Source organism: Tursiops truncatus, chromosome 17, assembly GCF_011762595.2.
Source record: "Tursiops truncatus isolate mTurTru1 chromosome 17, mTurTru1.mat.Y, whole genome shotgun sequence".
NCBI classification, from domain to species: Eukaryota; Metazoa; Chordata; class Mammalia; order Artiodactyla; family Delphinidae; genus Tursiops; species Tursiops truncatus.
In genome coordinates, this window is record NC_047050.1 from 51,961,289 (window position 1) to 52,249,646 (window position 288,358).

The 288,358-nt window shown below is 36.2% G+C and overlaps 1 protein-coding gene and 1 long non-coding RNA gene across 2 annotated transcripts; both read right to left on the reverse strand.

Moving 5' to 3' along the window:
- Positions 1-78,803: 78,803 nt before the first annotated feature.
- On the reverse strand, positions 78,804-205,196 carry LOC141276862 (uncharacterized). The gene is made up of 4 exons (XR_012327111.1): positions 205,083-205,196; positions 198,655-198,732; positions 158,724-158,818; positions 78,804-78,985 (listed from the first exon to the last, which is right to left on the reverse strand). It is a non-coding gene; the product is annotated as an uncharacterized lncRNA (long non-coding RNA).
- Positions 80,167-81,970, reverse strand: LOC117308667 (small integral membrane protein 15). Its single transcript, XM_033842910.2, has one exon. The coding sequence runs from the start codon at positions 81,736-81,738 to the stop codon at positions 81,514-81,516; it is 225 nt and encodes a 74-aa protein (XP_033698801.1). The 5' UTR covers positions 81,739-81,970; the 3' UTR covers positions 80,167-81,513.
- Positions 205,197-288,358: the final 83,162 nt, after the last annotated feature.

Sequence of the window (288,358 nt, forward strand, 5' to 3'; positions counted from 1 at the left end):
TTTGAAGGAAAAGTCTTTCCGGAGAGTTAAGTTCTCAATTGCACCTTGAAAATTAGTCAGTGATTGCCTAGACAAGGGCATTTCCAAGTCTTGAAAACAGGATATTAAATGGTATAAGGTCATAAAAGTGAATAGATTGTTTGGAAATTGAACTAGTCGAGTGTGGCTAAAGTGGTCAGGACTCAATGTTGGGACAGGGTGTAATGTGGGATAAAGATGGTGAAATAAGTTGAGAGGACTCTCAAAACATGAGAGAGAACTTAAGCTTGTTTTAGAGGTAGAGTTGTACAACTGAAATTAGCACCATTCTCATTGTTTTACAGAAATGCACAATGAGGCAGCCCTGCTTCAAAGATATTGAAAACCTATTCAAGAGGATTAAAGCAAGGAATGACACAATCCGATTTGTATCATAGAAAGATGACTGACAAGAAAATGGATAAGTGGGTAAGACAGTGCTATCTAATAAAAATAGAATGCAAGTCACACATGTTCTTTAAATTTTTTAAAGTAGAAATAAACAGATAAAATTAATTTTCATGTTGTATTTAATCCAATATGTCCCAAATGTTATGATTTTGATATGCAATCAATATAAACATTATTAATTGATATTTTATATTCTCCTCTCCGTATTGTGTCTTCAAAATCTGGTGTGTGTGTTTTGCACTCACAGCTACTTGAATTTGGACTAGCCATGAAATTTCAAGTGCTCAATGGCCACATGTGGTGAGTGGCTTCTGTACTGGATAGTAAAAAAATGATTAAATACTTGGAGATAAATTGATACAATTTTTTAATAGATGACTGATGGGGGTTAAAACTAGAGTAGTAGCAGTGAGAATGGTAAGAGGTCAACCAAGAGATATTTAGAAAATGGAATCAACAGAACATGGTAATAGATTGAGTATTGTGGGTGAAGAAGTGGAAAAAAATAAAATATCCGAGGTTTACTTTGGTTGACGGCTACAGAGGCTTAGGTTTAGCAGGAAAGATAATGACTTTGGTTTCGTATACCGACTTGAAGACAATTTAGATGTTTGCAAATAATATATGAATCACAGGAGCTAAGATTTTAGAGCTATTGACATAAAAGTTGAAGTTAATCCATATGAACAAATTAAGTCATTCAGCAAAATAAAGAAGGAGAGCAAGGGTGGAACCCTTAGGAATACCAACGTATCTAATATTTGATGATATTCCACAAAGAGAAGAGCAAACAGACAAGACAAATAATTGAGATATAGAATGAGAAACAGAAGAGAAATTCCTTAAAGAAAGAAGAAATTTTGTAGAAGGAAATGGGGGATCAACAAAGTTCAATGAAGCAGAGTGAGAAATAAAAAGGGGACATAAAGGTTGGTAATTGTATCATTTTTCGTATTTTCAAAAATTACTTCCATACTTAACGATTTCCATAGAAAATTCAAGAACCAACATTACTGAGTCTCTAGGGTACCTGAAGTGATAAGCCAGATGCCCCAAATATTTTAACGAATTTAACCATCCCCAAAACTCAGAGAAGGTCTTGTCACTTTAATGGTGATACTTAGGGAGGTCAAGTGACCTGCAAATGTTGCTCACTACCTTTAAATGGTAGACTTGGGATGGAACCCAGTTCTGTCCTTAAAATCTTGTATTTTTCCTACAAGACACATGATGTTGCATTCCCCAAATTCCTCCTGAGTTTCAGTCTCACAACTGTTCTTCTCTGCTATTAAAATCTTTTATATCTTGTTATCTGAAGAAATTCTGAGCAAAAGAAGCTGGGGAAAATGAGATTGCTAGAGAATGGAACCCTTAATATGGAGCAGAGCATCAAAGGTTAAGGAAAATACATCTCTCTAGAATCAAGCATCAGGGCTACTTTTTCTCTGCTCCTACATTTGGAATGCAGTAGGCAAGGCTGCACTTTCTAGCTTTCTTGAGGTCACCATGGTCTGCCAGTGCTATTCTCTTGAATAATGTATGTTTGGCCCAGAAAATGACCTTATCTGCTGGTTAGCATCTTTTATATTGAAAAGTCTACATCATTCAAGTCAAACTGAAGAGTTTTTCCATAAACATTTGCTTTTCATTTTTATTTATGATGACATTTTAAATTCATGCACCATAATGTGCAATTTTAATAATAAGAATTGTGGAAATATTATCAATACAAATCTATGTATCTGACATATTGTTTCAGTTTTTTTGAATTGCATCGAGTGATTTAGTCTTAAATTTTTCATAATGTGTGGTTAAATATTTAATGGGATATAAGACTTTGTTGTACCCGCCCAAGAAAGATCAGGGCTTCCTGGCAGCTAATGCCACATTTGGCATAGGTTTCAGATTTCAGGAAGCTGGAAGATGTTTCAATCAATTATTAGTTTAATTTGAAGGTGGCTCTTAGAGAGGATTTTGAGAAAGACAACCTAAACTGCGTTAACAAACGCAACCATATTTCTACTGGAAATTGCGTAATTATAGATTATATGGCTTTATGTTGCTGAAGAAAAGAAAGAGATTGTGGCATTCCACTGAAATCATGGAAAGATGTTATAAATTACATTTCCAGACACTGAAATCCAACCTTTTTTTTGTTTGTATCCTTCAATGCCACTCCCTCCTTAAAAGTGCCCCCTTATCTCTCCCCTTAGATGTGATTTTCTTCCTCTTCCTCTGAATGGTAAATAGTGAGAGAATTTTGTAATCCTATTATGGCATTTATCACATTCAGCCTTTTATTGGAAGAACTGGTGTTCTATTACTTATACATGCTTTGATAGATTAAATGATAGATTAAAATTCTTGAAAACTATAATCATCTTCTGTTTATTATGGGATGTGCTGTGGCACCTTGCTTCTGACTCACACACTCAAGTGGGTGCTTGATGAATGCTTTTGTTTATTTTTGAAACAAAGGTGTGAATTAGGGTTGTCTTTCTGGGGAAGTGAAGCAAGGTCAGTGAGTATTGAGAACTATAGCTCTCCTTACAGGCATTATTTGTATCCCAATTTCTTGTTTTGTTCCAGTTCCCACCATTTCCCCCGTTATGCTTCATTCTCTTGCAGAATCAAACCACATTTTGTCTGAAAACACCTTGTTTCTTTGCTTTTGCTTGTGTTGCTCCTGCTTCCTCTAATGCCTTGATGTGTGTGTGTGTGTGTGTGTGTGTGTGTGTGTGTGTGTGTGTGTACATGCATGTGTGTAGAAGTGGGAGGAAATGATAATATGAAGTAAAAAAGTTATCTTTTATAAATAATAAGAGCTAACAGTTATATAGTGCTGACTCTATTATTGATGCTGTTATAAGTGCTTTAAAATATGAACTTATTTGATTCTTACAACAATTTTCTGGCTGAGCTAATTTTTTAATTTCTTTTTTTTTTTTTTTGATAAAAAGCCACAAAAGCAGAGAGGTCAATTAATTTGCCCAAAATCATACAACCTGAAGTGACAGTAGGCAAGGTAGCAACTACAACAGAGTCAAATCCTGGCAGAAGGCTCATGTCCACTTAAACTATGCCACTTCCCTGATAATAAGATGTACTGGCTAGGATGAACCATTTTGGCTCCATAAAGGTCAAACAACATTTTGTCCATATTTTCTTTCTTTTTCAGACTTAGTCATCTTCAAAAGCAAAATCTTTTAAATTTTATAAACTTTTGACCAGGCTTGACAAAATATCTTAGCTTTCATTTCTGGCAGAAGAGTAAAACAAACAATGCATACATGTGTCAGTGAAAATTAACTGGTAAATGAACCTGGGATACATATTTTAAGGCAATTTATTTATTAATGCATTATTTTTTAGAAAATTCTTTCTAAAATGACCAGTGAAGGAATTTTACGTATGTGGTCTTAAAATGTATTGGCATCTTTCATACCTCAAAATGCTTTATGTGTTTTTTAAAAAAGATTTATAATAATGTACATGAGAATTTTTTTGTGTGTATATTAAGAGAATACACTATTTGGTTAATATTTCTGTAAGGGAGTTTCTTAAGGTATTGAAAAATTCTCATGAGTGAGTCCTTCAATGCTGATAGAATATGAAAACTTAACAAGTGTCTAGTTTAATACAACTTACAGGAAACCGAGAATGTTTTAGTAGAATTACTACATAAATTTTATTTAGCTGGTAGATATAATCAGACAAAATACTTTCAAATATTTTATTCTATCCATGAAAACCAATTTTGTCATTTTAAAGATGTCATTGACAGTACTTTTATTATCTTTTCAACAACCTTACTAAATATTTTTCTTTTAAAACTAATTTTACTTGAACTTTTCATTTTATTTTCTTTCCTCTTAGAAGTCCCTAAAACATCTTGACAAAACCCAGTCTATATCTTTCTTGGCTTTGCAACTTTCTAGAATGCTCAAATACAACTTTTTTTTTTTTTTTTTGCGGTACGCGGTCCTCTCACTGTTGTGACCTCTCCCGTTGCGGAGCACAGGCTCCGGACGCGCAGGCTCAGCGGCCATGGCTCACGGGCCCAGCCGCTCCGTGGCATGTGAGATCTTCCCGGACCGGGGCACGAACCCGTGTCCCCTGAATCGGCAGGCGGACTCTCAATCACTGCGCCACCAGGGAAGCCCTTAAATACATCTTTTATATCTGTAAAATGCACCCTTAACATCCTGTCCCTTTTTTCTATTTAATAACGATAATGATACTATATAAAAAGATTAATTCATGTTTGGTGGTTGAGACATGTCTAAATCACTCCTCCATACCACCTGGTTTTCTAATTCAGCTTGTTCATTATATTTAGATTTTGTTTTAATAACTTTCCTAAAAGCCACACTCTGTAGATAAGTTTTTTTCAGTTGAGAATAAGATGGGCATGTAAAACTTCAGAAACATTTGTTCTAGCTCAATTATTGTGATTATTTATTTTCATGACATTAATTTTTCTTAATTCCACTGTTACTCTTTCCTGTAATTAATTTTTCACTAACCCTCAAGGGATCTTGTCTCTTTCTTACAAATAAACTTTTTAAATACCAAGTTACTCCAATTTTCTAATCAAAATGTTCACACTCCTAATATAGAATACATTAGGATCGTAATTTTCTGTCTAGCCTCAGATCCCATCTTTGCGTCTTATACTTGACTTCTTGAGCAGAATTGCACCACACTTCTCTGAAAACGATTTTGCGTTTGCCCCTATTGTTCCTACCTCCCAGAATACTCATCTTCTTGTCTTGTTAATCTCTTATTTATCCTTTAAGACTCAGATCAAATTCCACCACTTTAAGAAACCCATTGCTAATTTCCTTAAATTTAGCTGACAACTCTGCTATGTTAATCACTATCCCCTGTGTAAACTTCTATTTTAGAATTAACACATACTAAACAGTGAGTTCATTGCAGTCAGGATCATATTTTATTCATTTTAAGGTCTTTGGGGATTAATAGAGCGTCTGGTACACCTTCATCACTGTAAGTATAATATTTCCCATTTAATAGTGCTTACTAGGGGCCAGGAAATACACTATGCCCTTTAGATGATTGACTTCACTTAACATAGAATCCCTATGAGGTGGGCATCATTCTCACCCCTGATTTACTGATGAAAAAAAAAGTCAGAAGATGGACTGACTTGCCCAAGGTCACATAATAGTGAATGGTGGAGCCACAGTTTGAACTTAGATTATCTGGCTCTTGAGAGAGCCTCTGTCTTTACTCACCATGTTTAAAGACATACCAAGAAACTTGTGGTGCATTGTCTTTCTAGAAACAAACCTAGAATCTAGTACAGCAAAAATTACTGAACTTATTGAAAAGGTATCAAGGATAAAGACTGTAAGATTAAGTCAGTGAAAAAGAAAACAATTGGCTTTTTTATTATTTACATATAAATTTCTTATCATGGATAATTATTTGGTATTCTAAGAAATGCTATGACAGGGAATGAACATTGCTGATCTTGGTTATCAAGGCAAAAGCAAGACCTTTGGAGTTTGACAGAACTGATTTGCACTTAGCTCTGCAATTTAGGGGTTGTTTGACCTTAAATGCGTTATAGTAGCAAAGCCTGTTTTTTTTTTTAAGTCCAAATTTTTTTATTGAGGTATGATTCACAATTTAAAAGGCTATATTCCATATTTAGTTACTATAAAATATTGGCTATATTCCCTGTTTTGTACAATATATCCGTATAGCTTTTTTTTTTTAGTAGGTGTATTGTGCCTTGGGCACTATTTTATTTTATTTTTTAACATCTTTATGGGACTATAATTGCTTTACAACGGTGTGTTAGTTTCTGCTGTATAACAAAGTGAATCAGCTCTACATAAACATATATCCCCATATTTCCTCCCTCTTGCGTCTCCCTCCCACCCTCCCTATCCTACCCCTCTAGGTGGAAAGCATCGAGCTGATCTCCCTGTGCTATGCAGTTACTTCCCACTAGCTATTTATTTTACATTTGGTAGTGTATATATGTCCATGCCACTCTCTCACTTCATCCCAGCTTACCCTTCCCCCTCCCCATGTCCTCAAGTCCATTCTGTACCTCTGCATCTTTATTCCTCTCCTGCCCCTAAGTTCTTCAGAACAATTTAATTTTTTTAGATTCTATATATATGTGTTAGCATACAGTATTTGTTTTTCTTTCTGACTTACTTCACTCTGTATGACAGACTCTAGGTCCATCCACTTCACTACAGATAACTCAGTTTCATTTCTTTTTATGGCTGAGTAATATTCCATTGTATATATGTGCCACATCTTTTCTATCCATTCATCTGTCAATGGACAGTTAGGTTGCTTCCATGCCCTGGCTATTGTAAATAGAGCTGCAATGAACTTTGTGGTACATGACTCTTTTTGAATTATGGTTTTCTCAGGGTATATGTCCAGTAGTGGGATTGCTGGGTCATATGGTAATTCTATTTTTAGTTTTTTAAGGAACCTCCATACTGTTCTCCATAGTGGCTGTATCAATTTACATTTTCATCAACAGTGCAAGAGGCTTCCCTTTTCTCCACACCCCCTCCAGCATTTATTGTTTGTAGATTTTTTAATGATGGCCATTCTGACCAGTGTGAGGTGATACCTCATTGCAGTTTTGATTTGCATTTCTTTAATGATTAGTGATGTTGAGCATCCTTTCATGTGTTTGTTGGCAATCTGTATATCTTCTTTGGAGAAATGTCTATTTAGATCTTCTGGCCATTTTTGGATTGGGTTGTTTGTTTTTTTGATATTGAGATGCATGAGCTGCTGTGTATTTTGGAGATAAATCCTTTGTCAGTTGCTTCATTTGCAAATATTTTCTCCCATTCTAAGGGTTGTCTTTTTGTCTTGTTTATGGTTTCCTCTGCTGTGCAAAAGCTTTTAAGTTTCATTAGGTCCCATTTGTTTATTTTTGTTTTTATTTCCACTACTCTAGGAGGCATTTTTCACAGAACTAGAACAAAAAATTTCACAATTTGTATGGAAACACAAAAGACCCTGAATAGCCAAAGCAATCTTGAGAAAGAAAACAAGAGCTGGAGGAATCAGGCTCCCTGACTCCAGACTATACTACAAAGCTACCGTCATCAAGACAGTATGGTACCAGCACAAAAACAGAAATATTGATCAATGGAAGAGGATAGAAAGCCCAGAGATAAACTCACACACATATGGTCACCTTATCTTTGATAAAGGAGGCAAGAGTATACAGTGGAGAAAAGACAGCCTCTTCAATAAGTGGTTCTGGGAAAACTGGACAGCTACATGTAAAAGAATGAAATTAGAACACTCCCTAACACCATACACAAAAATAAACTCAAAATGGATTAAAGACCGAAATGTAAGGCCAGACACTATAAAACTCTTAGAGGAAAACATAGGCAGAACACTATGACATACATCACAGCAAAGCCTGTTTTAAATGCTCACACACACACTCTCCACCAAGCATGCAGAAGTTCAGCACCTACCATTCTAAGTGTCTAGACAGGCACTTTCACCTCTGACTTTGTAATTGGAGAAATTATGCCTTTCCTCAGTTCAAAGAAATTTTGGAGATCAGAGATGCATTATTTCCTTAAAATCATTTGTTGTTCATCAATCTTAATATCTTTTCATCCTTGCTTTCCTGTCATACTCAAGGGAATTACAAATGGCAGCAAACAATTCTCACCATTTTCTACAGCCTGATGAAATGTAGCTTCTGCTACCACCTTCTCTTTAATTGATAGCAATGGGAGAGCAATTGTATAAAATATTTGTACTGACTAATGAACAAGTGGTCAGGAGTCATTGCAAGAGCCATTAGATTCTGCAGATTTTATAAATTTGTACCGAACCAACAAACTGTTAGAGCTGTCAAAGTGTGGTATTATTGACTTCTGTGTGTCCTTACAATCTTATCCATTAAATGGCTGGATTTTGTGGCAGGAGTTGAGAGATTAGTGATCTAAAACAATCAGAAACTAGGACTCAAATAGTATTCCTGCTGTAATGAGTAGCTACTTTATTAAATATATTAAACATGTTTTAAGTAGTGGCTGAAATTTTTATAGGTAAAACTAATAAGAAGAATATTAACACTTTATTGACTATAAGGGAAATATGGTACAATTATTAAGATTTATACTAATCTGCTAACCAAGGAATCAAAAGGAAACACAATATGAGTACTTAATCTCCTTGAGACTTAGATCATGATCTTTAAAATTGGGATGGTAATACTTCTCTTTTAGAGCTATTATAAAGAGTAAACCAAAAATATGCCTAAAAGTTGCCTTAGCACAGTACTTAATACATTGTTGGAGATCAATACTCTTTAGTCTCTTTTTTTCTGAATACGAACAATGAGAATTGGAATGAAAGAGGTTAACATAGAGACTTTTTCTTTTTAACATAGAGACTTTTTTTTTTCAGCTTTGGAAATTAAGAGCCATTAGCTGTGACTTTTTTTTTTTTGCGGTACGCGGGCCTCTCACCGTTGTGGCCCCTCCCGTTGCGGAGCACAGGCTCCGGATGCGCAGGCTCAGCGGCCATGGCTCACGGGCCCAGCCGCTCTGCGGCACGTGTGATCCTCCCGGACTGGGGCACGAACCCGTGTCCCCTGCATCGACAGGCGGATTCTCAACCACTACGCCACCAGGGAAGCCCTAGCTGTGACTCTTAACAGAAAATCCTTTTATAAGCCCTGAGCTCTGAAGTCCTGGACTACACATACTACCTTGTAAATAGTGGGAACTAAAAATAAAACCTTGAAATAAATGGTCCCCTAATGCATGCACTTTTTCTTCATTTATGTTTTTGGTTTTGGTAGTTAAGGAAAATAGCTCTTCGTGAAATGATTAGGAGTATCCAAATCAAAGTGTAAGCATTTCAGTTATTTTACAACACAAAGAACTTTTATGGTATTTTAGGAAACACAACAGTTGCTTAAACAGATAATTGGGATTATCTTATTCTATTATTTACATGACATTCAAATATGAAATAAAAACATAAAGATAGAGAACAGATAATTCCTTGCCAGCAATTAAGGATAGGAGGGCTGAGGGGGTGTGTATGGCTATAAAGGGGTAGCATGAGGGAGCCTTGTGTTGATGGTATAGCTCAGTATGTTGAGCTTGGTGATAGTTACAGGAGGCTGCACATCTGATAAAATTGCACAGAACTGCACACACAAACATATAAATACATACACACACAGACAAATGATTGCATTTATAACGGAAAGAACATGGATAATCTCTGTGGATTGTACCAATGTTAATTTCCTGGCATTAATATTGCACTGAAATTGTGCAGCATGTAAATATAGAGAGATGCTGGGTAAAGGATGCATGGCACTAACCTGTACATTTCTTTGCAACTTCCTACATATCTATAATTATTTTGAAATGAAAAGTTAAAAAACATGATAATAGGTGGAATATGCAGGGACTATTTTCCAAGCATGCAGTGAGCACAATATATCCATTATCATTTTTAAGTTTTACAACATCTATTTAAGTTAAAAAAACTGTTACTATTTCCCTTTTACAAGTAAGGGAAATGAGATGTTGAACAGTAAAATAACTTACTGAGACACATATAGCCAAACAGAAGAACCAACATAAGCATTTCAATTTTATACCATATTTTTGAGGAAATGAATCTTTGTAGCTAAATACAGAATCTCAGAATAGACAAAAATCATTGATTCTGGTAAATCATGCATCCTGTCACATAGATGGCCAGTCTTGTCAGTGACCAGTTGGATATCCATTGACGTGACAGTGGTCAATATAATGTTTTAACACTCTTAGTTACTGAAGTTGATTTCTCAGAGTTTACATGCTGAGGTTTATAGTAAGTTACACATTTTCCCATAAAGTCATTAAGTGATATTTACCATCAGGAAGCATTATGAAGCTTTCTTTCAAATTAATTCTTGTCTATCTAATCTGTTTTTATTAATGAATCTGTTTTTATTAACGAAACGTTCTGTTAAAATATATAATGGCTCTTAGAACCTCTTGGACTCAGTAGATCCAAAACTTTGAAACCAAATGTTGAATGTAGGTGGAAGGAAAAAATTCCCAGTATGGCGATATGGTGAGCTACTTAAATACAGATTATAATATTTTAAAAAATTACAGTCAGTAAATTTGATAATTTTTTCTTTTTTTAAAGTTTATTGTGGTAAGAACTTTTGACATAAGCTCTACCTTCCTAACAGATTTTTAAGTGTACAATAGCTAAGTTGGGGAAACAACCTAAATGTCTGTTTATAGATAAATTAATTAAAATGTGTGGTATATACATACAATGAAATACTACTCAGCCTCACAGAGAAGGAAATCCTGCAGTATGCAACAACATGGGTGAACATTGAAGACATTATTCCAAGTGAAATTAGCCAGTCACAGGGCAAATTCTAGGCAATGTTAAGTGAGATGATTACTGTTGGTTTACATAGGAAAAAAATTTATTCCTGAATATTTACCCAAAACATAGATTAAAAGATTTTTCTGGAAATAAAATTGGCTTACAAAGGAGGAAAGACTGTCTTACTTTGTATACAGTTTGAATGTGGGTCCAACAGCTAATTTAGTTGTGTGAGATTTTCACTAGTGTCATTTACCTCTCACAGTTTACTGAGAATGGAGTGATGTGTGTGGACTGATAAAAATGACAGGTAATTAAGATTCAAAATAGATTTTAATTAATTTTACTAAAAATAAATCAGCTTTTAAAATACTAAAGTGTAACTTGATGAGTGAGGCAGACCAGGTATGGAGAAGGCAGAGTGTCATGGTCAATTGTGGTCATTCCTGTATATGAAGGAGTTTAAGTTAAAGTAGGGCTAAGCTTGTTATAATAGTTATCATTTTTCCAACGGTTACCATGTACCAAAGACTAAGTGCTTTCAAGACATGACCTTGTTTAATCCTCACAATAATCCTGAGAAACAGCTGCAATTAGTATCTCCATTTTAGATATGAAGAAACTGAAAGTTATGGACACTACGTGAATTGTCCATTGTTACTTTAATAATCAAAATGCTGGTTAAACTTTTGTAACAAGAACCAGAATAATAGAAGTTCAAGACTGATGATATGGTAGCCCCCACAGGAGTATAAGATGGCACCTGCCATGGCACCTGCCATTGTGTCTGAATTCCTTCAATGGGAAGAATGGAAAAAGGAAATGCAGAAAATTCTTTCCTTTTAAGAAATGAACCAGGCATTTGCTTATATTATTTTCACTCACACTACATTGTCCAGAATACAGAAACATGTCCATACCTAGTTGTAAGGGCTGAAAACAGTCTTTAGCTGAGTGGCTATATTCTAGCCAAAACTATTTTGGAAGAAGTGGAGAACAGATACTGGGGGTACACAGTCATCTCTTCAAAAGCAAATTACTACAATGGATCAAATGTGTACGTACCCTTCTTCCCACACACACAGCATACTCATCCCTTCTCCAAGTAACAATCCTAAAGGGCATCGTTACTGTATCTAGTTGAAAGTCTAGGAATAAGTTGCCATTCTTTCCATTATGTCTGGATATCGATCCTCATGGTCTGACCCACTACAAAATAAAAGTTATCTGCTGATCCTCACCCACAACCAGCATACACCTACCATAGAATAACAGATTAAGAACAGGTTTGCTGCCATAAAACTGCTATTGAGAAGTGGAAAGAACGAAAACAGACATTAATCACTATTCCACAGTAATTAGCAAATCCCATTGAGCAGAAATTACAAAAATCATCTGCTCTGCATTCTTCAGAAATGGAATAACAGCCTTGGTTGGTAGATCTGATGGTCTCTGAGTCTGTATTCCAGGGGTAGGTGGGACTCCCTTGTACATTGTCCCCCCTGGACTTGCTTTACACTCTAAGAGGTTGTTACTTGTTCCTTGTACATGTCCATTGGAGAGAATTAATTTCTTGTGAGCTGTAGAGCTTTTAATTTGATTTTTGTTGGCAAGGTTTTAGGACTTGGGATTGTTTTGTGAGCAGTTGCAGGCTTGTGGTTCCTTTGGCAAAACAAATACAAAAAAATTGGAAGGCTTCACGCACATACATTTCCAGATAGTTTCATATATACAAAAGTGTCCTTAATCATAGCATGTTCCTAAGAGCTGCTTCAAAATCCTCCAGAGATTTTGTGAAAACAGTGCTGGTGTAGAAAAGCTGACATCACCCTTTGGAAGTGGGTGTGGTTCTTCCTTGACTGGAATCTCAAATAACTTCCTGGTATATTTAGCTTCATCTCTTACCTTCATTTTCCCTAGTTTACCATCTCTCTTCGCTTGATTCTAACCACTTTGTTTGATTTTTCTAAAGTCTTTTTCTTCTTTTAGTCTTTCAGCAAATATCTGAGGTGCCTATTCCATGCAAGGCTCAGTGCTAGGCACTGAGGATATAATGATGAACAGGTGTGATTTCTACTCCCATGGAGTTTACTGTCTGGTTGGGAGTAAGAGAGTAAACAGAAGAACATTTTGATTTTGATTTAAATATTATTCTAATAAAGTACAAAATAAAAAAGTGTAGTGAATTCAAACACTAATGACTTTTAATATCCAAGTTCTACACAATTTTGATCTATTCTTTACCCTGTTAAAGAATCAATTGTCTCTCCTCAATTTTTCTAATACCTGCTCTTATCACTAGTCATGTTCATGATGTTCAGGTCTCAGTTTGGCTTGAGGAATAAATAGTCTCATTCATTTCCTCTAGAAAATAAAGTACAACACTAGTTTTTCACTGGGACCGTTATATAATCAATAAAAACTCTTTTGTTATTGATTAAAGACTGTAATGTATTCTTAAGTGAAATTTAACTTGATTAAATTCTATATGCTTTCCATTAATCTCATAATAGTGTACTCCAAGACTACAATTATCGGAAAAGAAATTTTTCCCCTTTAATCTTTGGAGCTATCCACTAAAATTTATGCTTTTAGCAGGTATCACCTTAAGAACTAGGATTACTGTCAAAGACTATTGTGAACAATATTCACACTTGTACTTCAGTTTGACAACTACGAAGATATTTTTGTTATGCACTGTAGATTCACTTGGTGTTTTTACATCTTAAGTGCATTTTCCCTAACTGCCACATGCAGTTTCTATGGTTACAGGCTAATTCCATTTCTATTTTTGCCTTTAAGAGACCATACTGCTATACATGGAATCAAAGCCAAGAAGAACTTAGCCCTAATGCTTCCTCTTTGGATTTTGTTTTTAATACAACAATCTTCAGTACAAGATCAGTTTCATGTTATGAATCTATTAACTGTGATTAAGTATAATCCTTTGGAAAGTAAATTCATGGAATTGTCCTCCTCTTTGCTATCTGTCTACCACGAAGACTGCGTTTGTGGTGGGGCCTCGTTAATCATTTACCAAGGTTCCAGTGTCTTGTATAAGACTTATGCCAGAAAAACCATCCTTCTAAAAGTACAGTGTGACTTTTAATTTTCTTTCTTTTGTGAATCTATTTTTCCCTATTTTGAGAAGAAAAAACTTTACAGTCTCACGTTTTTCTTTATTATATTACTTCTAGTCTTAACTATTCCTTTCCCAAATAATTTGAAGCTACTGTCTGATAGATAAAATTCTTGTTGCTGGTGATTAAAGCAAACAAAAATATTATCTCCTGCTTTAGCAAGGCCTATAATTCATATAAATAGTGATAAAAGTGAGCCAAATCAGTATGATAGGATCCTATTTGACAAGACATGATCAATGAGGGTTGATTTTCTTATGTTGAACATCTTGCATTTCTTGGGTAACTCTCACTTGGTCAAGTTGTATAATCTTTTTAATATGCTGCTGGATTAGGCAGGCTAGCATTTTGTTCAGAATTTTTACATCTGTTTTTATAAGAGATTTTGGTCTGTATTTTTCTTTTCTTCTGATGCTTTGTCTTCAGTAGCAGTATCAGGGTAAAGCTGGCTTCATAGAATGAGTTAGAAAGTGTTCCTTCCTTTTTTTAATTTTTATTTTTAGAAAGAGTTTGAGAAGGATTGATGTTAGTTATTAAATGTTTGGTAGAATACACCAGTAAAATCTGGTCCTAGACTTTCCCTGGCCCTGAATTTTTCTTTTTCTTTGTTGGGAGATTTTTGATTGCTGATTCAATCTCTTTACTATTGGGATTTTCCATTCCTTCTTGAATCAGCTTAGGTAATTTGTGTGTTTCCAGGAATTTTTCCATTTCTTTTAGGTTATCTACTTTTTTTTTTTTAAACATACAACTGTTCATAGTATTCCCTCATAGTCCTCTTTATTTCTGAAAGGTCAATAGTTTATCCCCACTTTTATTTCTGATTTTAGTTGCTCATGTCTTCTCTCTTTTTTCTTTGTCAGTCTAAAGTTTTGTCAGAAATAAAGAAATATAAAAAAATCTTATATATATTAAACTTTCTAATGGATGGCTATCAAATTCTGAGTAAGGGAATGTTATTGATACTTAGTAAACTGGGGTCAGGATAGATAAGAAATATTCTAAAAAGCAAAGATTTAGGGAGACTAATTTTGGAAGAATCGTTAATACCAAGCAGACAATTAATAATCATAATTTTCACAATCTCTCATTCTGATGACTCTAGTTGTAAAGTAAAAAAAAAGACTTAGAAAAAGCTGAGAAGTTTAATATGATATAATTCCCAATAAAATTTCTTAGGAGATATTTAGAAAAAATCTAGACTTTGTTGATTTGAACTCACAAGTCTTCATGACCATAAAAGCAGGAGAATATCAATGGAAGAATTAATAATAATTCTTTATGCAATAATAAAGTTTTTCAAAGAAGTACCTGCTATATAAATGAACCAAAGATGGTCTTTGTATATTGGTCCTTAAGTTGTTACTCCTTCATAGGAAGATGAGCTCAAAAGCCCTCTGCTGCCAAGTTCAAAATTTTATACATACAATTGCTTTAAACATAGCTCATACTAGTAGACTTTTAGCCTTATGCCCTGCCTGATTTGCATCTCTGGAGAAACTATGCCCAATATCTACTAGCCATAGAGTAGATAAACTCTCAGGCTATAAAGACCCAAACTACTGCTGCCTTCTGGGCTCTCTAACCCAGACACTCCACACCATGTTGCTGAGCAACATCCATGTAGATACACTGAAGTCCCTATCTGATCCCTCTCTCCCCTAAGAGTTTTCTTATTCTCCTCTTCTGGATGGTATCCCCCGCCTCAACATTATAACCTCTGGACAATCTCTTGCTATGGGAGACCTCACCTGAATGTAAACCTGTTAGAGTGTCACTCAGATAAACTTGTGTGTGCTACTGCCTCTGCGTGGTTATATCTTTTCCTTGATCAGCCCAAATCCTGAGAATCCCTTATAGTACCTTATATTAGATAGGGGTGGCAGACCTCCACATTTTCATTGTAAAAACAAACATACAATTCAAAAACAAAAGAGAGGCCGACTTGGGTTTTGTATGTAGAAATTGCATGTGCAAAAGTCTCGCTGTGAGAAGAGAGAAAGAACTTGACACTATTGAGGGACTGAGAGGCGGCAAATGCACCTGGTGCATAGCATATGAGGTAGCACGTAGCGCACAGTGAAGCTGGAGAGATTGGTGAGGCCAGACTGTTTAAGGCCTAATAAATTGTGATAAAGAGGTTGCATTCTTATTCCATGTACAATAGGAAGCCATTGAAGATTTTACTTAGGGGAATGACATAATCTAATGATGCTATAATAATCGTTTAATGATGAATTTAAAAGAGGCAGAATAAAATTTTTATTTAGAGCACAAACTGAACCAAGTAAAACATGCATAGAAAAATGAGTCAGTGAAATAAAAAGACAAGAAAAGAACTTGTCTTTTCTTTAAACATTTTTTGTAGTATTTATTTATTTATTGCAGTATTGTAGTGTTGATTGTAGTGTTTCAGTATTTGTTTATTGTACTAGTTATGTGTTTCATAGCTAGTTAGCAAATATAAAACTGTGCTAACATTTTATTTTTATTTATTTATTTTTTTTATAAATTTATTTATTCATTTATTTATTTTTGGCTGTGTTGGGTCTTCGTTTCTGTGCGAGGGCTTTCTCTAGTTGTGGTAAGCGGGGGCTACTCTTCATCGCGGTGCGCGGGCCTCTCACTGTCGCGGCCTCTCTTGCCGCGGAGCACAGGCTCCAGACGCACAGAGCTCAGTATTTGTGGCTCACGGGCCCAGTTGCTCCGTGGCACGTGGGATCTTCCCAGACCAGGGCTCGAACCCGTGTCCCCTGCATTGGCAGGCAGACTCTCAACCACTGCACCACCAGGGAAGCCCTTATTTTTATTTTTTAACAACGTTATTGGATTATAATTGCTTTACAATGTTGTGTTAGTTTCTGCTGTACAACAAAGTGAATCAGCTATATGTATACGTGTATCCCCTCCTTCCTGAGCCTCCCTCCCTCCCTCTCCATCCCACCCCTCTAGGTCATCACAAAGCACCGAGCTGATCTCCCTGTGCTATATAGCAGCTTCCCACTAGCTATCTGTTTTACACATGGTAGTGTATATATGTCAATGCTACTCTCTCAATTTGTCCCACCCTCCCCTTCTTCCCACCCTGTGTCCACAACTCTGTTCTCTATGCTTGCGTCTCTATTCCTGCCCTGCCACTAGGTTCATCAGTACCATTTTTTTAGATTCCATATATTTGTGTTAGCATATGGTATTTGTTTTCTCTTTCTGACTTACTTCACTCTGTATGACAGACTCTAGGTCCATCCATCTCACTACAAATGACTCAATATGAGGAGAATAAGAGGGAGAAGGTAAAGCATGGAATTAGGATGATGTAGTAACAGGCTGCAGCATTATCCAGAGAGGGATGTAGGTAGCTTGGACTAGATGGTTGCAGCGGGCATGGAGACACAAGCTAGGACTTGAGACACATTGTGCAGAGACAACAGGCTTGCTGGTAGTTTAGATGGTGGATTTTATGAAGAAGTTTTCTGACCTGAGCAACTGTGTGGGTGGTGTTGGCATGTTAAGAAATGAAAAAGAATGTGGGAAGAACATGTTTCAGTTAGTTCTATTTTGAATGTGCTGGGTTATGGTGCCTTTGAAACATCCAAGTAACGATGTTAAGAAAAATTTAAGAACTGGAGCTCTGAAGAGAGTTCATATCAATACGGGATTCATCAGAGTATACAGAATGAGCCTTAAAGGTCAGTCCCAAAGGAGGGTGAAATTAACATTTTAGGTGGATAAATAAGAAGGTAAGATGAAAAATAGTTATGATTGCACTGTGAAATACTCAATTCTAGGATAAAGAGTTGGAAATTCAATTGGAAGGTGACGGGGAGTTATTGAATATTTTGTGCAGAAAGAACCTTATATGAACAGAGATTAATGAATACCAACCTGGCAGTGGTAAGCTGGATAGGTTGAAAGAGAAAACAGAAGTGAGGGATATGAAATATAAAGCAGTTTCATCATTACCAATTATCAAAGACTTTTAAAAAGTGTGACCCAGCAAATGTGAGAGTAAGTAGAATGTATGATGGCTGAGAATGGGTGTTGCTCCAAACTTTTGGGAAAGGAATTTTCTTAAAAAAAAAGAGAGATATCATGTATAAGCTCATTAGATTTGTCTCAGAAATGTCAATTCAAGGAACTTATATTAAGGGGAAGAAAAAAATTTCACAGAACCCCCAGAGCAGAAAAATTCTTACATACAATCATTACAGTACTCTTTTTTTTTCTGCTTTATAACAAAGTGAATCCGTTATACATATACATATGTCACCATATCTCTTCCCTCTTGCATCGCCCTCCCTCACACCCTCCCTATCCCACCCCTCCAGGCAGCCACAAAGCACCGAGCTGATCTCCCTGTGCTATGCGGCTGCTTCCCACTAGCTGTCTACCTTACATTTGGTAGTGTATATATATCCATGCCTCTCTCTCGCTTTGTCGCAGCTTACCCTTCCCCCTCCCCATATCCTCAAGTCCATTCTCTAGTAGGTCTGTGTCTTTATTCCTGTCTTACCCCTAGGTTATTCATGACATTTTTTTCTTAAATTCCATATATATGTGTTAGCATACGGTATTTGTCTTTCTCTTTCTGACTTACTTCACTCTGTATGACAGACTCTAGGTCTATCCACCTCATTACAAATAGCTCAACTTCGTTCCTTTTTATGGCTGAGTAATATTCCATTGTATATATGTGCCACATCTTCTTTATCCATTTATCTGTTGATGGACACTTAGGTTGTATCCATCTCCTGGCTATTGTAAATAGAGCTGCAATGAACATTTTGGTACATGACTCTTTTTGAATTATGGTTTTCTCAGGGTATATGCCCAGTAGTGGGATTGCTGGGTCATATGGTAGTTCTATTCTTAGTTTTTTAAGGAACCTCCACACTGTTCTCCATAGTGGCTGTACCAATTCACATTCCCACCAGCAGTGCAAGAGTGTTCCCTTTTCTCCAAACCCTCTCCAGCATTTATTGTTTCTAGATTTTTGGATGATGACCATTCTGACTGGTGTGAGATGATATCTCATTGTAGTTTTGATTTGCATTTCTCTCATGATTAGTGATGTTGAGCATTCTTTCATGTGTTTGTTGGCAGACTGTATATCTTCTTTGGAGAAATGTCTACTTAGGTCTTCTGCCCATTTTTGGATTGGGTTTTGTTTTTCTGTTATTGAGTTGCATGAGCTGCTTATAAATTTTGGAGATTAATCCTTTATCAGTTGCTTCATTTGCAAATATTTTCTCCCATTCAGAGGGTTGTCTTTTGGTCTTGTTTATGGTTTCCTTTGCTGTGCAAAAGCTTTGAAGTTTCATTAGGTCCCATTTGTTTAGTTTTGATTTTATTTCCATTTACCTAGGAGGTGGGTCAAAAAGGATCTTGCTGTGATTTATGTCATAGAGTGTTCTGCCTATGTTTTCCTCTAAGAGTTTGATAGTTTCTGACCTTACATTTAGGTCTTTAATCCATTTTGAGCTTATTTTTGTGTATGCTGTTAGGGAGTGATCTAATCTCATACTTTTACATGTACCTGTCCAGTATTCCCAGCACCACTTATTGAAGAGGCTGTCCTTTCTCCACTGTACATTCCTGCCTCCTTTATCAAAGATAAGGTGACCATATGTGCGTGGGTTTATCTCTGGGCTTTCTATCCTGTTCCATTGATCTTTCTGTTTTTGTGCCAGTACCATACTGTCTTGATTACTCTAGCTTTGTAGTACAGTCTGAAGTCAGGGAGCCTGATTCCTCGAGCTCCATTTTGCATTCTCAAGATTGCTTTGGCTATTCGGGGCCTTTTGTGTTTCCATACAAATTGTGAAATTTTTTGTTCTAGTTCTGTAAAAAATGCCAGTGGTAGTTTGATAGGGATTGCATTGAATCTGTAGATTGCTTTGGGTAGTAGAGTCATTTTCACAATGTTGATTCTTCCAATCCAAGAACATGGTATATCTCTCCATATATTTGTATCATCTTTAATTTCTTTCATCAGTGTCTTATAATTTTCTGCATACAGGTCTTTTGTCTCCTTAGGTAGGTTTATTCCTAGATATTTTATTCTTTTTGTTGCAATGGTAAATGGGAGTGTTTTCTTGATTTCACTTTCAGATTTTTCATCATTAGTGTATAGGAATGCCAGAGATTTCTGTGCATTAATTTTGTACCCTCCTACTTTACCAAATTCATGGATTAGCTCTAGGAGTTTTCTGGTAGCAGCTTTAGGATTCTCTATGTATAGTATCATGTCATCTGCAAACAGTGACAGCTTTACTTCTTCTTTTCCGATTTGGATTCCTTTTATTTCCTTTTCTTCTCTGATTGCCATGGCTAAAACTTCCAAAACTATGTTGAATAAGAGTGGTGAGAGTGGGCAACCTTGTCTTGTTCCTGATCTTAGTGGAAATGCTTTCAATTTTTCACCATTGAGGACGATGTTGGCTGTGGGTTTGTCATATATGGCCTTTATTATGTTGAGGAAAGTTCCCTCTATGCCTACTTTCTGCAGGGTTTTTATCATAAATGGGTGTTGAATTTTGTCGAAAGCTTTCTCTGCATCTATTGAGATGATCATATGATTTTTCTCCTTCAGCTTATTAATATGGTGTATGACGTTGATTGATTTGCGTATATTGAAGAATCCTTGCATTCCTGGAATAAACCCCACTTGATCATGATGTATGATCCGTGTAATGTGCTGTTGGATTCTGTTTGCTAGTATTTTGTTGAGGATTTTTGCATCTATGTTCATCAGTGATATTGGTCTGTAGTTTTCTTTCTTTGTGACATCCTTGTCTGGTTTTGGTATCAGGGTGATGGTGGCCTCGTAGAATGAGTGTGGGAGTGTTCCTCCCTCTGCTATATTCTGGAAGAGTTTGAGAAGGATAGGTGTTAGCTCTTCTCTAAATGTTTGATAGAATTCGCCTGTGAAGCCATCTGGTTCTGGGCTTTTGTTTGTTGGAAGATTTTTAATCACAGTTTCAATTTCAGTGCTTGTGATTGGTCTGTTCATATTTCCTGTTTCTTCCTGATTCAGTCTTGGCAGGTTGTACATTTCTAAGAATTTTTCCATTTCTTCCAGGTTGTCCATTTTATTGGCATATATCATGCTTCTCATGATCTTTTGTATTTCTGCAGTGTCAGTTGTTACTTCTCCTTTTTCATTTCTAATTCTATTGATTTGAGTCTTCTCCCTTTTTTTCTTGATGAGTCTGGCTAATGGTTTATCGATTTTGTTTATCTTCTCAAAGAACCAGCTTTTAGTTTTATTGATCTTTGCTATTGTTTCCTTCATTTCTTTTTCATTTATTTCTGATCCGGTTTTTATGATTTCTTTCCTTCTGCTAACTTTGGGGTTTTTTTGTTCTTCTTTCTCTAATTGCTTTCAGTGTAAGGTTAGGTTATTTATTCGAGATGTTTCCTGTTTCTTAAGGTAGGATTTTATTGCTATAAACTTCCCTCTTAGAACTGCTTTTGCTGCGTCCCATAGATTTTGGGTCAGCGTGTCTCCATTGTCATTTGTTTCTAGGTATTTTTTAAATTTTATCTTTGATTTCTTCAGTGATCACTTCGTTATTAATTTTAGCCTCCATGTGTTTGTATTTCTTACAGATCGTTTCCTGTAATTGACATCTAGTCTCATAGCGTTGTGGTCAGAAAAGATACTTGATACAATTTCAATTTTCTTAAATTTACCAAGGCTTGATTTGTGACCCAAGATATGATCTATCCTGGAGAATGTTCCATGAGCACTTGAGAAGAATGTGTATTCTGTTGTTTTTGGATGGAATGTCCTATAAATATCAATTAAGTCCATCTTGTTTAATGTATCATTTAGAGCTTGTGTTTCCTTATTTATTTTCATTTTGGATGATCTGTCCATTGGTGAAAGTGGGGTGTTAAAGTCCCCTACTATGAATGTGTTACTGTCGATTTCCCCTTTTATGGCTGTTAGTATTTGCCTTATGTATTGAGGTGCTCCTATGTTGGGTGCATAAATATTTACAATTGTTATATCTTTTTCTTGGATCGATCCCTCGATCATTATGTAATGTGCTTCTTTGTCTCTTCTAATATTCTTTATTTTAAAGTCTATTTTTTTCTGATATGAGAATTGCTACTGCAGCTTTCTTTTGGTTTCCATTTGCATGAAATATGTTTTTCCATCCCCTTACTTTCAGACCGTATGTGTCTCTAGGTCTGAAGTGGGTCTCTTGTAGACAGCAAATATATGGGTCTTGTTTTTGTATCCATTCAGCCAATCTGTGTCTTTTGGTGGGAGCATTTAGTCCATTTACATTTAAGGTAATTATCGATATGTATGTTCCTGTTCCCATTTTCTAAATTGTTTTGGGTTCGTTATTGTAGGTCTTTTCCTTCTCTTGTGTTTCTTGCCTAGAGAAGTTCCTTTAGCATTTGTTGTAAAGCTGGTTTGGTGGTGCTGAACTCTCTCAGCTTTTGCTTGTCTGTAAAGGTTTTAATTTCTCCATCAAATCTGAATGAGATCCTTGCTGGGTAGAGTAATCTTGGTTGCAGGTTTTTCTCCTTCATCAATTTAAATTTGTCCTGCCAGTCCCTTCTGGCTTGCAGAATTTCTACTGAAAGATCAGCTGTTAACCTTATGGGGATTCCCTTGTGTGTTATTTGTTGTTTTTCCCTTGCTGCTTTTAATATGTTTTCTTTGTATTTAATTTTTGACTGTTTGATTAATATGTGTCTTGGCGTATTTCTCCTCGGATTTATCCTGTATGGGACTCTCTGTGCTTCCTGGACTTGATTAACTATTTCCTCTCCCATATTAAGGAAGTTTTCAACTATAATCTCTTCAAATATTTTCTCAGTCCCTTTCTTTTTCTCTTCTTCTTCTGGAACCCCTATAATTCGAATGTTGGTGCGTTTAATGTTGTTCCAGAGGTCTCTGAGACTGTCCTCAGTTCTTTTCATTCTTTTTTCTTTATTCTGCTCTGCAGTAGTTATTTCCACTATTTTATCTTCCAGGTCACTTATCCGTTCTTCTGCCTCAGTTATTCTGCTATTGATCCCATCTAGAGTATTTCTAATGTCATTTATTGTGTTGCTCATCATTGTTTGTTTCATCTTTAGTTCTTCTAGGTCCTTGTTAAATGTTTCTTGCATTTTGTCTATTCTATTTCCAAGATTCTGGATCATCTTTACTATCATTATTCTGAAATCTTTTTCAGGTAGACTGCCTATTTCCTCTTCATTTGTTAGGTCTGGTGGGTTTTTATCTTGCTCCTTCATCTGCTGTGTGTTTTTCTGTCTTTTCATTTTGCTTATCTTACTGTGTTTGGGGTCTCCTTTTTGCAGGCTGCAGGTTCGTAGTTCCCGTTGTTTTTTGTGTCTGTCCCCAGTGGCTAAGGTTGGTTCAATTGGTTGTGTAGGCTTCCTGTTGGAGTGGACTAGTGCCTGTGTTCTGGTGGATGAGGCTGGATCTTGTCTTTCTGGTGGGCAGTCACATGTCTGGTGATGTGTTTTGGGGTGTCTGTGGGCTTTTTATGATTTTAGACAGCCTTTCTGCTAATGGGTGGGGTTGTGTTCCTGTCTTGCTAGTTGTTTGGCATAGGATGTCCAGCACTGTAGCTTGCTGGTCATTAAGTGAAGCTGGGTGCTGGTGTTGAGATGGAGATCTCTGGGAGATTTTCGCCATTTGATATTATGTGGAGCTGGGAGGTCTCTTGTGGACCAGTTTCCTGAAGTTGGCTCTCCCACCTCAGAGGCACAGCACTGACTCCTGGCTGCAGCACCAAGAGCCTTTCATCCACTTGGCTCAGAATAAAAGGGAGAAAAAGCAGAAAGAAAGAATTAGTAGTAGTAGAAAGAAAGAAAGAAAGAAAGGAACGAGGGAGGGAGGGAGGAAGGAAGGAAGGAAGGAGGGAAGGAAAAAGAAAGAAAGATTAAGTCAAGTAAAATAAAGTAAGATAAAATATAGTAAAGTTATTAAAATAAAAAAATAATTTTTAAGAGAACAAAAAAAATTAAAAAAAAAAAAACAAAACGGATGGATAGAACCCTAGGACAAATGGTGGAAGCAAAGCTTTACAGATAAAATCTCACACAGAAGCATACACATACACACTCACAAAAAGAGGAAATGGGGAAAAAAATCATAAATCTTCCTCTCTGAGTCCACCTCCTTAATTTGGGATGATTCGTTGTCTATTCATGTATTCCACAGATGCAGGGTACATCACGTTGATTGTGGAGCTTTAATCCGCTGCTTCTGAGGCTGCTGGGAGAGATTTCCCTTTCTCTTCTTTGTTCTCACAGCTCCCAGGTGTTCAGCTTTGGATTTGGCCCCCGCCTTTGCGTGTAGGTCACCGGAGGGCGTCTGTTCTTCGCTCAGACAGGACAGGGTTAAAGGAGCCGCTGATTCGTGGGCTGTGGCTCACTCAGGCTGGGGGGGAGGGAGGGGCACGGAGGGCGGGGCGAGCCTGCGTCGTCATGACGTTGCACCAGACTGAGGCGCGCCGTGCGTTCTTCCGGGTAAGTTGTTCCTGGATTCCGGGACCCTGGCAGTGGCAGGCCGCAAGGCTCCCCGGAAGGGGGTGTGGATAGTGACCTGTGCTCGCACACAGGCTTCTTGGTGGCGGCAGCAGCAGCCTTAGCGTCCCATGCCGGTCTCTGGGGTCCGCGCTTTTAGCCACGGCTCGCGCCCGTCTCTGGAGCTCCTTTAAACAGCGCTCTTAATCCCCTCTCCTCGCGCACCAGGAAACAAAGAGGGAAGAAAAGGTCTCTCGCCTCTTCGGCAGGTCCAGACTTTTCCCCGGACTCCCTCCCGGCCAGCCGTGGCGCATTAACCCCTTCAGGCTGTGCTCACCGAAGCCCGAGCCTCAGCTCGCAGCCCCGCCCGCCCCGGTGAGTGAGCAGATAAGCCTCTCGGACCGGTGAGTGCCGGTCGGCCCCGATCCTCCGTGCGGGATCTCTTCGCTTTTCCCTCTGCACCCCCGAGGTTGCACTCCTCCGCGGCCCCGAAGCTTTCCCCCTCCGCGGCCCCGAAGCTTTCCCCCTCCGCCACCCGCAGTCTCCGCCCGCGAAGAGGCTTCTTAATGTACGGAAACCTTTCCTCCTTCACAGCTCCCTCCCACTGGTGCAGGTCCCGTCCCTATCCTTTTGTGTCTGTTTATTCTTTTTACTTTTGCGCTACCCAGGTACGTGGGGGGGTTTCTTGCCTTTTGCGAGGTCTGAGTTCTTCTGCCAGCATTCAGTAGGTGTTCTGTAGGAGTTGTTCCACGTGTAGATGTATTTCTGGTGTATCTGTGGGGAGGAAGGTGATCTCTGCGTCTTACTCTTTCGCCGTCTTCCCCAGCAATTCCCCTACAGTAGTCTTTAAATAATAAAAACATAATAATTAGTTAAATAAATTCTAGTACATTTACATGAAATGATAACGTGAAACCATTAAAACAATGTTTATGTAGTTATTTAACAGTGAAGGAAATATTATAATTAGGCAGATTATATAATTAAAAACTAAACTATGTGAAACATTCACAGAAAATGGTATAGTGAGATTAACGATGCCTTCTTCTTTTCCCTTTCTGAATTTTCCATTGTTCAAATAATGACCATAGAGAAGGATTAAAAAAAAAAGCTACCAAAAAGGAAAAGCAATTGTAGACATTTAAACTTAAACTAATAAAGGTATGAATCAGTGTGTTGATCTAAATGGAAATATAAGAGCCAATTTGCATAGGAATTATCATTAAAGTTTTCAATATTTACTGAGTACTTACTCTGGCCAACATTTTGTTAAACATTTTAAATTCACTATCCTATTTCATTGTCACAATACACTTAAATGATTAAAGCCAATACTATACCCATTTTATAGATAAGAGAGTTTTGTTAAATTGCAACAGGTTCATTTTAGTAAGTTGACATGCCAAGATTCAGATCCATCTCTGTGTAATTCAGAACCACTGTGCAATAAATTTAGGCAGCTCTGACAGGGGGATGGTTGAAGTTATTGGAATGGATGAGATCACTAAAAGAAATGAGAAGAGAATCTTGTGGAAAGATCACAATTCAAGCATGGGAGAAATAAGGAATTCATTGTTAATGCAAGTTTGCTTGGAACCTGATATCCCGTCCCCAGTGTGGGTGTTTTGCTTGAGTCAGATCATCAACTTAGCATCTCTGACACACTCCTCTCAGTACCAGCTCCATTCCTTTTTCTCCTGTAGTTTCCTCTTTCTGACAGGCCTCTACCCTGTGAACCCAGCTGAATGGTAACACTCTTCCTGTTCTCAGCATTGGAGATTTCCCAGAAAACTGCATACCACTCTCAACTTCGCTCAGTGCTTTTATGAGGCTGTGATGTGGAGTTAATAAAGACAATTCTAGCTTAGATGTATATCAATTTTAATATTACTAAGAAGTTAACCTAGGGTTCAACCAGTTCATGAATTGAAAGTACAAAATCTGGTTGTATAAATAATTGAGGCTCTTTAAGACCCCTGGTGTACAATTTCTCTGAAGGAGCTAGAGCAGAAAAAAAGGAAAAAAAATGTATGTTCTTGTGATACACTTATTAGCTGATGAATTGAAAAAGAGAAACTGTTAATAAAGTGCATTGATTTACAGATCTTTCAGTCAGTCTAGGATATTCTGTGCTGCATTAACTTTGGCACAGAAAGTGGAATCAATTTTACCATTCTCAGTTTTCACACCCTATTGTTTTACGCCATTTTGTTTTTCACATTAAACTCTTCTCCAGCTTTACTGTCTTCAGAGTGAGTACACTGAACAGAAGATAGGACACATTGTTCAGAAATCACTGTCCTGTGATATTCAGAAATTTGTATTCATCATTGATCAGTCATTACATAAGGCCAACTAGGACATCTATATCCTTAAACAAGAGTGCAGAGTCTCTCATAGCCAAGATCAACATGTGAAGGCAGAATTAATTGCTCTGGGTGTCATTTATTGATCTTGTGTTGTGTGAGGCAGACACGCCCATTTTTATTATCTGCTTAATTGGAAAGCAAAAACACTAATAATTAATAAAGTTCATTGATTTCCAAATTTTCAAAAGCTGGTGACTATGTCACAAAGGCAATCTTTAATTTTCAAACCTTCTTCCACTGTTAGTTTGGCTTGAATAAACAAGAAGAGGCTCAGTAAATATGACTGGATATCAAGGTTTAGCTTCACCAGGAATATCTATCCCCTTTTGTGGACATAATTTTTGCATGTTAAAGCCATGATCTATCTTAAAAGTAGAGATAATAACATTTAGATAATTTAAAAACACAACATGATACTTATAAAATTTCTTAGCATCTTTCTTATGTATGGATATTTTTTTCTTTTCTTTCCCCTTTGTTGTAAAACATTTGTAATCTTAACAGGAAAAATGTATTTATCATCTTTGGTTGTTTGATTGGTGTTATTTAATACTTTTACATTTTTATCCACTCATTTGGTGAACTTCAGAAGCATAAGGTTGCCATTTAGTGGCCCATTTAGTGGCCCACAGGGATAAGTGTGCTTGTTTTTAACGTAATGTATTCATAGTAAGGTAGAATGACTCTACTTGATATAGGGAACATAACCATGGAGCAAAGGAAAATAAGTTCAGAACTCAGGACAGTTCTTATAAAAGTATCAATTATCTGAATTTTCCAACTAAAGTTATTTTCAAGTCTAAGTAGAAAAACATTTATTTTAGGAGACCAAGGTTAAGATTCCATCACTGCTGCTAACTTACCTTGTGAATTCACTTGATGACTTAGTCTGTGCTTCAAACTCTCTATGTCTTAGTCATATCTGAAAAAAAAAAGTGGTTGAACTAGACCTAGGTCAACACATACATGGAGAATATTGCATCAATCTTGCCCACAGCTGGCCATGGAATGTCATTATTTCTCTCCAAAACAAGAAAAAGTATCACAATTTTCCTCAGTACAATACTCTTGGCAGCCTTAATCTCAATCAGAGTTGGCATATATGTTGAAACCTGTATAATTATTTGGAATACATTTACTAATGTCTTTCCTGGATCTAAAATTCTGCACAAAGTTTAATATTGACAGTAGTAAAATATTATTTTGACTTAAATTTATGATGCATTTTAACTCTGTACCTATTCAATACTCATATCTTAAGATTTGTGACTGTATATTATTATTTATTATTAGATACTATACTTATTAGATACTTATACTAGGATTCTTGAATAATTGGGTCTTTCAATACATAAACATTTAGGACCTGAAGGATATTTTTCACCACTTTAATTCAAGAACAATTAAAATTATCTTACTGATTTTGAGATACAGTTTATTCTCTGACTCATTTAATGCTAAATCTGTCACTGGAGTAAATCTAGTGAATCCAGTGTTCCTTTAGGAAATACAGTTCAAATCTGTTTTGCCCTTTGATTTCAAGAATTCACTACTTGCAATCTTTTTGGTTAATGTTTGACCTCTTAAGTTTCTTCATAGATTTGCCCTATGAGAGTTGCCTGAACTATCTTGACAGGTACTGTACTGGTTTGCTAGAACTGCTATAACAAATTACCTCAACCTCGGTGCATTAAAACAATACAAATCTATTTTCTTACAGTACTGGAAGGCAGAAGTCAAAATCAGTTCCAATGGGCCTAAATCAGTGCGTCAGAGGGCTATGGTCCCTTGGGAAGCTCTAGAGGAGAATCCTCTGCCTTGCTTTTTCCAGCTTCAGCAGCTGTATTCTTCACATTCCTTGGCTTGTGGACCCTTCCTCCATCTTCAAAGCCAGCAGCATGGTGTCTTCAAATCTCTGTCTTTCTGCTGAGGTCATCTCATTACCTTTTCTTCTCTCTCTCTCTGTGTTCCTCTTATAAGGAATATCTCCCTTTGTTTTTCTCTTATAAGGACACTTGATTATATTTAAACCCACCTGGATAACCCAGGATAATCTCTGCATCTCAAGTTCCTTAATTTAGTCACATCTGCAAAGTCTCTTTTTAAGGTAACATTCATAGGCTCCAGGGATAATGACCTTGGGGATCATTATTTCAGCTTATCACAGAGAGACAGTTTAAAATATTGAAAATAAGGAAAACAAATTATTTGTCAAGATTCATGAATATATTCATGATATCTCAAGTTCTGAGGAGGAAATGTCATGACTTTCTAGTTATATACAACTAAAACTGCAGTGGTACTATTGCCCTATTGTTGGTTAAAAAAACTTTTAGTGTGATGATATAATTGTATTAAATGATGTTTGTAACCTGAATCTCTTTGTGACTAAGGTTATGTGTATTTTTTTTTAAACCTAGCTGAATTGAGGCATAGTCTATGCCTATGTACATGATCATGTCACAATATTCCACTCATATTATGATTCATCTTTCTTATACCTACTGTTAGGCCAGAAGGGAAATATTCAGCCATGGAAAATATGATGGAAAATTTAATTGTCCATTTAACAAATATTTACTGAACATCTTCTATGTACCAGGCACTCCTCTTAGAACTGTGGCTATATGCATAAGCCAAATAGTCAAAATCCCCTGCTATAGTGTTTAGGGGAGGGGGTGGGCAATTATGCTCAGAGTCTGAGATTGTTTCTGCCAGTAGTATATTTAACATAAGTTCACTGCAGGAATTTCACAAGCCAATAGCATACAGGGTAATGTCTCTTAATAAGCCAGTAAAGAAATAACATACTCCAAACAAATGAAAAGTGAATTACTCTATTGTTCCATGCAAGGGGACATGAAAGGAATAAGTCCAGATTTAGTTGAAATGTACCTTCTCTACGAATTTTGGTTTCTTGGGAGCATCAGCTTGGCCAGTGGAGAGCTGACACCCAGCTGCAGCGCAAAAATAGAAGTGCCTTGTTGCTGGAGCACGTTGCTAGGGAACGAGGGCGCCTGTGTTGACTGGCAGGCTGATCTCCTTGGGAGGGAGGGGGCTGCTGCACGGTTTGTCCTCACTGCCAATAAAGAAGTCACCTTTATCATGGCAGGAGCTAATGTCCCAAGGTCTTCGGAGAGCGAGATCAGCAAAGGGTAGCTTTGTCCAGAGGGAACCTGAAACTCTCCGATAGTCCTCAAAACTCTCCATATTCATGGCCTAATCCTTCCCTTGTCTTGCTTGCTTCTCCACGCGTTCTTGCTTACAAGCTCCAAGCTGAGGCCCTCAGCAGCTGAGCTCTGAGGGCTTATCAACCACAGCAGATGAGATGATGACATCCTGACACAGCTTCCTTCATTCTTGTATCAAAATAAGTTTAGCAACTTTTTTTCGGTCTTTGCCATAAACAAATGGATTAAAGCAACTTCACCTAAGTCATAAACCAGTGGACTTGAAAGCATATCAGACTGGTACAGAATACTTGCCCTTACGATGTCTGCATTCTAGTTGGGGGAACATGAAATGTAATAGTAGTCTATTGTCTCGGGAAGCACGAAAATCCATTTTTTCATTAGAATAAAACATGAAAACAAGAAAAATTTATGACTGTTAGGTTGTCCTCTGATTTATCCTCTCCCTTTCCTTCTTTCTTACCCACTCTCCAGAACCATCTCCCACACATGTGGGCACTTTTAAAATAGAAATCTTTCAATTGCTCTACACCTCTGGAACAGTGCAGTACTGCAGGCCTGAGCAGTTTCAGCCCATAAGGTTGGTCTCATTTGCTTTATCAATAACCTACTTGATAAGCATCGTTTTCAAAAGGCATCTGGAATAACTGAAAAACATGCTACAATTTCTATATGTGCTATCAAACTGGTTATAATCCTTGGCCATCCTCTAGACAGTTTACTGTGTCCCCCCACCTTATACCTTTGGAGAACATGTGCTTCACAGAAAAGAGAAGCAGGCCATTTCTCTAAAAACCCCAAGGTGAAAGAGTGCTTGCCCCCGAGCACACAGTGTTTGGGGTTGTCAAATGGTACTTACTGAAATTTGATGAGGCTAGAATTCAGTAGCATTATAATGTGGGCCCTCCGGCGACGCAGAAATGGACTTTGATCATGTAATTTTTTTTTTCACTTTTAGTTCTTCTTTTAAAAAAATAGAAAATGGAGAGAGACAGATTCAAAGATATGAATACATCAATCTATGAGGAGCTAAAATGTTCCCTAAAATATAGTCTTTTCATGTGTAAAATTGGCTTACTGATTCTATAGAAATTATTTTTTAACATTCTGATTATCATACCTATTAGGATGTCAATTAGGATATAATTGCTTTAGGGGATTAATTTCATTTAGCTAATGCAAATATTTGATGATCCCTTTTTAATATCCTTGTAGTTCAAATAAACTATCATGGACACTACGTTAAAAGTTTTGTAAATGTTTACATGGGCTGGAAACTCAAGGATATTTCTAAATTATCAAATACTGAGAAATGAATCAATGTTAACTTGTATGACTCTGAAAGTTAAATTGAATTTGGCAATGTCTATATTCTTGCTAGTGCTATGAATATACATAAAAGAAGGTTACAATCTAAGGTTTTCTCTGTTCCGCATGTCAAAGGTTAACTGTAGGCTTGGGTAACAGATATAACTAGTGAGGAGTGGGGGCTTGCTGTCTAAGGAGCTGCATTTTAGTTTGTTGTAATAGAATCATACTCTTCGGTCTTCATCTACTTCACTGAAAGCCTTCTGTGATCCACATGTGACAATCACTATTCTTTTGTTCTTGTAGTACCATATTTAAATGACATTTTCATAATTTTAAGTGCTATTAAATTTGACATTTTCTATTTTTATCATCACCTACACAAAGTAAATCAACGAATAATGAATAAGGCAAGCAGAGACCAACAGCTTGGTTGTGGCTTGTAGAAATAATTAAGGGGCTGCATAAATAGGAAAAGTGCTTTGTGTCTCTAGAAACACTATAACTACCTCATAATTCTCCATATGTCCCAGTAATGGTACATGTAGCAGCTGCTCAATAAATATTTACTAAGTGATGAAAATGAATGGGTTTCATGCTTATAGTTCTGTAATAATATTTGAACATCGGACTTTTTCACATACTGAATCTCAGCATCAGTCTTTAAAAAAAAATCTATAAAGACATAAGTGAGACAAAGCCCTTTCTATAGACTTCAGAACTCTATCAGAAATTCTATAATGCTCTTTCATACTTTATGTACATGTGATTAACTGAATGATATTTTCTTTAAGGATACATTAGAATAGCAAATAAATGTATCTCCTAAGAATAAATGTAGCAGTAGAGAGTTAGGAAATTAAATTAAAAAGCCTATAGAAAGTTCTCATTAGATCAACTTGAGTATTTCTGCAAGTGCATTCCTGCAGCGACACAGAAGGCCAAGTCGAGCTTTAAAATTCCTGCTATTTGTAGATGTTGACATTATAGAAAAGTGGCAGAATCAAGCTTATCCATTCTAGCTCTGCAGAATTATTAACTAACACTGTATTCAGTGTCAACAAGGGCCTGCCCTAGACAGTGCCTCCAGTTTGTTTTTGGTTCCTGTCCAGGTCTATGACCCTGATTTTCAAACTCTTCAGTCTCCCACTTCAGCTGCTTCTGAAGGTTTTTCTGGTTCATAACTGAAAGTCAATTGATCGCTTTATAGACATTAACTGAAACCACTTAGATATTACATCTCCTTGTAGGTTTTAGTTAAAATGGGTAATCCTTTTGTTAACAACCCTCATCTACCAGCCCGTTTATGTACTAGACACAACTAAGTGTTTTATGTTTATTACTCAAGTTAGTTTTTGCAGCATTTTGTCTTTATGAGGTAGCTATCGTACCTCATGATATGACAGCTTTTGTTTAACTCGTGAGGACACTTAGATTAAGAAAAATGTAATAACTTTCCAACAGACCCCTGACTTTGGGGCCCTTCACGTTTTTTTTTTCTCATCAGCAATTTTTATTTCTTTTACAAACAAAAGATTTGGAGTAAACATAATAATAGTATTTAGCTGCTGCCAATTCTGAATAGTGGAAGTAATAAAGTTGTTATATAATTCTCTGTATTATACATCTTTTAAATCGCCCAAAATAAAAAAAATTTAGAATGGATGCATGATTTTAGACAAAATTTCTGATTTCCCAAATTACACTAGTTTATTCTCTCTAAAATGACGGCATATCAATGTGCAAATCCTTGATATGATGCTTATAATGACTGCCATTTATGAGACATGAAGATTAGCTTGCCCTGCAACACATATCTGAAGTTTGTTTTACAGATAAGAAATCTTTGGAAAAACTGAAACACTCATTTTTTTTATTGTCTACTTCAAAGTTCAGTAGCTTTTCCCACTGTGTCCTCTCTGCTGCATAGGCCAAACTTCCTACTTGCATTTGTGAACTTCTTATATTTCTTGATTCCTGATCCCCAGTTTTTGTTGGTTTAAATCAGATTTTCTTTGACTTTGGATATTGTCAGGCAGGCCGTACTTCTTCTGGCTTCTAGCTACCCAACTTTTTTTCACCCAATTCTATGACTGTTTTTATAGTTTAAAAAGATTTCACTTCTCCCCATCTGTGGTTACAAACAAAGTGTTCTGAGGTCTGGAGCTTAGAAATTGGATTAGAAAAGTGAATCGTCAAATAAATAAGAAAAATGTGAATGTAGTTTTCTTTTCTGTCATGGTTTAACTAGGGGAGAGGTAGATGAACATAACTTCTGTGTTATAATTGGATGTCGTTTTCTAGGTGCAAGCACATTTCTCATAAACCTTCTTAGCACAATTTTTCATTAGCATTATGACCATGGGGCTAAGGAGGTAAAATCAAATTTGGTTTAAATAAAGTATCTTTGCTAAGTTAATATCAAGTTATGTTCTATTAATGCTCAGGTTAAACAGGGTCAAAGCTAGAAGGAATCATTGATATTCTGAGATTTATTGACAATTTATTGGTCTCCAGCAAAGTTTGGTATAAAAATGCAATCTGTATAACAGTTGATTAAATGTCTTCATCGAAAACTAAGAATGTATGATAGGGCTTGTCTCAATTTTAACATGTTAATTTAAAAATTTGTTACTTTTCTGTGGCTCTGTTATTTCAATATCCTTTCATTAGCTTCTGTTATACTCATATGAATTGGCCTTCTTTGCAGTAAATGTCCAGTTAGTACAGTTTGGGACTACTATTGCATGAAAAAACACTATAATATTTGAGCTGTAGGAATAAGTTTGTTGAAAATGTTTTTAAAGCACTTAAACTTTCATATTCATAATTTGTAATTAAGAAACATATGGTAAAGAGACAAAGAGAGAAAAGTATTAGCAGCCTCTCTCAGTGGGTTCTTATATCCGTACCTTGACAGGGAGACTCTAGGCTCAAGGTCAGGTCCTCATATTTTGAGACTCAGAATGTTCAGATCAGCAGAAAACTCTACTTAATACACGTTGTTCAGTTACTTTTTGATTGCTTGTCTTAGACCAGTAGAATTGGCTTGACCATAATCAGAGCAAAGGGATATAGTAGTCATGAAGGGTATTTGATATATCTTTTGCTGCAACATACCTATCCAGAGAATATAGTTATGCCATGCAGATCTTGGTTACTCCATCATTATGTTAGATCTAGTGTTACAATTATAGTCTTTTTTTTGAGACTTTTATCGAATAGGTAAATTTGACTGTTTTCTCTTTTCCTTTTACATACTTCTATGTTTCCAGTGTTCTTTCACCCATGTTGACCAGTTACACAATTTATATCCTGAATCATACTGAACAAAGTTTATTTCATGTGCTCCTTCCTTTTAGCCTTTGTATGAAATGCTGCCCTCATCTCATGCCAGTGAAATAAATCATCTACTCTCTTAGTAACTATTTGTCTTTTGGATGGTATCTTGGGACTCACATCACATCAAGTTACTTAATGACACTTAAGAGATATTTTAATCAGAATATTTATTAGATTCCATATTTTATTTGGCTTATTAAATCTACTTACTAGCTTTCCTTTTAGTGATAAAGTGATATTTTCTAAGCTTGTCCTCAGATTCTGGGGGTTATACTTTAACAGTCTACAACACACTGTTCACCACTACACGTAATGGCAAGGTAACATTTTATAAAGTAATGAATGAAGCCGTATGGACATGATCATTAGTTCCTTAATGAAGAGACAAAATTTGCCACTGAGGTATATCATCTAAAAGTTTTTCAAATCGGTTTGCTTTTCTATAACAAGGGGGAATTTCCCAGCCAATTTTTTCTTGTTATTGGTTGGAAATAGAGGGAATGTAAGTGAACTGGGGAGTGTTCTTGCCTCTTGGCTGCTTGTGCTTTGAAGGGCTCTGAATTAGGTACGATGTGAGTGTTGTACTATAGTTAGACTGAATATTCTGCATTCAGTCAGATTCTTATCTTGTTCTTCCTCCAAAGACACATTTTTCTTTAGTTTCACAAGAAAACCCAATGATAGCTGGAAACAATTTTTAAAATATCTTCAAAGAACATATGGATAGGTTCAAGTAACCATATCTATCCATAGTTATAAATCATCACAAATGCAAATCTTTGGATACAATTCATGAGAAAGTGATTGTAATGATAGCTTGTGCTTTTGCTATAAGCACTATAAAACAATCTATTAATAAAAAATAGGAGAATCAGAAACTTTATCCTCATTGGTGAATGCTCTAGGACCAACACAGAAAGCTAAACCCAAAGAAAATACCTGTGACATGAATATCTTTGCTACTTTGTCATCATCTTAGATCTAACGATCTAATTAGAGTCTCCAGAAAATTTAAATTTTTTAAATTTGAAACTTTGTTTCTCATCTTTGATTATGTTTTAATATTTCATAGTCACATGTCAATGAATACTCTTCAAGGGGTTCAGTTTTTCTGTTATTATAATCCTTAAAATATTTACCTTTGATTATTTACAAAATGTAAGTTAGATTTACCTGCCACATCCAATTATCATGCTAGTTTGGGTCACTTTTGAGTAGAGAGTAGGATTTGTGATATAATTCTGCAATGGTGGAAATCTCCTTTTGCTGGCAAAAATTCCTTCTGGCATCACAGTTCCTCTTTTCCTTTCAGGAAGTGACCTTCCAATTTTATCAACAGTCATACCTCTTGGCTTTGATACATGTCCCAGACCTTGTAAATCAAAGTTCAAAGTGATTAGTTCAACAATGGGCACTTGATTTAATCCAGCCTGAAGAATTTTGTTGGGAATATTTGGAAAGAAGTGCTCTTTTCATTCAGAATTGCAAAGAGAGAAGATACGTATAGATTTTTTTTCTTCTGTGTGGAAAGATTATTAGTTAATTGTTGCTGTATAACAGTATTACCACAAATGACATGGCTTAAAACAACACACTTAAAAAAAAATCTCATCTTTTCTGTGTATCAGAAGTTTGGACATGGCTTAGCTGGGTCCTTTTCTTTGGGACCTTGCAGGACTGCAGTTATGATATTAACCAGGGTTGCATTTCCAAGCTCATGTGATTGTCAGCAGAAAATTGAATCCACAAGATTGTCTCATGGAGTCAGGGTTTGTGATGCCTCAATAGGCTAAAAAGGGGGGTTGGGGTTGTATTAGAAAAAGAAAGTAAAAAAAGAAAAAGCTTTGAGGTGGCTCATCCACCCCAGCATCTAGACCTGTGGCTGCAAGTTAAGGTAGTTGTCTCAATGTGGCCAGAGTTTACATAGAATTTTAAAAAGCAGTTCTGGGTATTTAGTCACACTTTATAAGACTTCACCTCTGGAATTAGAAGTAGCAATCAGCAGAGCACAGGTCCCTAATACTTGGAGAACAGGTCCTTTTTGTCCATCCGGGTGCCTACAAGCTGCATGTGAGCTGCTCTTGAATATCTGCACAGATGCCTTCCAGGAGACTGGGGAATGAGATGGGTAACTTCTACTGTGCTAAGAGATGAAATTGACTGAAAGTAACCACAGTGTACTGTCCAAGCCTTCCCTTGGAAGTTGCAAGCCTTTAAGAGATTCCAGAGTTCAAAAATAATTACATCTGTCAGGTTCTGCCAATGTTCCTAGTGTTTCCAATGCTGCTGTCTTCCGAGAATCCTCTCAGTTATGTATTTGAGACTGAAATTGAAAGCGCTTGTAGGAAATATGGTAACACACTGGTTTGCCTTTGATGAAATGAAGTGACAGTGGTGAGGTAGAGTGGGCTCAGATTATGATGTTCTAATCTCTTCCTTCAGGTGTGGCCTCAGGTGAATCTATGAAGAAAAATTTTATCACCAAATGGGGAGAACAATAGCACCCACTTCACAAAGACCTTGTGAGGAATAAGTAAGATAATGTAAGTAAATGCATTGGCTCTCAAAAATGGAGGCGAGCTGAGGCCCTTTCATTCTTTATTTTCCTTCTTATGAGGTATCATTTGGGGAAGAAAATATTCAAGCAGTCCCCCTGCCTATTTACAGACAGCCTGCATTCCCAGATGAATGCAGACAATGCAAGCCGATTGAACAGCCTTCAGGGACTCCCAGAGCTGCACCCTAGTCAGAAGATGCTATTAGAATTGTGAACATTGAGTGTTCTCCCTTGTGTGCCTTACGTTCCAGTTTCACACACGAAAAAAACACAAAACCCTACACGAGCTTGAACCGCATTTCCATAGCTACCTCAGTCAAAGATAAATTCAGGCTCATGAGGACCAAGGCAGTTGAAGATAGTATTATATTTCATGAAATGAAGTCACTTTTAAGAGTGATTTTCTAAGTTCTAAAAACAGTGAGTTTCTTTTTGGTATGTCCTCATGGGTTTGCTACAAACTTTGTGAAATGTCAAGACATGACACTGCAGTTGAATAGATTTCCAAATCAGTAAGCACCAAACATACTATGAGTTTTATCTCTTCCATTTCTAAAGCAGTTTTTGTGAAATAAACACAAAAAACACAAGTGAGCTGTATTACAAAATGGAAAACATATTTAAATACTGATTTTGAAGCTCATATGATAATCTAACCCTGGATATGTAAATTCAGAGAATTTGTTAAAGTCAAAGTCAATTTTGAAACGTTCATGTAAACAGTGTACCTCAAATTTTGTCATTATGATCATTACTTGTGTTTGCCTCTCAAAATAATTCTCACATGATATTTCCCTTAAGAGATTCACAATGCTTATACCTCCTCTCATATAGGAGTCACTAATCATAATTGTGGGCAGAAAAGCTGAAAAAGATTTTGATAAACTCAAAAGCTTTGCCTTGACTGGGAAGAGCACAGTCCTAGGAGAATATATTTTCCAGAAATGTTAAAGTCGTACTTTAAATGTTCACATTATGGTCATTTTTGACAAATGTCTGGTGAATTCTTCTTGGTGATCAAAACTGTGAGACTTTGTCATTTTATTTAGTCACACACACACACACAGAGTTGGGAGTTTTCATAGGAGAAAGAAACTGACACAATTTTCAAAAAATTTTTTTGAATATTTTAAGTGTAGTCCTTGGTTTGTATGACATAGGTGGTAGGAACAGGAAACAATACTTGGAAATTTCTTCTCTTGTTTGTGGAGATCTTGCCATTATATGTGGTTGAATGTGGGATGGGCCACTCAAGAAGTTTAAGAGTGTTTTCATTGGAGTTTTTCCATAGGGTTAGAACCCACCTTTCAGAAATACAATATGAGAGATTTATGTTTGGCATAAATACTAATAATACCAGTTAATGTTTGTGGACTGCCCATTCTGTGCTAAACCCTCCACGCATATTATGTTATTTAATTGTCACAGCAACATTCCTTTCTATTCCCTTTCCTTACTCCCCTTAGCAAAAATTACTGATCATTAAAAAAAAAAATTACTGATCATCAACTGTGTACCAGGATTATGCTCAAGACAGAAGATGCAGTGGTGAACTAGACATATGGGGTGTCTGATCTCACGGAGCTTTTATTTTAGTGGAGAAGGCTGTAATAAAGTAAACAAGTAAACAAACAATATATATTATAATAAATTCAAAATATGAAATATACAGATTGTATGAAGAGGGAATTATTATTATTTTGGCTGTACCATGCGGCATGCAGGATCTTAATTCCCCGACCAGGGATTGAACCCGTGCCCCCTACAGTGGAAGCGCAGAGTTCTAACCACTGGACTGCCAGGGAATTCCCATGAAGAGGGAATTATTGATGTGTATGTGAGATAAGTTACTCAGGAAATACCTACCTCTACAGCCCTAATTAGATAAATACAGCTAGCCTCGGAGAGGTATGTTTGATGACTGATATGTGCTGGAATTGGAATTGAAATCCAGGTCTACCCAATCTCAAATTTTGCATTTCCACTGCACTTCAATGGGTGGTTGGGGTAAATGCTCAGTAAGGTCCCTTCAGACCCCAAGATGCTGAGATGCATGTGACACAGCCTGTTTTCGTGGATGCCAGTGACGTAATGGTAAAACTGCCTCCATAGCAAATCTTCTGGTTGTTTTTAGTGTCACTAGAAATATTTTTCTAATTAAATACTGGCATAAAATTAAAATAAGAGGTACGGTAAAGCACAGATTATGCAGAATGGTGGGGTTATTCATCTAAAAATATTCACCTACATTTTTGTAATATATAATGTGGTATAATTCATAATTTCTCTCTGAACCCCCCCTGAGAAGCTACATTTTCTTTATATTCAAAATGCTGCTACTAAAACTGATGTTATCCCATGAAAGTGGATATCACTAAAGAGGAGTTATTTGCTGAAATACTGCTGCAAAAGCATATAGAGTATAATTTTGTCTAAAGAATAGAATAAACTTGTTTAGGGTACTTGCAATGGGTAATTTTTGGCAAGCTCCCCCTAGATTATGCTATAGCATTCTGTTAAATAATTATCAGGACTTTAGTTGCAGAATACCAAAAGGAGACAGCTGTGGATAAGAAACACACTGAGTTTGCACTCAAATGATCTGCATTCAAGTCTCAGCTCTGATCCTCAATTTCCTTTTTTATTTGTAACATGGGCATAACACTGTTGCGATCATAATGCTGAGTGCTGAAGACCAAAATGCAGTTCTGTGATGCCCAGGGGAAAATTTGCCTTGTTATAACACCAATCCTTAAGGAATAATGATTTCTACTTAGTGTTTTGGAATAATTTCTTTAATAATTTCTAAATGTTGAATTCTCTGAATATAGTTAAGTTAAGCATGCATGTTTCAAATTACATAATGTATTTTCTTTACTTCAGTATTAAAGGCTGGCCATTTCTGGCAAATGGAATTGTCTGTCCTAATCTTTTTCAGAAACTCTTTTTCTTTTGTTGCCCTGATGATCTTCAGTCCCCAGTGCTGTTCCTATATTATATCTGTTTAATCTAAAAGGACTGATCTTTGCTCCAGGGCTTAACTTACTTTTGAGAGCCTTCCTTTCTCTGTCTGTGTTTTCTGAAACTATGCCTTACATGTTCATGGATTTATGTTGCTCTGGCTCCCACTTTCTAATTTGGGAGGCTATGACTTTAAGAATATTTGTTTTCTTTTAATAGATATTGTGCAAAATGCTTATCTGTAAGCCAGGGGTGACATCCTTCTCTAGCGGGGAAGGGTCATCTGGGTTGTTCTGGATGTTGGCTCTAAGTGAATAGCTTTTTAGGTTGGTCACCACCTGAGAAAGCTTTCCCTGCTGTGTAGAAGTCATTGACTTTAGGACACTTACTGTGCTACACACACTCTTGAAGATTTTTCTAGTATGCTGCAGTCTGAGACATATTGTCTAGCTATTTTGAGCCCAATATATGCAGGTTATGAAAATGTTTTATAATCTTCAAACTTCTCAATTTGTAATTGTGATGTATTATTACTATCATTGCTATTACCATTGTAAACTCTTGTGCATTTTCCCAGGTTGAGCTGGGTTTATCATTGACAAGGCAGGTGACTATCTATTGGAAAGGTCCTTCCCCTCAAGTTACTGCCCAATCTTATAATTACTAGTCCAGATTAAAATATTAATATATTTGTTCTTTTGCATTCAGATTCATTCAATAAAATGTTATTGAATACATATTATGAGTTGGGAAATATAGCCATATATTTGTATATTATATATATTATATAATTTTCAAGTGTAGAGCACTATAACTTGACTTCTGTATACACTGCAATGTAAACAGTGTACAATGTATACAATGTACAATACATCAAAAGTTTAGTTTACATTCCTCTTCAGTTGATCCTCTTCACCCATTTCACCTACCTCCCAACCCTCTTCTCCTGTGGTAATCACTATTCTGTTCTCTATCTATGAGTTTGTTTTTGTTTTATTTTGTTTGTTTGGTTTTCTTAGATTCCACATATGAGAGAAATCATATGGAACTTGTCTTTCCCTATCTGACTTATTTCACTTAGCATAATACCATCAAGATCCATCCATCTTGTCCCAAAAGGCAGGATTTCATTTGTTTTTATAACTGAGTGGTATTCCTTACGTGTATATACCACATCTTCTTTATCAATCCATACATCGTTGGGCACTTAGGTTGTTTCCCTATCTTGACTATTGCAAATAATTCTGTGATGGACATAAAAGTGCGTAAATCTTTTCAAATTAGTGTTTTTATGTTCTTCAGATAGATACACAGAAGTGAAATACCTGGGTCATAGGGAAGTTCTATTTTAAATTTTTGGAGGAATCTCCATATTTTTTTCCATAGTGGCTGCAACCACTTTACAGTCCCACCAACAGTGTAGCAGGGTTCCCTTTTCTCTACATCCTCTTCAACATTTGTTATTTCTTGACTTTTCAGTAATAGCCATTCTAAAGTGTGTGAGGTGATATCTCACCATGGTTTTGATTTTCATTTCCTTAAGAGTTAGTGATTTTTAATATCTTTTCATGTGCCTGTTCGTCATCTGTATGTCTTATTTGGAAAAATGTATATTCACATCCTCTACCCATTAAAAAATATTTTTTAATTAAAAAAAAGTTTTTTGACTGCATTATACAGCATGCGGGATTTTAGTTCCCTAACCAGGGATGGAACCTGTGCCCTCCGCAGTGTCAGTGCAGTCTTAACCACTGGACTGTCAGGGAAGTCCCCTCTACCCATTTTTTAATTGGGTTTTTTTTTGTTGTTGTTTAGTTGAATGTGCTCTTTATATATACTGGATTTTTTTAAAGTTTTTATTTTATATTGGAGTATAGCTGATTAACAATGTTGTGATAGTTTCAGGTGCACAGCAAAGGGACTCAGCCATACATATACATGTATCGATTCTCCCCCAAACACCCCTCCCATCCAGGGTGACATAGGCTGATCTTAAAGGTAAAGTTACCCATGGAGAATAATCATAGCTTTTGTTAAGCAACTTCTCTGTGCCAGGCCCTGTGTTAAAATCTTCACCTATATATTATTTTATGTTAATCCTTGCAACACCACTAAGAGGTTGCTACTGTAAATATTCCAGATTTATGAAAGAGGAAAGTGAGGTGTAGAAGGGTCAATTTGCTCATGGTTTTACAGAGAATAAATAGCAGAAGTGAGATTTAGACTAGGATTTCTCTGACTCTGGAGCCCACTCTTTAACCCAGGGCTGCTGTGTATAGCTGTGCATGTTGTACACTGCACAATGCCAAAGATGGCCTTGCTTTTTTTTTACATCTCTATTGGAGTATAGTTGCTTTACAAAGGTGTGTTAGTTTATGCTGTATAACAAAGTGAATCAGCTACACATATATATATCCCCATATCTCCTCCCTCTTCTGTCTCCCTCCCACCCTCCCTATCCCACACCTCTAGGTGGTCACAAAGCACCAAGCTGATCTCCCTGTGCTATGCAGTTACTTCCCACTAGCTATCTATTTTACATTTGGTAGTATATATAAAGTCCATGCCACTCTCTCACTTTGTCCCAGCTTACCCTTCCCCCTCCCCATGTCCTTAAGTCCATTCTCTACCTCTGCATCTTTATTCCTGTCCTACCCCTAAGTTATTCATAACCATTTTTTTCTTTTTTTTTCTAGATTCCATATATGTGTGTTAGCATACGGTATTTCCTTTTCTCTTTCTGACTTACTTCACTCTGAATAACAGACTCTAGGTCCATCCACCTCACTACAAATAACTCAGTTTCATTTCTTTTTATGGCTGAGTAATATTCCATTGTATATATGTGTCACATCTTCTTTATCCATTCATCTGTCAGTGGACACTTAGGTTGCTTCCATGTCCTGGCTATTCTAAATAGAGCTGCAATGAACATTGTGGTACATGACTCTTTTTGAATTATGGTTTTTTCAGGGTATATGCCCAGTAGTGGGATTGCTGGGTCATCTGGTAATTCTATTTTTAGTTTTTTAAGGAACCTCCATACTGTTCTCCATATTGGCTGTATCAATTTACATTCACATCAACAGTGCACAAGGGTCCCCTTTTCTCCACACCCTCTCCAGCATTTATTGTTTGTAGAGTTTTTTGTTGTTGTTGTTGTGGGATGTGAGCCTCTAACTGTTGTGGCCTCTCCCGTTGCGGAGCACAGGCTCCGGACGCGCAGGCTCAGTGGCCATGGCTCAAGGGCCCAGCCGCTCCACGGCATGTGGGATCTTCCTGGACTGGGGCACGAACCCGTGTCCCTGCATCGGCAGGTGGACTCTCAACCACTGCGCCACCAGGGGAGCCCTGTTTATAGATTTTTTTGATGAAGGCCATTCTGAATGGTGTGAGGTGATACCTCATTGTAGTTTTGATTTGCATTTCTCTAATGATTAATGATGTTGAGCATCCTTTCATGTGTTTGTTGGCAATCTGTATATCTTCTTTGGAAAAATGTCTGTTTAGGTCTTCTGCCCACTTTTGCATTGGATTGTTTGTTTTTTTGATACTGTGCTACATGTGCTGCTTGTAAACACTCCCAAACTCATCTACGAGGCCACCATCACCCTGATACCAAAACCAGACAAAGATGTCACAAAGAAAGAAAACTACTGGCCAATATCACTGATGAACATAGATGCAAAAATCCTCAACAAAATACTAGTAAACAGAATCCAACAGCACATTAAAAGGATCATATGCCATGATCAAATGGGGTTTATCCCAGGAATGCAAGGATTCTTCTATATATGCAATTCAATCAAGACGATAAACCATATTAACAGATTGAAGGAGAAAAAACATATGATCATCTCAATAGTTGCAGAAAAAGCTTTTGACAAAATTCAACACCCATTTATGATACAAACCCTCCAGAAAGTAGGCATAGGGAGAACTTACCTCAATATAATAAAGGCCATATATGACAAACTCACAGCCAACAACATTCTCAATGGTGAAAAACTGAAATCATTTCCTCTAAGATCAGGAGCAACACAAGGTTGCCAGCTCTCAGCACTATTATTCAACATAGTTTTGGAAGTTTTAGCCATAGCAATCAGAGACAAAAAAGAAATAAAAGAAATCCAAATCTGAAAAGAAAAAGTAAAACTGTCACTGTTTGCAGATGACATGATACTATACATAGAGAATCCTAAAGATGCTACCAGAAAACTACTAGAGCTAAACAATGAATTTGCTAAAGTAGCAGGATACAAAATTAATGCACAGAAATCTCTTGCATACCTATACACTAATGATGAAAAATCTGAAAGAGAAATTAAGGAAACACTTCCATTTACCATTGCAACAAAAAGAATAAAATACCTAGGAATAAACCCACCTAAGGAGACAAAAGACACGTATGCAGAAAACTATAAGTCACTGATGAAAGAAATTAAAGATGATACAAACAGATGGAGAGATATACCATGTTCTTGGATTGGAAGAATCAACATTTTGAAAATGACTATACTCCCCAAAGCAATCTACAGATTCAATGCAATCGCTATTAAACCACCAATAGCATTTTTCACAGAATTAGAACAAAACACTTCACAATTTGTATGGAAACACAAAAGACCCTGAATAGCCAAAGCAATGTTGAGAAAGAAAAATGGAGCTGGAGGAATCAGGCTCCCAGACTATACTACAAAGGTACAGTAATCAAGACTGTATTGTACTAGCAGAAGAACAGAAGTATAGATCAATGGAACAGGATGGAAAGCCCAGAGATAAACCCACGCACATATGGTCACCTTATCTTTGACAAAGGAGGCAAGAATATACAATGGAGAAAAGACAGCCTCTTCAATAAGTTTTACTGGGAAAACTGGACAGCTACATGTAAAGAAATGAAATTAGAATACTCCCTAACCTCATACACAAAAATAAACTCAAAATGGATTAAAGACCTAAATGTAAGGCCAGACACTATCAAACTCTTAGAGGAAAACATAGGCAGAACACTCTATGACATAAATCACAGCAAGATCCTTTTGGACCCACCTCCTAATGAAAGGGAAATAAAAACAAAAATAAATGGGACCTAATGAAACTTCAAAGCTTTTTGCACAGCACAGGAAACCATAAACAGATGAAAAGACAACCCTCAGAATGGGAGAAAATATTTGCACATGAAGCAATTGACAAAGGATTAATCTCCAAAATATACAAGGAGCCCATGCGGCTCAATATCCAAAAAACAAACAACCCAATCCAAAAATGGGCAGGAGACCTAAATAGACATTCTCCAAAGAAGATTGCCCACAAACACATGAAAGGACGCCCAACATCACTAATCATTAGAGAAATGCAAATCAAAAACTACAATGAGGTATCACCTCACACCAGTCAGAATGTCCATCATCAAAAAATCTAGAAACAGTAAATGCTGGAAAGGGTATGGAGAAATGGGAACCCTGTTGCACTGTTGGTGGGATGTAAATTGATACAGCCACTATGGAGAACAGTATGGAGGTTCCTTAAAAAACTAAAAATAGAACTACCATATGACCCAGCAATCCCACTACTGGGCATATACCCTGAGAAAACCATAATTCAAAAAGAGTCATGTACCACAATGTTCATTGCAGCACTATTTACAATAGCCAGGACATGGAAGCAATCTAAGTGTCTATTGACAGATGAACGGATAAAAGAAGATGTGGCACATATATACAATGGAATGTTACTCAGCCATAAAAGAAACGAAACTGAGTTATTTGTAGTGAGGTGGATGGACTTAGAGTCTGTCATACAGAGTGAAATAAGTCAGAAAAAGGAAAACAAATACCGTATGCTAACACATGTATATGGAATCCCCCCCACAAAAAAAAAAGGTTCTGAAGATCCTAGGGGCAGGACAGGAATAAAGATGCAGACGTAGAGTATGGACTTGAGTACACGGGGAGGGGGAAGGGTAAGCTGGGATGAAGTGAGAGAGTGGCATGGACATATATACACTACCAAATGTAAAATAGATAGCTAGTAGGAAGCAGCTACATAGCACAGGGAGATCAGCTCGGTGCTTTGCAACCACCTAGAGGGGTGGGATAGGGAGGGTGGGAGGGAGATGCAAGAGGGAGGGGATATGGGATATATGTATATGTATAGCTGATTCACTTTGTTATACAGCAGAAACTAACACAGCACTGTAAGGCAGTTTTACTCCAATAAAGATGTTAAAAAATATATAAATGCTATAAAAAAAAAAGAACAGCAAACCAAATGTTCCCTTTCTTGCATTGCTTAACAGCAATATTATTAGTTAATTTATGTCTTATCATGATCTGAGTTATTTGTATTTATAGAGCACATTAGTTGCTGTAATCTCTCCTCAACACAAGTAGTTTATGTTCATTTCTCAAGAATTACAATCTCCTGCTTTCTACTTTAGCTTCTCTCAAGACAGAATGCAATGTGAGCTCTATAACCATTGAAGTCAACTGCTATAAATTTATTTAGGTGACAGATTCTGGGACATCATGACAGTACATAGATGACACCTTTAGATAATCCTGAAAGAACGAATTGCAGACCCATCAAATAACTTTTTTAAACCAAGCCAAAGAAAGATTACACAGAACAAAAACTTTTGCAAAACGTGAACAAAAGAAAAGGATTTATGGAAGTCGTTTTTAGAATGTTCCCTTATGGATCCTGACACAGCAAAAAAAGGCGTTGGAGTACATAACACCTTTTTTTCATGCTTTGTTGGCAGGTACCTCTCACTTGGGGGAACTTTATTTTATTAAATGACTGTAAGGAAAGAAAAGTATCTGCATTATCACATTTTTCAGGAAGGGTAATCTGGTACAACAGCTATTAGCCTTTGTACATTATTTGTAATTCTGTCTCTTCCAAGGTACGTTTAGAAGCTTGATTTTGATTTACAGGATTTTATTACAAGTTTAAAATAGATTACTGGCCAGTGTGCACAAAGGAAGTCTAGTTTTGATACAATAACCATTTTATTCAGGAGAATACATGTAACCCAGGAATGTTACACTTAATTATAGTCCTTTTAAAATAACTTAAAAGTGTATAGTGTTGAAAATGATTTGTATGTAAAGCTTACTTAGTGACTTTTTTAATAAATAGTTCATGGCTTTAAGTATGTTCTTCTTTTTTCATGAAATCTACAAGTAGATTGTAATTATCTCTCTAAATGTCTCTCCTCCTCCCAGCTGCCCACTCAATTAGAATGAGTTCCTGGTGTGCAAGGATTATGACTTAATTTATCTTTGGAACTCCAACATCTCACTTAGTGTCTGACATGTAGTATCTCATAACTATTTTCTGAATAACTAACAATAAATGGAGACAAATTTATTCTCTCAGTGGTTTCTCTTGTTACCAGTGGTCGGTATTTTATCTGCAGTTACGCATGATTTTACTTTAAATCCTGACTACTATATTTTCTGGTAGAGAACATAAAAAACTAGAACTGGGGTTAGGCAAGCCAGAAGTTGGTGTTATCCATATGCTTTATATTTTTGATGGCTCTCTTTTATACTCCCTTTCTGTAATTCAGCATTTCTTAAAGTGTATCCCCAGTAAATTTAGACCAATGATGTGTTCCGTGATAAGTAAACTTTATATTAAAATAAATTTGGCAATGCTGTTTATATTCTAGATTGCCTTCTTGGAAATTCATATAGAAATCACTAAAGAAAATCCTTGAGAACTCTTTTACTTGTTTTACTGAAAATTATTTATGTCAAAACCCCTGTTGCCAAACTTATTTTTATATGGAGTTCTTTTTTCTGTAAAATTTATTACTACCCTGTGCTAATTATGAAGAAAATACATTGGGGTATGATGTCCAGTGCATTTCAAAGTTACAAATTTGTACACTTGACTTTGCTCTATGTTTTTCCATGCTCCAGTTGCCCCTACAACCTATTACATAAATACCTAAGTCTTTTGTTCAAGAAAAATAAATAAATAACTGCTCTACCTTCCAGTATCCTACCATGTAAGATCTGAGATCTCCATCTTGATCTCACTGGTTTACTGCCATTGTATAGTCTCCTTCCTATTTCATCTCCAGTAGAAAAGTCATGAGCCAAGAGTTTATCTACAGAATCTGGCCTGATTTTCAACCTGGTCTAAATATCTTCTAGGGAAAAAAAGTTATTTATCTTCATATTTTCATCCCACACTGTTTGACAAAATTACCCAAAAAATATTATCCAGTAAATCAAGCTTTTGATATTTATTGATATTTAATATTATCCAGTAAATCAATACCAATTTATTGGTATTGCTTCCATTATCCTTATCCATTTCCCTTCCATTTCATGAGTTCTCTTATATTTTCAGAAATTGTTTGCTTGGATAAAATGAATGACAATTTTGGCACTATTACAAGTCATTTCACTCTAAATTTCGTAGCCATTTCTTTTGGTAGAGATGAGGAGGTGAGGACCACTTAGAGTAGAGTAACTTGCTATAAGTAAGAAATTCATTGACACATGAAACATTTTATTTTGCTTTAGAGCATACAGTCATAAAAGAGCTATTGAGATCATAATATTTATTAGAAACATAAAGCTGTATTTTAGTGTGTTTGCTTTCAAACTGGGAGGTTCCATCACTTCTTTCTTCCCCTGCATTCCATGGAGGTTGCTAGTGTCATCTGTTCCATAATATTATATAATGGGATTAGAAAATTTTTAGGGACAAAGTTGTCAACTATTATGTAAAACAGAGAAATCTATTACTTAAACTAGAAATCATGACTTAGTTAAAAAGAAGCAGGGGTGAGCAGGCATGCTCTCATTCCTTCTCAACTATTGATATGGGGTGCAAAAATGAAAAATGATTAATTTTTGTTGCAGAGGTATCTCAGTAGTTGAGTCTCCTATTTAACTTTTTTCTTGATATAAAAATTAATAAACAGAAACCTCATTTAAAATGGAATTGGCAGGCCAGAATGGGGAGTTCTCACAACCTACAACTCAGCATCAATTGCAGACCCAACAGGAAGAGATGTACCTTTGCATCTCCATCAGGAAAATGGTTACTACTTTACTACCCAGCAGGAGGAAGAAAGAATTTCTCCTTGCCTGGCAACTGCCCAGCCAATGAGACTGTCATAACTCAGCCAATGAAAAGACACTGCACTTCGAACTCCCAGTTTCATCCAGTAGACTCTTTGTTTATAACAGCCCCTCCCAGCTTCTCCCTCTCCTCTATAAAGAACACTTCTCTCCTTTGTTCTCCAGTCTAGCCTGTGGTTCATGATAGATTGCATGTCCCACATTGCAATTCTTTGCTGTTCCTGAATAAACCCATTTTGCTGGTAAAATAACTGGCTGTTTGTTGTTTTAGGTCAGTCTTGCTTTTGTACTCATTTTTGAACCTGATGCTGTTATTTTCATTAGTTCAAATACAGAGGTAATCTTAAAATTCTATGTAACTGTAGTCACGTTGTATCTCAACAAATGACTGCAATTGAATATTACATGCAGTTAGCATCCGGGACCATTTTTGTCTCGGTGGCTGTTTTAACATTCACTCAGAGAAAGTGTTGGAAATACCATTTTTTATTTTAATTTTTCTTATTGTATGTCATGAGGGTTAAGTAAGAATACCAAATGAAATTTCATGGTATTGGTAAATATGTATTTTGCATTCATGATGAAATCTAAGGAAGGTAATCTACCTAATTAGTTATGTCAGTTATATACCAACTTTTTATTCCTTTTCCCTACTGCATTATCACAAATGTTTAAATTTGTCACAAGTAAGTAAAATGAGATTAATCTGAGTCTTTGAGGATCTGTTTAAACAAAAATTAATAAGCTGACGAATTCCTTTAAACTATTTGTTTCTATTCTATTTTCTGGCTTTCATAGTATTGCAATTGAAGGAAGTTTCCACCTGTCCCTTTTTAAGCAACTTATATGGAAACATACTTTTCTTCTCCTTTTCTCCATTCTGAAAATAATTTTAAGGCTTTAAGAAATTATAACTATTAAATATGTTCTGTAATCTTCAGTGGTTTGCACGTTTTTCTTCATTTTGGTTTTGAAATTAGCCAGACAATTCCAGAAATGCCAATCTTATTTAGTATTCATTCTTTACTGATCACATAAATAACAAAGATCTTTGGAAAGTTTAGCTTACTAACTACACAGGTGAAGTCATGTATATGTTCCTGGGTCTTGATTTGGATATATGTGCCACTGCTAAATAAGAGAGAAAGATTTGGGATTACTTAAATTTTCCAGAGGCCATCATTTAGACATTTCATAAGGCATAACGGACTGTGGACTATTACAACTTGAAAGGGTACCCAGAGCAGAGGAGCTTGTCTAGGAGTTTGGTCAAGGAATCTTTTTCAATTGTTACCTCATTTAATAGTGAAAACTACACTGTAAGGTAGATATTATTACAAATTAGGAAACTGAAACATAGAGAAATGAACTGGCTGAAGGTTAAGCTGGTTACAAGTGTTCAGCCAGTAGTGATTCCTCAGAGAATTTAGAGGCAGTTCTGGGAGTTCAAATCTTAATTGGGTCCAAAGATAATAGGTGAGACTGTCATCATGGAACCCGTGGTCCCATCTCCCTATAAGCTCCTTGCAGCCATTTCTTTCCGGGATCTTGGCCTCACTCTAGGACCCTGACAAGGATAAGTCTGATTCTCATTTTTATGAGTCCCACATATTTCTTTTCCAACTTGACCTCCAACAGGGAAATCTCATTTTAGTCTGGCAGAAAAACTTGTTCACCTCTGTTTTCCAAACACTCTGTCTCTTTCCTCAATTCTTACATACTAGATTTAATATTTTGGAAAACTAAAATCAAGAAGTTCTTCAAGCTGCTTTGCATTCAACTCCAGACTTTCTTTACTCTGATGCAGTGAAGTTAAACCTGCTACTTTTCTGAAGGGGTGTGTGTGTGTGTGTGTGTGTGTGTGTGAATAGAAAATACAGAAGGGAAAGAAAGAAATGTCTCACAATATTATTTAGCTATAAACAAATTTGTCTTTATTATTTGGAGAGTATGAACTCTACACTTTATTGGGTTTATCTTTTTCAAGTTGGTTGCTAGAGAGCTTACACTAACATTTATAATTTACCTGTAAGTAAAGATACTGATAAAACAATGATTATTATAATAATAATACTTTTTAACATTTATTAAGGTCATTATATTCAAGCTATATTCAAAGTGTTCTATGTATTACCTCAGTTATCTTTACAACAGCACTATGAGGTAGGTACTACCATTTTCTCCATTTAAGGAAATAGCATTTGCAGAACTTAACCCATGTATATTGACAGCATCGATAACCCTTTAGTCACTCAAATGTCAAACCTTGGCACTTCACATTCAGTTGGTTAGAAAAGAGAGAGAGAGCACAAATAAATTAAATGGACAAAAAGAGAGAATTAACTACAATATGGATAGAGATGAAAATGTAATAATATTATGGACAATTATATATATACCTTCATTGGAAAATCAGGATGAAATTAATTAATTTGGGGTCATATATAAATATCCAAATTTGGCAGAGTATGTAAATGCAGACTGTAAAAAATATCTTTTAAAAACCTAAATGTAAAAAATAATAGTATAAAACTAACAAGAAAATGAAGGAGCACATTTTTGTGACTTCAAGGTAGAAAAGACCACAAAAGTACAATTCCTATGATCAAACATTGATGTTCTATACCAAAATCAAACATTTCTAAATACCATAAACTAACTTAAGAAATGCATGATGCCTAGAAATAATGCACTGTTTTCCTTTACTCTCACACTGAACACTTCTTTTTTTTTTAATTTTTGAGTTTTATTTTATTTATTTATTTTTTATACACCAGGTTCTTATTAGTTATTTATTTTATACGAATTAGTGTATATATGTCAATCCCAATCTCCCAATTCATCCCACCTCCCCCCACTTTCCCCCCTTGGTGTCCATACGTTTGTTCTCTACATCTGTGTCTCTATTTCTGCCTTGCAGACTGGTTCATCTGTACCATTTTTCTAGATTCCACATATATGCGTTAATATATATTTGTTTTTCTCTTTCTGACTTACTTCACTCTGTATGGCAGTCTCTAGGTCCATCCACATCTCTACAAATGACCCAATTTCATTCCTTCTTATGGCTGAGTAATATTCCATTGTATATATGTACCACATCTTCTTTACCCATTCATCTGTCAATGAGCATTTAGATTGATTCCATTGCCTGGCTATTGTAAATAGTGCTGCAATGAACATTGGGGTGCATGTGTCTTTTTGAATTATGGTTTTCTCTGGGTATATGCCCGGTAGTGGGATTGCTGGGTCGTATGGTAATTCTATTTTTAGTTTTTTAAGGAACCTCCATACTGTTCTCCATAGTGGCTGTGTCAATTTACATTCCCACCAACAGTGCAAAAGGGTTCCCTTTTCTCCACACCCTCTCCAGCATTTGTTGTTTGTAGATTTTATGATCATGCCCATTCTAACTGATGTGAGGTGATACCTCATTGTAGTTTTGATTTGCATTTCTCTAATAATCAGTGATGTTGAGCAGCTTTCCATGTGCCTCTTGGCCATCTGTATGTCTTCTTTGGAGAGATGTCTATTTAGGTCTTCTGCCCATTTTTTGATTGGGTTGTTTGTTTTTTTAATACTGAGCTACACGAGCTGTTTATATATTTTGGAGATTAATCCTTTGTCCATTGATTCATTTGCAAATATTTTCTCCCATTCTGAGGGTTGTCTTTTCATTCTGTTTATAGTTTCTTTTGCTGTGCAAAAGTTTTTAAGTTTCATTAGGCCCCATTTGTTTATTTTTGTTTTTATTTTCATTACTCTAGGAGGGGGGTCAAAAAAGATCTTGCTGTGATTTATGTCAGAGTGCTCTTCCTATGTTTTCCTCTGAGAGTTTTATAGTGTCTGGTCTTTCATTTAGGTTTTTAATCCATTTTGAGTTTTTGACACACTGAATATTTCTGACACCAGATGTGTAAATTTTTCCCCACACCAACCTATTTCCCAACACTAGCTGGTCAATTCAATTCAGTTCTAACACTGTATATCTGTAGTCAGTATCATATCCCATGAATTAAGGGCTCAGTCCCAGAAAACTGCCCCCACTTCAAACATCAAGATTGTCAGATGTGCTACTGCATGTCCAAGATTGTGCTATTGACAGACTGGTTATAAATTCCACAACCCCCTCCTCGAGTTCAGTAATTTGTTAGTATGGTTCACAGAACTCAGGGAAACACTTACTTATGTTTACCAGTTTACTATAAAGGATATTATAAACCACCCTCCTAGCAAGTAGACATATTACCAACCTGGAAGCTCTCTTAGACCTACATATACTTCTGGGGTTTGTATGTTGGTATGATTGATTAGTAACAATTTCCAGGCCTTCTTCTCAGTCTGGAGAATGGGGGATGTGGCTGAAAGTACCAAGCTTCTAATCATGGCTTGATCTTTCTGGTGGCCAGCCCCTATCCAGAAGCCCACCAAGAATCACCACATTGGAACAAAAGTCATTCTAATCACTAAAAAATTGCAAGGGATTTAGGAGTTCTGTGCCATAAACCAAGGTCAAAGACCAAATACTTGAACTAAAGATTCTCCTAGAAGCCCTATTTACAAGTGTTTTAGAGCTCTGTGTCAGGAACCAGGAACAGAGACCAGTACATATATTTTTTATTATTTCACAGGTGATTAAGTAGAGGGAACATATTTGCAACATCTGAAATTGACAGAAGATTAAATCCTAAAAAACATACAGAAATAAGACATAACACTCAGTAGAAAACTGGCTAACAGAAGTGAAAAGGCAACTTCCAGAGGGAACAACCAAAGGCTAAAAGTTATAAGAAGAGATGTAATAAAAGTAGTAAAAACTACCTATTGCCAAACAGAAGGGCTATAATCAGAAAGGTATGTTATTACCTAACTTCATTGACGTGTTGATGAGACTGTGAGAAGTTGGAACTTATATTGAGGCTATTGGAATACAAATGTTTAAGAACATCTGAAAATAATCTGATAGTGTTTATCAAAATTAAGCCATATGTTCAAAAATCCTACTCATGAGTAGTATAGAGTTGAAGGCAACTTCACTAACTACAAGAGTGGTGAACATGGTTATGCACCTACTGGATTCTCCTTCAATGAAGGACTTATTGCACTATGTGTTAAAAGTGCTGTCAATAGACAACCTTTAGTCTCAGCACCTTCAAGGTATACCAAGGTATGCAAAAAAAGCTGCAAAAAAGCCCAAGCCCCTCTATGGACAACCCACCTCCTATGACTCACTGATGCAGATATATAAAGCTCTGGACATCTCTGTCCAATTGACAAAAAACTGAAGAACCTTTCTAGCTGCGAAGCTTCTTATAGCGTTGCCCAAAATTGTTGTTAAGTCTGTATTACAGCTTGATTTTCCCTCTGTTCCCTCCTACTTCCTTTCCCTTATTCCTTAATAAACCACCTGCATGCTAAACTCCATCTTAAAACATCTTTCCAGAAAAACGCAACCTGTCTGCGAAAGCAGGTGCTGAAGATGGAGTTTGTACCTGGATCACTTGCTACTCAGCGGACGTTGAGGATTTCATCAGTGGTCGTAGGTGGAGCAGTTAACCCTGGCACAAGGTAAAGAATTGGGATGGTATACTGGTGGAAGGGGATGCATTAGCCTGCATGGCACATTAGGTATTTGAGAAATCATAAGGAACTAGTCACTAAAAGGAAAACAAAATAAATAGTCATTGCTAAGTTCTATTAATTTTTCAGAAAAAAACAGATAACGAAAAAGATGGCCCCACTTGCAGAATTTTTACTTCCACTCCATGCAACTGGGCTCTGCTGGTTTAAAGACTTTAATTCTCAAATGGGGTGTCCTTCTGTCAAGGACAGAGACATTGAATTGTAAGTTGTAACTTGTCTGAGGATTTCAGTCTCCTTGTTCCAAGGGACCAGAAGGCAAAAAGAGGAGTCACTATCCAGGCTGGGGTAATAGACCTTTATTAGAAAGCGACAGGGATGCTGTTACGTAATGAAGAAACGAGGGAGGCATATGTTTGTCAGCCAGATAATCCAATTAAGTGGCTCTTTTTATGGTAAATGGACAAGTTCATCAATCCTGGCCTGAAAAAAGCATAGTGATCAGGGGCTCAGAACTCTCAGAGATGGAAGTCTGAGTCAAGCCACCAAGATGGCAGAGGTGCTTGCTAAGGATGGGAAATGGACAGTGGATGAAGGAGATGATGAGACCAGTTGCAACTGTAGGAACAATGATTTTATTTTCCTGTGGTTCCCCTAAAGAGGAGAGGTCACCAGAATCCTGGAGCAATTGCTTCCAGAAATGTGTTTGAAGAAGTAAATCCAGACAACTAAAGGAATGACCCATGTTGGACACTGTGATATACCACCCAGTCTCTCTCAGTGAAGGACTTGTTGATAGAGATGCTGGGAGTGTTTCCTGGAGAAAGTCTTCAGCTGTCAGCCCTTCAGGGATTGCCATGGTCACTTCCTTTCTGGGGTGGCCAACATCCAACAAATTATACATGTAGGAATATAAAAGCTTGGTCATCTTGGCCCAGGGAAAGATGTTTTAGTTTAATATAAGACATACTTGAACATGGTTAAATATTGGTGGAAAGAAGCCTGTAAGCAGGGGAAATTTCTTCAAAAAGCAGAAGGCAGGAGGGCTATGAGATTCAGATCACAGGTGATATTGTAACAAAGGGTCATGTCTTATTAGTACTACATAAGAGGCAAGATTCAGTATAATATTTTCTTAAAAAGCAATACCATTACCTTCACTGAATTTTTGAACTCACACAATATATTGTAATGAATACATCTGAATCATTTAATGTGGCCTTCATTTGAATTTTCTACACATCATAGTGATTTGGTATTGTCATCAAATCAGCAGTATGATAGTATTAACCTCAAATTCAGGTATCTGTAGTATTAATACAAGACTGTAACCATGCTTATCTTTTTATTTGAGTAATTTTTTCCTATGAATTTTGACTGAATTAGGCCATAGTTGCTGGCAAATCCTTGCATTGGCTCTGGGCTTCATCCCAAATACTGTCTTTACATAGAAATAAAACAAAACTTCAAATATCCAGATCATTGGGGAATGAGGCTGATTTGGATATAGGGGAATCCTGAAAGCCTGGCTCTCTTTTCAGCCATGTGGCCACTTGTTCTCCCTTCTGCTTAGCCCTGTCTCTGCTTTGGGAACTGGTCCCACCACAGTTTCATGCCATCCATCTTTGGATCCAGCTGGCCCTAACTCTACTGCTAGCTCTGGCTGTGCCATATTTTCATGCCAGACTAAGTCTTCTGTGTCCAATATGGTTGGCCCCATCTTCATTTCTGGTCTCAGGCCAGACTCAAAGTATGCAGATAAACTGGAAATTTGGGTGTGGATAAACAGGTTTGGGGCAGACATATGGGCTTGTACTGTAATCCATCAAATTTAGCAATGCATTATTCATAAGATGGGAATTATTGTATCTTCAAAGGGAAATCCTTCTCCTTCATCCTTCTCTCTTCCCTGTGTTTCCATTTCCCACTGGCTGAAGAAAAATGTGGGCGGGTGTGGTCCTGGACATTCTTTTGAGTTAGACTGGTGCCATGTAACATCCCTACGACTTTAACATATTTTGTTGAAATTTAAATTTATCACAAGGTGTCAGTCACTAGCTATTTCTAGAAAGCCGCTACAGTACACTTTGGTTTCCCTGAATCCTAAGGAATTCTCTAAAGCCAAGTAAGAATGTCTGTAAGCAGTGCAGAAGGAATCTCTTTACCATCTGTACTTTGGGGACTTTTAGTCTCAAACATCCAGCAGACAATTAGGCAACTTGTTTGAAATAAAAAGCAAAGTAGTAACTGCAAAAACTCCCAATACCCCTCTTCTCATCCTGCCAGTGTTGAAACTTTTTAATAAAAATAAATCAAATTTGGAGATAGTATTTTAACAGAATATAATGATCATGCTAATACAGTTATTTTAGTCTGTTTTTATACTTATAGATATATTGCTCATCTTTATTACATAAATCCACGTAAGAAACAATGCAAATGTAAAGAAATCAAGTGATTCTGTTTAAAGATGCTCTAATTTATAAAAGCAGTTGTTTGAAAACCTATAGAAACTAAATAGGTTAAATGTAACTGCATGTACCAATTTGTGAAATAAGAGAATTTTTTGCCTTCCTTAAAGCCAAGTTTAAAGAAAAAAAAAAATCAGGCCAGAATATTCACCATCTGTTTCTAAACTGCACAGATGGTCGCAAATTTAAGTCTGTTGTAAAGTGTATTGCTTACTGTTCGGTCCACAGCTCTAAGTGTCAAATAAATCAATTGACAGTTAATAGTGGCAATAACTTTTCAACTTCCTAAAAGTGGTATTAGAACCCACTGACCCATGCAGAATCTTAGTCTTTTCCTGAGCTAAATCCCTGATGATTGCTTCTCAGCTAGTTTTTTTCCCCTAGACTCAAAATATTCTGCCAGGCAAATTTCCATGTGTCCCATGACCCAAATTTAATGTGTTCAATATTAAAATGGCAATGTAGCATACATAACTGAATGGCATGACATGAAATTTAAATAATATGGGTATCTACAATTCACTATGAGAAGCAATACTTTCTTATCATTGATATGAAATTGAAAATATAAATTGATCTATGCCAATTTGGTTACCCCCAGCTATTTTTGTTAGTGTGCTGGTTTTGTTTTGTTTGGTAATGGTAGTTGCAGGAAAGAATTAGCTATCACACAACTAGTTTGTAAGGGGAAGAGTCAGGGACCAAATTCTGCCACATATAATAAATAGGACATATATATTGCAAAGCAGAAAAAAAAATTCTGTCATACGACTTGTTCTCTAAACTTGATGTGGCCTTGCCTTTTTATCTCTTTCTCTCTTTTCTGGTCCTTGGCAACCTTGGCAAACACTTTGTCTAAAATTTTCACCTGAAGAAAACTTAACAGCATTCGAGTTTAAGGATTCAGCTGCACATCTGCTTGAGTCAGAAGACCGTGAATCCTTTAAAGTAGGCAGAGGACATAAAATCCTTTATGGTTTAGGCATGGATCACCATCCCTAAATTTTGAGGCTATTGGACTTGCTAGCTTCTTATGTCCCATTTATGCAAGTGTGAGGAGTGTCTGTCGGATATTTTATTCAACTCATGTTTCTTGACTATGTCACCAACGAGAACTCATTTTTGCTGTATATTATCCAAATAGACAGTCTATTAATTTTAGCCACAAAAACTTATTTCTAACATTCATTGTTTGGGTATTAGAGACTCTGGCAATAATGTCCAGTTGAAAGCTGCTTTCCTCTTCCTACTGCTACCATCTTTACCCCTGGAGTGTAAATTTGTGATTAGCGCAACTCACTGCAGCAGGGGTATAATATAAACCATCTAACTATACATTTATATACTCTGTCTCTGGTGACCATTTATTGCTAGAGTAGCTTGTCTCTGGCTACATTTGGAGGGTGGTAAAGCACCTCATTTACAAAGTAAACCCTATTGGCATCTTAATTTTCTTGAAATTCTTTCTCCTCATCTTCCTTCTTGTGAAAGATGCTGAAGAACTGAAAATTTTCAGCTGACTCCAGCAAGATCTTAGCCTCCAAACTGTTCCTACCCTTTTCCTAATTGTAAATCAACCAATTAATGGCTAACTGCAGTCTCAGGCTTAAAGTCTTGCAACCCGTCCCATCATTAACACATCCTCTGGTTCCTTATGTCTTCTGAGAATTTTAACAGTGAACAATTCTGGAACCAAAACTGGACTCTGATGTTCCTCAGTTTGTTCTGTAAGATCTTTAAGCATCTTACTCCTCTCCAGAGCACTCATTTTGAACTATTTTCACTTTGTGATATTATTAATAAACAATTGAGTCAATGGTTTTTGATTGACTTTTCTACTTTCCTATTGGTAAACATTTTCCAGATATTTAGCGGCCTCTGAACAAATTACCGTATTTATTACAGCTGGTGTAAAGAAAAGGATATGATGTTTCTGAATATTCTATAATTTATTTATTAATAAAGCCTTGCATAGTGCTGACCACACACCAAGCACTATTCTAAGATTCTTACAAGTATTAACTAGTATAATCCTCATAACCATCCTATGATAAAGATTTTATATTATCTGAATTTTAAATATGAGTAAGCTGAGGCACAGCTAAACTGAGAAACTTGCTCAAGGTCACCCAGCTAGTAAGTGGAAGAGCTGAAGTTCAAAGCCAAATAATCTGATTCCAGAGAATGTGCTCACAACTACTAAACTATATTACTTCTCCCACAGCCAAACTGGGCATAAACAGCAAGACTGGACCATTGTTAAAAAAACCTTCTTTTTAACAATTGACCATTCACTAAGTTACAAGTTACATTTTAAAAGGTTTTCTTCTTATAAAAATGTCAAGCTAAGTAAAAATAAAACACTATTTTATAAAATACTATTTTTCAGAGATAAAGAAATTTTGAATCATTTTATGATTATCTTGATTTATCGGATGGATATTTTCAAGTATCTTAATCAGTTTTCCAAATATTTATCAACATATTTATCTATCATGGATCAATCAACAATTTTTTTATTCATTTGTCTTATCTTCTTCTCCAACTGATCAACAAAAAATGAGAGGTAATTTTTGTCTTTGCCACCCAATCTATAAAGAACTACCAAGACTTCGTGGCCAGCAGGCCTGAATTCCCTTTAAAGAGATGTTATTAAGGAAACTTTACTGTCAGTCAAAGTATGAGTTTCTGTTAATCAAAATTCCTTAACTAGGAGGGAAGGGAAATCTAGAAGGTGTAAGGAGAGAAGTAACCTCAAGAAACGTCCCCCAAAAGTAGGGAATTCCTGGAGTTTGGGGACAACTGAGAGGGTGAAGCTCTTTGAGGAGACAATTTTTTGGTGTTGGTGCAGGAAGAATTCAAATTAGTTATGAAGTGCTGGGAAAGCTAAAATAACCAACATCCAACTGAGCATAAATGAAGTGACTTCTGTAAAGAACAAAGCTGTGGTGTTTTAAGTGTCACTAAACAAAGATAGTATGTTTTTCATTAGAAATGGGTTTTATTTATTTTTGTTCCCAGCCTTACTGAGATATAATTGACATATAACATTGTGTAAGGTGTAAAACGTGATGATTTAATACACATACAGATTGTAAAATTATTACCATGATAGGGTTAATTAACACTTCCATCACCTCACATAATTGCCATTTTTATTTTATGTTGTGAACTAATAACTCTTTTAGCAAATTTAAAGTACATAATACAGAATTGTTAACTATAGTTACCATGCTGTATAATAAATCTCCAGAACTTATTCATCTTATAAATGAAAGTTTGTTTCTTTCTTCCTGTCAAATGGCTTTTATTTTAAAAATTAAGTTATAATTGACATACAATATCATATTAGCTTCAGATGTATAACAGTGATTTGATATTTTTACACATTACGAAATAACACATTAAGTCCAGTTACAATCCGTCACCATAAAAAATTTGTTACAATACTATTGACTATTAGTCCCTATGTGTACATTATGTCCCTGTGACTTATTTATTTTATAGCTGGAATTTTGTACCTCTTAACCCCTTTCACCTATCTTATCTGTCCCCCCAAGCCCCTCCCCTCTGGCAATGACAAGTTTGTTCTCTGTATCTGAGTCTGTTTCTGTTTTGTTTATTTGTTTTGTTTTTTAGGTTCTACATATATATGCAATCAGATGGTATTGGTTTTTCTCTGACTTATTTCACTTAGCATAAATATATATATATATAAAAACTTTATCTGTTGCTTCCATCCATATTGTCTATTATAAATAATGCTGCAATGAACATAGGGGTGCATATATCTTTTCTAATTAGTGTTTTTGTTTTCTTCAGATACATACCCAGAGATGGAGTTGCTAGATTATATGATAGCTCTATTTTTAGTTTTTTGAGGAACCTCCACACTGTTCTCCATAATAATTGCACCAATTTACATTTCTACCAGCAATGCACAAGGGTTCCCTTTTCTCCACTTACTCGCCAAAACTTGTTTATTGTCTTTTTGATAATAGCCATTCTGATGGTTGTGAGGTATATCTCATTGTGGTCTGGAGTTGCATTTCCCTGATGACTAGTGATGTTGAGCATATTTGCATGTGCCTGCTGGCCATCTATATGCCTTCTTCGGAAAAATGTTTATTCATGTCCTCTTCTCATTTTTTTAATCAGGATATTTTTTTGTTGTTGTTGAGTTTTATGAGTTCTTTATATATTCTGGATATCAACCCCTTATCAGATATATTGTTTGCAAATATCTTCTCTCATTTAGTAGGTTGCCTTTTCATTTTGTTGGTGGTTTCCTTTGCTGTGCAAAAGCTTTTTAGTATGATGTAGTCCCACTTGTTTATTTTTGCTTTTGTTGCCCTTGCCTAAGGAGATATATCCAAAAAATATTGCTAAGATCAGTGTCAAACATGTTTTCTTCTAGAAGTTTTATGGTTTCAGGTCTTACCTTTGTCTTTAATCCATTTTGAGTTTATTTCTGTATATGGGCTTCTTATTCTATTCCATTGATTTATCAATGTGTTTCTGATTCAGTAGCAGAATGCCCTCATTATATTTTTCCTTTTTTTTTTTTTTTTCTTTTTTCTTTATGAGGCAGCATAGTATATTGGTAGCAGAAAGGAATTTGGAGGCAGGGAAACCTGAATTTAAAAACCAGCACTGGGCTTCCCTGGTGGCACAGTGGTTGAGAGTCTGCCTGCGGATGCAGGGGACACAGGTTCGTGCCCCAGTCCGGGAGGATCCCACATGCCGTGGAGCGGCTGGGCCAGTGAGCCATGGCCGCTGAGCCAGCGCGTCCAGAGCCTGTGCTCCGCAACGGGAGAGGCCATAACAGTAAGAGGCCCGCGTACCGCAAAAAAACAAAAAACAAACCAAAAAAAACCCAGCACTAATTGACCACTGGGTAACATTGGAAAAAACAGCAACAACAACTTAAATTGTCTTAGCATTAATTTCCTAGGGTATATCTTGGGCAAGAAATATTACTATTTTGCCCCCCAAAATTTCAAAATTCCAAGAAAATCCCATTGGTATTTACATAAAATATATAAAACAATTTAAGGACAATTAATATTTTTAAAATATTATTTTTTCACCCAGCAGTAAGTTGTGTCTCTTCATTTATTTGGAATGTTTATAGACCAAGGAAAACTTTGTCAACTTTTTGCATTGGTTTTGTACATTTTTAATTCAATCAGTACAGAGATACTTTATTTTTCTTTCTATTATTAATAAGTTGAACGCATAGCTTTCTGTTAAACTGTTTAACCAGGTATAACATTATATATTTTAAGTGCTTTAAAGAATTTGAAACATTTTTAGACGGGATGGAGTTACATTCTTTTGGGAACATATTTTAAAACTTATCTTAAGGGCTTCCCTGGTGGCGCAGTGGTTGAGAGTCCACCTGCTGATGCAGGGGACACAGGTTCGTGCCCCGGTCCGGGAAGATCCCACATGCCGCTGAGCGGCTGGGCCCGTGAGCCATGGCCACTGAGCCTGCGCGTCCGGAGCCTGTGCTCTGCAACAGGAGAGGGCACAACAGTGAGAGGCCCACGTGCTGCAAAACAAACAAACAAACAAAAAAAACTTATCTTGTTTTCATCACAAAAAAGAAATAATAATGTGACGTGATAAATGTGTTAGCTAACACTACTATGGTAATGATATTACAATACATAAATGTAAGTATGAACTCAATAGGTCGTACACCTTAAACCTACATAATGTTATCTGTCAATTGTATCTCAATAAAAACACAAAATAAAACTCATAGATGCTATTCACAGAGCTCATGAGCAAATGTTTTGTAGATTCTCTGAAATTGTGGATATCGCTCTTTTTTTTCAATAGCAGTTTTCTTTGGCTTAAGAATTATCAGTAACTTGTCTTACTATCTCAACTCACATTCTCAGGACAGACTTTGAGTATAAATACATATTAATTTTCTTAAATTAAAGTAACTATTCAGGGACACCAGGGAACATTATGGAAGGAAAAAAATCACACCCTGATATGGTCTATTTTTCTTATGAAAATAAACATTGTATTTTTATAAAAATTGTATTCAAATTCTCCAAATATGAAAAGAAACTCATTACCAGTTAACATATTACCATATTGTCACCCCAAATTGACTATGAAGCTATTTCCATTTTCTTTTCTCATATGTGTGTAAACTTACAGAATAAACATACCTGAATTCGAAATAAATTAAAATAAATCACACAGAGGTAAAAGAAAGTTGCAAACACTAGATATAGAAAGCAATCTTGCTACCCCTAAAGGTTTTACTATAAGCATTTATTAACTAAGCCTAAACCAAATTTTTCCTCACTGGTGCCCTGAGATTGGTTGAATCATTATTACATAACTTGTCTGGCAGCCTTGCTAAAGCGTATGCTGGGCTATATGTCATGAAGAATTTATATCAGGGTGTTAAAAGTGATGTGAGATTCCCATTAAAAGAAATAACCTTAATCATCCACAATAACATTGCATTAATTATTGATAAATCTAATCAGTAATCTGAAATTGCTCACATCTAAAATTAATCAGAAAGGCAGATGAATTCCTAGCATGCTGGCATGCTCTTTTGCCTTCAAGTACCTTTACAGTGTTTTTATTTACATGCTCCTGAGTTGGAGAAAATTTAACTGAAAACTGGAAAGATTAGATTCTTCAAAGGAATGACTTCACTGGGGTTAGGTTCTACTCTCAAAACTGGGGTATCCACTATGTCAACTCATGTAAACTGCTGCAACTTAAATGTTTTTTGTTTTAAACCGATTCTCTTATAAAATCAAATTTTGTACCCATTTCTCAACTTTCCCCTATTTTTATACTCAGAAGTAGCCATAAGCATTCAAAAAATTATCTTAATATATTTATTTTTGTCGTGACTTCAAAAAGCAAACAGAGAGAGATAACTGAGTGAGGAGGGAGGGACGGACGGAGGGGGGGGGAGAGAGAGAGAGAGAGAGAGAGAGAGAATTATACACTCAATGGCAATATACCCATAATCCAGTTTAAGATATAAACTATTTCCATCAGATAATATTTCCCTAATCCTCCTGGATCATATTCTCCACCCTTCCAACTAGAGTTAAGCATCCTTTTGAATACAAATTAGTATTTCCAAATTTCATTTATTCATTTATACTTTACTATATATGCATACAAATTAAATTAAAACAATGTTATTGTTTTCCATGTCTTAATATTTACAGAAAGTGTATCATTATGATATGATTTGTGTAGCTCTGTACAATTCACTTCCAGAGCTGTAGAATGCCCTAGGATATGCAAGTACTAGAATTTATCATCTATTCTTTTGCCAATAGATATTCTAAATTCTTGAGATTTCGAATACTGCTGCTTTGAGCATTCTTGTACATGTCTGTAAGAGAAAATATTCAAGTGTTTCTTGAGGTCATAAAATTATAGTAGAATGGCTTCTTTGAAGCATATGCAGCTCTTGAACTTTAAGAGGTATTTACCAATTTGATTTACAAGTGGGATTGTGCTAACCTGCACTAACAGTGGCTAAAATTTTTGGTTTGTTCATATTCTAGTTAACTTAAATTTTTTTTTTTCTGCCAGTGTGTTATATGTGAAATTGAATTTCATTGTGGCTTTTAAAAAATATTTCCACAATTAATTGTGGGGTTGAGAATCTTTACAACTTTTTTATGGGCCCAGCCGCTCCGCGGCATGTGGGATCCTCCCAGACCCGGGGCACGAACCCATGTCCCCTGCATCGGCAGGCGGACTCTCAACCACTGCGCCACCAGGGAAGCCCGAGAATCTTTTATATGTATTGGCAGTTGCATTTTCTCTTCTGAATGATACATATTTGTCATATGCTATTTTTTTTTTGTCTTAGACCTGTGGTTTAATAAGTATTTTGATTGACTTCTAAATACTGGAGGATTTTCCAAATGCCATTTTGTTACTGATTTCTAATTTAATCCTAAGAACCTACTCTAAATGATTTATATTATTTTAAATTTGTTTAGACTTGTCTTATGGCTCAGCAAAGGGTTTATCTTGGCAATGTTTTGTGATCACTTGAAAAGAATGTGAAGTTTCCAACTGTTGGGAGGAGTGTTTTATACATATAAATCAGGTTGTGTTGGTCATTAGAATGGTTCAAATCTTCCGTATGCTTATATACTTATAGCTTGGTAATATATTTTGCAATTAGGTGCCCAGGTCTGTGATTTTTTTTTCTTTTGTTTTTGTTGGTTGTCATTTGAAGCACATAAAGTTTTCTTATAAATTACAGGTAAAACTGTTAATAATTTTTTGATTTACACATTTTTGTATTGATGCTTTTTACGAAATCATCCCTTTTTGGAAGTTAAAAGATATTCTATATTTTTTTTCTAAATGTTTAAAGTTTTTATTTTCCTAGTAATGTACTTTTGTATATGGTGTGAGATTGGAATTTACTTATATTCTTTTTTTGAAAAATTTATTTATTTGTTTATTTTGAGTCTACTTATATTCTTTAGTATATCATTCCAGCATTGCTTTTAAAAATCAATGCCATTGACATTCAATTACATCTCTCATCATAAATGACATTTCCCTATATACCTATATCCTTTACCGCAGCTCCTTTCTGTTCCTTTTTTTTGCTGATTTATCTCTACATCAATACCATGTTCTCTTAATTATTATAATTTCATCGTAGCATTTGATACCTGTTAGGGCAAGTTCATCTTCTCTTCCCCTACCCATCACTAGTTCTTTTTCTTCAAGAATGTTTTAATTATTCTTGGCCTTTTACTTTTTCTTGTAAAGTTTAGAATAAGTTTGTTCCCTTATCCCCCCCACACAGAAAATCATAAGAATTGTTATAGGAATTACTTTATTTTATACACACATACATAAAATTGAGACCATTTATTTTCAAAGCACATTTTCTAAATCTATTACTGATTTTTATATGTTGATTTTTCTATAACAATTTATTACTTTGTATCATTAATCTTCTATCTAAAATCCTTAATTGTCTTATTAATTCTAAAAGGCGCAGCTTCCGTTTAAATTTCTAAGTAAATAATTATATTGTCAATGAATGAGGATATTTTCTATTCCAATCTTTATCTCATTAGTTGTTTTTCTTGTCTTGGTGCAGTGACTGACTCCTTTGGTATTATATTTAATACATACTGTGATATTAGAATGTTGTATTATTCATAATCTTTAAGCTAATATTATTAACACTTTAATATCCATTCTGTTGTCATAGGTGTTTTGATAGATGCACTTTTCCAGATTAAGATAATTTGCTTTGTTCCTCCATTGCTGAAAATTTGTTTATGTATTTTCTTAATTTTAATATTGAATGTAATTTCAGTTAAGTATTTTTTTCCTGAACTTAGTGAGATAGTCATTTTTGTTTCTTTTCATGGTTATATCTAGCTTTAAGGGATGATGGGAAAGATAGTCTCTAGCTGATTGGCCAGGAGCCCAGTTAAAACTTTATGGATTGTATTACTGCAATTATCAGTCCTTACCACACAATATTATACTGGTCCACACATTGATTGGAGAGCATTTGCTCTGTTTCAAATCCCTAGAACAATTTATATATGAGTATTATTTAGTTCCCCATCAATGCCTGGAGTTTTATTTACTTTGACTCTTTCTTTCCTTCTTCACTCTCTCCTTCCCCCCTTCCTTCTTTCTTTCCTTCTTTCCTTCCTTCTCTCTCTCGGGATTAAAATTTGAACTATTGATTCAATACTGTTAATGTTTACAATTAGTTAATGTTTTCTATTTCTTATTGACTTAATTTTGGTAAACTATATTTTTCTAGTATATTGTCTATTTTCTCTAAAATTTCAAGTTTAAACTGTTATTCATGATACATTTTTATATATCTTTTGAAAATCACTACTGTATTCTCCTTTTTAATTCTTAATATTTCTTATTTTGAACTTATTTTGCTTTCCTTGATCAACCTTGTCAGTGGTTTATCTATTTCATAAGTTTTTCTTTTCAAAAAACTAATATGTGTATTTGAGAATCCTTTGTAGTACATTTTTGTTTACTACTTTATTGATTTCTTACTTTATATTTATATAGCTTATATTTATACAGGTTATTTTTTTTCACTTTTGCAATTCAATTTATTTGCTGTTTTACAACTTATATTTACAAAGGCTTTACAATGTCACATTTTCTTGTTTTTTGATACAATGCTTTAATAGTTCAGTCAAGAGAGATATCATATGATGCAATATTTAGCTCTTCCTTGAAGCTGGAACTCAGCAATTTATTTCCTCTAGAGCTGCTGGGTATTTCCAAAACTTTATAACATTTGCCTTGAATCTCTGTTACTTTGTAGGGGAACTTGGTTTTTGATCTCTCACAGTTAACATTCCAATGGTTTGTGAGAGGGTCTCCTGGACTCCAGTCCCTCTGGCTTGGGCATTGTGTGTTTTCTTCGGAGGCTGACACCAGTGCTTTCACAGCCATCCATCCTGTCATTTCAACTGGTAAACCACAGGGACGATGTGCTCATATTCACCACCAGCTTGTAATAACTTGTACTGATTTCTGGTGGGCCAGACCATAAGTTGCGGAGGGACAGAGCACTCAGGTGGCATCCTGATTATCCTTCCAGCCTTCAGATAAGACCTTCCTTTGGAAGATGTCAGAGGGTCTTGTGGACTCACTTCTTCAAGGAGGCATTCTACCTCATCCATTACATCTTCAACTTCCAACTCAGAGTCTTCTGAATCCTCAGGAAGCACAATGGTAAAGGCAGCGCTTTTCTTCAACAAATAGGCTGTCTTAACATTTGAGACGCTGCTCAGGTCTCTCACCTTCCTGCCTTGCACAGTCTTTTTAGTCTCTGCACACCTTTTCAAGTTCTCTTTATACACCTCCCCAATCTCATCATTCACCATCACTTCATCTTTGTCTGCCCTTAATTTCCTATTTGTGACTGGCTTTCTCCATGACCCCTTGGTTTTGCAGTCTGGTGAGGTCCCTTCATCTCTGGAGGGCATTTGCTGGGGGGATTTCTCTACCTGTGCTTCATACCAACTCATGTCGCACTGTATACCCTCATTTACTTTGGTAAACTGGGCCAACCAGGTAGGGGAGGGAATGGGCCTCTCACAGCCATTGTTCTCTACCTCCTCAACTTCATCCTGGTTCCTGCTCCCCACTGACACCTGCTCTGCTCCGTTTCTACCACTTCTTGGTGAAGACTCGGGAATTCTCAGACTGTACCTCATACCACCAACTCATATCACACTGAGTGGCCTCATCTACTTTGTTGAACTGGGCCAACCAGGTAGCGGATGGAACACCCCCCTCAGGGTAGCTATTGCTCTCTACCTCTTCCTCTCCACCCACATTCTCAGGGGAGCCATGGTTCCCACTACTGTTCTCTGGCATGCTTTCCCCTACAGTAAGGAGTTCCTGAGATTCTGAATGTAGGCTCGGGTCTTTAACTGCTTCCATGCTGGCACAGAGTGGCCTTTTCTGCTGAAGCTTGTTGATATCTCCAGGAGACTGCTACAATTTTGAGTTCAGGCTATTCTGGATCTCATCTCTGTCAGCTGGAGGTGGTGGGTTTTGGGAAACAGCTGCATATCCCTTCTTTTCTTCACCCAAGTTCATCTCCATGATAGATCCTGACTTAAACATCTCATGTCTTACAACATTAAGACACCACTCTGACTCGACAGCTCTGTGTTCATCTTATTTATACAGTTTATTTTCCACTAGCATTTCAAGGGTATAATTATAGGACTTTCATATATTGTTGCTTTAGAGTTTTACATTTAGTGCTAAATATTTTCTGATTTCTATTATCATTCCTTCACACTTAGGCAGAAATATGTTTTTAAATTTGAAATTTATTTTATTCTTCATCTTTTCAGTATTTATTTCTAAGTAATGGTAATTATGACAAAACAATGTTTCTTTGAAATTTGATTAGTTTTTCTTTCAAGTCTAATAAATAGACAATATTTTTGTCTTTTCCACAAATGCTTGAAAACAAGGTCTATTTTTAGCTTGTTGACTGCAGGGTTAAATGTGCCTGTTATTAATATGTAATCAGGTTTTTCAAATCTTTTTTATTCTTCTAATTTTTTCTCATTGATCTATCAATGATAAGAGTTGTATTTGCATATTACCTTTTATAATTATGTATATTTTTGTTTAATACATTTTTAAGCTATAACATTAGCTTCATTTTTTTGTTGATGTTACTTCACATTTAAACTTTCTGTAGCTTTATGTCATATGTGCTGATTTAAAATTGCAGATGGTTAGGTTGCATTTTGTCCAATCAAATCACCTCTTTTCATCTTTAACTGTTAAGTTTAATCAATTTATATGCATTACTATTACTGATAGATTTGTACTTATATCATCCTATTTATGCTTTCTAGATATGTGACTTCTTTAATATATAATCTGATATTTGTAGTTAACATATTTCTTTTGTTCTTTTTTAATGTGTTCAAAAATTGATTAATTCTTGCCCCCTCCCCATACCCCTGACACTGCATTAAAGTTTATACATTCTATTTTTATTATTTTTGTAGTTACTTTTAAAATATTAACACCCTTACGGTATATTAAACAACTGTATTTAACAACAATTAATGTTAATTAATCTTTTTACTTTTTCTTGTTCCACCCCTGACAATATGAAATTCTAAGTGTGAACCTGTCACACTCTTCTTGTCTTACATCTGAGGTTGTAGGTTGAGTTCTACAGTGTTTTCTTTTTTTTCCTGAAACTCAGCCTAATATTGATTAACTTCTTGATCCTTGAACAACACGAGTTTAAACCATGTGGGTCCACTTACGTGCAGGTTTTTTTCAATAGTAAACACTACAATTCACATGATTTGCACAGGTCAGCTGAATCCACGGATGCAGAATCAGAGATACAGCAGACCACAAATGTGGAGAGCCAAGTCTAAGTTAGATGTGGATTTCGACAGCTCTTAGGGTGGGTGCCCCTAATCTCCACATTCTTCAGGGGTCAACTGTGTTTTTAAATTGGGGCCTGTGAGCTCCCGTTCACTAGAGTATCATCTGTGGCTTAGGATGAGGTTGTGTACTTCCAAAGGATACTTCAGTTGGTGTCTTGGCAAGGTTGTTACCAGCATGGCTCTTTATGTTAACTCTTCAGCACTGGAGTCTCTGTACAGCACAGATAGTGACAATTCAATATCAAACATACATCACGATAGGCTCATGTTTTGAATTCTTAGGAAGACTCATTTTCCTATTTAGAGCCAAAGTCAATAAGAAAGCTTTCTTTCTTTCTCCTTTTTCCTAGTCTATCTTTTTGCTAAAAGTATAACCTTTCAACAGCTCTGTCCTTTACATGGAAGTCACAGTTCCATTCCCCTAATAGCCCTGCTCCCCTGTCTCCACTAGACTCTGTTTAAACCAAAGCCCTTGTTTTTTAAGACTAGCAAATGACCCTTGAATAACCTAAACTTCAGGTACCATTTATAAAGTTTCTGGAACATAATGCGTACTCAAAATAGTCCCATTTGTTGTCATGTCTCCTTTCACCCAGAATTTTATGTTTGTGAACAGATGCAGTGAAACAAAGACAAGAACTCAAGAGCACTACCCTAGTCCACTTCTCTATCAGATTGGTCATATAACAAAGGACAGCTTTTCTATCTTTTTCTTAGTATATTTTTAGTCCCCAAAGATATCGAAGTTTGAGTGTTTTAATTCATTAACATAGAATTTGTACCAGATCTTCGTAGGCAGTTAGACTAATTGGAATGAGAGCCAATCAAATTTTGCATTACCTGAGAATAGAGGGAAAGGAGGGACAATATAGGGGTGGGGAGGTGGGAGACACAAACTACTGGGTGTAAGATAGGCTCAAGGATGTATTGTACAACACGGGGAGTAGAGCCAATATTTTGTAATAACTGTAAAGGGAAAGCAACCTTTAAAAATTGTATAAAATTTTAAAAAATTAAAAAGAAATATATGTATCTAAGTGTAATTTAAGTTTACTTTAATCTTATATTTCAGTATTTGACACATTGAACTTGTAGCAATAAGATCATAGTAAAAACTGTAATATGTTATTATAGGTGTCTAAATGTCATTCTGTGTTGTACACAAATTCATAGTATATAAAAATGGTATAGAAAGAGCATTATATAAGCTTTTTTTCTTTTCTTATTTGAAAGTCTCACTTGCCTTTGCTGAGCAAGCTGCAACTTTAAGATACAGTTGAATTGTATGATTGGATTCTTTTTTTAATTGCTCTGTGACAGACTTCACAGAATCACGTCAAATTTGAGAAGAAGAATTACAAAAGAGTTTCACCTGAGTTGTACATGTCACAAAGAGAACTGTTGAAACATGGATAATGGGCGTGTGCTGTGGGTTTCTTTGATTTAATTGCCTGAGTCTCCTCTGTAGTAATACATCTGGCTAAGGTTTTCAACTTTCAAGAGAAAGTTGCTGGACTGTAGAGCTATTTAATAAAAGCCTTTCTCATTGACTTTCAAGATACTTAACCTCCTCAAAGACAGGAAAGCCTACTTTGAAAGAAAAAAATAGGTTAATTGATCTTCATGTGAAGCTTTCTAAATAGCTAGGTAGATATTAACCTTTCTGAAAATTCAGAACTTCTACTAAATGAACTAAACACTTCTGGGTACAAATAAAGAGGTGATTATTTTATCAACTTCATTAGCACAATTTATTAAAGGTCCTGGCCATGATACAGGGAGTACTAAGTGAGGTACTACAGGGAATTATAAGGAAGAAAGCAGTTCTGCCCAACTAGGTTTATGGTCCTAAGAAGGACCTCCAGAAAGCCTGATAAAGATGTGCTAACTTTACTGAGCCAAGGGAATTTAAAAGGAAATAACCATCCAGTTTTCACTGTAATTGGTCCCTTTGAGGCCAGCTTTGCCTGAAGCAGATATAATTTTAAAAGGAGGCAGACAACCCAGTTGGGTTCTTCTTTAAATGATCTGAGGCAAAGCATGGGATAAAGATTGGAAGCATATTCCTTGGACTTTTTCCTGTCATTGAGGCAGGATCTCTGTTTAGCTCAAGGGGTATCTTGGACTCTTCTTGAATCTTTTATTTTTACATTTTACTACTTTCCTGAGTTTGCTGAGTCCAGTTGTATAAATATCTGAATAGTAACTTTCAAGCCCCATGCTTCATCGTTAATGCTGATAAGAAAGAATTCCAAATATACACAAAATATTGTATCTCTAGATCTATCTATGCAGACCTACACATCTATCTTTAAATAAAAAGAAATTAGTCATTGTAAGTTGTTGATTAGAACAATACAACTATTTCTGAGATAAAACTATTTCTTTCTTCACAAAAAATCATGAAAATAAAACAAATATTTATTAAACACCTATCTAATATAGAGCAATATGTCAAATATCATTAAGTGTACGAACATGAAGTCATGGTCCATGGCTGTGAAGTCCTTACGATACAATAATGGATACAAACTAACTACAATCCATAGCAGAAATTGATGAGTGTCACAAGAAAGAAAAAGTTCTGTATTAACTGAGAATGGTGTTTCTTAAACTTTGGTGAGTATTAGAATCTCTGGACCTTGGTAATTATGCAGTTCATATTCTGCCCTTTCTAGGATGAACCTAGAATTTACAACCTTAACTCTCCATGTGATTATAATGGATTGGTCTGAGGACCACACTTTGAGAAACATCTCAATAGTATAAATATTATTTATGGCTGAGGATGATGAAGAAAAATAGTCTTCATGAAGCACATAGAACATTTGTTGGCCCTCAAAAGTATAATTTTGACAGAATGGAGATAAGAAGAGAGGAGAGTCCAGTTGATAGAAATAATATGAAAAAAATGGATGAAAAATTTGTTCTTAGAGACTGCCTCTGAAACAGACAGACACTGAAGTAGAACTGTGCAAAAGCAGAGTTGTATGGACTTGCAGAGTCAGCCAATAACTAGGATTCTAAAGTGCCCACTGAAACATGGCTATTATGACTTCTTTTGTTAACTCAAATTTTGTTTTGGAGAAAGACAGGGGAAGGGAGAGGTCATGGAGGAAGGGATGGCAATAATAATTTAATGAAAACATAGCTTGTTTGAGTCCTTTGTCATCCAAGTAAATATTGTTAAGGAAAGAGTTAACATCTGACTGTCTTTGCAGCCATGTTTATAAGATGGGGATCGTGTCCTACCTGTGGTTGTCTGTCTTCCTTATTTGGCAGAATAGGATTTTTCTTGGTCAGGCAGCCTATCAGCGAAAACTGCTTACTTGTTTCTTTTTTCTAAGTGCCGGAACTGTTCTTGCACTGAATTTGTTTCTGTCCTAAAAGGAAGAAAAGCACCTATGTAATAGTGTTACATAAATCAAATAAGTTAACATTTGCAAGTCATTTGTAACAGTGCTTATTAATGTAACATGAACCAACAACAGGACAAAACAAAAAAACACTGTCTTTGTCTTCGTGTCTGCTATATCTCTTTAGAATTAGGTAAACTGCTGCCTAAACTATACTCAGTTCTTGTTATAATGCATTTTCCTTCATTTCTAATCCATTTTCAAATTCCTCTGTTCCTGGTTCAAACCTATCTTCTTATAACAGTGATGCTTTGCTTACTCCAGTATTTCTGAGACCTGGTCATGTTAATTCTTTACATTTATAAAGAGGAAAGATTCTAATTTTATGCCTAAAACCTTTATTGGTTCCACTTTGCTGGCTCAGAGAAAGGTGTTAATAATTCTTTTTTCCTATTGTTTCACATTTCTGGCTCCACTAATGGCCCTTAGGCTCTGTGCTGGATATAGTCCATTTACTCCTCCAGGTACACTCTCCTAATACCTTCTCTATGTCCTAGTGGCTGACCTTTATAGATTGCAGCACCTAGGCTTTCTTGTCCTTTGGTTTGGACTTGCCCTTGCAATGGATCAGAGTACACCTCACTGAATGTCCTCAGTAGAGGAGAGCTTATATGAATCAAAGGGATAGTACAATATATGTTTTTAGAAGAAAAAACCAGATCGTTAAATGCTGCTGCTTTTTGTTTGGTGCCATCTGGGAACTCTTTTTCCTCAGGTTTCCTTCCATCTCTCGTGGATTCTGTTCTGTTGGCAATACATAAGGAACTCGAGCTTGTCCCAACATAAGAGAGCTCCCTAACTTTAGAAGGTACAGCAGAACCTAAGGTGATTTCTAAGAAAAAGGAGCGTTGCAGAAGCACCTTGGGGCAATTCTCCTCTCTTTTTCTTGGATCCATCTTTTCATGCTTGAAGGGAAAACGTCAGCATACCGAGCTAGCTTGAAGGGCAAACTTGTGTTACCTGCACCATCACTCTACATGATAATCCCAATGTCTGCTACTGCTAATTGAATGGCATTCTTGTTCACTAGGCTATGTTCTGCAACAGAATCCTTCTCAATACAGCATTCCAAATAGCCTCTTGTAACCCATCAGAATTGGTACTCAAGATGAAGCATATTTTTTTTAGCCCTTCTAAGAACAGAGGGACAAAAAGAGCTCCCAAATATCATCCATGATGTAGTTTAGTTCACCAGGGAAAGAAGAGTATATATGAATTTGGAGCCTTCATCCTAACAAATAACAGAATTTTCTTTCTCAGCAATTTTGGGGAAATATTGGGTTAAGTTAAACAGCCTAAACATCATCTTAGAGCCTTGCATATGCTAATCTGCACCGCTCATCTTCAACAGATGAAAGAAGTCTATAGCTTGAATTAATCAGATTTATTTTGGTTGTAAGTGAGGGAACTCCAGCTGGAATGAGTTTAAGAGGGGAAAAACAATTTACGGATACTAGACTATAGAAATGCATGGCAAAGATAATCACTGGTTCAAAACAGACATGGAACCAAGGAGAGGGATACTGTAAAGATTTTTTTTCCAATCTTATTTGTTTCTATCAGTTTCATTCTTTATTCTTTTTAGACTGGATTTTTCTCAGTGACATGGAACATTCCACTAACATTTCCAAATTAGTATCTTAGGGTTTTGCCAACAAAGATAGATTGCCTTTTTTTTTTTTAACATTTTTTTTTCCAATTAAAAGTATAAAAGCTAGGAAGCATATAATGGGCTTGGTTTGGGACATGCCCTGGGAGTGGAATATTACAATTAGTCAGCCCCTAGATCCATATGGTTAAAGCTTAGGAATGAAGAACTCAAAATAGAAAAACAGAGTGCTCTTGCAAAGAGAAAATGTTATTGGCCATTCAAAATAGTAGATGATCATTACAAAGCATTTTCCATGTTTATTTGATCATTGAGTCTTTTTATTGTACAGAAAATCTCAAAAGGACCTCCAGTCTGCTAAATATTCTTTAGAAAATACTGGTTTATTTTAAACATAGCTCTGAGAATATTTAAATGGTGGTGTATGGCTTCTGGAGGAATCAGATATTCAGAAATCTGGCCATATTCAATACAGCTATCACCAGCCAAACAAAACAGGAGTTTCTCATAATTCCTTAAAATTTTTACTCTCTCCAGTCATTTTGCTTTTTTAGAATGCTTTCAATGATTATCACTTTCTTTCCTTTCTACTCATCCATATTCTACCTAAACTTTTGGCCATGTTTAAGCTGCTCTGATTGTGGGAAACTAGCTCCCTAGTGAACTCTTATGTCTTTAAGCTTTTATACGATGTTATTTTACAATTATTTGGCAAATTTGCAAGTACTGTAAACTGTTGTTTTTGTGTGCACATGAACTAGATGTGTGTTTGCATGAGTGCATAGATGTTCAAGCATGTGTGTATGTGTGTGTGGGGGGGTGCTACCTCCCTAAATCAAGGGAATATAATTCAATCAGCAAGTTCTGTCATAGATCATAGAGAAATGGGAGGAAGTTACAGGAGAGAGCCTGGGAATGTGCGAAAGCTGTATCATGAGCTATTGTTACTGATGAGAGTGTGTTGCTTTGGTGACCACATCTATGTTCTGTGGTAGATGATCTGTCCTGGAAGGAAAAAAAAAAAAAAGTCATTTTTCGCTCATTAGTTATTTCTGCCTTACTTTTCAGGGAATTTGCCTCTTGGTTCCCTAAATGGTGGTGCCTGAATTGTGAACACTGTTTTCCATTGGTGATTCCAAAATAAGAATCAAACCCAAACTATGCAAATAAATACATATTATTTGATACTTAAAAAGTATATCAATTAGGATTAAAGATGAGCTGAATGAAAAAGAGAACCCCAAATATCCGTGACCTAAATAAAACAGAGCTTAATTCTCTGCTATTTAAGTTCAGAGGCGGACAGTTCTCTCCAGACATGAATATTCCAAACTCAGGAAGCATTCCTTCTTGTTCCACTCAGTGATTGCTTGCATGAGTTCTATTTTCGTGGTACAAATTGACTTTCAGGCAGCAATTTTGGGGAAAGGATCAAGATACAGAAGCGGAAAAAGCTATGCATCATTTATCTTTTAAAAGTGTTCTTGAGAGCTGTTACCCAACACTTCCACATTAGTCTTTCTGGTAAGAACATCATCCCACATTTTCATCATTGACTCTATTTTTTATTTAATAGTCTAATAAACATCTGCCATCCTATGCAAGACCTAGAATATTGACAGTAAATTTATTGTTGATACTCTAGATGGTTTTCTTTTTTCCCAGATTAATTAATTAATTGAGACATAAGCCCATTAAAAAATAAAAGAAAGGAAAGGGAAGAACATCTAGGAGGTTATACACTAAAATGCTAATGGAAGATTATCTCTGACTGAGGCTTTAAAGGTGATTGTTTCTGTTTATTTTCTGTTTACTCACCTAACATTTCTAATTTGTCTATAATTCTGTATTACTTATATAATATAAAGATAATAAAAGTCAAAAACCATAAAAAAGAACTTTTTCTCTGTTCAGGGAGTTTGGGAGAGCAGATCACTTTGACAGAAACCATTTGTAAAATGATAGCTTAATATTCACGTTAGAGAAAAAAATAAATTGTATTAGTTGTGACCTAGTAAATAGATGCTAATCTTATTTATTTCAAATGATGATTTTGTAATAGCAAACCTACCATAAGTGAAAAAGTCAAAGACTTAAATATCAAAAAAAACTATTGTTGAAAGAGCACTAAACTAAAAGCATATGGCCTGGCTTTAAACTCAAAGAGATAAAAGACAAGGAAAAGGAAGAAAATAAACTTCACTCTCCATCTTTACATTCCATCTTTTAAAGTTTTAAACTTTGTGTAAATCATGTTTCATCCTTTTCAGGCTTGGCTCTTTAGCAACTAACGTTTCACTAAACATTTATTTGCTAAACAGCTGTCAGCAGTTATTGATAGAGTATGTGTTCAATGTGATAATAAGGTGACCTTTTAAAACTTAGAAACAAGGAAAAAATCGTTTAAAATTAAACAAGAGGGCTTCCCTGGTGGCGCAGTGGTTGAGAGTCCGCCTGCCGATGCAGGGGACACGGGCTCGTGCCCCGGTCCGCGAAGATCCCACATGCCGCTGAGCGGCTGGGCCCGTGAGCCATGGCCGCTGAGCCTGCGCGTCCGGAGCCTGTGCTCCGCAACGGGAGAGGCCACAACTGTGACAGGCCCGCATACAGCAAAAAAAAAAAAAAAAAAAAAAAAAGAAGAAAAAAATAAAAAAACAAGAAAACCTCATATTTAGCTGATACAACTGATATTCCTGATATGTCTTTAGCAGATAAATGATCAACGTCCTCATACAGTGTTACTGATGAGCCTAAGGATCATCATAAATCCTCAAAATAAACTATGATCTCAGGCATACGTAACATGACTGAAATTCCGTTGTCAATTGTATGACACCATACCTGGAAAAATAATATACAGAGAGGTATGCTCACCTTAAGGGGAAAATGCAAAGAACTAGACACTGTCAGGATTTTCCAGGGAAAAGAGATATTCAATTTAACAGACAAGAAAAAGGTCACTGAGAAAGTGATACTTTCTGTTTGGGAAGTGGAAGAAAATTTTCCATAATCATTTATCTCAGTTCACTTTTGGGCCTTTATCCAAACTGCAGATTTGTAATTTGGTGTCCTAAATATTTCCATTCCAATCAGTGATTTTCTTGATAAAGGGTTGCTCATTTGTACAAACAGCTGTCAAAGTCCATTCACTACAGTCCAATCATTCCTTTTTTTTTTTTTTCCCCCCGGTACGCAGGCCTCTCACTGTTGTGGCCTCTCCCGTTGGCGGAGCACAGGCTCTGGATGTGCAGGCTCAGCGGCCATGGCTCATGGGCCCAGCTGCTCCGCGGCCTGTGGGATCTTCCCGGGCCGGGGCACGAACCCGTGTCCCCTGCATCGGCAGGCGGACTCTCAACCACTGTGCCACCAGGGAAGCCCATTCCTTGACTGAACAAACTTGTGTGTCTTGACATTCACAGCTAAGGTTAGTCCTTAGACCATGGTGAATTTACCTAGGCAAGGGTATGCAGTGATTCTTCCCAAAAGCTGGCCAGCTAGCTTTCTTCTGTTGACATCTGCACCTCTACATCACTCTCTTCAAATTTCAACATATTGTCACCTCCAGGTTTGCTAATGACTACTTTGTAGCCAGGTGTATTTGCGTTTTCATCTCACTTGTGAGATGACCAAGGTAGTTATCTACAAAAGAGAAAAAAAAAAAAGGCATTTGTAGATAAATTGATTGGATACAGGACAAAATATCTAATTCTGATACTTGAAGTAACTTGGATCAGTGAATGATCAGCTAGTTTGAAAGTCACAGAGTGAATTTAGTGATAGAAGTTTTACTATAGTCTTTATTCTGTGTAATTCAGAGTAAAAATAGAAGTGTATTAATTGTTCTGATAATTTCATGTCAGCATTCAGATTAGTCTTCATATAATTGGGTTGCTAATAGATTCAGTGTATTCCAGGAAATGTGTATGCAATAGAAAGCTGTTATTTTTCCTCACTTACACACTCTTCTTTCCTAAATTAGAATTTAGAGCTCTTTGATCTTCCTGTGAAGATTCCTCCAGCTTCAGGATATGTGGACATAACCTTAAAATTTGTTTCTGTTTACTATCCTTCATATCAAATGACATCCAAGTCAATGTCAGCAAACCCTTTCCCCCCCTTTCACAAGTAGATTTATTTATAATAGATTTTTAAGGTAGATTTAGAGTATGAGTCTTTTTTTGATGTATATTTATTTATTTGTTTGTTTGTTCTTTAAATCTGTGTCTCTCTTTCTGCCTTGCAAACCTGTTCGTCTGTACCATTTTAGGAGGGCAAGATTCTTTTTAACATCTTTATTGGATATAATTGCTTTACAACGGTTTGCTAGTTTCTGCTGTATAACAAAGTGAATCAGCTATACGTATACATATATCCCCATATCCCCTCCCTCTTGCATCTCCCTCCCACCCTCCCTATCCCACCCCTCTAGGTGGACACAAAGCACTGAGCTGATCTCCCTGTGCTATGCGGCTGCTTCCCACTAGCTATCTATTTTACGTTTGGTAGTGTATATGTGTCCATGCCACTCTCTCACTTCGTCCCAGCTTACCCTTCCTCCTCCCCGTGTCCTCAAGTCCATTCTCTACGTCTGCATCTTTATTCCTGTCCTGCCCCTAGGTTCATCACAACCATTTTTTTTTTTTTAGATTCCATATATATGTGTTAGCATATGGTATTTGTTTTTCACTTTCTGACTTACTTCACTCTGTAAGACAGACTCTAGGTCCATCCACCTCACTACAAATAACTCAATTTTGTTTCTTTTTATGGCTGAGTAATATTCCATTGTATATATGTGCCACATCTTTATCCATTCATCATTATTTTTTTTTTCTTTATAAAAATGTATCAAATTTATTTCAATATCTAGTTTCATTTTTAAGTTAAAGCTTTTAGACAATTTTTTTGTAATTTAAGATTCATTATCAGGGGTGAGGAAAACATTAATAAGCTATTAATTACTGACAACAAAATTATTAACCATGCATTTCTAAAAGCCATGTTAAAGAGTAAAAAGTTCCAGTTATACTACTTAACTGAAGGAAATATCCTTCAGCCCTTTATTTCTAACTATAACACATTCTAATTTTGACATGATTTACACCTTTTTCACCCAACTAATACTATGCTAAACAAACTTTTTCCAACTGTTAAGCCTTTCTTTACCATTTATGAAATATGACTTAACTGTTACTCTTTCAAAGTTCCTTAAAAGAGATTTGAATTTTAATTTTCACCATGAACCTGTTTGATCAAAAAAGTAAAGGACATCACTACCACATGAATTAAAGAATGGAATGAAAAACAAAAGTGGTATTATATAATCAGCAAATTATTTGATAAGACATTTTAACTACTTCACATTTCTACTTATAGCACAAGTGAGAATGAACTGGTTCCAAGGTACTACAAGGTTTGGCATTTTTACTCCAAGCTTTAAATCATAGTGTTGATCTACTCAAGTCATCTCTAAGAAAATGGCAGTGTTCATAAGTACAAAAATTGTTATATCCAGTAAGTGGTATTCTACATGGTCAAGATAATAAGAGAATTCTTTATAAAATTAGATTTTTAAAAATGCAGAATGTCTGGTAATTACCAGTATCTCAAAAGCTAAAATGAGAAAAATACAGAAAATAGAAGTACTCGTTGAATAATACTTTGCTTTGAGGAAGCCAGAAATGATTCTATTTCAAGAAATAAGTAATAATGATAAAAGATGTGATTAACACACTGTATCTCTTTTAAGCCAAAGCATGCTTTTCACCTCAGGACAATTCTGATTTTTACATTCTTAATCTCCTTTGTCCAGAACAGGACCCCATTTTAAGCCATTATTTGAATAGAGTCCATAATCTAAAGCCATTTTTCTCCACAGGATGTTTTCACTGTAGTACATATGCTGCAAAAAGGCAAATGACTAAGTCAGTTATAAAGAATCTGTAGCATAATAAATGCCAATTTACAGTAACTGTCAACAGACTTCTACACCGAAGCCTAAAAGTTGCTATAGTACAGGTGAGAACTAACATGATTCTTCCACATGCTCAGACTTCATTTACTAAATAATACTGTCACAAGATCTGAAAAGAAACCTTAATGGGTCCTTCCAAAGCTGCATAATTTTCCAGATGATTTTCCTCTGGTTGCAGAGCCTGTTCATTCCTTCAATCCTTTTTTAGTCGTTTAGCTTTTGCAATATTTTCCTGACGTTTTTGTTTCTTCTTTTGCTCCTTTTCCCTGGCCTCGATCATCTTGGCCAATTTCCAAGACAGTACAGCACTTGCTAGAAACAATGGAGTTAGGGCCAGAATAACTGTTGTAAGGAAGCCATATGGGTCCTTTGCAGCCCATTCCACAACATACTCAGCCCAAGCCTTTATATCAAACATCTTTGTAGAGGCCTTATGCTTTGAGTAGTGATCTCTAACTTTGTCCTGGGATTATTAGCCAATCACAATTTCAGATGACCCTTGGTTGGCTGTCTTCTTTAGCTCTACCATACACTTCTGAGAGAATGCTTAAATTCTATATACTTGGGCCGTCGGCGCCGTGGCCGCCTCCGCCGGGCACGGGGGCAAAACTGCGGCTGCGGCCACCACCGGCCTCCCCTACAGCGCACCCGAGACTCCATCATTATTTTTAAAGAACTCTCCTTTTCCTTTTTAAAATAGCTGTATGACATTTATCTTAGAAATCAGATGAATTAAAATTAATTGAGTTTTGGGAATTAGAGGATTTAGAACATGGACTGAATGATTGAAGACATCTCTAGGTAGTAACTTCTAACTTGAATTATGGTTCTGAGGGTTTTAAAATGGGAGCTGATGTAAATTAAATATGGGAGCTCAATGGAGAGCGTAAAAACATAAACAAATGCTAAATCTATTCCAGAGGTGAGAAAAACATACATATATATATATATATATATATATATATATATATATATATATATATGAATGAATGAAAGACATCGAGAAAACTTGTCATAAATCATAGAAATCCACAAATCATAAATTAAGACAGTATTAAGACAGTATAAATGTTCTAACAATTTTGGCTATAGCTAACATTAAAAATACTGTATAACTGAAACCCTTAGGACCATTAGCTGCAAATTCTGAAAACTTCTTTTACTTGAGGAAGAGGGTAATGACAACAACAAAAAAGACATCTCTTCCATACAGGTAGGATCCTTGTGTGTATGGGGGCAGGAAGAATATAACTGTATAAAAGTGGGATATCTCCCCATGAAGCAGACATGAACTTTTCTCTGATAAAAGGTTTATAATTTTTAAAAGTTAACATTACTGTTCTTTTTCACTGTTGCAAACTGACGTAAGTCCTTTTACCCATTCAGTAAACATCAGGGATCTTTTGATAAATATTCACCATCTCTGCGGTTTACAGGGAGGTGGGAACTATATTTCCTTTCCTTCATATCCTTAGCACCAGGTGGTAGGTATCAAAGAAGGCAAACGTTGCTTAATGCACAAATATTAATAGCAAGAATGTTCAGGACAGTCTTATGACCTATTCAGTAGTTTGGACAATCTCTCTCTCCGTCTTAGACTTTTTCAGTGGCACTTTGTGTGAAAACTTGACTCCAAGGTGGACTCTTGGATTCTTTGAGGACAAAACTGGCCAACTATAGTGAGGTTAAGTACATTCCCTGTGAATTTGGATGTAGGAATGTATTAGTTTGCAATTACTGCAATAACACTACATGATAGACACAAATCAAAATGGCATACAAAAACCAAAAAATGTTTATTGAACTCATGTTTCTGCATGTTGGCAGTTTGGGGTGAGGGGTTTGGCTGATATACACTGGCCTAGGCTGGGTGTGCCTGCTTTAAGCTATGGCTTCAGCTGGGCTTGTATCTTTGCTGGAATACGATTTGGTCTAGGGCCCAAGAAAATGGAGAAGTGGCCACCTAGGGAAAGCTCATCTTAGTAGAGGCAGAAGAGGGCAAGACCAACTGCATAAGTGCTTTTTAAGCTTTTGGTTATATCACTCACACTAACATTCTATTGGATAAAGCAAGTCATGTGATGTATATATCCACAAAAGATGTGGATATAGGGAAAGGTGAAAAATTGGGGCCATAAAACAATCTAGCACAAGGACTAACAAGGTTATAGAACCCAGGAGCTGCACACCCCACTTGCCAAATTCTTCTACCTAATCTTAAAATGAGACCTGTACATATATCCTAATCAAACAGTTTTCTAGAACATCACTATTTCGCCAATAAAAATAGTGCTTTTAACATCCTCTTGCTAATTAACAAACACCCTGGTGTAGATTTCCATAATGATATCTGAAATTTTAAACAAAACTGTTTAAATATTGATTCCTAAAGTACTTCAAGTGCTGTCAGAATAATCCTAGTGATGTAGACACACATACATCACATCATTATCTTGTATTACCACCCAGGCAATTATGGGAGCCACAAGACTTTTCATGAAGTGATACCTCTAGGCTTTTGTCGGGCAGTCCCATCTATGTTCTGAAAAATTGGTCCCTCTGATTTTAAATTATATATGCTGGGTGGAAGAGAATTTCTCGCTTTTAAAATAACTTCAAATAACGTGGATTTAGCAGAATTTGAGGTCTCAGCTCTTTGGTAACTGAAATTCCTCACCAAAAACAGTTCACTCTCTTTTTTACCTCTCTTGGCCTTGGATACCTGATCCAACGTTCACAAATGGGAAGTGTGAACACTCTGACCCATTACTGACTGATTAAGAACTAGCCTAGAAACAGCTAGAAAGTTTTAGAAACCATTGGTAAGGTCAGAACTACATAAAATTTCTTCTAGTAAGGAATTTACCCTGGAGGGAAACAGAATTACTATCCAGGCTAGTTAGCAGGAGACTGAAAAGGTGAGGAAAGCAATCTCTCAGAAATGAGTGGCAATTCTTGACTGCAATCATCAGGAGGGAGAAAACTGAGCAAGTTGAAAAAAATATTGGCAAGAAAATTGCTCTCCTGATGTTTCCCAATACTGGTATGGGAGGCCAAACAGGCAGCCATGCAAGGAAAGTTAATTGCCTGCAAGGCCTGTAACAAAAGAATAAACCAGAGGGAAAACATCAAATTGGAATCCAAATATAAATTTTCAAAAAAACAAATTAGCGAACAGTAATAAAATCAAACACAGGGGGGAAAAAGCTCGTAAAATACTATTAAAATGATAGCAGACACTTGAAATGTTTCTAAATGTAAAAAAACTATGCTTGTAAGTCATAAAACTATGTTTGTACTAATACATTTTCCAGTGGCAAAAATGAGGCTACTCTTTTTTTTTTTTTTTTTTTTGCTGTACGTGGGCCTCTTACTGTTGTGGCCTCTCCCGTTGGCGGAGCACAGGCTCTGGACGCGCAGGCTCCGCGGCCTGTGGGATCTTCCCGGGCCGAGGCACGAACCCATGTCCCCTGCATCGGCAGGCGGACTCTCAACCACTGCACCACCAGGGAAGCCCAAGGCTACTCTTTTTTGAACAACAAAGATTATAGGCAAAGTGTCTACTGGAATCCATGTAGTGAAGGTATGAATCACAAACATTAGAATTTCTTTGAAGAGAGAGGTATGGCAGTTATTATTTGAACCATTAAAAAATAAAACTATGTGCAATAATTCCGGACAGTAGAGAAATCTTATTTTGCTATATATGTATATATATATAGATAGATTTATTTATTGCTGTATATGTATGTGTATATGTGGGGAGATGGAGTGTGATTCTGACTTGTAATAAAATTTATTGAGATAGGAAGAATAAACTATTTCATTTATTTTATTGGGAGAGAATAACATTCATTTTTAAATATTAAGTCAGTTGCCAAATTGATTTGTCTGCTCTACATACTATATGTTTCCATATAAATTTTAGAAAGAGTTTTTAATTTCTACAAAAAATCTTTCTAAAAATTTTTTCCTACAGAATGTCTGCTGAGATTTTGATAGTGATTGAAGTGACCCTGTAGTTCAATTTTGGAAAATTCCTATTTTAATATTACTCAGTTTCCAAATCCATTGACATGGAAAGTTTCTCTATTCAATTAGGTATTCTTTTATTTATCTCAGCAATGTGTAATTTTCAGTATATAAATCTTGCACTTCTTTGGTTAAATTTATTCATGATTTATTTTCTTTTAAATGCTATTTTGAATAGAATTGCTTTCATTGTTTTCAAAACATTGTTTTGAATGTTTCTTGCTATTGTATAGAAAAACAACTGATTTTCTTACACTGATCTTGTTTCCTGAAACCTTCATAAACTTGTTTATTAGTTCTAGTGGTTTTATTGTGGAATTCTTAGAATATTTATGTACAGGGTCATGTTATCTCCAAACATAGTTTTACTTCTTCCTTTCCAATATATATACCTTCGATTTCTTCTTTCCTCATTGTACTGGCCAAACTCTATTAAAATTTGAATAGAAGTGGTGAGAGGAGACATCTTTAACTAGTTTCTGATCTTAAGAAGAAATAATTCAGTCTTTTTCCATTAGGTTTGATGTTAGGTATAGATTTTACTTCGATACCCTTTATCAAGTGGAGAAATTCTATCTAATTACTAGTTTGCTGAGATTTTTAATCACAAACATATGCTGCATTTTGTCAATTGCTTTTTCTCTGTCTTTTGAGGTGACCATGTGGTTTTTATCCTTTATTATGTTAATATGGAACATTACATTGTTTCAGATAGTAAATCAAATGTTAATTCCTGAGATAAATACCACTAGGTCATGATATATAATCATGATGTGTTGCTGAATTTGTTTTGCTAATATTTTGTTAGGGACTTTGGTGTATTTATCAGATATTGGCCCTTGTTTTCTTTTCTTGTGATGTCTTTTGATTTGGGACCACTATTACTGGCTTCATAGGATAAGTTATTAAAGATTCCTTCTTCTTCCATTTAGAAAGCATTTTTTGAAGTACTCGTATTACTTCTTGTTGAAACACTTAATAAAATACACCAATCAGGCTGTCTGGGCTTGGGGCTTTGTTTTGTGGAAAAGTTTTCAATTATTAGTTGAATATATTTGCTATTCAGATTTTCTATTTCTTAAGTTAGTTTGGGTAATTTTGTTGTTTTAGAAAATTCTTCATGTCATCTAAATTGTCTAATTTGCTAGCATGTTTGTTCACAGTATTCCCTTAGAGGATCACCTCCTCTGTGAAGTCTTCCTTGCCTCCCTCAGATGGAAGAATAGCCCTTGATCTTATTTTCATGTTTCCCTTAACTCCCCAGAATCTCTTTCTTACAGCACTTTCACACACTCTGCTGAAATCATCAATGCACGCATCTGTCTCTCTGCCAGACAGTGAGCTCCTCGAAAGCCCAGGCTGTGCCTTAATCATTTTTTCTGAATTGCCAGTGTCCTTCAAATTGTCGGGTCCACTGTAGCTGCTGGATATAGGTTCAGTTCCCCAGAAGCACACCCTGAGATGGGGATTTATTTGCAGGTGATTTATTTTACAAATGCTCCCAGTAGAAAAGAGTAATGGGGAAGAGGGCCAGGGAAGGTGAGGAGGTCAAGCAAAGATATAATTTCAGGCAAAAGTCCCACAAAGGGGAACTTAAGCTTGATCCCATAGGGAACTCTGGTGCATAAGTTTAAGCCTTAGCAGTTGTAAACGGGGTTTAAAAAGAAAAGAAAAAAATATATATTTTTTTAATATTCTTTTAATATCTGTAGTTAAGTAGTCATGTTTCCTCCTTTATTGCTGATTTTGGTAATTTGTATCTTTTATTTTCTTGCACAGTTTGTCAATTTTGTTGATATTTTTCAAAGAAACAACTTTTAATTTTTATTTCATTATTTTTTCTATATGTTTTCTACCTCATTTATCTCCCCTTTAGTCTTTATTATTTCATTATTTCTGCATGTTCTGGATTTAGCTGGTTTTATGGAGAGAGGATATGATCTACTCACTCTATTATGCCAGAAATAAATCTCTAGTTAAAGCAGAGATACATCATTTTAGACCTCGTTAGTCAGAATCTCTGGAGGGGATTCCACTGAGTGTCTGCTTCATAAAATTCCCATGATGAATAATGATGGTCACCAAGATTGAGATACAACTATATTTGGCAAGTCTATGATTTGTTCTATGATTTTGGTTACGTTCATATTCCTGAAATAAGATAATCAAGTTTAATTGATAACCTAAGTATAGAATCAACACAAAAGTTACATATATATATAATATACAGATATATATATACAGATATAACTTTTCAAATGATAAATAATATGATATTATCATATCAGTTATTTAGTACACTCTTCTGGACACATTTACATGTGAAGTCAAATTGTAATGGAAAAGTTGTTTGGCAAAGTAGATAAGTAGGACAGAGAAAGCTAAGTAATTGAATACAGTTAATCTGATTAGGTTATGAGAGCTCAATATTTCCTTCTCCTTTGGATGATTACACTTGACATAGTGAATTCAAATATCCAAGGCAACCAGTCACTGTTCAACAGCCAGTGTTAGAAACATATTGACAGTTCTTTCTTTTTGGTTGCACCTACTCTAGATTCCCTTCAGATCTTCAATTAACAAGATCAATTTAAGTATGGGATTAGTTACTGTTGCATGACTGGATTTGCTTATACACAGTCTTTTCACAGCACATATTTAAAATCTCTTCTATTGTACGCTATTTCTGTATGGAGGCTTATAATTAACAGAGTGACATACTATCAAATGATATTAATACCAGAATACAGAACATCTTTATCATTGATATTTTAGCAGCACTCTAGATAAAAGTTGAAAGATGGATATAACATTGCTTTTTCCAACACTGGATAAGGATCAAAATAATTTTGGGGTTACAGTTTTATATTCTAACAGAATGCTTAAGTTACTACAAATTTGGGTAACCAATTGCTATGTATTATCTAACTTTCATAACACATATTTAATTTAGTAACACAATTATTAATAAAGGTAACAAGATAATGAAGGAAATAATTTTTATTTAGATAATAGAGTTTTTAAAAATATTACACTCCAAGTATAAAAGAGATGAATGAAGCATATAGGAGTAGGAAGGGAAAAATAACTTGTTTGTCTTACTCAAATATTTAAATGAGGTCTAAACAAAGTCAACTCAATTGAAGCCCGACTTTCATTGCCTGTTTTTATAGTTCCATGTAGAGTGGGAATCTACATGTCCGGACTCCTTGCCTTGAGAATATCTCTTGTATTTGCATATTTCAATTTTGGTCATGTAAACTAGTATATATGATAAATATCAATTTACCATATAAACTGGTAGCTCAGGAGTGAAAGGTAGAAAGAGTCATGTAACCTTATAGGTATTTGACCTTAGTCTTCATTCAGATCAAAATTCTCTATCAAGCCTTTAGGCTATCAAAGGTAGTATTTGAGATGGTTAGGTCTCAAAATAGTCATGAAAGTTGTGTACACATCCACATGATTATTATACAATTTTAGCTCAGTAAAACCCCATACATTTGCCTTTATTTTCTTTGTGATTTATTGGAAGAGATTTGGACCTGAATTCTTTTGAATAACTGGCTCCTTCCCTGTGTTAGTCAGTTTGGGCTGCCATAATAAAATCCCATAGACTGAGTAGCCTGTAAACAACAGAAATTTATTTCTCATAGTTCTGAAGGCTGAGAGGTCCAAATTCAAGATGCCAGCACATTTAGAGTCTAGTGAGAGCCCAGCTTCTGGTTCACAGATGACAGTCTTTTTGCTGTGTTCTCACATAGCAGAAGGAGCAAGCTAGTGAGTGCTCTGGGGTCTCTTTTATAAGGGCACTGTAGGGAAGCAAACTTTGCCACCTCAAAACGTGTCTCTTTGGCATGAAGGTTAATTTAGGCTGATTATTTTTAAGAAACAGAAGAGTCAAAAAAAGTTTTTCTTGTTACCTCCCCTGAACTGCCTAAAAGAATTTAGATAAAGGGCCTGTTCCCTGAATAGAGCTATCACCAGAGATATCTTCAAAGAATATGGGCTAAGTGTGGTGGGAGGGACTCTGCAGGGCTTAATGTTCAAAGTCCACTCTGTTGCCCCACTGTCTCTACATGGTCCAGCAAACAGTTTTTACCAAACATTTATTCCTCCATCTCTATGTGAATTGTCTTCCTTCCCTTTGAAGTTCCAACGCAATACACCCAACATTCTCTTTTGCTTTTTAGCTGAAGATGGTACTTAAATTGAGGACTTTGGCCATTTTGGCAAATTACTCAGTTTACCTGGGTCTCTCCCATGTATACATTTTATTACACTTTTGTTTGTTTTCCTCCTATTAATCAGTCTCAGGCCAATTTAATTCTTAGACCAGCCAGAAGAACCTAGAAAGTTAGAGGAAAATTTCTTCCTCCTGGACAGCATTAGTCCCATTCATGAGAACTCCACCCCCATGACCTAATCACCTCCCAGAGGTCCCACCCTTCATATACCATTGCATTGTGGATTAAATTTCAACATATGAATGTTAGGGGACACAAACATTCAGTTTATAACAATCCCCTACTTCACTTTGCACATGTAGACTAGACACAGGAATGCTCCTGTGACCATACAGAATGCCCAGAGAGTTACACCTGTTGATTCCACTGAGATTCAAGGAAAGAACAGAAACATTGTCTTTGCACCAATGAGGACAATTAAAACTGGTTTTTATTTTTAAGCAAGAAATCCTTAGAGACAGTGGAACTCACTGTATTCTTGAAAAATAACTGTCATATTTATTGTAGTAAAAAGTCTACAATAGAGCTGTTTTCACATTTATCTAGGATTTTCCATTACCAAAGCTAGTTTGCTTCAACTAAATTATACAGAGACAATGCTTAAAGGGCTCCAGAGAGAGCAATCCTAACTCAATAATTTCCAAGCAGTTTTCCCCATCATGACCCATAGTCTATACCCTAGCAGTGTTTCACTCAGCTTGATTGTTGCTAAGCAACAAATAGGGTATAGAAGTTAAGCTTCTGGAATCACTTACACATTAATTATAAGTCAAAAACATTAGAATAATGCAAGTTTTAATAATGAAGGGTATTACATATGTTGTCACAATATGCCTTTTTTCCTAACCAAGAAGAGAAAGACCTGTGGGATACTTGTCATGGGGAAATGACATTTCATTAGCTTTTGGAGGTACCAAGAGAGTAGATTTTAAGAGAAACAATTAGGTGTTTTATAGCTATCTTTCCCTTTCTCAAAGGTTTTTTTCCCTAATTGCTATTGACTTTGCATTCTTTGAATTACTGAAGCTAACAGTAGCATAAGTAGGTGTTACATTTCCTAGTTAGGAAGTTGCTGAAGTGTTCTGATGATTGCATGATTGCTAAAGACTTTTAAATGCAAGGGAATTAAAGACCATTAAGTGCAAAGAAATCAAAGACCAATTTTTGTTCTCTAAACTTAGAGATCTTTATCAAATTTTGATTTTCCCACCAGGAAAAAGCAATATTCTGAAATCATAGTGCATCTCCATCCACATCTCTCAAAGTTCTTACACTACTATCTACAGTCAGTCTCCTTTGTGAAGTTGTATGGCTGTATGATTTTCCTTTCTTTCTAAATGGAAAATTCTGGGACATGTGTTAGCTTAAGCAAGTACTCTTTCTTGTCCTATGGTAGCATGCCAATATTTGGCCAAAAAATGGACTAAGGAAAACCTGAAATGGTGTCAGCAGTGAGCTGCCAAAAGACTCATTTATCCAGACTAGAAAAGCCAGGTTTATTGCACAGTATGGGCCTCTCAATCAGCAAAACTTGGATATGAATTATTTTAGCTGTACTAAATACAGACCGTATTAACTACAGACTGTAGCTGTACTACAGTCTATCAACTAAAATTGTTTAAGGTATATGTCATATTAAATATGCATTCAAACTTCACACACATAAAAGTCCCTTGGGAAAGATACTCAGTATATTGAAAAGGATATGGACTAAATATTCAGATAAACATGAGTCTGATTTCAAGCCTGGCACTTGACATCTGCGTGACCATGGCTCAGTACTTCACTGTTTCTTGGTCTTGGTTTACTCACATATAAAATGGATGTATGGGGGGGGTGCTAGAACTTAACTCAAAGGGCAATTTTATGGCTCCTAAAGAGATACCCTTCCTGCCCAGCCACACTCACTTTCATTTCTTTGCGGCCCTTTCATCTTTGTTGGCCAGTTACTTCTTTTTTTAATCTACAATTGTACAATATCCCCTAGATATATCACTGGGAGACAAGGAGACAGCAGCTTTCCTATCAAATGTCAATAGATAACAACGTTTTGCTGTCAGTATGTATAATTAATATAAAATGTGCTGTGACTGATCACCAACAAATTCTGAAAGAAGCCATGTGATTGGTCACCCGTCTGTGCATCTGTGAATTATGGAGTAATTTGTGGACTGAAGAGCTAGCAATGAAGTTTTTATGAGTTTACTCACTGTAACCCTAACCCTAACCTTGTCTTTGGCAAATGAAATTTCAATCATTTTATTGTGCGACTGCTGTTATTTAACTATACCTTGCCATTTGAAATCCACGTATACTACAACAGTGAGAAACAAGGATTGTTGTGTATGTGTGCATCTATTTCCTTTTCTTCATGAGATAGCATGGACTTCATCCATTTTCTTCTCTGCTGCTTCCCTAGCCCTCAGAACAATGCTTAATACATAACGTGGAATCAAAGAAAGAATGAGTGTTATCACATGCCTAGAGTGCTTATCATGGAGCCCAGAATATATAAATTACCCACTAAATGCTGGGTTTCTTAGTCTTTTCTTAGTGTCTCTGGTTTTAAGAAGAGGTAGATTTGTCAAAATGAATTAAGCACTCAGTGTGCTCTAGTGTATATTAGGCACAGTATAATTGTGTGAAGAAAGACAGAATTTAGTTCCCTGAAATACACTTTGTGCTTTGTAGCCATAGAATCTAAATTTGATCCTGGCTTTGCTGTTTCACCTTAGGTAAGTTATTTAAACCCTCTAGGCTTCATTTTCTTTATCTGTGTAATGGCAGCAAGTATATCTACTCACCTGATTAAAGTATGTGAAGCTTAAGAGAAATTATGTGTGCAAAGTGCTTAGTCCAGTGCCTGGTACTTAGTAGGCACATAAAATATTTAGCTATTTTTTGAGTTTGTGGCCCATAAGGAAAAACAAAATAATTTAAAAAGAGATAATGAATTTTACAATGTAGATGACAAGAATATATTACAAATATATCCAACTGTGGTTATATGTTGTATTTTTTAATTCAAATGTAATTTCTCCCAAGTGTAATTGACTTTTTTGTTGAGAGAAAAATCTGAAATTGAGCAAATTCCACATTCTTTTATTGGAGGAGACTATTTTAAACATTCACAAAGCAGGAGTCTATAGACCTCAACAGAGAGATCAGAGCTATGTAAGATTAAACTGAGAACTAAAGTCAAATTAAAGATTACTCTGAAACCAAAACCAGTTAAATAGACACAATATTTTATTTAGTTTTCAAAATGTGTCAAGGTTCTTAGCATCTACGTGGCTCAGTTTCTTCTTTTGTGAAATGGAGATGGAAAGATCCCTATCTCATTGGATATTATGATGGTCAAATGAGATAACAAATTTAAAATATTTATCATAAATCTTGGATATAATAAGAATTCAATAAATCTTAACCGATTCTATCCTTTTGTTCATATAAATTAATCTTAATGCCTGACAATAATTTCTTTATTAGGCATTTTCTTTTTTTTAACTTAATTTTATTTATTTTTAAACAGCAGGTTATTAGTTATCTATTTTATACAAATTAGGGTGTACATGTCAATCCCAATCTCCCACTTCATCCCCCCATGCCGCCCCTCGCCGCTTTCCCCTCTTGGTGTCTACACGTTTGTTCTCTACATCTGTATCTCTATTTCTGCCTTGCAGACTGGTTCATCTGTACCATTTTTCTAGATTCCACATACATGTGTTAATATACTATATTTGTTCCTATCTTTCTGACTACTTCACTCTGTATGACAGTCTCTAGGTCCATCCACATCTCTAGAAATGACCCAATTTCATTCCTTTTTATGGCTGAGTAATATTCCATTGTATATATGTACCACCTCCTCTTTATCCATTCATCTGTCAATGGGCTTCCATAACCTGGCTATTGTAAATAATGCTGCAGTGAATACTAGAGGGATTGTGTCTTTTTGAATTATGGTTTTCTCTGGGTATATGCCCAGTAGTGGGATTGCTGGGTCATATGGTAATTCTATTTTTAGTTTCTTAAGGAACCTCCATACTGTTCTCCATAGTGGCTGTATCAATTTACATTCCCACCAATAATGCAAGAGGGTTCCCTTTTCTCCACACCCTCTCCAGCATTTGTTGTCTGTAGATTTTTTTTTTTTTTTTTTTTGCGGTACGCGGGCCTCTCACTGTTGTGGCCTCTCCCATTGCGGAGCACAGGCTCCGGACGCGCAGGCTCAGCGGCCATGGCTCACGGGCTCAGCCACTCCGTGGCATGTGGGATCTTCCCAGACGGGGGCATGAACCCATGTCCCCTGCATCGGCAGGTGGACCCTCAACCACTGCACCACCAGGGAAGCCCTGTTGTTTGTAGATTTTATGATCATGCCCATTCTAACTGGTGTGAGGTGATACCTCATTGTAGTTTTGATTTGTATTTCTCTAATAATCAGTGATGTTGAGCAGCTTTTCATGTGCCTCTTGGACGTCTGTATGTCTTAGGTGAAATGTCTATTTAGGTCTTCTGCCCATTTTTTGATTGGGTTGTTTGTTTTTTTAATATTGAGCTGCATGAGCTCTTTATATATTTTGGAGATTAATCCTTTGCCTGTTGATTCATTGGCAAATATCTTCTCCCATTCTAAACACTGTCTTTTCATCTTGTTTATAGTCTCCTTTGCTGTGCGAAAGCTTTTAAGTTTCTTTAGGTGCCATTTGTTTATTTTTGATTTTATTTCCATTACTCTAGGAGGTGGGTCAAAAAAGATCTTGCTGTGATTTACGTCGAAGAGTGTTCTTCATATGTTTTCCTCTAAGAGTTTTATAGTGTCTGGTCTTACATTTTGGTCTTTAATCCATTTTGAGTTTATTTTTGTGTATTGTGATAGGAGTGTTCTAACTTCATTCTTTTACATGTAGCTGTCCAGTTTTCCCATCACCACTTACTGAAGAAACTGTCTTTTCTCCATTGTATATCCTTGCCTCCTTTGTTGTAGATTAGTTGACCATAGGTGCATGGTTTTACCTCTGGGCTTTCTATCCTGTTCCGTTGATCTACATTTCTGTTTTTGTGCCAGTACCATATTGTCTTGATTACTGTAGCTTTGTAGTATAGTCTGAAGTCAGGGAGTCTGAATCCTCCAGTTCTGTTCTTTTCCCTCAAGTTGGCTTTGACTATTTGGGGTCTTTTTAGTCTCCATAAAAATTTTAAGATTTTTTGTTCTAGTTCTGTAAAAAATGCCATTGGTAATTTGATAGGGATTGCATTGAATCTGTAGATTGCTTTGGGTATTATAGTCATTTTCACAATATTGATTCTTCCAATCCAAGAACATGGTATATCTCTCCATCTGTTTGTGTCATCTTTGATTTCTTTCATCAGTGTCTTATACTTTTCTGAGTACAGGTCTTTTACCTCCTTAGGTAGGTTTATTCCTAGGTATTTTATTCCTTTTGTTGCAGTGGTGAATGGGAGTGTTACCTTAATTTCTCTTTCTGATCTTTCATTGTTAGTGTATAGGAATGCCAGAGATTTCTGTGCATTAATTTTGTATCCTGCAACTTTACCAAATTCATTGATTAGCTCTAGTAGTTTCCTGGTGGCATCTTTAGGATTCTCTATATATAGTATCATGTCATCTGCAAACAGTGACAGTTTTACTTCTTCTTTTCCAATTTGTATTCCTTTTATTTCTTTTGCTTCTCTGATTGCCATGGCTAGGACTTCCAAAACTATGTTGAATAAGAGTGGCAAGAGAGGACATCCTTGTCTTGTTCCTGATCTTAGAGGAAATGCTTTCAGTTTTTCACCACTGAGAATGATGTTTGCTGTGGGTTTGTCATATATGGCCCTTATTATGTTGAGATAGGTTCCCTCTATGCCCACTTTCTGGAGAGTTTTTATCATAAATCAGTGTCGAATTTTGTCAGAACCTTTTTCTGCATCTATTGAGATGATAATATGGTTTTTATTCTTCAGTTTGTTAATGTGGCATATCATATTGATTGATTTGTGTATATTGAAGAATCCTGGCAACCCTGGGATAAATCCCACTTGATCATGGTGTATGATCGTTTTAGTGTGTTGTTGGATTCTGTTTGCTGGTATTTTGTTGAAGATTTTTGCATCTATATTCGTCAGTGATATTGGTCTGTAATTTTCTTTTTTTGTAGTATCTTTGTCTGGTTTTGGTATCAGGGTGATGCTGGCCTTGTAGAATGAGTTTGGGGGTGTTCCCTTCCTCTGCAATTTTTGGGAAGAGTTTGAGAAGGATGGATGTTGGCTCTTCTCTAAATGTTTGATAGAATTCACCTGTGAAGCCATCTGGTCCTGGATTTTTGTTTGTTGGAAGATTTTTAGTCACAGCTTCAATTTCACTACTTGTGATTCGTCTGTTCATATTTTGTTTCTTCCTCAGTCTTGGAAGGTTATACCTTTCTAAGAATTTGTCCATTTCTTCCAGGTTGTCCACTTTATTGGCATAGAGTTGCTTGTAGTAGTCTCTTATGTTGCTTTGTATTTCTGTGATGTCTGTTGTAACTTCTCCTTTTTCATTTCTAATTTTATTGATTTGAGTCCTCTCCGTTTTTTTCTTGATGAGTCTGGCTAATGGTATATCAATTTTGTTTATCTTCTCAAAGAACCAGCTTTTAGTTTTATTCATATTTGCTATTGCTTTCTTTGTTTCTATTTCATTTATTTCTGCTCTGATCTTTATGATTTCTTTCCTTCTACTCACTTTGGGTTTTGTTTTTTTGTCTTTCTCTTGTTCCTTTACGTGTAAGGTTAGATTGTTTATTTGAGATTTTTCTTGAGGTGGGCTTGTATTGCTATAAACTTCCCTCTTAGAACTACTTTTGCTGCATCCCATAGGTTTTGGATCATCGTGTTTTTGTTGTCATTTGTCTCTAGGTATTTTTAAATTTCCTCTTTGATTTCTTCAGTGATATCTTGGTTATTTAGTAACATATTATTTAGCCTCCATGTGTTTGTGCTTTTTACGTTTTTTTCCCTGTAATTGATTTCTAATCTCATAGTGTTATGGTAGGAAAAGATGATTGATATGATTTCAATTTTCTTAAATTTACTGAGGCTTAATTTGTGACCCAAGATGTGATCTATCCTGGAGAATGTTCCATGTGCTCTTGAGAAGAAAGTGTAATCAGCTGTTTTTGGATGGAATGTCCTATAAATATCAATTAAATCTCTCTGGTGTATTGTGTCATTTAAAGCTTGTGTTTCCTTATTAATTTTCTGTCTGGATGATCTGTCCATTGGTGTAAGTGATGTGTTAAAGTCCCCCACTGTTACTGTGTTACCGTTGATTTGCTCTTTTATAGCTGTTAGCATTTGCCTTATGTATTGAGGTACTCCTATGTTGGGTGCATATATATTTATAATTGTTATACCTTCTTCTTGGATTGATCCCTTGGTCTTTATGTAGTGTTCTTCCTTGTCTCTTGTAACATTATTTTAAAGTCTACTTTATCTGGTACGAGTACTGCTACTCCAGCCTTCTTTTGATTTCCATTTGCATGGAATATCTTTTTCCATCCCCTTCCTTTCAGTCTGTATGTGTCCCTAGGTCTGAAGTGGGTCTCTTGTAGACAGCATACATATAGGTCTTATTTTTGTATCCATTCAGTGAGCCTGTGTCTTTTGGTTGGAGCATTTAATCCACTCACGATAAGTATTTTCCTATTACCATTTTCTTAATTGTTTTGTGGGTTTTTTTGTAGGTCCTTTTCTTCTCTTGTGTTTCCCACTTAGAGAAGTTCCTTTAGCATTTGTTGTAGAGCTGGTTTGGTGGTGCTGAATTCTCTTAGCTTTTGCTTGTCTGTAAAGCTTTTGATTTCTCCATCGAATCTGAATGAGATCCTTGCCAGGTAGAGTAATCTTGGTTGTAGGTTCTTCCCTTTCATCACTTTGGCTATATTGTGCCACTCCCTTGTTCCTTCATCTGGTACATAGTCCTCTGACTTTTCATTTTGTCTGTCTTTCTGTGAATGTGGTTTTTGTTCCACAGGCTGCAGGACTGTAGCTCTTCTTGCTTCTGCTCTAGGCATCTTATTTCTGTATCTTTTTCATTAATGCTATTTTGCTTCCTTTGCTCATTATAAGGTCACTCTAACAATCCTCCTCTGGTTTCTCTGTCCTCAATTGCTTCCTCATTTACTTTTTTGCTTAAGTTTTTAATCATTCTCCATAAGAAAAATCCAAACTTCTAGCCACCAATTACAGTTCTTATAAACTTTCCAATTAGTACTCTCCTTAACTCTTCCTGTTTCAGTCAAATATATATACTTTTGTTTATTTTACTCCTCACATAATTTTTTTACCCATCATGGATTGACAGAAAATTTTCTCTGTGTGCCATCTCTGATTGGCAGCTGTCTATTGATGGGCATTCTGAGACTGCCTCAACTCAGGAAGAGGAAAAAGCTACAGATCTTTAGTAATGTGTGCCATGGGCTCTGGAGTGGGGACAGGAGTATCAGAGATATTTGTCATTTATGACTTCTGTCATTTCCCCTAACAAGATATCCTTATGGCCTTCTCTGCTTCTCTAAGTTCTAACTTTTTCAGAGATTCAGCTCAAATCCCACCTCTTCTATAATTATCCCACCATCCCATCTATCATAGCCCAGAATAATCACTGCCTTCTCACATAGGATTTACAACCTGAATCCCTTCTTTGGCACTAACATATGCTATTTATATGATTGCTCATGATTTCAACCTATAGATCCCATGAGGTCAACTATATTGTGCCTCTTTCTAGAACAGAGAATTCTGCATGCATTTATTATTCACAGTTTTTAATATCAATCATAACAGTAGCTTACTTTTCTTACTGTCATATTTTATCATTTTATATACAATATCCCATTAAGATTTAATTATTCATGGCCTTATGGAATCATGTGTTAATACTGTGAATATTTACTGACTTTAGTAGAAAGCTTATACTCACCAACTTTATTTTTATGTTGGGTGTTATTCAAAACATATACATGGACTTGGAAAAGGCTAGGTAGTGTGTCTTACAAATTCTAAATATTTTTATGAGCCCACATATTTCTTCTAACAGTGACAATCCAGTTAAATTAAGTATTAAAATAAATATTAAGCATGTTTATACAAAGTAACTGTGGATCCCAAATTAGAGAAAAGGGGGTATAATATTACCTCTTGAGTATTGAAAATATTGAGGAGGAGATTTGATTTTCAGGGTAAATTTTGATGCAGATGTAAAGCCATCCCAGTTTACCTCCTCTGATCTTCCTTTGTTCTTCAGACCTCCTCAAAGTGGTCCAGAAATTAAGTTTGGGGATTATTCACATAAGAGTTTAAACCTAATTGCAACACTTACCAATAGCTTGATCTAGGACAAGCTACTTGATTTATTTGAGCTTCAGTCCTTACAGTAAATTTGAGATTAATAATCTTATGTATAGATTATTGAATAGAAAAATGGCATAAGGTCCCTTGCATATGAGGATTCAGCAAATGATAAAGGTTATATTTGGCAGTTGTAGCAATATCTTTTACTGGCTCATAAAGGATGCATTTATCACTTTCAGTATTATTTGAATTTTAATATCATTTTAAAATATTTTAATTACTGGAAATACAAGGCCTTTTATTCTGGAACAGAAATACAAAATTCTAAATAAAACATTAGTAACTGAATCTAGTACTGTTCTATTATAATTCTATACTATGACTATCAGTTGTTTATTTTATATTGTTAATACAGTTTATATAGATACATATATCTTACATGGTCATTTATGTTTATTATATGTATTTATTCTTAGTTATATTATTGCTGCATAACAAATCACTCCAAGTCTTAGCTGCCCCAAACTACAACCAGTAATTGTTCCTCTTGAGTCCTTGAGTCCTTGGGTCAGCTAGGCAGTGCTCTTGGTCCGGGCCAGGCTTGGCTGACTTTGGCTAGACTCACTCATGCCTCTGTGGTTAGCTAGCAGTTGATAACCTCATTTACTCAATGGGTAGTTGGCTGTTTTGGGCTCAGGCAGAATCCATTATTCATCAGCCTAGCCCAAACTTGCTCAGACTGTGGTGGCCAGGTTTCGAGAGGAAGCATGGAAGAATGCAAGTTCTTTTGAGGCCTAGGCTCAGAATTGAAAAATGTTGCCTTTGCCCTGTTCTGTTGGACAAGGTAAGGCATATAGACAGCAGAAATTCCAAGTATAGAGAAACTGATTCCTCTTATTACTGTCAGGAGCTTCAAAAGCATGTATATGCTGGGAGAGGTGGAGAATTGTTTAGGTTGTTGTATTGTTAAATATTAATACAATAAAGGAGAAAATAACAATAGAATCATATCAATGATACCTGCTGAAAGATCATTATATTCAAGAAATATGATACAAACTTTATGTAAAAGAGAAATAGCAGGACATTTCCTAAACTTGATAAAGAATATCTTTAGAAACCTAAAGAAGTCGTTTTCTGATAATAAAAGCTGTAGTCAATATTTGTATTAGTTTCCTAGGTTTAGCTCAACAAAGTACCACAAATTAGGTGTCTTAAAACAGCAAAAATTTATTCTCTCACAGTTCTGGATGTAATAGATCATTTTCAGCCAGTCACAAAAACTAGAAAGCATAAATGAAATGACTGGCGGATTTGAGTACACAAAATGTTTGAAAGGTCTTTACAGAGAAAAACATCATAAATAAATGTAAAAAACAAATGAACATTGTTTGTACCTGTAAATGTAAATTTGAGAAAAATATGGTACACTATTTTAGAAGGTCAGTTTGTGTGTGTGTGTATAAAATATCTTATGAAAATGAATTAGGTACTAATAAAGGTAGCTCACAATGTAATTACAAATAAAAGTGTACATTTTTACATGAAAATTGGATAGTTATATCATGATTTTAGTTTAAAAAAAGCTTATCCTTTTGTATGCATATATATAAATGTATTATTAGAGAATATTTCCATAAGCATCTAGCATAATTCTGGCAAGATACACAGAGACTCTCTCCCAGCTTCAATCATAAAATTCCAGGGAAAGTTTCGAACGGGCCATATCGATTCCCTCAACTCTCAGCTAACCACTGTGACTGGAAGGAACAGAGGCTCTTATTGGCTCAGCTCGGGCCACGTGTTCAGGCCTATGTGTAGAAACTGGGAAACCCTCATGGCTTGAGTGAAAAAGAATAATTCCTCAAAACTGGGGGAACTATTGCCAGAAAAATGGTGAAATAGTTTTGGCAAGTTAAAAAAACCAAAAAATAAAGATGGCTACCACATTTTCTACTATTTTCATGAATTTCCATATATATGTGTGTGTGTATTTATATATCACACTTTCTCATACATACATACATACACAGACACACACATCACTATTACCATGTATCCTTCTCTTTTTAGTTAATAATAGGTGATTGGCCTTTTCTACTTGTAAGAGCAACCCATGTTCATCAAGACCTTTGCCTGTTAAGTTTTTTTGGCTCATTTATAAGCTATGAAGTTGATCTTGAATGATTCTCTAGTGAATAAAGAATTTGGGTTTGTATCTGATAACTGAAATGACATTATTTTTTTTGTGTGGTGACGAGATGGGTAAATATGAAATAGAAGATGGAGTAATTTTTGTGGATATAATTTCAGGGTTCAGTTAAATCATATCAAAATGGGGCTTGTAAAATGACTTTTAGGACATTTTCTACCTCTAGATTATAATTTATAGTGATATTTTGTCATAATAAGACACTTTTTATAATCCTTCCACTTTTCTTTTTGCAAAAAAGCTAACAAATGCTAGATGTTAGAAGGGAAAAAATTGGCTTATATCCAGTTAGATATGTTAATGATTCTGTTGCTTTACACCAAGGGTCTATAAACTATTGCCCTTGGGCCATAGTTTGTGTAGAAATTTTACTGGCACACATATTTGTGTACATACTATCTGTGCTGCCTTTGTGTTATTCTGGTAGAGTTGAATATTGAGACAGGGAGCTTGTGTTACCCTGAGGCTAAAATAATTACTATCAGTCACTTTGTTGAAAAGTTTGCCAACCTGTGCCTTAATCATTTACCACAAAATAGCCAATAATTTAAAGTTTCCTTGACTTCTGCTGAGACTCTGTCAGTGTATATCCCATTAATTATACTCTTTCTTTAGAAATGGGCATTTCTCAATTAATATGTTTAAAACTATATCTTATTTCCCTTACATGGGATGTTAAAAATACCTCAATTAATTTCCCACTTCTAATTTAGTTTTTCCTCAGTGCTTTTAGGAAAATTGATGCCTAACATTACCTCAATTACTTTAAATGACATATACTGGTTTATTTTCAGTTTACAATTATTTGTGAAACTCCAAGCAGTCATTAAAACCAACAGTAAATAACTGAACTGTAATGACAGTAAGATACTAGTACAAAGTAGCATAAGTTTCTTATTTACTTGTTGTAAAACTTTTTAAAAGTCTTATTTGGAAAGTGTTTTACTACTGGAAGAGAATTTTCAGATATTTTATCATTTTTAATTCCCATAAGAGTATGAGATACATAGAAAATAGTATTTCCATTATGTAGGTAAACAAAAGAGCCTAGAGATATGAGTTGCATTGCTCAAAGTCATATAACTAGTAAAAGAGAGGAGGAATTAATCTCATACATTTTGATTGATTTCTACTTTGTTTTATACTTTGCTGCAGTTTCAGTCTATCTACTGTCTATCTATCTACCATCTATTTATTTACATGAAATCTAGCCACATCCCCTAAAACAGATAAACTTAACTGCAGAGACTGTCTTACTTATGCCTCATCGATTCCACTAGATGCTTAGAGCACTGCTTTGAATATAGTATTGAATCGGTAAATTTTTGGATATAATTTTATTCTAATATTTGGTAAAAAGCTAAATTTAATTGTGGAATTGGGTGGAAATTATAATTATGAATCTATTGCTCTTTCTCACTAAGGTATAAATTCCTTGAGCTACATGTCTAGATGATGACTCTTGCTTTTTGCTGCCTAAGCAACTTAACCTTTTTATTGTAAAAACATCCTTCTCCTTACTGGGAAAACACCCTATTTTTTTAAATTGCAGAAACCTCCTATAGAGCTGGAGTTGACCCCAGCTCTATACTTCAGCTTATGTTATGTTCAGCTTATGTTACCTGGCTATATCTCCCCCTATTCCAGTGATGGGTTCAGGAATGTGCACTTACGGAACGCTTAGGGAGAAGGTACATCATTTCCAGCTGGCAATGTTGGTAATAAGGTTGATTCAAGCCAGGGCTTGATAAGGATTCAACCCATGAAGCCTGGACATGAGATAAAGAAAAGGAGAGTAGAGAGGTAAGAGACACTGGACTTTGACATTGTTGTTTATCCAGTGGATCCAGTCATGCCTGCATCTATTCAAGTACTTCTAGGTTATGTAAGCCAATAAATTCCTGTTTTTATCAAAAAATTGAATTGCATTTTGGTTATTTTACAAACCAAAGTAGTCATGATGGAAGAACTGAGCCTTAGAGTAGCTACTCATTAAATAGCAAATTTATAACTGAATGGAGAATACGGTATAAAAATAGGTAAGTGACTTTAAAAAAAAGTTTTAATCCTGCTTTTCCTCAAAATATCTGATTATTATAAAAGCTCTCTAGGGACTTCCCTGATGGTGCAGTGCAGTGCAGTGGTTAAGACTCTGAGCTCCCAATGCAGGGGGCCCAGGTTCTAACCCTAGTCCGGGAACTAGATCCCACATCCCTCTTAGTCGCAACTAAGAGTTCACATGCCACAACTAAGGAGCCAGCAATCTGCAACTAAGGAATCTGAGAGCCGCAACTAAGGAGCCCACCTGCCGCAACTAAGACCCGACGCAACCAAACAAATTTAAAAAAAAAAAGCTATTTTGAGCTCTGTAAATATTTCCATTTATTTGTTGTATAGATTTTTCTTATTGCAAGAATCAGTCAGGCTTTAGTTCAAAATGAAGCTTGTGGGAGAAGGATGGATTGTTCAGCGCACACATGCACAAATCAGAACTGTAATGTTCCTGCAGGATAAAAACAGTGATATATTTTATTTGCTTATTCTAAAGCTTTTATTTATTGGTGCCTTACACAGTATTTGGAAAGAGGGTAATATTGTTGGGAACAAAAATATATTACTTTTAAAGCTTCCAAAACAAGAATATATAACTTGGTTTGCAGTTGACTAAACAAGAGAGTGAATGAATATAATTTCTACAAATTTGAGAGTTGTACAAAAATATATAGTTAACTCACATAATTATCTTTGTTTTAATAACTACATTTATAAATTATATGATTACAGCAATGTTGGCCTATTATCTGGATTAATCTAATAAATTATCACTGTATAAATGATGAACAATAATCCCCAGGTGAAATATACTTGATGGGTTTAAATAATATATATAAATAATATATATATATTTAAATTTTATCTATCTAGATATCAGTACACACACACACACACACACACACACACACACACACACACACACACATATGAGATTAAGGATCCTATTTGGTTTTTGTTATTTGTATACCTAGATCAAAGTAAAAGTTAGCCAAATGCTAACACTTGATTCTTTAATGTGACATTCTACCCAACCATTGAAAGGAGCAATTAGAAGTTGAATTGTTTTTTAAAGAGATATTTATGGATTTTGTTTTCATACCAAGTAACACATGCAATTGAAATTAATGTTCTTCCCTCTGTGTCTTTGTTTTAGTGTAACACAGACATTTTCTTGAGAATTTTAATATGAAATGACCTTTTCTAAAATAATTTAATGCATGCCTCTGTCTTCCTCAAGCCCTACCCCTACCGTATGGCCTCTTCCCCTACCACACTATTACTTCAGGAAGGGACAGACCATGTCTAGCTCTTCCTCAATGCTATACTTTTTGCACCTAGCACAATGCTTGGCATGTAGTAGGTACTCAATAAGTGTTGTTGTTAAAGAATGAGTGATTAATAGCTAGAAGAACTGGAGAATAATGAGAAGGAGTATTAACGTGAGAGAACAGTATATATGAAGGCAGGGAGTAATAAAAGAGCATTTTGCAATTAGGTCACTGGAAGTACCTTTATAGCATGAAGACAACATGGAGGAGAGTGGTAAAGGGTGAGACTAGAGGTCATGAAGATGCTCACAAGGCTAAGCAAAGAAGTGCCGCTTTGTTGTTGAAGCCTAGTGAAATATTGAAAGATTTCTACCTAAGGATGAAAATGAGGAGGTTTACATTTTGGAAAGTGTGCAGGTAAAAATGTAGAGGATAGATTGAATGGAGTCAAGACTGGGGACAAAAGACCAGTTAGAAGCCTATTGCAGTAGGTGGGAGTGTTTGAACTAAGAACAGAAGAAATAGAAATAAATAAGAGAAAAACAACTCAAGAAAATTACAGAATTATCACCCCCAAATCCTGTCTACCTTTTAGATGCAAAGGGTGATGGAATGAAGGAATTCAGATATACAAGAAGCATTCAAAGATCATGTTTGGGAGGAAAGAATTAAGTTCTAAAATCTTGACTTTGAGGTACTTGCAAAGCATCTAAGTGAAAATATCCAGTTAGCTTTAAGGGTCTGGGACCCAGTATTCATTCACTCATGTTTATCCGTCATTAAGCTTCCTTTTTGTGTGTGGAAGGCACTGTTATAGGTATGAGGGTTAGTGGCAAAGAAAACAGTCTTTGCTCTCATGAAGCTTAAAACCTAGGATGAACATATACAATAGTCAAGGAGACAAGTACACAACATAACTTCAGTTAGTTATATGTAATGTGAAGAAAATAAAACAGGGCTTGGATCTAGACAGGAGATTATTCTAAACAGGGTGGCCAGAGAAAGCCTCTGAGGTGACATTTAAACACAGACCTCCAAAATGAGAATAAATCTTGTCACACTAGCTAAGCGAAAAGAAAATTTAAGGTGGTGGCAAGTTGTCAACATTATCAAAACCCACAGAGTGCAATAAAATAAAGATATAAAAATGTCCTTTGGATCTAGCTATCTGGAGGCTATTGGTGACTTAAATGAGAGTGGTTTAAGTAGGTACAGGAAGAGATGTTAGATTGAAGAAGGAAGGCACAAATGGGCTTAAAGAAATACAGAGCATTAGCACAAGATAATTTTTAAAAGAAAGCTTGGCTGTGAAGGGACAGAGAGAAGCAGCACAGATGCCAGGATCTGAGGAGTGCCAGGAAAGAAATTTGTAAATGTTTCCAATTATATTTTTTCATGAATCTACAGAGTGAGTACATTTTATGCAAACCTCAAAGATAAAATTTAGCCCACTGATAAAATGACATATTGTTTTAGAGGTGGGTGATAGTATTTTTTGTTTAGCCCATTAATTTCATGGTGGAGTAAAAATGGACAAAAACTGGGGTGCTGCATGTTGCATAATGTAAAGAGTTGACATCTGGTCACTAAGAGATTACATCAGAATGGCTTGGAGTTAATACTATTTTCAAAGCATTTCTAAATTTAAAGGATGGGTCTTTTTCCTTGAGCCATTGCTTTCATAATATCATGAGAGAAATTTTTAAACTTTCCTTTGGAGAATGATGAAAATATTTGCTCTTTCTGATTCAGCATATAATGGGAACAAGTCTTGATGAAGAAAGTCACACTTTCAGTAATAAACATGCAGACACACCTCTAAAACGAGATGAAAAACTAAGCATAATTTGGCCTAATAATTTTAGCTTTACCATCTTATTTCCTTCCTGAGTGTAGAAGAAATTCTTATTGTACAAAGTAGCACTTTAAATACATTGTCAAGTGATGGCAACAACCATCATTTTTCTTCTCCTTTCAGTGGCTGTTCCTTTATTTTACCAGGCAGTGATGCCATTTCTGATTTTTAAAGTAAGACTTTAAATTAAGACTTTATTAGCTATTTTTTTTTAAAAAATCTTTTATCAAGAAAACCTCTGGCGCTAAAAATTAAATGTCTCCAGGAATGTTTTTGTGTCATTAGGATACGAACTAATGATTAGCTATCAGACTGGGTCTCTACCTAGAAACTGCTCAGCAGACCCAGATTTTAATTGAGTGCAGCAAGTAAAACAGGGCTGTGCTTGCTATGCAAGGCAACTGTCAAGTCTCAAAGAAGTCGCTGAGCATTTCTCATAACCAATTAATATATGACACCTTAAATAACATGGACTCGCTATTCTTTATTAAAAGAAACTAGGGCAGGGCTGCTAAATGAAAACATGTTAAGAATATCTGCAGCTCGGAAAATTAGATTTCTGTTCAGAATTCTCTGCAATTATTTCTAAAGTTAAGAGAAGTGACCCTAAGATTTCCTCAAACTTCCTTCACAATTTAAACCGTTCTTATCACAAGAACAAGGTCAACATTATGTGCATAGATAGTTATTGAAAATTTTGCTGACATGATGATAGTTTATCCAGTGAATAACAAATAAATCTGGGTTTGCTTTTTGATCTGTCCATTACTAACTTCTTTACAGACTAAACCATTTTTTTAAATGTGTATTAGGAGACGCTGAGCTTATACTACAGCCTTTCCAGGGAAGCAGGACTCTATAAATTATTCCTTTCTCTAGTGTTTGTATAACAGAGAGCAAAGGACATGTAAATAGCTGTATTTATTCCATACCGTAAATTGGAACCATGCTACCAGCAGACTTCATATTTTCTCTCCTCTAAATGGTTATTTGAACACTGTTTCAAACTTAGAAGATATTCCTTATAGCAAGAAAGTTATATAACTGGTGATTGGATATATAACTTCCCACAAGTCCTATTTATTAGAAATCGTACAGTCTACTTATGTTACTAGTTGTAATAAAATTGAATTGAGGGAGAAATCATATTTTGGCTAAAGAAAGAGGAGGAAGAATAAATTATTTGATTTGATTTTACTGGTCCAATTTGGTATTAGGCAAAAATTTCCAAGGGCTTGCTTAATTACACCCAAATTCTACTGCCTCTCCAGCTTCATGATATATCATTGTCTAATTCTCAAAACTTCTCAGAAGGGAAAAAGTGGTCATGAAATTACCAGTTGGCAAAAGTCAGTGGAGAAAGTTAAGGGCCTTTATGGTGAAAGTGAAGAAGGGAATAAAGACTGTACTTTGGGAACTCCGTGTATTGTGAAGCATAAGGCAAAAATTCTGGCTTCCATTAAAATTCTACCCACAATATAGTACTAACATCTATACAGTAGGAATTGAAAGAGTGGCACAGACATTTTTATATTTTGGAACAAATAGATTAGTCAACCATAAAACAGGATTGCAAAGTCCATTACACAAAGTATTTGGAAGAAAATATTATGCACAGGTTTCAGAATTAATACTCAACAAGCATTGTCTCTCTTCCATGAAAAAAATTAATTGTAGATTTCTAGAAAGATTAAGAGCATATAGAAAAATTAAGTGAAAAATGGAGAGAAGATCCTTGGAATATTTATGGAAGGATCTTTATGAAGTCTTTAATGGAAGCTTCCATTAAAATTATATGCACAATAAAGTGTCAACATCTTTATATGGGAATTAAAAAATTCACATAAGGCATTATTATATCTGAGATCAATATATTAATTGTACTAGTACAGAGCTGAGTCAAATGGGACCCAGCATTTGACCAATTTGCTATGCTTGACCTATCTGTATGGACATGGTAAGATTTATCACTCCTGCCCTTGATACTTTATTTTAATCCACTTTTATTTGACAAATATGTTTAAACACTGTTAGGGACTGATTGTGTCCTCCCCAAAATTCATCTGTTGAAGGCCTCACCCCCCCAGTGTGATGGTGTTAGGAGGTAGGGCCTTTGAGAGGTAATTAGGCTCAGATGAGGTCATAAAGGTGGAGCCCCCATGCTGGGAAGAAGAGACACCAGAGCTCTCTCTCCAACATATGAGGATATAGCAAGAAGACAGCCTTGTGAAAGCCAGGAAGAAGTTCTCTAGCAGAACCCAACTGTGCTGGCACCCTGATGTCACACTTTCCAGCCTCCAGAACTATGAAAAATAAATGCCTATTGTTTAAGTTACTCAGTCTATGATATTTTGCTATGGCAACCTGATATTTTGTTATGACTAAGGCAAGCATCTACTTTATGCCCCACAATTTGCAAGGCACAGAAATTTAAAAATGAGTGAGATAGATAGGATCCTTGCCCTGAAAAGTTTCACTGTATTCTTGGATACAGCTTGAGTAGTGTGAAATAAATGTGGAGCTACCAGAGTGATGACATCAGTTATATTTACACACTAACTTGAAAGAAATCAGCTTTTATATTTACTGGAAAATATCTACATCTTGCACTAAATCTAGTGACATGTTTTTGTGTTTCTCCGTATGTGTATTAAACTGTGTCAGTCTTTTGATTTCTCAGTCCAGAAGAGATGAAAACATAGAAAAAGGCTCAACTACAGTCTACTGATGCCTAAAGAAAGAAACTTATTTTCCTGATACTGACATTAATGGAATATATTTTATCCTGGTACAGAAAGAACCCTAAAAGAACTGGCGCTATCTTCAGTAAAATATCCCAAGTTTTGAGATTCCTACTGTAAGCTTAGAGACAAGTAGAGAGCATAAGACAAAAAAGAAAAGAAAAGAAAGAAATAAGAAGAAAAGTAAGAGACTGGTTCAGAAAATGGTACCATAGATCAGAGAAACCTGTTAGATAATTAGTTAAATTTGTGAAATTAGAAATTTGACTTGCATTTACTCTTTCCTAGGACTTCATATTTAGAGCCCAGCTAAAATTCACTCTCTGTTACTGAGAAATGTCTTCTTGTATCTAAAAGTAATATGTATTTAGAGGAATCAGAATGGCTCATTATACTTTAAACTCTAAAACAAATTAAAAGATTTTAAAAATAAGAATTTGTATAAAGAGACGATGGTGACAAATGATTTTAATACTCAATATGTTTTTCACTTTCTTCTTTTTTACCTCTCTATGGTTTTGCATGTTCTTTTACAGTATCTATACATTAGTTTTGTGTCAGTTTCTTCCTAATTCTCAATTATCTTCCATGCATCAAATTTTATTGTGGGGTGGAGCTGTAGTAGTGGATCTCCAAATTATTCTGGTTGGCTCAAATCCCTCTCACATAATTTGTATTTCCTTGCCATGGGGCACATCTCTCCCCCACCCCCAAATTCCACCCCCCCACCACTACCACCAAGTTTTTAATATTCAGTGGGTCAGAAAACCCATGGCCAAGCCCGAAACTCTCCAAGTACTCATTTAGTGATATGTGGAATCCCTTTTTCATTGTGCCTCACCTTTGAAATGTAGTTTCATCAGGTTTATCTTTTGGTTTCATTATTTCAATGTTTCTTTGAATTTCAATTGTGCTGCTCCAACCAGGAGGGTCTCATTTTTCAGTGTGATCAGAACAAATACACAAAACTTTTTGATTTGTTTGTTGACTGTGGTTGTAACTGTTAAGTTAAAGCATAAAGTTTTATGTTGATTTTTTCTGGTAATTCTTAAAGTGTCTCAAAGATAAGAAAGTAAAATTGTGTTTAATCTATTTCAGTTGATTACCTTTTCTTTCCATGTTAACATCTAATGTTGCCAAATATACAGGAAAATATGCAAATTGCTGCAACCTTTAATATAGGAATTTGAATATAGGTCAAAATCTTTAAAAATGATTATATTCTTTGGTCCACAAAATTCACTGCTAGGAATGGGTCAAAAGGACATAAAATTGTCACCTAACATTTATGCATCAAGTATGTTTACTGCAATGTGCTTGTTGCATAAAGTGACAATTTGGGAACCATCTAAATATCTAGGAAGAACGATATAGTAAATAATGGAATACTGTGTCTACATTTAAAATGATGTTATGGAGGTATAATTGTGATTATGGGTAATGTTCACATTGTATTATTTTGTTGAAAAAAGTATAAAAGCAGAGATACTACTTCTATAAGAAAATACATATATTTCATTATATACTTGGAATAATAAATAAAAGAATGTAAAAATAAAGAGATTGGGTGATTTTGTTATTTGTATAGTATATGCTGTGCTCTCTACAAAGAATTTTCAGTGTTATTTTAAAATAAGCAGGAGAAAAGATTCACAAGATTTTGTTGTTGCCAGTAACTTCATTAAAAAAAAATTATCAGTTCTTAGAATGTACTTAGTTAGCTTTTTAAAGTTCAGATATTTACTTTCTGAAATAATAAATAAAATATTATGAGGAGACTTCATTTGATTTAGTTCTTAACACAAAAGTTTTTTTTCCCTTCTGTTGAAAATGAGTTGAATAACCAATGATGGCTTTCTCCAGTAACATAATACTTTTAAAATGCTTTCAACCTAATGTTACATGTAGATTGAAACACAACATAAATTCAATAATTCATGTATCAGATTCTCAACAACCTTAAACAGAGGACAAAAGACCAGATCTGATCGATCCATTACTACTTAAGGTTACCTGCTTAGTGTTGTTTTGTTTTTCTCCTAGAATACTTTACCTATATTAGATTCTTCAAAACCAGAATATGTGTGATATGTTACCAATAAAAATATATTTTAACCACAGTAACAGTGCACTGACACGTAACTGTTGGTTGAATGAATGAATAAATATGAGATAACTAAAAAAGAAAAAATAAGAATGCCATATTTAAACAGTTCATTTTTCTTTTACATGTTTAGTTTTTGAGATAGTAATGTCTTTCTTTATAATTTCCCTAGATTAACTTTCCTGTTGCTGTTTCACAGTCTTTGTTCTCCTCTGTTCCTGTAACATGTCTTTTTTAGATACTGATCTTTCTACCCCTATTTCATAGTTTTATTTCACCAGATTAAATTACATCTGTTTAAATACAAATAAACATTTGTAGAAAAAAGCCATGAATCCCAATGAAGTTATTAAAGTTCAAGCTACTGTAAAATGTGAGAGCAGTCCAAATATTTGTGCATGTGATTTGGATATCCCTCACACCTAATAAATTTATGAACCTGGCTTAAGAAGTCATTGCATCTTTGGGTTTGTTTACTGACACAGCCATTGTTTTTGCTGAGGTCCCAACATGGGGGCCACTAATTAGTTCTAGTTTTTTGATACTTAGGTAACCTTTATTCCCTTTACTACTTCCTTCCATAGTTTACTTGCTGTTCCCTCCTATGATGGGCATTGTTTATTCTACCTCCTGGCACGAAGAGAAGCATATTTTTTTTCAGAAGTTGGGGAAGGAACAAAGGGGGTCTCCAGCAGAGGGGTTGACATTCTTAGTGAAACAATTCTTCAGTTTTCCACACAGCTCTTTCCTTCCCAGGATATTGCATACATTTCTTTTATGTAGAGGGCCTGGGGTTGAGGTTAAAAATGAGGGTTGATGAATAACTGTTTCTATATCTGGAATCTTGCTATGACAGTCAAGAGACTTGGCTAGACCTCTGCACACAGAGGATCTCTAGGGTACAGACTAAGAGGAATATATATTCACACACATATGCATACATATATATATATGAAAAAGTACAACTTGAATGAAGAAAGTCCAACATGATCATTACAACTCTATATTCCCAGAAGAAAAATTTATATCAGTTGCCCATGAGTGGTAAGATATTATAGTTTTATATTGAATGCCTTCAGAGCATCCAGATATTTTTAAAAACTCCCAACTAGCAAATATATTTGTTATTTTATTTAGTCCTTAAAAATTAAAGGGAATAAAAATCATACAATGTCTGCTCCAAGATCACAATAGAATTAAACTATATAGAAATCAATACAGAAAGAAAACTGGAAAACCCCCAAATATGTGGAGATTAAACAACACAGTTTCTAAAAAAAAAATCACATGAGTCAAAGAAGAAATCTAAAGGGAAATTTTAAAATATTCTGAACTAAATGAAAATGAAAGCAGATCTTATCAAAATTTCTCAGATGCAGCAAAGGCAAAAGAGGGAAATCTATAGCATTGAATGCATATATTAGAAAAGAAAAAAGATCTAAAATCAATAACCTAAGTGTCCACCTTAGGAACCTAGAAAAAGAAGAACAAATTAAATCAAAAGAAGAAGAAAAAAATAAACAATAAGAATTAGAATAGAAACCAATGAAATTAAAATAGGAAGTCAACAGAATCAACAAAACCAAAGATGCTTCTTTGAACAGATCAATAAATTCAATAAACCTTTAGCCAGGCAAACTAAGGGAACAAGAGAGAGGACACAAATTACTAATATCAAAAATGAAAGAGGGTCATCACTATAGATCCCATGGAAATTAAAATAATAATAAAGAAATATTATGAACAGCTCTACACACACAAATTTGATAACCTAGATGAAATGGACCAATTTCTTGAAAGACACAGTCTGCCAAAACTCACAGAAGAAGAAATAGACAATTTGGATAGGCTTATCTGTTAAAGAGATTGAAGTAATATGAACGACCTTTAAAACAAGAGTTCCAGTCGGCTTCACTGGTGAATTCTGCCAAACATTTGAAGAAAAGAGTATGCCAATTCTCTGTAATCTCTTTCAGAAGACAGAAGCAAAGGGAATACTTCCTAACTCATCCTATTAGGCCAGCATCACCCCAATACCAAAACCAGACAGAGGCATTACACGAAAAGAACACTATAGACCAATCTCTCTCATGAACATAGATGTAAAATTCCTTAACAAAATACTAGCAAATCAGAGTCAACAATGTATAAAAAGAATTTTACACACCATGTCCAAGAGGGATTTAGGTTCAACAACAAAAAGCAATTAATGTAATTCATTACAGCAGCAGGCTTAAAAAAGTAAAATTACATGATCGTATCAGAAAAATATATGTCCATGCCTCTCTCTCGCTTTGTCATCAAAATTAAAAACTTCTGCTCTTTGAAAGATACTGTTAAGAGAATGAAAAGACAACTCACAAACTGGGAGGAAATATTTGCAAGCCATATATCTGATAAAGCACTTGCATCTGTATCAGATAAAAAACTTTAAAACTAAATAAGAAGACAAATCAGTAATAAATGGACAAAAGATATGAGCAGAGTCTTCACCAAAGAAGATATGCATATGAGAAATAAGCATAAGAAAAGACGCTGATTACCATTAATCACTAAGGAAATAGTGAATCAAACCCACAATGTGGAACCGCTACACAACTATTAGCGTGACTAAAATTAAATAGACTGACCATATCAAGAGTTTAGTAGTATGTGGAAGAAGTTTGGACAAAGTCTCATCGTTTCTTGAAAAGTTAAACGTATACACGCCATATTACCCAGACATTTTCCTCCTATATATTTATCCAAGAGAAATAAAAACATACATATGTATACTTAAAGGCATAACTACAACCCAAATATCTACCAACAGATGAATGGATAAATAAGGTATAGTAAATGCCTACAAAATTGAACATTATTTAGCAAGGAAAAAGCATTGACTATTGATACATGCTCCAATAGGTATAATTCTCAAAAATCTTTTCTGCATGAAATAAGCCAGTCAAAAACTATATGATTTCATGTATATAATATTCTGTAAAATGCAGAGACAGAAGCAGGTCAGTTGTTATCTGTGTGGGGATGGAGGGAGACAGGAAGGGGCTGAATGTAGAAATTACAAAAGGACTTAAATAAATTTTTGGTAGTTACAGATGTGTTCATTATCTTGATTTTGGTGATGATTTCATGCATGTTTACACATGTCAAAACTTATCAACTGTATACTTTAAATATATGCAGTTTACTGAATGTCAATTATACCTCAATAAAGCTGTTAAAAATATTCTGGATATTGAGAGTAGTACTTGACAGCTATAATTTAGATATTCATACTACCTAATGTAAAAATTTAAAGACAAATAACATGTATTACTTTATTACTCCTAGAAGGCAAAGTTGTGGATCCACAATTATAGAAGGCAAAGTTGTGGGTCCACAATTATAAAAGGCAAAGTTGTGGAACCACAATTCCTTGGCTGAGATATTTTTTAAAATGTATCAAACATGATACAGACTATGTAATGTATCAAAATGTAATTAATTTAATCACAAGCTTAACCCTGTAAATGTTTTTATATCTTTTAAAAATATCTAATTAAATGCATGTGTGTGTGACTTAGCTTAGTATGCTGCTTTTAATGGAATTTAAGGAAACTGTAAAACATTTATAATATGTGCCAGGCACTTCCCCTTCAGCAGCTCAAGATCCAATTTAAATATGAGATTTACATTAAAAAAATAAATTCACTGTCGGCTGCATTGAGAAGAGGATTAAGTATTAGAATTGCATATAGTAGATACAAGATTCCCCAGTTAACAGCCTAGTATTCCAGATAAGAAGATGGTTGTTTGACATAGGTTAGCAGTAAAGTTTGTAAGATAGACAAATATGATATATTTTGGGTGGAGACTTAAGACTTGTTGATGAATTGGATGAAAAATGTAAGAGAAAGAATAAATTAGGGATGAATCTTAAGTTTTGGGGTTTAAGCAACTAGATAGATAATGGTGCTACATTCCATATCTGTAAAAACAGATCTGGAGGACAGAAAACAAGTATCTTAAATGTCACTGCCTATCTTGTATTTATTACTTTTTTTTTTTTCCGGTACGCGGGCCTCTCACTGCTGTGGCCTCTCCCGTTGCCAAGCACAGGCTCCGGACGCGCAGGCTCAGCCGCCATGGCTCACGGGCCCAGCTGCTCCGCGGCATGTGGGATCTTAATGGACCGGGGCAAGAACCCGTGTCCCCTGCATCGGCAGGCAGACTCTCAACCACTGCGCCACCAGGGAAGCCCTATTACCTTTTTTTAATTGATATTTATACAGCCTAGGCTTAGAAACATCAGTGAGGTAACACTACCTTGTGAGATAACATATTCCTAATTTGAAACTGTTTTTAGGCTTATCTGAGATCTTCTATGTAATGTCCTAATGTCCCTCTATAGTTCTTAACTCGGTCTTTTGGAACACACTAAGTTTGGATGACGAGTCCAGACAGATTGATTCTAATTTGTTTTGAAACTCAAATAGTAATATCTGCAGTTACTGAATTTCTTTAATTCAGTGGACATTAGCCAGCTTTTATCCTTTAAATGTAACTTAGATAATATGAATATAGATAATCATATTTTGTAATTTTTCTTACAATATTAATGAATAAAATGAAAGCAATATCACAGTAGCTCACAAGACAATATACTACTAGGTACGAGCTGAAAAAATTTTTATCCCAGTTGTGAACCAAATTTATTTTACCAGTAGGTGCCAGTCTCGGCTCACAGAACTGAGACCGGAGTAATTGCTTATTGGTAAATTCTGTAAGAGGGATTTCTGTTTAAAAAATGTAGAATAGCAGAGATTTTATGTCAAGAAAGACAATTAATGGATTTTGAAGGCAGAACACAATACAAGCTCCTGAACAAACCTATGACTATAACAACAACCGGAAATAAGATTAATCACTTCTTCCAGAATTTTCATATTGATATAAGGAGACACTATGCCCATAAGAAGGGAGTGAGAAAGGAAAAGGGAAAAAATATGTAAGTGGCGCTTATTAAAGTGACTTCTCTGTTTACCTTATCTTCGCTCCTCTCTTGTTTTTTGCTTTTTTAAACTCTGATGGATGTGGAATAAAAATACATAATACATTAAAACCAACATGACTTGATTTTTCTGTACTGAATTGTATTAGCCTGGAATTCTGAATCGAACAACGAGGAGCCCAGGTGACCACTATCTGTGTGTATTGACTTTGCTGTCACCGAAGCAAGGTGTATTCACATACTAGATCAAGATTTAGGAGAGTCCTTGGATCACCTTTTTGTGAGCAGCTCAAATATGCCCAGAGTCAGGTGCTGTTCACTCTTGACTAGGATGAAATTGTACCTGCAATAATGAATTGTTATAGATATGATGTAAAACAAAAATTTTTTTTTGAGTGAATTAGTCTAAGGGATATTTATAGTATCTGGATTACTAACACTTTCCATGTACACTACAGTGCCTCAAAATTTTCTCTGCCTATTAGCCTTGTAAAATTGTATACATAAATACTTAAAAGGGTGACATAGCATTCAAAATCCAAAAGCTCCAAAATAAGGAGTTTATTTGCTCCAGGAAAGGCTAAAGCAATTCTGAACAGAAGCTATGTTTGCGAAGTACACCCATGCACAGAGGTGTTAATTTTCATGCACAAATATACTGCTGCTATCCAAATGCATAAAGGTATACCTGCAGCTTGCCAAATTAGCTTTTCTTAGTTAAGTGGGAGACTAGTGAAATGCTGGATCAATAAAGCGTGAAGCTGGCTCTCCCTTTCCGAAGCATTCGAGGGTCAGTTGTGGACCTGCTAATGGACCAGGGTGAATATACACAGTGAGTGAAGAACTCATCCTCATTAAATAAAATGTCCCTACCCACAGGCTCCCTTATGTATGACCCAAGAAGCGGTGCCCAGGATAGGCAGAAGAAATGTGAATTAATTTGCACAGGCTAAATTCTCCTAGCAATTTTCTCTACCCCTTATTTTTTGCACATAAGGTATAGTGGATTAAGAGACAAAATTATTCCCAGTCTGTAAGTCACTAAAAGAGCACTGAAATACATTGAAATATGGTGAAAATTAACTCAGAACACCATTCTACTCCCTATTCCTTGCATATCTAGAGATTATGCCTATCCAGCTTAGGAAAGATGTAGAAAACAGGTTCAAATGGAAAATAAAAACAAAACATAGCAAAATCAAGCAAACTATCAACAAAGAAATTGTGATCACTGGCCTATTGTGTAGTTTAAAAACAGGGATGTGTAGGTTGAGTGGTGTAACTTTAGGGGCACCACCAGTCCTGGAATCAGCTAGCTGGCTTCTGTCTAAAGTTGACAGCTACAGCCAGGTGAAATTCTGAAACTAAATGATACAGTGCATGCTGCTCCTTAGACGGTTTTATTTTTCTTCATTTTTATTTGTATTTTTCTCTAAATTATAAACACCTTATGTTTTTTAGAAAATCACAAAGAAAAGTGATGGAATATAAGAGAATGAAGGCAATTGGAAAATTTTAGGTCATATTGAGCCAAGAAAAGAAAGTTAATTTAATTTCAATACAATTACATACCTTATGCCAATCCTATGTGAGTATGATATATGTTATTCAGATATAACATATGAAGAAAAGTGAAAAAGAAATCAATTCCAAATTTGTTAAAATAATACATTATTGGCATTACTGTGGTGCCAGTGAGGGCCGCACTCCCTTTAAAGACTCTAGAAAAGAATCCATTAGTAGCTGTTGACATTCCTTGGCTTGTGGCTGTATCACTCCAATCTCTGCTTTCTTATTTATTTATTAACATCTTTATTGGAGTATAATTGCTTTATAATGGTGTGTTAGTTTCTGCTTTGTAACAAAGTGAATCAATTATACATATACATATATCCCCATTTCTCCTCCCTTTTGCATCTCCCTTCCACCCTCCCTATCCCACCCATCTAGGTGGTCACAAAGCACAGAGCTGATCTCCCTGTGCTATGCAGCTGCTTCCCACTAGCTATCTGTTTTACGTTTGGTAGTGTATATATGTCCGTGCCACTCTCTCACTTTGTCCCAGCTTACCCTTGCTTTCCTTTTTACATTAACTACTCCTCTGTGTGTGTCAAATCTCCCTCTGCTTTGCTCTTAGAGGATACATATGATTGCATTTAGGTCTCAACTGGACAATCTAGGATAATCTCCCTATCACAAGAGCCTTAACTTAATCACATCTGCAAAGACTGTCATATAAAGTAGTATTCATAGGTTCCAGGGATTCGGATGCCTTTTTGGGGTCCATTTTTCATCCTACTACAATTATCAATTGTCACTGCAATGTTACCAGATCTGTGCTCACCAATTACTCTTTGGTAGTACTCTTTAGTTATCTGGTCCTAAATTAGCCTAATTAGGAAGGCTAATTCAGAGGCATTTAATAAAACATTCCTTTTTCCTTCATGATTGAACTTTACTCTTTGCAGAAGTAGTGAACATTTTTACTACTTGAAACATTGTAATTAGAAATTGAAACACTACTTGAACATTGAAATTAGAAGGCCCTTCTGATTCTACAGAAATCTCATAAAATAAAAGATTTAGGTAATTCAAGAACCAAGTATAATCCAAATGATATTGGGCATTCAGGGACCCAACCTCCTACTGGTTTCATGCTGTTTAGTTAAATTGCCCTGGCACCATACAAATACGGTACCCATATTTCATCCAAATTCTAAGCTTTAAGGCACCAAACAGCTAAAGTGTCATTGAAATATTTCTGTATTGAAGCCAGAGAGTATATATCCCCAGAGTTGAGAAATCTTGTCCCTCCAGATAGAGTATAGACAGTGCTCAAGTTAGAGGCATAGGGATACAGAGTAAATCCAACAATGCCGGATAACAAGAGAAGACTCAATGTTTGATAACTATATTTAGAGCATATAAATAAGAAAACGACTAGGACTTACTAATAAAAGCCATGAAGAAAGAATTGGCTGTCCTAGTATATCAGGGAGAGAGAGGGAAATCAGAGCATCTCAACAGTACTAATGAAACAGGAGGCAAGGGGGCAGGGCACAACCTTTAAAAGAATGCCATAACCACAGTACATGATGAAAAATAGTGAGAACCAACTAGGTCCAAGATGGTGGAAAATTCAATTTTCAGTAGACCTTGAGCCTCATTATATGCTCATTGTAATACATTAGCATGCTAAATGACACACCCACTAGTGCCATGACAGTTTTGAGGTCAACCATAAAAGGTCAGAAAGTGGGCAGTGGCCCAATTCCTGGAAATCCCCACCCCTTCCCCAAAATAGTTGTAATAATCCTCCCACTCATTAGCCTATGAAATTACCCAGCCCATAAAAACTAAGCACACCATATATCAAGGCCTCTTGCTTCTTGCCTTCCGAGACGGCCCACACCCTGTCTGTGGAGTGTGTTTCTCCCAAGGCCTCTCACTTTCTGAGATGGCCCACGCTCTGTCTGTGCTGTGTTACCCTCTAAATAAATCCACTTTATACCTATCACTTCATCTCCGAATTCTTTCGCGACCGGCAACACTAACTCAGATAATTATTTCTCCAGCCACCCTGGTTATCATCAGGGTGTTATTAGATATTGCCTGTAGTTTGTGGGATTAGGTCTCTAACATAGCAAAGGTTTGATCATGTCCAACAGAATCAATTTTAATCTTCATAAAACCTGTAAGTAAAAATAAACAAGAACCAAAAACTTGAAGTAACCCTTCCTGTAGGAACTTGACAGAGTATCCTTTACCCATACAATAGTGTGGTAGTTTGGATGCCTAGTGTCAAATAAAAACCGTCACTCACCATCTGGCACTACAAGCATGAAGTCACTAGCCACTGCAGTTACTGACCTTCAACACACATTGAAAGGATTTCAGGGTGGATATCAGGAATGAGGCACTCTGTGCTCTGGGAAAACTGGCAGAACAGGCCTTCAGATAGATATTTTCAGAAGATTTTAGGGGCCCAAATTCTTGCATCTTCTCATATGTAGAAAAGCACTAAAATCATTAACGGAGACACCTGCTTCTCATGACTAGTGGCAAATTTCACATGACTAGCAGCTAGCTTCTGCAAAAATGTGTGCTTGATTGCATGTGTCCACCTTCACCAAAGTCACAGATATACTGACTTCCCCCACCCCACCTCTTCAGAGTAGTTCCTCAGAGCTATCTGAGATGCTGTCTCCCGGGCTATAGACCTCATTTTGCCCCATATAAAACTTAACTCACAACTCTCACATTGTGCATTTTTTTTCAGTCGACTCTAGATTGAGTAAAAATGATACTGTAGTCCCAACCTTCCTTACGGAACTTTCTCTAGGCTCCTTTCACATTGTGGGCAGCCATGACACTGACCTAAGGGCTCACCAATTTATTTTTAAAAAGTTAGGTTGTGGTAAAATGAGAAAAAAACCCCACAGAAGTATACATAAATCAAAAGGTTATAGCAGATTATTTCTTTTCACTTAATATCCATTCTCCTTTTTTTTTTTTTTTTTTAGTAACAGAATTTCCATTTTCATGTAGGTTGCAGTAAGACAGCTAAAAGACCACATTTCCAAAATTCCTTATAGCTAGGGGTGACGTGACCAGTTTCTTGCCAGTGAAATGCAAATAAAATTGTAGTGGGGTATTTCAAGAAAGGTATGGGAATTGAATTTTAGCGAAATGGGAATTGTTTCTTCTCCTGTCTCTCTTTCTTGCTTCTTGTAATGCAAACAGGAAGTCTCCTGGACTATAGGTACCCTTGGAAAAGGAACCAATGTAGTCAAGGTGGTGAAGCAGAAATATTGAAGGAATCTTGTTTTATGGGAAAGAAGGATAAACACCTACCTTATTTTGTTGTTTGTTGCCACTATTGTTTTGACATTTTTGTTACATGCAGCTGAATCTAATCCTAACTTATAAATTATTATGTGTGTCATTAGCTGTGTCATTGTGTTATTGATAAAATTCACTCAAAAATGTATTCTGTAGCCAAATGTCAGCAGGTCTAGGGCTGCAAAAAACTTTGTAGATTAGTAAATATTGTAGGGTTTCTCTCTCTTTCTCTATATATGTATATAATGTAACTTTAAGGGAAATGTTTACCCTAAAAGCTAAATTCTTTTATTTCTTGAGCATAAAATATTAAAATTCAAAATTATTATCTACTCTTTTGAAGACCTTTACACAGCTTTGATTTTACGGCATTTGCAGTTCACAATTTTCCTTGGAATTTTTTTTTCGTTCCAACTTCAGATGTGATCTTTATCATCTTAAGTCACCAGTTAATCTTATGTTTTGATGTCATGTTTCATGGCTAAATTGTTTGGAAAGTATTCCAATTAACATGGCAAGGTGTTGGAAGGAATATACTCCAATTAATATGGCAATGGTTAAGTATTTTGATTTCACATATCAGCTACAAGTTACAGCTGCTTTGGTTAAAAGACAATTTGTCCACATGAATGTAAAAATAACTTGTATCTGTCATGCAAATTCACTTGTATGATAATTCCTTAATCCCTCATTTAATTTTCTGTCAATCTAATTTAGCCTGTTGCTCAAGTGCATAAATATACTAGTCAATGATATGCACTTGGGTTCTAAATATAGACGTATCACATATATAAGATATACTTTTTTTCCTACATCTCCATGAACCAATCTTTTGATTTCAAAGGTAATGCTCTGGGTCATATTTAATTTTCAGTAGCTAAGGGGATATTCAAAAAGGACACTTCAAGTGCAATTTTGCTAACATCCTTATCAAGTTCCATAATCGTCAGATTTCTGGTAAATCCAGACTGGTTGTAGTGGGGTGTTGGTGGGGGAGGGGCAGTTTTATACTCCCTTTAAAAATATAGGTATGCTTTGAGGCTAGTCAAGTCAGAATGCCAACTGTAAATGAGTTACTGTAATTATGGTAGATAGTACTTGAATAACACCACTTACAAATACACTCTTTTAGAAGGTATGAGAAAAATGTCATCTATAAAGCAAATTTGATCTTGAGTTAGGGACCAGTCCCATTTCACCCAGATCATCTCTAAACACAAAATCCTGGAGAGAAATGAGTATTGTTCTACTGACTAACACATAAGTCACTGTCACCTCATATAATTGCATAATAAGACCTGTATTGCTTTACTTTCACAAAAATGAAAAAAAAATCTTCTATTTCTAGCATTCTCTCTATGCTCGTTAATATGTACAACTACAGAAATTTTTGATGTAGATTCACTTTGATCTACTGTAATACAATAGTATGTAAAATATAGCAGTCATTACTACCCAGGCAATTGTACAGAACTCATTTTTCTTAATTAGGTCTTACTACCCTTCGTGAAGGAGCAACCTATTATTATTCTTTTTTGGACAGTGGCCCAAAACACTAGTTTTAAAAAGACAGCTCCAGTTTTGGTTTTCCTGTCTGAAATATGTAAATGCCCAGAAAATTTTGGAACTGATGATCCCCAACAGCCTTGGGCTGTTGACAAATTACAAAATTCTCTGTGAATAAATATTTTTTACTATAAAGTTGACTGGATATCTTCCCTTTCACAAATCATTTACAGTTCTTTAAACTATGTACCAAAATATATTAGGCTCAGCTTCTCAGTTTGCTTTTTGCTCCACTTATCCACACTAAGAAAAGTGTACGTAGGAAACTTATTCCAACTAAGCATAAATGCTTCAGTTTTCTCTCTTGGAAAAAAATGGTATTTTAATGCATTTAGAAGTTTTTTTCCATTTGTAGTGTTATCTATTGTCATATATTTGTCTATATACTGGGAAGCTCTACTTGTATATCCCAGCATCATCACCTTCCTTTTTCGTAAGTCACCTGGGGAAATTACTCATGGAAAGTTTTGTTAATTCAGTGTGTTTGTTTTTCTTGGTTGCTTCTTACCTCTTACTTCCCTGCATTACATGCCCTTCCCTTTGGCATCTCTTGAATTGTTGTTTATGTTGTTATGTGACACTACCATGTGCTTTTAAACTCTACATATGTTTATATACTATAATATGTTCTTTTGGGGAAGCCACCGAATCTTATTCTTACTTTTCATTTGCCCTGACCTCCATTCCAGATTAGAGGATAGAGTTGCTTCTTTCTAAATATTTAATGACTTGGTGATTACCTCATACTTTTGCTTTAAGAGTACGGCATCTCGGGGCTTCCCTGGTGGCGCAGTGGTTAAGAATCTGCCTGCCAATGCAGGGGACACGGGTTCGAGCCCTGGTCTGGGAAGATCCCACATGCTGTGGAGCAACTAAGCCCATGCGCCCCAACTACTGGAGCCTGCACTCTAGAGCCCACAAGCCACAGCTACTGAGCCCGCGTGCCACAACTACTGAAGGCCGTACGCCTTAGAGCCCGTGCTCCACAACAAGAGAAGCCACTGCAATGAGAAGCCCGTGCACTGCAACGAAGAGTAGTCCCCGCTCGCCACAACCAGAGAAAAGCCCACGCGCAGCCATGAAGATCCAACACAGACAAAAAAAAAAAAAAAAATACGGCATCTCAACAGACTTCAAACTGGGCAGCAATATGCAAATTAGCAGCAACACATAAATTTAGTTTTGGAAAGTGTTCTGGCTATCTATTTTGTTACTCTTCCATATTTAGTAATTTAATTCCCACTTAACCAAACGAAACTGAGGCACAGGACAGATGCGTGCTTGGGTATTGGAGGAAGTGGAAACATGTCTGGAACTGAGTTATGGGCTTATGTTTTGTCAAATCTTTGTATTACTCTTTTTTGAGCCAGAGGGAATTAGCTAATAGGAGCAATGTCCAAATAACATGGCTGAATTGGGTCAGTTCATATTGCCAAAGTAAGTTGATCATTAGGATTTCTGTTAAATACCAAATACCAAAGGGTGTTTGGACTGATGAGAAAGGAGTTTGCTGAAATCCTCTTGAAATGACTTCAATTAACACTGGGATTCTCGTTTTCTAGCCTGTATATCTATGTTTATGTTTTTTCACTTCCAATCTTTTAAACACTGGGGAAATAAAATATACAATGATAAAGACCCAACAGAAAACAAAACAAACAGTCCTGGAAGTGGTATTAAAACTACCATTGTTTGCTTATCTGTTACTGAGAAAAACGATGCTTTATTTTTCTAAATCAGGAATAATTTCAAGAATTTAATTTGCCATTTTAGAAACAGTGTTATCATAGCATACTTGGTAATATATGTACATTTGAGTCTTCTTATACACTGAATCTGGAAACTTAAGCAAACAACAATAGCTAATATTCACTGGATGTTTACTGTGTGCCACATACTATACTATAGGCCTTTTCATTATTAAACATTACAATAATTTATTAGGTGGGGTTATTATTATTCTCATCTTCCATATCAGGAAATTAAGGCTTAGAAAGGTTAATGTCAAATAGGTAATAAGTGGTGCCACTAGGGACAACTACCCATTCATTCATGATCAGGCATTTTTATGTTGGGCTTATATTGTTGTGGCTCTTTTATCAGATACAGATGTTTTTGAATGGTTTGTATAATTTTAACATTATCTTAAGATTAGCATTTCTATGACAAACATTCATATTTTTCTATAAGCCTAAAATAGGCATAATTAATAATGCTCTGTGATTGCAGGTGATTTGCTATTTATATGATAAAAGATAACATGTTTAATATATTTGAAGATGTAAGGTCTCTGTTTTGTCTCAGAGAGATAATAAAATGAGATGGGTTGTAAAGAAGTTCTCTGGTGAATTATAATAGCAAGATTTTGATGTACTTCGATTTGGCTAACAGGGATCATACCACCTTTCCACTTCACTTTCCCTCCTTCCTCTGTCCCCATAAATATTAGCGTAATGTAAAGTTGATACTTTTTTCAATGGAACTTTGTCATTTGCTTTAACTTTCCTCACATCTTTTGTGCAATATCCAAGTAGTGGGAAAATGCATTCATATGTGGGTCTTGGCTGGATATCTCTAATGCAACTCGTTAGTCTTCTGAGAATATATATCGCACAGAAATCATACAAGGTTGATATTTCTAAAGCTAATGAGCCTCTGATTAGCATCCGACTAGCTATAGTTAGCAAGATGTATGCCCTTCCAGTGATTTATAGTGATTAACATAATCCAAGATTCTTTCTCATCTCTAAAATTTGTCTTATCAGCTGGCTTAAAGAAACGCCCTCCCCCCCCACACACACTTCTTCCAATGTTCTTTGTGGGAAACAGAACAAAATAAAATATTATTACACTAAAGGAAATTATTTTCAGTAAAATATATTTGTTGAAATATTCCCTGGGAAGAAGGAAACAAAAAAAAAACATTGTGTAGAATATGATGGCAATCAGGAAACTGCACACATAGGGTTATACACTGATGTGTCTACATAATATAACTTTAGAAGTTCTGGATAGGTAATGATGGGTCTCCATTTGAGTCCTGAGTTAAAGTTTCATTAATTCCTACATTTATTCATTCACCAAACATTTATTGAGCATATGCCATATGACCTTAAACTGTGCAGGCTTCTAGAGATATGACCAGGAACAGTACAGACATAGTCCCTATCACTAAATACTTAGAGCCTGGTGGGGGTAGGCTGGTAATTAAGTAAGCTATGAATTGTGGTAAATGTCTTGGTAGGAGAAAGGCATGGCAGGAAGAAATAATCTAGTTGGGAAGCTAAGGAATTTTTATTAGAGGAAATGATTTCAACCTGAATTTAAAGGATGAAAAGAAGGTAATCAGTGAAATAATAGTGTGTGTGTGTGTGTGTGTGTGTGTGTGTGTGTGTGTGAATGGTAGGAAGGGATGCCTAGTGTTCTGCAAGCCATTTTCTGAATCTGCTTTCTTATTTGTAATATGAAACAATTTGGTTACACAAATTCTAAGGTCTCTCTTTGCTTAGGAAAATGCTGTTTCTCTGAAATCATAAAAGCAACATTACATTCATGAGACTAAAATTAGAGTCAAGCTCTCCTAATGCTTAAGCCGTATACTGTTGCATCAAAAATTCTTTTAGGGCTTCCCTGGTGGCGCAGTGGTTGAGAGTCCGCCTGCCGATGCAGGGGACACGGGTTCATGCCCCGGTCCGGGAAGATCCCACATGCCGCGGAGCGGCTGGGCCCGTGAGCCATGGCCGCTGAGCCTGCGCGTCCGGAGCCTGTGCTTGGCAACGGGAGAGGCCACAACAGTGAGAGGCCTGCGTACCACACACATAGAAAAAAAAGATCTTCTAGTCAAATAATATAGAGGACACATACACAGGCTAACAGAAACTTTCTAAGTATATGAAATACTACTAAAATAATCCTACTGGAGTCATGTAAAGTTCACTATAATATTTGGCTTTTTACCAATAATAACTTTTCCACTAATGTTAAGAATCAAAATGTACCCAGATGCGTTTTAAATTCTGTTCCCTAGATTTAGACAGAGAATTACATTAAGGTGCAGAGTAAAAAAATGTCAGTCGATTATTAATTATCAAGACATCTTGGGGAAAAATGGCTTCTAAAATGTATAGATTAATGATTTTATTTGAATTATAGGAATGGACTATAGAATGGAAATATATTCTGGTATAAAATTGAGCATAATGTTTTATGATAATTTAAACATAATATTTCCCTTGAAGTACAGATTTATATGTGTAGTTATTTAGCATCTCTACTTTGAAATCAAATTATAAACTACTGAGCCTGCACTGTGGAGGTCACAAGCCACAACTACTGAGCCTGCTGCCACAACTACTGAAGTCCATGTGCCTAGAGCCCTTTTTTTTTGCATGTCAAAACAACCTTTATTCTGTTGCTATCATAGTAAATGGACACTCCATGTTTCATGTGGTTCAACAAATCTGTAATTCCTAATGCTTATTTTCCTTTCATAACCTAAATCAAATTCATCAGCAAATATTATCAGATCCATTTTCAAAACTATCTAGAATCCATCCACTTTTTCTGCCTTGAATTCCACCTCATTAATTTATTGCTAACGCCTCTTAACTGTTCTCTCGACATCTGCCTTGAGTCCTTTTGATCTATTCTCAACAGAATAGCTACAAGTTTCCTTCTACTGTGACAGTGTACCTAGTATCATATAAACCTCTTGATAGGAAAACTATTAAAGGTAGATAAAGTATTTTTCAAAACAGCTTTTGATTTTTTGATTGTATTGGGAGTAAATATTGAAGACTGTGTGATCCTGGAGAGACAGAAGATGTACTGAAAGGGAAATTGGGAAAAGTTCCATTTATAATAGCATCAAAAAGAATAAAATACCTAGGAATAAATTCAACTAAGGAGGTTGCTATAGACTAAATCTGTGTGTCCCTCCCCCACCAAATTCACATATTGAAAACTAACCCCCAGTGTGATGTTATTAGGAGGTGGGGTCTTTGGGAGGTGATTAGATCATGAGGGTGGAGCCCTGATGAATGGGATTAATGCCCTTATAAAAGAGGTGACCTAATAGAAGTTGTTATAGTCTTTTTGATGTTTCCATTTGGTTAGGCTATAGTCCCCAGTTATTCAATAAAGCACTAATCTAGGTGTTGCTGTGTAGGTATTTTGTATATTTGGTTAAAGTACATAATCAGTTTACATTAAGTAAGGGTGGATATCTTAGGTAATCTGGGTGGGCCTGATTCAATCAGTTGAAAGGCCTTAAAAGCAGGATTGAGGCTTCCCTGAGAGAAGAATATATTCAACCTATGGACAGCAGCTTCAGCCAGTGCCCATGAGTTTTAATCTATCCCTCCTGATGGCCTGCTCAACGGATTTTGGATATTCCTAGACAGCTCTCACAATCATATGAGCCTATTCCTTGCAAGAAATCTCTTGATATATATACTGGTTCTGCTTCTCTGATTGAACTCTGGCTGATACAGCTATCTAACACAAGATGTCCAACTTCCAACCAAAACTTATTAAACATACAAGGAATCAAGGAGAAAACAAAAATAAAAACAAAAATCCAACATACTATCAAGGGAGAATTCAATCAACAGACCAGGCTCCAAATGTTGAAATTAGAGAAATTAAAACAATTATGGTTAATATGTTAATGTCTCTAGCAGTAATAAAGACAGACAATATACGTGAACAGGTGGGAATTATTGGCAAAGATGTGTAAGATATAATAAAGAACTAAATGAAAATATTAGAAATGAAAAACATGTTAAATGAAGATAGTCTTTGACAGTTTATCAGCAGACTCAACACAGCTGAAGAAAGAATCAGAAAATCTGAGCATAGGTCAATGAAAATTACCCAAATTGGGACTTCCCTGGCTGTCCAGTGGTTAAGACTCCTTGCTTCCAATGCAGGGGGTGTGTGTTTGATCTCTGGTCAGGGAACTAAGATCCCCCATGCTGTGCAGCATGGCCAAAAATTAAAGAAAACAAAAAACAAAAAACCAAACTGAAGTACAAAGAGAAAAAAAAGTTGAAAAAACCCCACAAAGCATTATCAATTATCCAGATGTTGTGGGACAACATCAGTAAATATCATATGTGTAATTAAAATCTAGAAGGATAAGAGAGAGAGAATAGGGCAAAAGAAATATTTGAAGTGTAATGGATAATTTTTTCCCTGAAATTAATGTCAGACACACACACACACACACACACACACATACACACACACACACACACACACACACACACACACACATCACATTTAAACTTGTAAACCAAATATATAAAGAATACTTTGAGGACACTGAGGAAATAATTACATTCAGAGAAAAACAAGATAAGGATCATAGTACTTTCTCTCAAATAACCATCTAAGTCAGAAGGCAATGTAGGAATAAAGTACTAAAAGTGAAAAATAATTTTCAACCAGATTTTTATATATATGGCAGAATATCCTTGAAGGATAATTAACAAAAATTTTATCAGACAAAAATGAAAAACAAATTACCAGCAGAAAATAAGAAATATTAAAGTTCTATGATATATTAAATTATTTGGTCAGTTTATTAAATATAACTGCAAAGTATCTGAATTCCCATTTTGTGTTTATAGGCAAATCTACATGAAATGTCAGATTATAATCAGAAGGCTAGTTGGTGATCACAACATAAGAACAGAGGAGGTTAAATTAATAGAATGTTTAATGTCATCAATACATCATGACTGATCACACAGTAATCATGTATTAATTCCATTAATACATCACAGACAGCTTGCTGACCTGAAAAGTCAGTAGCTGGAGAGGAACATCACACACTGATTCTTCCAAGAGATTTGCAATTGTTGATAGCTTAGAATTCACACATTTCAACAGCTAATGTTTCAAGTCTTCTCTACCTCAGGTTGACTCTTCTTTTTTTCTCTTTCTATTTTTCATTCTTTTTTATGCTGTCTTCACTGATCTATCACCCTTTTAGTTTACACATTCTTTCTTTTAACATATTAGCACATGCAATCTTTTTACCACAAATACTGACTTAAGAACCACCCTGTTTCTTTAACATAGACTTGAATTTCTATGCCTTCTTTTGGTTTTATAGCTTTAATCTAGAAGAGAAATTTAATTTCCCCTACTTCTCAGTATTGCGTTGGCTTTAAGATATCCCTTAAAGAAGATATTTCTACTTTAAGTTTGCCTATTTACTGCCTAAGATTAGCCACCATGTCTTTAAATTTACTTGAATAAAACCCCATGCACTTTAAATGTCTTTGAAAGATCTATACAGTCTGCATCATTTAGTTACCCATCATTTTTCTGAGCTCATTTCCTGTCATTTTTAATAAGCATGTTTTTGCTCTACCAAAGCTGCCTTCCTCACCATTCTCTAAATTCAACTATTTGTCTGCATATCACCTTACTCTTGTTTCATCTCCCTGTAAAGTTGTTCTCTCTAAAAATATACATAGCTTGTTTCCTCACTTTTTTGGTCTCTGAACAAATGTCATTCTATCATAGAGGCCTTCTCTTATTAACTCCGTTCACTGTAGATTCCCCTTATTCTACTTATTTCTTGACTTACTCTTACCATCATCTGACAACTTCTGATTTTTTAATTTAGGGTCATGAGAGAAGAGACTCCATTTGGTTCACAGTTGTATGCCCGACAAACAGAAAATTTCTGGCATAAAACTAGTTTCTGTAAATATTTGCAAAATGAATGAATGTATGTCAGACACTACATTAAATCCTTTCCCATTCTATTATTTCAGTAAATTCATATATCAACTAATTTTATAGATGAGGAAGTAAGAGCTCAAAAAGGTTAAAATATTTTGGTATTTCAAAGTTTGAAAAATTATGTAAACTCTGCTAATCTGCCAGGAGTTGTCAGCCATGATATTCAAAGACTGACTTCTCTGACATATGTCATACTTGGTGAGCTCTGAAAAAATAAGGACGTGAGGTAAAGATCAAGGGGAATATTGGAACAAAATACATAATTAAAGGAAGGCTGGCCCAGATGAAACTTCCAGAGTTCTCAGGGTGAAGGTAAGATTGAGAATAGAGAATAGAGATTCTGGACTGGAACGTAATTATAGACGTAGTATCACATAATCGTGGCAGAGAAAGGTGAAAAAAGGGTGAAGATGGAAAGAGAAAAAAAAAAGGAAAGCATGCTTTGTTATTAATGAGAATTTTCCTTGCACAGGAGGGCTAAATGTCTTGTGTCTGTATCTCTAGACATATTTCAGAAGCGGAGTGGCTGTCTCTGTCAAAGCTATTCTAAAAGACATTCCTACTTTGTTTTGGTAGTTTTATTAGTTGAAATGAGGACAATCTTATAATATTTATGTCTGTTAGTTAATGTTTCTAGTCTGCAGAAGAGATAGTGTTCATATAGCCTCTTTTTATCCAGGTCTAGCAACCTCAAATATAGTCAGCATTTAAGAAATGCTAACTTATGACAGTGATGAGATGATTCAGTAGAGAACTGACCTTTCCTTTTGAAACAGAATACTTGTTTTATCAGTTTGACTGATAAATCTTGTGTTATGGAAAGAGATATAGCCACTGAGTCAGAAGCAGTCAAACTCCGTCTAAATCTTTCACTTGTAGCTGGTGAATGTACTTAAATTATCAAGCCTACATGGGGGGATAAAATACATTGTCCTGATCATCTCAGAGCATTGTGGCAAATGTGAAAGTATTTTGAAACCATAAAGTCTACTGTTATAGGAAATTTGCATTTAATAGATATTAATTTTCCTTCACTCTGAATAGACATTTTAATTTCTGGATTTTCCTGTTATTTTATTTTTTAAAAATTATATTTTCTACAACCTTGTCTTCTAGATGAAGATGAATTCCAAATGTTGTGCAGCATAGATCCCATAAGGCTTTTCTCAGAATATTATATTGTTTATCTTCCACATTTCAAGTCACACAACGAAATATTCATGTGGAAATTGCAGGGAATTAACAGAGGAAAAATAAAGAATTTTAAAAGAATACTTAATAAGTGTCATAGTTTCTTTTCAGATTTTCAAGGAATTGTCATAGCTAAATATACCTATTCCATTACCATGCCAATCTAATCAGAGCTCTGAATAATAAGACAAAAAGACCTGCATGTGGAACTTGGGGGGTTTCTGTAAATTGAAGTCACAGCTACTTATCAAGCTGTTGTGGAGGGATTATTGGTAACTGATGGAAAGAGCCATTTTTTGAGTTTTGATCTTTACAATATAAAGGAAATCTTCAAGTTTATCATCCCAAGTGCTAAATTTTGGGATAAGTAAAATACTTGATCAAGACTAATTCTACAAAGTATGTACATATTTGTATAAATATTTTTCTCCTGTTTTACATATTCCAAGATCATAAATGAATCAACTTAGAATATTTTAACACTTTAAATGCATGATACTTATAATTTAGTACTTTCAATGCTACCAACGAAGTCTATGGTATATATCTTAAGAGTTGATTATTCCAAGATATATATATTTGAAGACATATTAAGTGACTTGAAATAGAGGCTATATAGTCTTCCCATTATTTCTTTCTAAAATTACAGTAGTCTTCCTATATAATTTCTAATGTGGAATTAGAGATTAGTACTGCTTATTAACACTTAGCAGTTTAGCAGAGGTTAAAGGCTATATTGTGAAAGCAGATGGGCAAGCTCCTTAGTGCCACGTAGGGATAGCAACAGAAAAATATGCCTGGGGAATCGGAACAATTTTGTTTAAAAAAAAAACAAAACTACAAAATATTGTAGTTTAAGATATAAGAAGTACATACTGTGGGAAATGCTCCAGTGACATTCTGGCCATGTGTCAATTTTGTCTTTATATCTGAGTTCAACATTAATTATGTTTGTAATAAATTAAAACTGTTTTCTTTCCCGAATGGAAGGGAAAAGGGTGAGAGAAGAGCTCCTTACTAAGAAAATGGGATGGAAGACATAATTGAGAAAGTAAGGCAGAGAGAAATGATAATATAAGAAATAAGGCAATTAAAAGCAAAAGAAAGAATAATATTACAAAGGGGAAAAGAAAAGAAGAAAACACTGGAATCATTTTACAAAGATCTTTTTACTTCAAAAGAGAAGAGGGTGAAATCTGATCTTCTGTAAATTAATAAAGATTCCATATATTTGAAAAGGTTAATTCAACAGTGTGACATTGTGAATATCATAAACATATATCCAAAATATTACAGTATGTTTATACTCCATGTCCATATTCACCTCACTCATTGATTTCACCTGACTTAGCTGATATAAACAGGAAAGGATAATTCCTCAAATCACACCTTGGTAGGAAACTGAAAGGAGGCCCAGATCAGTCCTGCATTTTATTGTTATCTATTTACTTATTTGGTCTTGTATTCTTAAATTTGAAATGTTTGGTATAATAATAAGGAAAACAGAAATGATTCAGCAGCTATTTTCATAAACAGGATCTGTTTTCTGGATCGTACATGACACACCATCACAAAATAATGGGCTCCAAGCTAGGGCCATAGGGTATTTCATAACATTTAGTGTGTAGGTTGTAAATGTTTTTGTAAATGTCTTGCTGATTTTGTGAAAAGATCTTTTAAGTGATAAAGAGCAAATGTCACCATAGTAAGGTGAACCTGAATAGAATTGGAGTGGGTAAAGTATGACAAAGCGCAAATGAAATGCTGAAAATGAGGAGAATAAAAAGCAGCAGGAAGAAGGCATGTGTCTAAGTGTCTGGGATGTTGGGCAGTAGAGGCTAGGCATCATTGGTTTGTCCTAACTCAAATTACCCTCACACCTGGTCTTTGATCTATGTTCTGCTTTACCTCTATCTTTTATATCTCAGTGAAAAAGTCAACCAAAGTACCAGCTATGAATTGAGCAGATGGTGTTGTCAGCAAAGCTATTCCTTGTAATATCTTGTAATCAGTTGTAATCAGTTGACCCACTGAATTACCCATGTTCTGTACATGGAGTAAGTGATAAAGTGATGAGTCCATCTTTCGTAACACTTCCCAACTATTCAGGCATTTAATTAATGTTCTGTTTACATACCACTTCCAGATCATTAATAAAGATGTTTAATAGAACTGAATTTTTTTTTAAAAAAAAGATCTTTTGCTTTTCTTCTTCAAGAGAAGAAAATGTCAGTCTATATCATTTTGCCCTTTCTAGTATGTCACCAAACTTAAGCTCTTTTCCTATAATCCAGTATCATTTCCCTTGGCATGTTCAAATTTCTGCCCGTATAAAAAATAAAAATAAAAAATTCAAACAATCAAATTAACCTCTTTCTAATTGGTAGTCCATTTGTCTACTTCCATTTATGGCAAGATTCTTTAAACAGCTTTCTTCATTCATCGTCTCCAAATTTTTTCTCCCCAATTCTCTTCTAAAAAGCTTTAAAATTTAGCTTCTTTATCTACTATTCCACTGAAAGTTCTGTGGCAAGCTACCAGTCATAAGTTATCTTAATGCTTTGTTAAAAACGAATCATTTCTCATCCCTATTTTATTTGACCTTTCTGCAGGGTTTGCCAGATAAATCTCTCTAAGGAGCCTTTCCATATGATTCCCGTGACACAGTGATTTTCAGATTCTACTTTTCTCATTGCTTTGTCTTCAGACCCTGACGTGGTCTTCTCTTTCTCTGAAAATTTTAAAGGTTGACATTTCCTGGGGTAAAATCCTTTAAAATCATCTGGATTTCCACTTTCTCCTTTGGGGTTTTCATTCATTGCCACGGCTCCCAGTAAATGGTAATGACACCAACTTTCATACCTATTTTGAGAACTTCAGATCCACTTATCTGACTTTGTCCAAAATAGCTATGGTATGAAATAAATTAATTAAAAAGTAAATTAGTAACTAAGATTCTCATGTCTTGACTATTAATTTTTTGCATATTCTTGGGTTTGACAAAATTATGAGACATTCTTATATTTATGGTCATTTTACATGTGCAATAGATGTTATTTAAACAAATTCTCATCACTGACTCTCTTACATAGAGAGGGGTACATCCTTTTTTTAAAATTAATTTTTAGGGAGTGTAGTTGATTTACAATGTTGCGTTAGCTTCTGTTGTACAGCAAAGTGAATCAGTTATACATATACATATATCCACTCTTTATTAGATTCTTTTCCCATATAGGTCATTACAGAGTATTGAGTAGAGTTCCCTGTGCTATACAGTAGGTTCTTATTAGTTATCTATTGTATATACAGTAGTGTGTATATGTCAGTCCCAATCTCCCAATTTATCCCTCGCCGCCTTCCCCCCAGTAACCAAAAGTTTATTTTCTACATCTGTGACTCTATTTCTGTTTTGTAAATAAGTTCATTTGTACCAGTTTTTACATTCCACATATAAATGATATCATATGATATTTGTTTTTCTCTGCCTGACTTTCTTCACTCAGTGTGACAATCTCTAGGTCCATCCATGTCGCTGCAACTGACATTCTTATATTTATGGTCATTTTACATGTGCAATAGATGTTATTTAAATAAATTCTCATCATTGATTCTCTTATATACAGAGAGGTACAGTCTTAAAATGATCATTCTTTACTTAGTGCAATGGAATCTGAATGGATTGTATATAAGTATCAACCCAAATGTGTAAGTTTGTTGTCTCCTGACAGCTCACATGAAATACCGCATTTCATATTTATGATCTTATTTTAAATAAAAACTCCTGCAGTCAAATCTAGGAGTCTCAACACTGGAATCACTGACCTCCTGTATTTGTATCCCAACTACAATTGTGTTTGGGGAATTGGAGAAACATAACTTGTATTCTTTTTTCAAACAGCACATTAAATAGAACAAGTTGCAGGACTGATATAATGCCCAAAGCTACAGGAAATTGAAACTTATAAACTTCTAAATTTACAGTATATAACAGGTTATATATATATATAAAGGTTTCTACCTTTAACATCGAAATAGAGTATAATTTCACATATTGCTTTTTTTCTTTTTTAAAGAAGGAAACCTTCATTTTCTTCCTCCAGTCTCTTTTATTCCCTAGCTGGCTCTGCTCAAAGACATCAAACTGAGAAACATCAAAAATGGCATGGGAGCTGAGCTGTTCGCACTAGAGAATTGTTTTCTTGTTGTGAGTTTTATGCAGAGAAAGAGCTGAACTTTTGGATTTAAGTTTAGTTTAGCCTTCTGTAGCAATAATTTTTTTCTAAATTTGTTTGACATCCCCAAATAAATGCTGGGAAAATTGACTTTCTGTGGGAAATCTGAAGTATCTAGAGAATTTTGACCACGGAGTTTAAAACAAAGAAGGATGACGAATTCTGATTTGTTTGTTTTGATTTATCAAAGAGCTCTGACCTGAGATAAAACAGAATTGATTTTTTAAACTTAAAAAAAAGTATTAAGTCCCCAAAATCATGAGAATTGCCTTTTAATCATTTTGCTTAGAGATTCCATTGACTTGAATGGATATTACACCTCGTTCCCCACAGGAAAGGATGAGAATTAATTGTTTCACAAACTCTTGTCTTTAATAAGATTGTGTAAGTTATTTGAAAGTATGAAATATAAATGTTAAATTACACATTCAAAGGCTTTGGAATTTGTTTGTAGAACAACCAACACAGAAATATCTTGCATTGCTTTCATGGTTCAATTTTGTCAGCCTAGTGTGCAAAATAAAGAGTAAAGCTCAGGGTTACAGCTTTTCTGCTTATATATGTGTTGACAGATTGTGCTTATCAAAGTCTAGAGGTTCAAGGACGGTGGCACGGCAGTCATCACTGGTTCAGCCATGGCTGTCTTTAGCACTACAGTGGTTTTGACAAAATTGCAAATTGACCTCAAGCTGCCCTTGAAAGTTGTAAGCTGAGATATGGCAAGCATATGCCACTAGGCCTCAAACCCAAACCTGCCAAAATGGTAAGAATTGGTTGCTGAGTAAATCTGTTAAAAATGTATCCTTTTACCAATTAAATAGATGGAATGAGTTTATATATTGAATTCATTTACTATTTAAAATGCTTTACTTAGAAAGTGATTGCTAAACAAGGAAAGAGAAAAAATATTCTTTTTTAGTGTGTCAGGTTAAAGTGATGTGACTTCTTAGAATGTAACACTGAACTTGAAAATCAGTATGAGTACAAAACTATTTACTTAAGGTAGATGAAAGCAAACACACTCTTCATTTTAAAACACTTGCTTCAGCAGACTGTATTTTCAATTTATCTGAGATGACGTACATTTTGCTGAGCTAACATGGATAACAACGAAAATCATCAATGCTCAAATATATTGTCAGTGTTTCCATGGAGACCAAAGAAATCATAACCACTGAGTTCAAACATTTTGAGAAAGGCTAAATACCACACCACACATAAGGTGAAGAGTGAATGGGAAGAAATTAAATAAGTGAGAGAAATGCAATTTTATATATGCCATGCTTAATATGCAATAAACTGAATTCTTTATTCTCCTTAAATTCTCCCAAATAAGTACAGTTGTGGTATGTGATGTAGTGAGCAATGAGTACCTTGACCCTGAAGTCAGAACACCTGGGTTTCAGGACTGACTTTCCCTTAACAGCTGCTCGTCTTAGGGCAAGTAGCATAATTCAGTTATTAATTCCGTTCAAGGAGCTTAAAAGGATAATCAGTCAGAATCGAGATGAGCAGCTGAAGAGTCAAAGGTCTAAAACCAGCAGAGATTTCAAGCTGCCTTGACTACATCTTTTTTTTTTTTTAGCCCTCAGGATGGTACCTTTTTCAACTTGCTAATATTATGCATTTCCTTAGCCCTAGTCATTACAATCTGCATCTCTTTGTCCTAGAATCTAGTTCTACTTTTGCAAGGTGGAGTATAGTAGTATGTTGGGATTCTTCACTTTTCCTCTTATGTGGTTGGTGAGATTTACATAAACAAGAAACTTAAAAGAACATTATTTCAAAAACTGATACTGGAACTATCTTTGAGGGAACTACGAGTAGAAAGTGATGCCCAAGAGTATGAATATGTGAAGGGACAAAATGAAAGAGAGAGAGAGAGAGAGAAATATATGAGGAAAAGAGAGGAATTTGACTTTCCATTTGAAATGGAGAAAGTGTTTCTAATAAGAGGAGAAGAAAAGAGGGGGAAAGAAGAGAGTAGATGGTGAAAGGAAGTTCCTCAGAGGTCACATAGCCACAACATACTTAAAAAGAGTAACGTCTCCTGTGCAACTTGACGTTGTCTACATTTCTGTGATGAAATCCACATCTAAATCATCTCACCTCCACCTTAAATAAATCAACGATACTTACTCCCAAGGTTGTGTGTACGTTGTGGGGGAGAGGAGATTGTCTTTTTCTTAGTAAACAAATGTCTTCATTTGCAAACGTTTGTTGAGTATCTTCTGTCAGGCATTGTGCTAGGTGCTGGAGACACAGTCATTTTAGGAAGAGGTGCAGGAAGGAGTTTATTAGCCAATTGGGCAAGCATTTAAGGTGCCCATAGTAAGTGCTATAATTGAAATATACATGGGTACTACCTGGGAGGAGGGGCACATACATCACACAACTCTAAAGAAAGATGTCTTAGAAAATATGATTCTAGAAACTTACTTTTAAAGGATGGAGTGCTAACTCTTTTTCTATAAAATAGGGTGTGTAGTAATTGCTTTAACTGCTTCACAAGAATGTTCTATGGAGCAAATGTGATAGTAAAATCATTATAGCTAGGAAAACACCATACATATATGTAGTATGTATATCTTGATGTTAAATAGCCCTATAAGAGTAAGGCTAGAATCAGGAAAAATCAGATAAATATGAATTTATCAGATGATATTGAGATATTACTTTAACATTTATTCTGCATTCATTTAATAAAAATAAGCCTGTTTTCTTTCTTTTAAATTGCATGTATCTTTTAAAATATGTTAATTAAGGAATATTAGGTTGAGCCATATGAAATTGCTATTTTGGTTCATTAAAGACAGTTGAATGTTAGCAATTTCTTATGCTTCAACCTAGTATGTATGTCGGACATACTAGTTTAACTTCTCTGAAATTGATTGTTATGTTACATTTAACCCACATCCATAACTGCATGGCACTAATAAGGCACGGTGATTATGGAGAGTAGTTAATGTAATGACGGTTACAAAGTCTGGTTCAAAAATTTTCTTAATGCAAGTTGGCAAAAAATTTTGCATTCTTCTTTCTTGTCCTCTCCATTTAATTTTGCAATTGTATGAGACAATTTCTTAGAAGGTATATTAAAGGATTTTAAATTTATACTAAAACACATCACTTGCTCCCTGTTATCATAAATTGTTTGCTTTTGGAAGTTTAGCTAATTGCTAGGAGCAACTTCTGGTACTTGCCGGTGGCAGGCTGGCCTTTCTATTTGGAGGTCAGACTAATAGTTGCATGGAGAGTTTTGTACTCAGATTTTTCCAATACTCAGCAAGTAACGGTAACTACCAGGGAGGAAACTTTGTAACTTCCATTCAAGGATTCTCTCTCCTATCAAAATGGACTAATTTTTCTTTCTCAATTTTTTAATACAGAGGCACGTGTTGAGACCTGTCTTAATTGTCACCTTGATTTTCAGTCATAAATGTTTTAGTATTTGCTATAACTCAATGCTTATATACCCCCAAAATTAATATGTTGTAAACTAACCCCCAATGTGATGGTAGTAAGAGTTGGGGGTCTTTGGGAGGTTATTAGGTCACAAGGGCAGAGCCCTCATGAACGATAATAACACCCTTATAAAAAGACCTCCGAAAGCTACCTTCTTCCTGCTTTCTGAGGATATACAGCAAGAAGACAAATGTCTATGAACAAGGAGACAGGTTCTCACCAGACACTGAATCGGCTGCTGCCTTGATTTGGGACTTTCCAACCTCCAGAACACTGAGAGATACGTTGTTTATAAGCCACTCAGCACATGATATTCTTATTATAGCAGGCTGAATGGATGAAGACAGTATTCTTCATAGATGGATAAACAGGCTAGTTGTCCATCAAAATCCACTATCCATTGTAATATAATAATGGCCATGAACATGGCTAGACTATATTTGCTAAACTCTCTTGCAGCTAGGTATGATTATATGATATGACTAAGTCTTCTCAAATGGATTAACAGTAGAGGTGATATGTGCCAGGACTGTAAGAGAACAGATAATCATTCTCTGTCATCTCTTTCCCCTTCCCTCAAATCTGATAATAGAAACTCCGTATTTCAGTTTTAAAGGTTCACCCGAGGACAATACTGTAGCCGATGGCTGAGGAGTAGGATGGAAAGAATCTGGGTCCCCCGGGCAGTTATGCACCATCTTAGAACTCTTACACTTGAGAAATAATTTTGTATTTTGTTTAAAAAGCTGAATCTGGGGAGGATTTCTTTGTTAAAGGGGCTAGTGTTACTCTAAGTAATATAGCGACCCATCCTAGCCTGGTGGAATCCTCCACTAGGGCAACTATGTGATGTGCTAAGAAGATAGCTTAGCTCTACCTCCAATTCTGCAAGGACATGGAATATACATTTCAACAACTTCAACTATAAATTGCTAGCTTTGTTAGAAACTTTTGGTGCTCTGCCCAGACCCACATTACAGGCCTGGTGGACCCGAATCCAGCCACAGCTAATGGGACCATTTTCCTCACCTGGATATGTCTCTGAGGTTATACCTTATCCCAGAGGTAACTCACAGCCAATACTGCCAGTCCCCTTAATTCAAAGTGGTCAATTATGAAATGGTATTTATTTGCAGGCATTTGCTGAGAATCTTCTACATGCCATGCATCATGCCAGGTAATACTGAGTTGAGTATAGGCTTTAGCTGGATCCATCCCTTTGCCAATGTTCTTTCCTGGACCTGTCCTTCATCCCTCACTCCCATATAGGTGTCACCTGAGAGAAATTTCTCATTAAATAATCTGAACAAGAATCTCCGAGAAGGTGCTGCTTCTACTGAACCTAGCTTTAGAGTTCAAATTAAATGATCATGAAGTTCTGTTCATTAAAAAAATTACTTAAAACCAGGAATAATCATAGAATTTTACACTCATAAGTGCCTCTATAATCTGTTGGTTTCATTTTACATTCTAAGGCCTTGTAAACTCTTTTTCCCAATATATATTCTTTTGCATATATTGGAAGATTTTGGCCACCATTTAAATGATTTTTTAGTTTATTTACAAAATACATGTGATTGTGCTGGAAATAGAATGGTTATTATGAACAATGTTAGATCATATTTTAGAACCTCTATGATAGGGAGAACTTTAGCACTCATATTCACTCCAATGCAGTTAACAATTTTATTTTTTTCACTTTTAAAACAATATTCTGTCCTTTATTCTCTTATTTCCTTTGTTATAATTAGATCATTGCTAATCCCAATGGATCAAATAAAAATTTCATTCTTCTTTAATGTAAAAAATAGGCTAGTGTAAGATATTTCTTGGAAACTTCTCTATGAATCAAAATATTTTGGAAGGGCAATTCAACCATGTAACAAACTTTTTGTTAATTAGTACTTGAATCTTTCAGCTCCAGCTTTTTTTATAGCTGGAAATGGGGATCTAAGAAATTTAATCTTGAGTTTCTTGGGAAATTTTTAAGTGTAGAATTCTAAGATTTTTTTATCTGTGGAATTAAAATCCAACCCTTTCTATTGATAATATTATACATTCAAATTTATATTCAATGAAGAACTTTAAATAATGTAATTAGTTATTGATAAAAACATGATTTATAATATTCAAACATCTTGAGCTCATATTTTTAAAATAAATGTATTTATTTATTTTTGGCTGCTGGGTCTTCGTTGCTGTGCGTGGGCTTTCTCTAGTTGCAGCAAGCGGGGGCTACTCTTTGTTGCGGTGTGTGGGCTTATTGTGGTGGCTTCTCATTGTGGAGCATGGGCTCTAGGCGCGCAAGCTTCAGTAGTTGCGGAGTGTGGGCACAGTAGCTGTGGCTCGTGGGCTCTGGAGCACAGGCTCAGTAGCTGTGGTGCACGGGCTTAGTTACTCCATAGCATGTGGGATCTTCCCGGACCAGGGCTCGAATTCGTGTCCCCTGCATTGGCAGGCAGATTCTTAACCACTGTGCCACCACGGAAATCCCTGAAACATCTTGAGTTCATATTATCCAGATGTTTATTTCAGCTATAATGACCACACCCTGCAGTCTCAACTTCTACCAGTGAATCAATAGTTCGTGATTGCCATATTATCTATCTAATGGGACTTTATAGACATTTCTCAGAAAGGAAAGTAAAACACTAAAACATAGGCATTTTCTTGTAACTTATTTCTTGTCATAGATAATGGACTATGTCTAGCAAGCCAATTCCATTTTTATGGTAAAAGAGCTACTTCTCTTGATTTACTTAAGCCTATGTTCCTCAAACACTGTTCTTAAATCATTCAAACATTATTTCATTAAGCATTATAGTAACTTGAAATTTGAAAACTTTGGTAAGCTAATGGATATTTAAAGAAAACATAAAATTATAGAGTTCAAATCAGTCATGTGATAGTTTTCCCAGTTCATTATTCAGAAAATTTTTAGAATTTGAGTGATAAAGAAAGATAAAAAAATCAATAAATGTGATACAATTAAAACTTAAAAATTAGTTGCTTACATTTTTCATGTTCTCTTCTGGACTTTGTTCACATTCATATGCAAGTTTTATATAGTTTTATCTTCACAGTTTTATCTTTTGCTTCTGACAATATTTTAATTTGAATAACAACATACCACTGAGAAGGTGTGCCATAATTAGCTGTTTATATTTTGTAAATTAAAATCTCTATTCATCATGCCATGTAGAAATATTCATAAGTAAAATAATTGAGAACTTTCTTTTTATTGGTTTCATGGTGTTTTGTATAGCTGAAAGCATGATAATTTCAGTTCTCCAAGTGTAAAAGGAGAAAAGGTCACCAATAAAAAGCATAATCTGGAAAATAACATTTCATTACATACAAGTAGAATCAGGCACGAGTTGGATGAAATATGTTTTTTTGTTTGTTTTTCGTTTTGTTCTTTTACTATAGAATTACTTTTCTGATGGGCAAAAGGGAAATTAAAGCATTTATTAGAGCTCTGTGTGTGTGTGCATACTAAAGAGAAGACTAAACTAATATTATAGACCCTGTAAAAAATTAATAAACAGAAACCTCAGAGTTAGGGGACTATAAGGGGGAGCTCTCGTGCCCTGAGATGATAGCAGAGCCCAGCAGAAAGAAGAAAAACTCCTCTTCTCTCCAGGCAGAGACTCAGCCAATAAAAGCCGTGGACTCTGTTTGCTACAGCCCTCCCGACTTCCTTTTCCTCTTTATAAAAGTGCTCTCCTTCCCTAGCCATGTGGGAACTCGCACACGGCTCACCGCGGTTGCAGACCCTAAATTGCAATTCTCCACTGATCCTGAATAAACCAATCTTTACTGAAAACATGTCTGGCAGTCTACTTGTTTTAGGTCAACAGGCTATGGGTAGATACTAGGAAGTTGATTTTTTTTTTTTCAGGTTTTTCCAAACAGGCCCAGATTGGATCTTTGGTCTAGATTTTTATTTTCATTGCAATATTGAAAATGAATAGTGGAACAGTTCCCTTTAAACTTTAATAAAGAATTGTGCCTTAGTCCCTAAATAAAATCATGATTAGAACCATAGAAACTTGCCAAATAGTTCTCTATAGAGACTCTTGAGATTTAAGTTGTGACAGAATCTGATTCACTGACAATGCTTAAGGCTGGAGTCAAGATTCTCATAAATTTTAACAACGTGGCTCCAAACTTGACCCTGTCCAATTACTTTTCTGCATTGGAAGTGATTGCAATTCTGGATCATGTCTAGGCTGCTCAGTGCAGGTAATATTTAAAAGCCATTTTCTGTAAAAAAAGCTTGCCTTAGCAAGATAAATAACGTGTGTGATCATTTCTCTCCAGTTGGTTTGCTGGCACTTTTTGGTTAGTATTGAAATAGGAGTAATGACATATTCTGTGGTTTCTCCTGTTCTTTTAGGACAAAAGAATGAATGTGGATTCCATTAAAGTTGGAACAGGAACTATTTTAGAATGAATCCCTGATGTTTATGGACAGATATTAGCTATGTCAGAAATAGTCTCAGGTGTGGCTATTTTCCAAGTTGTTAAGGTTGTAATATAAAGAATAAGTTTAAAATGTCTGGATCATTACTTTAATTCTTAGCTAACAGGAAAAGTCAGCAATATGGACAGCCATGCACAACAAGAGTATAGGGTGGTAGGTACAGCCATAAGGAAAACAACAAAAACTAAATTTTACCAAGAATTTCTAGAAATATTTTAAAGTTGTGTTAAACCACCACATTTCATGACTGTTATGACAGCATTTGCTAAAAGATTCTGAGAATCTCTTCTGAAACTGATATTCACCAAATGTCATGCTGTAATTACGACTAGAAAGCAGCATTGTGGTGTTCCATATTCATTAATCTTGGATAATTGTCACACCAAATGTGCAGTTTTAAAAGCAAATAAGATCAGTTGCTGTCACTGAAAGCTTTACTCAGAAATCAAAATCAATGCTCCTTTTTTTCTACTTAAGACTGTACAATTATTGGAAGATGGCAATTAGAGCAAAACTTATGATTTATAGCTCTAACAAATACAAGATTTCTGCTCCAGATAAACAGGTTCATAATTCTCTCAGTACTAAAATGTTTAATAAACTTTCTTTATTAAAGAAAGATACACAAAATCTATATATATTATTATAGACCTTGTGAGGCCTTCTTAAGAATAGCTTAGTTATGAAAAATCCATTTGAAATTCCAAGAAAATTTTTATAGTAGGGAATGAATCACTCTCTATGTTGAAAATCATGCTTACTGAGGCCCAATGTTTTCTCACAGAGGACAAGGTAGGGCATAAGGAGGTTGGGGCAAAATAAAACTATTCTTTATGATTAATATACCAATTCCATTACTGTGGAATGACTCCAATTTCCATCAGAATGCAGATCCCTGGTGCCTACACCCGGAAAAGACTTTCTTAAGAGAGAGATAAGGTTCAGCATTTTAGACAATTTTTGGGCCCTAAATTTAAAATCAAATGGATGCTTGTAATTTCTCCCCTAGTTTTAAAGAGAAAATGAGTAAGGATTATTGGCTCTATGGCAGATCCCATAACTCCTTCAGAACTTCTTAGGTATGTGGTTTTGTCATAAGGGTGAAAACCCATCAAATGTGCATCCTAAACAAAATGAGGTATTTGGATTTCTTCCATGAGTAACACACAAGCCCCTCAGGACATTGTCCTATTTTGATCAGGCTAGGACTTGCCAAAACCCCAGAAAGGACAGCTGAGCAATATGGTAAGAAAAAAAAATGTAGCTTTTACATTAGTTTAAACATTTTATTCACTAATATATTTTTATTTCATACATACAAAACAATATACGTAACCTATAAGCAAGCTATGGAAGATGTTTGTAAAATGAATACTGTGAATTTATCACCCAACTAATGACACAGAATGTTACCAACAATGTTTAACCTCCCTGGTTGCACCTCTGACTTTTTCCACTGAAGTTAAGCACTACTTCGAGTTTATCATTCCCTTGCTTTGTTCATGTCTCCTACTGTACACTCACAAGAAATTATCTAAGGTATACATCTACGAGTAGAATTTATGGGTCATGAGTTATCCATATATTCTTTGCTTGTTAAAGCAAATTTGCTTTCCAGTTTACCTATACCAGTTTAAATCCCACTAGAAATGTATAAATCCCCATTGCCGCACATCTGAAGAAATTCTTGGACTTCTCAGAATTTAAAAAAAATTTGAAGTAGTTCATGTAAAGTGGTATCATAGAGATAAAATTTTTCTCATATTTCAAAAGAGAATGAATATATTTATTTGTTTGTTAGCCATTGACTGTTACTCTTCTAAGGAGAGTTTATTCAAGTCTTTTAGGAATTTTCTTTATTAAGTTGTTGGTCTTTTTTGAATTGTAAGAGTACTTACTATTGTTTAAATATTGATTATTAGTTGGTTAAATAGGCTGCAAATAGTTTCCCAGTAGGTAACTCATATTTTTACATTCTTTTACTAACAATAATTCTTAATTGAATGTAGTCAAATTTACCTGTTTCTTTTTGGTGAGCTGTTTTTGCATCATTTTAATCAAACATTTCATAGATCCAGAATCATAAAGACGTTCATCCACATAACATCAACAGAGGAATGGGGAAAGAAGATGTCGTATCTATATACAATGGAATATTACTCAGCCATAAAAAAGAATGAAATAGGCCATTTGAAGAAACATGAATGGACCTAGAGATTATTATACTAAGTGAAGTAAGTCAGACAGTGAAAGACAAATATCTAATGATGTCATTTATATGTGGAATCTAAAAACAAAAAATGATACAAATGAACTTACAAAACAGAATTAGACTCACATACATAGAAAACAAACTCATGGTTAAAAAAGGGGAAAGGGGAGGAGGGATAAATTAAGAGTTTGGGATTATATGATACACACTACTATATATAAAATAGATAAACATCAAGGACCTACTGTATGGTATGGGAACTATATTCAATAATTCAATATCTTGGGACTTCCCTGGTGGTGCAGTGGTTAAGAATCCACCTGCCAATGCAGGGGACACGGGTTCAAGCCCTGGTCTGGGAAGATCTCACATGCCATGGAGCAACTAAGCTCTTGCACCACAACTACTGAGCCTGCATTCTAGAGCCTGTGAGCCACAACTACTGAGCCCATGTGTCACAACTACTGAAGCCCGTGCTCCTAGAGCCTGTGCTCCACAACAAGAGAAGCCACTGCAATAAGAAGCCCTCACACCGCAACGAAGAGTAGCCCCCGCTCACCACAACTAGAGAAAGCCCGCATGCAGCAACAAAGACCCAACGACAAAGACCCAACACAGCCAAAAAAATAAATAAATAAAATTTAAAAATAAAAAATTAAAAAAAAAAATTCAATATCTTGTAATTACCTATAATGGAAAAGGATCTGAAAAAGAATACACACACATACACACACACACACACACACACACACACTTTGCTGTACACCTGAAACTAATATAACATCGTAAATCAACTATACTTCAATTAAAAAAAAAAGTAGGTAGACATTAACAGGTCTTTTAGGTGCAAATGTACATTTTAAGTACATGCATAGCATCTTTCCTACAAGCTTCTCAAAATATCAAACATTTAGATAAAGCAGCCCACGTGATAATCAGAGCTTTTATTTTTAAAGTCAGATACACTGAGATAGATTTACATATAGAAAAATTCATCTCAGTTCTGAGTTTTGACACACACATATAAATCAAATACAATATAAATACGTACAATCATGTAACCACCGCCACCAAGGTAAGAACAGTTCCATCTCTCCAAGAAATAACTTGTAGTCCTTTGTTGTCAATCCCTGTCCTCAACCACAGTCTGAGACAACCACTGATCTGTTTTCTGTCCCTAGAGCTTCATCTCTGTATATGTCTTGTCCATTTTTAACATTAGTTGCTTATTAGAAATGTTTATTGAACATCTACCACATCAAAGGCATCGTTCCCCACAAAATTACACCAGTCTATTAATATTCAACATTCATTTCTAGTCAGATTCGAACATTGTTCAGAACAAAATAAATATCAATTTAGAAATAGCCATATGCAAATTTCTCCCATAATCACTATACTTTTTTTTACTTTATAAGTCTAAAAATGGAGACAGTGATTGGTGGGACGTTTCTTAATCAGTGAATGATGATAAACAGTTTCTGGAACTCACACTGACTTTCAAAACACAAAGCCTTTAGAGCTGTTTCAGCCATAGCTTTCAACTGTAGTCTTTCTCTGTGTTGGAAGAATTGTAGAATCTAGCACTGCAAATCCCTGCTGATTGCACCACCATGTATCTAGACCTGGGCTGATTGATTTAGGTGAAATTGGCTGGAACAGATTTGTACCATCAACAGAGAAAAAAACAAAACAAAAAAGAAACTAGCATGTTGATACACATTATACTCCAAGTTATGCCTCTTCAAAATCAGAAGTGAAAATCAAATTGTTAAGAGTTTCTCTTGAGCTTTCCTTTAGAAAGGTTCTAGCTTTGCAAAATGGCAGTTTATTTTTTGGCACAGAATTTCCCATCTGAATTGATGAGCCTTTATTTTTGTCAGTAAATTACTCACAATAAGTTGGTCAAAGTCTTTCCCTTCGACTTAGGAAGTATGGATCTAGGCAATTCCTTTCACTTTTCCCCTTGAATAACAGTTCTTTTTTATTTTAAACTAAGGGTATTGTTTAGTGTAAGTCAAATCAGAAAAGTTGAAATATGACTAAATTATCTTCATAGTCAAAGAGTACTAAGATTATTCAAAGTCCTAGTGTCATTTTATTACCAAATATACTTTCTCCTCCTTATGAATTAATATTCAAGCAACTTTTGACTTGAAATACTTCAATCTGTTTCAAATAAAGGAAAACAAAAAGTTTTAAAGCTCTTTTATTAAATCTCAGTAACTCTTAAGCTTTTGAACTGCATCTATGCATAGCTTTCTCATTTCTCCACTTACATAAAATCACAATCTTCTTTATGGTAGGGATAATATATATTTTTATCTGCCACTGTCCTCAAAGTTATTCCAAGCACATTAGAATCTATGTGATTATTTAGAAAATAACTAGTTAATTAAATTTCCCACAGGTACAAATAAAAATCAGATATTTTAGCTGTAAGCCTGGGGGAATAATTGCATGGGGCTGTCAAATTAAGCAATTCATTAAAAAATTTATTTTACATGTGCAGGCAGCATCTCTTTTAGGAAGCCTGTCTCACAACAAGTCTAAGCTAGTCTCTTAATACACTGTAATATAATAATCTATTAATTTGATTGTTTCATTCACAAAACTGAAAATACCTTGAGATTATGAATGTGTGGCTTAATCATTTTTTTAATCTTTCCTGTAGAAAGCATCTACTTCATGTTTGTTAAATAAGTCAATATATGTTGAAAATATTTCTTTCATACTATAGTATGCTGTAAAGAGAAAAACTATTTAAATATGCAAGATAAGTAAAATATATTATACCAGGTATACAGTTAGAAATATTGACTTAAATGTGGTTTTCATTGCTTCAGGAAGTTATCAAGAACACAAGGCAACAAAAGTGGAGTGCAGAGCAAAGGTACTTTGTGTCTGCAGAAACTGGAACTTAGGCATTGAACCACAGTGGACTTCCCCAAATGTATGACTTTGTGTCTCATTGACAAAACTCAGCACGCTGTAGAGGTGGCAATGAGCAGATAGGTCCTATTGCTTATGCTTTTGGTGTCATACCCAAGAAAATACTGCCAAATCTAATGCCATGAAGTTTTTCTCCAGTTTTCTTCTAAACGTTTTATGACTTTAGCTCTTACAATTGTCTTTGATCCATTTTCAGTTAATTTTGGTGTATGATATAATGTATGGGTTCAATTTCTTGTTTTTGCATGTGGGTATCAAGTTTTTTCAACACCGTTCGTTGAAAAGACTGTCCTCTCCCCATTGTATGGTCTTGGCATCCTTGTCAAAAATCATGACTATATATGTGAGGGTTTATTTCTGGACTCTCTATTCTATGCCTCAATCTGTATGTCTACCTTCCTGTCAGTACCACACTACTTTGATTACTATAACTTTGTTGTAAATTTTGAGATGAGGAAGTGTGAAATCTCCAGCTTTGCTACTGTTTTTCAAGACTGTTTTGCCTATTCAGAATCTCTTGAGATTCCATATGAATTTTAGGTGTTATATCTAAAATGTCATCACCAAACACAAGGTCATCTAGATTTTCTCCTGTTATCTTCTAGGGCTTTTATAATTTTGCAATTTACATTTAGGTCTGTGATCCATTTTGAATTAATTTTTGTGACAGATAAAAGGTCTGTGTCTAGATTCATTTCTTTGCATGTTGACTTCCAGTTGTTCCAGCACCATTTGTTGAAAGACTATTTTTTTATCCATTGTAATGCATTGCTCCTTTGTCAAAGATCAGGTCATATGTAATTTAAAGTGATAATTTTTAGACCATAATCCTATCCCCAACAAACTTTTACCCAATGGCTTTAATATACATTGTTGATTGTTACCAGCATCAATTGTTATATTGGAGATTGCAAAATGAACCTGACTTTAATTGATATTTTTATAGCATGAAAATTTAATGCAGTAAGTTAACTCCATAATATCTTTTAGGCTCATAATATTAAAAATAAATGACATATTCCAAGTTGGGGTATTTTAAAGAAATACAAAGAAATGCTTAAAACCAAGAATAACTTGGATCAACATATAAAAATATACCATAAATCATATGTTTTTTTATTTTTAAAAAAGCATTTTAATTGTCTCATATATTGGTATAAAAGATCTCATAAATATTTTTATTTTACTGCCTTACCATAATATATTATTCCAGTAACTTTTATAAAATCCAAAGTTTTTAGCAAAATATGCTACCCCTTAAAATAGACTCTGCCTGGTTCTCTGAGCTTCTCAGTGTTTTCTACCCTCCTTTTCAATACTTGAGCTCCAACCATAATAAAATTCTTGCAGATAAATATGCTTACCAGTTCAGAGCCTTAGGATTTTACACATGCTAGTATTTTATTGGAATGTGTTTTCTTCTCAATCACTTGCAAAATCCCTATTCTCCTTTAAAGTTTTAAATCTAGCATTATTCCCTTGGGAAACATCCCAGATTGATTTTAGTTAGAGTTGACTATTCTCACCTGTTCCTCCCCCAAATCCACTATATACTCTTATCACAGCACCTAAGTCACTGTGTATGCAAGGGGCTTTTATGAGTCTGATTCCCATTCTCAAGAGTTAGCTCCTTGAAAGAGCAGGAACCTTATCTGTGACACTCTGCTGGATATATAGAATAGTGGCTGCTGGATAGCTGGTGTAAACCCACCTAACATGATTCAAAATGGAGTAACACCTGTCAAGGGCCCCTATGAAATCTCTTTCAGACACCCAAGAACTGTAAAATTACTGAAGACTACAAGTCTATTCTCCGAAAAACCACATCCTATAGAGACACAGCCAGCCCGGGTACTGCTGGACCAGGATAGACATGAACCCACCGCCTTTTCATGCACCTTGCCCTTTGAATCCCAATAAAAGACTCAAAGCCCCACCCTTCAGTGCCAATGCCACTCTATGCATCTGGTCCCTTTTCCTCTCTTAGAAAGTGAATAAAAACTCTCTTTTCTCCTCTTGCTAATATTTCTGTGAATTCTTTCACAACCTGCATCAGCTCACCTAACAGCTGGTTTCAAAGAATGTTTGATGATTTAATTATAAAAGTTTCAAGATATTATATACCACAAAGAGAATGAGAAAGGGTCCTTAGGACCTAGGAATTACAGACGAGGAGCAAAGAGCCTTGGTGCAGGAAGCATTATAAAGATAAATTTCAGATCTCACACAAACACTGCCTATTTCAGAAATCACATTTAGGCCTGCCTTGTTTCTATTTAGGTAAGGGACAGTACTATGGTTTAAATATGTGTGCCCCCAAAATTCATAGGTTGAAATTCTAAAGCCTGATGTGATGTGATGGTAGAAAGTAGGGCCTTTGGGAAGTACTTAGGTCATGAGAGGAAATCCTCAAGAATGAGATCAGTGTTCTTATAAAAGAGACCTCACAGAGATTCCCTTGCGCCCTCCACCATGCAAGGGCACAGCAAAAAGACACTGGCTATGAACCAGGAAGAAGGTCCTCGCCTAAGCATGCTGACACCCCAATCTTGGACTTCCTGGCCTCCAGAACTGTGAGAAAATAAATTTCGGTTGCTTATAAGCTACCTAGTCTGGTATTTTATTATAGCAGCTCAAATGGACTAAGACAAAAACCCCACTCTCAATATCAAAATCTGTGTTAAAATTCTCCAGAGAAACAGAATCAACAGAATACACAGAGATATATACAAGAGGATATTTATTATAGGAATTGGATCACTTGGCTGTGGAGGCTAAGCAGTCCCTCCTTGAAGTCATCTGTAAGCTGGAGAGCCAGAAAAGCTGGTGGTCTATTTCAATCCAAGGCTGAAGGCCTGACCACCAGGAGTTCCAGTGTCCAAGGGCAGGAAAAGGTGAACATCCAGCTCAGGAAGAGAGAGTGGAAATTCACTCTTAAACTTTTTGTTCTAATCTGGCTCTCACTGTAACAGATGATGCCTACCCATGTTGCTGAGGAGACATCTTTACTCAATCTACTGAATGAAATGCTAATCTCTCCCAGAAACACCCTTAAAATACCCCCAGAAATAACACTTTACCAGCTATCTGGGTGTCCCTTAACCCAATAGAATTTACACATGAAATTAAAAATCACAGGTAGGTTATAAAAGCTCTCTTTGGACTCAGTAGATTTCTGGTCTCCCAATGGAAACACTGGACTCAGGTGTGTCTCATTGTCTAAGCACTCTTAGATATCAAAGATTTGAAAGGATTTTAAATGTACATTGATATTTGGTTGAAAAAAAATTCACAGATTTCTGTATGCCAAGAATTCACTTTATCATATCAAAAAGAATGTGCAAATGCACGCATCTTTTCGGCCTCCTATATAGAAGGTAATGAAATAGTTACATTTTACTTGTAAGGCCTGGCTATAAAATGAATGATTTTGGTAACTTAGGGAGAGTGCAAATCATCAGTAAACAATTGCTTGAATATTCTGGACTACTTGATGACATAGAAAACAGCTTTTCTGATTCTCAGATGTGCAATTACAATGCAGCTTGAGTTCCAAATCTGCTTGCAGCCCATGATACACTCCTGCTGAGTGAGCTGTCTGATTGCCTCCTTGAAGGCATTTTATTGTTGATCACAATTTAAGTCAGTGTATTATTAATTTCATTTGTAACTTGATTTTGATATGCCTTTTTGCCATTCTTCTTAAATTCTCTGTAGCATTACATGAAGGGAGCTAAATGGGGGATGACAATGGGGAGCATTAACTCCACAGATGGTCTTACTGAATGGCTTTCTTCAATGTTCTCTGAGGAATTATGTCATTTTCAGTCATTGAAAGTTATTTTTTAAAACTGAGTTATCATTTCCACCAACTATAACTCTTATCTCCCACAAATAGGGCCACATCTGTAAGTGACCTAATTCAGTGTTTCATTCAAAAAATATCAAATGGTACTGTTTTTCAAAGTCTGCTTGAAGACCACCTAAAAAACAAATAGTTGTTTCTGGGTCCTTATTCTGGTAAGAATATTAAGTGATTCTTACTACTACTGATAGAGTAGTATAATCCTTACATTTGAATTCAAGGGTAACTTTGAAGTTTAAGTTCACAATCAGTAAGAACTCGTAGCATACTATCTGTAAGATGTTTTATCTTTCATGAAATCCAGCAACAAAAATCTAATTAAAACATTATTACAGGGCTTCCCTGGTGGCGCAGTGGTTGAGAGTCTGCCTGCCGATGCAGGGGACATGGGTTCGTGCCCAGGTCCAGGAAGATCCCACATGCCGTGGAGCGGCTGTGCCCGTGAGCCATGGCCGCTGAGCCTGCGTGTCCGGAGCCTGTTGCTCCGCAATGGGAGAGGCCACAACAGTGAGAGGCCCACGTACCGCAAAACAAAAACAAAAACAACAACAACGACAACAAAAAAACATTATTACATTTGTCTGGGACCTAATGAAACGTCAAAGCTTTTGCACAGCAAAGGAAACCATAAACAAGACCAAAAGACAACCCTCAGAATGGCAGAAAGTATTTGCAAATGAAGCAACTGACAAAGGATTAATCTCCAAAATTTACAAGCAGCTCATGCAGCTCAATAACAAAAGAACAAACAACCCAATCCAAAAATGGGCAGAAGACCTAAATAGATATTTCTCCAAAGAAGATACATAGACTGCCAACAAACACATGAAAGAATGCTCAACATCATTAATCATTAGAGAAATGCAAATCAAAGCTACAATGAGATATCATCTCACACCAGTCAGAATGGCCATCATCAAAAAATCTAGAAACAATAAATGCTGGAGAGGGTGTGGAGAAAAGGGAACACGCTTGCACTGCTGGTGGGAATGTGAATTGGTACAGCCACTATGGAGAACAGTATGGAGGTTCCTTAAAAAACTACAAATAGAACTACCATATGACCCAGCAATCCCACTACTGGGCATATACCCTGAGAAAGCCATAATTCAAAAAGAGTCATGTACCAAAATGTTCATTGCAGCTCTATTTACAATAGCCAGGGGATGGAAACAACCTAAGTGTCCATCATCGGATGAATGGATAAAGAAGATGTGGCACATATATACAATGGAATATTACTCAGCCATAAAAAGAAACCAAATTGAGCTATTTGTAATGAGGTGGATGGACCTAGAGTCTGTCATACAGAGTGAAGTATGTCAGAAAGAGAAAGACAAATACCATATGCTAACACATATATATGGAATTTAAGGGGAAAAAAATGTCATGAAGAACCTGGGGGTAAGATAGGAATAAAGACACAGACCTACTAGAGAATGGACTTGAGGATATGGGGAGGTGGAAAGGTAAGCTGTGACAAAGTGAGAGAGTGGCATGGACATATATACACTACCAAATGTAAAAGCGATAGCTAGTGGGAAGCAGCCTCATATCAGCTTGGTGCTTTGTGACTACCTAGAGGGGTGGGATAGGGAGGGTGGGAGGGAGACGCAAGAGGGAGGAGATGTGGGGATATACGTATATGTATAGCTCATTCACTTTGTTATAAAGCAGAAACTAACACACCATTGTAAAGCAATTATACTCCAATAAAGATGTAAAAAAAAAAATATTACATTTGTCAATATTAATTTTAGAAGTAACTACTTATAAAGAGTTAAGTAATATCAAGAAGCAAGTGGAAATTGTAGTCAAGGTCATTTTTTATCTGTCACTTCTGATTTAACAATTATTTTCCCCGATCCTACTTGTATGGGCAATAAAAATAATTTATCTTTAAACATGAATTTTTCACCTTGCATCAGCTGGTTTACTTCCATAACATTAAGAATTGAGGAATCATAGGATATAGTCATTTTTTTTGCCAACAAATAAAATATGAACACATTTGTGAAATTCACTTTTACATAGACATGTACAAGGAGCAATATAAAAAGAAGAAAAAATATGCTAAATAGCCTATAGTATTAAGAGTGAGACCTAGATCCATCCCTAATGAATCCATGATCCTGGGTAATCAGTACTAGCCTCTGAGCCACAGTTCTCTCTTACGTGGGGATTGCAGTGTCAATAGTTATGAAGATTAAGATGCCCTGAAAGTGCTTTATAATATAAAGGCACAATATAAAAGAGAATTCTTTTTATTTATATATCAGTCATTTGACTTTATCAACAAATCTCTCTTTTTTGAAAGACAGTAGCAAACTAGAAGTTATACAATCATTCTCCATTTGTGTTAGATCATCGAACCATCGGCAGCTTTGTCAGTGATGGAGGCCGGAAATAAACCCATACAAATAGAGTCAACTAATCTTTAACAAGGATGCTAGGAATACTCATTGGGGGAAAAGACAGTCTCTTCAACAAATGGTGCTGGGAAAACTGGATATTCACTGGAAAAGAATGAAACTGGACCCCTATCTTACTCCATACCCCCAAATAAACTCAAAATGGATTAAAGATTTAATATAAGACTTGGAACAGTAAAATTCCTAGAAGGAATAACATAGGAGAACATCTCCTAGACACTGGTCTTGGCAATGGTTTTATGAATCTGATACCAAAAACATAAGCAACAAATGCAAAATTAGACAAGTCATACTACATCAAACTAAAGTTTCTTCATAGCAAAAGAAACAACCTACAGAGTAAAAAGGCAACCTATGGAATGGGAGAAAATATTGGCAACCAATATATCTGATAAGGGATCAATATCCGAAATACAAAAGGAACTCCTACAACTCAATAGCAGAATAAACAAATAACCCGATTTAAAAACATGCTAAGGGCCCAACAGGCATTTCTCCAAAGAAGACATACAAATGGCCAACAGGTACGGGAAAAGGTGCTCAGCATCACTAATCACCAGGGAAATACAAATCAAAACCACAATGAGATATCACCTCAGAGTTGTTAGGATGGCTATTATCAAAAAAGCAGAAGATAGTAAGTGTTGGTAAGGGTATAGAGAAATGGAACTCTTCTACACTGTTGGTGGGAATGTAAAATGGTACAGATGCTATAGAAAATTGTATAAGAGTTTCTTAAAAAATTAAAAATAGAACTACCACGCAATCTAGCAATTCACTTCTAGGTACATATCCAAAAGAATTGAAATCAGGATCTACAAAAGAGATCCTTGCTTTTATTGCAGCACTTATTATTCACAATAGCCAAGATATGGGAATGAGGCAGGAGATAGATGGACCCCAGTCTGAGCAGCTGGAATCTGTCCCCCATGGACAGATACTCCAAGATAAAGATAATGGCAGAAGCGAGGAGGCGCTGAGTCCTGCTTGGATTAAAGGTAAAGAGAACACATATTTCTCATTCTTGAGGTCAAGGAGACCTCCCAAAGTACACATGTGCAGAAAGGATCCTCAGGGGTAAGAAAAGGGAGGGGACACCAGACCATAATACCTTCTGTCAACTTCCTTGTGCTGGAATCCACCTTGGCTAAAAGATGTGCATGCACACAGGGCAGGGCCCTGGGTGAGACGAAATATGGACTCAGAGCCAGACAAAGCAAGATGACTGGCTAGAGGGAACATGGAAGAACTGCCCCCATATAAATGATTTAAACTACCCCAAAAGCACATGACACTTTCTCTGAGCCTGCCTGTGTGTCTATTCGCATGTACCTTTTTTCTTCTAATAAACACTTTACTTGTTTTGCTACTTTCCGTCTCTTTGCTGAATTCCTTCTTCAAAGCAGGCAAAAAGCCAGGGCCCTACTCCTAGCTACTAGTCCCTGGTGGTCTAGTGGTTAGGATTTGGTGCTTTCACCACCACAGCCTGGGTTCAATCCCTGGTTGGGGAACTGAGATTCTGCTTCAAGCCACCACAGGATGTGGCACCCCACAGCCACCCGAGATCAGGAACATCCTAAATGTCTATCAACAGATGAATGTCTAAAGAAAATGTGGTATATACATACAATGGAATGTATTAATCCTTAAGAAAGAAGGGAATCCTGCCATATGTGATAATATTGATGAAGCTGGAGGATATTATACACTTAAGTCACAAAAGGACAAATACTACATGATGGTACTTTTACGGAGTATCTAAAACAGTCAGACTTTAAAAAGCACAGAGTACAATGGAGGTTGGCAGAAGAGAGCAAAATGAGCAGTTGTTATTCAATGGGTATAAAGTTTCAGTTATGCAATTTTTAAGTTCTAGAGATCTACTGTATGGACCTGTAGTTAATGTTACAGTTAACAATACTATATTAGTTAATAATACTATATTGTACACTGAAAAATATGTTCAGAGAGGAGATCTCAAGTATTCTTACTACAAATAGGAGAGGTGGGCAGGAGAAAACTTCTAGAGGTGATAGATATGTTTACTACTGTAATGTGATGATGGTTTCACTGGTGTATGCATATGTTCAAACCCATCAAATTGTATACATTAAATATGTGCAGTTCCCTTGTTTTTCAAGTATACCTCAATAAAGCTGTTAAAAAACACACAGGGAATTAAGGTAATTCTCACATGCCCTGGAGCCAGGCAAACGGAGTGCACAGACATTTTTATTTTATTAATAAGAATGCACAAAGAATGAGGTATTCTAAGTTTTTAACTTAAAATTAATCTGGAAAAGGAGAAAAAATTACTTTTGGCTTAAATGATAGCTGTAGAAAATACCTAATTTTTCACATACCTAATTTTCTAAGTAATTAGAAATATTTGAATCTAACAAAATAGTTCTATGGTTAATAAGGATGATTACATCCCTTACATCTATGAAGATGAACATTTAATTCTCATTGCAATGGATGTAGTGATAAATCGTAGGGGATAGTGATAAATTATTGATGATATCAGGATGCCATCTAGAATTTATTTCTTTAAAGCAGAAACACACTTATCTTTTATTATTAATTCAGGTAGGTAATATTTATTGAACACAATATACTGACTACTTACATTTTGTTTTGGTAACTGGTGGGATTGTTTTCCCATTTAGTATTTTCTAGGAAACACTCCTACCCTTTGCACGAGGATACCATATTTTTAATACAATGTGACACACCTACTCTATTACCGAACACAAGTTCCTGTGCCTGATGCACAGTGAGGTCAAACAAAGTGAAACTTCCAGGTTTGGAGCAGAGAAAGGTTTATTGTAGGGCAAAGCAAGGATAAAAGCTCAAAAACCCCAAACTCCCTGATGGTTTTCAGGGAGAAGTTTTTTAAAGGCAAAATTTGGGGTAAGGGCTGCAGGGTGTGTGACTTTCTTGTTACTGGCTGGTGGTGAGGTAACAGGGTAGTGCTCCAGGGATCTTGTTTCAGGTTAAAGTTACCATCCTCCACCCGGGTAGGGGCCTTAGCTCCTGCAGAAGAACTTAAAGGTATTGTCATGTATAATCTTTCAGGAGGAACCAGGACCCTGCCCCAAGGCTGCAGTATTGTTTCTTGACTGTTCCTCCTTTGTTTCTGCATCCCCTCCCTTCCCTGATTAGCAACTGTTTGAATCTGCCCTTTGGAACTCAGGGAAGGTCAAGGAGTTTGAAAGAAGCCTACTTGCTACAAACAGGAAACAGGAATATGGAAAGGATTTGTATCAGGGAGGGACCCACAGGGTCCTGCTTGGTTTCAACTCCTGCCTTCAGTTGATTGATTGATAGGAAGATAACTAAATTAAATGTGGTAAAAAAAAAGTTTGTAGTCTAGGATTATTAGACTTGACATGGTCCAAAAGTATATGGTAAAGTTTTTTTCCAGCAATTAAGGTTGTGAGATGTAAAATTCAAAAACCATCAGAGGACACATTCTGTACTATGAGGAGAAAGCTTCAATGAAAAGAATGAAGTGGATTCAAAGAGAAAAATGAGAGAAAGGCAATCAAGTCTTTACCTTGTTCAAGTTCCAGGTTCCAGTTCTGAGGATTAGGAGTGCCTCTAAAATTTCAGGAACAGTGTTGCTTACATTTAATGATATCCTCCAGGGCACTGAGAAAATATATACATTGGATTTCTGTTAGTTGCAAATACGAACTCCAATTAACATTGTTCTTAAAATTTCTCTCATTTTCATAATGAAAAAGAAATACTCCTATGTGGAATGAAGATAAGTAATTCTTATTTATTTAGGATATGATTCTAAGTTATTTGGCAGACCCTGCATATTGACAATGGAAGTCCCATTGTGATGATTTATATACTATTGATTGGTTTGCAATTAAGAAAATATTGTTTATTATTTACATACATGAAAAATATCTACAGATGTCTCATTCAGGAAAATACAAAGTCAAACAAAACAAAGGAAACAAATTCAACCTGTGTGGTAGGCAGAATAATCATCTCCCCAAACATGTCTATGTCTTAATTCCTGCAATCTTGTGATTATGTTAGATTACTATGTCAAAAGAAAGTGAAGGTTGCAGATGGAACTAAGGTTGCTAATCATCTGACTTTAAGATAAGGAGATTATGCTGGAGTATTCAAATTGACCCAAAGTAACCACAGGGGTCCTTGAAAGTAAAAGGAGTCACAAGAAGAAGATCACAAGGAGATGTGTGACTACAGAAGAAAGTCACAGAGAGCTGCAACCTTTCCTGCTTTAAAGAGGGAGAAAGGGAGCCTCTAGAAGCTGGAAAAGAAAAGGAAACTGGGCTTCCCAGGTGGCGCAGTGGTTGAGAGTCCGCCTGCCACTGCAGGGGACACGGGTTCGTGCCCCGGTCCGGGAAGATCCCACATGCCGCGGAGAGGCTGGGCCCGTGAGCCATGGCCGCTAAGCCTGTGCGTCCGGAGCCTGTGCTCTGCAACGGGAGAGGCCACAACAGTGAGAGGCCTGCTTACCGCAAAAAAAAAAAAAAAAAAAAAGGAAACTGATTTCCCCCAGATCTCCAGAAAGGAACAAAGGCTGCCAACATATCGATTTTCATTTGTTTCTGACTTCTGACCTACAGAATTCTAAGATAATAAATTTGTGTTGTTTTCAGCCACTAACTTTGTGGTAATTTATTATCGAAGCTGTAGAGAACCAATATAAACAAATAGTTCAAAATTAATATAGAGAAAATTGAGTAGTAACACTTGTAGGAAGTAATTTTTTTTCTAATACTCAATGATTAAAAAATCATTTTTATATCTTTAAAATAATTAAATATAAATATTTTATACCATGTGGTAAGACTATGATAGTAATGGAAATAATTTTGAATATTGACCTCACAGAGCTAGACAAATTAAATACATAATGTCATATGTCAGAAGAAGTAAACGGCATTATGGAATCTAAAGGAAGGGTGTTTAACCCAGATTTGGTGGAGAAAAAGATTTCTGGGATAAGGGGACTCAAGGGATGAATAAACCTTAGTCTGTCACACGGGTAGGGATGGGGGTGTTGAAAGGACAATTTATATGAGAAAAGACTGGGAGTTTATATTAAACTTGACAATCAAAAAATAAGTTCAAAATAAATGGATCCAAAGTGGCAAAATAGGGTGCCAATATATGGGCTCATTTTTAGAAATGCTTATTGTGTCCTTAAGTCTTTCATATCACTGGTCCTTCTGCTTCCGAGATTAATTACACATGGGTAAGGTAAACATGGCGAGAAATGGCTAATTCTCCATTAGTAACAGATCATGAAGTTATCCAGTTTTCCTGACTATGCACAAGCAACTCACTCAAACTCCTACTATCTATATTTCCAAACAAGTATGCACTAGAGTCCTGTGACATTTTGTCTATTTTAAGAAACTGATGCCACCAAATTCATTTCTTTAAAAAAAAAAAAGCACATAATTATAATTTCAGAGATTTCCATCACATTAGCTATTCTGAACACTTATACCATCATTCTGGAAACACCAATTGCAACAGAAAAATAGTAACCCATTAAATTTGTAAGTCCCAAAATACTTGAAGCATCTGCCTTTTAAGAAGATAAACTTGGAGGAGAAATTACACAAGATAGACTTGAATGACAATCCATCATCAACAGTAACCCAAACACATTGTGTTTTTATATATGCTTTTAAAGTGTCAGTAAAGATGACACATTCCTGGGGATAGTATAGAAGCTGCCACCAATGGAAACTGCCTTCCATTATACTTCTCTCTTTTATGGTTCACCTTTCACTGACCAGAAGTTGTTACAACAGTAGGTAGAAGAAACCATTTAGAGAATGTCCCTGAACACCTGATAAACATTGATTTCATGGACAATGCTTTTCAATTTTGTGCATGTCCTTCATATTTTAAAACGCTTCATATTTTAAATTTTTCTCTATTTAAATGAGATTTAAAGCCAATCTCATCCATATATCTATGATAGAAAACTAGAGCTAAAATTTGTTAGTTAATATCAAAATTGATATTACAAATGGGAGCTCAAAGGAAAGGACAGTTAAAGTTTACTTTTAAAATCAGTCATTCTGTTTCAGGCATGTAAGTTGGGGCAAAGGTACTACATAACTAGTAAGAAATCTAAAAAAATTAATGTGACAAACTGGACAATCTGACACCTGGACATGGAGTTTTTAATTAACATCAATTCTAGCTACAATGATTCTTTCCTCTCTCTTGTTTCCAGGACCCTCCCAGATCCAATGAAATGGAAAATTATGAAGATAAGTTTTTCAGGATGCCTGGTGCTTTACTTCTCTTTCTCCCCCAAACTTCCTTCTTCCTGGCCCTCATTTCTAGACAGTAGTAATTGCGAACTTCTTTGCTTTTCCTTTCTAACTTTAGAAAAATACAAAAAGGAACTATTCACTCATACATTTCTTCTTTTATTTTAGTGTTTTTGTTCAGCAGAATATAAATGTTAGTCTTGCTACTAAACAATTTAGTTCTGGTAAACAGCTGGGCCAAGTATGGCATTTTGACAAAATCATCTGATTTGCAATGGCTGAAATCATGAGGATATCGACTTTATATCAGAAGCCAAGATTGGTGTATTATCTCAACAAGTCAGCAGGATCCCCAGGCTCTTTCTATGTATCCATGATTCCACCTTCATTTAAGGCTTTTAATTTCAGGTTTGTCTTCTGATGGATTGCAAAGTGGCTACCATATCCCAGACAACATGACGTGATAAAATAACAACGAATCTGGAAGTAAGGAAGAGAAAACAGGACAACTGTTTTATCAAGACGGTTGATGGGTTTTTTTTACTTTTTAAAAATTCACTTCACTCTCTTTTTGCTTTCTGGTTTCTGAAGAAAATTCCAATGTAATTATTATCTCTGTTCCTCTACAGGTAAGGTGCTTTTTTTTTCTCCCAACTTCTTTCAAGATCTCTCTTCACTTTAACTTTCTGCACTTTGAATATGATATATATATACAGGTGTAGATTTTTCAGAATTTATCCTGCTTGGTGTTCTCTGAGCTTCTGGAACTGTGGTTTGGTGTTTGTCATTAATTTTGGAAACTTCTCAGTAATTATCACTTAAATATTTCTTCCGTTCCCTTCTTTCTTCTTCTGGTATTCCCATTGTATGTATGTTATACTTTCTGTAATTGTTCCACAGTTCTTGAATATTCTATTCTGTGTTTCCATTCTTTTTTCTTTCACATTTCGGTTTTGGAAGGTTCTACTGACATAACTTCAAGCTCACTGATTCTTTCCTCCATTATGTCCAGTCCACTGATGAGCTCAAAGGCATTCTTCATTTCTCTTACTGTCTTCTTAATTTCTATCATGTCATTTTGATTCCTTTTTAGATTCTCCATCTTCCTGTAATATTACCAATCTTCTCTTGTGTACTGTCCACTTCCTTTTTTATTAGAGCCTTTAGCATATTGATCATAATTATTTTAAATTCACAGTCTGATAATTCCAAAAGCTCTGCCATATCCAAGTCTGGCTCTGATGGTTACCTTGTGTCATCAGACAGTGTTTTTTGTCCTTTACTATGCCTTGTGATTTTTGTTGTTGTTGTTGTTGTTGGAAACTGGACATGGTATATTGTGTAAAAGGTAGGACTTTAGTGTGAAGTTTCATGTTTATCTAGCAATGAGTTAGGCTGTGTTTACTATTAGATGTAGTTGTGGTGTCAGAGACTAAAATTTCCTCAAGTGTCCTTGTTTTGGCTTCCCCCATTTTCTGTTTTCCTTGGGACTCTTTAAATAAAGTATGAGCCTATGGTTCTTTTATCTGTAATCTTTTGTTATTATAGAGGAGCTCTACTGATGTGGTGGTAAGGTCTGTGTATGGGGGAGGGCAGGGAGCATTGTATAGTCCTATAATTTGGTTTCAGTCTTTTATAGTGAGCCTGAGTTGGGTATTTCCCTTGCCCCAAAGTAAAAGCTAGAAGGGGTTGGAGTTGAATAGGTCCCTTCCTTTGGGTTGGTTAGGCTTTGATAAAACTCCAGTTGTTTAGGCTCTGATAAAATAGTTTCCTTTGAGAGAAGGCCTTGTTAAAGAGAACAGAGAGCTCTGAGTGTATTTCAAAATGGTTACTTTCTGTATTGGCCTGTCTGTCTCTACAGTTTTTGGGGCAGCAGTCTACCCTGTGAAAACAATTCTCCTGTGGACCTAAAAAGAGTTGTTGATTTTCAATTTGTCAGCTTTTTTCTTCTTGTGAGGTGAGGAATGATGACTTCCAAGTTCTTTACATGTCAGACTGGAAACCTGAAACCTATGATGCATTTTCAATGTTAAAAATCACTATGGATTTCTGCTTGATTGTGATTTGTGCATTTACTTCAATTGACTATGAAATGAGAATAAGGTACTGTGTATTTAAGGATACCATATAATAAATTATATATGACATTTTCACAAAGGCCTATATAAGTTTTGAAGAAGAGTGTGTCATGTGAAAAGAACATGTCATGTGAGACACATTTATTGAGAAAGAACTCAACGCAAGCCATGCACATGATCTGATTAACATCTTTAATCTCTTGATTCCCCTAATTCTCCTCTGGTTGATGCATTCCCTTAGTGAACTGAGGTGTTCATATGCTACATCTCTTCTAGTTGGTGGGGATTAAGGAGAAAAAAAAAAAACAAGAAATATTTCTTTGTGTTTACAACATAGGAAGTTGGAAATATGGACTTATCTTGACTGATTTTTATTAGGCGAACATGGATAGCCATCTGACAATATCACAGACTATAAAGCATATGTTGAACATCTTTTAAAATTAAAATACACATAGCCTTTGATTTGGCAATTCCATTTTCATGAATTAGTTTCATAAGTACATTAGCACATGAATAAAAGATTTATGCACAGGGATATCTACAAGGTTTGGAAACAGCTTCAATATTAATGTAAAAGGATTTGAAATGGTCTTTTGTTATTTCACAGCAGCCTTAGCAGGTCGTCGATGGCAAAAATTACTATTACAACAAAGAAACTGAAGTACAGGGAAGTAGGTTAAATGATATCTAATTAGTAGTCACCTACTCTTAATCCAGTATATCAGGTTGTGTTCTCTCAAATTGTTTGTTTAGTTCTATCTTATTATTTCAATTTAAGTAAGATAATTTTCCTTTCTACTTACTTGAATTTCTAAGCCTTTCATTATTCTTTCTCCTCTAGTGTACTTAGGTTATAGTTAATGTTTCTAAGAATAATAAATGTGAATTTTTAATCTTCTTCAAAGTTTCTTTAAGTACATCTGAACATTTTAGGAATATGTGATGTCCAATTAATAGTATGTATTAAGTTTGTTTCCTTAATATCTTCTATGCTTATAATGTTTAGATTAACATTGCTTCAAGAAGCTTTGGAAAAGTAACATTTTATTTGACATTTTCAAAGAGCAGAAATAGCTCTTTGCCTACTAACCTTTAAAAAAATTATGAAGTGTCGGACTGATGACGTCATTTTGACTATTACAATCATTTCACCAATGACCCTTTCCACTTTCACATACTCTTACCTTTAATCTGAACAAAAGTGGCACATTCTTTGTGTTTTTCTAATACAGTCAGTTTTTGTCATCATTTTTTCACAATTTTTTTTTATAATGTCCTTTACTTGGAGCTGTCTCTAACATTTTTAAAGGGAGAAACAATTTCTACCATATAACACAACACATGAACATCTTTGAACAATATTATGAGGCATAGAATATTTATTTATTAGGCTTTGTTTACATTAGACCAAGTCAACAAGTTCTTTAGGTTAAATGATTATAAAATGAATAAAATGATCATTCTCATGGAAATTAGCTGGGGATAATGGAGACAGCCATTTGCTATTTTTTTTTTCTACACAAGTTGATGTGAATCATACGTTCATCCTAAAAACCACTTGATAAAGTACTACTTTCCTTCAAATGAACATAACAAATTAAATGTTCTGACCCCAAAAGTTTAATATAGTCCCTTTCACTAGATATTTTACCATATCAACTTCTGAATGCTACACTCAAATTATTAGACTATTAAAAAGAAAAAGTTAAAGGCCACTGGGATTTGGAAGCTCACAAGCCAATAATACTAAGAGTAATAGTAATAATAAAACAACAAAAATAATAACTCAAAAGAGACACGTGTGAAAAATTTTTAAATAAAAAACTTTTTTTCATGAATTTCATATTCGACTTTTTGTTTATTAAAGCAGAAACTAAAATAAGAGAATGTGGCAGATTGTATGTTCCAAAAATGACCACAGCAATATTTCAGTTCACAAATTTTCTTTTGGAACCTTGTAACTTTTCATCAAGTGGTGGAGTTAACTGTCCTCTCCTTCTGAATCTAGGTGGGACATTGTGACTGTTCCAGTGAATAGAATGGGCTGGAAAGGAAAATGCTGAGTGACTTCCAAGGCTAGATCAAAAAGGGCCACACAGATATTCTGAGATATTCTGAAAATTAACCCCTCTCTCTCTCCCTCTCCCTACCTCTATCTATTTCTTTCTTTCTCTTTCTCTTTCTCTTTCCTAGGGCTGAGGAAGCCCTGGCCATATTGAGAGGTTGCATATAGACCTTCCAGCCAACAGTTCCAGAAGAGTTTCAGTTGACAGCCATCCTTAAGCATTAGACATATAAATGAATGAGCTTTCAGATGATTTCATCTCCTAAACTTTGCACTGCCTCAGTCCCGTGCAAATGTCAGGTTGATGCATACAATAATATCTGTTATTGTTTTAAGCCACTCCGTTTTGTGGTAATTGTTTATGTGGTCATAGTAACTAGAACATAGAGCAGCAAGCATTCTTATTGTTTTTCTGCTCCTACAGTATAAAAATAAACTCCATAACAGCAAGAACAAAATCTGTTTCATTCACAGCTGCTTCCCCAATGTGTGGCACATAGTTAAACAGAAATCAGGTGAATTAATGAATAGAACTTTGACTAAACTATTTCAATACCAAAACTTACAAGAATGTTGTGATGCATCTCAATGTCTTTCCTGTCTCAAAATGCCTTAAATATTTATATTAGAAAGAAAGTCTCTCTCTTTTTGTTTACTGTTACATATTGGATTTTTCTTAGAAGCCAGTCAAATTGCTAGGAAACATCGATTAATAATAGCATAAAAGGGTCAAAATGAACCCTCTCTCATGCCTTCCCCAGCCTTGGAACAGACTGTTCTTGCTTGGAAAGCAACTTCTCATTTACCCTCTTCAAACTCTCTCGAGGTTTTTCTCCTCTTTTTGAAAGCTGATGTCACTTAAACCTTCTCACTTACCCACATTTTTACACCTTTACTGCTTTGTATGTATATTTATTTTTTTATGTAGTTTGCTTAAGGTTGATTAATTTAACCATCTTGCATGTGATTTTTCAGTACTTTTCAAATTTAGACGACACCAGCAATATACAAAATGTCAGAATGAATCCATGTGTCTGTGTTCTATTGCCTCAATCATGTATCAGGTTCCTCTGGCAATGAGGCAAATAGAGCAACATTAGTATTTTCTACAGATTTTAAGTAGCAACCCACTATCTGCCCTCCACCCCAATAGTCACATTCCTCTATTATATGTAGGACAAGTGGTTTCGCTCATATTTATTGCTGAGTCAGCCAATATAGCTGCTTGCTTTTCTGCTTCAACCTGATTATCTAGTGTTGTCCTTTGCTAGATTTCATCACTGTTCTTTCATTCCCCTAAATTTACTCTAACACCAGGTGGTTTTGTGTGGCAGACCTTTCTGAAGGTTAGAAAGTAGCAGAATGCAATTACCACATAAGGCTGGAAAGAATTGTAAACCCAATGTTAGACATCACTCTTCCTAGAACTGCATTATACATTTCCCAAGGAAGGTGATTTTTCACTCCCTATTTGTTCTCTTAAGACTCGGGTCCCTGGTCATGTTTCTAGGGCCTCTCCTTTCTCTTTGATAAACCCCAGTTCACACTGTAGTTATCTTCCAACCACGTATCCAAGCTTCCTATCCACATCTGAAAACCTACAAATTATTATTATGGTTCTTGGCTTACAAATAAGAATGAGACTCATTTCTTGGGTGGCTGAATTCCTTACCAATGCAAAAAAGCTTATAATGGCTTGGAAAAAATGGTGCTTTTTAGAGGAAAGAGAGAGATGAGATCTTTTCTTCCAGGTAAGATTAATAGCAATGGTATCATCTATGCAGTATAGAAATATATATCCTGCTTCTTTTGTCATCCTTCTCATGTCATCCTTCTCATGCATTGTTAAGTATTCTGAATGCAGTGAATATGTGAAAAATAATAAATGACTAAAAGTAAGGATAAGTCTGAAAATGCCCTAGAAATTTATTTTGTGATTATAGTTGACTGGTATCATTGAACAGTTTCACTGAACAGAAAGTGACGAAATTATTCTCAATCCTTAAGTATTGTTTATCAGCTAAAAATGTGAGAAAGAAAAATATTTCAGGAATTTCTCTCAAAAAATATATGAGTTTGAAGATGAGATAATTCTATAGCTTAAAAAGAGTTTTTAACAGATTCATTTATATAAGTGTAAAAATATAGAGTCTGTATCTCAAGTTTTAGAAAAATCTTACATCCTTTTATTAATATTTGCATGTAGGAAATGAGGAAGGCCATCTTGAGCCTGTGACTGGGTAATTATCATTCTTTGTTCCTTAATACACCAAATTAGAGCTCTGTTTTATACATGGATCTAACTTTTAGTCATCAGAGAGAGAAGTCTTGTGAACAAGTGAGCAGGGCAAAACCTTGTGGACCCTCAGGTCATAGAAAAGACTGCTATGTTGCAACCCCAAATACACTATTCACATCACAGCTGTAACGAGTGAATATGAATTAACAAACTTTAAAAGGCTTTTTATAAGACGTTTTAATAACATATATTTGAATAGGATAATATTACTTGCAAAACAATACATTAATAATCTATCTGTTTGGGGGTACTAAATTCCTTTCTCTATTTAGGTTACATTGTATACTTCTATAATGAAAACTAATTTCTTCATTAATATCCAGAAGATGGAACATACTACTAAATATACATTTATCAGTACCAGCAGATATTGAAGAGGATGTAGAAACAAAACATGCCTCATTGAACTTGAATTATAACTTAATATATTATCATTAAAAATGTATAGTCTAAGTAAAAAGAGAAAGCCCCTATTACACTATATAAAGGGAATCTACTAAGAGTGAAGTTTCTCAACTCCCTATTCCCACCCATACATGTTCACTTTCCTATATCTGCATCCACCCTTCCTTTTTTTGCTCAATATAATGGCTAATTCCATATGCAATGCTGTTTTCCTGACCCAAGTGCTAGCCTTGTTTCTTATGTATTTTTAACATCTCCCTCCCTATTGACAATCTCTTGATTATTAAATCTATTCACAAGTTCCTCATCTTGGTACATACTTCTAAGTAAAACAAAATGAAGCAATCTCTTTCCATCTGCATCTTTCAGGTACTACCATTTAGCTCTACATCCTTACAGAGTTAATCTTTCGAGAGTCTTAAGTCAGTAAATCTTTAGACTTACTGACTTTCACATACTCATGTTCATTCTTCACCTGAGAATACTCTATATTTCTTCTTTCCCAAATCTATACAATCCACCTTTATCATGGACATCAATCCTCTATATTGCCTAATCCCAGTGTGAATGACTCAGCTCTGATCCTCATTGAAATCCATAGAATCTGGCACTGTGGACTAATTCTTCACCATCAAAACATTCTCCTTACTCATCTTCCAAGACGAGTGCATATGTGGAGCAGAATCCAAATGAACAGTAGTTAGTTTCAAAATAAAATTACCTTACACATCCAAGTGTGTGCTTGATAAATCAATATATGTCGCATCTAGTTATGAGTGAAGTGAAAGAAAGAGCTGTGAATTAAATCCAGAAATATAGAACCAAAACCTGTGACAGAGAATTATAGAACTTTAGAGCTAGAATGGGTCATTTTATAGAGCATAAGATTGAGGACCATAACCTTGCCAAGTTCACACTTACACTGAAGAGCACTGAAATTTATATCCCCTGGATCCCATTTCATTTTTTTAAATCTTATTAATCAATTACTGTATTTATTTATTCTCCTTTACCTTATCAAGATAAATACAACATTATGGGAACCAAATTTCTGAAAACTTCCATTAGTAAATTTTATCTTATGTGAAGGGACTATATTGATCCAATTATAAGATTTCAGAAATTTCTATAGTTATCAAAATAATGAAGAAGTTGAGAGAGCTGGCATACTTTGCATTTTTGGTTTTATATAACACATTTTACTGTACAAGCTGGAATGATTGTTCATTCTATTTAAGATTTTCTTTTCCAAATTAGGCATTGGTGCAGCTAAAATGTATTAATAAACTAATATAGATGTGGGATCATTTTTATCATAAAATAAAAATGTATAATTTTTATAGGCTGCTATACACTGACAGGTGATATATGTGGACTCTATTGAAAATAAAGTATAATACAAAACAGAAACTGCATGGCTGTTTTGAACATTTGGATTCTAGAATCTCATATATATTTTCATTTGTAATTTGAACTGAATAGAAATATCATTGGCATATATAAAGAATCTAATGTGATCTCTTTCTTTCTCCTTCTATCCCTTTCTCATAAATGCCACTTTCATCTTGGAGCCTTTCCTAGCTAGAGCGAAGTCACAGCCTTATGACATAGCAACAAATATTTCTTATATCCCCAAATATTGCTTTACCACTGATTTTGCCGCCTTGTATGTATTATAATTGCATCTTATTTACCAAAGATAATTCTAAATAATTGTTCTATAGATACATCTAAATGTTCCTCTCAATTTTATACAATAGCATGTAGGCATGTTTGTAAAAATGTGCAAAACAACAGAATTATCTGTAACAATGTAAAATTCAAAAGTTTATAACTTGTTATAACTTGCATACCTATTTAAGGCTCAGTCGGTTACCAGATAGAAAAAAAAAGTGCATGCCAAGTCTGTAGGTAATAAAGCATGCCTGGATATAGTAAAATAAATCACCACAGGAAGATGAATCGTTGAATGAAAGGTGAAAGAACTTTGTGCAACAATCAGGAATTCACTGAACAAAACAAATTATCCCCTATCAGCCATTTAAATAGTGGCCTCAGAGAAATAGAAGGATTTTAAATATAAAAGACTCCTGTAAAATGTGTATAGGTAACTGCTTAGCCCATCAGATGGCAGAATAATAAATTTCATACTCCTTAAGCTTATTCCAAAAAAGTTTCAATTTTATTAAAATAAAAATACACTAAAGGTTTTTTAATATGAGAACATTTCCTTAAATTTGATTTATTCTTGAATAAATAAATCAAATGGATTTGGAAGAAAGAACTCTTTATGTTGTAAAGGTAATAGCAAGATGAGCTAACTATGAGTTCCAGCTAACAAAAAGTAGCATAATTTTTACCTACATGTGTTTCTTGCAGTTAAAATAAATTTGGTTAGATCACCTAAAATCACAGAGTGTAAATTTCTTAAATGATGATCTAGAAATATACTGGATTTTTAAAATAAATGTAGTGAAGTTAGAATTTCCATGAAGGATGAAACATAAGGTTGCAAAAACCTTCGAATTAAAACATCCATGGTCTTGTGTCCATTTCCATTTTTGAATAGTTACTGACAAGTAACTTCCTTTTAATTCTTTCAGTTAAACCACACTTTGTCACATCCGGGGAAACTAAAATATTATTTTGTGCATCATTAAAAGAGAGATATAAGTTGTGCTTGATTCATAAACTAAACTCACTTATCTCACAGATTCTCCCATATGGGTTTGGGTAAGCCTCAGCTGTGCAAGCATGCAGAATAGATCAGGGTTTTCTGCCTTAGATTTAGGCTGACCTTGAGTTCTGTAGGACTCCTGAATTGCCGAATCAATTATAATGTTCCAAAATCACCTTGGCTCCCTCCCACACTATCCTCCTTTCTCTCTTGTTTATGCCCAAATATACTGAGAAGCCAGACAGGATGTCAGCCAACCATGGCTCTTTTGAGCTTAGCAAAGAGAGAAGATGTATCTCCTGAATACTGCACATGTCTTGCCAAAAACCTCTTCCATTTGCCTTCTTCCCTGAAATCCATAATTATGTTTCCGTTTTTAGACTTTCTATAAAATTAGTTGCCAGGCTAATAATTCTCAACATTTGTGCTATCACAAAAAACATATTATGTATATGGAACAATAGGATAAATGGAGGGCCCCTGGCTTTCCTGAGGCTGAGAGATTCATATCTCACACACTTTGAAAAGCTCTGACTTGGAAAAATGATCAAACAATATGCTGCATTGCATATGTTTAAATTATTTCATATATAGTGTTCTGATGTACTTTTTGAGAGCATCCTCCATATTTTTATTTCCCATATTCACCTATACACTACTGGTTCCATAGTAGAGAGAGACAGAGGAGAGAGAGCGAGAGGTTATCCAAACTCCTTTATTTATTTATATAAATTTATTTATTTTTGGCTGCGTTGGGTCTTTGCTGTTGCGCACAGGCTTTCTCTAGTTGCGGAGAGCAGGAGCTACTCTTCATTGCGGTGCGCAGGCTTCTCATTGCGGTGGCTTCTCTTGTTGTGGAGCATGGGCTCTAGGCACGTGGGCTCAGTAGTTGTGGCTTGTGGGCTCTAGAGCACAGGCTCAGTAGTTTTGGCACGCGGGCTCAGTAGTTGTGGCACACAGGCTTAGTTGCTCCGCGGCATGTGGGATCTTCCTGGACCAGGGCTCGAACCCGTGTCCCCTGCATTGGCAGGCGGATTCTTAACCACTGTGCCACCAGGGAAGTCCCTCCAAACTCCTTCAATAACTATAACTGGTTTTGCTTGATGGGCAAATTATAAAAGTTCATTGCTCCCCACAGTCAGCACCTATACTGTAACTTTAGAAATCATATATTTGTGTTGGTTTTATCATAACTGGAAAACATAATTTTAATGAATTTTATTTTTGGCTTTATGTTTAAAAGCATAACTGCACTCTCAAGAGCAGATTAAGTGCATAGCCTATATTCAAAAAATCCTACAAGCCACTATGCTGAATAGAATGATTTCACCGTAAATTGTTATCCTCCCCAACTCTCTCCTTCCCAGTAAAGCTTCTGATAAATGCTTTCACTGACTGGTCATGAAATTTACACATTTGATCCTTCTATCAAAACTGATTATACAGTGTGTAATACTCAGAACAATTTTCATATAATTATTACGACATTTACCAGAGTAATGTTCCTGACACTTACCACAAATTGTACTATTTAGATTCTGGATCTTGGACCTTTTTTTTTCTTCAAATAACCCTGAAGTATTTGCTGTCATAGTAAATTGTACATACTGTACATATATTTTGATTAGTTTTGCAATTTCTTTTTTTTTTAAGTTTGATAACTTTGTGCAGGAATCCATGGTATGAGATTAGGTAGAATTTTTGTTGAAACTGGCATTTCTCTGATAACCTTCTCCATTACTTAGAATGTGGCCAACTTTCTTATATGAATTAATTGTAAAATGTCTGTGAACTTAGCTTGCAAGTGTAAAATACAGAGAAGATGAAATACCAAAATTCTCTCTCATAAGCTGTCAAGGAGGAATAATGAGAACCATTTCAGTAGTCCATTCACTCTACGGCATGATTTCAGAGCTTGCTGCATTTGTTTGTGCTGCTGATTTTTAAAACTGACAAAGCTCTGCTTTTTATTATATAGCCTTTTTATTACAGCAGTGTACACAGTATGGTAGCATTTTGAACAGTTTTGTAAACTTCTGTGACAATAACAGAGTTTCCCTAAGAGACCCTTAACCATTAAAAATATTTTCTAGCTAATTATAAACTGCATGGGCAAGTGACAGTTGATGGGATACAGGAGGAAGAAAAAAATTGAGGTCATGAGATCTGAATTCCAGATATACGACTGCTTTACTAAACTCTTGCAATTTTACCTTAAAAATAAGAGTTGGTCATGTGGTCTCTACAGTCCTGAAAACCATAAAATTACTTTTCTCCAGAGGCCAAAAAAATGTGATCAAATAATCAAAATAAATCCTATACGTATTCTTCCTGTTTAAGGAGAAATGGAAAAGTAACTATGCCAGGATGAGTAAACCGTTTGTTTCATGGATCTAGGAAGATAATTCAATTGAGCAAATGCTAATTTATAACCTCCTATGTGCGTCAAAGGCATGACATTCGTCTAAGCTGCTATTCCAGGGTCCTGGGAAAACCCATCATTCTACTATAGACCCTGTGAATGATTTTAAATAAAAGTCCCCCCCCCTTTTTTTTCCAGTTTCACTTCTGAAGGATAATGGGAACAATATCAGCTTCTAATTGTTCCACAGGAATTGTAAGAAAATTCAATAAAGTGGCATGGAAATAAATTTTAAAATGCATATTGAAGCAATCTGAAATATGCCATAGAAAAGTAAACTAAGAACTAAAATTGTATTTCTCTGTATAAAATTTTTAAAAATTCTCATTATTTTTCCCCAACATTATGGAAAAAATATTTGGATAAAAAATAAATAAAAATCCAAGCTCTGCCCTTCCAGCTGTATGATCTTTGATATGATAATCTATTTAAATTCTCTGAGCCTCATTTCCTACATCTGTAATAAAAGCTAATAAAAATGTACTCAATACTTGGGTGGGCATAAAATTTAAGTGTATAAAGCTCCTTGTACTTAGTAAATAGCTAGTAAAATTTCCATCCTCTTTTCCCTTGACAAAATTATATGAAAGTGGTGAAGGATTCTTTAATCTGTCTCAATTTCAAAGCAGTATAGTGTAGGTTATTCCATACCCATTATAGTTTTAGAGATTCCCAGGGGATGTTTACACTCATTCTTAGTCACTTGTTTCAGTTTACTAAACCACATAAGTAAGCAGTTCTTTCTTCTGCCTAGTATATAGTGAACATGCAATAAGGAGAACATATTTTCCTGCATTGCCCTCAGGTTGTCAGATTCCACTTTATAATGCCTAGTGTTTATTCACCTAGGGATACATTCATATACAATGTTTTTAGTATATAGTAAGTTCTTGAGGTGAAAAAAAGAAGCAGTAATGAGATAATCCAAACAACATCTATATTTGATTTTGGATTCCATTAGTTTTTGCTTTTCTTCAGATTTACATTCTTAATTATGTTTTGCTCAGGCTAATATTCAAATTAGGTTGATTCCCTGAGCATAATTATCAACGGTAGGGGAAGACAGCTTAGAAGAGTGGAGGGTGATTGAAAAATATCTGTATTTTTCACTAATAATGCAAACATGAAAGAAATGTAATTACAGGTAATTCAAACATTAGATAGCCCACGTGTTGAAAAAAGATGAATAAATCATCTATCAAAATGCAAATAAAATACACATTTCTGCACTTAATTACTACTTAGAACTCAGAATTCATTTCATGTGATGCTGTGATTATTCCATTATAATAAAAATCCCAAACCCTGGAGAGAAATTATTTATTTGTGCCAATGGAAAGCAGTATTAGCACAGACATATGAGTTTTTCTTAATTCTGTGGTTTTTTCATACTGAACAATCATATCATAGTTGGAACATCAGAATTAAGCTTTCAACTCACAAGTTGTTGGGCTGCTTCAGAAGAAGTATTTTGGTAGGAGATGAGAAAAGAACTTAAGTTCTGAGATGGGACAGAAGAATATTCAGAAAAGAATGAATGGTTTAAATATTTAAATAATTTTCTGCATGGCAAATTTTGGTTTGAAAAATTGGCAACGTGCTAAGTAGGCAGTAACTAAGGTTCACATTGCTGCCCACTAGCATTTAATTCTAATGAACGTATGATCTGTCCAATAGGAGCAATATGATATGGCAAAACAGGATCCTGAAAGTCATTTCACACTTGGCTGCCATTCCTCTTCCTAGAGTACAAAACGATTGTACAGGTCCCCTGTCAGTTTTCATTGTTGCTCACTGAATTACTCTGACTTTTCTTCTACGTCCTTGAATGCTTATTCTTTGGACTCTTGCTCTTATCTAAATTGTTCTCAAACGCAGTGCAATAAATAATTACATACAGATAGAAGTAGAAAACTAAGAAGTAATCTCACAGTGAAAAGTTGAAGTTGACAGCACAGACATGAAGGTATTTTGGTCTTTGGAAAGGGACGTTTTAGTTTTTGTGCTAAGAGTAGTGTTGGAGTTTTGTCCATATATTGGCCAGTTGCAGTGATTGCACCACTAAAGGTAGGCAAGGGCTGAGTTGGGATTTTACAAACAGTGAAGTTCAAAAAATTCAAGAGAGCAAAAGTATAATTTTATTTTTCCATAAAGTACACTTAATAAAGCTCTCAACATTCTGCCTAATAGCACTTGGTCTACTCACAAGTAAATTCAGTCCAAAGAGGTAGAACTCACTAAATTTTGTCCCAGGTTATAGGTGTACCAAGATATTGATTCCTTCAGACACTAAAGCCTTTGGAGGAGGTCTGAGGTAACAGAACTCTGGAGTTGCTTGTTTCACCTATGTGCAGTCTTCTCCATTTACGTTGGTAAACTGTACAAGTATTATCACTTTCTACCTGTGATTGATATAGTAATAATATTTTAGAAAGCTCAGGAGTAAGGTTTTTTGTTGCTATTGCTCTAGCAAGATATCATGTCAAGGTTCACTCACCAAAAAGTCAGGATAAGGTTTGTGTAAGCTTTTGAACTTCTTAGAAACTCACATGCTCAGGTGAGTTAAATTTGTGTTTCATCATCCCTCGGTAGTCAGTTTAAAGAACAAAATTGATCCAAACCTCACAATTTCAAGTTGCTGCGGCCAGCTTTATGAATATTGAACAAAGTAAATCTATTTTAGCACTTATTTTTCCTCATAGTTCTGGAGGCTAGAAGGCCAAGATCATGGTGCCAGGAGGGTTGGTTTCTGGTCAAGCCTCTCTCCTTGGCTTGCAGATGGTGCCTTCACACTGTGCCCTCACACTACCTTTTCTCTAGAGAAAATCAAATGACTACTTATATGTGAGTCTATTTCTAGACTCTCTATTTTGCTTCACTCATTTATGTCTCTACCTTACACCAGTATCACACTATGTTGATTATTGTAGCTTTAAGATATGTCTTGAAATCAGGTAATGCCAATGTGCAAACTTTGTTCCCGTTTTGACTATTCCAATTCATTTGCCTCATCAAATAAATTTTAGAGTTAGCAGATCAATTTCTTCAAAAAGCCTATTAAGATTTTGATAAGCATTACATTAAATTTATGGATGAATTTGAGGAGTACTGACATTTAATAACGTTGCATTTTTAAAAGCATGAACATGGTGTATCTCTTGAATTATTTAGTTTTCTTTAATTTTCCTCAACAATGCTTTGATATTTTAAATGTATGTGTCTTCAAATTTTTTCATAAATTCATCCCTAGTTTTTTTATGCTGATAATATAAATGAAATTTATATTATCAATTTTTTGTATCAATACTTGTTAATATTATAGAGAAATATAATAGAACTTTGGATATTGACCATGTATCCTGATATCTTACTAATTTCACTTTTAAGATTTATCAGTGATTTTATAGTTTTCTACATATACAATCATATCATTTACAAATACAGGATTTAAAAGTTTACTATTTTCTTCCTAAAGTGTATAAATTTTACTTAATTTTCTTGCATTGTTCACTGAAAAGACCTCCAGTATAATGTTGCATAAAATGATGAGATTACTCAACCTTGCTTTGATCCTCATCTTAGAAAGCAGTCTTTTTCCATTGATTATAATGATGGCTGTAATTTTTCATAGTAGCTCTTTATTAAGCAGCAAAAATTTCATTTATTTCTAGTTTGCTGAGACTTTTTATCATTAATGGGTCCTGCTTTTTATCAAAAGTCATATTTTTTGCATAAAATATTATATAGTTTTTGATCTTTGAATCAATTAATATGGCAAATTCCAATGATTGATAATATGGATATAAAACCAATATTTCTTTCTAAAATAAACTTTACTTGCTCATTATGTATTATCATTTTTATGCAGTGTTCAGTTTGATTTCATAATGTACTTTAAGGATTATTGCATTTTTGTGTAGGGATATTAGTTTGTAGTTTTCTCCTTAAGATTAGTGTATAAATTTGGGGGACTGGAGTAACATAAAAATGTTGATAATGTTACCTTAATATGCTTTTAAGGTCTGTAGGATTTGCAGTGATATTTTAGGCATATGTACATCTATTATTGCTGTGTCTCCCTGCTGAATTAACCCTTATAACATTATGATATTTTCCTATTTTCCTTTGATAATACTTTTTTTCCTATGCTTTTTCAAATTATTTTCCCATTTACATTATTACAGAATATTGAGCAGAGTTCCCTGTGCTATACAGTAGGTCCTTGTTGGTTATCTATTTTAAATATAGCAGTGTATACATGTCAATCCCGAACTCCCAGTCTATCCCCACCCCCCCATCTTTCCCCCTGGTAACCATAAGTTCATTCTCTAAGTCTGTGAGTCTGTTTCTGTTTTGTAGATAAGTTCATTTGTATCATTGTTTTTAAGATTCTGCATATGAGATATCATGTGATATTTGTCTTTCTCTGTCTGACTTACTTCACTTAGTATGGTCATCTCCACATATTGAGAAATCATCCACACACAAATATGGTATCAAAACCAGCAATTGTGAGAGGGGGAGAACACAAATGCAGGATATTGGAAATGCATTTGAAATTTAAAGCCCAGCAACTTAAAACAATCTTGTTTATATATAGACTGCTATATAGAAACCTCATGGTAATCGCAAACCAAAAATCTACAATAGATACACAAGCAAAAGAGAAAAAGGAATTGAAACACAACACTAAAGTTAGTCATCAAATCACAAGAGAACAAAAGAGGAAGGGAAGAAAAAAGACCTACCAAAACAAATCCAAAACAATTAACAAAATGGTAATAAGAACATACATATCAAAAATTCCCTTAAACGTAAACAGATTAAATGCTCCAACCAAAAGACACAGACTGGCTGAATGGATACAAAAACAAGACCCATATATATGCTGTCTACAAGAGTCCCACTTCAGAGCTAGGGATACATACAGACTTTGATAATACTTTTTAACTTGAAATTTTTTTTTCTAAAATTAACATACCACTCAAGCTTTCTTACACTTATTGTTTACATGGTGTACCATTTTGCAACTTCTACTTTAATTTTTTGTCAACAAAATATTAAAATATTAAAATATTATTTGATTTATTGAGAATTATTTTACAGACAAGTGTATGGACTATCTTATTAAATATCCAGGCGTGCTTGAAAATAGTCTGCAATTCTCAGGTTTTGCATGTAATATTTTACAAAATTCACTAGTTCATTGACATTGTTCAAATATTCTATATACATATTGATTTTTTATTTGTTTTATCCATATATATAAACTAAGAGGATTATATGATAAAACACTAGTAGATTTTGACTCTACTCTTTCAAAAGGATCTAAACAAGACTGAGAAGAGGGGAGCAAAGATGGGGGAATTCTTTTTTGCATGACATTGGAAAGGATCTAGATGTGAAAACACCTCTGCAGGTGGAGAGTAGAGACATTTCCTGAAGGAAGAACTGGGTGGGGTCCAAGACTGAGGAATTATTTTTTTCTTAGACTTTACTTATTTTGTCAGATTTACTTAATCTATAATTTAAAAATAGTGTGAACTCCAAAGCAGGCTGGTGTTGGGGATCTGGAGATTGACTAGTTGGGGAGAGACAGCAAAGGGACATTATTCATCACCGTTATCTTAGGGAGGAATTGGTAATGATGAAGGTGGGTAAGGATAAGGACCAAAGTGGATTCCTGTTAGAGAGACGATCACTACCTGCTCCACAAATAGGTACCACCTGGTATCAGAACAAACTAAAGGCAAGAAAGACAATGATACAGAATTTCTTATATGGTAGCAAAAAACATACTTTCAAAATGAATGAGATCCTTCCATCTCTGAAAATAAACAAATGGGACCTAATTAAACTTAAAAGCTTTTGCTCAGCAAGGGAAGCCAATGACAAAATGAAAAGACAACCTACTGAATGGGAGAAAATACTTGCAAATGATACGACCAATAAAGAGTTAATATCCAAAATATATAAAGAGCTCATACAACTCGATATCAAAAAAACAAACAAATTAATTAAAAAACGGGCAGAAGATCTGAATAGACATTTTTCCAAAGAAGATATACAGAAGGCTAACAGGCACATGATAAGATGTTCAACATCATTAATCATCAGAGAAATACAAATAAAAACCTCACACCTGTCAGAATGGCTATCAACAAAAAGACCACAAATAACAAATATTGACAAGGACGTGGAGAAAAAGGAACGCTCATACACTGTTGGTGGGATTGTAAATTGGTGCAGCCACTGTGGAAAACAATATGAAAGTTCTTCAACAGACTAAAAATAGAACTACCATATGATCTAGCAATTGCACTCCTGGATATATATAAGAAGAAAATGAAAACACTAATTTGAAAAGATATATGCACCCAAATGTTCATAGCAGCATTATTTATAATACTCAAGATATGAAAGCAACCTAAACTCCCATCAACAGATGAATTGGTAAAGAAGATGTGAAATATACACACACACACACACACACACACACAATGGAATACTACTCAGCCATAAAAATAATGAAATTTTCCATTTACAACAACATGGATGGACTTGGAGGGTATTATGCTTAGTGAAATAAGTCAGACAGAGAAAGACAAATACTGTATGATATCAATCATATGTGGAATCTAAAAAATAAAAGAAACTTGTGAATATAACAAAAAAGAAACAGACTCATAGGTATAGAGAGCAAACTAGTGGTTACCAGTGGGGAGTGGGAAATGGGGAAGGGCAACATAGGGGTAGGGTATTAAGAGGTACAAACTACTATGTATAAAATATATAAGCTACAAGGATATATCGTACAGCACAGAAAATATAGCCAATACTTTATAACTATAAATGAAGTATAACCTTTAAAAAGTGTATGTTGTACACCTGAAACATACAGTATTGTAAATCAACTATACCTCAAAAATGTTTACAGTATTGAAAAAGACGAATAAGAGATCCTTCCATATTCAAGTTGTTCCTATTATCTCCTTTAATTCTTAGAATAAATATATTAACTGTGAATTATCAATAATTTATAGAAAAGGAATCTGAAATTCAAGGTTAAGTACGTTAATGTCTATAGCTATAAAATAGCAGCACTGAATTTTTGATTTAAATAAGGTCAGACTCCACATTTCATTTTTCTTGTACAATACTGCAGTATATGCAAAAGAATAGTCTTGTAGGCAAAGATCCAAAATGCATTCTACTTTCCAATAATGTTTAACTGTACAACTAGATCATATTTTGTATCTGTTAAATATTGGAATCATTTCGTTAATTATACTTAAGAAATTAATGACAAGATAAAGACAGATTCTTAGTAAGTGACCAATTCTGCCTCCAAGCAAATAGCAGCACTGTCTCTTTGTTTTCTTTTTGGAGGGAACATGTAAACAACTGTATATATAAAGTAGCATAGAATTCATTCAGAATAATTCAGAATAATTCAGCAAGCAGTATTTGAAGTCTTGGTTTCTTTTCCAAATCAGTGAGCTGTTGAAATGTCTCTTTAAAAAAAAAAATTAATGATGAATGATTGATATGTAAAAATATTTCATGTATACTACATGATGAATTTGAGGATAAGTATACATCCATGAAGTCATCACTATCATCAAGGCCATAAACATATCCAGCACCTCACAAAGTTTCCCACCACCCATTTTCTTCTCCATCTCCTTCCCCTTCCCCCTCTTCCTCTTCTTCTTATTCTTATTTTGTGGTAAGAATATGTAACATAAGATTATGTTTTCTTAGCAGATTTTATGTGTACATCACAGTATTTTTAGCTATAGGCATTATTTTGTATAGTAGATCTCCAGAACTTTTCTATGTTGCACAGTTGAAACTTTGTACTTTTAGACCATTTACCTCCCCATTTCTTCCTCCCACGCCAGCCCCTGGCAAACCACTATTCTACTCTCCATTTCTATGACTTCAACTACTTTAGATTCCACATATAAGTGATATCATGCAGTATTTGTCTTTTCTGTGTTTGAAATTTAAAAAAAAATAATTTAGGAAGTTGAAGGATTCCAGGATCAAATTAAAAATGTAACTAAAATATTCTAACTGTATTACAAATGTGTGAAATAACTTCACTATAGATGGTGTTGGTGGGAAAAGTGCTGAACTAAGTATGTTTGGAAATTAAGTTTAAATGCCAAAGAATGTACACAGACAGTGTATTTTAGTTGACAAATTGTTTTTCATAAGGATATACGTTAATTCTGATACTACTCTACATGTATACTGGAATTGAATAATTAAGTAAATGGTAAATGACAGGAACCAGGTTTCTTACTCTTGGAGAGGGGAGTGTACAGATAAACAAGGGGAGAAAACAAGAACGGTCCATGTAATAATGGATTAGAGTTAGAGACATCAGTGTGAACTCTTGTTTAAGTTAATATGGATGCAGTAGGTTATATATAAAAAATACTTGTGTGTGTGTGTGTGTGTGTGTGTGTGTGTGTATATATATTTACTATATATATTCATCTGTTAGCTGAGGGGATCCAGAAGCAGCAATACATCATTAGCAATGAATATCCTTAGTAACCATATTTTGGTTTTTAATACTATTCAATAAGAGAAACCAGGGCTCTTTGGAAATGTGGCTGATTCTAAAAATGGGGTAAGAAATACACAATTTGAGGCCAGAGTATCTTTCAGCAGCAGGAAGTAAGAAAGTGCTCAAAAAAACCCTCAATGAACAGAGTGTATCAAAGGGTCCCAGGATCCAAATGAAAGAGTTCCCAATGGCCAAGTCTGAAATAATTTAAGCAACAAAATAAAGTTGTACTGGATTATAAAACAAAATATAAAATAAATATCCCTGAGTCCATAATTATATAAATAAATGATTGAATAAATAAACAAATGGAGGAGAAGAGACAAAAATCTTGTGGAAAATCATCCCCCCAAAAAATATTTAAAAGCTTCACTCTCAAGGAGATAGAACATACTCATGATTCCTTACGTATGGCTGCACATAGTGAATTCCTTCCAAAGAGTACAGATATAAAGGGGGTAAAAAGTAAAACTTTAGACTAGAGAAACCTGACAATTACCACCTCCCCCAGGAGTTCAAGTTTAACTTCCACAGTGATGTCACGTTGACAGTATGTACACTTGCTGTGATGTGTTGGGAATGGCACTTTACCTCTCTGGGCCTCCTCCCAAAAACATGTACCCCCGCCAAGTCTGGTCATGAGAAAAACAACAAACAAATCCCAGCTGAAGGAAAGTATACAATATACCTGACCAATATTCCAAAACTGTCAAGGCCATCAAAAACAAGGAAAGACTGAGAAATAGCACAGCCAAGAGAAGCATGCCCCCTGCACACACCACCTAAGGAGTGGGCAAACCCCCTGAGCCACCCCTCCAGCCTGACCCCTGGACACACCCCTACCCTTACACCATATAAGGAACAAGCTCGGCCCCCCTTCCCCCCGCCAGGGAGTGAGCAGCAAGGGAACATGTTGCTTGTTCTCACTCCCCTCTGCTGCAGCAAGGGTCCCAATAAAGCCCTGCCTGAATTTCTTGTCTGGCCGCTAGTCAATTTCTATTGATTGGGGAAAGCCAAGAACCCTGGTCACTATCACTAACATGATTAGTAACATGAAAAACTGTATCGGGTATATAAAGTTTTTCTCTTTCTACTATTTTATCAATTTTTCTGTAAATCTAAACCTAAAAAAAAAAAACCTGAAAATAAAATTTATTTAAAAGGAAGGAAGAAATGAAGGAAAGAGGAAGGAAGGGAAGGAGGGAGGGAGGGATGGAAGAAGCCAGGAAGGAAGAAAAGCAAGAGAGGGAGAGAGGGAAAAGATTCAGGGAGGCAAAGTATCCCTTTTTTATACCAAGCCTCTTCCTGTGTTCCTTTATGGCACAATTTCTAGAAGAGTTGCCTATAAATCACTAATGCCTTCATCTCCCATTTGTTTTTTAACTTACTCCAGTAGAGTTCCTTCTCATCACTACAATAAATTTGATCTATGGCACGAGTAACTTGCATCTGTCCAAATCTAAAGGTATGGTTTCTGTCCTTGCTGCATTCCTTTGCTGAGTAGCATTTTGCACAGCTGACTTCTCCCTCCTTCTGGAAGTAGGTTGTTTTGGTTTCCTTGTCCTCATACTCTTTAGTTACTGCTGTTGCTGTTTTTTCCCCTTTTCAGTGGCCACTCCTTTTCTGCCTTTTTGCAAAATGTGGGGTTTTTTTTCCTGCTGGACTAGTAATTGGAATCTTCCAAGCCTTATCCCTAACTCTTTTATTCTTATTCCACATTTTCTTTAGATGGGTATTTCCAAATGGCATTTATCTCCAGCCCAGATCTCTCTCTTGTGCTCCATAGTCTTATATAAATGTCACCTCTTCAGAAAGATTTTCCCTGACCACCCAATCTGAATGTTTTCCTCAGTATTTCTACTCTATCATTCTATTTTTCATTTTACTGTTTTCAGTAGCATTTAACACTATCTAAAGATGCCTTGTTCCTATGCTTCTTGTAATGTCTGTCTCCCTCCTTTCTGACACTCCTGCTATCAGTTCCCCACTAACCATAAACTTCAGAATTGCTACAACTTTGGCCATTTCCGTCACAATTTAATTCCTAGGGGTAGTGCAATACAAAGAAGATAATGGATAATTAATAAACTAAATATACAGGTCTGGTATTATTAACATAAACACTTATTTGTTAGATAAATAAACATTTAATATCTGTGGAGACAAGAAATCACAGAAATTGAGACTGAGACATATTTATCTATCATATTCTAATTTTTCAGAATTGACTTTTCCAATTAATACAGTAGTATATTTATTACATTATAGCTCTTGGTATGTTTTCTGGTATCTGAACTATATCTCGCAGACTGTGAATTTTGTTGATTATTCTTAGTAGGAATGGAGAAGTGTTTGCTGTAATGAATGAAAAAGGAATTTAGCTTTGGAGTCAGATACCTCTAGGTTTTTTTTCTGTTTAATAAGTAGATTTAGTGATCTTTGACTTTATAAGGTTAACCTAAACTCTGATCACTGATTCTTTTCATTTTTGAAGCACATGCACATATAATTATTAATTAAAATATGCACATGATGCTATAGGAACCCAGTAGTGAGTGAACCACCCAGGCCCGATGGAATAAGGAGGCTTCTTAGAGTAGGTTATTTTTTAGAAGGGTCTTAAAATTTTAAGTAGAAATTTAGGAGAGCTTTGAAAGAATTGACAATGCAGAAAAAATAACATAAAATACCAGAACATATAGTGGCCCCTCAAAAACAAAATCTTGTTCCAGGGACACAGGATTGTCCCCTGTAGCTAGAACACAGGTTTTACACAGAGACTGAAGTAACATAACTCGTCATTCCAAGATTTTGGATTTATTAGTATAAAAAATAAAGGATAGCACTTAACATTAAACAACTGTGCTCATCTCTCAATCACCATAATTTGCTCTGCATCGGTTGCATGCTGGACCACTTATTTGACTGTTTTCAGCCAATGGAAGGAGTGATAGACTACTGTGTGTCCCACAGAATCCATTATCTCATTACTTCTTTACCGTTACAGTGCATTCATTTCAGCTGAGGATATCATTAGCCAGCTAAAATACTACACTGCCCCTCAGATTCTTGAGACTAGATGCAATCATGTGGCTAAGTGTTGGCCAATAAAATATTGCCAGGTTTAAAAAAAAAAGCCTCACTTCTGGACATGCTCTTAAAAGGAATGGGCACGTCATCCATTTGCCCATTTTCTCCTTATGCTGGACTAGAGTGTGGACTTGAGAGTGGGTAGTGATGCAAGCATCTTAGCATTCAAAATGGAAGCCACATGTTTCAAGCTAATATTGAAAGCTCACTTCAGGCTCCATTTATCATCCTGGTTTGCTACAATTTACTTAGATTTTAGTGTGAGTACTACTCAATTTTAATTTTAATATTTATTTTTCTTTAAAATACGATATCCCAGATTTCAATTTTTTTTCAATGGGAAAGCTGATCTAAGTAACAAGTCAACTACAGGCATACCTCAGAGATGTTGTAGGTTTGGTTCCAGACCACTGAAATAAGTGAATATCGCAATAAAGTGAGTCACGCTTATTTTTTGGTTTCCCAGGGAATATGAAAGTTATGTTCATACTATACTGTAGTCTATTAAGTGTACTATAGCATTATATCTAAAATAACGATGTACATACCTTAATTTAAAAATATATTATTGCTAAAAAATGCAAACCACCATCTGAACCTTCAGTGAATTATAATCTTTTTGCAGCAGTAACATTAAAAAATCACCACATATCACCATAACAAATATAAGGAAAAAAGTTTGAAATATTCTAAGAATTACCAAAATGTGACACAGAGACATGAAGTGAGCAAATACTGTTAGAAAAAATAAGGATGATAGACTTCCTTGATGCAGGGTTGCCACAAACTTTCAATTTGTAAAAAAAAAAGTAATATCTGCAAAGTGCAATAGAGCAGAGCACAATAAAATGAGGTATGCCTGTATACTGTTGGTAATGGAGTGCCTAAACTACTGTATAATAAATATGTATATGATATGCTTTTAAGTTTGCACAATTGTTTTCTTTGTTTTGTGCAAACAATATTGGTTTAATATGGCCCATTCTTCCCATTACTTATATTGTGATGTAGACTTCCTGAGTTGAAAGTGGCTCTGCCATTAGCTGTGTCACTTAAGTAATTTATTTAATCTTTATCCCGTCAATTTCTTCACCTATAAGGTAAAGATGACAGTAATACCTGCCTTGTAGGGTTTGTATGGGAATATAATGCATTAATGTATTACATAAAGGATGTAGCTCCTATCACATAGAAAGCCATATTTACTTGTTAATTATTATTATTTCTTTAATTGCATCCTAAGCTTAGAAAGTTCTTTCTCTGCCAGAAGGCTAATAAATACGCTATTATGTCATGCTGTCTGTTCAGGACTTTATTCTTGATGTAGAAATGTTTAATTAGTTCATGCTTCTATACATTTTAATGTATAGAATGATGTCTGAGTTTCAATTCGTTGTTTCTCTAAATAGCCAATCAGTTTTTTACATGATTTTAGAAAATATTTTTCCATTCTATAAGTTTCTTTTGTGCTTGATTTTTTTAAAGGTCTTTCTGGGGGTTCAACATCTGTCTAGGTTGTGATAGTTACAAAGTGTGATATAGGATTCCACCCATTTTCTGACATGGAATTAAAGAGGGACTTTAAACACAACTAACAGAATAGACTCTAAGACATGATTAGAATCTTAATGACAAGAGGAAAGCTAGCCTCAGGTCTGTTGACCTATGAACTGAGCATTAGGTAGAGTGGAAATGAGAGGTCTTCAATTCCTAATTTTATTCTACCTTACTCTACCTTATTTTCTGAAATTTCTAATATACTAAATAAACATAATTATTTGAAAAGCTGTAATATAAAATGTAATGTCCCAGGTCTGTGCAGTGCTCAATTTGAGATATAATGAGTTTATTCTTATCTTGTGTACATTTTTTAGCTCTGAAAGAAGTCTCTGCCTAGCTCATGGTGGATACACTAGATTTATAGCAGTTATTCACTCCAGATCTGAATTATACTTCTTTTCCCAGTTTTGATTTTTCTGTTAACCTCTGAAAAGCATGCCAAGAAGTTATATGCATATAACTAAGCATAACTGTATAGCTTAGTTATGAAGGCATTCCTCTATCCTTAAAAGAGAAGTTGAGGACATATTTGACTTGCAAAGTTCACTCACAGGATTCTTTGTCATGCCATATTTGAAAGGATTGTAAAGATACACTCAATTTCTATGTTTTGAGCATACTTTTCCATTTAATCTGTCCTTAAATAAATAATATTTATTCCTTATGTAACTTCCTCCTCGGATTACGGAATCAGGCAGAATATTTCCCAAGAAAAATATTCATAGTTTGAGGGATAAACACTAGATTTTAGATATGGCAATTGTCAAAAAACTAATACCATACAATTACTGCAATAACCACATATAGGGATGAAAGATGAAGTTACAGCAACCTATCACATTATGTCCTAGGTGTTTGCTGAGCCCTTTTAACAATGTAAAACATATAAAATAAACATGATTCACAAAAATATACAAACTGTAGGCTCTTTATTTTACGTTCATAATTTTTAGAGTACTTAATTAGCCTTAGAGCAATTCAATAGGCAATTAGGAGTTTGAACCCTTTCATATTTCTTTAGAATAAATGCTAAAGAGAGAATTTGGCATATAAAGTGGGAATACAGAAAGAAGAAAATATCCTTAAAATAATAAAAAAGCATACATGTAAATATTTATAAAAATTGTTCATAAATATATTTAGAAGGGTTCATAATTCCTCTGTGATTAAAATTTATCTACAATCACAAAACTGTTTAGAAATGCCTAGATGTTTCAGGTGTAATGAGTACATGCTCATTATTCTTGAAAAAATATCTTCATGTGCATATTATTGCACTTACACATTAGAATTTGACTATGCATTTAAGTTCCCAAATGATACATTTTCTTTTCACAAAGTCATTTTCCTGGATGAAAATCTCAGCGCTATCGTAGAATACAAAAGACCATTAATTTAAAAATAAAGATGAATGACTTTTGTTTAAAAATCAATTTGAATGTTCTGAGGGAAACTGTATCATTGCTGCAATTCACACCTGTCAAAAATCACTTGTTTCTCTGAAAGGAAAAACAAAGCTGACAGATTTAACGACAATTTCTGTATTTGAATATTCAACTGCATTTTTCCTCTCACAGTGATTAATCATATCATAATTTGTCATTTAAAATATTTTAATATATCAGCTTGTGCTCCTTAGGCACAAATATGTTAAATATAAATATACAAGAAACATTATATCCTTCACGATTCTTAGAAAGTACACATTTTACTCTTGAAAATAATCTGAGAGTTGAGTCAATTTATGTTATACACTCCATTTTTGTATTAGTAAATACACTAGTGTCTGTGAAATTTTTTTTTTCAATACAATGAAAAGTCTGAATTTTCAAAGATCTATATGCTAGATATAGCAAGGTAGAATATTAAGAGCTTCACTTCAAAAGTGAATTTGGAATTTTCCAATAAACAAAACTCACAAAATATTCCAGCTTTGGTCAAAGCACATTGTAAATCTGTGACCACTTTTAAATGCAAAAGATACTGAAAACCCCAAAGCAAAGGAAAACAAATAATTTTTAGAAAATGGATGTGTTCTTAAAGAGTTACTGAGAGTACACATCCTTGATCTAGATTTGCCATTAAAAATCATGGAAATTCCATGAGGGCTGTGTAAACCAACAGCATTTCATGGAAATGCATTTATTTCCATCATTATCTCTTGTTGAAATTGAAACTTTTATTCTAAGACCCAATCTCAGAATGCTTGGAAAACAAAAGGAGTTTATCACCACACAATTGATAGAGGCTAGGTGTTACATTCGTAGTGAGAGACAGAGTGGGGAATGATCTGTGTCCATACCTAAGGGGCTCTTAGATTTCAAATTAGGCATTGTTTACAGTCAAAGACTTTAAGAATGGGTAACTAAGTTTTCATAGCTAACACTCAGCAGTCTCACAGTCTGAGATGACTTCTCTTACACAAAAGAAATGAAAGATTTCTTCCTGACACTGGGAAGAGTACAGAGATCACACAACATACAGAAGGATAACACTGAGGTTTAAGTTTCTTATTATGATACTGATTCATAGCTGATGGAAGAATCTTTTTGAAGAGCTGGGTAGCAGAGTATGGCTCGTGTGGTTTCAAATGATCCTTGTGGGATTCATCCCTGTCAAGATGCAGGGCTCAGGAAACCAAGCCAATTACTTTCTTGGAGCTCAATATAGTGAGCTCTCTAATGCTGTTAGGGAGAAAAAATACTTGCAGTTTTCTGGGTTTTGTGATGGAGAAAACAACAGCAAAAGTAAGAAGAGGTAAGCCACAGTGGCTGCAGCCATATTTCTAAATACAGCCCCATCAAGTGCACAGTAGCAAGCCAGGCCAACTCCTGACAGATCTCCTGACATACAGATTTAGCCAGTAAAATACAGCAAACCATTTTTAGATTCAGACACTTTATTATTTACACAGCCAACAAAAGAAAGAGTAGCAAAAGGAGACAACTCACCAAGTTCTTTGTCCCAGACACCAAAAAGGATAAAACTGAAATAAAAGGGGCTAGACGACAATGCAATGCAAGCTTTGAACACCCTGTTTCTGAGAAGCCAATTCTTGAAGGCATTTATAGACTGCAATTATAACCCAAGGGGCACAGGGCAGAAGAAAGCCTCATACCTCATTAGAGATAAGAAATTGAGGGATTACAGCCTCCTATGGAATATAAGGAGGTGAGTAGAAATTGGCCTCAAAGCAGCTTTTCATAAGCTTTCCATCCTCTTGTTTTCCAGGAGGATGACAAGGTGTTGTTCTGCAAGGGCTCAGAAAAGCTGGGGTTCAAACCACACTGTCTGCATGACCTATATGAACACAGGCAAGGCTACTAGGCTGCCACAGTGCAAATCTTCCCCTACAATGCCTATGAAATACTGAATAATTCTACTTACATGAGATATCTAAAATAGTCAAACTTACAGAAGCAGAAAACAGAATGGTGGTTGCCAGGGGATGGGGAGGGGGGAAGTGGGGAGTTACTGTTCAATGGGTATAAAGTTAGTTATACGAGATGAGTGAATTCTAGATATCTGCTCTACAATGTACATATGCTACATGCCTATGGTTAATAATATGTCTATGGTTGTACACTAAAAATATGTTAAATTTAGATCTCATGTTGTGTTCCTACAACAACAATAAGAGAAAAGCAAAGGGCACAAAGAAGCTTTTGGAGGTGATGGCTATGTTTACAGTTTTGACTATGGTGATGGTATAATCAATGTATGTATATGTCCAAATTCATCAAATCATATATATTCAATATGTGAAGTTTTTTTAAATATCATTTATACATCAATAAGGCTACAAAAAAGGGGGGAGGGGACTTTTCACCGCCTTCCTTAAAGAGGTAAAGTCTACTTCTTCAACATTTTAAAAAGGGTTAGTGTTTTGACTTGCTTTTGCTAATAGAAAAGACCAGAAGAGACAGGTGCCAGTTCTGAGGTCAAGAGTCCTTGGATACTTTTCTCTCTCTTCTTTGGAATCCTATTTAATACCATCATGTGTGGTCAGATAACATTGTCACCAAAGACATCCATATGACATCACCCAACAAACAACCAACCTACATACAGCTGCATGAGTGAAGATGCTGAGATCATAACTGCCCAGCTGAGTCCAGCCCCAAATAATGAGCTAGGTGCATTAATTGTTTTAAGCCAATAAGTTTTGGTCTGGTTTGTTTGTGGCAAAAAGTAACTGACGCAATCTTGTATTCACCACAGTAGTAGAAAGGGTATTCTACCAAGATACCTTTGGGGGACTACCCTGGTGGCACAGTGGTTAAGAATCTGCCTGCTAATGCAGGGGGCATGGGGTCGAGCCCTGGTCCGGAAAGATCCCACATGCCATGGAGCAACTAAGCCCGTGTACCACAACTACTGAGTCTGTGCTCTAGAGCCTGAGAGCCACAAATACTGAGCCCACGCCCCGCAACTACTGAAGCCTGCGTGCCCAGAGCCCACGCTCCACAATGAGAAGCCACTGCAGTGAGAAGCCTGCTCACCGCAACACAGATTAGCCCCCACTCACTATAACTAGAGAAAACCTGCCCACAGCAATGAAGACCCAACGCAGCCAAAAATAAATAAATTAATTAATTAATTAATTAAAAGAAAAAAAAGATAACTTTGGGGCATAGAAAGTGTTACTGAATTATTTGAGATTTTCTCAGTTAAAGACAATTTTGTAATTTCCAAAATTAGTCACTTCAAATTAAAAAAAAAAGTTTAACAACTTTCTTCTTTTGAATGTAAATGTTTAGTGACTTCATTTCATTCTTTTATTTGCATGAACAATACTCCAGTACTGCAGCAATGATCAAAAGAAGTGCATGAGATATAATGGTGATTTTATTAAGACTCATACAATGTACTTGACTATTCATAATGACTTCAAGCATCTCAAGCTGTGACTTAAATAACAAATAATTTTTAAAAACTCTATTCATTACTTTTTTATTGTATAATGAAAGTCAGTGACCTGCAGAAAGTAATTTAATGAATTGAGACACGAATTTATAGGTGATAGTATAATCACTTTTAAGTTTACCCCCTCATTTTAATAATAGGATTACACTGGGTATTGAATAACGGTGCTTTTAATTTTATTACTTAAGAGTTACAGATAAAATGTTAAGCTAAACATATAGTATATACCTTTTCAGGGATTTAATAAAAAAACTTTTTCTTGACATTTGATTACTTAGAAACTTATTCATTATAGATAATTAAAAATAGGATTAGAATCCTTGGGTAAAGAACACTTTTGCTTTCAATATATGTAACTCATGTAACACTGACAAAAGATACACATTTAAATACTGAAAACATAGAATATCTTTTGCATGATACCTGATCTATCTATATATATATAATATGAAGATAAAATGGAAAGTGACTAAATGGTCTAGTATTTTCAATTTAATATGTAGTTAATTGTGTAAAACTGGAAAACTTTTCAGATCTGTTTAAAAATATTTAAGTGAATATTTTTCAAACCAAATCTTGCTTTAGGCAATATTAAGCATTACAACAATAAAATGTACCTAAAATCAAGCACAGTAAATTATTTTCTTTTAAAATACTATATTTTTGTGAAAGCATTTCATACTCAATATAAGGAACTGAAGTAATATAGACACATGCAAATAAAAAGTGAAAACAAATAAAATTCCACCACTGAGAAATATAAAGTGAATACCATCCCAGATATACCTCTATACACACACACACACACACACACACACAGTTTATCATTTATCTATCCATCTATTTGTATCTATCATACCATCCCAGATATACCTACACACACACACACACACACACACACAGTTTATCATTTATCTATCCATCTATATGTATCTATCATACCATCCCAGATATACCTACACACACACACACACACACACACACACACACAGAGATTTATCATTTATCTATCCATCTAACTGTATCATCTATCTCTATCACCTCTTACCTCTCTCTCTTTCTAAATATACGTGTGTGTGTGTGTTCGAGGGCATAGAGGAAATACTGTATATGTACTGAGAGAGTCAATTCCTTCCCTCTTTTCACCTATTTCCAGAACTGTTTCCCCTATCCTCTAGTTCCTTCTTACTTCAGATCACAAGGAAAACATACCTGCTCAGTTTGTTTCCCTCCACACTGTGGTAAAAGATTACAGTGAGAATTTTCAGAATTTTTAGTTTTTAATTTTTTTTTTTGCAACTCATCTGTGTGGTTCATAGGGAGTTATGTCAGAAACCTTGGCACATTTTTCCAAAATTCTCTGGTTCTTTCACTGGCAACAATTTTCAACATATATGGCATTAGGTCAAGCTCTTTCTATTACTTGACCGTTTACTGCTTTTTCTCTTTTGGGGTATGGGGATCATTTAATTAAGGAACATTTTTAATAGAATTTCAAAACAGTTTAAATGACAGGTAATTGGATAAGATGCAGTCAGTATTTATTGAACGTATACTATTTACTAGGCACAATGGAGATAAATTTGAAGATTGGGATTGATATATACACACTACTATATATAAACTAGACAACTAATAAGGACTTACTGTATAGCACAGGGAACTCTACTCAATAATCTGTAATGACCTATATGGGAAAAGAATCTAAAAAAGAGTGGATATACGTGTATGTATAACTGATTCACTTTGCTGTACAGCATAAACACAACATTGTAAAGCAATTATACTCCAATAAAGATGTTCAAAAGAAAAAATACTGGTACTCTGTTTACTGCTATTGCTGTCAGTGAATACATAATGCTATACGTATACATATATCCCCATATCCCCTCCCTCTTGCATCTCCCCCCCACCCTCCCTATCCCACCCCTCTAGGTCGTCAGAAAGCACGGAGCTGATCTTCCTGTGCTATGCAGCTGCTTTCCATTAGCTGTCTGTTTTACATTTGGTAGTGTATATATGTCAGTGCCACTCTCTCACTTCATCCAGCTTACCCTCAAGCTCTAATGTCTACAAGGTGATGTAAAAAGACCAAATGACACCTGCATACACAGTAACATTATAAGAGAGGAACTCTGAGCTTAGGGGAATCAGGGATTTTATAATGGGCTCTAAGTATGCCCATCTTTTGCCTCAGAAGGAGATATTATCTCTGTCTTCAAAGGCTGTCCAATAGATAAACATCCTTGAAAAGCATCCAGAACAAAGGGCAGTTAATTCGTCACTTGAAAGACATGCAGAAAAGTGAAAGGCCCATGAAAAATTGTCTCCCAATAATGAGTTGCTATGAATCATGAAAAAGAGGAGGAAGCTAAACATTAAAGATTCTTGGCATAATTGGGAAAAGATTCCCAGAGCAGAAGTTGTATTTCCACAGAAATACATATAGGCAGTCACTTGGAAAACTGTGTAAGTTTTTATCACTTTATCAGATGGCAGAAAATGGTACATGTATTGAAAAGCATTGTTTGGGTTTCTTTAAGACAGGCTGCTGTAGTTCACATAAAGTTCAGGCCAAATCATGTAAACCAGAATGGCTTCCCTACATCCCAGTATTAGAAAATTTCTTCCATCATAGTCTGGGTTAGTTTTTTCTGTCATACAATATTCTCCCCCTCTCGTTTTCTTCATCTTATCACTTAATACAATGAAAATTAATTATTTGACTAATTATTTGTTTAACACTATTGAAGTATATGGGATAAGTAATTTTTTGTATGTTTTCTACTTCGTTCATACCACTTATAGCACAAGCAGGCAATCGAGAAAAATAATTCTGAATGGATAAATGAATCTCTGATACTCTACCTAAAATCCTCCATTTGTTAGACTGCCCTTCAAAGATTCACTTTGGGACTCCATGGATAGCACTGTATCCTTTACTAGCCCAGAAGACAAACTTCTCAAGATCTTTTAAGGCTGCTTCCCTCTGCCACTTTCTTACGTTCTCTCTTTTCTTCCCTTAGGCCTAAAGCAGAGCTGGTCACCTTTATCTGCCTCCAGGGTTTTCTGGTCCAAAGGGGTGACATACACAGGCTAGAATCAACCCTAAGCCAATATCAATATATTAGCTACATGGAAGTAAGCTATTCAAATTCAAGACCTTCCAAAGTGGTGATTATAAATGTAACATGCTACATGATTGCAAGAGTACTCATCCTTCTTCTTTATTATGCTTAAAACTCTTGACCAATGCTTTGAAGTAAAATTAAAAAACAAAAAAAGAAACACTAATGCCATGAAGGTCTTCTTAAGAGAGTAACATTTGAGATCTGAAGGATGACTAGGAATTAACCATGACAGACGATAAAAGGACACCAGGCAGAGGTAACAGATGTCTAAACAGTTAGTGGTGAAGAAGATTAGAGGCTGAATAAACAGAGATAAATCCAATATGAATGGAGCAGAATGGGCAAGAAGGAGAGTGGAAGGAAACGAGGATGAAAAGGGATAAATACAAATTTAAGTTCAATTTCCTTGTACTATTTTTTTTGTAATTAATTACTTCCTTTCTATTTTCTTGGTAATCTTTTTTTTTCTAGTCCTCTTGGAATAATATATGACATCATCTCAATTGATTCTATGTATTGTTTCTTTCTTTGTTGATTGCTTTGTTTGACTGTATATATATATATATATGTTTCTATGTATATTAGAAACTAAAGCTGGGGAAAATAAGATATCGTGTGTGGGGTTCACAATTCTGTCAAGTTCTCATAGAGGGCTTAGCATACCCAGAAATACTTTCTTCCACCCCCTAGCATGTGTTCATTTTCAAAGTAAAATTTTAATGAAATATGATGTATATAAGATATACTTAGAGAAATGTACACACATTATTTTAAAAATCATACATTTGGAACAACTTTATAAGTGTGAATGCACTTGTGTAACCAACATCCTGATCAAAAAATAGAATCAAGAAATTAGCTTCATATGGATCAGAGATTTGCTTGTTAAAAATTAAATCATTAATGAACTAAAAGACAATAAAGAAATCCTTTATAATTGGGGAAGAAGAAGGGCTTTCCAACTGTGTATCAAAATCCAGAAGCCATCACAAATTTGACAAATTTTACTACACAGAATATTAAACATAAATATCCATGATAAAATATGACAAAGTCAAAAGGAAAAATGGGAAAATATATTTGTAGCCAATATCATATATTAAAAACTAATATCCTAAAGTATAAAGAGCTCCATAAATAAATATATAAAATATCAATAAGTCTGTAGAAAAATTGGCAAATGACAAGAGACAATCCAGAGGAAAAATACAAATGACTCTTGAACATACGAAAATATACTCAATCTATCCAATTATAAGATAAATTAGTATTAAGAATCCTAGAATCTGTCATACAGACTGAAGTAAGTCAGAAAGAGAAAAACAAATACTGTATGCTAACACATATATATGGAATCTAAAAAAAAAAATGGTTCTGAAGAACGTAGGGTAAAGATGCAGATGTAGAGAATGGACTTGAGGACACGGGGAGGGGGAAGGGTAAGCTGGGACGAAGTGAGAGAGTGGCATGGACATATATACACTACCAAATGTAAAAGCGATAGCTAGTGGGAAGCAGCCGCATTATCAGCTTGGTGCTTTGTGTCCACCTAGAGGGGTGGGATAGGGAGGGTGGGAGGGAGACGCAAGAGGGAGGAGATATGGGGATATACGTATATGTATAGCTCATTCACTTTGTTATAAAGCAGAAACTAACACACCATTGTAAAGCAATTATACTCCAATAAAGATGTTAAGTTAATTAATTTTTAAAAAAGACTACGTTGAGCAACAATTCTCATCTATAATGTGATGAAAATAAAAAATTAAGTGGCATTTTCATGCATATTTGTGGAAGTATCCATTGTTAATCCCCAGTGAATATAGTATAATTATACATACTTGCTTTTACCAAGAAATGCTACAATTCTACTTCTAGGAATTATCCTATAGATGTACTGTACACATGTAAAATGACATATAGGGTTACCTATTGAAAAAAATAACTAAAGATAGGAAACAAACTATTAAAAAAGTATCTGGAAAGACATAAAAGAGACTATTTGGTTAGTGGGACATTATTCAGGGGTTGGTGGGAGAGTAAGTGTGGAGGAAAAGGAACTGCACAATAACTTTTATCTTTTTAGTGTGAAATGGACATGATATTCATGCCAAAAAATAACATAGAATAAACTTTATGATTTTTTTCAAAAATTAACACACCAACCTATCAACATGGAGATAAACACACATAAACTTACACTGACTCTGAAATGCTCCTGTCTTCCTTGTAGTCAGAAGCCCCACCCAAAGTTCTACTATCAATTTGATTTCTGACAATATATTTCAGTTTTCCCATTTTTAAAAATTTATAAATTATAATCTTACAGTATGCAATCTTTGTATTTGGTTCCTTTGACCCAATGTTATGTTTGTGAGAATCTTCTACAAACATTGCTGGGTTTCATTGTAGTTGATCATCCCTTGGCATATATTTATAATTATCTTGAGTGAATATACTCTAATGTATTTATCTGTTACTAACTTGATAAACATCTGGATAAGTTTGATGGAATTATCTTGATAGTTTCCAGTTTGGGGCTACTGAAAATAAATACCACTGCTAAAAAAGACATAATGCTGTTATGACCATTCTAGTAAATGTCTTTTTGTGAAAATATGTATGCATATCTGCTGCATATACACCTATGAATAGAATTTCTGGATCTCTACATATACATACATCTGAGCCAAAAGAATGTATTATTCTCTCAAAAATTAAAATTCAAAGCAAACAAATGGAACTAAATAATATCACAGAAAATTAAGAATGAGACCATATCAGTTCATGATTTCTAAGAGCTCTACTTTCTCAGGACTTCAGTTTTCAGAAGTTACTGGAAACTTGCTTACTGTTGGGAAAAATATCTCTACAGTTTTTCTTCTTGAAGTGCATCATAACTTTCCTAGTGGTTCAACATGTTGATTTGCTTTGTACAGATCACTGGAGAAACAGACTCGTGTTATTCAAATCCCCACCTAATATTTTGTCTGGTATATGATGACATAATAAATACAAATTATATTGATAGGTGAACAAAATAACTTGAGATCTTTAGTGCTGAACTCATTATTTTACTTCAGGATTTCCTCTATGTGTTTATTTATTTATATGTTTTACAAGGTCATGAGACTTCTTTTTCTTTGTTCTTTAGTTTATTATCTTCTAAGTGCTGTGAGAATCATTTCTTGGGAAACATATATATGATGGATTATTCAGGCAGAAGCAACTGTCTTATAAAGTACGATGAATATACAGTTTTAGCAAGGGTCATCTTTATTGCTTTCCTAAGCCAGATGATAGCTTCCAAATCATCCAAAACTTTTCTCTTAAACCTGTCCCTAGAACATGGACTTCTCAGATTCAATTGCTGGGAAATATATGGTAATTTGTCTATCTCTTAGTTTCACATTAACTTTCAAGTTGTTTGTTATAGAAAGTTCTTAATATTATAAAAAAAAGCACGTCTAATTGTTGAAATAACATGGACTTGAAAGATGTAAAGGTGTCGTATGATTACTCTACATATACATTTGAATCCATCCATATTAGCTGAAAGTTCTTAATAAGAAATTAACCCCAACTCTATAAAAAAATTTAGGAATATACTGTGGCTTTATTGATTGTTTTTATTGAAGCACTGAATGAAATGTAAACCTTTAACTTACATTCATCCAGTTATCCCCTTGCATTTGCAAGAGCCCCATGGTAAGAAAAAATGAAAAGATATACAATTACTAAGTTCCCCCCAACTAGTGCTTCAGAATGTTTCTACTCTATATAAAAACAAGCAACTGTAGAACTGTTTAAAATATATGTACTACATTTTAATGTAACCATTCTATCAACTTTTGTTACTGTTTGATCAGGCTAGTATTAGATCTGCCTCTCTCTTCTCCTTAATGACATCTAGACACACCACATCAAAGCAAATGACCACGAGTAATTCAAAGGTGTATTACTCACTCAGGCATAAGCAAGGCAAGGGAGATCCTGGGCAAGGGGTCCCACCAGGTCACATAGAATCCTGGACTCTCTGATGTCCTGGAGGAGGGAAGAATGGGAGAAGGAGGGGTAATGGAAGGAAGAGGTATTGGGAGAAAGGGGGGAGAATGGGGAGAGAGAAAGAAAAGAGACATTCAAAGGGGTGTTTGTATTTATACATATGACAGGAGATAGTAGGCAGGATTTTTGAACACTGCTAAACTGATTAATTTTAAGTAGCCAGTCCAATTGTGGGGAAAACAGGAGGATGAAGAACAGAGGCAGTGCTGGATACCTTACATATAACTTGCCCCTTGTTCAGCATAGCAGAAATTGAATAGGGCTGGGGAGTCTGATGGTGCCTACCCACACAAGTGTTAATGGCTTAAACAGATTTCATTTCGCTGTGTGTGGGTAACTTACTGCTTTCCACTTTATTTCTCCACAAATATGGGTGTATGTATACATATGCACACACATACAAAAAGAATATTTCCTACTTCTCCTCTTCAATTTTATTGGCTAATTTTTAAACACCAAAGGTGAAATATGGTAGATTTGTGTGCTAACTTATTTTCTTTCATCACAGAAGTACTTATGAACTAATGTTTCAAATCTAATGTTTTTCCATAGGGTATGGGTCAACAAAGTATTAAAGTACTTAGATTCATTGACTCTGTTAGGTCTTATAAATATCATTAACAAATTGCAAATTATACCTTGTGTTATCATTTGTGATTTCTTTTGATAATTTAGTAAATGGCTAAAAGTCAGAAATATTATACATAATTCCAGAACATATCACTGCCTTGAGCATCAAAATACTTGTATACTTATTCATATTTTTACCTTTAAGACAGATATATTTTCATTTGGAAAACACTATATGAGGATGAGATAATGCAGGGGTATTGCTCATAAATTATGAACTCTGGTGACTGCTGATTCCATTACAATGAAAAATGTCATAAATATTGTTTGTCCTCCTTAATTAGGATGTGTGTTTGGCACCTAAGTGTAGAAATAATTCAATATCCTATTTCCAGTGTTCATCGTACATGATGATTTTTGTGCTGTGATTATCAACCACTCTCTCTTCAAACTCTCCTCTCCAGCTTCTCTCCCTCTTGGCTCTCAGAACTCTTTTAATATAGATTATTTTTCTCTGTCCCTTAAATATTGATATTCACTATGTGATATTTTTGACTCTTTTCTTCCTTTCCATTCTTGCTAGGTTTATTTACCTTCTCCCATGATCTCAAATATCACATACTACTCAAAACTTACAAAGTTATATCTCCATCCCTATTTTCAACTAACCACTAAATATAGGATATATATGTAAATTCTTTAGGCACCAAATTTGAAATACTTAAGATGATATTAATTATTTTTCACCTAAAATATCTTCTTTTATATTTTCTCCTGCCTCTCGTATCAGTAACATCACTAATTTACCAGTGATCTAACTTTAAAAACACAAAGTGTTCCCCAACTCTTCCTACTCCAATCTCTCTTTTCCAAAAAAATTAGCATACAACCCTACCCCTCTAGTCACATAGGACAATTTTTCATTTTCTATAGACACATATACTTCTACAATTCAAGGCTTGTTTGATCTACATGGAGTGTCTTCATTTTTTCTCCCCACCCTCCACTGCCTAGTTAATTCTTACTCATTCTTAAAGACCTGGCATTTTACACATTAGAAACTGTCTTAAGTGATTTATACAGAGTATCTCATTGAATATTCAAAATACTACCTTGTGTTGGAAACTATTGTTATCCTGATTTTACAGATGATGGCTCTTTAAGGGGTTAAGTAATTGTGACCCTCCCATTTGGCAGGCTGACCTTAAGGCATAGTTCTGTGTTGGGACTGGAAAGCTGACCTTTACCCTGCCTAAGCTTATGAGCTTCTGATACCTTGCTCAGTGCTTCAGCCTTGTCAGGTAACGAAGGGGAAAGGTCACTGCTCCCTATTTTCTCATGGTTTTCTTTAGATTTCACTTGTGAGAGGAAAAAAAATATGTCCTGAACAAAATCAGTGATATCCACATAACTTTAAATATTGCCCTTTACATTGACTTAATATATATTTACTGCACTAATATATATTACATGCACCACCCTCAGCTCTGAGTATTCAAATGTAAACTAGATCAATAAGAACATTTACATTGTTAATTGTTGTCATTTTATGAGAATATACCTTATAGTAATACCTATTAAAAACCAAGCATACTATGTGGTTTGGACGATAACCTTTAGTTTTCCCAACTGCTTTTCCAAGATCTAGTAAATTAAGTCTGGTCGGGTTTCCTTAGATTCTTTTCTCCTCCTCTATGCTGTCTCAGGTTATGAAAGATATATAAATGCAAATTACAAAGTAGTATTTGTGCCTCTTACCCAAAAAAACTATTCCTAAATTAAGATACTTAACTCATTCCTGAAGCCTGTTACACTACTGTCATTTCAGTGGATGTAGTAGTTTTACTACCATTCTATTCATGAATAAATATTATCATTGCCTTTTTTTTTTTTTTTTTTTTTTGGCGGTACGTGGGCCTCTCACTGTTGTGGCCTCTCCCGTTGCGGAGCACAGGCTCCGGACGCGCAGGCTCAGCGGCCATGGCTCACGGGCCCAGCTGCTCCGCGGCATGTGGGATCTTCCTGGACCAGGGCACGAACCCGCGTCCCCTGCATCGGCAGGCGGACTCTCAACCACTGCGCCACCAGGGAAGCCCTATCATTGCATTTTTATATTTTATAATTGTTTTAAAATTATGAGGAAATTCCATCTATCTATCATCTTAAACGATGCATAAAAATACTGGTATTCAATACTGTTGGAGAGGAAGAAAATTTTCCTCTACTCTTCTAAGTTGTTCCAGTTGGTCTGAGAGTTAAATTGACATGAGACAGCTTAACAGGAGAAAATTAAGCAAAAGTTTAGTAGCATATATACATTGGAGTGACCTGGGAAAACTGAATAACTCACCAAAATGGCCAAAGTTATCACCTTAAATAGCATCTTCAGCTAAAGATAAAAGAAGAAGTTGGCAATAGTCCTTTGGGACTTCAATGGGAAGGCAGACACATGGAGATGGAAAAGCAAATGTTTGGTAAAGAAATGTTTGCTGGGCCATGCAGAGACAATGTGTCACAGAGTGAACTCTGATCTCTAGGCCTTGATAATTTTCCCCTACCACACCCAGTCCATATTCTTTACAGATATCTCTGGTCATAGCTCTATTTCTGGAACAGGTCCCTTATCTAAATTCTTTAGGCAGTTAACTAAGAGGTAAAAAGAAAGACTTCCTGAGTCTTCTGTTCTTAATCAGCCTAAATTAATCTTCATGCCAAGGAGATACATTTTGGGGTGGCAAATTTTTCTTCCCTTATAATATTCTGATCCATATGTGTTTGAATGGAATTAATACATAAATAACTTTTCTCCAAAATATTTATCATGTCTTTTTTCAAGCTGTTAAGCAATTTATCAAATATTCTTGTAATTAAAACAGTAAGTGTGTTAGAAATCAGTTGCAATAGCAAATAGGGTCAATATTTTTGGTCCAGAAGTGCATGTTGCAAAAGACAGATTAAATACATTTTTATATCAGACCTATTTCACCTTTATCATACAGATTTATCCTGTAGCTTCTAGATATACTGGCCACTGAATGACTCTACCAAGTTTATTTAGCAATAGGAAACTCAACTATCTGCAGTTTCCTGATAATTTTATTTTATTTCCTGATAATACTCTTTCCTGGCTCTAGTCTTTGCAATTTTTGTCCTACTGTCTGGAATGTCTTTCCAGTGTTCCTCCCTTAGTTAAGGCTCAGCTTAAGCTTTTCTCCGATAGGCCTTCAGTAAACAGCTATATTATGATCCTGTCCAATCAGTGTGTACACTCACACACATGGACACACAATTAATGCCAGAAATATGCTCCCTTTGCCATATTCCAGTAACACCTATATATTGATAGCATCTATCACAGTTCATGAAAATTTATTTTTCATTTGTCTTCCTCCCATAGTCTTCAAATTCCTTGAGAACAATGACTATCCAATTCGTCCCCCTTTCACATAGTAGAGACTCAATATGTATATGTTTAAATAAGTTGATAAATTAATAACTATGTCTCACCAATCTCCAAAATCAACTAATTTCTTTTTCTTGTGGCCAATTACAGCATTATTGATGTCAGTTACAGTCCAAAGACATTTCAAAGAATGTCTTTGCCTTAGCTTTTAAATTTCTATGAAAAAAATTTTTACTTAAAACATTTACAGCTCCAGTGTCCATGCAAATATCTACCCAACATTATTTATCTTTAAAGATATTACATGTTTAGAGTCCCACAGGGATAGTAATGTATGTGGCATGATGCCCTCTTGAAGATTCACTGTAATTCTGAACATCTGCTAAAAAATGGGAAGTGGATTCCTTATCAACACAAGGAAAATTACATACTCCTCAAGTTATGTAAAAAAGATCCATATGCACCTTAAAGAGATTAAGAATTAGAGGGCTTTATAGAAAGAGAATGCAATTAGAAGTTCAAATTTCTTTTCCACTACGAAATTCCACGTTATTAGAAAAATCATTAACAGTTTTATTACCTAGTTGTTTTTTCAGATCTCTGTGAAATGGGTATTAATATATTATTTCTTTATTTTTTTCTAGGTTTAAATTTCTAGGATATAAATAACAAAGCTCCTTCCAACATAAACTATTCAAAATCAATATAAACAATTTTTGCTGTAGTTTTTAATGTGTACATGTGTACACATTACATGTGTTAGCTTCTATAGGAAAGAAAAATACATAAATAATTTTTGCCCTCAAGTTACCAATTGTCTTGTTGCAAATATTAGTTTAGAAGTATGTAGATAATCAGCACCTGGTATAATTTGAGAGCAGTTGCCACACATGATGCTAGTAACATAGAATGTACTAAAAAAGGCATTTGGAATGCAAAGAAAGTTTTAAAAATATAATACAAAAAAATTGGGATAAGAGCCTCAGTTCTTTAAATAAGTTACTCGTTTAACCACTTTAATTTTTAGTTATAAACTAAATATATTTCTTTATAGAAGCATTAATTTTTCTCAGAAATAGCAACTCTGATTCACGGAAGTCAACTTTAACCTGATGTGTCCTGAGTATATTTTTCACCCAATCATAAGCTGCATCATGTCCAGGTCAAAAAAAAAAAAAATCAAAACATATAATCATTCCCAACACACCTTGTTGGCTTGACTTCAAACCAATTTAGACAACTCTTTTGACTTACAGATGTAAATGCCCAACAGCCTATTAGGCATAGTCACTTGATTCCAAAGTTCACTTCTCAAAAATGAAACTACAAGGAACTCATCATCCTCCCAACCCAGCTCTCAAACAACAAACTGAAATAAGCAAAATAAAATAAACGCTATGCTCTTTATTCCAGGCCTTAAATTGGAAGAAAAGAGGAATATTGCTCTTTGTGTTCCTACTCAATCTTAGCCTTGAACTTATACTTGGAACGGAAGACTACATCCCTGACCTAATTTCTAGCCTAATGCTTGAGATGACACAGTGGTATGAACCATGGAAATTGCTTAAATTGATAAAGACCCTATTTTACTCTAAGAATTATCCAACAAAAAAAGGAAGAAAGAGGTTATTCTGTGCCAGCCAAGCTCCAATCTTTAATTCCCTTAAGAAACAGTCAAATGTTGAGCTTTCAACACCACCACCCACCTGTCTGAATGCTACTACAGAAATCCAGGGAGCATTTTCTGCTACTAAGAAAATATAGAATTCAAATTAGCCGCCCTGCTAAATACTTGAATTCCAAGAAACTGCAAAAACGCATGTAATCTTAATGGAAAAATACTAACCAGAATTCAATACAAAATGGTACAATTCAGAGAAAAAAATTCTCTTTAAAGAAAAATAAGGCAGAATATGAGCCCTAACTCAAAGATGTATTTACCACAGAAAACTTAAAAATTTTAGGGAAAAAAGGTTTTATCCATTTTCCAAAAGGAAAACACACACACACACACACACTAAAGAATTATTCAAATCTTTATCAAAATGTGTCCATACCACAGAAAATTGTACTTATGAAATTATTTTCAAATTAGCAGAAAATACCTCTTTTCTCAAGTATTCCCTTTCCCCAAATAGTTCATGAAGATTGGTGCTTACCCACTTCAAAATGATGAATTCTGCTCCTAAATCTCTGATAAATAGAAAATTATAGTGTCTTTTCCAGCCGCTAATAGATTTTGTCATTGTTGTAGCCGTTGGCCCCAGCATTGCTAAAATATTATTGCCACCAGCAGAGCCCATTAACAAGTCCTGGAAACTAAAAATAGACTCCGGGTAGGAAAATAAAGTCTAACCTTTTATTCCTTTGCACTTAGTCTAGTTTCACTTGCTCGTAGGGAGCCGTGTGACGAGGCCTCGCAGCTGCTTCTTCAGACCGGAGCTCCTAGTGGGAAATGGCTACGCAAACGCCTCAGCCGGAGAACGTGTGCGGAAGCGCTGCTCCCCACACTGCAATTCAAGATGGTGGCCGCGGGCTGTGTGCAGAGCCGCTGCGCCCGGCACCGCGATCTAGACCCGTAAGCAGCACAGCTGCGCCCACTCTCCAGAACTCCACCCCCTCCCCAGCTGATGAGGTGCCCTATAAAGCAGCCCCGCCTCCCGCCTTTCAGGAAGAGTATTCTGGAGCGTGAGCTCGCACTTCTCCCTCAGTTCTTTCATCGAAGAATAAAACTCGCCTTTGCTTCTGAACCGAACCTGGTCTTGTTCTATTGGCTCAAAGGACACCAGGCAGAAGGACCGTTGTTGGATCCCACTTAAAAGGGTCAGTAACGTTATTTTTCAAGAATACTTCCATTGTCTGCTTAAAATATCTCCTACTTGGGTCTTTAATGTTTCAACTGCAGCTTACACTTATATCATCTAAAATTTTTACGGAAGTACATCGTTTTAGGTTTGGCAGGTAGGCATGTGGAAATGGGTGAGAGTGCATGGTTTCCGGGTGCAGCCACACCTAAACTAGAATCAAGTATTACCCTCAGTCACATATGTAGGTCCTAGACTTGAAACCAGATTATCAGTTCAAATTTCAACTCAGCTGTAATGGAGAAGAGCTCAGACCTTGGGGGCAGGTTGCTTAAACTGTTGAGTCCGTTGCTAGCTGTGTGACCTTGGACAGTTCACTTAATCTCTCTATTCCCCATTTTCCTTAACTCTAAAATGAGGATAATAAGAGTTCGTATAATGTTATTGTGATGATTAAATGAGTTTCTAAAATTAAAGACTTTAGGACAGTGCCTTGTACATAGGAATTGTCATATAAATATTAAATTTTAACCATTGAGTTCTCCTTAGGGGGCCCTTGGTTTATTTCTTAATCTATTGAAAATGTTCAACATTTAAATTCCCCTCCTTCCAAGAAGATCCTTGTTCCCTGTGAAGTTTTCCCCAACTTTCCTGAGGTCCGTGCATTCCAAGATACTTTTGGTGTGGTAACTTCTGTCTAGACACTAAGATTCAATTTCCTTTTTCCAGGCCAATTGGGAAGATTCTGAGAGCTGACTTCAGATGAACTTTCTGAAAATAAAACTCACTGACTCCAAGCTGACAATTTTAAAGAGCAGCTTCTCTAGCAAATGTTCATCCTAACAGGGCACACAGCTACATGAGAACTTTTACAATATGGACATACTTCAATACATGTTCTCAGTCAACTATCCATAAAGCTGAAGTATAATGTTAGTGAAAACACTGAGCTTTGGACAAAGATGGAGCGTCCAACCATCTTCTTTTCAGTGGTGGATCAAAAAGATGCTAGGGCTTCCCTGGTGGCGCAGTGGTTGAGAGTCTGCCTGCCGATGCAGGGGACTCGGGTTCGTGCCCCGGCCCGGGAAGATCCCACATGCCGTGAAGCGGCTAGGCCCGTGAGCCATGGCCGCTGAGCCTGCGCATCCAGAGCCTGTGCTCTGCGACCAGAGAGGCCACAACAGTGAGAGGCCCGCGTACCAAAAAAAAGATGCTAAAATTTCTATGTAAACATCTCAACCCTGCTCAAGAATTTGGATAATTCCTCTGTTGAGACAGGAGAAGACAATATACTTATAATTATTATTCACTTGAGCTATTAACGAGCTTCACAATAACTCCTTTAAATTGTCCAATGTTGAGTCTATGGCCATACCACCCTGAACATACCCGATCTCATGTAAACTATCCAATGCTGAGGTTCAGGGAGTTAATAGTAAACATTGCACATTTATCTATTGGATGTAATTATTTAGTACTATTAATTTAATATTAGAGATTGTGGACCAGATTTAGCACATTTTACTATTTTTTCTTACATTCAATGGCCAAAAACTTTAGTGATTTCTTACAACAAATGCTGTTATTAAAATTATACCATCATGATGATGCTTGCCTTCCTTTTTGTTAGGTGTTCAATTACTTTGAGGTTTATAATTAAATTTATGTCAAGAATACTGGCAATTGTATACTATTCTTAGAAAAATATGTATCATTTCTACCCCTTCCCACACACAAACTCCCCTACCCAGTTAATTTCACCATGTTAAATTCATTTAAACACAATCCATCTTCCCTTTATGTAAACATGTCACCAATATGCATGTGCAGTTCTACAGTTGTCAGAGCTATAAAATTATGTAAAAATGGAACAAAACTATGTATTTGAAAATTACTTATCATCATTTACATGCATTTTTATCTTCCCTACTCCTTTTCTTTTAAAAATATTAATTTTTTTCTAAAAGACAAAACCCAACATTCACGAACTAACGTAGTTTAGCTCCTTTATTTCATAGAATTCTAAAACAAGCAACTAAAAACTGAAACCTATAAGAAATCAAGAGTGCGAGCATACTAAGAAACATATACCAGATGCCATAATTGGAATCAGAATTGGGATTCATCTCCATGTTTGTCTGATGTAAATATCTGGATAATTTTCCATTAAGAGAATTTTGTAAAGACCTAAATAAATGGACGTCCGAAGGTGCTATGTCTGGTGAATACAGCGGATGAATCAGAACTTCCCAGCCAAGCTCTAACAGTTTTTGCCTGCTCATCAAAGAACGTGCAGTCTTCCTTTATCCTCATGGAAGATTATGCATTTTCTGTTGACTAATTCCGGATGCCTTTCGTCGAGTGCTGTTTTCACTTGGTCTAATTGGGAGCAGTGTTTGTTGGAATTAATTGTTTGGTTTTCCAGAGGAGCTCATAACAGAGGATCCCTTCCAATCCCACCATATATACAACATCACCTTCTTTGGATGAAGACCGGCCTTTGGTGTGGTTGTTGGTGGTTCATTTCGCTTGCCCCACGATCTCTCTCATTCCACATTATTGTACAGTATCCACTTTTCATCGCCCATTACAATTTGTTTTAAAAACAGAACGTTTTCATTACGTTTAAGTAGAGAATCACATGTGGAAATATGGTCAAGAGGTTTGTTTTCACTTAACTTATGTGGAACCCAAACATCAAAGAGATTAACATAACCAAGCCAGTGCGAATGATTTGCGATGCTTGATTTGGATATTTTGAGTATGTTGTCTATCACCACGTGGTATAACGTTGATTTTTCTCAATTAATGTCATGATTTGATCGCTATCAACTTCAACTTGTCTACCCGACCGTAGAGCATCATCCAGCAAGAAATCTACAGCACAAAACTTTGCAAACCACTTTTGACATGTTTCTTCAGTCATAGCACCTTCTCCATATACTGCCCAAATCTTTTTTTGCATTTCAGTTGCGTTTTTACCTTTCTTGAAATAATAAAGCATAATATGCCAAAAATATTGCTTTTTTTCTTCCATCTTCAATATTAAAATGGCTACACAAAAATTCACGAATTTTGATAAGCTTTTTTTTTAAATGCATGCTGATATGACAGCTATCACAATACAATCTAAGAAAATTCTTTTGAATGAAGTTTAAGACAACTAAGCACTACTAGAGCCATCTTATGGAAAGCACCGAGTGAACATTTTGGCCAACCCAATATTTAAAAAGAGCAGCCTGGAAGTATATCTAAGAAAATATACATTTAATACACGATATTGGGGAAATTTACAAGAATTTTTAAAAGATAACTTATTTTAAACAAATAGTCTTGGGATAACTGATTACTGGTGTAATGAGTTACAATGTATACTATTACTGCTTCTAAGCATATTAAAAAAAAAATGACTGGATTACTATTTCATTCTCTGATAGGCTCCTTGTATTCTTAAAAGCAGCCCATGGATAATTTGAAAACATATATTAGATCATGTCAATGTCTTACCATGTCCTTTTCTTGTCTTTCCATTCCATTCAGCATAAAAACCAAGTCTTGTAAGTGGTCTGAAAAGCCCTAAGTAGTTTTTTGTTCTACCTCTCTGATCTCTTCTACCACTCATCCCCACTGCTTCCTTTGGTCCACCCACACTGGGCTTGTTGCTGTCCCATAAGCATGGCTCATGTGCTCCTGTCTCAGGGCTTTTTTTCTGTTTCCTTTACTTGCAGTTCTCTTTTCTCAGAGTCCTGTGACTTCTTTTCTCCTTCAAGAATATGTATATTGCCACCTTCTCAGAGAAGTGTTCTTCTTCCACTTTAGAGTATCACCTTCTGTAAGCCAGGACCTTTCTAGTTTATTCACTACTATATCCCTAGTGTTTATATCAGTGCCTGGAACAGAACAGAGATTTGTCTGTTAAAATACGTATCTGAAAAAAAAAAGAAAAAAAAAATATACGTATCTGGATAAATGACTAAATGAATGAATGAATAAGTTTATGGTTTAACTCTTTCAGCTTTTATATTTTTTAAAACCAAAATCGCTGAGCTTGTATAAAAAGTATGGGCTTTTAATTTTATTGTTGTTGTAATGTTGTAAATTCAAGCAAACAATTTAAAATAAAAAAGCTGACCAGTGACTTTTTTTCTGTTTACAGTTCTATTGGAAAAGCCTTATTCTAAATGACTGGAATATTCTGACCCAATAGAGTGTATTGCAATGAGTATAAAGCAATTGTGGATGAGAAATTACCAAAAAATAGAAAAGGTCAATTAACAAATTATCATGCCCCAACATTCATGTTCCTAGTAACATTTTGGGTCCCAAAAGAGATATTCTTTCCTCCTCAAGCATGTGAGCAGTTTGCCTCAGTTCAGAATTTGTTTTCCCAGAATAGAAATCCCATGTAGAAAGCAGCCCTAGACTTGCATAGATAAAGCTTTCTCCAGGTTCAACCAGTGTCCAGTGAGTAAACTTAGACATTTTCAGATACCCTGCCATCCTAGTCTAGGGTATTAAGAATATATTTCTGAGGTCTCGTCTGTGATAGTGGTCCCTTTTCCTAGTGCTTGAAGACATAACATGTCTTATTTTCAATTTAATTTAATTTTGGATAATTTCTATCTCAAAGATTTAAAACAGAGGTTGAGATTCTGAGCAAAGAGTGAGTATTGCCATCTTCATTTACCAGCTCTGATTCATGGCTCACTATCTTCTTTCTCACACCTTATTAAATTAAAAGTAAGTGCTCTCACTGTCTGAAGGGCTCACTACTTCTACACTCTGTTCAAATTACTATTGATGGCACTAGTTTTCCAACTATGTTGTCCTAATGATAGTTTATTTCTGGGAATTACTTTACTTGTCTTGTTCTAATGGCTTCCCACCTTAGTACCCTGTAGCCACCTGCGCCTCTTCTTCATAAGATAGAGAACTGGGTACTGTAATCTTCAACCCCTCGGCAGAAATTTTTCCCCATTTTGCAATTTTTGAAACTTCACTCTAAGTGACTCTTCTGCCCTGTGTTCCCCCAAGATTTCCGTGAATTGAGCTAAGGTTAATTGCATACTGAGCAAGGCTCTTCAATATTTCACTCTTCTTGTACAATGCAAAACAGAAATGGCTAGTTATCTCAGGTCTTTTTCGTGTGAAAAGACATGTTAATAGTCAGTGGCAAAATTCCTGTTTGAGGAATGGCAAAAATGTTTTGTTTGTTCAAGAAAAGTGTCTCCACCATGTTTAGTTCTTTGATTATGGGCCACTTGGCGTTTCTCAATTTCTGCACTTCAGTTTGCTGAAATATTTCCTAGAGCAGAGAGTTCTCAAACTGCCTCTCTTGGTATGAGAGAAATAGAGAACCCTACAGAACATTGGCACAAACTTTGTTGGGATTTTTTTTCCCCACCCCCACTATCCTAGGTGGGATAAGCTTTCACACAAAAAAATGCAGTGATCAATCAGGACACATCTCATTATCATGTTCCAAGGGCAGGAAGTCTCTACTGAGAGACTTCAGTGGTTTGTTTTCCAGATAAGCTGCCTGAGTAACAAGGTATTCAGATGTAGGCAGAGGAGACAAATCTTACGTGGACTTGATTCTTCTGCCAATTAGAAAACAAAAGAAAATGAAAGTACTTTTTCTCTGATAAGTGATGTCTACAAAAATCTATAGCAAACATAATTATTGGTGATTTCTTAGAATTAAGAACACTTTAAAGTCAAGAGCGTAAATCACCAGTATTATTCAACATCATACTGGATGGAGTTTATAGTGCACTGAAGGGCTTTATGAAAATCTTTCATAAATTCAGAATTTATTGTAATATCCACTAAGGATTTCAAGGACAAATATAAATTGAAAGTGGAGGCTTAATTCTCCCTATTGAAAATAAGGAAGGAGATTTCCCTTTTCTCCTTTTCATTAGATTATCTACTTTGGAAAATCTGTAATTTTAAGTACTTTCTCCTCCCCTTGAAATGACAGCAAATCATTTTGAAGACTAGGTTGGCATTTTCTTAGCTTTATGACCCAGGATTATCTTTCTCAAGGACCTGAGAGCCACTTCTTTGAAATGTAAAAATCAAGGGTGATATTGCCCCAGTATCCCAGTGTCTGTGGGAGGGAAGGACCTAACTTCCCCTGGGCACCTTGCTCTCAGTTGCAAAACTACTTTCTGCCATAAAGATATGAGAAGTTTGCTCTTCCTCGGGATAAAGCCTATTAGCAAACACAGATAGTCACCTCAATTACCAGGGAAAGTTAAGACGAACAATGTGTGGCAAATGGTGCCCTCAAATACTCTTACATAGTGATTGTTTATCTTGAGAAATGTGTGTAAAGGGTTGTATCTGCTTGGCTATTGTTATGAACCAAATATTTGTGTCCCCTCAAAATTCATATGTTGAAACCATACCCCCACAATGTGGTGGCATTAGGAGCTGGGGGTCTTTGGCTGACAATTAGAATTTCATGAGGTCATAATGGTGGAGCCTTCATGCATGGGGTTAGTGTCCTTATAAAAGTCATGAGAGAGCTTGCTTCCCCTCTCTGCTCCCTGCCGTGTGAGGATACAATGAGAAGTCAGCAGTCTACAGGGTTCTCTCTAGATCCTGACCACGCTATCACTCTGGTCTCAGACTTCCAGCCTCCAGAACGGTGAGAAATAAATTTCTGTTGCTTAAAAGCCACCTAATCTGTGGTCTATTGATTACAGTAGCCCAAACGGACTAAGACAGCTTTATAAGTGGATGAGATTCCATCCTATCTTTGCAATCTCTTAGCAGACTTCATGTGATGCACATCACATCTGGTTTACTGCTTATTCAATAATCAAACTGTTTTTTTTCTCCACTACCTTTGTGGAGAAGCTTTCCAGCTTCTTTGGGGAGAAGATCTTTTTAAATTCTATTTTCCCAACAGGATGCAATGTCAGCAAAAATGTTACCAGAAAAATTAAGTTGGTAAATATTCCATGACACGGCTTCTTGAAAGTCAATTCCCCAAGAAATCATGATTGGGTTGGTGGTGACGGAATTTTGCCTGTGCTGGAAGCAGTTCTGCCAAGTTTTGCAAAGCTCCATACCTCAAGTCTTATAAAGCCCAACTATTTCACCTAAAACTCTAGCATCTTTGCCTAGTATGGGCCAAAACCAAACAAGCAAGCAAACAAAACGCCCCAAAACCTTTAGAACTCTACGGAGATTAAGGGAACAGTTTCCTACTATATTACGAGTACATTTGCTATTTTTTTCTACACAGTGCTTAATAAGAAAACTAGGCATCACCTATGCAAAACTGCACTGTAATCATGCAATGATGACCAAAATGTGGATATGAACGATCATTCAAAACCTACAAAGAGGAGGTATGGAGGTCTGCCAAGGACCTAATATATACAGAAATGTAAAGAAATGAAGTGACACGGTTCATTAAAACTTGAAGTGTGTGTACATCCAGATTTGATCCAGGTGCAAGCAAATGAAAATAATAACACTAAAAAATCAGTGGCTTAAATAAGTGATAACATCTTTTCTGTCTCACAGAACATAGGGAAGGTTACTATTCTTAAACCAGGAAGGCTCAACACTACTACTGTTTTCAGAATTCTGCACACTAAAGGAAGAAAAAAAAATTTGCTAAATCTTAGGAAATCCAAAAAGATCTTTTTATATTAATTCTTCAGGGCAAGGGTTGCTTCTACTTCCATATTTACATAACGAAAGAAGGTTTTCTTTTCCTCTCAGAATAGAAAATATCCTCAAAATGACTTAGCATGTCCATCTCTAGGCAGAAAACAGGTTGGCACAATTGTTTCTAAATTCCAAAGCACCAGAGGCTTTCTGTTACACTCAAAATTTTAATAAATGGCCTGCATTTATTGCAGTGTGTAACTCTTATCTTGTAAAATGGTCCTTCAGTTCATATTTGTTCTGTTCCCTTGACCCTACAAGGATTGAACTCATTAGTTCATCCATAATCTAAGACTGTGTCTGTCTCAATTTCAGTGATGACCTTGACATCATATCCCAGGTGGGATGATTTTGATAGGAAAATATACAGCTGGATGTTGAAGTGTCCTAAGCAATTGCAGAAGACATCAGCTGTTTTCATCAGTCCAGAATATTGTCTCCTTTTTGTTTATTGGCAAAGTAGGATCTATCATTTCTTTAGGGAAATGAATTATCCCTGGAACCGAGCAGAACCCTGCAGCTGCCCCCTCCCCCCCCCCAACTACAAAGGCCCCTCCGTGTGCCCTGACCCTTGTTTGTAGAAAAGCTGAAGTCTCCCAGATCTCTCTGAGGCACAAAAGAGCAGGTTCAAGTAGTTAATGATTAGGACAATAAGAATCATAGACTCAGTGTGCATTTTACAGATATTATAACAGCACCAGAGGGTAAAAGCTAACTGCTTGATGACCAGACTACAGCCATGATATAAACTGCTCCATCTTAAGCAGTACTGAATATATGGCTAACACAATTCCAATAACGGGCCTTAAGAGAATGAGATTAACACTATTGCTCATAATAATCTATATTTTTGTGGATATCAAAATAATTATAGCTTGCTCTGCCTATAAATGTAAGCAAGCAACTAAAATTGTCAGCAAAGAGAGCTATAGACCCATATTGACATCTTCCGGTCTAAGAATATGGCGCCCTGTGTCAGCATGAAAAAGTTACAGACAACAGACCTTCACTCATAATCCCATAGAAATGGAATGATGTTCTGACAAGTGGGGATTTGTAAGCAGCTTTTGGCAGGAAAGAGCTCTCTGAAGGAGGCCCCTTTTGTCTTGTCACTTTAGCAAAGCTATATTGTAACTAACCTTAAACCAGGCATTTCCATGCTCTACTCATTTCCGACTCAAACACACTTTTCAGGTCTTTGGCTCAAACACAATGTTCAAGTCTTTTGATCACATGATACCTTGCCTAACCTGTTGGTTCTATCCATAGATCAAAGAAGTAAAAATGAAGAATAAGTAATTAACAGATGACCAGATCTCTTCCCTAGCTTCCCTTTCAGTAATCTCTCATACAAACTGTGTGAGGTAGCTTCTAAAGAAACATCACAAGGAGTTGACAACCCTGCATGCAGTAGGAGACGGAAATGAGTCTGATCCCCTAACTCAATGATTAACTGAGATTACTTCCCCTCTTCCCTTTAAAAACTTTCATGGCCAAGCAGAATCTTCAGAGTTGTATTTGAGACATGGGTCTGCCTTCTCTCCCAAAATGCTGGCTTTCTGATTAAAAGCAATGTTTTTTATTTCTACCAACACTTGCCTCTCGAGTATTGATTTTCAAGCAGCGAGCAGCTGGACCTGAGTTTGGTAAGATCCTCACACTTTTGGCTTAGGTACGATTATTAATTACCAAGCTAATAGCACATCCACCCTCCACTCCTGGGATAGTAGTGGTGGGCACATGCGACCCAAAGAGGCTAAACAGAATTTCTCTCGCATATTTATTTCTTGTTAGAATTAGACACTTACAGACGTCAGTAAGAGGCCAGCTAGGTTGTAGGCAGTATACTACCTAAATGAGATTCTTCTTGCTGTTCTTCCTGTTTTTCCTAGAGTCTGGTATATATTTTTCTTAGATTTTGTAAGCTTACAAGCATGGTTGATTGAATCGTTAGCCCAGATTATTCATCTCTTCCATCATCTAATGCTCAAGCCACGGACTTACCTTGGGTCATATATTTCCCTTCATCTTGTATTCCCCCATACCTCTACCTTGGTTTGGGCTATATGAATTGCTTTCACCAAATAAGAATCCTTCTGAGTCTGGGACTTAAGAAGTCCCCCCCACCCTGCCACGATTCTGCTTACCATTTGGCACCTCTGCCATCACCAAGATAATACTATACAGACTTGAGAAAAGCTGCTGCTCCCAAGAGGATGAAGCAGAGCCACCATCAAAGACAAAGACAGCCAAGTGCAACCTAGATCAGCCACCTGTGAGCCATCCTGCAGTAAGTGAATAATAAGAAATCAATGCTGTTTTAATCCACTGCATGTTGGGGTGGTTTGTTTCGTGGCAATATCAGATTGATACACTTAGATCCCTTTGCACAAATTCTCTTTTATTCCCTCAAAATATCCAGGTCTCATTTCAGCTACTGGTACCAACAGAGCACTGATACTGATTTAATAATTAATAAAATTTTTATGTTAGTTTCCATCCAATAAAGACCTAGGAGTTGCTAGGAAATTGTGAGCAGGAGTGAAAATTCCTTGATTATGACATCCTGATTTCAGAAGTAGACTCTCATTCTAAGGGATTTTCCCTACCCCTTGGAAAACTTGGTCTTGTTCTTGAACTTTCAATATTTTCAACAAATGCTCCTGGAGTTCACCCTGTTACTTGTAATAATAATGATCTATATTAAACTGGAAATTAACTGATTATTACAGATACCAAGTTTTGGGAACAAAAATCCCACTCCTGTTGAAGCAAAGCTTATGATCACTGAATGTATGATAAAAGGAACAGCTGCACAGTTATTCAGTGAGTTTAAACTTCATCAAAGCTCATGTTCAGGAATATCTAAACTCTCAAGTGGATAGTATGCACTGAAGTGAGTTGTCTAAAAATGATTCTGCAGAGAACAGGCCCAATTTGTTTAGAACCATATGTTTACCCATCCTTCCATAATTTTTTTACTATCACTTGCTCTGTTAAGATATCCTTCATTCTAAGGATAGACAAATCCTTAGAACATAGTGAAACTTCAGTGTTACCCGCCCAGAGAAATGATTGGAGGCAATGAAGGGGATGTTCATTCACTGCAAATTATCACTGTCAGTTGCACACACTGAGACTGTATCTAGTAAAGAGAATGTGATGATCCTAGCACTTTTCCTCAACCTGCTTATACAGGCTCCTGCTAAGGGAAATTTGCCAATCAGAACAATCAAGCTAAAAGCCATAGTGAATACTATTATATTGGCAGAAGAAAAAGAATGTTAAGACTAGTTTGGGGATACACCAGAATGGTTAAGACCATAGACTCCAGAATCACATTACCTGGGTGTTAGTCTCCATCTGTCACATCTGTTTTGTGAATTTGGGACACTTATTTACTCTTTCTAATTTACTTATCTGTAAATGGGATAAAAATAGTATCTACTACATAGGACTTTTCTGAAGATTAAGTAAGTGTATATTTATAGTGTGCTTAAATGACTCTTGGCACATTAACTAAAGTGTCTAACTTTTAGCCACTGTTGTCATTATTGCTGCTGCTACTGTTGTTATTATTATTCATTATTCTTAAATACCTAGAGATCGCAAGGACCAAATTTTTAAGTTGTTTAAAATTCTTTGCTAAATAAAGGTGGAAAGAAGGATAAACCTAAAACTTTTTGTTTACCATGTGCCAAGCACAGTGATAAATATTTTATATGAGCTAAATCTTCCTGGAGAAAAACAGAACCAAGTAAGGCAATGCCACCCAATTAATTCTATAACCGTGCTCACTAATTTGGTAGCTGCTAGCCACTCTTGAGCATTTCAAATTGGTCTAGTGCATTAATTTTTTTTTAACATCTTTATTAGAGTATAATTGCTTTACAATGGTGTGTCAGTTTCTGCTTTATAACAAAGTGAATCAGTTATACATATACATATGTCCCCATATCTCTTCCCTCTTGCATCTCCCTCCCTCCCACCCTCCGTATCCCACCCCTCTAGGTGGTCACAAAGCCCTGAGCTGATCTCCCTGTGCTATGTGGCTGCTTCCCACTAGCTATCTATTTTATGTTTGGTAGTGTATACATGTCCATACCACTCTCTCACTTTGTCCCAGCTTACCCTTCCCCCTCCCCTAATATTAACTAATTTAAATTTAAAGTAAAATCTGAATGTTTCAATTATTTGAGAAAAAGTATGTTTGAAAAACTTGAAATTTTTTTCATTGTAACTTTTATGAAATCTAATAGATCAACATTTCTGATAAAATTTAGTGTCCAGATTGAAATGGCTATAAGGGCAAAATGCACACTGGTATTTGGAGATAATACAAAAAAATGAAAAGTATATTATTAATAGTTTTATTATACTGATTACATTTTGAAATAATATTTGAATATATTGGGTTAAATAAAATATACTATTAATTTCAACCGTTTCTTTTAATTTTTTAAATGTGGTTATTTTGAAATGTAAATTACATTCTATTTCTGTTGGTCAGTGATGGTGTGTGACCTCAGCTAGACCCTGAGTACTTCTCAGAAAGCTGTCAGTTTTCCAACCTTGCTCACTCTCCAGTGAGCCATCGAAGCAAATTCAAATGTCTCACTCTTCTCAAATTTCACCTCCTATCACCTCCCACTCAATCTGTTCTAATTACCTTATATCCGTCTGCTCACATAAAGAAAGAGGTCTCATACCTGCATGGTTATCATCTTTTCGTCCCCTCCCTTCTCTCACAGTGAAAGAAGATTCCTCCTCTTGTTCATACCCAGGCCCAAACATTTTGGGGTTTTGTTTTTTTCATCTTCTCCCAATCAATCTTCTCAAACACTGATCCCTTCTCTCCCCAGTACTTTCAATATCTCAATATTTAGTGGTTTGTTACATTTATTATCAGAATTCAAGACACACAAACCCTCAATCTCAATTTCCCCTCCAGTTATCAATCTAGTTTTCCTTTTTATAGTTACAAAGCTTCAGACAACTGGACACACTCCCCTATCAATTCCTTTCTCTTTAGTTTCTGACAAGCTGAATTTGGATTTCTGATATCATAAAATAGCTACTTACCAATGTAAACAAGTATTCAGGTGGATAGTTCTCATTTCTTATTTTGACTTGCCAGAAGAACTTGGGGTAGTTGGCGTCCATATTTTTCTTGGCTTCTGGAATACCATACTCTTCCAATTAGCTATAAGTCTCTGTGATTTTTCATATAAGCATTACTGCTTCTCAGAGTTTTGCCCTGTTTCTTTTAACTCTACATTCTTTTTCTGAGTAGTATTATAGACTTCCACAGCTATAATTAGAATCTATATACTGTTGATTCTGTAATAAATTTCTTCAGCTCAGCTCATAATCCTATACATGAGAACTGTGCATCCAAATTATCCCTAGTTTCTTCCAGTAGTACATCAAAGGTATTGTGGCAGGCAGAATACGCTTCCCCCTGCCTCAATGTCCAGATCCTGGTCCTTAGAACCTGTAAATACATTACCTCAAGAGGCAAAGGGACTTCGCACATTTGAATAAGGTTATAGACCTTGAGGGGGTGATAGTGTTTTAGATTTTGCAGATGGCCCCAACTGAGACAAATGAGTCCTTCACAGCAGAAAACAGTTCCCAGCTGTGATCAGAAAGCCATCTGAGGGTGGAAATAGGATCAGAGAAATGCTACATTGCTGGCTTTGAAAATGGAGGAAAAGAACCAACGATCAAGGAATGCAGGCAGCTTCTAGCCTCTGGAAAGGCAAAGAAATATCTCCTCTAGAGCCTGTAGAAAAGACCACAGCCCTGCGGACACCTTGATTTTAGCCCAGTGAAATCCAGTGGACTTCTGACGTACAGAATTGTAAGATAATACATATTTTCATTGTTACAAGCCACTAAGACTGTGATAATTTGTTTCAACAGCAAAATAACACTAATACAGATTTCATATTCAAAAGGAAATTAACCAATTTCATCCTCTATGAGACAAACAAAAAACAATACAAAATATAGAAATTAACAATAAAACTTTTCTTCTCTTGATTTACTATCTTGGCAAATGGCACTTTCATATCCCTGATGCTCAAGTCTAAAACCTGGGTTTAAATTTGCCTCCTAAAAAAATAAATAAATAAGTAAATAAATAAATAAATTTGCCTCCTCCTTCTTCCTCACCCCTCACATTCAAACATTCACCAAGGTCTGTACATGTATGTATGTGCGCACACACACACACACACACACACACACAATTTATGCTGAATCTTTCCAATTGCCACTGCCATTTCTATACTAGGCAGCTCTATTGCCTATAACATGGATTAAGGCCACAGCCCTTTAATGGGTCTGCCTATCTATTGTCTTACTACCTTCATCTTCTACAATCCCCTACTTACAAACAATGGCTTTCCAGGCCACTATTTTCCTCTCCATTTTCATCTCTAGCCACACAATTTCCTATACTGAACTCCAGAAATCCTGAACTTGTCTCAGTTTCTCAATGCATCGAACTCTTCATCTTATCCTTAGGATATTTCTAGCAATTTCACTTCCATTTCTCTTTTAGATTGTCTATTTTAGATTGATGTATAGGCCAGGCAACTCAGTGCCAGATAAGAGTCATTTTCAAACTATCTTAAAAATTACAAACTACTGGTCCTAGTATTGTCAGATATATTAAGTTTGTACTCTAATACACTATTTTACCTATAGATCTGAATTCTTTATCCACTTCTTAAAGAGCTTCCACTTTGTATCATTTACTTTTCTGAATGCAATATAGTATTATTTGTTAAAAATAGATCTGTATGTTTGAGACAGGACAAATAACCTAGAGGCAACCACTTCACATTATTAGATTATATTTAAAGATGTCTTTAAAATGATCCCTGATACAGTTTTTCATGAACTTCTCCATTGGTTTGCTAAAGTATGTTCAACTGGTATTCTTTTTTCTTTTTTCTTTTTTTTTTTTTTTTGGTGGTACGTGGGCCTCTCACTGTTGTGGCCTCTCCCGTTGTGGAGCACAGGCTCCGGACGCGCAGGCTCAGCAGCCATGGCTCATGGGCCCAGCCGCTCCGCGGCATGTGGGATCTTCCCGGACCGGGGCACGAACCTGTGTCCCCTGCATCGGCAAGCAGATTCCCAACCACTGCGCCACTAGGGAAGCCCTGGTATTCTAATTATATTCATTTTCTCACTTTACCAAACCAACCACTGTATTACTTACAGTGATCATGCCACAAATATATTTAAACTGAATAACCTCGTGACCTAGTTCTTACCATTTGAACAAGAGACTCTTAAAATGGAGTGATTTGTAATTTGCACTCTTTCTGAATGAACAAGTATAATAACAAATGAACTATCTAAATATATGTTTGTGGTAGTTTGATTTCTAGCTGGGAATTTATCTGATGCTTTGACTAATAAAGTTTTCATTTTAAATTCTATTTGCTTAAAACCTTCATCAAAGACAAATAAACTCATGTGACATTATTTAATGAATAGACACATTCTATCAACTGAAAGCAAAGAGCTCAAAAATCCATCAGTGCAAAACATCCTATTTGTGGTAGAAAATTGTGAAATAAATTACAAAATGCATCTTCCAGCCAAAGTTGATATTAACAAATCTTCAGCCCTTGGAGGTATTCAAGAGACCTAATTAGAGAAGGAAGATTGTTTCAAGGCAAGACTTGATAGACACTTACTATCATTTCCAGTGAGAACAGAAGTGACTCTGTTGAAAGCAAAAGTAATTCTTTTGAAATTACCTTAGCAGTACACAGTCGGTATCATCCTAAATTTTATTTTGACAGTACCCTGGGTATCTCAGTTGATGAAACTTCTTTTCCCTCATTAGTCTTATGTAACTTGTCATTGAATGCTAGTCAACACATATCACAATCTCTACTTGTTATGAAATATGGTACAGTGATCATAGAACTCCCCAGCATACTGATCATTCTTCCCACCATCCAAACCTCCTGTCTTTCTTCTTCATGTAAGTGCCTCCTTCACTTTTTAATATTGTTCCGAAGAAATCATCTTTAAGAAGTCAAGTAACTCTGACTCTCTACACCTTTCTTTTTTTTTTTTTTTTTTTTTTGCAGTACTTGGGCTTCTCACTGTTGTGGCCTCTCCCGTTGTGGAGCACAGGCTCTGGACGCACAGGCTCACGGGCCCAGCCGCTCCGCAGCATGTGGGATCTTCCCAGACCGGGGCACGAACCTGTGTTCCCTGCATCGGCAGGCGGACTCTCAACAACTGCGCCACCAGGGAAGCCTTCTCTACACCTTTTGGAGAATTTTTAGCCTTCTTGGTGAAAAAAAAAATTCCTTCATACCATTATTTCAAAAAATTCATAAAATAATATTTAATGTATGATATTTATGCAATTGTAATGGCTACATTTTACAAATATCCCAAAGTAAAAGAGAGAGTACATATTGAATAAAACTGAAATAACAGAAAGTAAAAAGTATTCTAATCTAGTTGCTCCTTCTCTAAACCTGAAGTTCTATTACTCTTCTCCTGGAGATTTTTAGTTTCTCTGCTCCCAAATCTTTATATAATTAGGATATTTATATCTTTCACTGAGATTTGTAATCTGTGTGTGTATGTGTATCAGAAACTATAATTTGTGACTCACTGAAATGTCTGGTATGTTAAATATGTATGTTGTATAACTGGTTAATATACAGGATCCTAGTTGTTGTTGTTTTGCACATGAAAGTACACTTATTACAGCTTGTAAAACATGTACACTCTGGCTCAGCAATTTCAATCATAGAAGTGTCACAGAAAGAAAAACCCAGTTTTATTGGTGCATACAAGGACATCTGTGGTAGAATTATTTTGTGTAGCATAAAATTTGGAAACAAAATGGATGCCCATAAATAGAAGAATGTTTGAATAAAGTAGATACATTTACATTCTAAAAAATTACAAAGCCACTAAAATGAATTAATTACAACTATTCCAATTAATCTACATAGATTTCCACAAGTTATAGTCAAATGAGAAAAAGAAAGATGCAAATATATAAAAATAATGACAAAGATCTACTTATATTAGAATTTACAACATTTGTGTGGTATTTTGTAGAATTATACTAGCATGGAGAAAAATATGGACACATACACTGAAGATTGTTAATGGGTTATTTTGAGGTTGCTAAACTGAGGGAGAGTGAAAGAAAAGGAGAGATAAGTCAAACAAAGAAAAAAAAAAGATGAAAAACACGATTGCCCTGTTAATAAACACAAACAGCAACAAGATCATCTCCTGTGCCCCCAGTTAAGATAGTAAAGATCCACATAATTAAGCCCATTGAGGTAGTAGCTCAAAGAAGAAAAAGAAATACAATGTATACCTTGAACTCCAAGCCTGGGACATGGTCCTTTTGGATGTTCTTAGTTCCAAGAGCCTGGAGGGATAAGGGGCTGGGCTGTTCCCTGAGGGCAGAGTCTCTAGGCCACAGTTTCCTCTATCCCTTCTGTTCTTTCCTATTGGTGATAATGACTGTATTAATATTATTAACATTCACTAACATGCCCTGTCATTTAATTCTTTAAAAATCCTTATCAAAAAACATTATTAGTGTCCCCATTTTATACCTGAGAATGAGCTTAGTTATTAAATAACTGTTGAAGGCTTTTGTTATTTGTAAATGGTAGGGTGGTTGGAACCATGTTATTTATTGAAAAAACCTGGCTCCTAAAAACAAATAAAACACAGAAAGTTTTTTTCTCTTGCTGCCTGCATTTTTCCTTTTTCTCTGAAACTGTCAGATATGTTTTGGATCAAGAGTCAATATTTGATTTTGGGCTTGGGAACTATAGACCAAATGATCCTTTCAGCTTGCCCTGGGTTCAGCATTCATAGCGTACCTACAAAGTTATGTGACTATTCTACCCTATCCACCCGGTCACTGGAGTGCCATATTGAGGTATAAGGCTAAGACCTCAGAAACAAACACACTTTCACACTTTGTTTTTCTCACCTATATTCCAACTGCAAGAATTTCACAGAGTATGGTGACTTCGGGGGCATTATTTGAGTATTTTAGGGTCTGCTGAGCGAAATAATCTTAATATAACCCCTTTAAAACACTGTTTTAATTCTTTTATTGATGTGAAATTAACAAAGCATAAAATTAATCATTTTAAAGTAAACAATTCAACAGCATTTAGCATATTCACAATATTGTATAACCAACCACTTTATCTAGCTCCAAAACACTTTCATCACCCCAAGAAGAAACCCTTTACCCATTAAGCAGTTACTCCCCATTCCTCCCTCCTTCCAGATTATAACCAACACTAGCGTTTAATCTTTTTTTCCCCTGAACTAACAAAATGAATGAACAAAGAAAATTAAAATTTCTGGGCCTGTTTTTTTACCTATATAATTGAGATTGTATACTCATGTTACAATTTACTGAAGAGTAAACAGGGCATCTGGCACAACGCCCGGGACATAGTAGACCCTGAGTGAAGATATTATTTCCCCCATCATACTCCTTCACACATATTTATTATTGTGAATTGAACAAAAGGACCTATTCTTTGCAATACACTGATTTGTCACTCTTTAGCTCTCTCTGCTTACAAAGTTTTTGTATAGTATGCAATTTATTCTTTAAAGCTCTTTGAAGGATAAGGAAGAAGAACAAAGAGGATGAGAAGGAGGGAAGAGGTAGAAAGAAAAGATTTTATTTGTCTAACTAACACAGGGAATTCAGGACCATGGAGTGACTGAGTATGCAGAACAAGGACCAGGACAGAAAACTCATTTCACTGACTTTCAGTTCCACCCCTTTCCACTTGGCTACACTGCTCTAAATGAGTGCCACACAAAGGGATCTCTAAAATATGAAAGAATGCTAAGGAGGGTGATTCATGGGGTGGGGGTGGGGGGATTGAAATTTCCTGAAGGACAGTCTCTCAGTCCTTAGAAAGTCATTTTCTAAAGTTAGTGCTGCACAGCAGGGAGACTTTTAGGGCCTTCCATTTACTTAGAAATGAACGCCAGAAAAGCAGAAAAGGTAGAAAAGAGCTGGGAAGTTTGAACACACTGTAAACAATGAGACAGTGAAAACCAGGTTTTCCTGAGAAAAGGAAATCATTGGAAGGATGCCAGGGAATTGAATAATACTACAGTGGAAACTGAAAAAAACCCTGTAACTCTAACTGAAAATTGATTAAAAATACAGGGGTGTGTGTGATCTCAGTCATGAAGGAAGGCATCATATTTATAAGACAAACTGGAAAAATGCTACTTTTATCTCCTCTCTTTCTTCCTCTCTTTTTTTCTTTAATTCACAATTCTAGTACTTAGATAACACATGTTAGTAAGAGCAAAGTGAAGCACAGAGGGAAAACCTCTTTGAATGATTTATATATTTTCTCAAAAAACCACAAAAATTAGCATAAACTACTGTTAAATTATTAATACAAATATGTAAAAATAACAAATATGGTAATGATACTTTAGTAATCAAAATTAATGTACAGAGATTTCCAGCCTTGAATCTTTTTGAAAATAAGATGGTGATACAAATGAATGTATTTTTTTTTAACACCTTTATTGGGGTATAATTGCTTTACAATGGTGTGTTAGTTTCTGCTTTATAACAAACTGAATCAGTTATACATATACATATGTTCCCATATCTCTTCCCTCTTGCGTCTCCCTCCCTCCCACCCTCCCTATCCCACCCCTCCAGAGGGTCACAAAGCACAGAGCTGATCTCCCTGTGCTATGTGGCTGCTTCCCACTAGCTATCTACCTTACATTTGATAGTGTATATATGTCCATGCCTCTCTCTCGCTTTGTCACAGCTCACTCTTCTCCCTCCTCATATCAAGTCCGTTCTCCAGTAAGTCTGTGTCTTTATTCCTGTCTTACCCCTAGGTTCTTCATGACATTTTTTTTTCTTAAATTCCATATATATGTGTTAGCATATGGTATTTGCCTTTCTCTTTCTGACTTACTTCACTCTGTATGACAGACCCTAGGTCTATCCACCTCATTACAAATAGCTCAATTTTGTTTCTTTTTATGGCCGAGTAATATTCCATTGTATATATGTGCCACATCTTCTTTATCCATTCATCCGATGATGGGCAGTTAGGTTGTTTCCATCTCCTGGCTATTGTAAATAGAGCTGCAATGAACATTTTGGTACATGACACTTTTTGAATTATGGTTTTCTCAGGGTATATGCCCAGTAGTGGGATTGCTGGGTCATATGGTAGTTCTATTTGTAGTTTTTTAAGGAACCTCCATACTGTTCTCCATAGTGGCTGTACCAATTCACATTCCCACCAGCAGTGCAAGAGTGTTCCCTTTTCTCCACACCCTCTCCAGCATTTATTGTTTCTAGATTTTTTGATGATGGCCATTCTGACTGGTGTGAGATGATATCTCATTGTAGTTTTGATTTGCATTTCTCTAATGATTAATGATGTTGAGCATTCCTTCATGTATTTGTTGGCAGTATGTATATCTTCTTTGGAGAAATGTCTATTTAGGTCTTCTGCCCATTTTTGGATTGGGTTGTTTGTTTTTTTGTTATTGAGCTGCATGAGCTGCTTGTAAATTTTGGAAATTAATCCTTTGTCAGTTGCTTCATTTGCAAATATTTTCTCCCGTTCTGAGGGTTGTCTTTTGGTCTTGTTTATGATTTCCTTTGCTGTGCAAAAGCTTTGAAGTTTCATTAGGTCCCATCTGTTTATTTTTGTTTTTATTTCCATTTCTCTAGGAGGTGGGTCAAAAAGGACCTTGCTGTGATTTATGTCATAGAGTGTTCTGCCTATGTTTTCCTCTAAGTGTTTGATAGTTTCTAGCCTTATATTTAGGTCTTTAATCCATTTTGAGCTTATTTTTGTGTATGGTGTTAGGCAGTGATCTAATCTCATACTTTTACATATACCTGTCCAGTTTTTCCAGCACCACTTACTGAAGAGGCTGTCCCTTCTCCACTGTACATTCCTGCTTCCTTTATCAAAGATAAGGTGACCATATGTGCGTGGGTTTATCTCTGGGCTTTCTATCCTGTTCCATTGATCTATATTTCTGTTTTTGTGCCAGTACCATACTGTCTTGATTACTGTAGCTTTGTAGTATAGTCTGAAGTCAGGGAGCCTGATTCCTCCAGCTCCGTTTTTCGTTCTCAAGATTGCTTTGGCTATTCGGGGTCTTTTGTGTTTCCATACAAATTGTGAAATTTTTTGTTCTAGTTCTGTGAAAAATACCAGTGGTAGTTTGATACGGATTGCATTGAATCTGTAGATTGCTTCGGGTAGTAGAGTCATTTTCACAATGTTGATTCTTCCAATCCAAGAACATGGTATATCTCTCCATATATTTGTATCATCTTTAATTTCTTTCATCAGTGTCTTATAATTTTCTGCATACAGATCTTTTGTCTCCTTAGGTAGGTTTATTCCTAGATATTTTATTCTTTTTGTTGCAATGGTAAATGGGAGTGTTTTCTTGATTTCACTTTCAGATTTTTCATCATTAGTGTATAGGAATGCCAGAGATTTCTGTACATTAATTTTGTATCCTGCAACTTTACCAAATTCATTGATTAGTTCTAGTAGTTTTCTGGTAGCATCTTTAGGATTCTCTCTATATAGTATCATGTCATCTACAAACAGTGACAGCTTTACTTCTTCTTTTCTGATTTGGATTCCTTTTATTTCCTTTTCTTCTCTGATTACTGTGGCTAAAACTTCCATAACTATGTTGAATAAGAGTGGTGAGAGTGGGCAACCTTGTCTTGTTCCTGATCTTAGTGGAAATGCTTTCAGTTTTTCACCACTGAGGATGATGCTGGCTGTGGGCTTGTCATATATGGCCTTTACTATGTTGAGGAAAGTTCCCTCTATGCCTACTTTCTGCAGGGTTTTTATCATAAATGGGTGTTGAATTTTGTCGAAAGCTTTCTCTGCATCTATTGAGATGATCATATGGTTTTTCTCCTTCAATTTGTTAATATGGTTTATCACATTGATTGACTTGCGTATATTGAAGAATCCTTGCATTCCTGGAATAAACCCCACTTGATCATGGTGTATGATCCTTTTAATGTGCTGTTGGATTCTGTTTGCTAGTAGTTTGTTGAGGATTTTTGCATCTATGTTCATCAGTGATATTGGCCTGTAGTTTTCTTTCTTTGTGACATCCTTGTCTGGTTTTGGTATCAAGGTGATGGTGGCCTCGTAGAATGAGTTTGGGAGTGTTCCTCCCGCTGCTATATTTTGGAAGAGTTTGAGAAGGATAGGTGTTAGCTCTTCTCTAAATGTTTGATAGAATTCGCCTGTGAAGCCATCTGGTCCTGGCCTTTTGTTTGTTGGAAGAGTTTCAATCAGTTTCAATTTCAGTGCTTGTGATTGGCCTGTTCATATTTTCTATTTCTTCCTGATTCAGTCTTGGCAGGTTGTACATTTCTAAGAATTTGTCCATTTCTTCCACGTTGTCCATTTTATTGGCATAGAGTTGCTTGTAGTAATCTCTCATGATCTTTTGTATTTCTGCAGTGTCAGTTGTTACTTCTCCTTTTTCATTTCTAATTCTATTGATTTGAGTCTTCTCCCTTTTTTTCTTGATGAGTCTGGCTAATGGTTTATCAATTTTGTTTATCTTCTCAAAGAACCAGCTTTTAGTTTTATTGATCTTTGCTATCGTTTCCTTCATTGCTTTTTCATTTATTTCTCATCTGATTTTAATGATTGCTTTCCTTCTGCTAACTTTGGGGTTTTTTTGTTCTTCTCTCTAATTGCTTTAGGTGCAAGGTTAGTTTGTTTATTCAAGATGTTTCCTGTTTCTTAAGGTAGGATTGTATTGCTATAAACTTCCCTCTTAGAACTGCTTTGCTGCATCCCACAGATTTTGGGTTGTCGTGTCTCCATTGTCATTTGTTTCTAGGTATTTTTTTAAATTTCCTCTTTGATTTCTTCAGTGATCACTTCGTTATTAAGTAGTGTATTGTTTAGCCTCCATGTGTTTGTATTTTTTACAGATCTTTTCCTGTAATTGATATCTAGAATCATAGCGTTGTGGTCAGAAAATATATTTGATACAATTTCAATTTTCTTAAATTTACCAAGGCTTGATTTGTGACACAAGATATGATCTATCCTTGAGAATGTTTCATGAGTACTTGAGAAAAATGTGTATTCTGTTGTTTTTGGATGGAATGTCCTATAAATATCAATTAAGTCCATCTTGTTTAATGTATCATTTAAAGCTTGTGTTTCCTTATTTATTTTCAGTTTGGATGATCTGTCCATTGGTGAAAGTGGGATGTTAAAGTCCCCTACTATGAATGTGTTACTGTCGATTTCCCCTTTTATGGCTGTTAGTATTTGCCTTATGTATTGAGGTGCTCCTATGTTGGGTGCATAAATATTTACAATTGTTATATCTTCTTCTAGGAGTGATCCCTTGATCATTATGTAGTGTCCTTCTTTGTCTCCTCTAATAGTCTTTATTTTAAAGTCTACTTTGTCTGATATGAGAATTGCTACTCCAGCTTTCTTTTGGTTTCCATTTGCATGAAATACCTTTTTCCATCCCCTTACGTTCAGTCTGTATGTGTCTCTAGGTCTGAAGTGGGTCTCTTGTAGACAGCAAATATATGGATCTTGTGTTTGTGTCCATTCAGCTAATCTTTGTCTTTTGGTGGGAGCATTTAGTCCATTTACATTTAAGGTAAGTATCAATATGTATGTTCCTATTCCCATTTTCTTAATTGTTTTGGGTTTGTTATTGTAGGTCTTTTCCTTCTCTTGTGTTTCTTGTCTAGAGAAGTTCCTTTAGCAGTTGTTGTAAAGATGGTTTGGTGGTGCTGAAGTCTCTCAGCTTTTGCTTGTCTGTAAAGGTTTTAATTTCTCCATCAAATCTGAATGAGATCCTTGCTGGGTAGAGTAATCTTGGTTGCAGGTTTTTCTCCTTCATCACTTTAAATATGTCCTGCCAGTCCCTTCTGGCTTGCAGAGTTTCTGCTGAAAGATCAGCTGTTAACCTTATGGGGATTCCCTTGTGTGTTATTTGTTGTTTTTCCCTTGCTGCTTTTAATATGTTTTCTTTGTATTTAAATTTTGACAGTTTGATTAATATGTGTCTTGGCGTATTTCTCCTTGGATTTATCCTGTATGGGACTCTCTGTGCTTCCTGGACTTGATTAACTATTTCCTTTCCCATATTGGGGAAGTTTTCAACTATAATCTCTTCAAATATTTTCTCAGTCCCTTTCTTTTTCTCTTCTTCTTCTGGAACCCCTATAATTCGAATGTTGGTGTGTTTAATGTTGTCCCAGAGGTCTCTGAGACTGTCCTCAGTTCTTTTCATTCTTTTTTCTTTATTCTGCTCTGCAGTAGTTATTTCCACTATTTTATCTTCCAGGTCACTTATCCGTTCTTCTGCCTCAGTTATTCTGCTATTGATCCCATCTAGAGTATTTGTCATTTCATTTATTGTATTGTTCATCATTGTTTGTTTCATCTTTAGTTCTTCTAGGTCCTTGTTAAATGTTTCTTGCATTTTGTCTATTCTGTTTCCAAGATTTTGGATCATCTTTACTATCATTATTCTGAATTCTCTTTCAGGTAGACTGCCTATTTCCTCTTCATTTGTTAGGGCTGGTGGGTTTTTCTCTTGCTCCTTCATGTGCTGTGTGTTTTTTCTGTCTTCTCATTTTGTTTATCTTACTGTGTTTGGGGTCTCCTTTTGCAGGCTGCAGGTTCGTAGTTCCCGTTGTTTTTGGTGTCTGTCCCCAGTGGCTAAGGTTGGTTCAGTGGGTTGTGTAGGCTTCCTGGTGGAGGGGACTAGTGCCTGTGTTCTGGTGGATGAGGCTGGATCTTGTCTTTCTGGTGGGCAGGTCCACGTTTGGTGGTGTGTTTTGGGTTGTCTGTGGAGTTATTATGATTTTAGGCAGCCTCTCTGCTAATGGGTGGGGTTGTGTTCCTGTCTTGCTAGTTGTTTGGCATAGGATGTCCAGCACTGTAGCTTGCTGGTCATTGAGTGAAGCTGGGTGCTGGTGTTGAGATGGAGATCTCTGGGAGATTTTCGCCATTTGATATTATGTGGAGCTGGGAGGTCTCTGTGGACCAGTGTCCTGAAGTTGGCTCTCCCACCTCAGAGGCACAGCACAGACTCCTGGCTGCAGTAACAAGAGCCTTTCATCCACAAGGCTCAGAATAAAAGGGAGAAAAAGTAGAAAGAAAGAATTAGTAGAAGTAGAAAGAAAGAAAGAAAGAAGGGAGGGAGGGAGGAAGGAAGGAAGGAAGGAGGGAAAGAAGGAAAAAAGAAAGAAAGAAGATAAAGTAAAATAAAGTAAGATAAAATATAATAAAGTTATTAAAATAAGAAATAATTATTAAGAAAAAAAATTTTTTTTAAAAAAATGGACGGATAGAACCCTAGGACAAATGGTGGAAGCAAAGCTATACAGACAAAATCTCACACAGAAGCATACACATACAGACTCACAAAAAGAGGAAAAGGGGAAAAAATCATAAATCTTGCTCTCAAAGTTCACCTCCTTAATTTGGGATGATTCACTGTCTATTCATGTATTCCACAGATGCAGGGTACATCAAGTAGATTGTGGAGCTTTAATCCGCTGCTCCTGAGGCTGCTGGGAGAGATTTCCCTTTCTCTTCTTTGTTCTCACAGCTCCCAGGGGCTCAGCTTTGGATTTGGCCCCGCCTCTGCGTGTAGGTCGCCGGAGGGCGATTGTTCTTCGCTCAGACAGGATGGGGTTAAAGGAGCCGCTGATTCGTGGGCTCTGGCTCACTCGGGGTGGGGGGAGGGAGGGGCACGGAGGGCGGGGCGAGCCTGTGGCGGCAGAGACCGGCGTGACGTTGCACCAGTCTGAGGCGCGCCGTGCGTTCTCCCGGGTAAGTTGTCCCTGGATCCCGGGACCCCGGCAGCAGCGGGCTGCACAGGCTCCCCGGAAGGGGGGTGTGGATAGTAACCTGTGCTCGCACACAGGCTTCTTGGTGGCGGCAGCAGCAGCCTTAGCGTCCGATGCCCGCCTCTGGGGTCCGTGCTTTTAGCCGCGGCTCGCGCCCGTCTCTGGAGCTCTTTTAAGCAGCGCTGTTAATCCCCTCTCCTCGCGCACCAGGAAACAAAGAGGGAAGAAAAAGTCTCTTGCCTCTTCGGCAGGTCCAGACTTTTCCCCGGACTCCCTCCTGGCCAGCCGTGGCGCACTAACCCCTTCAGGCTGTATTCACGCCGCCAACCCCAGTCCTCTCCCGGCACTCCGACCGAAGCCCGAGCCTCAGCTCGCAGCCCCCGCCCGCCCCGGTAAGTGAGCAGACAAGCCTCTCGGACTGGTGAGTGCCAGTCGGCCCTGATCCTCTGTGCGGGAGTCTGTCGCCGGTTTGCCCTCCGCACCCCTGTTGCTGTGCTCTCCTCCGTGTCTCTGAAGCTTTCCCCCTCCGCCCCCCGCAGTCTCCGCCCGCGAAGGGGCTTCCTAGTGTGTGGAAACATTTCCTCCTTCACGGCTCCCTCCCACTGGTGCCGGTCCCGTCCCTATCCTTTTGTGTCTGTTTATTCTTTTTTCTTTTGCCCTACCCAGGTACGTGGGGGGGTTTCTTGCCTTTTGCGAGGTCTGAGTTCTTCTGCCAGCGTTCAGTAGGTGTTCTGTAGGAGTTGTTCCACATGTAGATGTATTTCTGGTGTATCTGTGGCGAGGAAGGTGATCTCCGCGTCTTACTCTTCCGCCATCTTCCCGGAAGCTCCCTCACTAACCCTTCTTTGTGTTCATTTTGGTTCAGTGTTCAGGGTCCAGCTTTATGCTGGGGGACCAGCTTTATGTTGGTCTGTTTTCAAGTTCTGATCAGCATAAGGGATGTCTCTGTCTTCATGCCAAAGCTTTTACAATTTTGTGTAACTATTGTGTTTTACCTTTCTTCTTTTTAAGGTGTTAGCCCTTGTTTCCTGCCTCTGTTTCCTAAACAGACACCTATTATTTAATTTAACGTGTTCAGAGAGCTGCCTGAGAGGAAGCTACTCAGCTACAAGTCATATGTACTCTTTTAGTTTTATATCTGAAAGCCTTAGGTGAGATTTGTTAAATGTTTCTTCTTAAATCACTATTTCACTTTGCTTAGCAAAAAAGTCTGTATATTTATTGGTCATCTTCCAAGAAATTCTTCCTTCTTGCCCTTGACTCCCTTGCCCTTATTTTCAGATGTTTTCCAAACCTCTAGTTTTTTTTTCATATTTTCTCTTTTCTCTCATGAAAATTCCATCTGCTCTGAAAGTCTTTCCTGATATTTATCTCCAAATCTAGATTAGGGGGTCTCATCTATGCTCTTATAATATCTACCTTGATTTTTTAGACAATTACCACAAAGTACTTTACCTTCTCTATTTTGCAGTAAAACTGCTGAAAGCAGACAAGGTCTCTATTTCAGTCCTATACTTGCAACATCTAAGAGCTCAGAGGAGAGTAGGCGATGAAATATTTCTAAATGACTTAATTAATTGATATCAGTTTTATTCAGAAGATATCCAAAGGCACATTTACCATTAGGATCCCTCTCCAGTGTTCTATTCTCATGTTTTAAAATATTTTTTGTCCATTTTATAAAACTATGTTTAAGATAATCCCACCATTTTTTACCCAAATCAACTCTGTATTGGTTCTTGATAACATATTCTCTAAGCCACCCAAGTTTCATCATTTGGAATTGAATGTTAGACCTTTTTCTCTTTCCCCGTGCCATCATGTCTGAGTAAATGATTCATTTTGTGGAATTCAGTCTCCTTTCTCTATTCATGTGGTAACACCATAGATAAGATCTTATGTCTTTATTTCATGTACTATTTTAATAGTGTGCAATCTGGCCATTGCACTGTCAATATCTCTTTCACATGTGCAAATCCTTTTCAGGTAACGCTGTCACTTTCTAAGCCACAGCCACACTCATGCCATACATAAGTCTCAAAATCTTCCATATCCTCTCTACAAACTCTTTTCAAGGCATCTAGGTTGTATATGATACACTTCAACCTGGTCTCTGGGTATTTCTCCTCACAATCCCAAAGCAGAAAGAGTTCTGCATAATGGAAATTTACTAATTTTGGTAAAAAGAATATACTGTTTGGACTTTTGTTCTCCAACTATATATCTTTGTAAACTTTGGTAAGTCCCTAACTTGTCTGTGGCTTGGTTTCTTTCTATAAAAGTAAGATAATATCATTTCTATTCTAGATTTTTTTGTGTGTCTAGAGAACATTTGATAACGCATGTAAAGCACTTGCAAGAGTGCTTAATGCATACTGACTGCTTACTTGGTAGCAGCTGTTATTATGTCCACCCATGATGTGAGCAAGTAGAACTATCCCTTAGTCCACATATTATATTATACTTCAGATATTCTGTATAAGGACACAGACCATTACTAAGTCTGTACTGATTTATACAACCATCTAAAAGTAAACATGAATGTTTTCTAAATTCTCCATTGTTCCACTTTAGAGTTAAAGCCTCTCCCAAAAGTTGTCTATATTCTCTAGCTCTGTTTCCTACTTACTTCTTCCCATTCCGTCTTGAACCTGCTCCAATCTGTCTTTGCCTCTAGCACTCATCAAACTACTCTTCTCTAGGTCACCAATGATAAAAATCATTTCATGTAAAGTATTTAAAACATGGTCCAATATGACTCTGTATCCAAGTGCTCTTAGCTTTATAGGGAAAGCAACAGAGTTTCAAAAAATTAAAAATAACGATGGACACAGTAAGGTCTCCTGGTCTTGAAGTACTTGGGTGAAATAAGTCATCCAGATTCATAGTAGTGCACACTTTGTGTTATCCAAGAATTGCCATATTTTTCATGAAGACTGTCAAAAACCTGAGTTACTTAATAGCTATTCAAAATTTTATACCCTCTTACTTTCATAGCAGACTTTAACAATGATAAAACGGGAACCTTTTTCATCTATCATATGATAGCATAAAGTTTTCTTTTTCACATTGTGCTCTATATCAGCCTTGAAGTAAATAGTGTTTACTCAGATTGAAGGAAAATTGAGCAATTTTGTATGGAATTTGATGATTGTTTATAGCTATGAAGAATGATACAAGCTCCACTTTTCAACGTCTCCAAATGACAAAATCATTTGCAGTATTTGTACAAATAAGTAAATCTAGTCTTCTGTAACAATAATAGTCCAAAGCTTTCTGTTTGAGAGAAAAAGTGCTTTCTGGCAAAATCAAATTTCCAGTTTTTTTTAATACAAGGAGATATTTCATTAAGTTCATTTAATGCAATATAAGTAGTAAATAATTGAACTTCTCCCAGCCCTTTCCTCTGAAACATTCTGCGTCTTAATTTATAAAGGTGACTGAATGATGACATAGAGTGGTCAATGCATTGAAAGAAATTTTCAATGTTACTCTTAGTTGCCCTAGAAACAAGAGGCACAGCTCCAAGCACAGGGTCACAGGAGGAACACCAGGTTTTGGTCAGGAAGCAGAAACAGGATAAAGCACTAGGTTTAGGCTAGAGCCTTTATTAGGGTTTATGCAGGAAAGGTAAGACAGGGCTGGGTAACTGACTAAGGATGGGCTTGTTTGAATAATTTCAGTAGGCTATATAAGGGTGGTCCCTAGTTGTTTAGTGCCTGGCCTTGGGATGCTTAAGACAGAGGAATGTTGCCTCCTAGGGTGCAGGAACCGGAGGAGGTATGTCTCTCTATTGGTTAGTTCGCATATCAAAGACACGTTTCCTGAGTCAATGCTATCTCTAAGAATTTACTAATCGGCTCACCCAGGGAGGGGCATTCTGTACCTAGACTGAAAGCTTGTTTTTTGGGTTTTTTTAGGATGTCAAGACATCATAATATACAGGAAATTAAAATTTAAAAAAAAACATGATGAATATACACACACAACTATTTACAGTTGTTGTATCACAGGCAATTGTGTGTTTTTACACATATTTTGGCAGTGTATAAAACACGGCTTCATGGATTAAGGAATAGACTTATTGGATTTTGAGAAATTGAAGTAGGTAAAGAACTACTAAGGGTAGTTGGAAGAAATAGATTCCACGTCAGGGAATGGAATGGGACACTGTCCTGAGTTGGTTCATCCTTGGGGTGTTGAATGGGTAATCACAGAGATACAGTGCCCTGACTGTAACCATTCCATGTAGCTCCCAGTATCCTACAATAAGGCATCTCTGCTGTAATTCAGTGCACTAACCGAATAGTTCAGTAATTTGTTGGATTAAATTTCCAGGTAGAACATTAAACATAATTAATGAATCAGCCATTTCTGCCACAAAATAAAAGGAATAGAAGAAAGTTACTCTGGTTTAGAATATTACTTATAGAAGAAATGTTGAACCTTTTCGTAGCCTACACTGACACTGACACTACCTTTCTGAATTATTTTTTTCATACAATTATTTTCCCTAAGTCAGGGTAATACTGAGTATATATTTCTGTTATCCTCTACTTAATATATGCCTTTATTACTAGATTATAGAGTTCCTAGGGCCTTAATCTCCTTTTTACTTTCCACAGTGCAGCTCAGTGCTTATCTGTCTATCCACCTATCTGTCTATCTACCTATCTATAATAGACTTTCTGACTTTCCATTGTTCAACTTTACCATGCCATCTCTGATTACCTTGGAACACAGTGACAAACATGAAATTGTTGTGAGAAAAATATTGACCATATATTTTCTTATTATTCTTTTGCCCCATCAGAAAAAAATTAAAAATCTTGATTAATTGTTTTTAGTGTTGCTTTCAGCCCTGCACTGTTTTCGGTGTTGGCTTTAAATTTCTTCATATCAAATTGAAAGTGCCGATTTGAGCCATGTCTTTTCAGCATCTAGACATGGTATGCTCTAGGAAAAGAAGACCTGGGGAAAAATCTAGGCAATTTCATGTCATATATATCATATGTCAGTAGATGCCACCATTGCACTGTGACAACCCTCTATGTTGTGGTAACGAAGGACAGCCTTCACTCTCTGCTCCATTCTCCTATCAAAGAATGCCGAAGTATGAAATAAGTAAATATAGTTTGGGAGGTATATACCACACATGCTTTTTCTCTGCCCTTGTAATAGGGATGAAAAGTTAAATTTTCATTGAAAAACATTTCCTCTTCGTGTTGAATGTATTGTTGCTACTCTTATAGCTGAAAGTTACTAGACTGACAATGTTGCTTGCAATTATTCTAAACCTCTTAGGAACAAAATTGTGTCCATTACTGAATAAAAACTAAAAGAAAAGTTAAAAAATAGAAAGCCCACATCAGATTTATGTCTCATGCTTGTTATGTACATACTGCCTGGCTCTTTTCTTAAAGTATTTAAAAATTCATCTATGGTTTAAGTTTTACCATAGAAATTTATGAATATTGTGTAAAGCAACTCAACAATGCTGTATGAAGTACTTATAAGAAAAATCCCATTAGGTCATGAAACCTGGAACTAAAACTTTAAATACAAAGAAAGGATACACAATCATTACAAATAATTTTCTCTTTTGTGTTAATGAATACATCCAATTTATGTGCCATTGTATTGAAAGATAACATTCCTTGTTCCTTCATTTCCTTTTCTTATAATTCTTGATAAGATTAATTTGTGATTTATAGTTCTCTTCTTTCTGAACAATTCGACTGACTCACTTCTAATTGGTGGTTTATGCTAGCATTAGTGAAATTCATCTCTGTTTCTACTGTTTCCAACTGATACTGAAATAGAAATTTTTCAGAATTTAATTTATCTATATCTCCTTGAGCACCACATTCCAAGTTACTTTTCCTACTGCTGAAGCTTAACTGCAGCATACTTGTGAGAGATTTATTTCAATAGAGTGAACAAAAACGTATTCTATACTCTTTCCTGCTTCACTTTTTATAGAACCTAACTCAAGATTGCTCAAATTAGTATGCTAATATACTGTTTTATAATCTCTGTCTATTTAGAAACCTGAGCATAATTCCTTCTGAGCATAATTTTAGGAGTGGCAATAACAATCGAGAATACTATCAAATATAACAATGTTGTCTTTATCAGCCTTTGGTACATATCACAGGTCAATAAAATTTTGATGATCTCGAGACAATACAAGTAATATGCTTGGTCTGTTAAGAATTACAGTGATAGAGTTTTCCATGAGTTGTAGATATCCTAGTGGATTTTTCACCTCTTTTCTGATCAGGCTTTTATTCTCTTATTATATAAAAAGGTTGTATATCATTATTATAATACTAAGCCATCTAATTCTTACATCACTAACTAGCTTACTTCCTACTTTGTTGATTTTTTCAGTCCCAGTCATCTGAAATTTATTTATTGTCATTGTTCTGAGATTTTCCACATATGCACACAAAGGAAAGGAATATTTTTTTCCCTCATGAAAACTAAGTATTTTGGATAACATTTTTAAAACCTCATGAAAATACAATCAAGTTTTCCCTGTTTTTCCAAGTACTTATGGACATGCTTTAAAGCTACCATACTATTTAACAACTATATGAACAATTACTGAAAAGGAAATATTACTTATATTACTTTCACATGGAATTTATTGACAGTTCCTGAATCTTGCAAAGTTTTTGAGAGAATTTCATTTCAAGGAAATAACAAGTTTGGCCTACATAAAAATTCAGTCCCCAAACTTGTTCCGTCAGGAAGCTGCCTATGAAAGTTCTGCAGTTTTGGCTGTGAATGACAATAGCAAGAGGGGGAAAAGTCCCCAAATTAATGCTATTGGCCATAGAAAACAATGAGAAAAGGATTTGCTCTAACAGAGCTGGATATGAGGATGTCTTACAGGCTAAGTGAGGAACTTATTCCATTCCCAGGGCAAGGAGACTTTGTAAGCCTTTCCCTGCAGTAGATAGGGGCAACTGACTGATATGGGTTTCATTCTGTATGTTCTATATAGGAGATTTAAAAGAAAACTTCTTTTAATTCCACATTATGTAGTAGGTAAGTGGTATAAAGTGGAGATGGGAAAATAACTTTTCTTCCAGTTAATAAGATATCAGACCACATAAAACTATATCTAGACATGATGGACATGACTTTGCATGAACCCAGAGTTCCTTAACTGTCAGCCATATTCCATAACTGATAGAACAGATAATTTTCTCCCTTGTAAAGAATTTGCATATTGTTTTTGTAGGAAAAAGGATACACTCAAAAGGGCAATGACAGGAGTCACCATAGCAGTGATTGCTACCTGCTACCCATGCCCCAGTGTCCATTATGTACATTTGCGACCCCCACCCCCATACCACCCTCTCTCTCTCTCTCTCTCTCTCTCTCTCTCTCTCTCTCGCTCTCGCTCTCGCTCTCGCTCTTGCTCTCTCTCGCTCTCTCGCTCTCGCTCTCTCTTCCCTCAGAATCTTGGCTCCTCAGGGTAGTCCTCTCAAAAATGTGCCTCAACAGCATATTGATTGTTTTGAATTAAAGTTACAAAGTAAGTGACCAATACAAGAGGAACACTCTGATTCTCCTTTCTGTCTTCCTGAAAGTAGGAAATAAGTCTCTCATGTGAAAGGTGCACTCTGAGTATTTGGAAGTAGAAGGACACTCTTAGCACCAGAGAAAGGAGATTTGGGTCAAAAGCCTATATAAATAAACCTTGTTACTTCTTTAATTTATTACCCCAAGCCCAAACTCCGTTTAGATTCTTCACTAATTAAGCACCAAAGCCTAAGTTTCTTTCTCTGTCAATTCTTCACACATTTATGGTTTCTTTATCTAAAAAGTATAAAAGCTGCCTGCTTTGGCCACTTCTTAGGTCCCATATGAGACTTCCATATGCATGAATTAAAATTTGGGTTTTTTTTTTCTCATGTTAATCTACCTTGTGTCAGTTTTATTATTAATCTGGCTACAAGAGGGATAGAGGGGCAATTTTTCCCTCCTCTATACTTGGAATCCACATGTTAAGGAAGCAGAACCATCTCATCAGCCAGATGTCCATTTTTGACTATTATGTGTGAGATAAATAAAAATCTACTATTGATAAGCCACTGCTTTTAGGGTCTCTTTCTTCTCTCTTCTAACACCTTAGATTACGATATTTTTAATCTACTACATTAATTTAATATACATATTATAGTTTTATATACTATGGCTTTCAAATAGTTAATATTTTATTTAAAACTTTTAATAACCTTTTACAAGTAAAATCAATCTATACTTTTCTCCTTATTCTCTTCTGTTTTCAGAATTATCACTTGGTTAGTTCAATAATATACATGCAGATATTTACTTAAAAAGAGAAAGCAAAGTTTCATATAAGAAGAGAATGCATAATTTCTTCATGTATTATGCACTAAGGTTCACAATGATTTTATTTTCTTTTAAAGAAAAGCATGATGTTTTGGAACCAGATATATTTTCAGTCAACAACTCTTATAAATATATATTCCTAATGAACTCAACTCAACATCAGAATGTGCAAACTTTCTGGAATAATGTGAAGGTTTTGATGCTAGCCAAAATTTTTATTTGAAATCCTAGGAAGAGTTATTTTTCTCATTTTGTGAATCTGAAGGCACTAAAAGTATATCATTTAAAATAAATAATCAGAATTATATCTAAATATCCAGCAAATTCAAAGCATGCATATATGAATTTGCATACATGGTCAATGCTTTGGTGCTCTATCCTTCAATAGCAATTTACTGGCTACTAATCACAAAGAACACGCTAAGGCAACCATCAGATAAAATAATGCCACGTTTATTTTAACACATATTTAATAACTTGATAAATCCATGCATTATTGATACCTGAGAGCTGCCATTTCATTTTCTGATAATGCAGCTAAGTTGGGGAAAATGAAGAATACCAAATTGGTAAATCATGTCAGTTACATTAAATACTGTTATTACTTCCATTCTAGAGACATATTTCTATCTGCAACATTTAATTATTCAAAGAGAAGTTGGAAAATTACTGCTGGAATTGCATCTAAACTCTAATAGGAAACCATATTAAACCTAGTTATTATTTATTGCAGGAAGTAACATTTGTTCATCATGTTGTGGAATAAGAAGAATGTTGAAAAAACATATTGTTGAGTAATTCGTATACAATTTTACTCAGTGTGAGCCAGCCCAGAGAAAAGTCTAGCTTTCAACAACTCACGCTAAAATACAAACAAACCAACAAAGAAACAAACAAAATATAAAGCTATGCTTTGTTTCTAGATAATTATATATAGTATATGCAGTTTTTTATAAGTAAAACTAAATTACCCTAATAAATATTATAATTTTCTTCTAAACCTTAGGCGATTTGTGCTTTAAATGTGTCACATAAATATATTCCCTTGAGAAATGTCAAAAAAATAGAGAAATTTGTATATAAACTTAATAATTGGATACTTACACATTAAATTAAGTAACAAGAATATTCACTTAACTTTTGTTTAGAAATTCCTACCCATGTAATCTTTAAGACTTGAGTGAATGTAACAATTAAAATGGGATAACGGCATAAAATGCCCTACATTCAATAGTGTAAAGCCAGCTTGTTTTAGTGCTATGATATGCTAAGATTTACTGATTCTAGTATACAGCACCTTGCTGTTATGAGCAAGACCATAACAATTTTCTGAGTAACAAAAAGACCATAAACTATTAAGAATGAATTTCAAAGTGTAATCCATTCACTAAAGCTACAATGTCTGTGCATCACATGAGGTATTATTTCTACACTTTGAAATACATAAATCCATGATTTAATACATATAATAAAAGTCAGTGATTATTTGAATGCACATCATGCTTTAGGCACCCTGATCAATCCTGGAGTTATGGAAAAAAACAAGGTGCGTCGTAGAGGATGCATCAGAAAGCTTTCTCTTAACAAACAACCATTACCGTAAATGTATGTTTGTATGAAGCTTCATACACTAACAAAATTCTCGCACACTTAACCCTATTTAACTCTAAAAACCAAATATCTCTCTATGGTTCATGATAATCATCCTCATTTGCAAAAGAAGTCACAAAGACTCAGGAAAAAAAAAAGTCTGTTTACAACAACTTGTAAGAAACATCCGAAAATGAAAAATAAGTTGGTTATATTTCCACATCCAGTGTCATTATTATTTCATCACACTGCTCTCATTTAGAAAAGAGAAAACTGGGACTCAAATAATCAAATAACTTAACAATGTCAAATACTATATGGCAAATAAGGAATATAGATTCTGGTCTTCAAACCACAAATTCAGGATTATGTTCATCTTTATTACATACACTTCTGATATGATTGCTATACCAGATATTATATCTCTAACTAGGTCTGCCAGAGAAATTAGTAATAATTTTATTTGTTTTTCATAACATAGCTTAGCTCAAATTTAAAATGACATCAAAAGTTACTTAGATCATTACTTTTCTCTGCCCCTTCCCTTCAGTGCAGTTATATTATTCATTTGCAATAGGTTCATTTTTCCTATTCATTTTCCATGTGGGGTTACCATCTCTTGTGAATTTTAGTTATTAAAGTATGAGAAATATTAATCATTTATGAAAGCATGTTTATAACAAAGAATATATATTTACTTTTGACTATAGCAAGTATATAAGGAGTTTATCAAGTTAAGTTAAAAAATTTTTAAGATGGTCAATTGGTTACTGTGATCTTTATTCTCGTAAATTAATTTACTCTTTGGATGACACTTGTATCCTCACCACATTCTCACCAAAACAAATATTCTGTTCTTCCACTTAGATAATCCCTTATATTTTTTAAAAACAGAACTTCCCTTTTTCTCCATTCAAGGTCTGCCATAAATCCCCTTTCCTTTTTGGAAGCTTTCATAACAAATCCCACATATTATTTCTCTCTTCTGAACAGAAAGCATATACACTATAACTCAGCATGTATGAAGTATTATTTTATGTTTAATTTTTCTCTTAACTTTTATATTGAAAGAATTTTCAGATGAAAAAAAGTTGCAAAATCAGTTTGAAAATTCTACCATAGTCCTCAAAATTGAATTACCAAACCACAGTACAAATAAGAAAACCAGAAAATTAATACACATAATAGTATTATCAAATCTACAGAACAATTTGAAATTTTAACAATTGTCCTGCTAATGTAATTTTCTGGTCAAACATCAGATATAGTTGTCATATTGTTGTAGTCTCCTTTATTCTGAAACAGCTTTTCAGTCTGTCTTTTAAGACTTTGAGATTTTTTTTGGAAAAGTATTGGCCAGTTATTATGTTGAAGTTGGATTTGTCTGATATTTCCTCATGGTTAAATATATTTATGCAAACCTGGCCAGATTGACACAGAAGTGACTCTGTATTCTCAATGCAGCATATCAGGAGGTACATGGTGTCAATGTATATCACTGTTAGTTATGTTAACTTTGTCACTTGGTATTATCTGCTCAGTTTCTCTACTGTAAACTTAATATTTTTACTTATTTTAATTAAAAATATCTTTTGCAGGGATTCTTTGAGATTGTTTCTAATTATACTTTTCCACCATTTTTATCATCCTTTGATGAGTTTTGCCTGTAACACTTACCACTGTGATATTTGCCATGCTGGAATTTTATTTTCAACATGTATTTTATAAGTTGTAACTTTGCTGTAATGATTAATTTTACTTTCTTCCCTTTTTTATTAATTTGTGTATTGAATTGCCCATGTACATCAGTACAGATTCATGTGTTTTGACATTATTCTTTGTGTAACAATCCATTATAGAATGGATCATTATAATTTGTTGCTCAGATTGTCTCATATTTTCCCATTGGAAGCTTCTTTAAATTGTTTTTTAAAATCTATTACATGTAAATGGATTAAATGCCCCAACCAAAAACATACAGACTGGCTGAATGGATACAAAAACAAGACCCATGTATACGCTACCTAAACGAGATACACATCATACTGAAAGTGAAGGGATGGAAAAAAATATTCCATGCAATGGAAATCAAAAGAAAGCTGGAGTAGCAATATTTGTATCAGATAAATAGACTTTAAAATAAAGACTGTTACAAGAGATAAGGAAGGACACTACATAATGATCAAGGGATCAATACAAAAAGAAGATGTAACAATTATAAATGTTTATGCACCCAACATAGGAGCACATCAATACATAAGGCAAATGCTAACAACCATGAAAGGGGACATCGACAATAACACAATAATAGTAGGGTACTTTAACACCTCACTTACACCAATGGACAAATCATCCAAACAGAAAATAAATAAGGAAACACAATCTTTAAATGACAAAATAGACCAGATAGATATAATCGATATTTATACAATATTCCACCCATAAGTGGCAGAATACACTTTCTTCTCAAGTGCACATGGAACATTCTCCAGGATAGATCACATCCTGGGTCACAAATCAAGCCTTGGAATTTTTTGTGTGTGTGTGATACACGGACCTCTCACTGTTGTGGCCTCTCCCATTGTGGAGCACAGGCTCCGGACGTGTAGGCTCAGCGGCCATGGCTCACAGGCCTAGCTGCTTCACGGCATGTGGGATCCTCCCGGACCAGGGCACGAACCCGTGTCCCCTGCATCGGCAGGCAGACTCTCAACCACTGCGCCACCAGGGAAGCCCCAAGCCTTGGAAAATTTAAGAAAATTTAAATCATATCAAGCGTCTTTTCTGACCACAATGCTATGAGATTGGAAAACAATTACAGGAAAAAAACTGGAAAAAACACAAATACATGGAGACTAAACACTGTGCTACTAAATAACCAAGAGATCACTGAAGAAGTCACACAAAGAATTAAAAAAATGCATAGAAACATACGACAACGAAAACACAACGACCCAAAACCTATGGGATGCAGCAAAAGCCGTTCTAAGAGGGAAGTTTATAGCAATTCAATCTCACCTCAGGAAACAAGAAAAATCTTAAATAAACAATCTAACCCTACACCTAAAGCAACTAGAGAAAGAAGAACAAAGAAAACCCAATATTACTAGAAGGAAAGAAGTCATAAAGATCAGAGCAGAAATAAATGAAATAGAAATGAAGAAAACAGTAGCAAAGATCAATAAAAGTAAAAGCTGCTTCTTTGAGAAGGTAAACAAAATTGATAAACCATTAGCCAGATTCATCAAGAAAAAAAGGGAGAGGACGCAAATCAATAAAATTACAGATGAAAAAGGAGAAATTATAACTGACACTGCAGAAATACAAAGGATTATAAGAGACTACTACAAACAACTCTATGGCAATAAAATGGACAACCACGAAGAAATGGACAAATTCTTGGAAAGGTACAATTTTCCAAGTCAACCAGGAAGAATTAGAAAATATAAACAGAGCTATCAAGGTAATGAAATTGAAACTGTAATTGAAGATCTTCCAACAGACAAAAGTCCAGGACCAGATGGCTTCACAGGTGAATTCTATCAAACATTCAGAGACGGGCTAACATTGATCTTTCTCAAACACTTCCAAAAAATAGCAGGAGGTACACACCCAAATTCATTCTATGAAGCCACCATCACCCTAATACCAAAACCAGAAAAAGATATCACAAAAAAAGAAAATTTTACACCAATATCACTGATGAACATAGATGCAAAATTCCTGAACAAAATACTAGCAAACAGAATCCAACAACATATTAAACGGATCATACACCATGATCAACTGGGATTTATCCCAGGGATGCCAGGATTCTTCAATATACACAAATCAATCAATGTGATGCACCACTTTAACAAATTAAGGAATAAAAACTATATGATCATCTCAATAGATGTAGAAAAAGCTGCAAAATTCAACCTCATTTATGAGAAAAACTCTCCAGAAAATGGGCATAATAAAAGCCATATACGACAAACCCACTGCAAATATCATACTCAATGGTGAAAAACTGAAAGCATTTCCACTAAGATCAGGAACAAGACAAGGATGTCCCTCTTGCCACTTATTCAACATAGTTTTGGAAGTCCTAGCCACGGCAATCAGAGAAGAAAAAGAAATAAAAGGAATACAAATTGGAAAAGAAGAAGTAAAACTATCACTGTTTGCAGACGACATGATACTTTACATAGAAAAGCCTAAACATGCCACCAGAAAACCACTAGAAATAATCAATGAATTTGGTAAGGTTGCAGGATGCAAAATTAATGCACAGAAATCTCTGGCATCCCTATACACTAACAAAGAAAAATCAGAAAGAGAAATTAAGGAAACAATCCCATTTACCATCACAACAAAAAGAGTAAAATACCTAGGTATAAACCTACCTAAGGAAGTGAAAGACTTGTACTCAGAAAACTATAAAACACTGATGAAAGAAATCAAAGATGACATAAACAGATGGAGAAATATACCATGTTCTTGAACTGGAAGAATCAATATTGTGAAAATGACTATACTACCCAAAGCAATCTACAGATTCAATGCAATCCCTATCAAACTACCAATAGCATTTTTCACAGAATTAGAACAAAATATTTCACAATTTGTAAAGAAAAACAAAAGACCCTGAATAGCCAAAGCAATCTTGAGAAAGAAAAATGGAGCTGGAGGAAGCAGGCTCCCTGACTTCAAACTATACTACAAAGCTACAGTAATCAAGACAGTATGGTACTGGCACAAAAACAGAAATATAGATCAATGGTACAGGATAGAAAGCCCAGTGATAGACCCACACACATATGGTCACCTAATTTACAACAAAAGGGGAAAGAATATATGATGGAGAAAAGACATCCTCTTCAATAAGTGGTGCTGGGAAAACGGGACAGCTACATGTAAAAGAATGATATTAGAACACTCCCTAACACCATACACAAAAATAAACTCCAAATGGATTAAAGACCTAAATGTAAACCATACACTATAAAACTCTTAGAGGAAAACATAGGAAAAACACTCTTTGACATAAACCACAGCAAGATCTTTTTTGACCCACCTCCCAGAGTAATGAAAATAAAAACAAAAATAAACAAATGGGACCTAATGAAACTTCAAAGCTTTTGCACAGCAAAGGAAACCATAAACAAGACCAAAAGACAACCCTCAGAATGGGAGAAAATATTTGCAAATGAAACAGCGAGCAAAGGATTAATTCTCCAAAATATACAAACAGCTCATGCAGCTTAATATCAAAAAACAAAACAACTCAATCCAAAAATGGGCAGAAGACCTAAATAGACATTTCTCCAAAGAAGATATACAGATCACCAACAAACACATGAAAGGATGCTCAACATCACTATTCACTAGAGAAATGCAAGTCAAAACTACAATGAAGTATCACCTCACACTGGTCAGAATGGCCTTCATCAAAAAATCTACACACAGTAAATGCTGGAGAGGGTGTGGAGAAAAGGGAACCCTCTTGCACTGTTGGTGGGACTGTAAATTGACACAGCCACTATGGAGAACAATCTGGAGGTTCCTTAAAAAACTAAAAATAGAACTACCATATGACTCATCAATCCCACTACTGGGCATATACCCTGAGAAAACCACAATTCAAAAAGAGACATGTACCACGATGTTCACTGCAGCACTATTTACAATAGCTAGGACATGGAAGCAACCTAAATGTCCATTAACAAATGAATGCATAAAGAAGATGTGGTACATATATACAGTGGAATATTAGCCATAAAAAGAAATGAAATTGAGTTGTTTGTAGTGAGGTGGATGGACCTAGAGTCTGTCATACAGAGTGAAGTAAGTCAGAAAGAGAAAAACAAATGCCATATGCTAACACATATATATGGAATCTAAAAAAAAAAAAATGGTATTGATGAACCTAGTGGCAGGGCAGGGATAAAGGTGTAGACATAGAGAATCAACTTGAGGACATGAGGTGGGAGGGGGAGGCTGGGGCAAAGTGAGAGTAGCAGCAACATATATACACTACCAAATGTAAAATAGTTAGCTAAGGGGAAGCAGCAGCCTAGCACAGGGAGATCAGCTCGATGTTTTGTGACAACCTAGAGTGGTGGGATAGGGAGGGTGGGAGAGAGGCTCAAGAGGGAGCGGATATGGGGTATATGTATGCATATGGCTGATTCACTTTGTTGTACAACAGAAACTAACAGTATTGTGAAGCAATTATACTCCAATAAAGATCTATTAAAAAATAAAGCATAAAAGATATAAAATAAAATTGATTACATGTCTTCATCATGTTTTGAGTAATTCCATAATTTGGCATGTCTTATTTTCATTCCAGTCTCATTTTGAAGATCTGTGCCCTAGCTCTGGAATTATCCATTTCTTCAGGGAGCCTAGGTTTCTTCTAGAGATTGGAATTCATAAACTAAGACCCTAGTGTTAGGCATACTTATTATTGGAGTGTCTCTGCTATAGGTACTGTCAGAGGACAGAGTTAAGTTATTTCTGTATCTATACCTATATCTGTATCTATATCTATATCTATATTTATATCTATATGGATAAATATATATACACATACATACACATTAGCCTTTTTTTCTCCTAATCTTTCTATCCATCCATCCATCCATCCATCCATCCATCCATCTATATTTATCTATTGCCTGATTTCACACTGACACTTCCAATTGCAGTCAAACACCACAGAGTTAATGTTATCCTTCTTACTTTTTTATCTTCTTTATCTAACAGTGAGAAACCTGCTTCTCATTATTCATAAAATATGTGTTAGCTCAGTCCTAGAATGTACATGAAATAGAGGTGGAATTGCTATCTCATACCCTTTTGCCAAACAAACTGCTGGCTAGAGCTACACATTTGCTTATGGTTCTTACTTTTATTGTTATAGAATATAGACAAAATACTGTTTCGCAAAGCATCTTAGGTTAGTTCTTTTCTGTATTCTTTCTTTATAATGCAGTATTCATTTGTAGTACAATTAGGTTCATTTGTTTCTTTTGTTTGGATCCCCATCCCAATGTTACTGATTTTAAGTATTCATTCTTTGAGTGAAACATTAACCATTTTATTTTTTAAATTATCTGTGAGTTTCATCATTTTTTCCAGAAATGTAAAAAATCCAAAAATTCGTAAGCAACCACAATAGAGAAATTTATTTTTCATTGTTATGGAGCCTGGGTAATCTAAGATTAGGGTGTCAACTGGTCAGAATCTGGTGAGAGTTCTCTTCTCCGTTGCAGACTGTTAACTTCTCATTGTATCCTCACATAGCAGAGAGCAGAGAAGAGAAGCAAGCTCTCTATTGTTTATTATAAGGGAACTAATTTGATTCATGAGGTTTTTACTCTCATTACCTCATCTAATCCTAATTACCTCTTAAACACCCCACCTCCTCATACCAGGAGGCATGGCTTAACACATGAATCTGGGGGGAACACAATCAGTCCATATTATTCTGCCTCTGGCCAAACAAAATTCACGTTCTTCTCATAAGCAAAATACATTAATTGCATTTCAAAACCCCCCAAAAGTCTTAACTCTTTCCAGCATTCATTTTAAAGTCTTAAAATTCAAAGTGTCATCTAAATATCATCTAAAGGAGACAAGGATGAGACTTAAAGTGTGATTCATCCTGAAACAAAATTCCTCTCCCACTGTGACCTGGGAAACCAAACATGTTAAGTGCTTGCAAAATACAATAGTGGGACAGGCATAGAATAGACATCTCAGGAACTGCTACATTTGATAACTTATTGGATGTTATATAAGAAATAAACATGTATGCTATACACTCAGCCTTATTACCACTACCAATGATATGTTTATCAAAGTTTGTTGAGAAAGAGTGGGTGTTTGCATTAAAAATAATAATAATAATTAATCTTTTTGAAATTGATACTAAAAAAACCTGGAAGTTCTTTCAAAAGGTTTTTTATTGCAAATGGCCATCTGTTAATTTGAAGAGGATTTTAAATGATATTCCAAAATAATAATAGAGAAAAGAGCAGTAATTTAGAAATAAAAGAATATGCTAACCTAATGATCACTTACTTTTCCCCCCAAAATTGACTCCCACACTATTAAAGGCCAAGTCCATGTTAATATAAATGAGCTTTTTAAACGAGCATTGAATAGGATTTTCTAATCCTTTATACATTGTTAAATCAAGGGACTTAATTTTTCATAAAAATAACACAGCTCGGGGCTTCTCTGGTGGCGCAGTGGTTGAGGGTCCGCCTGCCGATGCAGGGGACGCGGGTTCGTGACCCGGTCTGGGAGGATCCCGCATGCCGCGGAGCGGCTGGGCCCGTGAGCCACGGCCGCTGGGCATGTGCGTCCGGAGCCTGTGCTCTGCAACGGGAGAGGCCACAGCAGTGAGAGGCCCGCGTACCAAAAAAATAAAAATAAATAAAAATAAAAATAACACAGCTTTTAATTTCTACTATGAGAGTTAATGCTAATCTTCCTACAACTAATCTTAGGCCAAACAACCACATTATCATTCATTTATTTGTGAATTCAACCAGTTCTTATGGAATGCCCACTGCATGTGAGGACACTGACTTAATTTATTGAGGTACAGAAATGAAAGGCATTGTCCATGACCTGCATACTTCTGAGAAAGGATACATAAGTCAGGGCATTCTTACTTACAAATTATCTGTATAGGGTATCAACTCAAAGTTACATAAATATAACAAAGTTATGTCACTTTTCTTTTTATTTTCTTCCTCTAAATGCAAATAATCGATTCCTTACAATAGGTAATAGGGGAAAAAACACTTAGAAAGGCTTGCAGTAATTCGCTCTGCAATTCTATAAAGTAATTGACTAACGCTTAAAAATTGCTGATCATATAACTTAGGTGAAAAGTTTATTAACCCAGAAAATCTTTACCAGTGTTACATTTTTATTCCTGTTCTAATATATTTAATTTCCTATAAAATGGTAGTATATTATCTTTGTACTCTTTTTCTCAGTTATAGAGAGAGAGAAGAGAAAGGTTGAGGGAAGGAGAGAAAGAGAGAAAAGGACTTGGTTAAAATCTCCAGTACAGAGTCTTTTATTTTCAATTCAAAAGCCCTCTTTGGAATGTTACATGTATGGTATTGACCAAGAAGTCCTTAATATTCCCCTCAGCTTGTCTAAAATTTAGACAGGTCTCTTCCTATAAGTGCCTGGATCTCCCTTTCTTTAGAACATTTACTTCAGAAAACTTAAAATTGTAAACTTTCACTGACCCTTTGAGATTTAAATCTTCTCCCAGCCTTTTGCCAGTTTTACAGCCCAGGAATAAATTTCTCAAAGATCTGGGAGCCATCTCTTTGAAAAGTGTCCATCAACAGAAGAATGGATAAAGAAGAGGTGGTATACACACACACACACACACACACACACACACACACACACACACACAATGGAATATTACTCAGCCATAAGAAGAATGAAATTCTACCATTTGCAGAAATGTGGATGGACCTAGAGAATATTATGGTTAGTGTAATAAGTCAGACAAAGACAAATACTGTTATCTTTTATATGTGTAATCTAAAAAATAATACAAATGAATGTATATGCAAAACAGAAACAGACTCACAGATACAGAAAGGAAACTAGTTTACCAAGAGGGAAAGGGAAGGGAGGAGGGGCAATTAGGGGTATGGGATTAAAAGATACAAACTACTATGTATAAAATAGATAAGTAACAAAAGTTCTATTATTTAGCACAGGGAATTATAGCCATTATCTTGTAGTAACTTTTAATGGAGTATAATCTGCAAAAATACCAAATCACTATGCTGTATATCTGAAATAAATATAATATTGTAAATCAACTATACTTCAATTAAAAAAAGGAAAAAATAAATATAGGGACCCTGTCTCCTAGTCTCTATGGGAGGGCAGGAACCTAACTTTGATATGCACCAATTAGGAGACACAGATGGCCTAATCACATTGACCAATCTCTTCCTTAATGTCCTCCAGTACTTTTCTACTACTCTCCCTAGTGGTTAATCTCTCTTTTATCTCTTATTTCAGTGGAGGTGAGTTTAATCTCCTTCCATATTGCAATAACCTTGAATAAAGTCTTCCTTGCCTGTTTGACTTGTCTGGTGCAAATTTTCTTTGACAATATCAGGAACTGAAACAAATTAAAGATCAGCAAAAATCCCTAGAAATGCCAAAATGTTGGAAATAAAATTATATGCAATACCAGTAATCAGAATTCAAAAAATTTACTTCAAATTTTTGACCTTTAAATAAAAAAGAAGCAACACAAATATACTGCTGTTTGAAAATGCAAACAATTTACAATTCTCTAAAGTGTAAAAGCATCCTTCAACTATTCTTCCTAGTCTCACTTTTGAAATTTTGCTGATTATACTATAATTGTTCCAATGTTTTTATATGCACATGTACATATAAAAGAAAAGACTTTGGTTTGTTTATTACTTGTTTAGAATCAAATTATGCTATGTTTTGTCTCTTCTTTTACTCAGTTAATATTATAGTTTGAAGATCTTCTAGGTCAAAATACAATGCTTACTTTGCTCGTTTCATCTATAATATCAAATGATTTATCACTGATATTTTAAACATTACTCTAGTGTATAATATTGAACATGTTACGACAGGCATTTGACCATGGAGTGATTGATTATGATTGGATCCATGCTTATGATAGCTTTTATATTGTAAAAGCTGATTAGAAATGTAAGTAATATTATTTTATTGTTAATTTCAAATGTAGTGAAAACTAACAATCCTAGAATATGAGAACTAAAGAAATATAACTAACTAGAATTTTGAGACTTGTATTAGCTGAGCTGCCAAACATCATGGAACAAGTGACAGAAATGAAAGTAAAATATTGGTGTTATTTCTTCCAGAGAAAATTGTTTCCATGCTATCATGCCTCATTAAGAAAAGAAAACCATTTTGTTTTATATGGTTAGGTATAGATATTTAACATCATGACCTAAGTCTGGAAACATCCGAGTAGCTTTTTTTTTAAAAAGTAGAATGTGATCCCAACCTTGGAGGTTAAGTAGAATTTCTAAATCTGGAGAACACATGTGGTGGGGACATCTAAATAAGCCAAGGATTAAATTTGGGGAAGTTCCTTAGAAACAGACAGAATCATGCCTCAGATGACATAAGTGCCCACTGGGTAGTAGATACTCTGGGTGACCTTTCAGAGAACATATTGTCTTAGAAATTAATTCTATGTGACTTACAGACTAAACTCTGGCATGTAGACTTCATATATGACTAAATTTTTAGGATCAGCAGTTTTATCTCTCAGGTGCAGAATGTTCCACTTTGATCTCAGCTTAAAATCTTTAAATGTTTTATAGGCAAACTTATCAATTTGTCTTTTAATAATTTCCCAGCCTCATTTCAAATCACTCCCATATATTCTGTGCTCTAAACATTCTGTACTTTTTGTTTGTTTCTTTCAAACATCTAGGCTGTCTCTCATTTCTAGGAGTTTTCATCTGCTTAAATGTTACTCACCTTTCAAACCTCAGTTTTGAATTTCTATAGGAAACTTCCTTAATCCTCCATAATGTGTTAGATGCTCCTGTTATGTGCTCCTACTAGCACTTTGTATTCATGCTACTATTGCTCTTATTACTGTTTACTGGCATTCTACTACTTTAGATTGCCCACAGTATGCAAGATTCCTGAGGAGAGATAACATTCAAATCACATTTATTTGCTCCTATTTTATAGCATTAGGCATAAAGACTAATATTCTAAAAGGTATTTGTTGAAATAATAAATTCTATAATATGTTCTTATTTTTAAGGTAAGAAAATTAATTCTCAGAGTGTTTAAATGTTATATAAAGTCACAGAGTTATTCACACATAGTAGATTGACTAAACTTAGTTCTAAGCTTTTCTCTCTCCAACAAAGAATCTGATTTGAACCTACATTCTTCCTGTTTTGTGTTGAAAGTATATTTGCTTAAGTTCATGCTACCTTTTAATATAACTGTGAGTGATACAAAATAAATGTGTGTTAAGAAGGACATTATCTGGCATTTCTATTTATGCTGGAAGCCAATGCAGAATTTTACAGATATAATGATTTAGAAGGAAAAGTTAAAATTGATAATATTTACTGACATATATTAAAGCAAGCTATTTTTACTAGAACTTTCTCCAACTCATTGAGATCTTACTCTGCTTTTACTGCATTGCTTTGATATTAGCTGACATTTCACAAATGGTCTTAAATCTGGCTCCTCTACATTTGGTGTTTATTTCATTAATAATTGAAATGGGGAATAAAGGACACTTTTGTTTATTCAAGTCCAGTTCACTTAAAAATGCAAATATACAACTTTAGCTAAAGACAGTGGTAAAAATGTAGCTATGTGTATCAGCAATAAAATAAAATTTTATCTGGCCTTAAACAAGCAACATATTTTTCATTTTCATGGTCTTTATCTGGAAAGAACTGTTTATATACTATACTTTCCACATAAAAGATATTTTTCTTTTTATGTGTATGCACAACAATTTTTTTCAAAGTTTCTGAAAGCTGTATTAGTTAGTTACCCAATAGATTTACACTGCTTTATACACATCAAAAACAAGAAATGTCTGCATACCCACAGGACAGGAAGACTTTTAGTTTCACTCTCAAGTAACTCTTTCCTTTTATCTGTAAACAGAACTCCTATATCTCATGAGGAACACATGCCATAAAGTTCAAATGGGATAGAACTTGACTCTTGACACAGGATGTGTGTAACTGCTCACAGAGCAACCGTGTTTAGTTCAGGATTGGACATGGGTACGTTCAGTCAAGACCCCTACTTGTGATTTAATACTTGCAGAGTAGGTCCAAATATGCTTGAGGTTGCCTGCAGACATCTTTTTCATCTGGAGAGAGAGTCTTGATGAGAATAAAATTAAGCAGTGATGAAAGACTGTGGTGGACATATGTAATTTCTAGACACCGAACATTTAAAAAGGCTTCATCTAAGAAGGAATCCTATTATGGTAGAAAAAGGAAGTAGGTATTTTTTTCTTCCCCATTCACAGAAACAAGAACACGAAATGTGAATTATGCATGGTCAAATGAATGATCTCGTTTGGATGCCTAATACCGAAGGAATGATGTAAAGGTAGAGGGAAGGAGGTTATTTAGAATGATAAATTGAGAGTCCAGACACATAATGGTAAATATTCTGTGGTTTTCAGATTCCATAACTGTGTCTTTCTTGTGGAGGACTACCCAGTGCATTGCAGAACGTTTAAAATATCTGATCCCTCACGTTGAATACCAATAGCAAATTCTCACACCATAAATGTTCCAACACATTTCCAAAGGTTCTGAAGGACAGTACTGTCCATGGTGAGAAATCCTGGCTTTAATATGGTCTATATTATTTGATGACAAGATTTCTTGATACCCACCTGCTTTTTTGAGTCTGGTTCTCTAGAATTTTTGCAAATTTTGTGAGCTAACTAACATTCTCTGAACACATTTCTTTTCTGCTTGAGTTAACAAGAATTGGTTTCTGATGTGGGTGATATTGGTTTCTGATATTGTCCTTACTGTTTCACATCCACCTGTTTATATTTACTTATCTTTTAACTTCTGTTATTTGAGTAATAACTCTTCTGGAACTCTTCTTCACATCTCAACTTTACCTTCATACTTTTCATTACCTATGTCATCTCTGGATCTGTTTTTATTAACTTAATTTTTCCTTGTTTGGGTCACAATTTCCATGCATCTTTGCATGTATAATAAGTTTGACTGGATGTTGGATAGTACAAATACAGGTTTCCCCAGCTATCACAAAGTAGAGAGCTCCTATGAAAGTTTTCGTAAGCCTAAATGGTGTAAAGTGAAGAAGAAATTACCTTAAGACATGTCTTGCTAAGGGATGCACAAAATAAGTCAAGATAAAGCACAGGTGCTCACAGACACAGTTCAAAGCTCTGACAGCTTGATGCTGAGATGCTGAGTGAAGTTCCTGGGGAAGGAGCTTTGTGGCACCACTCTCGCTGCTTTGACGTGCCTGCTACCTCTATAACAGCTCACTGCAAAACACACACACATGCTGAAAGCTATTTCTCCTCTTTGCCTTTTTTCACAAAAGCAAAAATCCTCTTCAGATTTCTTACAGTTAGCAAAACAAATATTAATCTAGGTCTTTGGTAAAAGCAAAGTGGCATAAAGCAAACTTTCAAAAAGCAGGGGATGCTTGTGCTATGTTTTTGATAGTCTGGATTGTTTTTCTTCATTTAGTGTGTGGCTGGCAGTTAACATACTTGAGAGTTGATTTGTTGAGTTTTTTTTTAAGTTTTATTAAAGATTTTTAGTACATGTCTTGAAGAGCCTATTGATTTGGTCTAGTTTAGCCTTGCTACTAAGGCATTATAACTCTTGAATTTCCACTGAAAAACCTGCCCATTCCACATGGTCTCTCTACGTTTTCAAGTCTTAACAGGAACATCTCCTAGCCTAACCCTCTATGAGCTCTGAAAATTGATCCTCTTACTGTTCTCCAGTAGTTGTTCCTTACTTGTGGTTTTCACTATATGTATATGCAGGGGCTTCCCTGGTGGCGCAGTGGTTGAGAGTCCGCCTGCCGATGCAGGGGACAAGGGTTAGTGCCCCGGTCCGGGAGGATCCCACATGCCGCGGAGCGGCTTGGCCCGTGAGCCATGGCCGCTGAGCCTGCGCGTCCGGAGCCGGTGCTCCACAACGGGAGAGGCCACAACAGTGAGAGGCCCACATACCGAAAAAAAAAAAAGAATCCAGAGAAGTAGAGGACCTCACCCACACTGACCATCAATAGCTGGGCACAGCAAAGCCACCCAACCCTTGAGAATATAGCTGAATCGAAGTTGTAGTTTCCTCTTCCTTTGGGATAGAGTACTTTGCTCTTTATCCTTAGGGAAAATTAAGAGGAGAGGAAAATGAAAACCATGAGCTCCTCCTAGAGAACAACAATGCCCAGGGTAGGGCCACTAAAAGGCATTCCTGGGCTTCCCTGGTGGCGCAGTGGTTGAGAGTCCACCTGCCGATGCAGGGGACACGGGTTCGTGCCCCGGTCCACGAAGATCCCACATGCCGTGGAGCGGCTGGGCCCGTGAGCCATGACTGCTGAGCCTGCACGTCCGGAGCCTGTGCTCCGCAACCGGAGAGGCCACGACAGTGAGAGGCCCGCGTACCGCAAAAAAAAAAAAAAAAAAGAAAAAGAAAAAAAATATATATATGCAGATTAGTATTCAGAAGCGGGATTAAAGATGTATCTCTATAAATCTTGGGAGATTTTTCTCAGTGTAACTCCATCTTCTCCAATACTGTGGCTCACAAATTCCAGCAACATAATTCATCTAGAATATAAATTTACGTATCCACAGCTCAGTGAGGCCACTGTACACTGTTTGGCTTCCTTCTTGCACCATGGTTAGGAAACAGCACCAAGTAGATATCCAAGATTGTAGGGCTTATATTATCTGCTTATCATAACTTAGAAATGCTAGTCCTATGCTATATGTTTTCCAGTCTCTGAAAATAATAAGTACATATATTTTAATTAGGTCTAAACCCTAATTTACAGAAGTAGGGTAAGTCCAGTAGAAATTATTCCAACATGATCAGAATCAAAATTCCTTTACTTCTAGTAATCTTTTGTACCTCTTCCTATATCACATTCTCTGAAGAAATCAGTATTAATTCCTTGGTGTACATATTTCCATACATTTATCTATATATAGGCATCATTTTAATCTTGGGCTTATACCATACACATTACTCTCCAAAAAGTATTATTTTATTTAATTGTGTAAAAATAGAAATGTAAATAAATTTTCTGGATTCAGGTGGTATAAATGAAAAGTGTTATGTCCCTTCGTGTTCCCTTTCATTCTGTCCAGGACCTCTTCAAAATTTATCTTCATCTCTGAACTTCATAAATTTCACCAGCATAAATGATTTCTTATCTTTCAATATTACTACTTATGACTTACGTGAACTTTTTCAAACTGAAAAACAATTATTTCTTTGGTTTAACAAGGTTTCTTTATTCATCCCTGTCCTTGTTATTTCTCCTTCACCTGTTAATATTTATTTATGTTGTAACTTCTATTATTTAAATATTGGCTTTCCTGGAACTCATCTTCATGTCTCTTAACTTTATGTTTTCCAAGTCTTTATACCTTTGTTCTGTGGTGTGTCATATTTTATCAATTTGGTATTTCAAAATATTAATTTAGTTTCCATCCCTTTCTGACCAAGATGAATTCTTTAAATCCAGGGTTGATAATTTCGTATTTCCCTTGTGTATTTTGATATTTTCAAAAAATCCTATTTCTTCCATAAAGTTTTCTCCTATTGCTTCCATTAAGTAATCCTTTATAGCAATCTACTTTTTTAAATTTAATTTTATTTATTTTATTATACAGCAGGTTTTATTAGTTATCCATTTTATACATATCAGTGTATATATGTGAATCCCAATCTCCCAATTCATCACATCGCCCCCACCACCACTTTCCCCCCCTTGGTGTCCATACATTTGTTCTGTACATCTGTGTCTCAATTTCTGCCCTGCAAACCGGTTCATCTGTACCATTTTTCTAGCTTCCACATATATGCGTTAATATACGAAATTTGTTTTTCCCTTTCTGACTTACTTCACTCTGTTTGACAGTCTCTAGATCCATCCATGTCTCTACAAATGACTCAGTTTCGTTCGTTTTTATGGCTGAGTAACATTCCATTGTATATATGTACCACATCTTCTTTATCTATTTGTCTGTCGATGGGCATTTAGGTTGCTTCCATGTCCTGGCTATTGTAAATAGTGCTGCAATGAACATTGGGGTGCATGTGTCTTTTTGAATTATGGTTTTCTCTGGGTATATGCCCAGTAGTGGGATTGCTGGGTCATATGGTAATTCTATTTTTAGTTTTTTAAGGAACCTCCATACTGTTCTCCATAGTGGCTGTATCAATTTACATTCCCACCAACAGTACAAGAGGGTTCCCTTTTCTCCAAACCCTCTACAGCATTTGTTGTTTGTAGATTTTCTGATGATGCCCATTCTAACTGGTGTGAGGTGATACCTCATTGTAGTTTTCATTTGCATTTCTCTAATAATTAGTGATGTTGAGCAGCTTTTCATGTGCTTATTGGTCATCTGTATGTCTTCTTTGGAGAAATGTCTATTTAGGTCTTCTCACCATTTTTGGATTGGGTTGCTTGTTTTTTAATATTCAGCTGCATGAGCTGCTTGTATGTTTTCGAGATTAATCCTTTGTCAATTGCTTCGTTTGCAAGTATTTTCTCCCATTCTGAGGGTTGTCTTTTGGTCTTGTTTATGGTTTCCTTTGCTGTGCAAAAGCTTTGAAGTTTCATTAGGTCCCATTTGTTTATTTTTGTTTTTATTTCCATTACTCTAGGAGGTGGATCAAAAAAGATCTTGCTGTGATTTATGCCAAAGAGTGTTCTTCCTATGTTTTCTTTCCTCTAATAGTTTTATAGTGTCTGGTCTTATGTTTAGGTCTCTAATCCATTTTGAGTTTATTTTTGTGTATGATGTTAGTGAGTGTTCTAATTTCATTCTTTTACATGTAGCTGTCCAGTTTTCCCAGCACCACTTATTGAAGAGACTATCTTTTCTCCATTGTATATCCTTGCCTCTTTTGTCATAGATTAGTTGACCATAGGTGCATGGACATAGAGAATCCTAAAGATGCCACCGGAAAACTACTAGAGCTAATCAATGAATTTGGTAAAGTTGCAGGATTCAAAATTAATGCACAGAAATCTCTTGCATTCCTATACACTAATGATGAAAAATATGAAAGAGAAATTAAGGAAACACTCCCATTTACCATAGCAACAAAAAGAATAAAATACCTAGGAATAAACCTACCTCAGGAGACAAAAGACCTGTATGCAGAAAACTATAACACACTGTTGAAAGAGATTTAAAGATGATACAAACAGATGGAGAGATATACCATGGTCTTGATTTGGAAGAATCAATATTGTGAAAATGACTATATGACCCAAAGCAATCTACAGATTCAGTGCAATCCCTATCAAATTGCCAGTGGCATTTTTTACAGAACTAGAACAAAAAATCTTAAAATTTGTATGGAGACACAAAGGACCCCAAATAGCCAAAGCGGTCTTGAGGGAAAAAAACGGAGCTGGAGGAATCAGACTTGCTGACTTCAGACTATACTACAGAGCTACAGTAATCAAGACAATATGGTACTGGCACAAAAACAGAAATATAGATCAATGGAACAGGATAGAAACCCAGAGATAAATGCACGCAATCTACTCTCGGCTTCAGATTGATCTTCCTCCTGCTTTTCATTATGTCAATCATGATACTCTAGCCATTGGGTGTGGGATCTCTCAAAGTCTGTTTTAGCCTTCAGATTAGACAGACAGTGAAATATAATGTGTGAGTATTTTTTTCAGTGTCCTGTTGTTGACTAGGTGAGCAAACAGGACTTCTAACTTTTAGGACAGCCTATTTGTTTAGACCTCTTTCCTTTCAGGTACAGTTTGTAATAGGTTACCCTCAAATAAAATGTATTCTTCCCCAGTGCAAAATCAATCAACATAAACATCTTAACCTGACTATAGTTACAAGCAGTAAGGGATCTATCAATATCAGTCATTCTAATCTGCTCAGAAAATCAAGGGGTTGGTTAAACTTCACTCCAGACTCTTTCAAAGACTTAGTATTTTTTCCAGTGTCAAAAATATTAAACAACTATACTTGCATATTTTTTTATCCCACTGAAAACTCAAATTTTTAGCTGTAACAAGAATCTTCATCAGACTCCAAAGTTTTGTGATGGTTAATTTAGTTGCTGAGTTGCCTACCAGGGCATTAGAGGGGAAAAGAGCATGGATGTATTTAAGTCACTATCTTTCCAATCACTACTCTTAGCTATTTAAGTATCATTTAATAAAATAATATGAATTTGAAGGTATAACAATAGCCATGCTATTACACTTAAAGATAAAAATATCATGTTAAGTTTCTAATATCAATCTCAAATATAGCATTCATATGTCTATACATTTCAACTTAAGCATGAATTAACTTAATTTTTCAAATTGACTTTGAATTGATTTAGGCAATGGACAAATGATTTATATAAGTAAAATGTATGTACACGTAGAAGGTATAACCTTTTGTAAAACGTATGACTTAATCAAAGTGCTGAGTATCAACTGAGCACATCATGTTTATATGGGAGAACTGTAGGTGCTTAAGGCTTAGGTGATAAACACTTAGAAAAATAAGAGTAAAGTGTAAGATAATATCAGAAGGTTAAAAAAAATTAAACACTTGATAACAGAGTTCTTCTAAGGGAAGAAACTTTTTATTCCTTGTGCTTTAGATGTAGCTTCAGATTTGGAAATATATATATATATAGCATATGAAGTTAATAGAAATTCTAGGAGTTATGCTAGCATGCAGCACTAAATATGAAAGACTATGAAGAAGGTTGTCTAATGACAAACCTCAGGGATTGCAAGTGGTCAAGAATCTGAGGACTCAAATCTAGGGATAACTAATATTTCAAAGTTAAGTTAGTTTTGAACTGGAATACAAAATACTTTTAAGTGAATCCCTCTCCATACAAGCTACCTCCATTTGCCTAAACTTTAAACAAAAACTTTCTTCCCACATAGTTCTGAATAACTGTTGAGTTTGTGAAAGCATCAAAGCAGTGCCCTGTTGGGAATCGCCATGTATGAAAAAATGGAGTATGCCAGTTTTCACTTGTGATGAACAATAGACAGGAAAAAAATTCATAACAATCAGAAGCAACGTGGGAAGCAGAGATGGCAAGTAACACATGGCATGTAGCAGCACCATTCCCAAGAGTGAGGATTTAGGGTAGCATTTCATATGAAACTAAATGAAGGATTTTACAAGTAGAAAAATATAGCTAGTAATTATAAGGTAAAGTGAACACTGGTGAAGAGTTTGGAATGCAGAAATGATGACTTGTGGAAGAAAAGAATTCCTAAAGGAAGTGTGAATGGATTGCAAAATGGCAAGCAATTAGAGCTAACATAAGTTGAAAGCAAAGTGCATAAACAGGTGCTGAAATAACAAGCACAATAAAGGAAATTCTTTTTTTGTTATTATTATTTTTATTAAAGTATAGTACAATATTACATAAATTACAGGTATACAACATAGTGATTCAGAATTTTTAAAAGTTATACTACATTTATAGTTATAAAATTTTGGCTACATTCTCTGTGTTGCACAACATATCCTGTAGCTTATTTATTTTATACATAATAGTTTGTACCTCAATCCCTTAACCCTAACTTGCCCCTCCCCCTGCTCTCTCCCCACTGGTGACCACTAGACTGTTCTCTACATCCGTGAGTCTCTTTCTTTTTTGTTATATTTACTAGTTTGTTGTATTTTTTTATATTTCACACATAAGTGATATCATACAATGTCTTTGTCTGACTTATTTCAGTTAGCTTAATACCTTCTAGGTTCATCCATGTTGTTGTAAATGGCAAAATTCCATTCTTTTTCATGACTGTGGTATATCTTCTTGATAGAGAAGATATATCACATCTTCTTTATCAATTCATCTGTTGATGGTCATTTAGGTTGCTTCCATATCTTGGCAATTGTAAATAATGCTGCTATGAATATTGGGGTGTATGTATCTTTTTACATTAGCATTTTTTGTTTTTGTTTTTGGATATATACACAGGAGTGGACTCACTGGGTCATACAGTAGTTCTGTTTTTAGTTTTTTGAGAAACTTCCATACTGTTTTCCTCAGTGGATGTACCAATTTACATTCCACCAACAGTTCATGAGGGTTCCCTTTTCTTCACAACCTCACCAACATTTGTTATCTGTGTTCTTTTTGATGACAGCCATTCTGACAGATGTGAGGTGATATTTCACTGTGGTTTTGATTTGCATTTCTCTGATAATTAACAATGTTGAGCATCTTTTCATGTTCCTGTTGGCCATCTGCATGTCCTCTTCAGAGGACAAAAAAATGTGTCTATTCAGGTCTTCTGTCCAGTTTTGAATTGGGTTGATTTTTTGATGTTGAGCTGTATGAGCTGTTTATATATCAGTCATATCATTTGCAAATATTTTCTCCCATTCAGTACGTGCTTTTTTCATTTTGTTGATGGTGTCCCTTGCTGTGCAAAAGATTTTAAGTTTAATTAGGTCCCATTTGTTTATTTTTGCTTTTATTTCCTTTGCTTTAGGAGACAGATCCAAAAATACACTGTTACAATTTATGTCAAAGAGTGTTCCACCTATGTTTTCTAGGAGTTTTGAGGTTTCTGGTCTTCCATTTAGGTCTTTAACCCATTTTAAGTTTGCTTTTGTATCTGGTTAAAGAATGTTCTAATTTCATTATTTTACATGTAGCTGTCCAGTTTTCTTAGCACCACTTATTGAAGAAACTTTCTTTTATCCACTGTTTATTCTTCCTTCCTTTGTCATACATTAATTGAACGTAAGTGCCTGGGTTTATTTCTGGGCTGTCTATTCTGTTCAGTTGATCTATGTGTTTGTTTTTGTGCCAGCACCATACTATTTTGATCACTGTAGCTTTGTAGTATAGTCTGAAGTCAAGCAGCCTGATTTCTCCAGCCCTGTTCTTCTTTCTCAAGATTCTTTTGGCTATTTGGGGTCTTCTGTGTTTCCATACAAATTTTAAAATTATTTGTTCTAGTTGTGTGAAAAATGCCATTGGTATTTTGATAGGGATTGCATTGAATCTGTAGATTGCCTTGGGTAGTATAGTCATTTTAAAAATATTAATTGTTCCAATCCATGAACGTGGTATATCTTTCCATCTGTTTGTGTCATCTTCAATTTCTTTCATCATCTTATAGTTTTCTGAGTATAGGTCTTTTACCTCCTTAGGTAGGTTTATTCCTAAGTATTTTGTTTTTTGGTTTTTGGTTTTTTTGATGCAATGGTAAATGGGATTGTTTTCTCAATTCCTGTTTCTGTTAGTTCATTAGGTGTAAGATTGGACAGGTTATCCAGACAGAAAATCGATAAGGAAACACTGTCCTTAAATGACACATTAGACCTGATGGATTTTATATATATATATATATATGACATTCCAGCTAAAAGCAGCAGAATACACATTCTTTTCAAGTGTATATGGACCATTCTCAAGGATAGATCACATGCTAGGCCACAAAAAAAAGCTTCAGTAAATTTAAGAAAATTGAAATCATATCAAGCGCTTTTTCCAAACACAATGCTATGAAACTAGAAACCAAGAATAAAACTGCAAAAAACACAAACGTGTGGAGGCTAAACAATATGTTACAACACAATCAATGGGTCACTGAAGAAATCAAACAAGAAATTAAAGAATATGTGGAGACAAATGAAGACAAAAACATAATGATCCAAAACACATGGGACACAGCAAAGGCAGTTTTAAGAGGGAAGTTTATAGTGATACAAGCCTACTTCAGGAAACAAGAAAAATCTCAAAGAAGGATTCTTAGTAGAGTGCAAGCATAATTAATTCTAAAAATGTTAACTTGGAATTGAAATGCTTAATTTAACCTTGTTTTTTCAAAACTGATGCATTTGTATTAAAAATGTAATCATATACCGTTTTAAGATTCTGTAGAGCTAAAAGTGAAATTTTTTTTAAGTCTGTTCTGATAATGTGGGCGCATCTTCACATTGGCCTAATGAAATTTGGGGAAGAATTTAAACATTACCAATAAAGGAAATATAAGGTCATCAAATTCTTTTAACAAATCAAATTAAAGAAAGAATGACTAGAAACAAATGTTGAACTATCTTCAAAAAAATGAAATTTTAATAGGTTCTTTCATGCTTCATCTTGTGATAACATTTGTACTTGGTTAGTACACTTATGGCACATCAATAACAAATGTGAAATTCTTGGAAATCTTTCTCTTTGGAGATACCATACTTTTTCACTGAAAGAATCCTTGAAAATGAACACAAGCTTCCTGATTCCAGTCACTTTCAAATATTTTATCTAATTTTTTCACTATGCTTACTTTCTTGTCCATTTTTTGGTTCTTTCACTATTTCACCTTATTTTATAATTTCTCATTTATAAAAATATTCCTGACTTTGCCTTAAGTCCTTCTTGCCATTCCTTTGTAGTTCTATCTTCTCTCAATTCTCATCTAATTCATTTTCTTAAATGTATTGGATAAACATGTGGTGCAATAGCATTTATTGACTAATGGCCTAATTGTTTGCCCATACTTGTATGTTATTAAAAAGATGGAATATTGACCCAAAAAGTGGTTTTATGAAAAGAAAAACTAGTAAGTCATTTCTATAAATGTTGAGACATTTTGCTCTTAGATACTTTCAATACCATAATGTTTTATACATTCATTAGTAAACCTAAATATTGTTCTTTAAATAATTTTTATTTTTATGAACTCCTTGTCATTTCATATTAAAGATGTAAGTTGTTCCAGATATAAATTCTTGCAATTTCTTCATTTTACATATGATGAAAATAAAGTTCAAAGCCATACTGTGTCTTGCTCACAATCACATAGATGGTTGGTACTCAAACCCCAAGCCTCCTAACTTCAAGATTATTCATTGGTTTCTCCTTATGGGAGAAACTTATGATTAAAGAAAATGAGTTCATATTTTCCTCTTCAGTTGATGGTAGCAAGAGGATGTAGGGAGATGGAGATATTGTGTCACTGGTTAGAAAACCAGGTTAGAATTTGGAAGTGGCTGAGGCTATATGATATGTACAGAAATTATTTTGCTGTTTATGTTGTAGTCACTGGTGTGTACAAATGTTCTCATTTACGTCCAATCAAATTATTTTTTAATGAGATGGAGCATGAATTTTCTATTTAAATATGAGTATAATTGAACTCTTCCTTTGTGAAAGACCCAGTGCTTTTGTTTCTTAATGCATTTAAATATATATATATATATATTTCCAAAAATTGCTTTCCAAAAATCGCAGAGCTAACAAGAGTCAGGTTGATGACATAAGTATGTTATTTTACTCTATGTCTCATATTGTTCCCAGAATGTCATGTTGCCTGGTGACTTCAATGAGCTTGTTCACAGTAAGCCAGTAAGTTTATTGTCAGTGTTCTAATTATGCTAGACAAGAAGATGGAGGTTTAATAGTTTGATTTTACATCTTAAATAACTGAGCCATTAATTGTACTACATCTGTAGGCTATTGTGTTGTATTCTTTATCTCTCCCTTACCCTATCTTGGAACATTGAATATAGCACTGTAGTTAAGAGCCAAACTCTGTTGGATATTAACTACCTGAGTCAACTTGGTCTAGTCACTTAGCTTCGTGTAACTAATTTCTTCATTTGGCAAATGGGAATAATACTGGTACCTCTGTTGTAAGATTAGAAGAATAAGTTTTAATTTAATTAAAATACATGTTTAGATTAGTGCCTAACACATATTAAGTACTACATAGTGATATGTATTATTTTCACTCTCTCTTTCCTTCTTGTTCTATTTCTACCCCCTACATCTGTCTCTATCTTTTTCGTTCATACACAAATATAGCTAGTAATGTCAGTGGGTGATTTTCTAGATTAAACATTCAAAAAAGTATTTTCATAAGAAAACTAAATAAAATTGGTTCAGAGTACATGCCCTAAAATTTGCCTCTTATTCTAATAGCACACCTCATGGAATGGATTAGTTAATTACAAAATAAAGAAATAAATACATATTTGTTTTAGACACACTCATCCAAAACTTTAAAGTTTGAATTATACCATTAGTTTTACAGGTAAGCAAACACCAGAAACCTCAAAGAATGTTAGGAATGTACATAAAACTATATCAGCTGATAAATCTCAGTCGTATTTAGCAAGTACCCTACAGTCAACTTTAGTTTGAAATCATTTGAGCATGACGAGGAAACTTTAGAAAACCCCATGGTACATAGTTATTGCTGTTTAAATTCAGGCACCTTCAGATAGAGAAGTAAAACTAAAGTGACGCTATTTGTTCTGTGTGTGATGATAATGGGAATATTTTCACAAGGACTAAAAATAAAATAGATTCTTTGCTCTATATACTTTAGGAAAAATGTTAAAGCACAAGTGCTCACAGAGGAGGGACAGTTTATTTATCCCTGAAGGATAAATAGCTCAAGCAGCAGAGGCCAAAATCCTGACAATTTGTGTACTAAATCACTCACCTGCTACATGTGGATAAATTGTTTTTTAGAATTTGCCATAGCCAAGGAAGTTTTATTCAAAAGTCAGAACCAATCTATGTATAGCAAACTATTTGTCAAATTTCTTTCAGAATTATGAGCTCTGAACATATGGAATAGTGTCAGACATAATAGAAAATTGAGACTGGCATGTTTCTACAAAAAATGCCTTTCTGTTAGAAGGCACTGGTTGCTATATTCATTCCTTAAAATAATCTTAAATGTCTGTTGCAAGAATTTCCACTATATATGTGGGTACCATAAAAGTGTTGACTTTACACAGTGTTCCTTATATTAAAGTAGCACAATGTCATTAAGACACACTGGTTGCTTCAATTCCCCTTTGCAAGTGTCCTAGTTGACATTCAGTATTAGAATTTGAATTTTAAAATGTAATTATAATGTTTGCTCAGTAATCCACACCAACTTGCATGTAATACATCTGATTAGTTTGGGTCATTTATTGTACTTAATAAGGCCAATGTGTAATTTATTTAACATTTTTTTTATAAATGGGAAAAGTAAATTATATTTCAACGAAAATTAAATACTCAAAGGTAGATATCAAATTTTTTTCCTAACCTGAAATTTTTACAATACAGCCCTAATAATATTGGTTTAAGAATATAATACTTTGTTAAGTATATTTATATTGTCTGTAGTGGTCATACTTAATGATTTTCATGTAGTGATAGAAAGATGGCATGTAAAGAAACTGAAATTCAAAGTCAAGTAATCTGCATTTCTGCATTCAAGCACTAATTTCAATGCATATTACTAATGTTAAATTTTATTATTAAACATGTCAACCCATATGAACCTCAATTTCCACACTTATGGAATAACATTATTAATGATAGTTAAAATTTTGAATATGTCTTTTTGGTAGACAGAGCTCAGACATATGTATCTATTAACTATATAAGATAAATAGTCTTGATATCTTCATTTATTAAAATAAAGAACCAGGCTTAGATATGTTAGTAATTTGCATAAGGTCACAGAGCTCATGGTAGAGGCAGGATATGCACCCAGGAATTCTACTTACAGAGTTTAAAATCTTGACAAGTGGAGTGCCCTACCTGTAGTAGAATAATTACACTAACAGTTCCAAGTTTTCACTCCTCCTTATATTTATGTCCCTTGGTAAGTGAGGAATCTTACCTCAACTTGGCCATATGATCTGCTTTAGCCAATGTAGGGGTGAGGGTAGCAAATATGACACCAGTAGAGTTTTGAAAAGCAATTATATATGTGGGCTTGTGCTTCTGCCATCATCAAGAAAAAAACATGTCCCAGTCTAACCTGGTAGTCCCAAGAGAAGGTGAGAGACATGGGCACTGAGCTCAGTTGTCCCAGTTGTCTCAGGCAACGAGACGAGCTAAGCCCCAACGAGGTCAGCAGAATTTCACCCTTGTGATGCATGAATAATTATAAACTGTTGTATTACTATTGTGTTTGTGAATAGTTTGTTATAAATCAATGGGTGCATGATATATTGCCTTTCTAAATATAAATTGAGAATAATAATATCTATATCCTCGTTTTATGGACGGTCCTAAACTTTGAAAATATTTATATGTAGAAAAAGTATTAACAAATGTTTGTTATTTTTACTTACCCTGACCTACCTAACTTTCTAAAATGAGTTCCCATGGTGGGTATGGCTAAGGGTTAGGATTAGGGTATGGGTTAGGGTACGTGTTAGGGTTAGGGGACAGGGTAGGGTTAGGGTACCGGGTAGGGTTAGGTTACGGGTTAGGGTACCGGTTAGGGTTAGGGTAAAGGATAGGGTACAACTATGGGTTAGGGTTAGGGTATGGGTTAGGGTTAGGGTACAAGGTAGGGTTAGGGTTAGGGTACAGTTTAGTGTACGGCTACAAGTTAGGGTTAGGGTATGGGTTAGGGTACAGGTTAGTGTTAGGATACAGGTTAGGATTAGTGTACGGGTTAGGGGTAGGATTAGGGTTCGGGTAGGGGTTAGGTTACAGGTTACGGTATGGTTACGTGTTAGGGTTAGGGTATGCTTTAGGGTACGAGTTAGGGTTACGGTACATGTTAGGATTAGGGTACGGGGTAGGGTTGGGTTATGGGTTAGGGTTAGGATTAGGGTACCAGTTAGGGTTAGGGTACAGGATAGGGTACAGATTAGGGTATGGGATAGGGTTCAGGTTAAAGTACGGGTTAGGGTTAGGGTACGGGTTAGTGTACGGCTACAGGTTAGGGTTAGTGTACGGCTTAGGGTACGGGTTAGTGTTAGGATACAGCCTATGATTAGGGTACTGGTTAGGGTAAGGGTTAGGGTTAGGGTATGGGTGAGGGTACACGTTAGGGTAAGAGTACATGTTAGGGTTAGGGTACGTGTTAGGGTTAGGTTACAGGTTAAGGTTAGGGAACGGGGTAGGGTTAGGGTACGCGTTAGGGTTAAGGTTAGGGTTAGGGTACCGGTTAGTGTTAGGGTACAGGGTAGGGTAGAACTAAGTGTTATGCTTAGGGTACAGGTTAGGGTACGGCTTAGGGTTAGGGTACAGGGTAGGTTTAGGGTGAGGGTTAGGGTTAGGGTATGGGGTAGGGTTAGGGTACGGGTTAGGGTTAGGGTACAGTTTAGTGTACGGCTACGGTTAGGGTTAGGGTACAGTTTAGTGTACGGCTACGGGTTAGGATATGGATTAGTGTTAGGATTCGGGTTGGGATTAGGGTGCGTGTTAGGGTTAGGGTAAAGTATAGGGTACAGCTATGTGTTACAGTTAGGGTACAGGTTAGGGTATGGGTTAGGGTTGGGGTACGGGTTCGGGTATGAGTTAGGGTACAGGTTAAGTTACGGCTATAGGATAGGGTTAGGGTATGTGTTAGGGTATGTGTTAGGGTAAGGGTACGGGTTAGGGTTAGGGTACAGGTTAGGGTTAGGGTACAGGATAGGGTAGAGCTACGTGTTATGGTTAGGGTACATGTTAAGGTATGGGTTAGGGTTAGGGTATGGGTTAGGGTTAGGGTGGAGTTTAGTGTACGCTACGGGTTAGGTTTAGTGTACACGTTAGGGTATGGGTTAGTGTTAGGATACGGCTGAGGATTAGGGTACTGGTTAGGGTAAGGTTTAGGGTTAGGGTGAGTGTTCAGGTACGGGTTAGGGTACAGGTTAGGGTATGGCTATGGGTTAGGGTTAGGGTATGGGTTAGGGTACGTGTTAGGGTTAGGGTATGGGTTAGGGTTAGGATACGGGGTAGGGTTATGTTACCGGTTAGGGTTAGGTTTAAGGTTAGGGTACAGTTTAGTGTACAGATAAGAGTTAGGGTTAGATTACGGGTTAGGGTACGGGTTAGTTTTAGGATATGGGTTAGGATTAGGGTATGGTTTAGGGTTAGGGTTAGGGTTTGGGTAGGGGTTAGGGTACAGGTTAGGGTACAGTTATCTGTTAGGGTTAGGGTATGTTTTAGGTTACATGTTAGGGTTAGGGTATGTGTTAGGGTTAGCATAGGGGGTAGAGATAGGGTACGGGTTAGGGTTAGGGTATGGTGTAGGGTTAGGGTTAGAGTTAGGGTATGGGTTAGGGTTAGCATACAGTTTAGTGTATGGCTACAAGTTAGGGTTAGGGTTAGGGTTAGGGTTAGGTTTTGGGTAGGGCTTAGACTACAGATTAGGGTATGGTTACGTGCTAGGGTAAGGGTATGTTTTAGGGTACATGTTAGGGTTAGGGTACGTGTTAGGATTAGGGTACAGGGTAAGGTTAGGATACAGGTTAGTGTATGGGTTAGGGTACTAGTTAGGGTACATGATAGGGTACAGCTATGTGTTATGGTTAGGGTACAGGTTAGGGTTCAGGTTAGGGTTGGTGTATGGTTTAGGGTTAGGGTACAGGTTAGGGTTAGGGTCAAGGTTAGGGTTAGGTTTAGGGTCTGGGTTAGGGTTAGGGTACAGTTTAGTGGACGGCTACGTGTTATGGTTAGTGTATGGGTTAGGGTACGGGTTGGTGTTAGGATACGGCTTAGGATTAGGGTACTGGTTAGGGTTAGGGCTAGGGTTAGGCTTCGTGTGCAGGTTAGGGTACAGGTTAGGGTATGGCTAAGGGTTAGGGTGAGGTTATGGGTTAGGGTATGTGTTAGGATTAGGTTACAGGTTAGGTTTAGTGTATGGATAGGGTTAGGGTACGCGTTAGGGTTAAGGTTAGGGTTATGGTACTGGTTAGTGTTAGGATACAGGATAGGGTACAGGTACGTGTTAGGGTTAAGGTACGGGTTAGGGTTAGGATACGGCTTAGGCTTAGGGTACGGCTTAGGGTTATGGTACAGTTTAGTGTATGGCTATGAGTTAGGATTAGGGTATGGGTTAGGGTAGGGGTCAGTGTTAGGATATGGATTAGGATTAGGGTACGGGAATGGGTTAGGGTTAGTGTTAGAGTTAGGCTTCGGATAGGGTTAGGGTACAGGTTAGGATATATTTACATGTTAGGGTTAGGGTATGTTTTATGGTACGTGTTAGGGTTACGGTAGGGTTAGGGTTAGGGTACAGGTTAGGGTTAGGATACGGCTTAGGAATAGGGTAATTGTTGGGGTAAGGGTAAGGGTTAGGGTTAGGGTTCGGGTATGGGTTAGGGTACAGGTTAGAGTATGGCTACGAGTTAGGGTTCGGGTATGGGTTAGGGTTAGTGTTAGGGTAAGGATACGGATGATGTTTGGGGTACAGGGCAGGGTTAGGGTACGGGGTAGGGTTAGGGTATGGGATAGTATTTGTATATGGGTTAGGATTAGGGTACGGGTACGGGTACAGGCTAGGTTTAGGTTTAGGCTTCAGATAGAGGTTAGGGTACAGGTTAGGGTATGGTAAAGTGTTAGGGTTAGGGTATGTTTTAGGGTATGTGTTAGGGTTACAGTCTGTGTAAGAGTTAGGGTAAGGGTAAGGATTAGGATACGGGTTAGGGTGAGTGTTAGGGTTACGGTACCAGTTAGGGGTAAGATACAGGATAGGTTACAAGTACGTGTTATGGTTAGGTTACCTGTTAGGGTACGGGTTAAGGTTGGAGTATGGATTAGGGTACAGGTAGGGTAAGGGTTAGGGTTAGAGTACAGTTTAGTATATGACTACGGTCTAGGGTTAGTGTACGGGTTAGAATATGGGTTAGTGTTAGGATATGGCTTAGGATTAGGGTACTGGTTAGGGTTAGGGTTAGGGTTAGGGATAGGCTTCAGGTATGGGTTAGGGTATGACTAAGGATTAGGGTTGGGTATGGGTTAGGGTATGGGTTAGGGTTATGGTTTGGATTAGGGTTACAGTACGGGTTAGTGTTAGGGTACAGGTAGGTTTAGGATACGTATTAGGGTTAGTGTACGGGTTAGGTTTAGGCTACAGTTTGCTGTGCGGCTACGAGTTAGTGTTATGTTACATGTTCGGGTATGGGTTAGTGTGAGGATATGGGGTAGGGTTGGGTTTAGGCTTCGGGTAGAGGTTAGGGTACAGGTTAAGGTACGGTTACGTGTTAGGGTTAGGGTATGTTTTAGGATTAGGGTACCTGGTAGGGTTAGGGTATGGGTTAGGGTTAGGGTTTGGGTTACGGTACTGGTTAGGTTTAGGGTACAGGATAAGGTACAGCTACGTGTTAGGGTTAGTGTACAGGTTAGGGTACGGGTTAAGGTTGGAGTATGGGTTAGGGTTATGGTACGGGTAGGGTTCGGGTTAGGGTTAGGATATAGGTTAGGGTTAGGGTACCGTTTAGTGTACAACTGTGAGTTAGGGTTAGTGTATGGGTTAGAGTATGGCTTAGTGTTAGGATACGGCTTAGGGTTAGGGTACTGGTTATGGTTAGGTTTAGCATTAGGGTTAGGCTTCGGATATGGGTTAGGGTACAGGTTAGGGTATGGCTAAGTATTAGGGTTACTGTGTGGGGTAGGGTATGTGTTAGGTTTAGTGTTCAGGTTAGGGTTAGTGTACTGGGTAGGGTAGATTACAGGATAGGGTGCAGCTACGTGTTAGTGTTAGGGTACAGGTTAGAGTACGGGTTAGGGTTAGGGTTTGGATTACTGTTAGGGTACAGGATAGGTTTAGGGTACGTGTTAGGGTTAGGGCACAGGTTATGGTACGGGATAGGTTTAGGGTTAGGTTTAGGGTACCAGTGAGGGTTAGGGTACAGAGTAGGGTAGAGCTACGTGTTACTGTTAGGGTACAGGTAAGGGGACGGGTTAGGGTGTGTGTATGGGTTAGCGTTAGGGTATGGTGCAGAGTTAGGGTACAGGTTAGGGTTAGGGTTAGGGCACGGATAGGATTAGGGTACAGTTTAGGGTACAGCTACAAGTTAGGGTTAGTGTAATTGTTAGGGTATGGGTTAGTGTTAGGATACGGCTTAGGATTAGGGTACTGGTTAGGGTAAGGTTTAGGGTTAGGGTTAGGGTTCGGGTATGGGTTAGGGTACAGGTTAGGGTATGGCTACGAGTTAGGGTTCGGGTATGGGTTAGGGTTAGTGTTAGGGTTAGGATACAGATGAAGTTTAGGGTACGGGGTAGGGCTAGGGTATGGGTTAGTGTTAGTATATGGGTTAGGATTAGGGTATGGGTACGGGTTAGGTTTAGGTTTAGGCTTCAGGTAGAGGTTAGGGTACAGGTTAGGGTATGGTAATGTGTTAGGGTTAGGGTATGTATTAGGGTATGTGTTAGGGGTAGAGTACATGTTAGGGTTAGGGTACGGGAAAGGGTGAGGGTACAGGTTAGGGTACAGGTTAGGGTTAGGGTACTGGTTAGGGTTAGGGTACAGGATAGGGTACAGCTATGTGTTACAGTTAGGGTACAGATTAGGGTACAGTTTAGGGTTGGGGTATGGATTAGGATTAGGGTACGGGTTAGGTTACAGGGTAGGGTAAGAGTTAGGGTTAGGGTTAGGGTACGCGTTAGGGTTAGGGTACAGTTTAGTGTACGGCTACGGGTTAGGGTTAGTGTGTGGTTTAGGGTACGGGTTAGTGTTAGGATACGGGCTAGGATTAGGGTACGGGTATGGGTACGGGTTAGCATAGGGTACCGGTTAGGTTTAGGATACCATATGGGGCATAGCTATGTGTTAAGGTTAGGGTACCGGTTAGGATTAGAGTACAGTATAGGGCAGAGCTACATGTTAGTGTTAGGGTACAGGTTAGGAGATGCGTTAGGCTTTGTGTATGGCTTAGGGTAATGGTACAGTTTAGCATTAGGGTACAGTGTAGGGTTTGGGTACAAGTTAGGGTTAGGGTTTGGGTTAGGGCATGGGTTAGGGTTAGGGTACAGTTTAGTGTACCTCTATGGGTTAGGGTTAGTGTACACGTTAGGGTATGGGTTAGTGTTAAGATATGGCTTAGTATTAGGGTACTGGTTAGGGTTAGGGTTAGTGTTAGGGTATGGGTTAGGGTGCAGGTTAGGGTATGGCTATGGGTTAGGGTTCGGGTATGGGTTAGGGTTAGTGTTAGGGTTAGGATATGGGTGAGGTTTAGGGTACGGGGTACGGTTACGGTACGGGTTATTGTTAGTATACAGGTTAGGATTAGGAGATGGGTTAGGGTACGGGTTAGTGTTAGGGTTAGGGTTTGGGTAGAGGTAAGGGTACAGGTTAGGGTACGGTAACGTATTAGGGTATGTTTTAGGGTATATGTTAGGGTTAGAGTACGTGTTAGGGTTATGGTACGGGGAAGGGTATGGGTACGGGTTAGAGTTAGTTTAGGATTAGAGTACCAGTTAGGGTTGGGGTAGAGCTACGTGTTATGGTTAGGGTACACTTTTGGGTAGGGGTTAGGGTTGGGGTACAAATTAGGATTAGGGTATGGGTTAGGTTTAGGTTACGGGGTACGGTACGGGGTAGGGTACGGGTTAAGGTTAGGGTACAGTTTAGTGTACGGCTATGGGTTAGGGTTAATGTATGGGTTAGGGTATGGGTTAGTGTTAGTATACGGCTTAGGATTAGGGTACTCGTTAGGGTTAGGGTTAGGGTTAGGGTAGAGTTTTGTGTACGGATAAGAGTTAGGGTTAAGGTACATTTTAGGTTATGGGTTAGGGCTAGGATACAGCTTAGGATTAGGGTACTGGTTAGGGTAAGGGTTAGGGTTAGGGTTCGGGCACGGGTTAGGGTACAGGTTAGGGTACAGCTATGGGTTAGGGTTCAGGTATGGGTTAGGGTTAGGGTTAGGGTTAGGATACGGGTTAGGGTTAAGGCACGGGGTAGGTTTAGGGTATGGTTTAGTGTTAGGATACGTGTTAGGATTAGGGTATGCGTTAGGGTTAGGTTTAGGATAAGGGTTAGGCTTCAGGTACGGATTAGGGTACAGGTTAGGGTATGGTTACGTGTCATGGTTAGAGTATGTTTTAGGGTACATGTTAGGGTTAGAGTCTGTGTGTTAGGGAAAGGGTAAGGGTTAGGGTATGGGTTAGGGTGAGCGTTAGGGTTACAGTACCAGTTAGGGGTAAGATACAGGATAGGTTACAAGTACATGCTATGGCTAGGTTACCTGTTAGGGTACGGGTTAAGGTTGGAGTACGGATTAGGGTACAGGCAGGGTACGGGTTAGGGTTAGGGTACAGTTTAGTATACGACTACGGGTTAGGGTTAGTGTACAGGTTAGAATATGGGTTAGTGTTAGGATACGGCTTAGGATTAGGATACTGTTTAGGGTTAGGGTTAGGGTTACGGATAGGCTTCAGGTATGGGTTAGGGTACAGGTTAGGGTATGACTAAGGATTAAGGTTGGGTGTGGGTTAGGGTTATGGTTTGGATTAGGGTTACAGTACGGGTTAGGCTTAGGGTACAGATAGGTTTAGGATACATGTTAGGGTTAGTGTACGGGTTAGGGTTAGGCTACAGTTTACTGTACGGCTACAAGTTAGTGTTATGTTACATGTTAGGGTATGGGTTAGTGTGAGGATACGGGGTAGGGTTGGGGTTAGGCTTTGGGTAGAGCTTAGGGTACAGGTTAGGGTACGTTTACATGTTAGGGTTAGGGTATGTTTTAGGATACATGTTAGAGTTAGAGTACGTGTTAGGGTTAGGGTGTGGGGAAGGGTTAGGGTACGGAATAGGGTATGGGTTAGGGTTAGAGTACAGGGCAGGGTTAGGGTATGGGTTAGGGTACGGGTTAGGGTTAGGGTACACTTTAGTGTATGGCTACGAATTAGGGTCAGGGTAAGTGTTAGGGTACTGGGTAAGTTAGGGTAAGTTAGGGTACTGGTAGTGTTAGGATACATGTTAGGGTTAGGGTACGGGTTAGGGTTAGGATAGGGTTTAGGGTTAGGCCTCGGGTAGGGATTAGGGTACAGGTTAGGGAATGGTTACTTGTTAGGGTTTGGGTCTGTTTTAGGGTACGTGTTAATGTTATGTTACGTGTTAGGATTAGGGTACATGGTAAGGTTAGGGTACGTGTTAGGGTATGGGTTAGGGTTATGGTTAGGTTTAGGGTACAGGTGAGGGTTAGGGTATAGGATAGGGTACAGCTACGTTTACTGTTAGGGTACAGGTTAGGGGATGGATAAGTATTTGGGTACAGGTTAGGGTTACGGTACGGGTTAGCATTAGGGTACGGTGCAGAGTTAAGGTACAGGTTAGGGTTAGGGTTAGGGTACAGTTTAGTGTACAACTACAGGTTAGGGTTAGTGTATGTGTTAGGGTATGGGTTAGTGTTAGGATACATCTTAGGATTAGGGTACTGGTTAGGGTAAGGATTAGGGTTAGGGTTAGGATTAAGGTATGGGTTAGGGTACAGGTTAGGCTACGGCTACGGGTTAGGGTTCGGGTCTGGTTTAGCGTTAGTGTTAGGGTTAGAATACGCATGAGGTTTAGGGTATGGGGTAGGGTTAGGGTACGGGTTAGTGTTAGTATATGGATTAGGATTAAGGTATGGGTACGGGCACGGGTACGGGTTAGGGTTAGGGTTCGGATAGAGGTTAGGGTACAGTAACGTGTTAGGGTTAGGGTATGTTTTAGGGTATGAGTTAATGTTAGAGTATGTGTTAGGGTTTGGGTATGGGAAAGGGTGAGGGTACGGGTTAGGGTACGCGTTAGGGTTAGGGCACCGGTTAGGTTTAGGGTACAGGATAGGGTAGAGCTACTTGTTATGGTTAGGGTAAAGGTTAGGGTACGGTTTAGGGTTGGGGTACAGATTAGGATTAGAGTACGGGTTACGGTTAGTTTACGGGGTAGGGTTAGGGTACGCATTAGGGTTAGGGTACAGTTTAGTGTATGGCTATGGGTTAGGGTTAGTGTATGGGTTAGGGTATGTGTTAGTGTTGGGATATGGCTTAGGATTAGGGTACTGCTTAGGAAGTGTTAGGGATAGGGTTAGGGTTTCGGTATGGTTTAGGATACAAGGTAGGGTACGGCTAGGGGTTAGGTTTAGGGTATGCATTAGGGTTATGGATAGGTTTAGAATATGGGTGACGGTTAGCATACGGGTTAGGGTTAGGGTATGGGTTAGTGTTACATTTAAGGTTAGGGTATGGTTTAGGGATAGGATCCAGTTTAGCATACGGATACTAGTTAGGGTTAGGGTACATGTTTGGATATGGGTTAGTGTTAGGATATGGGTTAGGATTAGGGTACGGCTACAGGTACGGGTTAGGGTTAGAGTACCGGTTAGGGTTAGGATTATGGCATGGGTTAGGGTTAGGGTATGGGATAGGGTTAGGGTACGGGTTAGTGTTAGGGTTCAGTTAGCGTAAGGGTTAGGGTTAGGGTACAGTTTAGGGTATGGCTATGAGTTAGGATTAGGATGCCGGTTAGGGTATGGGTTACTGTTAGGATACGGGTGAGGATTAGGGTACAGTTTAGGGTATGGGCTAGGGTTAGGGTTAGGCTTCGAGTATGGCTTAGGGTACAGGTTATGGTATGGTTACTTGTTAGGGTTAGGGTATGTTTTAGGGTTAGGATTAGGGTAAGCATTAGGTTTAGGGTACCGTTTAGTGTATGACTATGGTTTAGGGTGAGTGTACGGGTTAGAGTATGGGTAAGTGTTAGGATTCGGCTTAGGATTAGGGTACAGGTTAGGGTTAGGGTTAGGGTAAGGTTAGGCTTCTGGTATGGGTTAGGGTACAGGTTGAGGTACAGCTAAGGATTAGGGTTAGGGTATGGGTTAGAGTATGTGTTAGGGTTAGCGTTCGGGTTAGGGTTAGTGTACTGGGTAGGGGTAGGGTACTGGCATGGGTTAGGGTTAGGGTTAGTGTACCAGTTAGTGTTCATTTACAGGATAGGGTATAGCTATGTGTTGAGTTTAGGGTACAGGTTCAGGTATGGGTTAGGTTTAGGGTTTGAATTAGGGTTAGGGTACAGGTTAGGTTTAGGGTGCGTGTTATGGTTATAGTTAGGGTTAGGGTATGGGTTAGTGTTAGGATACAGGTTAGGATCAGGTTATGGGATAGGATTAGGGTTAGGGTTCGAGTAGAGGTTAGGGTACAGATTAGGGTACAGATACATGTTAGGGTTAGGGCATGTTTTAGGTTACATTTTAGAGTTAGAGTACGTGTTATGGTTAGGGTATGAGGAAGGGTTTGGGTAAGGGTTAAGGTTAGGCTTAGGGTTATGGTACAGGTTAGGGTTAGGGTACGGATTAGGATAACTACGGGTTAGGGTTAGATTACAGGGTAGGGTATGGGTTAGGGTTAGGGTTAGGGTATGCATTAGGGTTAGGGTACAGTTTAGTGTATGGCTACGGGTTAGGATTAGTGTACAGTTTAGGTTATGGGTTAGTGTTAGGATACGGCTTATGTTTAGAGTACTGGTTATGGTAAGGGTTAGGGTTAGGGTTTGGGTATGGGTTAGGGTACAGGCTAGGGTACAGCTTCGGTTTAGGGTTAGGGTATGGGTTAGGGTTAGGTATAGGTTTATTATATGGTTTAGGTTTAGGGTATGGTGTACGGTTAGGGCATTGTTTAGGGTTAGGTTTTGGGTTAGGTTATGGTTTAGGGTTAGGGTACATTTTAGCATATGGATACTAGTTAGGTTTAGGGTATGGGTTAGGGTATGGGTCAGTGTTAGGACACGGGTTAGGATTAGGGTATGGGTTAGGGCTAGGGTAGAGTTCAGTTTACGGATACGAATTAGGGTTAGGGTACATGTTAGGGTATGGGTTAGTGTTAAGATACGGGTTAGGATTAGGGTACGGGTTAGGGTTAGGCTTATGGTACGGGTTAGGGTTAAGGTATGGGTTAGGGTTAGGGTACAGAGTAGGGTTAGGCTACAGGGTAGTGTTAGGTTTAGTGTACAGGATAGGGTCCATCTACGTGTTAGGGTTAGGGTACAGGTGAGGGTAAGCTTTAGGGTTGGAGTATGGGTTAGGGATAGGGTATGGGGCAGGGTTAGGGTATTGGTTACTGTTAGGGTAAGGGTTAGGGCTAGGGTTTGGGTATGGGTTAGGGTGCAGGTTAGTGTACGGCTACGTGTTAGGGTTAAGGTATGGGTTAGGGTACTGGTTAGTGTTAGGAAATGTGATAGGATTAAGGTACAGGTTAGGGTTAGGGTACAGGTGAGGGTTAGGCTTCAGGTAGGGGTTAGGGTACAGGTTAGGGAATGGTTACCTGTTAGGGTTAGGGTATGTTTTAGGATACGTGCTAGGAATAGGGTACATGTTAGGTTTATGGTACCTGGTAGGGTGAGGGTATGGGTTAGGGTTAGGGTTACGGTATTGGTTAGGGTTTGGGTAGAGCATAGGGTACAGCTATGTGTTATGGCTAGGGTACAGGTTAGGGTATGGGTTAAGGGTTAGGGTTAGGGTTTGGGCACAGGATAGGGTACAGGTTAGGGTACGGCTATGGGTTAGGGTTCAGGTATGGGTTAGGATACGGGTAAGGGTTAGGATATGGGGTAGGGTTAGGGTATGGGTTAGTGTTAGGATATGGGTTAGGATTAGGGTATGGGTTACTGGTAGGGTTAGGGTTAGGGTTAGGCTTCGGGTAGGGCTTAGGGTACAGATTAGGTTATGGTTACATGTTAGGGTTAGGGTACGTGTTAGATTTAGGGTACGTGTAGTGTTATGGTACGGGTTAGGGTATGGGTTAGGGTTAGGGTAGGGGTTTGCTTTAGCTTACGAGGTAGGGTTAGGGTATGGGTTAGGGTTAGGTTTAGTGTACAGGATAGGGTACACCTATGTGTTAGTGTTAGGGTACAGGTTAGGGTACTGGTTAGGGTTAGGGTTAGGGTTAGGGTACAGGTTAGGATACGGTTTAGGGTTAGGGTACGGATTAGTGTTAGGGTACAGTTTATGTACGGCTATGAGTTAGGGTTAGGGTACGGGTTAGGGTATGGGTTAGTGTTAGGTTACGTGTTAGGATTAGGGTATGGGTTAGGGTTACGTTTAGAGTTAGGGTTAGGCTTTGGGTAGGGATTAGGGTACAGATTAGGGTATAGTTACGTGCTAGGATAAGGATATGTTTTAGGGTATGTGTTAGGGTTAGCATTAGGGGTTAGGGTACAGGTTAGGGTATGGTTACATGTTAAGATTAGGGTATGTTTTAGGGTACGTGTTAGGGTTAGGGTACATGTTAGGGTTAGGGTACGTGCTAGGATTAGTGTATGGGGTAGGGTCAGGTTACGGGTTAGGGTTAGGGTTAGGGTTAGGGTACGGTATAGGGTTAGCGTTACGGTACTGGATAGGGTAAAGGTACAGGATAGGGTACAGCTACGTGTTATGGTTAGGTTACAGGTTAGGGTACGGTTTAATGATGGAGTATGAGTTAGGGTTAGGGAACAGGTAGGGTTAGGGTTAGGGTACGGGTTAGGTTACATTTTAATGTACTACTACGGGTTAGGGCTAGTGTCCGGGTTTGAGTACGGGTTAGTGTTAGGATACGGCTTAGGATTAGGATACTGATTAGGGTTAGGGTTAGGATTAGGTTTCAAGTATGGGTTAAGGTATAGGTTAGGATACGACTAAGGATTAGGGTTAGGGTAGGGGTTAGGGTACTTGTTAAGGTTAGCGTTCGGGTTAGGCTAAGGGTACCGGTTAGGCTTAGGGTACAGCTACGTGTTATTGTTTGGGTACAGGTTAGAGTACAGGTTAGGGTTAGGGTTTGGATTAGTGTTAGGGTACGGGTTAGGGTTAGGGGTACAGTTTAGTCTACGGGTATGAGTTAGCATTATGTTATGTGTTAGGGTACAGGTTAGTGTCAGAATACGGGTTAGGATAAGGGTACGTGTTAGGCTTAGAGTTAGGGTTAGGGTTCAGGTAGAGGTTAGGGTACAGGTTAGGGTACGGTTATGTATTTAGGGTTAGGGTATGTTTTAGGGTACATGTTGGAGTTAGAGTATGAGTTATGGTTAGGGCACAGGGAAGGTTAGGGTACGGGTTAGTGTACAGGTTAGGGTTAGGGTTAGTGTTAGGATACAGGATAGGTTATAGCTACTGCTTAGGGCTAGGGTACAGGTTAGGGTACTGTTAAGGGTTAGGGTACGGGTTAGGGTGCAGAGTAGGTTTAGGGTATGGAGTAGGTTTAGGTTTAGTGTACAGGATAGGGTACACCTACGTGTTAGGGTACAGGTTAGGGTATGGGTTAGGGTTGGAGTACGGGTTAGGTTTAGGGTATGGGTTAGGGATAGAGTACGGGGCAGGGTTAGGGTACGGGTTAGGGTACAGGTGTGGGTTAGGGTACGATTTAGGGTTAGGGTACAGTTTAGTGTATGGCTACAAGTTAGGGTTAGGGTACAGATTAGGGTACTGGTTAGTGTTAGGATACATGTTAGGATTAGGGTACAGGTTAGGGTTAGGCTACGGTTTAGGATACAGTTTACAGAATGGTTACCTGTTAGGGTTAGGGTATGTTTTATGGTACGTGTTAGGGTTAAGGTATGTGTTAGGATTAGGGTACCTGGTAGGGTTAGTTTACGAGTTAGTGATAGGTTTAGGGTTATGGCACTAATTAGAGTTAGGGTACAGGATAGGATACAGCTATGTGTTATGGTTAGGGTACAGGTTAGGGTACAGGTTAAGGTTAGGGTTAGGGTTAGGCTTAGGGTTAGGGTTAGGTTTATGGTACTGCTGAGGGTTAGGGTACAGGATAGTGTAGAGGTATGTGTTACTGTTAGGGTACAGGTTAGGGGATGGGTTAGGGTTTGGGTATGGGTTATGTTTACGGTATGGGTTAGCATTAGGTTAAGGTGCAAAGTTAGGGTATAGGTTAGGGTTAGGTTTAGGGTTTGGGCATGGGTAGGGTTAGGGTAGAGTTTAGTGTATGGCTACGGGTTAGGGTTAGTGTACGTGTTAGGGTATGGGTTAGTGTTAGGCTATGGCTTAGGATTAGTTTACTGGTTAGGGTAAGGGTTAGGGTTAGGGTTAGGGTTTGGGTATGGGTTAGGGTACAGGTTAGGGTACGGCTACGGGTTAGGGTTTGCGTATGGGTTAGGGTTAGTGTTAGTGTTAGTGTTAGGGTTAGGGTACGGGTTAGTGTTAGTATACGGGTTAGGATTAAGGTACATGTACGGGTACGGGTATGGGTTAGGGTTAGGGTTCGGATAGAGGTTAGGGTACAGTTTAGGGTACGGTAACGTGTTAAGGTTAGGGTATGTTTTAGGGTTAGGGTTAGGGTTAGAGTATGTGTTAGGGTTAGGGTATGGGGAACGGTGAGGGTACAGGTTAGGGTACGGGCTAGGGTTAGGGTACCGGTTAGGGTTTTGGTACAAGATAGGGTAGAGCTATGTGTTACAGTTAGGGTACAGGTTAGGGTATGGTTTAGGGTTGTGGTATGGATTAGGATTAGGGTACGTGTTAGGGTTAGTTTAAGGGGTTAGGGTTAGGGTTAGGGTACGCTTTAGGTTTAGGGTACACGTTATGGTTAGGTTACAGTTCAGTGTATGGCTATGCGTTAGGGTAGTGTATGGGTTAGGGTATGGTTTAGTGTTAGGATACGGCTTAGATTAAGTACTAGTTAGTAAGGGATAGGGTTAGGGTTTGGGTATGGGTTAGGATACAGGTTAGGGTATGGCTACAGGTTAGGTTTAGGGTATGGGTTAGGGTTACGGCACGGGTTAGTGTTAGGATATGGGTTAGGTTTAGGATTAGGGTATGGTTTAGGGTTAGGGTGCACTTTAGCGTACGGATACTAGTTAGGGTTAGGGTACGTGTTTGGGTACGGGTTAGTGTTAGGATATGGGTTAGGATTAGGGTATGGGTACGGGTATGGGTTAAGGTTAGGGTACCGGTTAGGGTTAGGATACAGTATTGGGTATAGCTAGGTGTTAGGGTTAGGGTACAGGTTAGGGTACGGGTTAGGATTAGGGTATGGGTTAGGGTTAGGGTACGGGTTAGGTTTAGTGTACGGGGTAGGGTTATGGTATGGGTTAGAGTTAGGTTTAGTGTACAGGATAGGGTACAGCTATGTGTTAGGGTTAGGGTACAGGTTAGGGTACAGGTTCGGGTGGGAGTATGGTTTAGGTTTAGGGTATGGTTTAGGGTTAGCATACGGCGTAGGGTTAGGGTACGGGTTAGGGTATGGGTTAGGTTTAGGGTACGGGTTAGTGTTAGGGTTCAGTTTAATGTATGGCTACGATTTAGGATTAGGGTATGGGTTAGTGTTAGGTTACGTGTTAGGATTAGGCTACGGGTTAGGGTTAGGTTTAGGATTAGGTTTAGGGTTAGAGTTAGGCTTTGGGTAGGGGCAGGGTACAGGTTAGGGTATGGTTACGTGTTAGGGTATGTTTTAGGGTACGTGTTTGGCTTAGGGTACGTGTTAGGATTAGGGTACAGGCTAGGGTCAGGTTATGGGTTAGTGTTAGGGTTAGAGTTAAGGTACAGGTTAGGGTTAGGGTTAACGTTATGTTACTGGTTAGGGTTAAGGTACAGGATAGGATACAGCTACGTGTTATGGTTAGGTTACAGGTATGGGTACAGGTTAAGGTGGGAGTACAGGTTAGGGTCAGGGTATGAGTAGGGTTAGGGTTAGGGTACGGGTTAGGGTGAGGGTACAGTTTAGTGTACGACTATGGCTTAGCGTTAACGTACGGGTTTGAGTACGGGTTAGTGTTAGGATACAGCTTAGGATTAGGGTACTGATTAGGGTTAGGTTTAGGGTTAGTCTTTGGGTATAGGTTAGGGTACAGGTTAGGTTACAACTAAGGATTAGGGTTAGGGTATGGGTTAGGGTACATGTTAGGGTTAGCTTTCGGGTTAAGGTATTGGTTAGAGTTAGGGTACAGTATAGGGAACAGTTACGTGTTAGTGTCAGGGTACAGGTTAGAGTACAGCTTAGGGTTAGGGTTTGTATTAGTGTTAGGGTACGGGTTAGGGTTAGGGTACAGTTTACTGTACGGCTATGAGTTAGGGTTATGTTACGGGTCAGGGTACACGTTAGTGTGAGGGTACGGATTCAGATAAGGGTATATGTTAGGGTTAGGGTTAGGTTTAGGGTTAGGGTTCGGGTAGAAGTTAGGGTACAGGTTAGGATACAGTTACGTTTTAGGGTTAGGGTATGTTTTACAGTACATGTTAGAGTTAGAGTAAATGTTAGGGTTAGGGTACGGGGAAGGGTTAGGGTACGGGTTAAGGTTAGGATTAGGGTTAGTGTACTGGTTAGGGTTAGGGTACAGGATAGGGTAGAGCTAAGTGTTCCTGTTAGTGAACAGGTTAGGGTACGGGTACGGGTTAGGGTTAAGGTTAGCATTAGGTTACGAGTTAGGGTTAGGGTACAGGTTAGTGTTAGGGTTAGGGTTACAGCACAGGCTAGGGTTAGGGTATGGGATAGGGTTAGGGTACGGGTTAGGGTGAGGATTAGGGTTAGGGTATGGTTTAGGCTTAGTGTACAGTTTAGTGTACGGCTATGAGTTAGGATTAGGGTACGGCTTAGTGTACGGGATAGTGTTAGGATATGGGTTAGGATTAGGGTATGGGTTAGGGTACGCCTTAGGGTTAAGTTTAGGCTTCGAGTATGGGTTAGGGTACAGGTTAGTGTATGGTTACGTGTTAGGGTTAGGATATGTTTTAGTGTACATGTTAGGGTTAGTATACGTGTTAGGATTATGGTACGGGGCAGGGTTAGGTTACTGGTTAGGGTTAGGGTTATGGTACCACTTAGGGTTAGGGTACAGGATAGGGTACAGCTACATGTTAAGGTTAGGGTACAGTTCACAGTATGGGTTAAAGTTGGAGTACAGGTTAGGGTTAGGGTATGAGTTAGGGTTAGGGTACCGTTTAGTGTACAATTATGGGTTAGAGTTAGTGTATGGGTTAGAGTATGGGTTAGTGTTACGATACGGCTTAGGATTAGGGTACAGGTTAGGGTTAGGGTTAGGGTAGGGTTATGCTTTGGGTATGAGATAGGGTACAGGTTAGGGTATGGCTAAGTATTAGGGTTAGGGTATGGGTTAGGATACGTGTTAGCGTTAGCGTTCGGGTTAGGGTTAGTTTACCAGGTAGGGTACCGTTAGAGGTACGGGTACGGGTATGGGTTAGGGTACCAGTTAGGGTTAGGGTACAGGATAGGGTACAGCTACATGTTACATTTAGGGTACAGGTTCGGGTATGGATTAGGGTTAGTGTTTAGATTAGGGTTAGGGTACGGGTTAGGTTTAGGGTACGTGTTAGGGTACATGTTAAGGTTAGGGTACAGTTTACTGTACAGCTGCAAGTTAGGGTTAGGTTATGGAATAGGGTAGAGGTTAGTCTTAGGATACGAGTTAGGATTAGGGTATGGGACAGGGTTAGGGTTAGAGTTAGGGAATGGGTACATTTTAGGGTACAGGCTAGGGTGCGACAATGGGTTAGGGTTAGGGTACGTGTTAAGGTATGGGTTGGTGTTAGTGTACGGGTTAGGGTTAGGGTTAGGTTTGGGTTAGGGTTAGGGTTAAAGAACGGGTACAGTTTAGGGTACATGTTAGGGTACAATAATGGGTTAGGGTTAGGGTATGTGTTAGGGTATGGGTTAGTGTTAGTGTATGTGTTAGGGTTAGGGTATGGGATACCCATTAGGATATGGGTTAGGGTAAGGGTTAGCATAAGGGTTAGGGTTAGGGTTAGGGAACGGGTATGGTTTAGGGTACAGGTTAGGGTATGACAATGGGCTAGGTTTAGGGTACATGTTAGGGTGCGGGTTAGTGTTAGTGTGTGGGTTAGGATTAGGGTACGGGTTAGGGTAAGGCTTAGGGTAAAGTTTAGGGTTAGGGTTAGGGCTTGGGTTAGGGAACAGGTATAGTTTAGGGTACAGGTTAGGGTATGGCAACGGGTTAGTGTTAGTGTAAGGGTTAGGGTTAGGGTATGGGTTAAGGTTCAGGTTAGGTTACGCGTTAGGGTTAGTGCACAGTTTAGTGTACGGCTGCAGGTTAGTGTTAGTGTATGGTTTAGGATACGGGTTAGTGTTAGGATATGGCTTAGAATTAGGGTACTGGTTCGTGTAAGGGTTAGGGTTAGGGTTTGGATATGGGTTAGGGTACAGGTTAGGGTACAGCTATGGGTTAGGTTTAGGGTATGGGTTAGTGTTAGGGATAGGGTTAGGATACCTTTTAAGGTTTGCGTACGTGGTAGGGTTAGGGTATGGGTTAGGGTTAGGTTTAGGGTTAGGGTACATTTTAGCGTACGGATACTAGTTAGGGTTAGGTTATGGGTTAGTGTTAAGATACGGGTTTGGATTATGGTACAGGTTAGGGTTAGGTTATAGTTCAGTGTACGAATACAAATTAGGGTTTGGGTACGTGTTAGGGTGTGGGTTAGTGTCAGGATACGGGTTAGAATTAGAGTATGGGTATGGGTACAGGTTAGGGTTAGGGTTACGGTATCTGTTAGGGTTAGGATACAGATTAGGGTATAGCTACGTGTTACTGTTAGAATACAAGGTAGGGTACGGGTTAGGGTTAGGTTACGGGTTAGGGCTAGTGTGCGGGCTAGGGTTAGGGTACGGGTTAGGGTTAGTGTACAGAATAGGGTACAGCTAGGTGTTAGGGTTAGGGTACATGTTAGGTTATGGGTTAGGGTTGGAGTATGTGTTCTGTTTAGGGTATGGGTTAGGGATAGGGAATAGGGTAGTGTTAGGGGATGGGTTAGGTTTAATGTACGGGTTAAGTTTAGGGTGCAGTTTAGTGTACAGCTAAGAATTAGCATTAGGGTAGCTGTTAGCGTACAAGTTAGTGTTAGGATACGGTTTAGGATTAGGGTACGGGTTAGGGTATGGTTTAGGGTTAGGGTTAGACTTCAGGCAGGGAATAGGGTATAGGTTAGGGTATTGTTCCGTGTTAGGCTTAAGATATGTTTTAGGGTGCATGTTAGGCTATGTGTTAGGATTAGGTTACGGGGAAGGGTTACGGTACGGCTTAGAGTTTGGGTTAGGGTTATGGTACTGGTTAGTGTTAGGGTACAGGATAGGGTATAGCTACGTGTGATGGTTAGGGCACAGGTTAGGGTATGGTTTAAGGTTGGAGAACGTGTTAGATTTAGGGTATGGGTTAGAGTTAGGGTACGAGTTAGGGTTAGGGTACCATTTAATGTATGTTTAGTTAGGGTTAGTGTATGGGTTAAAGTACAGGTTAGTGTTAGGATACGGTTTAGGATTAGGGTACTGGTTAGGGTTAAGGTTAGGGTTAGTGTTAGGATTCGGGTATGGGTTAGGGTACAGGTTAGGGTATAGCTAAGGATTAGGGTTAGGGTATGGTTTAGGGTACGTGTTAGGGTTAGCATTGGGTTAGGGTTAGGGTACGGGGAACAGTACGGGTATGGGGTAGGTTTAGGGTTAGGGTTAGGGTTAGGTTTCGGGTAGAGTTTAGGGTACAGGTTAGGGTATGGTTTTGTGTTAGGGTTAGGGTATGTTTTAGGGTATGTGTTAGGGTTAGAGTACGTGTTAGGGTTAGGTTACGGGGAAGGGTTAGGGTAGAGGTACAGGGTTGGCTTATGGTTAGGGTACCCATTAGGGTTAGTGTATAGGATAGTGTAAAGCTACGTGTTATTGTTAGGGTACAGGTTAGGATACGGGTTAGGGTTAGGGTATGGGCTAGGTTTACAGTATGGTTTAGCATTAGGGTATGGGGTAGGGTTAGGGTACATGTTAGGGTTAGGGTTAGGGCACAGGTTAGGGTTAGTGTGCAGTTTAGCGTATGGCTACGGGTTAGGGTTAATATATGTGTTAGGGTACAGGTTAGTATTAGGACATGGTTTAGGATTAGGGTACTGGTTAGGGTAAGGGTTAGGGCTAGGGTTTTTGTACGGGTTAGGGTACAGGTTAGGGTATGGCTACGGGTTAGGGTTAGCTTTAGGGTTAGGGTACGGTTTAGGGTTAGGGTACAGCTGAGCATACAGATACTAGTTAGGGTTAGGGTACGGTTTAGGGTATGGTTTAGTGTTAGGATACGGGTTAGGATTAGGGTACATTTTAGGGTTAGGGTCCAGTTCAGTGTATGGATACGAATTAGGGTTAGGGTACGTGTTTGGGTAAGGTTTAGTGTTAGGATATGGGTTAGGATTAGGGTACAGTTACGGGTACAGTTACGGGTATGGGTTAGGGTACCAGTTAGGGTTAGGATACAGGATAGGTTATAGCTATATGTTAGGGTTAGGGTACAGGTTAGTGTACGGGTTAGGGTTAGTGTTAGGGTATGGGGTAGTGTTAGGGCACGGGTTAGTGTTAGGCTTAGTGTACAGGATAGGGTACAGCTATGTGTTAGGGTTAGGATACAGGTTAGGGTATGTGTTAAGGTTGGAGTACGTGTTAGGGATAGTGTATAGGTTAGGGATAGGGTATGCGGTAGGGTTAGGGTACGGGTTAGGGTTAGGGTACGTGTCAGGGTACATGTAAGGGTACGGCTATGGGTTAGGGTTAGTGTTCGGGTAGAGGTTAGGGTACAGGTTAGGGTACGGTTACGTGTTAGGTTTAGGGTATGTTTTAGGGTACATGTTAGAGTTACAGTACATGTTAGGGTTAGGGTACAGGGAAGGGTTAGGGTATGGGTTAGGGTATGGATATGGGTTAGGGTTAGGATACAGGTTAGGGTTAGATTATGGGATAGGGTTAGGGCACGGGTTAGTGTTAGGATACGGGTTATGATTAGGGTACGGGTTAGGGT

Excerpts from the sequence above, each read along its gene's own strand:
- LOC117308667 (XM_033842910.2), bottom strand. The coding sequence starts at position 81,738 with ATGTTTGATATAAAGGCTTGGGCTGAGTATGTTGTGGAATGGGCTGCA.